We start from the raw sequence: 233425 nt of genomic DNA, 5'->3' as shown, positions 1-233425 counted from the left end.
CCTCTGTGATCTGGGCCCTCCTCCTCTCGCCAGCATTCCCACCGTTCACTTTACAGTGAAGCAACGCGGGGCCGCTTGCATCTCCTGGAGCACAGAGTTCCCCTAAGCTTCCAGCTTTGCACATGGCCAAAAAATGGATGAAAAATCCGACAAAGGGTAACATGTATTATGTTCTCAGGCTTTGAAAACTTCGAAAAGAATTAGTTTAGAGAAAGTTCATTTTCAACAGGTTAGACAGACAATTAAAATCAAGCTGGTTTCCTTCTTTGGTCCCTTCATTCAGCAAACTCTGTCAGCCTCTGGGGCCAGTGTTCTTAGCCTGGCATGCAGTGGTGAGGGCATTAGCTGCTTTCTCAAGTGCTGTTTTCCAAGGCTTCTCTGTGATAGGGATCAGTGGTTTCCTTCTCTTGTTTTGTGAACTGAGAGGGATGCCCTCCTAGCAACCGGAAGGGGAGACCTGTCACCACCCTCAACATATGGAATAAAGATCACCTCCCAGCAATAGTCTTAGGTAATTAAACTTTTCTTTGTGCCATGATTTATCCTCTGGGAAATATTTACCCCTTTAACCTTTAGACTTTACATATAAAATGTAGGTTCTTTGCAATTAGGATTAAGTTCTGTTTCAAGGGACAGAAAATCAAGCAGTGACTTACACAAGTTAGAAGATGAGCTCTCTCTCCCATGAACCTAGGCTGTCCATGACCACTGGGGCTTGAGTTTGTCTTATTTTGTGGCTTTAATCACCCTCCACAAATGGCTTCTGTCTCATGGTCCAAAATGGCTGTCCTGATCCAGTCATCTCATCATATTCCAGCTATCAAGAGAGGCAAAAGGGCAGGGAAGGAGTAACCCCTCTTTTAAGGACTCTTCCTGAAAGCTGTATATACCATACTGACCAGAACGTAACACAAGGCCATCTAAGCTTCAAGGGAGGATGAGAAATGTAATCTTCCCCCTGGGTGTCTTCAGCAGCGTGTGAACGTGCCTCTCAGACATCCGACCACAGGGAGTGCAATCGTGCGAGGCCCCAGCTGCTGTGCTCTGAAACCTCTCTCTGCATTTGCAGCGAGATCAAGCTTGCAAAAGGCTGCTCCCAGCCTGAGGGCATCAGTAATTCTAAGGCAGCTCTTTGCTAGGAGTCGTATGACTTCTGTGATGAGCAACATTGGCTAGAGGACTGTATGAATTATCTGTGGCTGCATAACAAATGACACCACATTTTAGTAGCTAAAAACAACACACATTTATTATCTCTCAGTTTCTGTGGGTCAGGAATTCAGTGCAGTTTGGCTGGATCCTCTGCCTCAGGATCTCCCTCAGAGCTGAAGTCAAAGTGTGAGCCAGAGCTGAGGTCTCATCTGAGGTCTGACTGGGGAAGGACCTGCTTCCAAGCACCCCTGGTGGTGGTTGTCAGGATGCGTCTCCTCACAGGTTGCTGCACTGGGAGCCTCAGCTCTTTCCTAGTTCATGGCTGGAGGCCACTTTCAGTCCCAACCTGGCAGCTTGCTTCATCAAAATCAGCACGAGAGAGAGAGAGTCCAGGAAGATGGGGGTCACAGTCTTTTGTAACAGCATCAGGGAATGGACATCCCATCACTTTGCCATCTTCTGTTCATTAGGAGCTAGTCACTAGGTCCAGTTCATTCTCAAAGTGAAGGGATTATACAAAGTCATGGGTACCTGGAGATAGGGGTCATTGGGGCTCATCTCTGAAATCCGCCTGTCACAAAGGTCCAAAACTTGCCAGACTTTCTTTAGAACTGCACTGTAGTGTAAGATGTTCCCATCCAGCTCCTTCCTTCCTCCCTCCTTCCCTCCTTTCCTTCCTCCCTCCCTTACTTCCTTCCCTCCTTTTCTCCTGCACTTGAGGTCAGACCTGCTCTGTGTCCTGGTGGCCCCTCCAGCCTTCCTCTAGCTGCCTCTCCATCTTTCCTAGCAGACATTGCCCCTAACAAACTCCTTGCACATTTAATCCCTTCTTAACACCTGCTCCTCAGAACACCAAGACTAACACAGTGGCCATGGGCCAGCTAAAATTATGCAGTTTCTGTTGTTGAGGAATAAGAGAAGAAAGGATCCTGAGAAATCTTGCCAATATCCCTAATATAATTCTGAAATCACCCACCTGTGGGTCTCAGCACATTCGATATTAAAGGTAAAATACAACTTTCCCCCCAAGAAATTTAAATAGCTGGAAAGACATATTTCTACCTTGGTCCATATATGTGTATTGTATGTGTTACAGTAATCCTTAACCTGACTTAGAATTTAAATTTCTAGAGAGTAAGAGTCTAAGAATAAAATCAGTATGAAAAAATGATGAGGACTGATTCCAAATCTTATTTTTTATTGCATAATTTTAAAGACAGACCTTAGGCCCCCAGATATTTTTAAGTTGCAATTTTCACCTAAGTCCTTAATTCTGTACTGATTTTCCAAAAGGGGTTAGTAGATTCATCTAAATTTGCTAAGAACTCAGCTTTAGAGAGTGGGCAGGTCTTAGAAACTCAGATAAGGGCTGAACACTTAATTTGGAAAAGCTAACACCGAGTCAAGAAGGTATAATGAATTGCTCTGACACATTCTTTGTTTGCCTCAAATGATAATAGTCCACTATGTTTTTGTTCATCGTTGCTGTGTCTGCTTTATCATTGTTGCTAATGTGAAATATGCAAAGAAATACTCTATCTAAAGAAAATTCCTCTCATTTCCCTTTTGCACCACTCAGAACTGATAAAAAGCTGGAGAAAGGGGTTAGTAATCTTTCTTAATACTGTTTCCCTAGGAAGTCCAGATTGTGTAGTTCACAAGCTCAGCCAGGAGGTGGCAGTCATAACCAATGAGAATATCCTGACCCTCTGCCTTGAGCAGTTTTGCATCGCCCAGCGGATGCTTCCTGGACCTAATCTGATTCTTAGGAACGCGATTTCCTTCTTACAAGAACAGCAGGCCCAAACAGAAACTAACCTCATCCTGCAGATAAAGAATGTTTGTGCCTTACATGTTGTCAGACTCTCTTAGCTATAGCCAGGCCTTCAGTATTTTCCCAGCAGCAAGACAAGAGGCAGCCGCACCTCCTGGGAAGCAGAGTGGGCACACGCCCCGCGCTGAAGCCCCACATCTTATCACGTGGGCCTTCGTGGTGGGCGGAAGGTGTGTGAAGGGGGAGGACTCAGCTGGGCTGCGAGACCGAGTGCAGCTCCGGGAAGGCTGAGCAGCTGGAGGATTCTGCAGGAAATAACAAGAAGCGGGGTAGCCGTTCTGTTGAGGTCACAGTGCTGTTCCCAAGCCCTGAGTCACTCAGGCCAAGTGCTTTCCCACCAGCAATGCCCACGTGTCTTCCTCATGCCAACACGGGTCTGGTGAGCTTTTCTGAGAGGCGGTTCACTGAGATGGAATTATTGCCACCTCTTAAGCTAGAGAACTAGGATGGCTGCTCAGAGAGAAAAGGGGTCTGGAGGGCTGGGGAAGCCACTTAAAGAGTCCAGACCTGACCCCAAGGGCACTGGGTGCCAGTCAAAGATTTTGAGCAGGGCAGTGAGAGGGTGGACGGAACAGAACGTAGAGGTGGCAAAGGAAAGACGACAGAGGACGTTGTCTTCCTGTCCCTGAATCTCAGCATCCAGCCGCTTTCATCGTACTTCTCATAACATGCTGTGAAGAGTGACAACGTTCCTTGGTCTCCTTCCTCTACTGCATCCTCGCCAGGGCAACAGCCCCCATTTCCATCGAGTCCCGGGTGGGACAAATGATGGCAGAGCAGCTCGTGGGCTGTGGCGTCAGAGGGAGCCAGCTTCAGGGTTTGGAGCAGTAGCATAAGCTCTCAAACCTCTATTTCCTTGTGTATTAAGTAGGGGTGAAAGTATAGCAGCTCAGGGGCTGCTGTGAGGGTGGAGTGAGATCAGACAGGTAAGTCCTTAGGACAGCGCTTGAGCTAGAGAAAACGCTCGATGAACTGGTTACCATAGACGGAAACTCTTCCTGGGAAGTGCGCGTGAAGCAAAGCAAATTCACCAGCAGATGCTGAGCGAGCCCTGGGGCTCATCACACCCACGATTCTATAAAGACCCTGCGCACGCGCGCGCGCACACACACATACACACACACACACAGGCATAAAGGGCTTCTCCGCCATCCTACACACACCCACCGGGTCTGCTTAGAGCCACCCACTTCTTTGCTTCTGCCAAGGTGCCCTGGAGGTGTTCCCTTTTCCATCTGCATGAAAATGCATCCAGAGGGCCCACCTAGGGTTCAGCCCTCTGGGATTCTGTACCCCTGGGACGGCCCTGACTCTGGCCCACCATCCAGGGCTTACCGGAGCCAGAGAAAGGTCACCTGCTGCTTTTGATAAGTAACTAGAAATGTCGGCTTCTACAGCATCAGACACCTTGAGACCACACCAAGGCTCTGCACGTGTTTGAACCGCAGGGAACGGCAGGGGTCCTGTGAGGTTAGAAAGATGGTGGGAAATCACAGGAGTCACGTGAGGAAAAGCCATGCCTAGAAGCACCACGTTCACCCCTGTCAGCCCCTGAGCAGCAGCCCGTGCCTGGGGAGCTGCTAACCCTGCTGCAGGGCCTGCCGGCTCTTCTCGCCCAGCATCCAGTGAGGACTTGCACTGTTTACCAGCTCAGCCTTCACCCAGATGGACTCCAAATGCCTTCCCATGCCAAATGGGCGGGCAGCGAATGGGTCAGCCTTCCATGTCCAAGCTTCCAAAGCTCTGAAAAGGGGTCCTCCAGGAGGCGGGGGCAGCTGCCAGGACCAGACTCTTCTAATGTAACTGAAGTTGTGTAGCAAAACCTGTGAGGTCCCAGCTTACAGCTTTCTATGCCCCAAATGTGGTTTTGAAAGTTGGTTTGGTATGTTTTCCCATCCAAACAAGGAGGCTTGGACAGTGCATTTGTAGAACTCCCTAAATGCAGTCAAACCCACTCCAGGCCTCATGCAGAGATTGGGAAGTCAGGGAAAGCCTGACAAGTTTTGGGGGACTGGACCAAGGTCAGAGTTGGAGGAGAATTGACAAGAAGCGACCCAGGGGAAGGTACACAGACACCCAGGGAGATGATGAAGGATTTTGGAAGCCACTTAGGAGTTTGGATTTACCTTGAGGGCAATGGGGCACCATCTAAAGGTTTTACACAGGGGAGACGCCGGACCACAAAGTGTGGAACCCTTCTCCCCTCAGGGGTTGGGACAGTGGGTGTGAACTCAGCAGGGAGGAGCATGCGCTTGGGAGGAAGGACCTGGGTTCTCCCCTGACGGTGGGCAGGGAAGGGGACCCTGAGGATCTCGGCTTTAGTATTGGGAGACAGAGTGGGGAGGAGGGGGTGTTTGTTCAAAAGGCCAACAAGCCACCAAATCTGAGATCAGAGGGCTAGTTTTAGGTGGGGTGCAGGTGTACATAAACTTGGGGGATGTCTGCACTCTGCTTTCTTGGAAATGCCATCTCCTCCCAGCCTGGAAGCTTCCATAAATCCAGACACAGCAACTGCGTGGCAGTGCCAGGACTGAAAGAGTGGAGCAAAACGGAAAGAAGTTTCTGTTGTTTGTGAGGCATTTGTTATCTCTAAATGTGGGACAAAACCAAACTCCACCACCCTTCAAGATGGAATAGACTGATTTCTCTTTGTGCACAGGGACGGCACGGAACTTGAGGCTTGTGGGAAGTCCTTTAAAGTTGAACTATTTTTATGATATCATAGTGATTTTCTAAAAGGAAAGAGTATAAATAAATACACAACCTGCAGCATCAATGATAAGGTTACATTTTTTCTTTAAATTAATTAATTAATTGGGTCTTCGTTGCTGTGCACGGGCTTTCTCTAGTTGAGGAGAGCGGGGGCTACTGTTCATTGTGGTGCGTGGGCTTTTCATTGCGGTGGCTTCTTTTATTGCAGAGCACAGGCTTCAGTAGTTGTGGCGCATGGGCTTAGTCTTCCTGGACCAAGGCCTGAATCCGTGTCCCCTGTATTGGCAGGCGGATTCTTAACCACTGCGCCACCAAGGAAGTTCCAAGGTTGCATTTTTTTCTATTTAAATATATTAATAAATAAATCCAAGGGCACTCGAGGACACACATCCCTAACCGCGGGTCAGTTAGTGCAGGAGCAGACTGGCCAGGCTTTTGAACTGAAGCATTTTTATCAAAGCCACACGGACGTTGCACAAATGACCATTCGTTCCCCAAATTGCACGTTTTGTAATACAAGCATTTTAATTTTGCTTGATATGTATTTCCTTTATTTGTAAATTTCACCTATTTATATATTTTTCATTTATTTGTTTGTTTGTTTTAGACAAAAGCCAGGGTTAACAAAATTTAACCAAAAATACACCCAGAAACATAGGCTTATAGTACTGGAAACTCCCCTCTCAAAAGCAAGAAAGTTTCTTAGCTAATTTATGAAACCTTGGTAGGCTTCCATGAGATTTCGAAAATAGTTTCATGGCAAGATGGCTCACATATTTATCCATGAGTAGATTAGAAACAGATTGATGATTACTGAAACAGAAAACATAAATACTACTGTATTTCATGTAATCTGAGGCTCCTTCGGTGTTATTTAATGAAGCACCAAGCAAGGGAAATTGTTGACATCCCACTGTATGTGTCACAATGCTTTCTTAGCACTTAGAATTTTTATTTTAAATGTGTTAAAAGAACTCTTTTAGACCTATTCGAACACAGAATGTATTATATCATGTATCACTCTTCTGCACACACAAAAAGGAAATAGAGGCTAAATAAATTGGTTAAGGTATGCCTAGAACTTTTCCCCATGCAGAATCTACTTCTTTGGAATCACATTTTATGCAGGACCTCTGGAATCCATGTTTTCCATCCACCACTGTCCTATGAGCCATCGAGAGCTTTCAGGAGAATTTTGGTAAGGCCGTATTTCTTCTAAAAGTGCTCCACAGTTGTCTTCAGGATTTTCCTCTGAACCTCTGACACCCGTTCTCTAAGCTTTGATGCCCATACAGTGCCAGCAACACTGTGACACACAGCTGCCTAGCTCACAGCTAGAATAAGAGATCTCAGAATGGCTAGAGCACGAGAAAGTGTTCCTCCTAAAATCAGTGAAATGGGTGCAATGGACTGAATGTCCCCCTAAAATTCATATGTAGAAATGCTAATCTCCAATGTGATGGTATTCAGAGGTGGAGCCTTTGGGGGGTAATTGGGTCATGAGGGTGGAGCCCTCAGGATGGGATTAGTGCCCTTGTAAAAGGGACCCCAGAAGCTGCCTCCTCTTTCTGCCCTGTAAGGACAAAATGAGAAGTTGTGACCTGGAAGAGGGCCCTCACCCAACCCTGCTGGCACCTTGACTGCCATGTTTCAGTCTCCAGAATTGTGAGCAACAAATGTCTGATGTTTATAAGTCACGCAGTCTGTGGCACATTGTTACAGCAACGGGAACTAAGACACATGATCACTTGAATTTAACATGCGCTTTTGCTGTCTCCCATCTCCACTTCCCCCCACTCAGATACAGGGGTGTGTGTGTGTGTGTGTGTGTGCGTGCGTGTACGCACATGCGCATGCATAGAGATAACTTTGGGAGGAGGAAAATCTGGCATCCGTGGTAAAAAGTAAGAAAGACCACATTTGAAAAAAGCATGACAAACCCATGGTTTGGGATGATCACAGCTGTCAACCATCCAGAATATCCGAGGCTAGTCCACAGCGTGACTCAGACATACGGGAAGCTAGACCTCGTGCATTAGGAAGCCAGGGGGATACTCACCAGACAAAACAGCACAGGCTTTGGGGGCAGCCCCTGCGGGGGGTGGATGGTGGTTTTCTCCTTTAACTTGCCCAGTGACGCTCCCATTACCATGCTCCTTGAGCTCCAGGTTAACCAGCTGCAAAAAGGACAATTATGGTGTGTGTCTCACAGGGGGTGATAAAGAATAAATAAAGCCACCTACAGAAATGCCATTAATAAAGGCCAAATACTTTTTGATTGCCCCCCCATTTATCCCGCCCTCAATATATAGCCCCAAGCTTTACCCCAAAGACTGAAAATAAATCAGAACTGAAAACAGAAAAACCAGAAAAAAACCAGAGAAACAAAATTAAAGCATGTTTTGGTCTGTATTTTACAGATTCCTGAGAGGAGACAATTTCTCCTGAAAACATATTTTTGTGCAACAACATATAAACATCACAGCTGAAGATTGAGGGCATTTTTCTGGCATTCTACTACAGAGGTTTTTTTTATACAATTTTTAAAGCTTACACTCAATTTACAGTTACTATAAAATATTGGCTCTATTCCCCATGCTGTACAATACATCTTTGAGGCCTGTCTTACACCCAATTGTTTGTACTTCCCATCCCCCCACCCCTATATTCCTCCCCCTCCCCCCCACTGCTAGCCTCTAGTTTGTTCTCTGTATCTGTGAGGCTGCTTCTTTTTTGTTCTATTCACTATCTTTTTAAGAATAGTATGTTTGTATGACTCAGATCTGTAGAGAGATGAGCTCTGCTCTGTCCTGGGTGTCCATAAATGGAGTCAGACTCTTCCCAGGCAGTGGTAAGTTCAGCCATAGGCAGACAGTCAGCGAAGACGCAGCAGATCCCAAGCCTGGCTGCTCAGAATGGCTCTCCCCTCCCTTTCCTACGTATACCTCCTGCAGCATCCTCCCGGGCCATACCAGGTGAAAGGCCCCAGTGCAGGACAAGCAAATATAAACCTCTGCCTTCCAGGAAGCCCACAAACCTCCTTCCCTGGGGTTGGTTCCAGTCAAAGGTTGAGCTTGGCTGCAGTGGGCAGGAAGCCCAAAACGTAACCCAAAACTCAGCAACGACTTTCTTTTATGGCTCTGGGAGATCAATGAATCACTCTGCCTTGGTTTCCCATCTCTATCATGAGAATAATAGCCTCATCTCCTCTGTAAGTGTGTTCGGAGGACTAAGAATTTGTGAAACGTGACTGCTTTGTACCCTCTAATGAGTGGAACACAGAGGGATTGCTAAATATGACTAAGGCACGATTATGGCTGAACTTCCGGCCTGACCATTCAGTAAACCATATTCCATATTGCCATATATATATATACTGAGAGAGAAAGAGAGAGAGAGAGAGAGAATAACCCTCTCTCTCATTCTCTCCTTCCTGTTCTTGGTGTGTGCAGTTTATTTCCCCCTCTGCTTCTAGAAACAGCACTCCTTTTCATTGGGCACCTGCACTCTCCCCACCATAACCACAGCATCCCATCTCGTCTCCTTCGTATTTGAGAGCCCCAGGCAAAGACCCAGGCCTCAGGTCTGGCTAGTTAGAAGACTCCATCTTCATTAGCCCTGGTTTCCCTGAAAGCAGAGTGCCTCATGCAGCAGTTTATTTGGGAAGAAGGTCCAGGGAGCAAGAGTGAGGGAAGGAGGAAAAGTCGCCACAAAGATGTGTTACTGGCCACCAAGGCAGCTGCCTGGAAAGAGATGTTGCTAGGTTCTTGGAGAAACCCATACAGGGCATCTCAGAACCAGCCACCTGAGGGATGAGGGCAGGAGCATTTCTCCAGTGGTCCCTGTCCTGGCCCTTATTTACAGGTTGATCCTGTGAGAGTGCTGGGAGAGGCCCTGCAGGCATCCCTCACCAGGGTTTAGGGGAACCACGGTGGGAGCTGGAAGCAACCCAAGCTGAGATGGGACACTTGAGACCCAAAGAATCCTGATCGACGGAGTGTGGACGCAGCGCCTGAACAGCCCTGCAGAGCAGGGAGCATCATGGCAGGGGGGATCACCCTGCTGGACAGGACCACCTTGCAACTCACAACAGTCAAGCAGGAGCCCCTTGAACTTGTAGTGTATTTGGAGACCAAGAGCTTAAGCCTCTGATGATTGTGGTGAATTTTCTACGAACATATTTAGACAACCAGGAAATCGCAACAAAATCTTATTTTAGTAGATACATAACTTATAACAGATATCATCTATCTATCTATATCTATATTTACCTATCTCTATCATCTATATTTACCTCTATCTCTATCTATATCTATTTTATCTCTATATCTATCATCTATATTTACCTCTATCTCTATCTCTATCTATTTTATCTCTATATCTATCTATCATCTATATTTACCTCTATCTCTATCTATTTTATCTCTATATCTATCATCGATATTTATCTCTATCTATATCTATTTTATCTCTATATCTATCTATCATCTATATTTATCTCTATCTCTATCTCTATTTTATCTCTATATCTATCTATCATCTATATTTACCTCTATCTATATCTATATCTATTTTATCTCTATATCTATCATCTGTATTTATCTCTATCTATATATATTTTATCTCTATATCTATCTATCATCTATATTTATCTCTATCTCTATCTCTATCTATTTTATCTCTATATCTATCTATCATCTATATTTACCTCTATCTATATCTATATCTATTTTATCTCTATATCTATCATCTATATTTATCTCTATCTATATCTATTTTATCTCTATATCTATCTATCATCTATATTTATCTCTATCTCTATCTCTATCTATTTTATCTCTATATCTATCATCTATATTTATCTCTATCTATATCTATTTTATCTCTATATCTATCTATCATCTATATTTATCTCTATCTCTATCTCTATCTATTTTATCTCTATATCTATCTGTCATCTATATTTACCTCTATCTCTATCTATATCTATTTTATCTCTATATCTATTATCTATATTTACCTCTGTCTCTCTCTATCTCCATCTCTCTATCTCTCTGTCATCTATATTTACCTCTATCTCTCTCTATTTTATCTCTCTATATCTCTCTGTCATCTATATTTACCTCTGTCTCTCTCTATCTCCCTCTCTCTATCTGTCATCTATATTTACCTCTATCTCTATCTCTATTTTATCTCTCTATCTCTCTGTCATCTATATTTACCTCTATCTCTATCTCTATTTTATCTCTCTATCTCTCTGTCATCTATATTTACCTCTATCTCTATCTATTTTATCTCTCTATCTCTCTGTCATCTATATTTACCTCTCTCTCTCTCTATTTTATCTCTCTATACCTCTCTGTCATCTATATTTACCTCTGTCTCTCTCTATCTCCCTCTCTCTATCTGTCATCTACCCTACAGAGGGAGCTGTCAGGATGGAGCTTAGTGATCTGACTTCACCCTCAGGGTCTCATCTGCTTCTACAGCCTCAACTGTCACCTCTAAGCATGCGATGTTCGCCTCCACATCTTTGGTGCAAACCCCTGTCCTGAAGGTCCCTCCTGCATTTGCGGTGGCATTCTGGATGCTCCTGCAGGCCCTTTCAGCTCTCCACGTCTAAAACAAATCTCCTCCACAACCACACAAAGCCTCCTCTTCCTCCCAACCTCCCTGCCACCTTCCAGACCTCCCCCGCCTGGCCTCCAGAGGAGCTGTCCCCCGCTTCCCTGGCTCCTGAGCCAATCAGCAGCAGAAGTGACCTCTGTCTGTCTGCTCTGTTGCCTTCCTGCTGCCTGCAACACAGTCCAGGCCTCGCTTCCTTTGCGGGAGAGGCTCCAACAGCCGCCCCTGCACCCTCCACCCCCGGGCTCCCCTGTCTTAGTCCTGCCGGCACACGGCACCCCCAGCCACTCGGCTTCCATTGCTCTCACTGTCCACTAAATGCAGATTTCCCGTCCTGCGACGTAGAGTCCTCTCTAATTCATGTAGCCAAACAGCAACCCCTGCCGGTTCCACCAAAGCACCGCTTTAAGAAATCCTTCCTAAATAGACATTTCTCCAAAGAAGATGTACAGACGGCCAACAAACACATGAAAGAATGCTCAACATCATTAATCATTAGAGAAATGCAAATCAAAACTACAATGAGATACCATCTCACACCAGTCAGAATGGCCATCATCAAAAAATCTACAAACAATAAATGCTGGAGAGGGTGTGGAGAAAAGGGAACACTCTTGCACTGCTGGTGGGAATGTGAATTGGTACAGCCACTATGGAGAACAGTACGGAGGTTCCTTAAAAAACTAAAAATAGAACTACCATATGACCCAGCAATCCCACTACTGGGCATATACCCTGAAAAAACCATAATTCAAAAAGAGACATGTACCAAAATGTTCATCGCAGCTCTATTTACAATAGCCCAGAGATGGAAACAACCTAAGTGTCCATCATCAGATGAATGGATAAAGAAGATGTGGCACATATATACAATGGAATATTACTCAGCCATAAAAAGAAACGAAATTGAGCTATTTGTAATGAGGTGGATGGACCTAGAGTCTGTCATACAGAGTGAAGTAAGTAAGAAAGAGAAAGACAAATACCATATGCTAACACATATATATGGAATTTAAGGGAAAAAATGTCATGAAGAACCTAGGGGTAACACAGGAATAAAAACACAGACTTCCTCGAGAATGGACTTGAGGATATGGGGAGGGGGAAGGGTAAGCTGTGACAAAGTGAGAGAGAGGCATGGACATATATACACTACCAAACGTAAGGTAGATAGCTAGTGGGAAGCAGCCGCATAGCACAGGGAGATCAACTCAGTGCTTTGTGACCGCCTGGAGGAGTGGGATAGGGAGGGTGGGAGGGAGGGAGATGCAAGAGGGAAGGGATATGGGAACGGATGTATATGTATAACTGATTCACTTTGTTATAAAGCAGAAACTAATAAAAAAAGAAAAAGAAATCCTTCCCAGGTTGCTTCATCAGTAACACTGATAGAAATGGCTGGCCCAGCAGGAATGGAGCTGTATTTCTTCCCTGGTATTTGCTTTCCTGTCTTCTCCTTCCTTCCTTTCCCCTCTCAACACACACAGAAAACAATTACACCTTTAAATACAAAAGGACACTTCTCTGAAATAGTCAGCAAAAATCAGGGATGTGCAGATGTCACACAAAGAGCAAGGGGGGGAAGAAGCATAGGGAAAACATAGAAATCCCAAATTTTAACCAGTCGTCATCATGACCTCTTACAGCCTTCACTAAGAGAGGCATTTGTGACCCAAATCCTTCCAGAAGGATGAATCAAGGCTAGAATCAGAGATTTCCTGGAGGCTGCCCAAAGGCAAGTAGGAGCCTCTTTCGAGGCCTGGAGACAGAAGTCTATATGCCTGAAAATCATGAGAATCCTTTTTCCTTGACACCAAGGAGTTAAATAGGAAAATGTACATGCAAACAGCTATGAGGGGAAGGAGGAAGGGAAGAGAATGTGGCCCATTTCCTCACTAGGGCAGAAAGAAAATATGTTTACATAGAACAATGAGAAGATGGTGTCATGATGAGATACTGCGTAGCGTGTCAGCTGGTGAGCTATTCATACACAGCCTGGCCTGGAGCTTGGCCGACCACGGAGACACTTCCTGACTCCTTGCAATGACCCCTGTAGGAAACTGCTGAAAACATTGTGTGTATGTGTGCATGTTTGTGTGTGTATGTGTGCATGTGTGTACGCGCCTGTGTGTGAGCATGTATGTGAGTGCTTGAGTGTACATGTTTGTGTGGTTTGCACATCTGCATGTGTAATTGTGAGTGTATGTGAGTGTATTATATGTGAGTCGTGTGTGTTTTTGCACGTGTGCATGTGTGGTTTGTTGCATGTGTGTGCATGTGTTTTTGCACATGTGCATGTGTGATTTGTCTGCATGTGTGTGTGAGTGCATAGTGTGCACATGAGTGTCTCAGTAGAAGCCAGCACAGGCTGCTTTGAGGAGCATCCACTCCCATTCCACCCAGAGCTGCCCAAGGCCAGTCTGATTGGTGGGGAGAGTGAAAGAGAAAAGAGCAGACAGACGAAACATTGTTCCTCTCCGTTCATCTTCACTGTACTCCTAAACGCAGGAGCCTTTGGGGTTGAAGACAATAACCCGGTATGTTATTAACCTGTATTCAGTGGACACGGACCTGTGACCCTCCCTGTGGGACCCTCAGAGAAGCACGCACCTTCCCCCTCCCCCTCCCCCAGCAGAGAAATAGACCCTTCCCGGCCCCCCCCACTTCTGCGTGCACCCAAGCTCCTCCCTCCTCTCTTCACCACGGTAGCCCCCGCCCTCCACTTCCTTAAATCAAAAATTGACAAATAACCCAAGGAAATGAGTAGCCTCCCAACGAGCTGAAGTTTTGCTCTGTGCTGTTTGGATAATACCATCCTAACAGAATACCTGGAAGTTACAGAACAGACTCATTAAACACAGCTACCAGTTCACAAGCCCTTGAAATGTCTTGGGAGTCTCAACGAAGACTGTTCCAGGGACAGAGTGCCGGGTGGTGCCTAGGTCCGGCTTAGGAATTAGATTTCGTTTCAGAGACCACTCGCTACACTGTACTGAGACTGTTTCAGCGGCTGAATCAGGCCGCCCTGGGGAAAAAAAAGAATTTTTTTGTGAATTTGTGCCACCTGCCTTGAGCATGGGAAAGGGAGTGGCACCGGCTTGCTAGCCTCAATGGGCTACGTTCTCAGGCTTTGTCTTATCTGATCCACACAGCTCCTTGTACAATAAGTACCACCCTCATTTCATAAACAAGGCATCAGAGGGTTTCACACTCAGGAGGGAGGGACCCTTGTGTCCGGGAGATGTGGTTTGGCATTAGGACTCCCCATAGGCCTGGCTGAAACCTTCTCAGACCTGCACCAGTGCCTTTCTCCTTCCACTGGGGCTACACCTGCATCTCAATCTAGGGTTCTCCCAGCCTCTGTCACAGGAAGCTGGGGCCCCTCGGGAGCTCCCCACCTCTTCTCTCTGCTCCTAGGTGATAAAGGCTGTCAAGTCCAACATAACGTGTTGGGGATGTGCTGTGCTGATGAAGAAGGAAAGAAACGACACACCAAAGCTGCTGCAGGAATTAGCCGTGTTTATTGTCAGGAGGTAGGTGAGCCCTCCTGGGACTGGATGTTTAGCAGACTCGATCAAGGAGGCCAGAATGTCAGACTGGAGAAATCAGGAATCATAGATTCAAGGGCAATTTCTCCAGAGTCAGGATTTAACATCCTTGCAGGGACCCCAGTGGGTGGACGAATTCTCTGCTGGAGAAACTGATGGGCAGTGCTGGGTGAAGCAGAAAAGCCCAAGCCTCCCTGGCAGGTGGCCAAGGAAGGGTGACGCAGCAGCAGGCATGCTGGGATGGGAATGAATATTCATTAGGTGAAGCAGAAGACCCACCAGAGGACGCTGCCCCGCAGGAAGCCCAGAAGACGCAGCTTCCCCCAGGAGGGGGACGTGCTGGTGAGGGGGACCCAGCATCTCAAGATGTTCAGGATGGCTCTGCTCTGCAGATCGTAGGAGGGCTGGCCACAGAGCTGGGCTCACGAAGAACCACGGCTAGGATGAGGGAGAGCCCCGAAGCTCTAGCAGGAGCCTGCATTTGACCACCAGAAGCTACAGGGCTGCTACCACACTCCTGACTGGCGAGGTCACAGAGGCAGCCAGAGAGGCATGACCACCAGGGAGTCACAGACACGGTTAACAGAGCATGGTGTTCCCAAGGGAAAAAATAAACAGGCAGCCAAGAAGGGTGCTACTCAGTATCTGCAAAAACAGAGGCAAGAAGAGAGGACCAGGAGATGGTGGGACTGCCCCCAATAAAATATTACGACTTCTTACTTAGTTTCTCGATTCAAGCCAGTTTTCAGACTTGGAACCCGTTGACCAGAGAGGGAGAACCCTGCAACACCACTGCAAGCTGTACTGTGAGGATAGCTGCATTAGTTTCCTAAAGTACCCCAAGTAGGTGGCTGACAAGAGAAATTTATTCTCTTACAGTTCTGGAGGCCAGAAGTCTGAAATCAAGGTGTCAGGAGGGTCATACTCCCTCTGAAACCTGGAGGTGATCCCCCCTTGCTGCTAGCTAGCTTCTAGTGGTTTTCCAGCAATCTCTGGCATCCCTTGGCTGACAGATGCATCACCCCAATCCTCCCTCTTCACATGGATTTCTCCTTATGTCTTCACACCGTCTCTCCTCTGTGCACGTCTGTCCCTGTGTTCAAATTGTCCCTTTTTATAATGACTCCAGTTACACTGGATTAGGGTCCACCCTAATGAACTGAACTCATCCTCATGTGGTTAAATCTGCAAAAATCCTATTTCTAAATAAGGTCCCATTCACAGGCATGGGGGTTAGGACTTTAACTTACCTTCTTTTGGGGGGAAAAAAACTCAACTCTAACAAGAGTATCACTGAAAAGTTCATTTCCTAGGTGAGTAATCACTGGGAAAAGGTGAAAACTCAGACAATGTAAGAACTATTGGGTCTGAATTGACATTGACCCCTGGAGACCCAAAGCATCATCATGACCCCCTTGTTAGAGTGGGGACCTACGGGGCCGGGCAATACATGGAGTACAAGTTACTGTCCAGCTCACAGTGGTCCTGTGGTTCCACTGACATGCCTATGGCCATTTCCTTACTAAGTGCACAATTGTATTGGCTATACTTGGTGGTTGAATTAGCTTCAACATTGGGACTCTGATCCTTGGGATAGTCCTATCATAGTGGAGAACAACAAATAGAAACCTCTGAAAATATCCCCTACCTGTCAGGGTAGCAAATCAAAAACAATATTGCATTCTGAGGGGGGTGGCCGAAATTTGTACCACCATTAAAGACCTCTGGGGTGCACAGTGGTTGTAACCATCCTATCTGCATTTAATTTACCAATCTGGTCCCTGCAGAAACTGAATAGATCTGAGGGAATGACTAAAACCTACAACAAATTAAACAAATAGCTTTGCTCACGGGTGCTGTGTTGGATTTAGTCCATGGCAAACAATCACTGACCTGGCAGATGCTTTCTTTTCAATTCTAATCAAGAAAGAGAATTAGAAACTGTTTGCGTTTATGTGGGATGGAAAACAATATTCAATTAGCTCTTTGCCTCATGGCTATATGAACTCTCCTGCCTTCCTCATAAAATGGTCTGAAGATATGTGGACCACCTGAACATCCTATAGAACATAATGACATCATGGAGATTGGACAGACGAAATAATAGGTTCACTGGAGACCTTAGTAAAATACATGCACCAGAGAGGATGGCAGATAAACCCTGTGAAGATTCAGGGGCTTACACTTCAATGAAGTCTTTAGGAGTCCAGTGGCTAGAGAATTCCTGAATGCCCCCTCCAAGGTAAAATACAAATTTCTGCATCTTGCCTCCCCTACCACAAAGAAAGCGGCACCATGCCTGTTGTGCCTCATTTGATTCTGAAGGCAGAACATTCTACACCTAGAAGTATTGCTCCAGCCCATACACTGGGTGGCATGGAAGGATATTAACTGTGAGTGGCACCTGCAGGAGGTCCAAACTGCAGTGCAAGCACACCCACCACTGGAGCCATACGATCTGGTGGCCCATGAGGTTGGAGGTGTCAGTGGTGGGATAAGATGACAAGTTAATCACCAAAGGGGATGCTGCCTATAAGCTTAAATTATGCTTCATGGCCCATCTCTGGGAACCCTGCCTCCCGGGTCATGAGCATTAAGCTAACATACCTTTGTTTAGCTCACAGGAAACATCCTGCCCAGGCCCACCTGTGAAGGACTGCTGGGAGGGAGAAATGAACACCTCCCCTCTAGAGGCTGATGGGAGCCAGGAAATGCTTGGCTTTGCTCCGTCCCCTTTTAATATAAAAGCCTGCGTTCTAACTCAGGCAAGATGGATCTTTGGGACATGAGTCCACCATCTTCTTGGTCTTCTGGCTTCTGAACAAAATCACCATTCCTGGCCCCAACAACTCGTCTCTCAATTTATTGGCCTGTCATGCAGCAAGCAGTATGGGCTTGGACTCGGTAACAATCATAGTTAAAACTAAAAATAGAACTACCATAGGACCCAGCAATCCCACTACTAGGCATATACCCTGAGAAAACCATAATTCAAAGGGACACATATACCCCAATGTTCATTGCAGCACAATTTACAGTAGCCAGGTCATGGAAGCAACCTAAATGTTCAACAACAGACGAATGGATAAAGAAGATGTGGTACATATATACAATGGAATATTACTCAGCCATAAAAAGAAACGAAATTGGGTCATTTGTAGAGATGTGGATGGACCTGGAGATTGTCATACAGAGTGAAGTAAGCCAGAAAGAGGAAAACAAATACCGTATGTTAATGCATATATGGGGAACCTAGAAAAATGGTACAGATGAAACCATTTGCAGGGCAGAAATAGAGACGTAGACATAGAGAACAGACACGTGGACACAGCGCGGGGGGAAGAGGATGGTGGGATGAATTGGGAGATTAGGATTGACATATATACACTACCATTCGTAAAATAGATAGCTAGTGGGAACCTCCTATAAAGCACAGGAAGCTCAGCTCCGTGCTCTGTGATGACCTAGATGGGTGGGATGGCAGTGGCAGGGTGGTGGGAGGGAGGTCCAGGAGGGAGGGGATATAGGTGTACATACAGTTGATTCACTTCATTGTACAGCAGAAACTAATAACACAACGTTGTAAAGCAACTATACTCCAATAAAACTTCTTTCTTAAAAGTACTGCCTAGAGGGGCTTCCCTGGTGGCACAGTGGATGAGAGTCTGCCTGCCAATGCAGGGGACACGGGTTCGTGCCCCGGTCCGGGAAGATCCCACATGCCGCGGAGTGGCTGGGCCTGTGAGCCATGGCCGCTGAGCCTGCGCATCCGGAGCCTGTGCTCTGCAACGGGAGGGGCCACAACAGTGAGAGGCCCGCGTACTGCAAAAAAAAAAAAAAAAAAGTACTGCCTAGAAATGGAGATCTTTCAGGAAGAGATAGAAAGGCACCGGGTTCTCCCAGGCTTTTCTTTAGTTCCTGATCAGAGTCAGCTGCCAGCCTCCAGTGACATGGGATTTCCAGCCCATGTGTCACCCTTGGTCCTGCAAGTCCCACGGGATTCTCATCATCAGGCAAAATGTGCAGAGTCCTGAGCTGCAGGGATGTGTGAGGAAACGGAGGACTGATGAGAGCCTATTTTTACTTTAAGAATTGCCTCTCATTCCATTCACATGAGACACTTAGAGCAGAAAAATCGTAGAGACATACAGGGCAGGGGTTGCCAGGGGCAGGGGGCGGGGGGGTGGGATTGTCTGATGGGGACAGAGGTTCAGCTGAGGAAGATGAAAAGAGTTCTGGAGATGATGGTGGTGATGGTGGCACAACCGTGAATGTATTTGATACCACTGAGCTGTACCCATAAAAATAGTTCCGATGGTAAATTTTATGTTATGTGTATTTGACCACAATGGAAAATTTTGAAAGAAAAAAAAAGGGATGAAGCATGTACTGATACATACTCTGCCGTGGATGAACCTTGAAAACATGATGCTAAAGGGGAAAAAAAAAAAAGTAGCAAAGGTCACATACTGTCTGATTCCATTTATAGGAAACTTCCAGAACAGATAAATCCACAGGGACAGAAAGCAGATTGGTGTTTGCCAGGGCTGGGGAGGGGGATGGGGGGAAACTGCTTCTGGGGTGATGAAAACATTTTGGAACTAGATAGGGGTGGTGTTTGCACGACATTGTGAATGCGCTAAATGCCACTGAATTGTTACTTTAAAATGGTTAAGTTTATGTTATATGAGTTTCACCTCAATAAATCATTTTTTAACTCCAACAAAAATCACCCATCTGGCTGGTGGGTGTGAGTGGGAGTGACAATGCTCAGTGCTGCGTGCCACCCTTCTGCAGGAGGCACTTGGCCCGGATGCTCCCTGGCTCCCGAGGGTCTTCTCCGGGGGTCTCCTCCGGGGACCACCACCAGTCTGTGCACAGAAGCCCCCTCTCAGGCCTCAGGAGCCTTCCATCCCCGGAAGCATGTGGCAGTGATTTTTCCCCTTTTCTGTGGGTTCTCTGTGGTTATCCATACGAGACAGGCCCTGTGTGTTTGCAGGGAGTCACCAGGGGCAGAGGCTCGGATCAGAGCAGCTGGGCAGGGAAACGAAACCCTGGGCGCTGCTGGGTCCACAGGGGGCAGGCGGCCTCCACTCTCTGAGCACGACCTCCCCTGCCCGGCTCAACCAGGGGCTTGCAAAGACCTGGCCAAGCACCATGCAGGCGCCCCGTGGGACCAGACAGGGACAGGGGAGAGGGCCGGGGTGGGGGAAGATGAGACCCTGCATGACAGAGGGAGGCTGGGTCTGCACTGGGGGCTGGAGGGAGAAGCCAAGTTACTGAAGGATGTAGGGAGCAGAAGAACAGCCCGACTCGACAAACAAAACAACACAGTGCTTTGGTGACGGAGACGCTGAAGGTGCAGGAGAGGGTGTGATGAAGGGCCACGTGCCAGAGCAGGTGGGCAGTGAGGGCACCCTGATGGGGGAGAGACGGTAAGGGGGGGCGTGTGGAGGTCGTTCGCGGGTGGAGGGTGGGAGCTTCCGGGGGCGCAGAGCACATGGCCTCGGTCTGCTAACTGGGAAAGGGGGCCGTGCAGAATCCGGCCGAGGAGACGGTGGGGCAGGACTGGGCCGGAGGCAGACAATTCCCCAGCGGCCAAGGGGTCCAGGACAGGGCGTCCTGTGTGAACAAAGGTGCTTCCCAAGATGCTTCCTGAGGAGAATCCCCAGGAGGGATGTCAAAATGCAGATGCCCAAACTGCTCCCCAGAACTGGGATGAGACCAAAACCCAGCATTGTTAGGATAGCTGGAGTACACGCTTCACACCAGGCAAGTTCGAAGAAAGAGTGTTAAAAAGTGCTGAGCACGGAGCGCCCGGGACAGGCTGGATAACGTGAAACTGCGGGGAAGCCTTTAGCGTCCTTTCACCTCGTATAAAACACCGCTGCCCAAAAGCCCGTGAGGAGGAAACTGACGATTGGGGTAAGCCCTGTGAGGGGCTTCTACCCAGGAGGGTGGGGTCCACCCAGGAGGGTGGGGTCTACCCAGGAGGGTGGGGTTTACCCAGGAGGGTGGGGTTTACACAGGAGGGTGGGGTCTACCCAGGACGGTGGGGTCTACTCAGGAGGGTGGGGTTTACCCTGGAGGGTGGGGTTTACCCAGGAGGGTGTGGTGGGAAGGCATGGGGGGTGACTGTGAGCACAGTTGCAACACTTGACCTTGGACCCACACTTAGCAGAGAATGAGAGTGAAGGCAGGAGAGAGCTGAAAGACGGTGAGAGAGGAAAAGTGGAGGGGAAAGGTCAAGATTGGAAGTGAGTGGGCTTCCCTGGTGGCGCAGTGGTTGGGAGTCTGCCTGCCGATGCAGGGGACACAGGTTCATGCCCCGGTCCGGGAGGAGCCCACATGCCGCGGAGCGGCTGGGCCCGTGAGCCATGGCCGCTGAGCCTGTGTGTCCCGAGCCTATGCTCCAAAGCAAGAGAGGCCACAGCAGTGAGAGGCCCGCGTACCGCAAAAAAAAAAAAAAAGATTGGAAGTGAGTGAGGGTGAGGAAAACGGGAGCGTCTGAGCAGGAGGTGGGGTTTCAGGGTCAGACGGGGGAGCGGGAGTCCAGGCAGCACTGCTTGGGGCCAAGAGCCGTGTTCCCAGGTCACCCATCAGTCCCAGGACATCTTCCTGAGGCAGCCACTTTACACAGATATTTGGGGAGGAAGTTATTTTTATATTGTAACAAACACTTTCCATTAACTCACATGAAATAGTAAGCTTTTTTTAAAAAGACTTCAAAGGCCTTTCTCCTGGCTGCTTCAGGCTCCACACCCGGGGTCTGTGCCCTTCTGTGGTTTGGTGCTGTGGAAGCACTGCTGAGGAATCTACACAATAAAGACAGACATCGGAGTCTGGATCTCTGGGTAGGGACGGGTGGCCAGGCTTAATAACTGGAATTTCATGAAATTGCCAATAATTGACCATTTCTATATGAATGGTTCCTTCATGCGATTCAACCCAAATCATAGAATCCCTTCTGAGTTCTCTGTCTCACCACTGCCTCCACCATGTGGCCTCAGGGGGCACTGCTCCTCCTCCAAAGGGCAAAGTCCACTTCCTGGGCCTCCCGAAGCATCACCAAGTCAGGGTTGGAACAAAGAAGACGACTTAAAAAGGAGGTAACCATAGAGATGCAGGAATCTGGACAGGGCAGCTCCTTGTCTCCTAACATGTGGTCCCCAGACCTGCGGCATCACCTGGAAGCTTTCAGAGTCTCTGGCCCCCAACCAGACCTACAGAATCAGAATCAGCATTTTAACAAGCTTCCCAGGTGACCTGAATGCACACTGATATCTGAGAAGCACGGGTCTAGCTGGCAGATTCTGCTTCCTGGGCATCTACCGCCTAACCTTAGCAACCTGGGCCCTGCCCATTTTGCACCCACCCTCAAAAGTGTTCTCTTAGACCCTCCTCTCCCCAGAATCTATAGAAAGCCTGGCCCTCCCAGGAATACAGCTTCACCTCTTCTCTTGGGAGTGTATTAGCTATCAATTGCTGTGTAACAAATGACCCCCAAACTTAGTTTAAAACAGCAAACATTTATTATCTCACAGTTTCTGTGGGCCAGGAATCTGGACATGGCTTAGCTGGGTAACTCTGACCCAGGGTCTCCCACAGGCTGCACAGAGCCAGCAGTCACCACTGGGCTCCACTGGGGGGCATTTCATTTTCAAGCTCACTTGTGCTGGGGCGTCAGTGGGTCCCCACTGGCGGTTGGCTGGAAACATTCATTCCCTGCCACCTGATTCTCTCCATAGGATGAATCACAACATATCAGCTTGCTTCCTTCAGAGCAAGGGCTTTGGACGGGAAGAGGGAGGGGGCAGAGAAAGACAGGGCAGGCAAGCAGAGGTCACAGACTTTTGTCACCAAATCTTGGAAGTGACATTCCATCACTTGTGTCCTATGCTATTGGTTAGAAGCAAGTCACAGCCCAGGCTTAAGGGGAAGGGGTTACATAGGGTGTGAGTACCAGGACGTGAGGGGTCACTGGGGACTGTCTTAGTGGCTGCTTACCTCAGGGGGTGATATCATATCTAAGGGGCACCCCACAGGGAAGCCATCTCAGAATACGAGAAAACAACCGCCACGGTCATAGGCAAGGATTGGCTTACTGTCGATAACAAGAGGTTTATTCCCTTTCATAGTAGCTTAAAGGGCAATTCTACATTAGCGTCACTGGGGGAGCATTAAAAATGCCAGTGAAGGTCAATTGCATCCTAATTTCCAGGCACTGATTTTTTTTTTTTTAATTTCCTAGGTTTGAGAATTACTGCAGCAGATAAACAATTTCAGATGCTGCAATGCCAGGGCTGGGACAAAAGAAAACCTGAGGCCAGCAGCTCGGAATTCAGATGGGTGACCTGCAGCGGGAAGGTGGACGGGGTGGGTGGCAGGTGAGCCAGGGGATCTAGACCTCAAGGAGAGTTGGGGTCATCTTGCAGGTGAGGAGATAAGACTGACAAAAATAAATGACTTTTTACAATTGCCTAGCTTAGCCAAATGACACATGCAAGAGTTAGGAAGAAAGGCAGGAAGGAATGGATATATATATATATATATATATATGTGTGTGTGTGTGTGTAACCGAATCCCTTTGCTGTACACCTGAAACTAACACAACATTGAAAATCAACTCTACTCTAATACAAAATAAAATAAAAATTAAATTTAAAAAAATGGACGAAAGGCAGGAAAGAATGGATGCATGTAGACGTATAACTGAATCCCTTTGTTGGACACCTAAAACTAACACAGCTTTGTAAATCAACTAGACTCTAGTATAAAATAAGATAAAAATTAAATTTTAAAAAAGGAAGGAAAGGAGTGAAGGAGAGAGGGAGAGAAGGGTGGGCGGAGGAGGGAGGGCAGAAAAAGAAACCTGTCCGTTTGCAAAGCTTGTCCTCGACTCCGGCTGGTGCCTTCAAGGAAATGGAGGGAGAAAAATGAAGAAGACGTAACCAATAAAAGGGCCTCGTAATCTTTTACTCCTCAGTCCACAGACACACGGAAATTCAGAACTGGAGAGGCTCTGACCATCTCACCACCCCCATTTTATGGGTGCGGAAACCGAGGCACAGAGAGGTCACGTGATGGGTCGTGGTGTTGCTGGGATTGGAACTCACAGCTTTGCACGGGGCCCAGAGCTCCAGCGGCAGGCTTCCCACACACCGCCCATCTCTCCCCATGGGGTGGGTTCCGTTCCTTCTCCTGCCCAGCGGCGTGAGGATGAGACTTATGGAAAAATCGGTGGGGGGAAATACCACGCACTCTCTTATCATGGTCCTGGGAGAGCATCGTCCACGTAAATATTTCGAGAAGGGTCAGCCCACAGTAGGTTGGTGGCACACAGCCAGTACTGCAGCTGCTAATTTACTGTTTGATGGAGCCAACGGGTCGATTATAGCCTGGGCGTCTAACAAGCTCCCCATTGAACTGCACCTGCTTCTTGGAGCCTGTGATGGACTCACGCAGGGCTTCATCCACAGCAGGAAGGTGGCTCCACCCTCTAGGCGAGCCCACCTTCCCCTCTCCACCCTGCACCTTCCCTGCCTGACTGCATCTTATCCGCTGTTCTCAATCCCAGGGACCTGGTCGCTCTGTCTTGTTGCTATGGCCACCAGCCTCACCCCAGGCACCCCAGGGCTGCGGTGCTCACGGGTTCTGGCTGACACCCAGGCAGATGCTGAGCAGTTGGGGAAGATATCGTTCTTCTCCAAAAGTTGTTCCAAGGCTGTTCCATGGGACCCTCTAGGCTGTTGGCTGAGTGTTTCAAAGCTGTCCATTTGGCGGCCGTCCACAACCGAGCGGGGATGGTTCATTTCTCTTCAGCACGAGCTTCCAGACGCCTCTAATCCCAACCTTAAAGAGCTAAAGAAGGCTGTTCCCAGAGCTCAGGACCCTGAATGGTTACTAAACCCTGAAAACTTCACTGGTTGCCACCAATTCTCCAAGCTCCTAAGAGAGTGGTGAGGAATATTGTCCCGAAAGGTCCAGCCTGACCCCTTCCCCAGCCCCTGAGTGTCCTGTGACCTCGGAGAGAAAGAAATCAGTGAGGGGTGGGGGGAGGCAAAGAAGCACACAGTTGAGACTAGAGACGTCCCCTCTTCAAAAACAAAGGCAAACCTCCCGCGTATGACACAGACTCAGGGCGCGGTCCTGGTGATTTGCTGGCCCAGTGCTTGTGTTCACTGCCATGACAAGCAGTGAGGGGCTCCGAGGGGCTCCCTGAAAACCCACGCTACCAAGTCACACCTGTCCCTTGGGGTGGACAGCACGCCTCTCCTCATCAGGACTCCATCCCGAATCCCGCGCTGGGCACAGGCAGGCAGGGCGCCCTGCAGGTCAGAAAGCAGCGCAGCAGTGGAGAATGTTGTTTTCACTATGCTGCTCCCACAACTCCACTCAGCTCACAAAGCCCGGAAGATGGGAACCCCCCACCCCAGGGATGTACCCCGTTGTTGCAGAGCCCAGCCCAGGGGTGGGGGCAGCAGGGATGCACTGCCAGGTGTTCACCCACGTGAGAAGGGGTCAGGGTGGGGCAGGCAGCGGCCACTTCTGCTGACCAAACCACAGCCGTTCCAGCCACCGAGGGGCCAGGGCCGCCAAGCCCCTCCCCAGGCCTCATCTTTGGCGCCGATCTGCCCAGAGATACTTTGCTGAGAATTGCCCTGTCCTTTGCTTAGTTTGCAAATAAATAAATAAATAAATGGAATATTCAAATTGAGCTGCCTCAGAGAGGCAACTTCTTCTTTAGGAGTAATGTCAAAAAGTATCTCTTTCCAGTGGGAGAGAATATGATCATAAGTTAATAACTAGTTAAAAATTAATGAGAAAGATGCCAAAGGAGGCTGTGGCTTGAATTTCTTCATACATTTTTGTGCTCACTTGGAATAGTTCATTCAGTTTACCATTTAAGTTTGAATGTCTTCATAAAGATGTATGGTTTAATTTTTAAATTGGGGGACAGCGTGTTTACATCTAGAGCTGGCAAAGCAAGCCTTGAGTTCAAGCCTTGATATTCAGACCCCACCGCCAGGCCCAGCACTACCACCGACTTTTAACCACATCCCCTAAAAGCGGGGAACAAAGACGGTGAGTATGAGCGCTGAAAAGGCCAGTGTTCAGAGGGCTGACAGCGTCACACGTCCCAGGAGAGTTAGCACAGACCACCCCGTGCCCTCCTTCCTGCTCTTCTCCCCATCACCCCTCCCCTCCCAGCACGCACATCAGTCCCACTTATTCAAAATGACCCCCAGTCTCTGCAAAGAACATTTAGATGATCAAGAGGCTGGACAGGGTCCAGCAGGAAGAAGCCTCAAAGTGGGCAAACAAACTGGGCTGAAATGTCTCCCAGAGCTGCTGGCAGGCTGTTGAGACACACCATTTACTGAAAGACAGTTGGAAACTTCTTGCACCACGGAAGGCTGGCGCCTCATGCACACTTCAACGTGCGCGGCACACGACAGTGATCGCCCCGTCACTCGTTCACAGGTCCCGCGGGTCCCCAGGGCAGCGGCTGCTCCCAGACCCGCTCAGAGCTGAGGCAGGATGAGCAATGTTTTCCAGCCAGGCTGGGCTGCATGTGGTGACTCACGGAAGCCTCTGGATAGGGAGGCATCTCAGGACTCCACTTCATGACGGCAGTGTCCCCGCGAGAACGGGCATGGAGGGAGGCCTGCCACTCTCCAGATGGGTAAGGGAAAATTCAAGTTATTTTATTCTATTCTATTCTATTCTATTTTACTTTATTTTATTCTATTTTATTCTATTCTATGCTATTTTATTCTATTTTATTCTATTCTATTCTATTTTATTTTACTTTATTTTATTCTATTTTATTCTATTCTATTTTACTTTATTTTATTCTATTTTATTTTTATTCTATTTTATTTTATTCTATTCTATTTTACTTTATTTTACTCTATTTTATTTTATCCTATTCTTTTTACTTTATTTTATTCTATTCTATTCTGTTCTATTCTATTCTATTCTATTCTATTCTATGTTACTGAGTTTCAAGTCATTGGAAGGCTCATGTGCTACTGGCAGCTGCTGACTTCCTGAGGCTTTAAACAAAATAAGAAGTGTCTTGAGATGTGGTATAGCCCAGCACAGCAGGCTGGGGGCCAGGAGATGGTCTGGACGTGGCCCTGCCCCTTACCAGCTGCGCTGCCCTGAGTCACCTAGCTTCTCAGGGCCTGCACCTCAGAGACAGGCTGCAGCTTCTCCTGCTGCTGTCCTGAGGCTCAGAGGAAAGGCAGGCTGGGCAGTGTCTGTCCCAGGGGGCTGCCACAGGAGAGGTGCTGGGGGCATCTGCTCGGAGCCAGGGCACGGATAGGTTTTCAGTGTCTGTCACCCAGTAGTCACTCGGTCCTTGTTGATTTTGTCCCCCTCCTTTCCCAGATGAGCAGCCACCATAGAGCTGGTTCCAGCAGCTCCACCTCTCAGCCAAGCCACACACACGGCTTCTTAGCGGCGCTGAGTCCTCTCCACGAGGCGACTCCTGAGGGGAGTCTGCAGACCAGTTTCCCAGCCCTGCTCTGTCACTAGCAGGTGGTGCACCTGTGCATGGAGAGATCACGGTTCCTCTACCCTCCTGCCGAGCCTCCACTTCCCCATATTTAGTTAGAAATTGAGCTTTCTCTCCCATGAACCTAGGCAGCCCATGACCAGTGGGGCTTGAGTTTGTCTTATTTTGTGGCTTCATCACCCTCCACAGATGGCTTCTGTCTCATGATCCAAAATGGCTGTCCAGATCCAGTCATCTCATCTTATTTCAGATGGACCAGATCCATTGTGATAAGCCATTTTGTAGCACTGAAACCTTTCTTCTTGAGAAATCTTCCCCAGTGCCCCCAGTTGAATAAAATGACTCAGGGGAGGGGAAGAAGGTCTGCTCAGCTCCCCACCCCACCTGCTCTTAGAGCTCCCCAGCCCACCTGCTCACAGAAGGCACCCCTTAAGGAACCCCCTGGGGTTCCCCGGAGCATAGTTAGAGAACTGCAAGACTACATTCCAAATTCAGCATCCTGCTATTCTAAGTATTCACAGAGCCACTTGGGCACATTTCTGAGCCTGACAAAATTAGCTCAAGGCTGATGTGAAACACATATCAGAAAGAATACAGACAAGATTCCCCTTGGACCCAGCTCTGCAGACCTACCACCTGGGCAGAACCCACTTGGCAGGAAGTTCCTTTTAACTGATCTCAGCTGGACACTCAGCAGCTTTGGGGGAGGAGGGAGAACAGGGGGAAGCAATAGGGGAAAAAAGTGTAATCTTATACTGAAGAGAATGTAGGCTGTAGAAATAGGACCTGTAATAAATAAGCATGAGAGGTAAGGGAGCAGAGGGGGGCGGGGAAGAGGACTGGGCAGGAGATCAAAACACCTCATCCCAGGTAGGCGTCAACTGCTGACCTTGAGCAGATCACACCTGTGTCTCAATTCCCTCCACGGGAGAGCTAGATCAGGTAGGGCTTAAACTCTGTGGGACTTTTCCAACCATAAACTTCTGTGATTCTAAGGATTGCAGGCACTTGAGAACGTTGATAACGAGATTGCCAAACTGTCCCTGTTATCGGTCTCCAGCAACCTGTGTTCATTACAACGGAGATGGCTTTGAGTCTGTAAGGCCAGTCTGTACAACTCCCAGAGGCAATTTCGGCATGTGTGGGCACTTCTCAAGTCCAGGAAGGATGTGGAAACATTTGCAGGCCGGTAGAATTGTCTAAGTATCTACAAGGATTTTCTATAGCTCTGCTGCTTAGCTAATGTTTTCTGAGGTCACTCTCTGGGGGTCTCAGATTTACTAATTTTTTACTATTATTTTTTTTTAACTCCTAACTTGAATGACCCTGAAGTTGGAAGCCTGAGGAATGAACACAGAGAGGCAGAGAGACTCCCTGAGTTGATTTAACCCTGGGTGTGACTGGACCAGGCTTCTTCAGGTCACAGGTGACTCTTACAAGGTCATCCATTGGCCTGAAGAGGGCAGTGCAGGTAAATGCAGCATCTTAAGGATGGCAGGTGTCTTGGCTGGGGATGGTGTGGGATGGCATTCCATCCAAAATCTGACAGCAGGGCCTGGTTGCCAGCTGGGTCGCTTCAGTCTTCTAAGTTCCAAAGTCTCATCTGGATGGACTAGGTGGCCCCTACTTTTATGTGTCCATCTTTGTCAGCAGCAGGGAGCAAAGACACACAGCCAGGGAGGAAAAAGGAAGTACAACAGGATGGTGCTCCCCCACTAAGGACAGAACGTCCCACTACATACGTTAGAATGCTTTTGACTGCAAGAAACAGAACACCCAGCTCCAACCAGCTTTAAAAACAAGGACGTGTTTATCTCAGGTGATAACAAGTCCAGTAAGTTCCCAGGGGATTAAAACCAGTGGTTCAATGATGTCATCAGGAACCCAAGTTCCTTCCAGCTCTTGGCTCTCCCATCCTCGGGGCACTGGTGTTGGCCCTAGGCATCTTGTCTCACGGTCTCCAGAAGCCTTAGAAGTCCTGGTTTCACATCCAGACCAGCAGGGCGACTTCACAGGTCGTCCATCTGTGAAGGTTCACAGGGCCCTGTGCTCACAAGGGTCCCACGCTTGGTTTAATGCTTTGCTGTTGCCATCTTGAAATTTCTAATAATTTTATCTTTGAACCTGTGTTTTTCATTGCTCCTTAGGAGCAATGAAACATGCACGTGAGCAGAGGAGGTGTATGCAACATGGTGCCCACCCTTCCCTGTTGCCCCATTCATACGATCCCGATGCCAGGAGCACAGAACCCCAGGGTACCCACACGCCAGGGAATCCAGTGAGATTCAAGCGTGATACACCGGTGCTGAGTAACTGGGGGCACCAACGGCCCCTAAAGGCCACGCTAAACACAGAAAGAAGACAACAGAGTTCTAAGAAAACACAGACGACGAAGAAACCCTATCCTATTCTTTCTAACTTGTGTTACTTCCCTGTATTAGCCAAGCACTTACTCTGAAAATGATGACATAGAAGGAAAAACAGAAGTGGTTGGCTAATACACCAGTGTGGACTATTCCGGAAGAAAACCAGTAGAACTCCAGCCTGTGGCTCCGAAAGCCTCAGTTTCTTGCTTTGTTCCTATCCCTTGACTTTTTCTCCTTTTCTTCTATCAACAGAGCAGCAGGGCAACCACCTAAGCCACGTGCAGTGGTCCATCTCGCTGTGGATGTCTGTCCAGAACTGAGTGTCATCTTCCTGGACCCTGGACCCTCCGGCCCCCTTTCCTAAGATGTCACAAGAAAGAGCCCCCTCAGTCTGATGTTCTCTCCCCTAAAGCAGCAATGCTCCAACTTCTTCAGTTCCCCTGGGACCATTTTGAGAAGAAAACAAGGAACATCTACCCCGGAGAGGGGAAGAAGACTTATTTTTCACCGTATACCATTTTCGTATTTAAATATCTTACCATGTGTATAGATGACCTATAAAAAGTGTCGACTAGGTGTATTTTTAGAATCACCTATTTGTTCAGAAAACAAAACAACTCAAGCCTCTTGCATGAATACGAAAGAAAAAAATTCAGCTTCTGGAGTTGAGACTAATAAGAACTACAGAAAGTGAGTGATAATTCGTCCCAGAAAAGAGTTAGCTCTTCTCAAAGAGTGGCATCAAAATGTCGGGGCCAGTCATCATTTCTTTCTTCAGAATAACTGGCATGTCACAGCTCCCCGGACCCCAGTGTGGAAGCAAGTCTCACAGAGGTCCCTCTGCCCCGAGTTGGGACAGTGCCCTGGCCAGCCTTTGGGGACCTCCCCCTGGCCAGCTTTCCTGCCTCCCCAGCCCCTCCTCTCTCAACAGCTGCTTCTCAAGCCCATGTAGGGACAGGAAGCCGGGCACGCGGGGAGCACAGCTGGGTGTGGAAGGGCAAAGCACCACGGGCTTCTTCTTCCTTCTTCCTGTTGTGCTTTAGCAACTCTCCACACTGACTCATGCATGGACTGGTTAGAGAACAGAAACTGTTAGAGCCAGAAAAGAGCTGAAGACACTTATTTCCACTCCGAGGAGAGCAGAACTCCCAAAGACACATGGCAGTGTTACAGAGCAAGGACCCAGGGCGCCGTGCTCCTGGCTAAGTTCTCTCCCAACAGCATGTATTTGCCCAAGACCAACTTTTGTCCAGAAACAAGAAGACGGTTCTGTTGTTTCTACTTCCACACTACAGCTCGTAACATTTAAAGACAGAACACTTCTATAAGCATCACCTTCCATCACTAAAGCAAACTGGGTGATTTCTTTTTATTTCTTGAATCAGATTGGAGAATATCATAGAAGCAGTGCTGTCTGCATCAGGGTCTCCCAGCCTGGGCAGTGCTGACACTTTGCACAGGATAACCCTTTGCTGTGGGGCTGTCCTGTCTTGGTGGGTGTGTAGCAGCATCCCTGGCCTCTGCCTGCTAGGTGCTGGTGGCACCTCTGCCCCTCAGGTTGTGACAACCAAAAGTATCTCCAGACATTGCCAGATGTCCCCCGAGGGGCAAAGTTGCCCCCAGTTAAGAGCCACTGATCAAGAGGAAACTAGATTATTTGGTTGTCCCTAGAAAACACTTACCAACAACGACAAAAATATTGCTCACAATTATCTTGGCTTTGTAGCCAAATTATACGGGACACTGGGAGAGTCCGAGGCATTCCTCCACATGCTTTGTGTTTCCACATAACCTGTGGAGCCACCAGAGTGGCCAGAGCCCGGGAGAGTGTGCGAGGAGCACCCCTGCCCCTTCTGCCTGGCATCCTGTTCCTGGAGTTGATGGGCAGGCAACTGTGGTCCTTCTTGGCGGAGCCCCCTGCCTAGCGGCTCTTAGCTTCCAGCTTTGGAGTCAGAACTGGGATCAGACTCATGGGAATTGGGACATGAATTTTTCTGTGTGTGTTTCTTTTTTCACCTTTTTAAAAAAACCAATATACAAACAATACATACATACTGATTATAAAAGCCAAACGATACAGAAGGAACATATACTAACTGTAAGAGGAAAGTCCCCCTCCATCTCACTCCTTTCCCCTTGGGTGACATCCAGTTATCACTTTGCTGCATTTTTTTCTGGATCCTTCACCATGCAGTTACATAGATGGGGAGGTGATTAAAATTTTATTATTCTTAATGTAATTCTAGGCTTATTTTTCTGTGACCTATTTTTAAAGTATTCCATGTCAGTACATGTGACTCTTTTTCGTTTCTAAATTTATATTAACTGTATAATTTGCATGCAATAAAATACTCCTATGTGACAAATGTATACCTGTGTAACTACCATCACAGTCAAGGTAAAAGCATTTCAATCACTCAAAAACACTCCTGTGAGGTCCCTTCCCAGACAATCGTCTTCATGCTCAGCCCCAGGCAACCACTGATCTGCTTTCTGTCACTGTAGATGAGATTTGTCTTTTCAAGAGTTTGATATAAACAAAATCATGTCATACGCTGTTTGTACTCTTTTTGTGCATGGCTACTTTCTCTCAATATAATGCACTATTCAATTCAGCCATGGTGAGTGCACATCTTAGTAGTTTGGGTTTTTTTTAATTGCAAAGTAGTGACTCATCGTACGGATACCCCAACTTGTTTATCCATTCACCTATGGATGGACAGTTGGGCTGTGTCCATTTTGGGGCTACTATGAATAATACTGCTGTGAAGACTAGTGGTTAAGTCTCTACGTGGGCATGTTTTCATTTCTTTTGAAGAGAATGAATTACTCAGAGAGCAAATGCTAGGTCTTATGGTAAGTGTATGTTTAACTTGGTAAAAAATTGCCGAACTGTTTTCAAAGACAGTGGTACCCATTCGTATTCCCACCAGCTGTGTATGAATAAGCGTTCCAGTTGCTCTGTATCCTGCAAGTTCCTTTCTGAGCTTCAGTTTCCTCATCGGTAATACAGAGATGGTTATGATACCCGCCTCACAGGGTTTGGGAAAGGACCAGATAATGTTATGCTTAGCCCAGTGCCTGGAGAAGAGTGAAGCTCAATATTTCTAGGGGTTAGGAAAGTCCCCATTACATGTATTTTCAGGCACTTGCTTAACCCTGCCTGCTGGCCCCTCAATTATTTTCATATTTTTCTCTATTCCTTTACTATCACACTTCCTGAAAAAGTAGTCTATGCTTTTTTGCCTTTTCTCACTAACCCATCAATCCTCCTGCTGCTCTGAAAGGCTGTCTCAACATCCCTCATTTCTTCCATGCAGATGGTTCCTAAGTGTGCATCTTGGTCCCAAAAAGCTCTCCTGAGTCCAGAGCCCGATTCAATTTGAAGGACACAGAGCCTGTTCTTGACCTGCAACGTCCTTCCTCATCTCTACTCAACAAAGCCTTTTCCAGCCTCCAGTACACCCCTCTAATGCCACCTTCTCATAAGCTTTCTCCAACCTCTTAATTCCTGGCCTTCCAGAGCACTTTCCATCTCTATTATTAGTATAGCAAGAATGAATGTATTAATGGTTAATGTGGGAGAATTCATAGCCATAGCACAGAATATAGAGAAAGAACTCTGCCTGTGAATCCCAAATCTGCATGTCCTCTCATGGGACGTGAGAAGTTACTCTGCTTTCCTCTTCAAAAAAATAGGGGGAAACATGCACAGCACCTAGGGTTATTGTGAGGATTAAATGAAATAATACATGTATAGTTCTTAGAACGGTGCCTTACCCATAGCAAGTGCTCAATTAATAATAGTTTCTAATGTGAAAAAATGAAAAACAAAGAGGTAAAGGCATTGACTGCACTCAGGATATTGCAGTCGGGAGAGAAGCCCAGCTCTGAAGACCAGGGTGTCTCGGCTATGGGTGTGTCTAGATTTTCAGAGGGAGGAGAGGACAAGTCACAGGTGGGTGATTTCACAGTTGGGATGTTTTTTATAATCAAGGGAGTCTGTCAGTTGAACAAGAGATGTCTCTCCCTGTGTCTAGCTAGTTTTGAGGGGCAAATAGTTCAGCTAATCACTTATGAAACAAAGATGGGAATTTGGAGGGTCTGTGTCTGACCTTGTCACAGGTGAACATGGGGTCTCATGGGGTCACAAGAATGAGTGGGTGTATCAGTCAGCAGAAGTTGCTGTAACAAAGAGCACAGACTAGGGAGCTTAAACCACAGAAATTTATGTTCTCACAGTTCTACAGCCTAGAAGTTCTGGCAGGGCTGGTTTCTCCCGAGGCCTCTCTCCTTGCCTTGTGGATGTCACTTCCTCCCTGTGTCCTCAAGTGGTCTCCCGTTTGTGTGTGTCTGTGTCCTGACATCTTCTCCTTACAGGGTCAAGCTTAGGCTCCAACCGCCATGACCTCATTTTAACTTAATCACCTCTTGGGTTTTTTTTGGTTTTGTTTTTTTGGTTTTTTTTTTTTTTTTGCGGTACGCGGGCCTCTCACCGCCGTGGCCTCCCCCCCTGCGGAGCACAGGCTCCAGACGCGCAGGCTCAGCGGCCATGGCCCACGGGCCCAGCCACTCTGTGGCATGTGGGATCCTCCCGGACCAGGGCACGAACCCGCGTCCCCTGCATCGGCAGGTGGACCCTCAACCACTGAGCCACCAGGGAAGCCCCTTAACTTAATCACCTCTTTAAAGGCCCATCTCCAAATACAGTCACGTGCTGAGGTGCTGGGCATTAGGACTTAACACGTGAATTTGTGGAGGACACATTCAACCCATAACAGTGGGTCTTATCTAAGTCTGGGGGGGGAGGGTGGTCTCCGCAGTAAGTCATTCCCCAGAACACACAAGGTGGGAGAGCTCAGTCACAGAGCCTGGGAGGATTACGCTTTGCCATTATCCGGGAGCTTGGAGCCCAGGTAAAGCTCAGCACTGACACCAAGGACCCCCCTCCCCCCCCCGCTTGCTCTGCCCCCCTGAAGCCTCCCCTGGCTGATGGGGGACGTGGCGGGAAAGAACCTGTGAAGAGGCTGAGAGGGGCCAACAGAGCCCCTGAAAAGAGCCCATTGAAGGGAGCGAAACAGAGAAGCAGAGAAAGTAAGTGAGGAAGGGGAGTATGGGGGAGGGGAGGCGGGGGGATGTGGTGTGAGGTGGCCAAGGGGAGACAGAAATGAGACCGCCAAGCAGCAGGACACAGGACAGTAAGAGAGGAGAGATTGCATCCATCTCAGGAGGCCAGGAGCCAGAGAGGCAGATGGGTCAGGGGGTGCCTTTTTCCATAAGTTTCCACTGTGTTGGTCCGTGTAATGCCCAATCCCTCACCTCTTCACAGCCCTCTGAATTGTTTAGCAAACATATTCATTACTCTCCAAGACCAATGGAGTCTAATCTGTGGTCCTTTGTGTCCATCTGGGCTGAGAAAGGCGTGGAAGCAGGGAGAGCAGGAAGGCTTATCTTATGGGGGCGGGAGGAGGTCTCTCACCTGCCAGCCACCTGGTTGCACATCTCGTTTCCCTCCCAGACTGGAAGCTCTTTGAACGCAAGGAGCCCGTCTGCTTCACGTGTCCCCTGCCCCAGAGCAGAGGCTTACATACGAGTGCTTCCTGGGTCCCTTTGAAAAGCCTATAAACCGGTCACTTATGAATCCACTCTAAAGCTTGCTGTGCACCCCATTATTTTTTCAACTTGTACCGCCTCTCGGGGACACCGAAGTCTTAGTTCTTCCATGCCCCGCGTGTCCTGAGCAGGCAGGAGCTGCGTGACCGTCGGGGCTCTTCTGGATTGTGATCAACGTGGTCAGAGTGTCGAAGCAGAAAGATGGCCAGGCCTTCTGCTTTCCCAGGGCTCGCAGATCAGGGGGAGGGGGAGGCACAGAGCCAGGCAAGGGGCCACCCTGAGGGCCCAGCAGAGTCAGGCGCGGGTCTGGGGCCCCAGCCTGATTAGCATGTGCCCTGCCCCAGGCAATGTTCTTTGATGCTCTGAATTGAGTTCTATTTTGGAAATCTGTTGGGAAATGAGCTAAGTGCCAAGAAGAGAGACCTGGGGGTGAGGGCAGCAGGGATGACAGAGGAAACGCCGGCCAGGTCTTCCCATCCCGGCCTCCTTGGGGAGCACACGGGTGAGGGGTGGCCCGCTGCTGCTCCAACCCAGCTGCTCTGCTCAGCAGTAGGGGCGGGTGGGGCAGGAGGACCGCAAAGCAGAGGCCTGGAAACGACTCGGTGATGTCTGAGGGTGTTTTCTTTCTGGGAGGCGTGCAAAGTGAATGGTAATGACTTGCCAGGGTTGGACCAGCACCCTTCCACGGGGGCTGCAGCATCTCGGAGTTATCACCCCGCACAGAGGAGCTTTTATAGCTCGGTTTGGCCTCCAACCCAGACTAGCCCGGGGGACGGATGGTTTTAGGACCCATTTGTGTACCATGAAAGCAAACTGCCAACCTTCCTAAGGAGATCCGAATTTCCAACTTTTTGCGCCACAGCAGAAAAAAAGCCTAGACAAACAAACGCCGTTAGAACGTAAGCTTGTCCTTGTGCCAATATCCCCGCTTCCTCCCCCCGAAAATGACTCTCTCAGGCACTCACCCTCCATCAGAACACCGTGCTGTCTCTTCTAGTAAAAATAAAGCCACCAGGGCTTCCCTGGTGGCGCAGTGGGTGAGAGTCCGCCTGCCGATGCAGGGGACGCGGGTTCGAGCCCTGGTCTGGGAAGATCCGACATGCCGCGTAGCAGCAAAGCCCGTGCGCCACAACCACTGAAGCCCGTGTGCCTAGAGTCTGTCCTCTGCAACAAGAGAAGCCACTGCAATGAGAAGTCTGGGCACAGCAAAGAAGAGTAGCCCCTGCTTGCTGCAGCTAGAGAAAGCCCACGCACAGCAACGAAGACCCAACTCAGCCGAAAATAAATACATAAATAAATTTATTAAAAAAAAAAAAGATGCAGCTAACGTGATGTGCTGGGTCAGCAAACATGACTGCAAAACCACGACCCGGGTGCAGAGGGAACGCTTTCTCCCATTACTTTCAGTGTTTGCATTACGGAATATGCACCGGTCCTGGCATCTGTCTGCAGTACAGGCAATGCTGCAGAATTGCATGCGAACGGGTCCAGCTGCAGGAGCCACTGGCCTGGGGAGGCGGTTTGCAAACAGCTGCACGGCCGCAGGGAAACCTCGGTCTACTCCTACCCGGCTGCCCCAGACTTGCCGAGGCAAAGAGCAGCTACCCCTCACAGGCAGGCCTTGTGCTCAGCTCAGGAGAGCCGAAGGCTGTCAAGATGAAGCCAAGCTCTCGGGAGTGATCTGGGAAAAGCCACTGTGCTGAAAATAGATGCCTAGATTCTAGGTTTCGTCTTCTTTAAGAAAGACATTGTGTATATTGTTTAAAGTAACTAACATAATGAGGAGATGAGGAAGAAGAAAGGAAAATCATTTGCAAAAGACACCCTTGAATTCCCTGAGGGGAGCAGCTCTTGGTGTCTAGAAGGGGCTTCATCTACACTTGGTCAGTGGACGAGCAATCCCCTTGTTGGGACAACGCCCCTCTCCATGGACGAGCTCACCACGTGAGCAGAGTGGGCAGCTGAGTGGAGCCAGGAGCTGGTGCCCTGGCAGTGCCCATGAAGCCGCTTCGTGGGACCAGGAGTTTGTCCCCACCACTGGCGGTCACTAAGGAGGTTGATCCATCTCCAAGTAATTTGCTCTTCCTCTTTTCCGAGACAAGCCTCCCGTTCTCAGCTTAAGGCATCATATTTTCCATGTCCCAGGGCTGGGACTGTTGTCCTGGAGCCTATGACCCGACACCCAGCACACCCAGTGGAGTTAGGGATTCTCAGTCTCCTGCTGATGCCTGAGAAAAATAGGGACCATGGAGGAGAAAGGACAGGGTGCAGCCATGGGTCAGACCTCTGGGAATTCCCAAGGATCCCTCAGCCTCCTGACAGCTCTGCATCTTTGGGGCCAGCCCCTCATTAAACAGACAGGGCTGGGGAAGGAGCCACGTGTGAGAGCCACACGGCTTCTCCAGTCTCATTTTTAAACAGCTCTGAGCGTCTCTCTAACTCTGCCCTTAAAGCGAGCTAACGACACAGTGGCCAGAGCTGGTCTGAGCCCCGCTTACACATCATCTACTGAGCTGACGGGCTGCTAAACGCACAAAGGTGGCAGAAACAAGCAACAGTCTTAAAGCACCAGCTGAGTGGACAAAAGGCTGCCTAGAGTTTGTCAACCAGCAAGTATATGGCAGGTAGAAAGCGTGCCTCCCTGCAGGGCCCCTGGTCAGCAGAACTACACAGAAAGGGCTCCTTCTCTGTGGAGGCTGGGTGGGCAGAAGAAGTGCTCAGAGGCCACTGATGCAGGAAGCAAGGTCTGACCATCTCCAGGAGTGTGGGACCCGGGAAAGGACATTTTTAAAAGGACCCCCGGGGCCTGGCCCGTGGCTGGAGGAGGGCGCCCAGGGAGCTTTCACAGCCTCACCCCCTCAAGTGGAATCAGGTCATCTAGACAAATGCAGAAACACAGTTGGTGCTGGACGCCAGCAAAGGAGGCCGAGGGTCCAGAAAGAATAGAAAAGAACCAGGTTACTCAACATTGAAACAAACAGGGAGGGAGGCTAGTTTCTATCTGAAGCTGTTCCATGCAGTTCATTCACTCTTTCACCCACTCATTCTCCTATCAACTTCTACAGACATTTCTAAAAGTTCCATATCTGCAAACTTCTGTGGGAGAAGGACCCCTGAGGAGACCGAGGGAGGGGAAGCACATTGGCCATTGGAATTTGAAGCTGTGGCTTCCAGCTTTTCACTGACTGATGAGAATAAACATTTAAATGGATGTTCAGAAAATGGTTCCTGGTCGTCTCTAATTGGAAGATGCTTTCCCGACACCCTGTGCTCTGCAACCCCCGTCCAGAGCTGGCCCAGCTTCAGCTACAGGCTCCTCGCTGACCTCAGCCTTTCCTTTGTCTCTCGGGCTGGTCTTCAAGTGTCTGAATTTTCCCTAAGTTTTCATGAAGCACAAAAGTTTCTTTTGTGATGTGGAACGCTGGAGGGGTTTGGTTTCTTACCCGTGGCCTGTGTGCTGTCATTTATACTCATCTACTGAGCTGTGCTGGATAAAGGGTTGGAAACACCCACTACCATCACCGCCTGAAAGGAGGCCACAGAGACTTAGGGAAATGCCCCGGGGCCAAACTCAAGAGACCTGTGTGTCAGCACCTGTCCTGCCACCAACTGGCTCATTCTCACTGCTGCGGGGAGAAAAAGGGGAGAAGGAATTGGTCTAGACTAGGGTTCCTCAACCTCGGCATTACTGACATCTTGGGACAGATGATTTTGTGTTGGGGGGCGGTGGAGGACGGGAGACTGTCCGGTGCATTGTGGGATATTTAGTGACATCCCTGGTCTCTACCCACTAGATGCCAGTAGCCTCCGCTCCAGTTGTGACAACCCCAAATATCTGCAAACATTGATAAAGGCCCCCTGATGAGAAGGAAGTCTTCCCCCAGGGAAACCACTGGTACAAACAAGCACCGTCTAATCCAGAAGCCAGATGGGGCCACTGAGCATGTGAAATGTGGCTAGTCCAAACTGAGATGTGCTGTGAGTATAAACTGTACCCTGGATTTCAAATATTTAAATGCAAAACAAAAAATGTAAAATATTTCATGAATATTTTTATATTATTATGTTATATTTTTTCTTGATTACAATGATAGTATTTTTAATACATTGGATTACATAAAACTAATTGTAAGAATTAATTTCACCTCTCTCTTTTTCTTTGTTAACTTTTAATAATATGGCTACTTAAAAAATTGAAATAACATATGTGGCTCAGCTGGTGGGGCATTAGATTTCCACTGGTCAGCACAGGTTCAGATGCTGGCCCCCAAGGTCCTCCCTACTCAGGTCCAGTTTCCCTGGGAGGGACTCGCTACCACACAGGCTAAGCAAGCATTTGTCCGCACTATCTGCCATTGTGATGGACCCGACAGCTGAGGCATGACAGACTGCACACAGAATCTATCAGAAAATCTCCGATGCCTGCTCCCAGGTATTTTAGAGTCTCTCTCTCCTCGGTGACACATTAAGCAAAATCTGCGGGGTCAGCATTTAGAGGCGACGCCCGGCTCCATCCCACAGAGGAAGCAGCCCCAGCTGTCAACATCCTGCTCCTGTCTGATGCATGCAGCAAACCCTGGACACCCCACGCAGGAGCCCAGGAAAGTCTACCTCCCCGAGGTAACTTTCCCCTCCCACCGACCTGTAAGAGAACCTGGGGCCGAAGCTTCCTCTGTAGCCAGGAGAGCCAGGGCCTAATAGGAGCTGGTGAGGTGCTGCATGATTTGCTAAGTGTCTCCCACCTCCATCAACTCCCTTAATTCCCAAAATAGTCATGGTATAGAGAACAGACTTGTGGTTGCCAAGGGGGAGGGAGGGGGAGGGAGGGCGGGGCTGGGAGTTTGGGATGAGCAGATGCAAACTAGTATCTATAGGGTGGATAAACAACAAGGTCCTACCGTAGAGCACAGGGAACTATATTCAATATCCTGGGATAAAGCATAATGGAAAAGAATGTAAAAAGGAATATATATATGTATGTATAACTGAATCACTTTAGTGTATACTTTTTCTAAAAATTAAAAAAAGAATAGTCATGTTAGCTGGACACTAGGATGTCTCCGTTGTATTTATGTGGCCAATAGGCACTTTGCTCTGTAAACTCAGGGCATAAAAAATGTTGATTTCTTCATTTCTTTTAAATCAAAGTAATTCAGTCTTTGGCCCTTTTTTTCCACTATCACTTCTCACCCCAGTTCCTTCGGTTGTTCAAAAGGTAAAGGTCCCAGAGTTGTAAGCAAAGAAGAACATTCAAGGTAGCCCCTCCGGTTTTCTGTCCCCCTGGTTATCCCTGATGGGCCATTGCTTTGGCCCACTTGGTACCTGGAAGGGGTCTGCATGCTGCTTACAGGAAGGACCAAGCAAGGTTTGGCCACTGTCCCGAGAACCGGGACGGTGACAGCACAGAACCCCAATCCTTAGGGCTCCCCACCGACTGCAATCCCCATCCGCAATCCCCAACCCACCGACTCTTTCCTGGCTGCAGGAAAGCTCTCTCTCTGCTCTGCAGCTTTCCCTCTGACTGAAAAAAACAAACCCAAACCAAAACAAAACAAAAAGCACCAGCTTCAATCACCCCACCACTTCCCCCATGCACACACCCCATTCTCCCAGCAGCAGCTAGCATTATTTCCTGAATGACTTCAAGCTTTTAAAATAAAATCCAGGACAGTGGGTTTCGATTCAGGCAAACTCTTCTCTCCGTCCTGCACCACAAAGCTCCAGCGAGATAAGTATCTCAAAAGCCTGAACTTCTGGGAGTGGAGACCCCAAAAAAAGACAACAGGCAATTTAAGGTCTCTATAAATTACGCTGTTTCCACAAGTGGACAAAGCAAGAGTCCGTGCGGGTGAAGATAATCGCTCAGTATCACGTTTCTGGTAAATGTCAGATGAAGAACTCAAACCCAGGACCCCTGAGTCCACCTAACTAGATCACGCCTCCACCACACCCCGTCCCCAGATTACCAGAGAGCCTGGAAGGATTGCTGATGGCCTAGGGAGGGGACCTCAGCTCTATTCCTGGAAGTGCCTTCCTCTTGGGAAACTCTTACTGTTATGCGGCTGCCAGCCTCCAAACAACCAAGTTAGGACATGCTTCCTTATTCCCTTAGCATCCCTGGAACCCGCTGGAACATTTAAACAGGACCTTGCTCGAAGCTGAGGTTCACACCTCTGATTTACGAGATACTTTTCACACTCAGCTCTCTACAGAAATGGTTAACAAAAGGAAAGTCTTCAATGAAATCCATAGGTGCTTCGGGGGTTCTATAAATACGTGATTCCAAAAGCAGTTTTTTTATTGGGTGGATGTGGATGGAAGGGTTCATGAAGAAATCTGGTTGAGAAGAGGCGTGGAAGCCTGAGCTATTGTATCACATGTAGCCAGTTATCACCAAGGTAACTGAGCAGCCAGTCAAAGCACTCCATCATAAAATTATAGAATCGACATTCACGTTGGACATTTGCCATCAGAGTAGGCCTGGCTCATGGACTGGGCAGGAGTCTTCACTTGGATGTCTGCCTCTCCAGGCTGTGAACTCTGAGAGCGTCAGAAGCAGAGAAGCAGCTAATGTCCCCACGGGGGACCTGAATCACAGAACCTACCATAACTCCTCTACCTGGGTCCAGCAGAGGCTTCTGTAGAGAGTGAAAGAGGAAATGGACCACTCCACTCAAAACTCTTACAAAATGCTACACAGTTAATCATAGAACTGTAAGGATCGACCTAAGAAAACGTAGCTTAAGAAGATATGGGACAGAGTGCAGGGAACTATAGTCAACATTCTGTGCTTAGACCACAATGGAAAAGAGTATTAAAGAAAGAACGTATGTCTGGGGATGTACGTATAACTGAATCACATCGCTGTACAGCAGAAATTAACACAGCGTTGTAAATCAACTATATTTCAATTAAAAAGATATGGGAAAAATGAAACACAGACAAATAAAAATCAAGTACATTATAACTTCTTACAAAACCTGGATGCCTGTTAAACATGTACCAACAAAGACTGAGTTACACAAAGCTGAACGAAAAAAGCCAGACAAAACAGTGTGTACTGAACAGTTCCTGCATAGAAAGTTAAAAACGGGCAAAACTAGCTGTGGAAAATAGTGTGGAGGTTCCTCAAAAACTCAACAAATAGAATTACCACATGACCTAGCAACTATACTTCTGGGTATTTATCCAAAAGAATTGAAAGCAGGGTCTCTAAGAGATATTTGCACACCCATGTTCATAGCTGCATCATTCACCATTGCCAAGAGATGGAAGCCACCCAAGGGTCCCTCAATGGATGACTGGATAAACAAAAGGGATATTAACAGGGTGGGACACTAGTCAGCCTGCAAAAGGGAGGAAATTGACACAGGCTGCAATGTGGATGAACCTCGAGGACATTCATCTCAGTGAAATAAACCAGTCACAAAAGGACAAACGCTGTTTGATACCACTTATATGAGGTCCTTAGAGCAGGCAAGTTCACAGACACAGAATGGTGAGGGCCAGAGGCTGGGGAGTTTTAGTGATTAACGGGGACAGTTTCAGTTTTGCAAGAAGAAAAGAGGTCTGTGGATTGAGGGTGGCGATGGTCGCCCAATATGAATTTACTTCCTGCCACTCAGCTGGACGCTTAGACATGGTTAAGACGGGGCTTCCCTGGTGGCGCAGTGGTTGGGAGTCCGCCTGCCGATGCGGGGGACACAGGTTCGTGCCCCGGTCCGGGAAGATCCCACATGCCGCGGAGCGGCTGGGCCCGGGAGCCATGGCCCCTGAGCCGGCGCGTCCGGAGCCTGTGCTCCGCAACGGGAGAGGCCACGACAGTGAGAGGCCCGCGTACCGCAAAAAAAAATTTTTTTTAAAGAAATGGTTAAGATGATAAATTTTATGCTTTGCATCTTTCACCACAGTTAAAAAGTAATTTTTTAATAAAGGGAAAAAAGAAACAGGCAGCACTGAACTGTGGTCCAGGATGAGCGCTGGTTCTGGAAAGGGGACCGACCTCCTGGCTGCTGGTCAAGTCCTGTTCCTTAGTCTAAGTGCTGGTTGTATGAGAGTTTTCAAGTTGTGAACCATTAGCAAATTACACGTTTAGGCTTTTGGCACTTTTCTGAATGCATTTTTTTTAATTTTTTAAATATCGTAAAATAACTGCCTTCATCCAATTCTTCCTCCCCACTCCCCATATTATACTTAAAGGTTAAAAGAAATTATATGAACAAAAATTAAAATCCAATTCTACAGGAAAGGCCACAAGGATGAAAGATAATCTAAAGTCTGTAATAACATACGACTGACTTCACTTTTGCCCATGTTTTGTACCCTAAGAACATCCGGGGCTCTCAAGTTTATGAAGCAACTCCTCTTTTTGTTTTCATTGCCACTTCTGTTAATGGGCAACAACAAACACCCCCAAAACGCCAGGTTTTTTAAAAATTGGTCCCAGGGGTCCCTTCCCCCAGGGGCTGCTCAGCACAAGGCGGGCTTAGTCAAGCAGGCAAAGTGGAAAAGGCCTGAGTGTGTGGAAAGCAGCCCAGGGGCGAGCTCGGTGGGGATTAGGGGAACACCAGGTGCACCCTGACCTGGACAGCCCGCAGCTTACTCATTAATCAGGCGCTTAACCGGCTGGTGCTCCAAGGCCCCTCTCAGCCTGGCAGACTGGTAGCTTTGGCTTCGTTCCCAGTTTGCACCCCACCCCAGGTCCCCTTATCTACTCCCAGGCAAAACCTCTCTCCGCAGGTATCCAGACCCTAAGCCCGGGGCTCTGTCAGATTCTCTCCACTGCTGGGTCGCCCCGCAGAGCTGAACCCTGCTCCATCCTCTGCTTTCCCCGGGGTCTGCTCCCCACACCTCCACGGGCTCAGGTTGTGATCAGAACTAGCTTCTCCAGAAGGACAGGTCTTAGTTCTCCCCTCTCTGTTTCTTCATCTTCCTCCCAAAGCTTTTATTTCTACTTTTGCCCCAGTTCCTTCCCTTACCTGACCACAAGCCGGATGAGGCACAGGGCTCGAAGAAGCCAGTTCTACATCTCATTTCCTTTGGGTACTTTTAATCCAGACTTTTAAAAAATAATCATATTGCTATCTTATAAATGCTAAGCATTGGACTTCTAAAATAATGCTCACAACATCTCCACCCCCCAAGGGGGACCCTGAGGCTGGGAGAAGTGCTTCTGAAGCCACCAAGAAGCAAAGCCGAGAAGATGCACGTCCCGCCTGGATGGTGTGGCCCGATTACCTCAGTTGCACTGGAGCCTCAGTTACACTCTAACAGTCGTGGTCCTGCTGTTGGGCATATCAGGCACTTCCCCAGTCCAGCTTCCCCTAACCACAGTGAGAACACTCACAGGGAAACATGGAATGCCGGGAATTTCAAGAACTCTTAAAGGTATTCTTTTTTTTTTCTCTCCATACGAGGGCCTCTCACTGTTGTGGCCTCTCCCGTTGCGGAGCACAGGCTCCGGACGCACAGGCTCAGCGGCCATGGCTCACGGGCCCAGCCGCTCCGCGGCATGTGGGATCTTCCCGGACCGGGGCACGAACCCGCGTCCCCTGCATCGGCAGGTGGAGTCTCAACCACTGCGCCACCAGGGAAGCCCCAGAGGTATTCTTTAAATAATCACACTCTTTTGTTTTAAACATCACGTATAAGGCCAGGGCCCTCTGTTTACCTTTGATTTTACCCAAATAAAACCAGGGAGCAGTGTGTGCAGCTCAGCAGCAGCCCAGCTTTGGGGAAACGCTTCTCTCTTCAGAGCTGGAACTGGCCTTGCATGAAATATTATGGAGGAAGAAAGGCTTCCTGCTGAACAGAACAGAACATCTCCCAAAGCCTCAGGGCCACCTTTACGCCGGAGGGGCGGGGAGAGGGGCTATAAAACAAACCGAACCTTGGAGTGGACAGTACACGTGTTATTTCAGAGCCGGCTCTGTTCCCTGGAAGAGCCAGTACTCAGAGCTCCGCCCTCTGCCTGCCGGGCCCTTAGAATCCGCGTTGGGAACCGCTGTTTCTGTCCGGCCTGGATGGGATGCACACAGCACCTTTAGAAAGATGCTGCACACCTCTGAGGATGCATCAGCACCATCAGGCGTCCAAAGCCAAGCGAGGCCCGAACTCCAAGTGAGGTCTGTCGAAAGAGAGGAACCTTTTTTTTAATTTTAAGTTTTTTCAGAATTTGCTCAAGATTTTCAGAAAGGAGAGAAAGAGCCCATTTTTAAGGGTTGAGTGGGAAAGATGTGTTTCTGAATGATGACTTTCTGCAGCTGGAGACCCAAATAAAATTAAAAATAAATTTTAAAATGCCTCTTTTCCATTGCTACAAAGGGCGACCATATCAGAAGTGATGAGTTGCTTAAACCCCACATGAAAACCAGGCTTATAATTCAAATTTCAGTGCAATCTGCCCCACTTTCTGGTCTCTGTGCCCGTTCCCCTGGGCTGAAGAGAGCCATGTTTGCTCCACCAAACAGTGGTTTCAATTCCCTGGGAATTAGCGCATCAACCTCTGTGACCACCACCCCCAATTTAAGAAAAGCTGAAGGCGGCCAGCTCCAGACTCCGTTTCACAGTGAGTCTTTTTTCCCCAAGGAGCTTCACTCTATAAAACACTCTAAACTCGTGAAAACTCACTTTCATATCATTTCCGGCCGAGCGGCAGAGCTCAAGCACGATGCTTTACTTTTGCCAGATTTGGGCTTATTTGGAGGAAAACGCGAGTCCTTTCCTCTTTTAGCTTCTTCCCATCACTTCTGGAGATAAGCTTTCCAGCTACCAGAACAAAATGTTCCCCAGTTTCTCCTCCCACATCCGTGAACTTTGCTCCTTAACTAGGTCCCAGATTCCCCTCCAAACAGAACTGGACTATGTCCAACCAATTTCTCCAGGTTCTTCAAACATTAACTCAAGAGATGTTGTTTCAAGAGGTTTGTGTGTCCTCCCCACCTCGCCTCTTAGCGTTTGCGCTGGTTTTCGAGGCTGAACAGGGAAGGCTGAGGGGTGCGTCACACCCATCCCTCGCCTTGCCCCGCGCCCCTCCGACCAGAAGGGTGGGAGAAGGAAGCCACTTTGGGCGAACAGAGGACAGGCCCTGAGCTTCCCTCTCGAGGCCCGGCAAGGAACTGCGAGTGAGCAGGTGGACATCACAGCCATGGGATAGGCTGGTCCAACTCCTGGGCTAGAAGAATCCAGTTATTTCATATCTGGCAGGGAAACGCTGGACCATTTTCCTCACAGCAAGACACACCAAAGCTGCCTGACTTTGGACATCACCCCCCCCACCCCCTCCCAAGAGCAGGGGCTGGTTCTTTGCGCTGAGCGAAGGGAAACAGCCAGCCTTCTTGGAAGGAATCTTGCTGTGGACCTCCAAGAAGGCCTAAGGCAGCTGCTGCCAGTGGAGCCGGGAAACCAGATGACGCCGCCGTTAGAGGGCAGCGTGTGCTAACCTATAGCTCAGCGCTGGCTCCTTTTCCAACTACAGGCAGGGCGTCTCAAAGAGCAAAAGCACTAGGGTTCCACTGTCAGCAGAAAAACAAGTTAGAGAGACACGAGGGAGGGCTGGGTTGGAAGACAGAGAAACATCCCTCCAAGCCAAAGCTGCGCCCGTGAGACACTGTTCTTGGAAGAGCCAGGCTGCATGTCCCAGCACATGCCAGGAATACAAACCGGGAAGACACAGGCCCCAGAGAGAAGCCGACACCTCCTGCCCCATGAGCCTGCATCTGATGATCTGGGCCAATCAGCCAGTTCGGTGCCCAGACCTCGAACAGAGAGGAGTGTGGGGAGACGCGAGGTACCATGTGTCCCTTCGCTCTTCAGCCTTCTGGAACGAGAGGACAAGGGAGTGCCCTGAGGCTGGCAGACGGGGGTGTCGGGGGGAAGGCCTGGGTTTGACGAGGAAGGACGAAATCCAACCCCACCAGCCGGGATCTGTCATCTCTGAGGGTCTATAAGGTGGCCCAGTTCTGAGGGCAGAGCCTGGCTCTGAGCAGTGGGTATCACCCTCCCAGCTCACAGCCCCGGGCCTTGCCAGAGAGGCATCCTTCCACGACGGGACAGACGCGAGCTGGCGCTGGGGCACTCCCTGCCAGAGCAGCTCTGCATCGCAAAGGGCTCCCGGCAGCAAGGATCGGCCTCCGTCCCTCTCCCCACAGCACCTCTCGTTCTGATTCCTGGGCTGCCCTGCGGAGGGGGGAGCTCGGCGCACTGACGAGCAGAATCTGGAGCGTGGCCGGGCCTCACCTCCGTCCAGGTCACCAGGGGAAGGGGTTAGGGCGTTTGTGCAACCCAGGTATTCATTTCTTCCCACAAGCCCTTGGGGGCAGCGCCATCCACGATGCCACGGGCCTGCGAGACTCGAATGACAGGCTCTGCCCTAACAGGCTTGGGAGTGTCAAACTGAAGGTGACAGGTGACCAAAGTCCCAGCACTGAGGTCTCAGCAGGCGCACAGGCCCAGGCTCTCGCTCCCTTCTCCACACCTACTTTCAGTTCCCCTCCTCCCCAAGATCCAGCCTGGCCTCGAACCAGCAGGCGAGTCCTTAGCTAGTCACCCCACTGACGGCGCTGTGGTTCAGCCTGTCGCTATGCCTGCGTTTCTTTATGGAGCGATTACTTTTTTTCGAGCACCATTCACATGTTTTGTTTTCAAATCCTGCCCACTGAAAGCCAGGCGCAGGTCCTGGGCAGGCAGCGCAGCAAGACGGACGGTGCCAGGACCCCCGAGCATCCCCAGCTCTGCCCACATGGCCATCGGGTCGGCCTCTGGGCCCTCCCCCTCCCTCCTTCTTCAATCCAATGGTCCAAGGGAAAGGGACTGCTGGGCCTCTAAACTGAGGACGTGCTAATTATAGAAGTAACACTCACCATCTAGAATAGGACGCGCTTGGAACTGAATGGGAACCTCACGCTGTCGGGAGGGTTTCCAACTTCCAACAGCGCCAGGCACGGTATTCAGACGAAGTTTTCCACTGACAGCAATTTAAAAGCTGGACAATGCATAAAAGAACTCCAGGTCTTTCTGTTTTAATTTTTAAATACAGAGAAGTAAAGAATATTGGCTCTTCATGCGGGGAATAAGGAAGGACTGGGATTCATTCCTCTCCGATCACCTAAGCATCAGAAACAAAGTTATATAGTAAGGATTCAGCCTTAAGGAAGGACATGCCACCATTTGTGGCCAGGCGGATGGGGCTGGAGGACACTGTGCTCTGTGAAGTACGCTGGACATAGAGGAATACTATATGATTTCACTTGTAGCTGGAATCTACAACAGTCAAATGCATAGAAGCAGAGAGTAGAACGGTGGCTGCCGGGGAAGAGGGGAGGGGAAAGAGACATGGAACGGTGCTGGTCAAAGGGTTTCAGTTATGCAAGATGAGTAAGTTCTAGAGAGAAATCTAGAGATTTGTTGTACAGCATGGTGACTGTACTGAGTGCTTGGAAGCTGCAAAGAGGACGGAGCTAAAAGGAAATCATCTCACCACAAACACACACATACACACACACACACACACTCACACACTCGGTGGTAACTACAGAAAGGTGAGGGATGTGTTGATTAGCTTGGTTGTGGGGATCTTTTCACACTGTCTACGTATATCAAAACATCAGATTGGGGCTTCCCTAGTGGCGCAGTGGTTGAGAGCCCGTCTGCCGATGCAGGGGACGCGGGTTCATGCCCCGGTCCGGGAAGATCCCACATGCCGCGGAGCGGCTGGGCCCGTGAGCCATGGCCGCTGAGCCTGCGCGTCCAGAGCCTGTGCTCCTTAGTGGGAGAGGCCACAACAGTGAGAGGCCTGCGTACCGCAAAAAAACAAACAAAAAAACAAAAACAAAAAACATCAGATTGTACACTTTAAATAGATATAATTTTCCTCTGTCAAAGATATTTCTAAAAACAAGAATTTGAAAAATGGGAAGCAGAAAACACAGTGTAACAAGAATGACAGGGGGACACAGGGAGGGCAGCAGAAGAGGTAGACGAACACCGTGAGGGGCCAGACTGCGCAGGCCTCCAGGCCGGGCCCACAGCCCCGCGGCGGGAACTGGGTACCAGGTTTTCATGCTGATGGTGACCTTGCCCAGACAGAAGGCTGTTTTCACTTCCTGAAAATCTGTAGGCATAGGAAATACACCCATCGGTCTTTGCTGAATACAACTGCCCAGAAAGGGCAAGACTGAGTGGAAATAGGCCTTGAAAGCAAACCATGATCTTAGTGCGTTATGTAACTCAGCAGAAGCCTAGCATCTCTTCTGGTCGGAGGCTCTCCAAACATTTGGGGAATGCGGCCTTTTGATAGATGTTTGCTGAGGTTACCCTGGACACTCAGCGCATGCTGTGACCCAGCCCTGACCACAGGGGAGGGGGAGGGGAGCAGAACTTAGCCAAGCACCACGTTCAGTGTCCAGAATCATGGCTCTCAGGCCCACCAGCCTGCTGCCTGGCTTGCTTGGGCCTTAAGCGTATTTCCGGAGTGCTGTTTCTTCCTTGGGAACACAGAAATGAATAACATGATTACAGTAACACATTTACTTCGTGGGGTTTTGAGCTGCTCTGTGGGAGTGAACTGTTCTTAAACGTATACCCCACAGTAGTTCAGGCCCATTGGAGCTGGGTGGGCTTGCTATGTTCTCTTAGCCTCACATACCTGTAAAACCAACCTGAACAAGATAGTATTGCTCAGAAGAGACTTCTTTAAAGTAATGTTTCCCAAGTAATTTTGTGTGCAGCTTCTAACGAGAAACACGTTTTACGTCTCTAGCCAGTACACACAACATAGACATACTCAACTGAAACAATATTTAATCTTACTCTGTGCAATACACACAATCTGGTATTTTCTACTCTGTTTCATTTGTTAAAATACTGGACATAGCTCACTCACAGGCTACAGCTCACAGTTTGAGAAACACTGGCTGCAGGCTTCCAAACAGGAAGAGAGACGAAACACACATTTTTCACCTCTCCCTTCAGGGATCCTGAACAAAATGAACAAAAGGAACAAAATGGCATAAACCCACAAGGACAAAGGACACAGGAGGGGACAACAGCACATAGGAGACTTGGACAAGTTTTTAGAAGAGAGATCACCAGGTCTCCATCACAGCAAATGACAGAAGATCCCACAGCCGCTGTAGCAGACAATCTGGTTGCCCACCAATAATGCTTGCCTTATTTTTCCTTGTAATAAGATTCAGATTCTATTTAAAGCCCTCACGTTCTACTGCAAAGTCATGGTGTCAGGAAAGACCAACCCACCTTCAGCTCCAGGGATTGCATCTTGATTAGTCGAAGACAACCATATTAATTTTATTTCTTTTGTCTAGTGATTCATTTAAGAAGGGCCATAACACCTAATTTTGGACATGTGGTCTCGATAGAAAGTCTGCCGATGATGGGATTAATTCTGGGAAATACTCTACAGTTTTAAAGAGTCAGAGAAAGAGGTAGAGCCAATTTCTGCCTCTGGAATATAAGCCGCTGCCATATTTTGTCCATGAAAGGGAGCTACGCAAAGCATTCTGGCAGAATAAGTAGATTTTTTAAAACCTGGGTTTCCGATGATGTAATTCAGCCACTAAGTCAATCAACCTCAGAGCCACCTTATCCCAGGACTTTTTCATTTTGTGCAAGAAAATAAACCCACATGTCCTGTGAGCCATTTTAGCTGGGCTTTCTTCACTTCCAGCATCCTAACGGAAACAACAAGGCACATCATCATGAAACTCCACCACACCAGGGACAAATTGACGGCCCTCGAACTTCCAAGGAGGGAAAAGCAAGGGAAGACACAGAGGAACAAGAACGAAAATGGTACAAGTACAGCATTGGATGCTAGAAGGACAATAAATGACTTCAAACTTCTAAGAGAAAACGACACTCTACCTCGAATTCAGTAATCGACCCAGCTATTGATCAAGACTGAAAGCAGGTAAGAACACGTTTAGACATACAAGGATTAAAAAATTATCTCCCATACACTTCTTCCTAAGAGCTAGTTGTTGATGGGTTTCAGGGAAAGAAGAATAAAAAGGAAGAAACGGAAGCCTAATCACCTCACAGCAGTCAGAATGGCCATCGTTTAGAAGTCTACAAATAATACATGCTGGAGAGGGTGTGGAGAAAAAGGAACCCTCCTATATGTTAGTGGGAATGTAAATTGGTGCAGTCACTATGGAGAACGGTATGGAGGTTCCTCAAAAAACTAAACACAGAGTTACCATATGATCCTGCAATCCCACTCCTGGGCATATATCCGGAGAAAACTCTAATTCAAAAAGATACACGCACCCCAATGTTCATAGCAGCACTATTTACAATAGCCAAGACATGGAAACAACCTAAGTGTCCATCGACAAATGAATGGGTAAGATAAAGAAGATGTGGTATATACATACAATGGAATATTACTCCGCCATAAAAAGGAATGCAATAATGCCATTTGCAGCAACATGGATGGACCTAGAGATGATCATATTAAGTGAAATAAGTCAGACAGAGAAAGACAAATATCGTATGATATCGCTTATATGTGGAATCTAAAAAAATGATACAAATGAACTTACTGACAAAACAAAAGGAGACTCACAGACATAGAAAACAAACTTACGGTAATCAAAGGGTATAGCGGGGGTGGGGGTGGAGAGATAAATTAGGAGTTTAGGATTCACCTATACACACTACCATGTATAAAACAGGTGAGCAATGAGGTGTGCTGTACAGCACAGGGAACTCTACTCCATATCTTATACTAATCTACAAGGGAAATGGATCTGAAAAAGACTAGATACATATATATATATACATATATATATATATACATATATACATATACTAGATACATATATATATATATATACAACGGAATCACTTTGCTGTACGCTTGAAACTAATACAGCATTGTAAGTGAACTAGACTTCAATAAAAAAATTAAAAATTTAAAAATAAATTTGAGGGCTTCCCTGGTGGTGCAGTGGTTGAGAGTCCGCCTGCCAATGGAGGGGACACGGGTTCGTGCCCCGGTCCGGGAAGATCCCACATGCCGCGGAGCGGCTGGGCCCGTGAGCCATGGCTGCTGAGCCTGCGCGTCCGGAGCCTGTGCTCCGCAACGGGAGAGGCCACAACAGTGAGAGGCCCGCGTACTGCAAAATAAATAAATAAATAAATAAATAAATTTGAAATAATTTTTTTATAAAAAGGAAAAGGAAGCCTAAGAAAGGCTAAGAGATCCCGGAACCAGTGTGCCCAGTCAGCAGGGTGGGGAAGGTGACCACTGTGCTGCAGGTCTCGAGAATAACCAGTCCAGCGGCCGTGGGAAGGTGGAGAGATCCCGGAAAACAGCCTTAGACTTGCCAGAGTAGATTATGTGGCAAGCCTAGCGACAAAGTGATGATGAGAACGCAATCAAAAGTATTGTATTCATTATCTATTGCTGCATAACATAACCAATCATCCCAAGACGCACAGACTTAAAACAATGAACACTTATTATCTCACAGTGTCTGAGGGTCAGGAATCTGGGAGCAGCCTGGCTGGGGGATCCTGGCTCAGAGCCTCTCCCAAGGCTGCAGTCAAGATGTCGGATAAGCCGCAGCAGCTGAGAGCTCCCCTGCGTCTATCGGCTCAGCTCCCAGCCTGGCTCACTCATGGAGCTGCTGGCTGGAGGCCTCAGCTTCTTTCCACAGGGGTCCGGCCATAGGGCTGATTCAGTGGCCTCACAACATGGCAACATTTTCCCCAGAGCAAGATCCCCATGAGAAAGATCAAAGAGGAAGCTGTGTTGCCTTTTATGACCTGGTCTCAGAAGCCACACAGCCTCCTTCTGCCATTTTCTACTTGTTAGAAACAATTCACTAAGTGCAGCCCACTTACAAGGCAAGTGAAATAGGGCTTTACATTTTGAAGGGAAGGGTATCAAAGAGACTGTGGACAAGTTTTTAAACTGCCACAATTACGTATATGAAAATAGCATATAAGTAATAAATTAGGCAAACACGTAATTTAAGGGAAAACAAAGGGCTGCAAAAATATAATCATAATATACTAAGATGTGCTATAGACAATATCAACACAGTTTTGGTATCATAAACAGAATGTTGATTTAATTTAAAACAGAGATATGAGGAGAATGGGGAGAGATGAATTCAAGAGCATAAGAGAGTTAACTTCTCATTAATCCTAATAGGAAGTCAATAGCTATCAATTATAATTGATAAATCAAAAATAGCACTATAATCAAGACAGTGTGGCATTGGCAAAAGAATAAACAACTAGATCAATGGAACAGAAATCAGACCCCAGAAATACACTCACAGAAATAAAGTCAACTAATTTTCTTTTTTCGCAGTACGCGGGCCTCTCGCTGTCATGGCCTCTCCCGTTGCGGAGCACAGGCTCTGGACGCGCAGGCTCGGCGGCCATAGCTCACAGACCCAGCCGCTCCGCAGCATGTGGGATCTTCCCAGACTGGGGCACGAACCCGTGTCCCCTGCATCGGCAGGCGGACTCTCAACCACTGCGCCACCAGGGAAGCCCAAAGTCAACTAATTTTTGACACAAGAGAAAGAAATGGTGCAGGAAAAACTGGACATCCACGTGCAAAGAAATTAATCAAGACCCAGCTCTTACATCCTTCACAAAAAATTAATTCAAAATAGATCATAGATCTAAACGTAAAATATAAAACTATAAAAGTCTTAGAAGGTAACACAGAAAAGAATCTAGATGGCCTTAGGTTTGGGAATGACTTTTTAGATACAACACCAAAGACACACCCATTAAAAGAAATCTTTAGTAAGCTGGACTTCATTAAAATTAAAAACTTCTGCTCTGCAAAAGACACTATCAAGAGAATGCGAAAACAAGGTTGGGAGAAAATATTTGCAAAAGACACATCTGATAAAGGACTCTTCTCAAAGATATATGAAAGAGTTTCAAAATTCAACAAGAGGAAAACAACCCAATTTTAAAATGGGCCAAAGATCTGAACAAGCATCTCACCAAAAAAGATTTACAAATGTCAATTGAGCTTATAAAAGATACTCGACATCCTGTGTCATCAGGGAAATGCAAATTAAAACAACAATGAGATAACACTACGCACCTATTAGAATGGCTAAAATACAAAACACAGACAACACCAAATGCTGGTGAGGATGTGGAGCAACAGGAACTCTCATTCACTGTTGGTGGGAGTGCAAAATGGTTATAGCCACTTTGGAAGACAGCTTGGCAATTTCTTACAAGACTAAATATACTCCTTCCATATTATCCAGCAATTGCACTCCTTAGTATTTACTCAAATGAGTTAAAAACTTATGTCTACACAAAACCCTGCACACAGATATTTACAGCAGCTTTATTCATAATTGCCAAAACTTAGATGCCACCAAGATGTCCCTCCATAGGCAAATGGGTAAATAAACTATGGTACATGCAGACAATAGTATATTATTCAGCACTAAAAAGAAATGAGCAATCAAGCCACAAAAAGACATGGAGGAACCTTAACTGCCTATTATTAAGTAAAAGAAGCCAATCTGAAAAGACTACTTATTATATGATTCCAACTATATAAGATACTGGAAAAGGCAAAACTAAGGAGACAGTAAAAAGATCAGCGGTTGACAGGGGCTGGGGGAGGGATGGATGAATAGAAAGAACACAGGATTTTTAGGAGAGTGCAAAGACTCTGTATGATACTGTAATGGCGGATACATTTGTCCATATGCATAGAATGTACGACACCAACAGTGAACCTTAATGTAAACTATGGACCTTGGGTAATTATTATGTGTCAATGCAGGCTCATTAGTTATAACAAATATACCACAGGGGAGGGGATGTCGATGGTAAGGAAAGTGTGTGGGGCTGGGGGGGGTGGGCTGGGATCTGGGAAATCTCTGTATTTTCTACTCAGTTATGCCATGAACATAAAACTGCCCTTAAAAATAAAGCCAGCTAAGAAAATTAGCCCTGTTGTGGTCTCTGGTCTCTGAGCAAGCTCTGCTGTGCCCACCCCCAACCCCCAACCAGCCTGCCACCCTCCCTTCCTGGCTCTTCCTCACGGTAGGGTCTTGATCCCATGTGCCCCCTGACCCCATACTCACAGCCTCCCCGCCATCAACATCCTGCACCAGATGGTGCATTTTTACCACTGATGAAACTACACTGACATGTCACCACTGCCCCAGGTCCACCGTTCCAGTGCGTGGATGGCCCCGAAGGCCTCCCTCTGGATAAAACACAGGGAGCGAAATGACCCTGGTTTTCAATGAAGAGGCTCGGGGCAGGTGGGAAAGGAGGAAGACAAGAATCACTCCCTTGGCCCCTGGCCCTGTATCTCGTCTGCCCTCCCGTCTTGAGCTCCTCTTCCAATCCCCACACACCCGCTTCCTTCCCACATCCTCACAGCACTGATGGAGGAAACACCAGACCATCGGTGCCAGAGTTACCTTGAATACACCATCAACCCCAGCCAGGCAAGCAGCAACGTGGAGACCACCTCCTGGTCCCCGCCCGCCCCCTCTCAGCCCCCACAACTGTCAAACCTCAGATTTTTTCCTCACGCTCCACCACATCCTTGTCTTCCCCTCCATGGGTGATCTTGCCGCCGGCCTGTTGAGCAGGGAAAGTTGGGCGTGGGTTCCCTGAACTTCCTGCCCAGCCTCATACCTGCCCCTGCCTCCTAGGCCCTCCAGCTTCCCCGCCCTGGCCTTTCACCTGCCTGCCGACCCCATCCGGTCTCCCCTCCCTGACTCTCATCCTCTCCCTGTCCCCTCGTCCCCTTTGTCTCAGCACCAAGATTCTCTCCAGTTAAAACCAAAACGATAACAAAGAACAAAAATGCCTCCCAGCAATAGTAGGAATCGCCCAAAACAGTTTCGCCAACGAGGTGGAGCTGACCTTCACAGGCCGCTGGAAGAGGTGAGCCTGCAGGTGTGGAGGTGAAGGCAGGGGTGGGCCAATCTCGCAAAGCAGGGTTGGGGGGACTGGATTTGGAAAGTCGGCGCTCTCTGGGTCCATTACTACCTGGGCCTTTTCCTGGCACTGCTAACCTTCCTCCAGACACATGGAGGACAGCAAGACTTTGACAGGACAAACCGGCAGGTCTCCATCGCACTGAGTGCCAAAACAAACAAACAAACAAACAAACAAACACCGCAATAGCAGACAGGCTGGGCTGTCAACCAATAGCACTTGTTTTCTTCTTTGTAACTGGAGATGAAAGTGCAGTGACTCCCTCCCCAAGCTCTGAACAAAGCCAGGCAAACGGATCCCCTCCCTCCCCCCACCCAGTGTGCTCTTATGCTTCTGCCTTGTCTCTCTTCTCCAAATTCCCTACAAGGAGCTTCACTTGCTGCCTCTGTTGCCTCACTTTCCAACCTCCTGTAGGCTGGTTTCTGGCCCCACCCCTTGCCTCTAAACAGCTCTGCTCAAGGCACCAGTTAGCGCTGAATTTCTAAATCTAATGGACACTTCAGCGATGTCTTAATAACCGCCTGCAGTGTGTTGACTCATCAGTGTCCCTTCTTGAAATTTGTTTCTTCCAGACTTCCACGACTCCCCACCACAGTTCTCACCACCCGCGTACCCACCCCCAGCAGCCTTGCCTCCCCGGGTGCCCTACGAGCTCCCTTCCTGCTGTCTGGTCCTTCCCAGAGCTCCGATCTCCATGCTGGTTGCCTCTGCATCTCCCTGTACACACCTCCCGTGAGCAATTTGGCCTTCATCTACCCCTCACGTTGTCATGACGCCTCAGTTTGCACTTTATCCCAGTTATCTGCAGCAAGGATCCCCAAAGGGGAGGAAATCCACAGCTCCAGTCCTGGGAGTAATCCAGGTACCAGCAAAAACCAAGCAACGCAGGAGAGTAAGAAGGGCTGCAGGAGAGAGAGGGAGAGAGAGAACCAGAGTGGTGCTAGTTCCAGCCTGCCCTGGATGGTGAATCAGCTCTCCCTGGGCCTTCCTCGCCTGGCCCATGGGCTCCACACTAGACCACAAGAAAGCCCCTCAGCAGTTCCTGCACATATGTCCCGGCTTCAGTCACACAAGTGCAGTTTCTAACTCTATGGTACAAGAGGCATCTGTTTCCAGCCTTACTTGGGGGCAGGGGAAGGCAGGAGGTTGTTAGAGTCGTTTTATTTTTATTTTTTAAATTTTATTTATTTTATTTATTTATTTTGGTTGCACCAGGTTTTAGTTGTGGCTGGTGGGTTCCTTAGTTGCAGCTCACCGGCTCCTTTAGTTGTGGCACGTGTGCTCCTTAGTTGCGGCTGGTGGGCTCCTTATTTGCGGGTCATGGGTTCCTTAGTTGTGGCATGCATATGAGATCTAGTTCCCTGACCAGGGATCGAACCTGCGTCCCCTGAATTGGGAGGTGGATTCTTAACCACTGCGCCACCAGGGAAGTCCCTATAGCCATTTTATATGAAGAATCCATTGAACTGAACATTGTTCCTATTTAATTAAAACAAATAAAAGCCATAGATAGCTGCCATGCAAAGTAGAAATTGCACAGGACCCAATAAGCATGAACGGCAGGGTCGACTGCCACCTGCATCCCTGTAAGTGGGCATCTCTGTCCAAGTCTAAGCAGCTGATGGCATCCTGACCATCAGCTGCTTAGACAGAGACCTAGAAGTGTTGTTTCAAGTAGCCTATCAGAACTTGGTCACTTAGAATGTGCTAGAAACTAATGTAACACTTTTAGCAACATGGATCAAATGAAAAATTAAATCATTCCTGTTTAGTGACTAATAATGAAATAATAAGGTTATACCTACTGTAAAAATGTCAACAAGCTTCGAAAACGTTAAGAGAGTAGAAAATTTGAGTTAGGTGATGCAAAAAGACAGAAATGGAGAACTCGGGGAGAATGCTGCTGGTCTGGGGTCAGGATGGCAAGGAGATTTCCTGCCTCGTGGGAACCGCCATCGAGAGCGGGCAGCTACCTGGGAGCCCCGCGGGAAAACCGCGGAGCCGCTTGCGGGCTCAGCTGGAAAGATGAAGGAGAAACGTCAGCCACAGGCAGGAGGAGGAACATGACCTGTGTATTTGCAGCCATGACCCAGGGCGCCCTGGCACTGGCCAGCGTCTATGCAGAGATCAGAAGGTGACCACACAGAAATCTCTTGCATTCCTATACACTAACAACGAAAGATCAGAAAGAGAAATTAAGAAGGTGACCACAATCGTAGTGGCAATAGTAGAGGGCAACTGGGGCCTGACCATATCTATCTTTTTAATTATCACCCATAATATGACTCCCAAATTTAGATCCCAGCCCTGACTTCTCTTCACATCTCCAGACCCACATCTCCAACTGTCTCTTTAAAACATCCACGTAGGTGTCTATAAGCATTTCTAACCCAATGGGTCCAAAACCGAAGTCTGAATCCCCTCAAGAGACTTGATCCTCCTCCAGGCTCCGTTGCAGTGGCATCATCATTGTCCACTCGGCTGCTCACACCAGAAGTTGGGAGGCCTCCTTGATTCTTCCCAGGGTCTGGCCACCAGACCTTGAGCCCATTTGCCGTCCTCCGCGTCCACGGCTTCCACCTGGTGCACGCCAGCGTCATCACTGGACGTCTGTAAGAGCCTCCTGGGCTGCCTCCTCGCTTCCTTCTTGCCCCACCCCCATAGTCCAGCCTCCACACAGCAGACAGAATCACTACTTTAAAGCCAAAGTCCGATGGCACCCCACGCACTGAGGATCCATTCCAGCTTCTGGAGGATGGCCCCCTCGGGCAGTGGCATCTGGTCCCTGCCCACCTCTCCTTTCTCCTGCAGGCACATCAACCTGCAGTGAAAACTCTGCTTCTGTGATTTCCATTCCCACCGAGTTCTCTTGCATCTGCTAGTACTTTCCAAAGAGAAAGCAAGTTTTCTTTCAGGCTAACATGCAAGATAGAGTTTGGCTTATTTCCCAAGAAGGCCAAACTCCAAGCCAATCTTGTAACATCTTTTCAAATTCTTGAAAAGCAACCGCTGGTCCCCAGTCAGGCTCCCCGCCCCCGTGCTCCCCACCCATGTCCCGTCTGCAGTGTCCGCAGCCTCTGGTCACTGCTGCAGCTGCGCGCTGCCCCTTCAGAAGCCAGCGCTCCAGCGAGGGCAGTGGATTTATGGTGCAAGGTTACACAGAGCGTAAATCTGGGCCTCAGGAATCAAGGGCTGTGACATTTTTACAGCCTCCTCCTCCAAGCCCCTGCATGGATATGAAGCAACTGGAGGGAAGAACATCTGGTTTCACTTTTTTTATTCACTACCACAGCTCCCATCTGACGAAACCCTCGATGCTGCCAGGGTTCTGGTGGCTGGCGGGATGAAGGAGCAGTGGGGCAGCTCTCGGCTAGAGATCTTGCTTTTCCTGTCTCATCGTGGGGCAAAGAAACCGCCAGGAATGAAGGGATCACCACTGCTGCCTTGAAACAAAGCATGTGGCTGAGTCAAGGCCGGGGTGGCAGCCTGCCAGCTTGCCAAAGATACGGAGGGGCATATCTGGGGGAGGGAGCGAGGGCCGTGGCCTCGCCGTTAACAGGGGGCGTGGCCGGGACTCCTGTGATGGATGCTGGGACTTGTAGTCTCCGCGGGCAAGATGGCCGTCGGTGAGAGGCTCTGGGACAGAACCTACCAAAGGAAGGCTTCCCGTGGTGGCTAAAGGCAGCACTGGAGGAAGGCACACAGAAGGTAAGATGCCATTCAGATGACGTATCTCGTGTTCAGTGTGGCTCGCTCAGAGCCCCACCTCACGACAGAGGCTTACTTCTCATCTGATGGAGAAAGCCCTGCTGGAGCCAGGTAGAAAAACGTGTCCCTCCTCACCCGTGCAATCAGTAGCCAGTCCTGGTAATAGGCCAGCAGGCATGATCAGAATAATCAGAACAAGTTCCCCTGAAGGATGCCCCCTGCAGTGAACGGACCCGACCCAGACCATTGGCTCTCCGTGTGCCTACTTAACTATGTACAGCTCGGTCAGACCCGGTGATGGGAGTCATAATCCTTCATCACTTGCTCCCCACACTGTGCACTGGCCAGAATATGCCAGGAAAGATAGAAACCAAAAACGTCCAAGCAGAGCACTGTACTGGGGCCCTGGGAGGACAGCCCAAGTGGCCAGATCTGCCCTCGGATCTCCAGTCCACTCTCTCCAGGATTCCAAAAGCACACACCCCAGACTGAAATACCACGGCGGTCCTCACAGCCTATTAAACAAGCTCCTCTCATGTGGAGGAAAGGGAACACTCATTCACTGTGGGTGGGAATGTAAATGGGTTCAGCCACTATGGAGAACAGTAGGGCAGCTTCTCAGAAAACTAAAAATAGAACTACCATATGACCCAGCAATTCCACACCTGGGTGTATATCAGAAAAAAAACAAAAACACCAATTTGAAAAGATACATATGCCCCAGTGTTCATAGCAGCATTACTTACAATGGCCAAGATATGGAAGCAATGTAAGTGTCCAGCAACAGATGAATGGATAAAGAAGAGGTGATATATAATGGAATATTACTCAGCCATAAAAAAGAATGAAATTCTGCCATTTGCGACAACATGGATGGACTTGGAGGGCATGATGCTAAGTGAAATAAGTCAGACAGAGAAGGATAAATACTGTATGTTATCACTTACATGTGGAATCTAAAAAATAAAACAAGCTAGTATAACAAAAAGGAAACAGACTCACAGATACGGAGAACAAACCAGTGGTTACCAGTGGGAAGAGGGAAGGGGAGAGGGGCAAGCAGGGGAGTAAGAGGTACAAACTATTATGCGTAAAATAAGCTACAAGGATATATTGTACAACACAAGGAACATAACCAATATTTTATAGTAACTATAAAAGGACTATAACCTTTAAAATTGTGAATCACTATGTTGTACACCTGTTCCTTATATAATATTGTACATCAACTATATCTCAATAAAAAGGGGCAAAAAAAGCTCCTCTCTACAAACATGTTTTTATAGCTCTATCTCACTACCCTTCCACTCACATCCTAAATTCTAGCCAAGAACGTTATTTGCTAATGTGAATTGTGACCTTTTATGCTGTACCATGAGCTGTGCGAGGCATTAATGCCCTTTAGCTCCCTCAATCCTACACCAATTCTAGAAGGTAGGTACCATTATGTCCATTGTTCAGATGATGAAATGGAGGCACAGAAGTTAAGGTCTCTACCACCTACTGTCATCAAAGCTGAAAACGAGCAGGTCCTTCTGCTGGAGGTACCCAAGTAGCCAAGCAGACAGTCACCAGGGGAAAGGGACCGTCACCTACCTCAGTAGGTCCTCACGTTGCCTGCAGCCGTGGTGAGTGGCCTCTGCTCCCACAGTTTAATCCCACGACCACTCACCACCACCCCATCTCCTCCCCGGTCACCTCCAGCAGTGACCCTCCTCCCCCCCCAGGCTGCACTCTGGTCTCCTGGGGGGAACTTTAAAAAATCCTGATGGCTGGATTCCAACCCAGAGATTGTATGTAATGTAATGAGTCTGAGAGGTGAGCCCAGCGTAAGGGAGGTTGAAATGCTCCCCCAGGGGATTCTAATATGTGACCGAAGTTGAACATCACTAACGTAGACTTGAACTTCATCAGAAAACAGAAGGCACCTGAGGGAAACCCCCAACCTACGGATGCCCATCACAGGCACCCAAGCCCACATCTTCCTTTCTGTTAGAAAGGAGGAAGCACCCAGCAAAGAGCAAAGGCAGGCGACTTCTCCAGGACTTCACTCCCTAACCAAACGCTCTTACTCTTCTCTCTCCCTCTCCCCACCCCTCCCTCTCCACTGCAGCCCTCCCTCAAGCATTAAAACATTTTTAACTTCCTTTACTGCCCTCTTCTATTATAGCCAACCTTCCTGAAAGAGCTGTCAACCCAGTTTCTATCCACTTTCTCTCCTTCCAAATACTCACTCCTGGACCCAATCCAATCTGACTTCCACTCAGTCCACTGACACTCAAGGTCACAGACGGCCTCCACGTCACCAAATCCAGCCATGTTCCCAGCCCTGTACGGCACAGGAACCCACTCTCTCCTCTTAGCTCCCTGAAGGCCACGGTTTCTGGATTTTCTGTCCCCTCTCTGGTTGCCCCATTCTTGGTCTTCTTTGCTAGATTGTCTTCCTCTACCCAAACCCCAAACAAAGGAGTTCCTCTGAGCTCTACCTGGGCCCTTTGCTCCCCTTATTTTATGCCCTTTGCTGGGTGATCTCATCTGCACCCATAGTTTTCATGCTCACAACCCCCAGATTAACACCACGTCTGTGGTGCACCCCTGCCGATTTGAAATATCATTTCGCGTCCCAAAGGCCTCTCACATCTGACACGTCCTGACTCTACTCTTCCTCCACCACATCACATCCTTTCTGGTTGTCTCAGCTCAGTCTAATTGCAGTTTCCAAATCACACTGACTCTATGAGCTTCATGTCTCCAAATCTGTGCCCTACTTATTCTATCTGCATTAGAGCCAGATTACAAACCCTTTCCTTTCTCACCTGGGTCACAAAATAACCTCTTATTTTAAGAACATCACAAAGGGATATTGAAATTATGTTCACAAGTTCTTTGATGTGCCTTCCTTCCAAAGGTGGGGGTCTAATTCCTTTGCCCTTGAAAGTAGCCTGGACTTAGCGACTTTCTAGTGGCTGCAGGGATGGTACAAGGTCATGTCACGGAAGGCATTAGCACTGTCCCCATCAGCTCAGACTGCCATAACCAATTACCATGGACCGGGTGGCTCAAACAGCAGACATTTAGCTCTCACAGTTCTGGAGGCTGGCAAGTCCAAGATCAAGGTGCCCACAGATTCGGTGTTTAGTGAGAGCTTGCTTCCTGGCTTGTAGAAGCTGCCTTCACCCTGTGTCCTCACATGACAGAGAGAGCAAGGGCTCTGGTTGCTTCCTCGTCTCAGAAAGGCACCAACCCTTTCAGGTTAGGGCCCCACCTCATGACCTCATTTACCCTTAATTACCTTCCAGAGTCCCCATCTCCAAATACAGCATACGAGCCTGGGAGGAGGGGACAAAAATATGCAGTTCGTAACAGACACTTTGGCCTCACTCTCCTGGATCACCCATTCTGGGGTGGCCTGGCAGCTACGTCACGTAGCCTGTGGCGAGGTTGACAGGGAGAGGAACAGACTGTCTGTCTGCCAACGACAAGCACCAACTTGGCAGCCGTGAAACTTAGCCACCTTGGCCTTCCGATACTGTAGCCTCAGCCAGCATCTTCACAGCAACCTCATGGGAGACCCCGAGCCAGAACCCCTCAGCTGAGCAGCTCCAGAAATCCTGACCCAAAGCAAAACGTGCTCTTATTCTAAGCCACTGTGTTTTGAAGTGATTCACGGTGCAGCAAAGATAACTAAACCCTCCTTCCCTATCCCCTGATTACAGCCAGAGCCCTATTTTCAAAATGTAAGTAGGTTATGTCATTCCCTTACTTAAAATTATTTTATGGCTTTCAAAACCTCCCATGAACAGTGAAACTGATGAAAACAGCGTTCCAAGCTCCTTCAAGACCCGGCCTCTTGGCCTCATCACTCGGGAGCTCCAGCAGGCCAGAGTGATTTCATATCTGATGCCCCTCCGCCAGAAATCCTCCGCCAAGTGGCAGACAACAGTCGTAAGAGTTGCACATACTTTTATCAACACGCTGATTAACACCTGCCAGTCCATTGCCCATTCGGGCCCAGGGAAGATTGTCTTTGACATCTACCTCCACAGCACGAGGCAGTACTGAGCCCACGGGAGACACCCACCAAGTAATTTTGATGGGATAGAATAAAATGAGCAGAAAAAAAATTGTCTTAACTACCTGATTTCAAGAGCAAAACCACCCACTGAATCAAAGAGCACAATCCCATCAGACCTTCCTGTGTCAACTCATCTGGATAAACCGATGTTTGCTGGAGTCTCTAGGTCGATTTCTGGAGGCTGGAAGCTTTGGTAACAAATTCTGACCGTTTTGCGTTTCCCTTCGGCCAGCAGGGAGAAGAGCCCCTGTGATGCTTCTTGCTCCCCCTGCCCCCCAAGCACGGCCCTGATAGCCTAGGTTTCCCTTCAGGTGGCCCTGACACCGGACTGCCATTTGAAACTGTCCGGGAACCTGGAACACGGAGATTTCAGGTCGAGCGTGGGTTTCAGGGGCATGTCTGTGAGAGGCAAGGACGGGCGGGTCTGAAGGAAGCATTTACTGGGACCACCGTGATTTGCTGGGATGTTACGAGGTGCACAGACCCGGAGATCATTTAGATGTGTAAGCAATTAGAGGGGGAGGAAAAGGGAGTGGTATTTGGTACTGTTCTTCTGAGTGATCCATTTTTCACATATGTTAGGAAATACCTGTTTTAGTCACTCTTATAGAAAAAATATTTGTGAGCCAGGATGACTGGATGTCTTCCAGGAGGTCATTTAGATTGGTGATTGCTTCACCAAGGTGGAGGGCCTGAGGGTTTTATACTTAGACAAAAATCTGAATTCCTCACCCTGGCTGACGTGGGTCCACAGAGCTGCCTGGAGCCCAGACCAACAGCTCTGGCCTCCTCCTCTTACTCAGCCCGGGGCCCCATCCCACCACCTGTGGCTATCACCTGGGCCTTCCTTCCGCTCCTCCAAGGTGCTGGGCATCCTTAGGTCTCCTCCTCCTCTGAAGGTTTGCACAGCCGGTTCCTCCCAGCTGTTCAGTCCTCTGTCAGCCTCACCTCCATAGAAGCTTACCCCCAGCACCGTCTTTCCCAGGGAGCCCTTCCCTCTGAGTAAGTCAGGCGGCAGCCAGGAATTTGAATTAGGTAAAGGAATGCTGACAATAACAGCTAAGAAAGCGCAAGGAACTCCCATTTCTTCATACCAAAACTTGTGTCCACTGGGCAGTGGCAGTGGAGGTGGGAGGGGTGAGGACTTCTTGCTTTCAGCTCTTTGTCTGCAATGAGTGCCCTCAGGGTTTGCTCCACCAAGGAAAGTGAAGGGGAAAAAATACAAAATGTCTGGTTTTGCTGTAATGTTAATGGTTTATTTTATCCTCAAGTATGGGCCTGGTTGCCTTTAATTAGAAAAAACCTGAAAGAAGCTAATGGCTTAAACACTAGCAGCTATCCTCTTCCACAGCTGCCTCACCTTGAGGCCAGGGGGTGGCTTTGTGCCCTGGTGAGAAAGGGAGGAGGGTGACCACGAGGGCCTCCTTCAGTCAAGGGCAAACCTCTGGGGAAGGTTGTGGGAGTGAGTTCTTAGCTGCCCACTCACGGCATCAGGGGACGGACGCACTTTCTGGAAAGAGACTTGCAGCCAGCCAGGTGCACCCAGGTCACCTCCTACAGCTCCTGGCTGAATGTGGATCTCCTATCGCCAAGAGCCTTCACCTTACTGTGGACTGTTTCATACTCTAATTGTACCCTCTCTGTCCGCCCCATTACAAATACCTGTTCTTGATAAAATTCACAACTAAATTAAGAAAGTGAAATCATCAGCCACGACACCTCCCAGGCTGCCCCATCCAGAGGTCACGTCAGTGGTGCGCTGGGTGACCGGCTCTACAAGGCCAGGGAATGAGGTTGCGTTTGCCTATTTCTCCGATGAAAAGACTCCTTCCATGGCCGAGCAGCTAGCAAAATGTCTGAATATCTAAAAATCTCTCCTAGGAATCCACATAACACACCACTTGCCAAACGCCTCCCCTTGTGCCCATCTTAGGCATGGGCTCCCACCACTGCCCCTAAGAAAATAAAGATCAGAACTGTTTTCTAGAAGAAATCTGAAATAGTACATCAATATCCAGGTTAGAGTGAACAGTCGTGAAAAAATCACCCATAGTCACCGTGAACAAACCAGTCCATGATATGAAAAGTGCTTTGCATGGTGAGTCCTGCTTCTCAGCAGGTTGCTGAGTGGGAGGGAAGTTTTTAGAGGGCAGGGACCTTGCCCCCTAATGCTCTGTGCCCTGCAGGTCGTAAGAAAGTGCTCAATTCACAGGGAAGCTCCATTATCCTAACAGATGGAGAGAAGCCCTTAGCAAGGGAATTAACCAGGCTAAGAGCCACACTTGTACAGGAGAGTTGGATCAAAGCCAGAGGCGAACCGGACCCAGATAAAGCACCAGGACTGAATCCCATGCATTTGGTAGACGCAAACAGCCTCATCTAGCCTGAGCCGGAAGGCAAAGGCCTGTGGAGACTTACCTGGCCCCAGCCCGGGCCTCAGCCACAAACTTGGACCTGCCCCAGGGGAACTGGAAATTTCAAGGCTAAGCCAGGTATGAGGCTGTGCGGAAAGAGAGGTCAGACGTGGATGCCCCACCTTGCCCCGCGCCAGCAATGCTAACCACCTCCCGTCCCAGCCAGAGGGGCAGAAAAAGACAAAACCATCTCATCTAAATGAAAAGGTCAGCAAACGGCTCAAGATCAGATGTCTCAGCCCTGCTAAGGAGTGGCTCTGTGCTCTAAACTCCTCCTTGTCATGGGAAAAAGGGAAAAATATGCAAAAATAGATGTTCTGCGCCTATATGTCACATAGACGAAAATGATGAATTTGTTGGATCATGGATTTATTGCATGAGCATTTCGTGAGCCCTTATTATGTGCAACTAACTGTGCAAAGTGCTGAGGATACAAAATTCAAGAGCAGAGTCTGAGTTCTCCTTCAGAACTCCTCTCCCCAGCTAGCAGGCCGGCCTGGTCCCTGCTCCACTGGGTACCCATGGGCATAAGGGTCCCCAGACTGCAGAGCACACAGCCAGGACACAGCAGATGATGGAGCCTGGAAGCAAAGGCAGGATTCAGCTGCACAGACAGCCCCATGCAGTGGAAGGGAAACCCAGGCAGGACACGAACACCACGGGGGATGCTAGGGGACAAAAGAACTGAAGCCACAGCTGCCAAGACACAGTCAGGTGGGTTTGGTGTCAAGTAAAAGACAGCACCTGGAAGATTCCAGAAGTAATAGGAGAGGAGCCCTTTTTATAGGATACCTGGGTCCTCTCGGTTGCTAGGAAGGGAGCTGTTAAGACCACTGTCACGGGTTCAGGATCGCTCGAGGGCCCACATGCAATATTCCAGCAAATCTAAAATACAGTCATTGGTATCATTAGTTGGTGTGCCACTAAGAAAGAAAGAAACCTTAGCCAATTGTGACTCACCACCAATTTTAAATGTAGTCCAATATCAGACGTGTGAAAATAAGAAACAATGTGTATCACAGAAGCAGTGAAATATGGTAACTGGACCCAGATACTTGGATGAAATAGACAAGGGGGAAATGGACACCAACAGTGAATTCCCAGGATAGACTGGATAAGGGCTCCCTGTTTGGGATGCACTCTCATAACGCTGGGAATCCTGGTAACCATGGAGACAGGAGGGCACAGCAAAAAGAAGGGAATGATGTGGTGGCACCAGCTTAGCAGTCTCTAAAGACAAGAATAAGCCCATCAGGCGTCCCAATCCGCGAGTCTGTACTGCTCCATTGTTCCAGGAGTGTCTTTTCTCTCAACTCATACCCATCCTCAGGGGAAAACTTCATTATGAGCTCCTGGATGTAGCTGAGCAAGGCATTAGCTGTATTAGCTGTTCGGAGAGCAGACAATCAACAAACGTTTGTTGAATAATGATTTAATTCACTTAATGAGGGATTAAATGACTGGATGGATTGGGCAATGAAATAGATGCATCTGCCTTTGAGTACAGGGTCTAAGGTTTGAAATGTGGTGCAGCAGAAGCTTCACTACAAGTGTTTAAGAGCGTAAAATTCTGGGGATGCAGATGGAAAATTCCCTTCAAGGAAGGAAGCAGAATGCTCAGGAACAATGCCTCAGCCCTCTTCAGCTGTGAATGATTGATTACAGATGGGAATCAAAGATTGGGTAATTTAGGAAATAAAAAGAAAAACACCCTGTGCATTTTTATTAAATATCCTTGTTTACCTGAAGATACGTGTATGTGTGTGTGTATATATATATATATACACACACAATATACTATATATCATATACTACATATATACCATGAACTATATATATACCATAAACTATATATAGATCATATACTGTAATATACATACATACATACAGTTGACCCTTGAACAACACAGGGTTAGGGACACCAACCCTCTGTGCCGATGAAAATCCTTGTATAACTTACGTGCAGCCCTCTGTATATGCCATCCCTCCAATTCCATGGTTCTGCCTCTGAGGAGTCAAATAACTTCAGATCATATAATATTGTAATATTTACTATTGAAAAAAATCTACATATAAGTGGACCGACGCCGTTCAAACCCATGTTGTTCAAGGGTCAGCTGTATACCATATATAACATATAATATATTTATATACACACTATGGACTCTATATACCATATGCTGTGTAAATACCATATACTATGTACTATATACAAACTTTATATGCTTATATAGTAATACATACATAACGGCAGTGCATGCACTGGCTATTTCCAGATGACAAGTATACTGATTTAAAGGGATTTTAAATCCTGCAAATCAGTATCCTGACATAACCACTTGGATTCTGGACGAACTTCCCAGAAATGTGATGAAAAACACTGAAATTCCCAGTGTCTGATAGGCCCCTCATGTCAGCTTACCCCTAAATGCCTACAGTGAGTCCATTTAGCAGCAAACCAGATTTCCCTTCATTTCATCTGATGGAGTGAGCTAGGGCGGGAGCCTCTCTCTGCCAGCGGGAGCCGGGCCGGGAGGGAGAGAAGGGCGAGCCCGGTGGGTGGGCAGGGAGAAGGGACCAAAGTGTGGGAGCCGGGGACCCCCACTCACCCTCACTGCTCTGTTTCCTCCCCTCCCTCAGTTTCCCAGTATTCCTCTCACTGCATCGATGTTTTCATTTAAGAGTAAACTGTCTTGCATAGGGTGTGCAGGTTTTTGTTGTTTTGGGTTTTTTTTCTATAAATTTATTTATTTTGTTATTTTATTTCATTTATTGTTTCTGGCTACATTGGGTCTTTGTTGCTGCGCGCGGGCTTTCTCTAGTTGTGGCGAGCGGGGGCTACTCTTCATTGCGGTGCGCGGGCTTCTCATTGCGGTGGCGTCTCTTGTTGCGGAGCACGGGCTCTAGGCGCGCGGGCTTCAGTAGTTGTGGCTCGCAGGCTCAGTAGCTGTGGCTTGCGGGCTCTAGAGCGCAGGCTCAGTAGTCGTGGCTTAGTTGCTCCACAGCCTGTGGGATCTTCCCGGACCAGGGATCGAACCTATGTCCCCAGCACTGACAGGCAGATTCTCAACCACTGCGAGTGTGCAGTTTTTATAACTGATCTTTAAAAGAATCAAAACTATCAGGTACCGTCTTAGAAAAAAAATAGTTGAAATCTACTTTTAAAGCACAGTCTCTTTTATCTCTCTCTTACCTCTCTCTGTGTGTCTGTCTCTCTCTTTCTGTAACACACACACACACACACACACACACACACCCCTTCTCCCCCAAGAATGTTCTTTGCTGACCCAGGTCCCCAGGAACAGCGCACTCCTCATGGAGCCTGACAAGACAGTCCTTCCGGCCCCCAGCGTCCCACAGCCCCTGACTGGGGGGCCAGGATGCAGGACGGCAGGCACCAGCGCGCACTCGGGGACACAGGGCTGTGGCAGCCACGGGCACACGTGCGCTACCAGGGCACGGACGCCAGCAGTGCTGGCTCCACGTGGAGCGCGCCCTGCCAAGCCTCCTCTCTCCTCTCAAGGTCAAAATAATAGATTATGAAAGAGTGGAAAAGCACTGCCCAGAAAATGGGCCACGGGGACTTTCCTCTGGGTGAGGAAGGAGAAAACTAGGCAGTGAGGTCCCGCTGAGTGGGACGGGGACTTGGAGTGTGCATCCCACCAAGTGAAAAAAACATGACGCGGAGACAACAGGAGAGATGGGACGAGCGGGAGAGTTATTTCTAAGGCGTTTCTATGTGGAAGAGATTCTATCACAAACATTCACGTGTTTCACAAGAAGCAAATACTTTTTTCTATCACATTTCATGGCGGCTATGGTTTTTTTATCCCTTGCAAATTAAGGTGGGACAAATGTTCTCATAAAATAAACATCTCCCTGTCTTTAAAAACCACTGATAAATAGTTCAGGCAAATGAATCCTTGTCTCTCCTCAAAAATGTGGGAGGGCTGGTATTCTGGAGCAGCAAATAGAATCAGCTCCTCAAGTGCCCTGACGGAACAGAGGACCCAACTGTTCAAAGTTCTTACACCGAAATGATGACCTTAGTCTTCCAGGATCTGAAACAGCCGTACTCAAAGGAAACACTTTGTGTACGAGGCAGTGGGAACCATACTTCAAGTCTTGACTTAAACAATAAATAACCACAAAACTACAAGTACTCTGTAGAAGGAACACTTCTTCTAAAATCCAAGCCACACTCACCAGCTTGAAAAATATTTGGGGGTCTTAACTTTTTCCAAGACTATAGCAAGTGGTTTAGAGTAATATCAGATCCATGGGAATTCTCGGAGGGGATCCTGAGCACTTGGATTTTATTTCCAACACAATTCCCAGACGGCTCAGTGAAAAGGTCACCCCATAACAGGAGCAACTCCAGGATGTAAAATGTGCAGGGGAGACAGACAGCCAGAAAGAGTCAGAGATTCCAGAAGCTTCCCTAGACGCCTATAGATTGGTAGCCTTCCATCCACCCCGAATGCTTCTCCTGACCTAACTGTCCTCCTGGCATCTCCTGGTGGTTCCAGCCTTGGAAACCAGTCCTACCAGTTCCTGAGTGTCCAGCCACCTTCTCTGACTGTCTGAACTATGGGCTGCTTTCCTCGGAGCTGGCCCGCGGGAAACCGGCCAGGGTGTGTGAAGCGGTCAGAGGTAGACCCCATGGCCCTGAGAAACCACTGACCGGTCCCGGCTGCACTGAGGCCCCTGCGGTCACACAGGCCCGTGTCTGCGAGAATCCAGCCCTTCCCGGAACGGCTCACAGCTCACCAGCCAGCTGAAGGCCTTAAATCTCAGCTGGAGCTTTTCAGCTCTGGTTTTTCCTCCCGGTTATTTATCTTCCCTCCGGCTTCAGGCAGGTCACACCCTGCGGTGCTGCAGTTCCCCCCTCGCTGTGAAACGGGGCGATTACTACTGACTTCCCGAGAAGGATGGATGACTCATCCTGGATGTTTCCAGCCGAGCGACAGCGGCGGGAAACCGAGGCCGCGTGGGCCCTCCCTCCCCCGCACACCTTGGGACCAGCGGAGCCGTGAGGATGGGGGGCCAGGATTTCCTGCTGCGCCAACCCCGGACGGTGTGCGGCTGCCCTGCCCCGAGGTGCGCCCCCGGCCCCACCAGCACGGCCGTCAGTGACTGCAGCCCTCCTGGCCCCGCCTGGAATCTGAACAAAGGAGGCGCCGAGGGAGCGTCCACGACATCCCCAAACAGCTTCCACCGGATGAAATAAAGCGTATCCAGTGCCTTCTGTTTAAATACACTTCACTGAATTATGAAATAATTAAAAGATGTAGAAAAGTACAGAAACAAGGTACCCACCAATTACTTTAACATTTTACCGTATTTGCTTCAGATCTGTTCCTTTAAAAAAAAAAAAAGGTGATCACTCAACTGACCACAGGGCAGCTCCCTGGAGGGGCTTAAGGGCCACCAGCGCTAGAGGAAATTAATGCAGCCTCAGCAGCAGGCGAGCCGGGCTGGCCCCGGAGGACACGGCTCCGTGAACGGGGCTGTGGGGTTTCCTACTCCCTGTGCTGAGCGGCTCGGGATCTCCTTCAGACTCAGCTGTCGTGGCAGGAGTCCCCGGCTCGCTCTCACGTCCCCGCTGACCGTGGCCGACTCGCCCCTTCGCGAATCCTGGAGCCAGCGGCCCCACCCGCGAGCCCGCTTCCCCCTCCCCTTCCCTCTCCTCTTGAGCCCCACCCATTCCTCCACGTCCCCTGTCCCTGGCTGTCCACAGGCACCCTTTGGCTCCAATTCCACATCCTAAGCGTTTCTATGAATATAGGCTTTGTGGACTGTTTATTCATGTGACATTAATCCCAAAGGGGAATCAAAGCAGCGTCGAGGCCGTTATCCTTGTTTGCCTTGGATGGTCTGCCTTAAACAATCACAGGCAGCCTGGGTGTTGAGAAGCGGGGCGGGGCAGAGGGGGGCTGTTTGTTTCCCTGGGATCCACGGGGATCCAAGGAAGGAGGAGGCCTGGCAGCGATGTCACTGATTCCAAATCTCAGCCGAGCACCTGGACGTCACCCAAAACCAGGTCCCCAGAGCGAGGGCCTTGCTCTGCACGGAACAGAGCCCCGTGTTTCTCAGGCCACTTTCCTGATGCACCAGGTCACTGATTAGCCCCAGCTTTGGTGTCGAAACACCCCAGGGTTGTCAGTGGAGCCCTTGCAGCCCAGCAAACCTATGCTTCTGAAAATAAAAATGACACCAGTCAGCACTCCTCCTTCTGCAGGGCTGAGAGCTGGAGCCCACGGCCTCTTGGGCAGGATGCCGCCTGCAATTCCCAGGAGGTCGGGCAGAAGCCGCGGTAGAGGAGGGGCAGACCCAGGGGCAGGCAGCCACGCCCCTTCCCCTCCTAGCAACTGCTCCTTCTCAGGCCTGAGAAGTGCCAGACCTGCCTCAGGCTTAGCGGCACCACTCAGAGGCCACAGGGCTGTGCCTGACGGTGACAGCTGTTCCCTTGACTTTCCGGAGGAGGAAATTGACTCTGAGATCATAAAACAGTGGCAGGACCTGAAACTGGACCGCCTCTCCCTCTGGCTCACACCCTGTTACTGACAAGCATGCGCACGCACACGCTCCGGGGCCGGACACAGGCCTGCGCATCCCCTGCTAAGGTCATCTGTGTTGCATACATGTTGCTCATCCAGCGTTTGTCTGGCTGGTGAGCAGGGTTGTGTTTGAGGAAAGGTGCTTTTTCATCAAATCCAGTGCTTTGCCATCCTGAGCTGACAACCACATGTAACAGGAGCCTCCGCAACCCCTAACTCCCCACGGGCAGCACTTCATGTTGTCTCCTCTGGGCGGCTGGCCAGATGGAGTCCCTGGCAGGTGAGAACCGTTTCTGGAAGCCCAGGAATTTGCAGAGTGGCGCGGACCCTCCACACCCGCAGCAGAGAGCCTGAAGGTCAGGGAGGAGGCCTAGCATTCCCAGTAAGCACTCTTCCAGAAACCTGCCAGCTTCCCACAGCGATGGGAGATTGCGGGGAGAACGGCTGCAGCCTCTGCTTCCCTGGGCCTGGAGGACTGGCCACCAGGTCCCTGCCCACCCAGCCCACGGAGCAGAGAGAAGGGGCTGGGGGACTGGAGGGGGACTCCTCTTATAAGACCTCAAGAGGGACAGTGACATTAGAGAGGCCCAGGAGAAGTACACTTAAAGAGGGAGGGAGGGAAGGAGGGAGGGAGGGAGGGAGGAAGGAAGGAAGGGAGGAAGGAAGGGAGGGAGGGATGGAGGGAGAGAGAGAGGAAGGAGGGAGGAAGGGAGGGAGAGAGGAAGGAGGGAGGAAGGGAGGGAGGGAGAGAGGGAGGGAGGGAGGGAGGAGGGAGAGAGGGAGGGAGGAAGGGAGGGAGGGAGGGAGGGAGGAGGGAGAGAGGGAGGGAGGGAGGGAGGAAGGGAGGGAGGGAAAGGGAGGGAGGAAGGGAGGGAGGGAGGAAGGAGGGAGGAGGGAGGGAGGGAGGGAGGAGGGAGAGAGGGAGGGAGGGAAAGGGAGGGAGGAAAGGAGGGAGGGAGGAAGGAGGGAGGAGGGAGGGAGGGAGGGAAAGTAGGAAACGGACTCATTGATAAGCTATCCAAGAAGGATTATGTTAAGGCTTTTATTTTTTAGCAGTGATGAGGATGCCACATTGCCTGAGACTTTTCCCTTCAAGCCCTGTCACTGCCAAATCAACTTTTTGTCTTCTGTATCACCAAGTCTTAAGGACTTCATTTTTTTGCTTAGACATCAGTAAACCTTCCTTAAGAACCTGACCTTAATTCCTAAACCATACCTGAGGGCAATTGCTCAGGGGCCAGCTCTGTTCAGGCTGGACACCTGACTGTCACCAAGGCCTGGTTAAGACCTCTGTTTCTCTTACCCTGTGGAGGGTAAAGACGCCCAGTGTGTGACAGTCATCAAGGTCCCAGCCTAGGGCTTAAGGGGCCCTGGGGGCCCAGGAGCAATTGCAAGGGGTCCTTGAAGCCACATTCCCACGAAATATTGTCTAAAGCAATATACCTAATATGGTAGCCACTAGCCACACGTGGCTATTGAGCCCTGAACACGTGGCCATGGCGATAGGCTGAAATAGTAAGATATACAACAGAGTTTGAAGGCTTAGTATGAAAAAAGAATGTAAACTGTCTCATTAATAGTTTTTTAGTATTGATTACATGTTGAACTGATAATATTCTGATTCTATTGGGTTAAATGTGATATGTTATTAAAATTATTCTTGCCTGTTCTTCTATTTATTGTGGTAAAACACACACAACATAAAATGTACCATCTTAACCATGTTTAAGTGTACACTTCAGTAATGTTAAGTACTTTCACATTGTTGTGAAACCATCACCAACATCCATCTCCAGCACTTTTTTTTTTTTGCAGTACGCGGGCCTCTCACTGCTGTGGCCTCTCCCGTTGTGGAGCACGGGCTCCGGACGCGCAGGCTCAGCGGCCATGGCTCACGGGCCCAGCCGCTCCTCGGCATGTGGGATCTTCCCGGACCGGGGCACGAACCCACGTCCCCTGCATCGGCAGGCAGACTCTCAACCACTGCGCCACCAGGGAAGTCCCTCCAGCACTTTTTTTATCAACCCAAACCGACACTCTGTGCCCGCTAGACAGTATCTCCCCGTCGTCCGTCCCCCAGCCCCTGGTAACCCCCATTCTACTTTCTGTCTCTGCGAATTTGACTATTCTGGGGACTTCAGATAAGTGAATTCATCCAAGACTTGTCCTTTGTGTCTGGCTTGTTTCACTCAGCACAGTGTCCATCAGATTCATCCAAGTTGTACCATTTGTCAGAATTTTCTTCGTTTTTAAGCCCAAATCATTTTCCCTTGTATGTAGATACCAGCTTTTGTTTGTCCATTCATCTGTTGTTGGACACCTGGATTGCTTCTACCTCTTGGTAATTGTGAATAACGCTGCTGTGAACATGGATGTGCAAATATCCTTCAAGACCCTGCTTTCAATTCCCAGAAGTGGAATTGCTGGGCCATATGGTAACTATTTTTAATTTTTCAAAAACCACCACACTCTTTTCCACAGCAGCTGCACCATTTTACATTCCCACCAGCAATGCATAAGGGTTCCAATTTCTCCACATCCTCACCGACACTTGTTATTTTCTTTTTTTTTAATAGTTGTCATCCTAAGAGTTGCGAGGTGGTATCTCATTGTGGTTTTGATTTGCATCTCCCTAGTGATTACTGATGTTGAGCATCTTTTCATGTGCTTTTTGGCCATTTCTACATCTTCTATGGAGAATCATCCATTTAGTTTTACTTTTTTAATGTGGCTACTATAAAATTTACAGTTACACATGTGGCTCACATTTTATTTCTACTGGATAGCTCTAGTTTAGGAGGAATAAAGGCACAACCACTATCACACAGGAATTTTTTGACAATGAAAGGAACCCTGATATTTAAAATGTGGGAAATCTAGTTCCAATGAATGATAGATTCTAAGTTTCCTTCCAGCAATGACATTTTATGCTCTTTCTCTCTCTGCTCAAAGAACTTAAACTAGAGCTTTCATTTCAAAGATGTCAGGAGTCATTCCCCCTATAATGAGGAGGCCCCTACATACAACCTGGAAGATTCAAAGATCCAGAGGCCCTCTCGCCTCTGTAGATTGGGCAGGCTCTGTGATGGGGTGGGGGGTGGGGAGTCTCGGTTCCAGAGCTTGCTGATGTCCCAAACTGAGGAGAGAAGTCATCTGTGTCTGAAAATTCGATTAGTAAAGTCCTGCACCATCTGAGGGAAGGATGCCTAAGGCTGGGGATCGAAAGTTGGTCTCCATGGAAACCTCAACGCTTCTGGTCATTTCTGATGACTGAGACTAATCCTGTCCTAAGGGAGAGACTGGATGCCATCGGAATCTAGCCCCTTGGTCTTAGGGGTGGAGACTGCAAGTGTGTAGCACTGAAATGAATGCATTGCTTGATTGTACAAGCCATCCTACTCACAGAGGCTGCTACCAACCCACCCCTGGGTGTCATAAATTGTATCTAGAAGAAGACAGCCCTCTCTTCTCACCACTGAACATTAATAAGAAAAGAATGGGTTCCAAAATACTGCTACTTTTCATAAATGTCCCTATTTTCCCTGAGGAAATAGCATTGCTAGTCCAGATTTCTTTCCCTTGATCTTAATAAAAATCTCACAAAGCCATGGCCCACCAACCAGGAAGGGGTTAAGCCCACAAATCCCATGGCCTGTGACTTAATTTAAAGGGAAAAAAAAAAAGAAGAAGAAATTTTGTGAAAAAGCAAGAACTGTGGTGAGGTCTCTTATTTGTTCTTTCTAACTAAGGGGAATAAGCTTCAAGCATGTCTGTCTTGGACCATAGTTGTTAATATAGTTTTAAAGGAAAATGAAAGCAGTATTTTGATGCCAGATAACAAAATGGAGACCTGGCAGGAATTAAGAATTAAGAATCAGATTAAAACAATAGAACCTGACCACTTACTGTGAAAAGATAACGTAAAGAATACTACTAAATAGAAGATATTTGAACATATGAGAGGAAAATGCTGTATAAATATAAGGCTTTATATTGTAGCTTATATAAAATGTAGCTAATATAAATTTTCTTTACTACCTAGAGTCGTGTGAACACTGGGAAGTTTGGTATCTTGGTAATAATGGTAACTCAGATCTTTTATATCCAAAGTTTTAAACCCTAATATCCCTGTGATATAGTCATCTAATCTCTCTTATGTCAGTTTCCTCAACTGAAGAATGGATTAGAGGTATAGTTTTCCCTATACGATTTTGGGGGTTGTTGTAGGATCTAATGAAATAATATACGTGTGAGGATAACATAGAATGATTAGTATAAAAGTAAATGCAGTTCATTATACTAGACTTCCTCTCAGGGGGGCTGAGAAATACTGATTTTCATAGAAAGAAATGAACACCTACACTGGCTGTGTAAAAGGCATAAAAACATGGGATTTCCCACCCAATCTACCAATGTGGATTATCTTTTTAGGAGGCCTGTAGGGACCTTGTGGTGTAATATGCATCATAGAGTTCGTATTTAATGTACAAAACCTTCAGAGTAAACTGGATGAGGGTGGGAGAGAGTTAACCAAGGAAAACTGAAATTAATACTGTAACCTCTGCTGTTATGTGCAGAAAGTTTCCTGCCAGTAGTAGCCAAGTTCCTGGAGGGAAAAAAAAGTGTGTGTGTATATATATGTGTGTATGTATATGTGTATGTTATGTATCTGTGTGTGTAATGTATGTATACGTGCACATATATGTGTGTATGTGTGTACGTGTGTGTATGTGTGTATGTGTATGTATTGTGTGTTGTATGTGCGTGTGTGTGTTTAGCTTCATAATCATAGTCCTCTTAGGTACCACATACCTTCACCATCCTTCCTTCCAAAAAGGAAAAAGCATCAACGCAGGCAGCGCAGAAACTTTCAGGCTTCTGTCTCAGGTTCCGCCTGAGTCATTACACCAAAGCGCAGCTGAGGGCATAAAACCCCTGCGCCCAGCACCCATGGCAGCTCAGCCCTGAGGCAGGTGTGGCAGCGACACAGGAGGTTTGTTTTTCAGGGTCAGATTGGCACATTTCTTGCCTAGAGCTCTGGGTGAATGTTTAGATTCCATCTTCCGGTCACACGGTGTTCAGCCCCTCAGGGTCCAAGGCAGGCCCCTGCACGCTGCCCGCCTACAGCCTGTCTCCTCTCCTGGCCCTCTGGGAAGGCAGGAGGTGAGAGCGGAGGGGAGGAGGGGAGGGGAGGAGGGAGCAAGGGCTGGAGCTTTTGCAGCGTTTCCAACTCTCCCCAAGAGCCACTTTTCAGGCACATCGAATCCCTCCCCATCCCTCTCCTGGGCTGCCCTGCCCCAGCGCTGGGAATCAGCCTTGTTTACACTGCTCATTAGGCTCTCTTAGCAGTTGCTATAGCAACCACCAGGGGTCAGTTTATAGAAGGAGAGGAAGTTCACTTTTGGGGAGTTAGCTTTCCAGCTCCTGTGCAGAGCACAGCTGAAAACAAAAGACCCAGACACCCAGGGAGGAAACACATTGAAAAATTTCCTATGAGCAGAAGCATCATTTAGAGCCTAAAACTTCACTCAGCGATGGATGCCATGTTTCTTCTTTGCTGAAAGAGCTGTTCTAGCACAGCTGATAGGAGCGTAGAGGTCTTATCGTTGCATCTTCCAGATTTTCCTCTCCCCCTCCGTTCACCCCTCTGCCTTGTCTTCAGGGCCTGAGTTAAGAGAACAAGGGCAGGTGCCAGGGTTCATTTAAAGTGATAACTTCATTAATATAATGTATTCACCGAGGATCAGAAAGATCTTCACAAGCTGTTATGATTCCATCTTCCTCATGGGGAGGGAGGCAGTGGCCACTGGAGCTGTGTGCCCATCTCGAGGTCCAAGCCGGACAAAATGGAGCCCCTCCGCCTCCAGGGACTGTGCTGGGAATCTCCCAGGGTGCCAGGATGCCGTCCAGTGAAGACTTGCCAGCTCTAACCTGACTAGCTAAGCTGATTTAGCAGATTAAAAAGTACAGAATGGGGCTTCCCTGGTGGCGCAGTGGTTGAGAGTCCACCTGCCGATGCAGGGGACACGGGTTCGTGCCCCGGTCCGAGAGGATCCCACATGCCGCGGAGCGGCTGGGCCCATGAGCCACGGCCGCTGAGCCATGGCCGCTGAGCCTGCGCGTCCAGAGCCTGTTCTCCACAATGGGAAGGGCCACAGCAGTGAGAGGCCCGCGTACCGCAAAAAAAAAAAAAAGTACAGGGTGCCCAATTAAATTTGATTTTCAGATAAACAATGAATGGATTTTTATAAGCCTATCCCACGCAATCTTTGGGACATCCACAGAGTAAGTCAAGCTTAACCCAACCTTATTCTAACCCACCTCTTCTCTATTGCCACCTCCAAAAAAAAGCACAACAGAGTTCCCTCTCTACAACAAGTCATGTGCCAGATCACAGTTTAGGATGACCTGACCCTTAGACTATCTTGCTGATCGTGAAAAAATGACAGGGGATGATTTACACATGTGCAAATAGTAAACTGGAGTCAAGTCAACTCACCAACAGGAAGGTGAGGCCCCTGATGGTCCCTCAGATCCAAACACCTGCAGAAGGGGCTGCATGGCTAAAGAGGAAAGAATGCGGCGCTGGTCTTTACGGGGTATCACTTGGACTTTTTCACGACGAGTAAAAGTCAGCTTTCTAAAGTATAATGAATTTTATTTCTGTGACAGGAAAAATATATTTAATGCACGTTTTTTCAGGAATAAATGACTTTGGTTTCCAAGTGTTATGTTGGGAAAGTGTGAGTGGGAAGATGCCCAGGGAGCCAGTACGCTGTCTCTGTCCGTTTGGTCCTCTGTGGTTTTGGTGCCTGGGTACCCGTGTCCACAGGGAGAAAATGACATTGACTTTATCAAAGTCACCCTCTGCCCAGCACACCTTCTGCTAAGGTTTTGCTAAGGGAAGGCTGGCCCGATGAAAGCTGTGCTGACTTCTGTAGAACTTGTGGAAAACCTAGACCACTAGTTGTAATTCTGTACCTGTGGAAGTTTTGCATCTGTTTTGACCCTAAATCCTACGAACCTAAAACTTAAGGCAAATAAGTCAAGAAGCATAAATGGACATGAAAACAAAGCAAATAGTCGCAATGATACCTTCCGTGAGGTCCCTGCCACGTCAGACAGCAAGGTTCCCACAGCGTAAATCCAAAATGAGTAATTAGAGGGAAACTGTCAAGATAAACATCACAGACAATAAAAATATCCTCACCTGGTACTGACTCTAAAAAATCTCAATACGATTTTCACCAAGACTAAAAAAGCTGATGTTTCAAGTGAGTTCCAATTCTGTCTCTTCTTTTGAAATGTGGCCCCGTGAGCGTCTGTGGACAGCCTATGACTGAGCTTCCCCACAGGCAAAATGCAGATCCTGGGTCAGTACTAAGTGGTCCTTGTCTAACTGAAGGGGTATTGTGAGACCATCTGTAAATCATTCTGAGCTCCTCAGACAAAAGGCAGGAAGTATGAAATGTGATTATTTGTGCTATTTACTTTTTTTTAAAACATTCACAAATATTTTAATAATTTTGAATATGTATTTCTTATACTGAAATATCTGGAAGTGAAAGAATTATGGGTCTGCATATATATTCCAGAAAATTACCTCAGTTCTTTTCTCATTTTGTATTTAGAAGAACCATCTTAGAATTACAATGTAAATGGGATATATAGGGTATGATTAAATTTAGTGATAGTAATAATGATATAAACTAAAGTTACATTTTTATTTTTGTTGTTTGTGCCGTTCACTTTTTAAACAAGCCACTTGATTTAGGAGTTGATGGATTTAGTTTTGTTTAAAGCATATTGAAAGGTCCTAACTTTTGAAAGCCTATTTTCATTTATATTTTTAAAAACCCAATAGTTTTTTACTTCTTTTTCTGAACGATTTGTTATTTAACCCAACACTTGAAGCTGAAGCTGTCAGACAGTGTCTGTTTAACACTGTTCAACAGCTGTTAAATGGGATAATCACCTGTTTATCCTCATGTCACTAATTCAAATGCTAATTGCACTCTAGACACTGGCTTATTCTCCCCATCAAGCCAGACCAGGTGCACAGCCCTCTGAAAGATGCTGCAGTGATCAAGGGCCTCCATCTATTCACTCGTAGAGGCACAGAGGAAACAGGGCAATACACACACACACACACACACACACACGAATGAACGTGTTGCTTATAACTGTGAAAAATCAGGAATTACTTAAATGTCAAATGACAGTGAAATAAGCCAAAGTAAACAACCACAGAATATAGTATTATACAATCGTTAAAGGGATGCTTAGGAATACGGTTAAATAACATGTTAAAAAAAATCTACCTATTGATGTTGAGTGAAAAGAGTCGTAGGCAAAACTACTGTAGGATGACAAATATGAGGGGAAAATTTGCACAGAAAAAGGCAAAGGATACATGATAGTCTTGGAACTATAATCAACCACTATCTACAGGACAACAAGCAAGGATAATTCTAGGGTCTGGGAATACATGAATTCCTGTTTTCACAGAGCCTACATTTCACAGACCTTACATTTGGAGCTTACATTTTGGAGAAGAAAGATAGACAAAATCCAGGTAAAGAAACCAATAAACAAGATATATGCATAGAGTGATGTCCTAAGAAAATGTACAGAGAGTTGTGGGGTAGAGGGACCAGAAGGTCTGCTCTCACGTGGGCCGTGAAGGTGGAGACCTCAGAGGAAACCCAAACAATGAGGAGCCCCAGTGTAAGTCCCAAGAGTGACCCTGCTTGGCAGGGTCACGGCCCAGGAATGCACAGCAGGTCAGAGCAAGGGAGAGGGTGGTAGACGGTGAGTTTGGAGAGTTGGCAGGAGCCCGGTCATGCTGAAAGGACAAGGGTTCCCACCAGCGGACCTGTTCCACCTGTTCCAACCAGGTGGAAGTTCCTGCAGGGGCCCAGGTGCGAGAGGCGGGCGTGGGCTGGAGTGGCGACCATGGAGATGGGAGGGATGGATGGACTCAGGAAATACACTGAAGGGGGAGCGGCATCAACTGAACTGAACCTGATTCAGGATGAGGGAGGGTGCAGACAGAGACACTGAGTAAAAAGAGAAGAATCTCACACGATTCCTAGATTTTTGGCCTCGACAACTGCGGGACCACTTACTGAGCTGAGAAAGTAGGGGGAACAGGCTTGTGCTGGAAAATCGAGAGTTGTGTTTCTGTCATTTTACAGTTGAATGCTTATTTGATATCCCCAAGAAGACATCAATGACACAGTCAAGTTGCTCAGGGGGCGTCCAAAATAGCCAAATAGCCATTTGGGAGTTGCTTGAACGTGATGGCGTAGAAAGCAACGGGCCTGGATGGGGTGATGTAGAGAGAGCACATGGAGAGGAAAGACAGCCCAGGACTGAGAGCTGGATGTGGGACTCAGGGGGAGGAGCAAGGAGAGAGGCGGACAGTGAGCGAGAAAGTAGTCTAGGCGGGCATCGTGTGCCGGAACCAAGGGAAGAATCTTGTTGGAAGGAAGAAGGGATTATCGACTACAGCTAATGCTGCTGAAAGTTTGAGAATTAGTAAAGAGATGTCACCTCTGCTTTGGCGACATGGTGGCCCTTACGAGCTCAGGTTCAGGGGAGGGGTGAGAACAGGAAGGACAGAAAGGGAGGTGGTGGTCACAGTGGGACCACTGACACACTTGACGTTCCCTGGGGAGGGGCGTAGAGCAAAGAGGCCGAGCTGGATCGGGGACAGGCTGTTTTAGGGAACGATTGTAGAGCTTGTTTGTGTGCTAATAAGAAAGTCCAAGTTCTAAGTTTGCCTGGAGAAGTAAAAGCAAAACTGTACGAAGGATTTGAACGTGCATGTTCATAGCAGCATTATTCACAATAGCCTGATGGTGGAAGTAACCCAAGTGTCCATTGATGGATGAGTGGATAAACATATGTGCTATACACATGCAGTGGAATATTATCCTGCCTTTAAAAGGAAGGGAATTCTAACATAAAAGGACAAACACTTTACAAGTCCACTTCTATGAGGTCCCTAGACTGGTCAGGTTCATAGAGACAGAAAGTAGAAGGGTGGCTGCCAGGGGCTGGGGGCTAGGGGACAGGGAGTTAAGGTTTAATGGGGACAGTTTCAGTTTGAGAAGATCAAAAAAGTTCTAGAGAGGATGGTAGTGATGGTTCTACAATAATATGAAAGTACTTAACGCCACTGCACTATGACTTAACAGATGGTTAAAATAGTAAATTTTAAGTGGTGTGTATTTTAATAGACACACAAAAACACTAGAAGGTAAAAGCATTAGGGAAGGATGTCCCATACATGTCTTTATGTAAGAGATTTTTTTTTAAGTTTACTTTTCACAAATGGGACTCAGAGAAGAAGAGACCATTTGGGGAAGGTACAGGACCTCCTGTTTTCTTCTCTGGGTATAGAATACCAACCAACGAAAGCCATGGTCAAGTCAGAATCCAAACAGGGGCAGTTCATTTTGTTCCTTAAACTCAATATCCCTCTTCCTCAAACTCCTCTCGGTTTCCAGGTCTGCATGGGGTCTCCAGATCTCCACCCCAGGGCTTTGGCAGGACTCAGGAGGCAGCTTCCTCCTCCAATGGAGGGCACTGCCCAATGCCCACATGCAATAAAAGGAGTTTTGTGTGAGACGTTTAGAGTAAAATCTGACTTACATGCACTAGAACTTTCATTAAGGAAAAGCTTTCATGTCTGTCTAGTGGGTCAATGGTTTATTTTCATTTAGTAAACGTGGGGAAAGGATTATAAACGTGCGGGTTTGCTCTGCTATCTTAACCCTGGATTTCCAGTCGTATTTCTAAAGCCCAGAAACAGTTACAAGGTGCATAGGGTGAGCATTACAAAGGCCGAACAAAGGCAGAAGAGCTGAGTCACTCACATGAGGTGATTACACACTCTCACAACAAAGAATGAAAAAGAAAAAGAGCCGGACACCAAAGCCTCATGACATAACGCATTGGACTGGTGGGCTTTCCCCTTGCTCTGTGTGCTCTCTCTTCACAGATGACTGGTCCCCTTGGCCTGTTTCACAAGATTCCTCAGGCTTTGCCCAGCTGCCTGAAGGTCAGCTTGCCTGGGGTGGGTGGGCAATCAGGTTGGCAGGGTTTTGTCTCCGATACCCTGGAGTTGCCAGTTTGTGTTTGTTACTTCATTCTTGGAACTGAACGATACTTCTGCAATCCTGAAAGACCTACAGTGGGTTCCTGGGTCAACTAGATTACCTGGACCCCGGGGTCCACACATACTTGGTCCTAAGCTCAAATCACAGTCCTGCTAGGATAGTCTTGGGCATCCAGGCCTGTAGACAAGGACAAGATGGTTCACGGACCCTAATTACAGGATGGAGCAGTCAGCACTGAACACTGAGACCAGAAAGTCCTTCCCTCAACAAACATTTACTTTGACTACAAAGACCCTCTGATATAAAGCAGCACATGGGTGGTCAATGGACCCCCTCAACCACTGTCACCATCATCACCAAACGTGCACGCCCACAATTGTCGATGACGCTCTCAATGCCTCTTGTCCTGTAGACAGAAAATCCCCTCAGGTAGGTTTCATAAAAACTCAAATGCCTCTGAAAGCACTTTCAGAATGAGGAGGAAGAGGTGACAGGGAAGCAGGAGAATGACGGGTGAAGGACTGTGGCTCCCACAAGTCGGGTGAAGAAAATGGTTTGGACTAAGCCAAAAACGGAAAGGATCTTGGGAGCACGTGAAGGTAAAAGCTAAGAGGTATGGAAGCTTCCCCAGCTGGGAAGATGAGAGAAGCAAGGAGGAGGAGGCTAGTCAGATGCCCCATGGCTGGTTCAGGAACACCGCTCTGAGACAAGAAAACAGAATGGAAACTGCCCTAAACACCAGACAGAAAAAGGACCATTTATTCAGGAAGCAGAAAGCAGCCAATAAGGGAAGTCCCTTCCCCCCTACCCCACTCTAGGTTCTAAGAGTAATTAACCCAATTCTTTTTTCAGAGCTGCCTTTCATTGACACAAGTTAAAAAAAAAAAAAATCTCCTCTCCCAGACTCACCAAGGATCCCAGCGTTTCACTTTTACTTCCCCTTTTAAAAAATTTAAACAACTATACAAGTTAGAAGGATGGCTCAGTGAACACTCATACAAGCCACCTGGACTCAAGGACTATCGATATTCTGCTACATCACAGGCTCCCCTGGAACAATTTGGATGGAGGGTTCAGGCACCGTGACCTTTCGTCCCTAAACGCTTCAACGAGCATCGCCCAGGAATACAGACGTTCTAAAAAGCCACAAGGTAAACATCACGGCTAAGAAAATTAACACTAATTCCCTACTCTTATCTAATACCCAGTCCACATTCAGATTTCCCCAAATGGCTTAGTGTTTTTTTCTGTTCTTCATCATCAAATTCTTGTTTTTGGTGTCATTTTGAACCAGGATCTGATGAGGTAAGCACACCACACTTGATTGTTCTGTCTCTTTAGACTCTTTCAAATCCTCTAGTCTAGAACAGCAACCACCCCCTTTTTTTATTCATGATATTGATCTTTTCAAGAGTCCTGGACAGTTTTGTAAAATTTTCCATATTCTGTCTGGTTTGGCTGATCGTTTTGTCCTACTGTTGTCTACCTTGTCCCTAGTCTCTGCCCTGTATTTCCTGTCAACTGAAGGCTAGGTCTAGAGACTGGATTAGATTCAGGTTAAACATTTCTGGCAAGAACACTCCACAGGTGATGCTGTGTGGTTCATGGTGCATCCTGTCAGGAGACTGCCTCGCTACAAGTGCTCCATCAAATCTGATCACTCGAGTAAAGCAGTGACCATCAGGTCTCTCCATCGGGAAGGTTCCTTGCCTCCGCACAGTAAGTTGGTAACCCTGGAGCGATATGTTGGCACGTGTCCTGTCCCCGACAACCTTCCATCCAATGCTTTAGCATCTATTGACCATCCTTACTGATAACAGTTATTTCACAAACAGCCCATCAATTATGAAATGTCTAAAGGGTGATTGGGAGGAAGAGAAAGGAGTGTTGAGGGAAGAAACAGAGAACAAGGTAAATAGGCACTAGAAAGCTGGAAGAGTAGCAGATAATTCCAAAAGCTTTGCCAAGACCCTCCCAATTTACATTCAACTGTTTCCAGAGTCATAAGCCCTTTAAGGAAATGCTGGCACAGAGAGCCCTGAGCAAGGTGCTGTCATGCGGTAAGAAGTGAACACATTTCAGTGCATCTAGGCATATGAAATTGTTTTGAACTTCATCCCCAACTTAGCCAAGAGAGAGCTATTAAATCAAGAGGAAGTATGCAGCTGTGCCCCAGATCAGGTGTTTGGGCCGTGGATTTCCATTTGACCAGGAAGAAGTAGTGCCAGCTCAGGGCATCCTGGACCTCTTCATCCAGGGCTGGTTTACAAGACACTCAAGAGCCATTTATCCCGAACTCTCAGTTCCAAATCTTTACTTCTTTCCAAACAGTACTTGCTTCACTGTCCACAAACGGGTTTCTTTGAAAGAAACAAGTGGTCCCTTTGCCGACCAGTTGAAAAAATGCATTGTCTTAGGTAGATGACTCTTTCAGACTTTCAGAAATTACGTTTTTCTCTATGAAGAGTTTTGGTGAATGCTTGCATCAAGAATATTCCACATCTACTCAGATATTTCAATCACTGAAGGTTATCTCCCAACACACATCTTTTTTAAGACATCCAGTATTGAAAACTTTGTTCTGATTCTGGGGCATTCTGACTCTGGTTATGACAAGCAAGAACCCCAACCCCCCAAAACAGGAATTAAAGTTTACTTCAGTAAACACAAGGTGCAAGCAGAGACCCTTTGGCAAAGAGTTTGACATCTAATAGGAGAGGTAAGTCATACAGACATTCGGTCATCGATGGTAGAGCTGAAGATGCAGTTGGAAATAGAAAAGGGCTGCCAGGGAGGTAGCACAGAGCACTTCTCTGACTTGAGGAATCAGAGAAGGTGTCTCCCAAGGGACTCCCCCAGGAACAGAAAATTATTCCCCGTGGTGGGAACCAACTCCTGGGAAATCAGCCAGTGCTGATTCACCAAGTAATTATGGAAGTCTAAATGTACACTTCTCTAGACAAGGTATGGTTTCCAGGCTCCCTGGAGAGGACTGTAATTATTTCAAGGGGAAAAGTTGTTTAAACCTTATAGTTTTAAAATACGTATTTTAAATTCACTTTAGCTTTATTTTAACATATGCATGATTTTTTAAGATGAGGGAGAGAAAGGAATTATATTATCAAGCAAACAGCGACAGGGTGCTCCAGCACGTAATGGGGTTGGGAATTTGGAATCCTTGTGATGGCAGATGCTAGGTAAATGATGAAGAGACAAATTCTTCAGATGCTTTTTTTCAAGAAGGAATATAGTGTCTCTTGTCAGTACTTTCGCCCCACCTGGCCATCTAGCCTCCTGGGTCCCTACCATCTCTTGGGTCATGTCTTGAATACTACCCATTACCAACAAATTAACTTCATACAGGCTTTACATTTCCCTCCCTCAGAATTAACTGCACATTTGCCAGAGACTAACTTTACGATGGCTCAGAAAACCCAACTAAACCAAGCATTGAAACTATTCAAAAGAGAGCTGGCAAGAAACTCATCATGTACGGACGATATTGCCAATCACACAATCTCATTATCTGCATCGGCAGTGGAGCACTGTAGGTGCTGGAAGCAAATTCTGACTCTAAAAATAAAATTCAGGGGAAAAACGTCAGCCCAATGATTCTGATACATTTTATAATTGTGCAATTTTTTCTAACAGGCACAACTCATAATACTATTTCTGATAATAAAATAAAATGGCATTATTCTCCCTTTAAACAAGTTTAGGTCTAGAGAAACTTCCCTTACGTGAGGGATGGAAAATTGTATTCCTGTCCCTTCAACCACCTTCACCTTTGTTCTTCCTTTTCATCATTAAACGAAAAACCAACCTGAGTCATCGCTTGTTATAGACGACCTGGAACTAATGAGCAATGGAACATGGATGTCCTATCCTGGCTGCTGAAGCAGAACTGCTTAAATAAATGTGCCCCTTCATCCTGGTGAAGTTCCTCGTCCACAACACCAAGCGCAATGGGACACATGGATCTCCTTCCAGCTCGCCTTGAAACACTCTTGCCAGAAAGAAGGTCATTTCCGTTCCTCTTTGCCTCTGAACGCAACAGGGGATGGCCATCTGAAGAGCAGTCACACTAGTACCTTGGACCACCAAACACAGGAGCATCTAATGGAGATCTGCTAATTAAAGTTATAGTAAAAACAGGAAGAGACCAGTGCGAAGACAGGCCAAGGCAGCGAGGCTGGCCGGCGGTCGGTGGCTGTCAGTTAGCTGCATCTTCTCCACTAGGAGAAGCATGGACGCATGAGGGTATGCAGGTCAGCCCAGCAAGATATTCTGACGCAAGAAAGAGGGCAAAAGTGCCCACCATGTAACCACTACAAGAGTTATAAATGTTAATAAATGCTGGAGAGGGTGTGGAGAAAAGGGAAGGCTCCTACACTGTTGGTGGGAATGTAAATTGATACAGCCACTATGGAGAACAGTATGGAGGTTCCTTAAAAAACTAAAAATAGAGCTACCAAACGACCCAGCAATCCCACTACTGGGCATACACCCTGAGAAAACCATAATTCAAATAGAGTCATGTACCCCAATGTTCACTGCAGCTCTATTTACAATAGCCAGGACATGGAAGCAACCTAAGTGTCTACTGACAGATGAATGGATAAAGAAAATGTGGCACATATATACAATGGAATATTACTCAGCCATAAAAAGGAACGAAATTGAGTTATTTGTAGTGAGGTGGATGGACCTAGAGTCTGTCATACAGAGTGAAGTAAGTCAGAAAGAGAAAAACAAATACCGTATGCTAACACATATATATGGAATCTAAAAAAAAAAAAAGGTTCTGAAGAACCTAGGTACAGGACAGGAGTAGGGATGCAGATGTAGAGAATGGACTTGAGGACACAGGGAGGGGGAAGGGTAAGCTGGGACAAAGTGAGAGAGAGGCATGGACATATATACACTACCAAATGTAAAATAGATAGCTAGTGGGAAGCAGCCGCATAGCACAGGGAGATCAGCTTGGTGCTTTCTGGACACCTAGAGGGGTGGGATAGGGAGGGTGGGAGAGAGACGCAAGAGGAAGGGGATATGGGGATATATGTATGCATATAGCTGATTCACTTTGTTATAAGCAGAAACTAACACACCATTGTGGGGCAACTGTACTCCAATAAAGATGTTAAAAAAAAGAATTAGAAATGTTAGAAAGCACAGTAGCATAAAAAGGAGGTTAGCATAAAAAGGAGAGATATTGCAAGCCATTTAGAGCAAGATTTAAAGAAATGCAAAATTTCACGTACCATCTAGTACCCTTCTAAACTTGAGCTATTGAACAATTACTGCTTCATCTAAATCTTTTTCTTTTCCCCCTCTTGTTTCTTCTTCTACTTTTTCTGCTTACTTTGAAGGTTAAAAAAAAAAGACTATGCTGCATTTTCCTTTGTTTATACCTTGGGCATAAAGGGGCCTGAGTACCAGTCTACAACTGATTGGTAAGAACTTCCAGGAGGGGGCAATATTGCAGAGTTGGTCACAGCCAAGACCCCAGGTTGGGTTGCCCAGGTTCAGTGCTGGTGCTGACCTAGGTGTGTGGTTTAACCTCACTCCATCTCAGTTTCTGTAAAATGGGGACAATTAAAACACCCGTCTCACGTGTTTTTGTGTGGATCAAATTAAACATTCCAGGTAAAGGGTTTGACGTTGTGCCTGAGACCAAATGATAACTGTTTGTTATCATTATTGCTATATGACCATCACCACACACCCAAGAGATCCCAGCTAACCTCTGAGCAGTTAGATCTTCCATGCTTCTCCTGGATAGCTCTGGAGAAAAGGAATCGCCTCTTTCAGGAAGCTTTGGCTGCAAAACAAATACTGAATAATAAATAATTAAATAACAGTTTTAAAAGAATATAGACATTTGCACAACGGGTAACCAAATGCAAAACCGCATTCTTCTAATTCATAAAAGATTCCCCTGCCACTTAGCTGTTTAGAGGCATTTACTTTCTAACCCTTTTAACCAAACAGAATTCAAAAATAGTGTTATTCTGTGGTTTCCCTAGAATCCAAATTTAATTCAGTTGAAGGAAAGGAAAGGAGGAAAGGCCTGAGGCACTTCATGGCTAGTTACAGAGCAGAGAGCATTCTTATGTTAAAAATAAGTCCACTGGGGCTTCCCTGGTGGCGCAGTGGTTGAGAGTCCGCCTGCCGATGCAGGGGACACAGGTTTGTGCCCCGGTCCGGGAGGATCCCACGTGCCGCGGAGCGGCTGGGCCCATGAGCCATGACCGCTGAGCCTGCGCGTCCGGAGCCTGTGCTCCGCAACGGGAGAGGCCGCAGCAGTGAGAGGCTCGCGTACCGCAAAAAAAAAAAAAAAAAGTCCACTGGTCCAATCTTTGTTTAAATTTGTCTGTTCCATGTACTGGAATTTGTTCGTTTGTTCAGGTTTTTTTGTTGAAGTGAAGTATTTTAGGTTACAGTTGCAGGCTTTATATGCTTTTTTGCCACAGATAAAGCAAGTGGGCTTCATCGGATATTTGATCGACATAAACTCACCAAATGACTAGTTGGCTTAGCCAAAAGGACAAGGTTAAAACGAATCCCAGGAAAATAAACTCTCTTATTCATTAGCAAAATCAACTACTTTCAACTGTTGGTAGAGAAGCAAGCTCACTGTGTACCCTCATTTCCTCACCCATCTTAAAGCCCTGTCTCGGGGGGCAGGGGTCCCAAAAGGTCCCCTGGGGTTGATAACGTTCCAGTGAAGGCTCACCTGAGCTCAGGTTTACATCCTCCCAGTGCTCCAAAGTAGTCAAAGCTTGACTTCTCCCCCTATACAAAACGAAACTGTGAAGGCTCTGGGGTGTGGACCAGTTTAAATCACAGCCACCAAAAGCCCTGAAGACATGCCAACCACAGAGCCTCCAATGGCCTTTTGAATTCTTATCCTTCTTCTGTAGAATCACCTATAGAATCAGTTTTACATATACTGTGCTTTCCAGGCATTAAATCTTGCCACTAATCCTTTACAGCACAATTCCTTCCTCCCACCGGGAGGTAATAAAAAGGTGCATCAGGTTCTCCTTCCTTTGGATCCCAAGAGCTAATAATTTGACATGTAAGTTATTCACAAAGGCTTAGTTTTACCCCAAACAGAAATGTGTGGGTCGGTTTCATTGTTGCTTTTGATCTGTTTAATTCCTGATACACCCTCACCTACCCATCAAATTCAGAAACAAAGTTCTTATGTATCCTGGCTTCCTTAAGCAAGACAAAATTAAGGAAATGCTCTAAGCAAAAGAGAATGCTGAGGTGGGGGGGATAAATTGGGAGATTGGGATTGACATACACACACTACTATATACAAAATAGATAACCAACAAGGACCTACTGTATAGCACAGGGAACTCTAGTCAATATTGTGTAAAGGAAAAAGAATCTAAAAAAGAGTGGATATATGTATATGTATAACTGATTCACTTTGTTGTAGAGCAGAAACTAACACAACGTTATAAATCAACTACACTCCAATAAAATCTTTTAAAAATAAAATAAATAAAATTGGGAGATGGTATATAGAAAAAAAAGAGAGAATGCTGAAAAGGTTATGGTAAAAGATAAACTGAGAAATCAATGTCTTAGGACTCAGTGGCTGAGAACTTACCTAACCAAATCCATCTTCTCTAAAATAGATATGACGGTGTCAGTCTGACTAGTAGAGCTACTCTCAGGAAAACAAATCAAAGGATCCAAGTCTACTTCCTAGACCAGTGGTTTTCAGATTTTACCAGTTTCCACGGTAAGAAATACATTTACACCTTGACCCGGTACCCAGACACATAAACTGAAACAAAGGTTTCATGAGTCAACACTTGCCCCACCTACAGGCAAGGCACAATGGTGTTTTCTAATCTACTTGAGTTCATGTTTTAAATGTTGGCTGTGACTAAGCAAATGACTGGAGTTCACAGTTTGAAAAACCATGACCTAGAAAAGCACCTTCTGTACTACGTAGGTCACACAAAGCATTCTTGAGGCAAAGGCCAGCTTTCTCAAACCAACTTCAGCCACTGGTTTCCAATGGCCAGTGTCAAAAAAAAAAAAAAAGTATTCTGGCACTTGTTAAAATGGTAAAGAAGACTTTATTCAAGACTACTGTAATAGGAGTAACACAATAGAGGAGGAAAATGGAGCTCAACTCCAAATACAACAAGGATGAGTGGGGATTTATAGCCAACGAGCAGAGTGAGGGAGTCAGTGGATGGAAAATCACTAAGAGGAGCATGAGGGGTGGGGAGATTCTTGCTAATCTGACCTAACAGGATTCTTGCTGAAGGCCAAGGACATATACATCAAGGCTGGGGGATGAGCAGTTTGATCAGACATCAAAGTGGCGGGGTTGGGTGGGGGGCACGGGGGTGGATTCTCACTAAAGGGATTTAGCAGAATTCTTGCTAAGACTGGGCTGGGCAGGCCAAGGACAGGACAGGGGCCAAGGTCAAGGCCTCATTAAGAAGAGGAGCCCAACTACAGTTTGGTCACCAGCTGTGGTCAACAGAAGGATGGAGATCATTTTGTTATTACAACTGCAGGAGAAACCCTCAAAGCAGATACTGACGTTACCTCCCAGAAGGCAGGACCACCTTATGGTTCAAGGTGTGGCTTGTGGGACTCCTAACTAAACCCCTGACCTCCAGAGACCCCACTAAAATGACAAGGAAGGAACTAAAAGAGATCAGGAGACTTCAGCAAAGGAAAGACTTTAATGGTTTTTTGGAAGACGAGATGCAGATAGAAAAATGGTAAAGATTTAGCAGTAAGCTGCACGCGAGGGGGTAAAAGCGTAAAAAGATTAAAAACTGGGGCCAGTCCTCCTCCAGAACCCACAGAGCTTTCAGCTTTTAAGGCATCAGACACCCAGAAAGACAGGTGTGAGTCTCGGGCCTGAAACAGGAGAGCCAACCAAAGTCTGAATGTGGGCTGGTCGGATCTCCATGTGCCCTTTCCTACCTCTTTCTGCCAGCAAGTCTCCCCAGTCCCACACACACTACTGCCCTCTCACCTCCACCCCGTCAGGGATGGGAGACTGTGTGCTGGAGAAAATTAACCTGGGATTCTCCAGACCTGGGGACACCAGACACGGTGTAAGGTAGGGAGAAATGAAAACGAGGGGTTGGGGTAAGTCACACAAGGAAGACTGAGCCAGGCCAGGCATCCCCACTCAGCCACCCCACCACTGCACGCACTTCTCCTGCAGGTAAAGATATGGACATTTATTTTCTGGATAAACCAAAAGAAAGAACCTTTAGATATTGAAATATGGGAGTCCCCAAGAAAAATGTCCAGCTCACCACTCACTGGACCTTGAATGCCCGCCAGTTAAAAAGCCCAACGTTAAAAACATAGAGGCTCCAGTCAGCTAAGGGTTCAAGGCATTTGAAGTCAGCCTCCAAGGTACAAGAAACTGAAACAGACACACCAAAAATAGGAACCCCGAAAAAACAGACAATACAGGAAACAAAAGAAAAAATTTTAAATGATTGAAAAAAAAATTTTTTTAACTGATCATCTCCTTAGAAAAAGAGAGGATGTTAAGTATGTAAAATCAAAACAAAGTGTTTTTAAGATGAAACAGCCAGAAAACAAGAAATATGCTCATTAAAATTGTATTAAACAGTTAGAAGATAAAGTCAAAGAAATCTCCCAGAAAACAGAAGGAGAGAAAGAGGAAAGAGATAAAAGACATAAGGAGAATCCACAAGTTTCAAATAAAACTGTAGGAATTCCTGAGGCAAAATGTAAATTGGAAGGAAAGAAATGTACATATGTATGTATATAGATACAAGACTCTACAAGACTTTAACTATAAAAGAAAAGTTCCTATAACTGAAAGCTAAGATTCTCCAAACTGAAAAAGACCACTGAATGCCCAGCACAATAAATTAAAAATGACCCAAAACAAAATCATATGTCATAAAATTTCAGAATACCAGGTTAAAAAGAAAATTCTGAAGGGGAACACATCACAAACCAAACAATGGGGATCAAATGGCTTCAGACTTCTCTCCAGCAACACGGGATGCTAGAAGAGCGTGGAGCAGTGCTTTCCCGTTTTTGAGGGAAAATAATTTGTGACCCAAGATTTTATACTTGTCCAACTACAAATAAAGTAAAAAGTAGGATAAATACATTTTTAGACATGTAAGAACACAAGAAAATTTACCTTCTATGTATTCTTTCTTATGAAGCTGCTAAAGGATATGCTCCAGCAAAACAAGGGAGTAAATCAAGAAATAGCCAGGAAACAGGAAATCCAACACAGAAGGGGCAAAGGGAAGTACCAGATGATGCTGAAAGAAAGTCCCAGCACAAAGCCAGAGGGCTCCAGGGAAGGTCTCTAGGAAAAAGTTGTCAGGGATAAAACCAGTTTTAGAATTTCAAAATAGAGATCTTATGTTTATAAGAACTACATTGCAAGAAGAATGTGTTAATCAGTCAGAGATTGGGGCCTGTTACACACCAATTCTTGAACACATAAAATCTCCTGACTTTCCTTTACAGACAAGTACATTTAAAAATTGCCTTGTGGGTTAGCTAGACCTTGAGACGATTGGGAAATGAAGATGGAACCCTTGGTCCTCAGCGAGAAAGGAGAAAGCAGATCTTATTGCTAAAAGTTAGCAAACTTAAAATATGCTGTTTGAAAAGGGTGAGGATAAGACACGTCTGAAAGAGATCATGGTATTTAGTAACACCCTTAGGATCTGTAAGTGGCCACCATATTTGCCAAGGAGAGTAAAATCTTCACAACCAGTGAAGAGATCCTGGGTAATTAAACCCCTGTTTTCCCGGCTTTGTTAGTTTGTTCGTTATGATTCTAATTTCAGAATGCATGGCACCAAGTTCTGTTCATTATGGAGACTGATTTATTATGGAGACTGATATCTTTTTCTTGCAGGGTGGAGATCCCACCCTCCGAGAAAAAGATACAGAGAACTGAAAATGTCTGAGCCTTTGGAAGACAACATTTAAAGGCATTTAACAGATCTGATGAAGACTGTGAAAAGAATTAAAGGCAGATATACAGAAAACAAAGGCATTTTTTTTTAAGTAGGCAGTTAAACACAGTAAAAAACAAAAATCTGTTCAGGAAAGAAAATGTAATCGTAATTCACTACTTAGCTATACAGTCAGCAATATTTAAATAGTTTAATAATGCAAGCATCGTGCTCACTCACAACAAAAGCAATATATTATATGGGGGCGGGGTAGGGGTAAATGGTATTAAAATACAACACAGGAACAAAAGTGTGAACAGGGTTTAGGAAAACAGACAGTGAAGTAGCAGAGCTAACAATAGCAGGGAGTCACTGCCACCTCCAGACGTGGTAGCTCAAGGTCAAGGGGAGGAGCAATTATCAGACCTCAGAGAGCAGCTGATAGGGCAGCTTGCCAAAAGAGGAGGAGGGGTCTCATTCAGGAGAATAAATACCCCATCCCCCCATCCCGTCTCCAATCCAGCCTCCTGCCGATGCCTCCACTGACCAGACCCAACACGAAGCCAGAGGATAAGGGAGGCTGTCCACCTCATCCACGAAGGTCGGCCTCCCCAGGAACCCCCAGGTTTAAGAAGAATACATCTGGAAGAGGCAGACAGACAGCGTCCAACAGAGAGAGCTAAAACATCATGACTGGAAGACATAAATAATGTCTAAAATTAGCACATCAAAAAATAGCACCACTAGTCTGTTTTTTAGAACTGAAGTAGCCAACATTTGAAAGCCATTGGCTCTGGAAATCAGGAAGAGATGGCAGAAGGTATACCAGACGATACTGTTTTCATGATCCAGTTTAGAAGCATTACTCTTCTTTTAATTAATTAATTAATTATTTTTTTTTTTTTTTTTTTTTTTTTTTTTTTTTGCAGTACGCGAACCTCTCACTGTTGTGGCCTCTCCTGTTACAGAGCACAGGCTCCGGACATGCAGGCTCAGCGGCCATGGCTCACGGGCCCAGCCGCTCCGCGGCATGTGGGATCTTCCCGGACCGGGGCACAAACCCGTGTCCCCTGCATCGGCAGGCGGACTCTCAACCACTGCGCCACCAGGGAAGCCCCCTCTTTTAATTAATTTTTATTGGACTATAGTTGTTTTACAACGTTGTGTTAGTTTCTGCTGTATAGCAAAGTGAATCAGCTATACGTGTACATATAGCCCCTCTTTTTTGAATTTTCTTCCCATTTAGGTCACCACAGAGCATAGAGTTCCCTGTGCTATACAGTAGGTTCTCGTGAGTTATCTATTTTATACATAGTAGTGTATATATGTCAATCCCAATCTCCCAATTCATCCCAATGCCCCTTCCCACCTTGGTATCCATACGTTTGTTCTCTAAGAAGCATTAGACTTTTAAAATACTTGTTTATATTACTTGATTAGAAATAAAAATGAATACAATGTTGAAAACATCAAAAAAAAAATAAGTAGGCATAAGGGAGAAGAAAAATGCACCAGCTTTGTCATTTGAATCTAGCTATGGGACCCTATTTAAGTCCTGTCACCTCCTTGGGTTTCAGTTGTCCCAGCTGTAAAACAAGATAATCGTCCTACTTCGGAGGGAGGTTTGAGAGAGTTGAACGAGATGACGAACATGAAGCACTGGGCACAGAATGAGCCCCTCAGCTCAGGAGAAAGGGACACACAGAGATGTAAAGAGAGGGAGAGAATCTTAAAGTGCCTAAAAGGCAATGACTATCTTTATAAAGGTCTGTATTTTATAGCTTCTCCTGAACCCTCAGCATCTAACGGAGTCTGGCTAATGGCAAAAGCTCCGTAAAAGTTGGTTGGATGAGAGTGGTGTGCTGTCTGCCTCTCTCCTCGTTTGATGGAACAGGACAAATTCAAGGGCCTGTGATTCACTCCCCAAGGTTTCATCTTGACCTCGACCTTGCAGTCAGACTCACTGCTCAGATCGTTCCAGTTCCCTCCCCGCAGCCCTCACCTCTCCAACCCTGCAGCCACTCCTACGCCATCATAATCCTGTCCTGCATGTGGAGCTTCCGGGACCCATCTTCCATCCCTGAAGCCTCACCCCAGCCTAAATACCAAGTTCTCTGCACTCACTGCTTTGAGCCTCTTTCGTGATGATCGTGAACCAAGCAGGACTAGACCTTCAGGAAGGAAGGTCCATTGGAAAGGCTCTCTTGACGATGCTCTATCAACAGCTTCACAGCAGGAAACGAGGCCCAGCAGTGCTTTTCTGATGGCGAAGGCAGGACTGAAGAGCCGGGTGACATGGAGAAGCATCGCTCGTGGCCCTGGCACAGATTCAGGTAGCCGTGACTTCGCCTGCTCCCACGTCCAGAAAGGCTCCAAGGGAAGGTTCTGATTTCGCCCTCAGGCTGCTCTCTGGCTACACACGCTCCTCCAGTGGATGCCGTGCTGCATTGGAGAAAACAAAGCCCTCTGAACTGGGTATCTGTTAACGCTCGTTCCCCATGTGGGACCCATTTTGCGATGCCCATCCATGCCAGCCTCCATGGTGGCTACCAGGCCCCTTGTGTACGGTGGTAGCTGCTCCTTGTCTGTGGGTGTCTCCCCTGTGCAGTCGGGGTCCAGGGCTTTACCTGTGACCAGGGCCCGCCTCCAAGAAAGATCTCTTTCCCTGATGAGAGAGGTGCAGGAGGAGGACGCCCTTTGCCAAGGCTCCCCTCGCCTGCTGCTTGGGACCCCGTGGTATGAGAGGCCCCACCAGCACCTCAAACTCAGCTCACGGAAACACGACTCACCACCCACCAGCAACTCCCCTGCGTGTACCTGTTCTCTGTTTCTGACACACCTCCTCTCCCTGGATCAAGACCTCGGAGTGATCCGTAACATCCCTCCCACTCTCACGTTCAGTCCCTTACCAAATTTCACTCACTGCTCCTTTTCTGTTTCTCTCTACCTGTCCCTTTCATTTACATCAATGATCTTTGTTTTTGTCTTGACTTCAATACTAGTCAAGGCTCTTAGGTTGCCAGAAAGGAATGACCAGTCAACCTGAGGAGGTTCTTCAAAGGCACGAGGGCGTGTCACTGACACAGAAACGGAAATGCAGTTGGGCCTCGTGGGAAATGAGGTTAGACCTGAAAAGGCTTTGGGGATACGGTTCCAGCTCACTTTTCCTCCTCTGGGGCCATCTGGCCTTCTCTCTTTGTCCTGTTCTCCTGCTTTTCTCTACCTCGATTGTTTATGTTTCAAAGTGATTATCCCAACCCCTAAATGTGCTCTGCAATCTAAAGACAGCCTCTCATTTTGTTCAAATTCGGGAGAGAGAGGCTTGATGGACCACTGGCCAGCTGGTAGATTGGACCAGCCTCGCCAGGAAGCCAGCTTTGATGCCAGCATCTGGATTAGTCCAGGTGGAGTCGTGGGTGTTCACGGTGATCCCTGGGTGTGCTCCTTCATTCCCAGGCCGCAGGGCTGTTAGGGAGGCACCTCACAATATTCTATGACAGCTGCTCCTAGAAGTCGGGGGGAGGCACATCCAAAACCGAGTTTTTACCTTTCTGTTATGAAACGAGGAAAATAACAGGTAGGTGTGTGTGTGGGGGGGGATCATATGTTGATAGGAGGTTCCTGATGTCGTTTTTGGGAAAGACTGTCATGTATACAGAGATAATGTCTTCTCTGTTTATGGAGGATGACATGTCTTTTCACTTATGAAACAATAGTGGCTTAGATGGTTGTTGTTGTTTGTGCCATTATTTAGCAAAATAAAATGTTGGGACACCTATGTCAGTCCCTTAAATTTGGGGGGAAACTTGGCTGGTTCATAAAATCCAAATGTCTTGGAAACATTATACCACGTCTTGCCTATTTCAATAGCTTCCTAAATGGTCTCCCCACTCTCAAGATCTCCTCCCCATCTATCTTGGACATTACTGTCAAGTTAATCTCTCTAGAATGTATGTTAACATATTATTTCCTTGTTGAAATCTTCAAGGGCTTTGCAATGAGTATGAAATACAATAGACAGCCTTTGACCTCTAAACACCAGCTTCAACTGCATTCCCAGCCCTTCCCCACTGCCCCTGCCCAACCTGCCACGTGTCCCACACGAGGCCCCTCAGCCTTAACCCGCCCCTTCCCATGCTGGGCCCACACTTTCCATCGCACCTCCGTGAAGCCCTCTGATGCTCTCAGCTAAAACGAATCTCTCCTGACTCTGAATTCTTTTATTAAAACATTTATACCTTCTCAGGACACTTATTACATTCTGTATCATCATGTGGTATTTTGTGCATTTCCTATATACCCCACTAATTACAAACCCTTGGGGGTGACCACCTTGCCTATGGAGCAAGCAGGTAAAGATGGAGTCACACAACACAGGATTCAAGCATGGCTCTGCTCTGTGTGATTTTTTTTTTTTCCCGATACGCGGGCCTCTCACTGTTGTGGCCTCTCCCATTGTAGAGCACAGGCTCCAGACACGCAGGCTCAGTGGCCATGGCTCACGGGCCCAGCCACTCCGTGGCATGTGGGATCCTTCCGGACCGGGGCACGAACCCGCGTCCCCTGCATCGGCAGGGGACTCTCAACCACTGTGCCACCAGAGAAGCCGTTCTGTGTGATTTTAGGGAACCTCCATTCCCTTGTCTCTAAACTGGAGAGCATAGTACCAGCTGCTCGGGCCGTGGTGAGGTGAGCGAGACCAGCCATGCAAAGTCCCTGGGCTGTGGTCATCGAATAACAAAAGTGGTCATTTCCCTCCTCGTTGGCACGGCGTAGACACTCACAAAACGCCTGTCCAACCCAGAACCTCATGAATGAGTCAAAAGTCACGCCTATTGAGGCCCAATATGGGATCTCGCTATAAAATTAACATTTGTATGTGACTCGTAATGTTACCAATCGGTAGAAATTGATAAGAGGCCAGCCGAGAAATTCAGGCAAGGCCTTATTGGGACTCGCGCTGCAGCAGAAGGGAACAAAAACAAGTAACAGGTGCCCTTGCTTGCTCCCGAGGGGCGCTGTCTCTTAAATGGGGTGAGGCTGGGGGCGGATCAGTGGGTGGGGCTGGGGGCGTGGCTTAGGCGGCCTGCCCACCCCCTTGGTGGTGCCGTGTGCGGGCTCATGCGTAGGACCCTGCTTTCTCCCCAGCACCTGAGAAGTGGCAGCTGGGTCTTGGCCTTTCTGTATCTTGTTGTTCATAACTTGGCCCAACTGTTCATGCATGCAGCTGTTTTTAGTCCTTCATAGTTTCTTTGTATATCCTGCTGCTGGAGGAGACGTGTGTCCAGATGCAAGCACTGCAGCAAACGGTCCCAGGTCCCAGCCTGTCTCAATAGCTTATCTCTGAGGAAGATTCCAGTAGAAGAGTTTGAAAACATTTGAGCAACACAGCACATTGGAAGGAGAACCCTGCTTCCCAAGGCGACCACCTCAAAGGACAACGCTCACGTGGAAACCTATGCCCTGAACTGTTTCGTTTTTAAGATGTGGTTCCTCTCTTTTGCGGCCACACCTCATAAATGTATCTATTTGGTTTTGACCATCTCTCTGTTCTCTGCTCAACCTTGGCCGACTGGCTCACCTCAGCGGCTCAAAATCAAGCAGAAAGTTTGGGAGACACAGAAACATCTGGAGGGACATCTACGGCTGAACTTCCTGTTAAGCAAAAATAGACATTCTTATGAGAGAAGCCACTTTTATTATTTGCAGCTGAGAACAGCCTAACAGACACAAACACAAGAAGCGACCTTACCCGGTTGTTTTATAACCGGAAATTGGGCTGAGACCACACAGTGTGTTTCAGGGTGTCCATGGGAAAGGTGAGATGGACGAGTTACAGGACGTCAGTGGTGCTCACTAGTGTGTGTGCAGCAGGCACTATTCTAAACTCTGGATGTGCTCAGTCTCTCATGGTCCTCACAGCATCTTATGGGACAGGAGGTCTTACTGAGCCTTTTACAGGAGAGGAAACTAAAGTGCTAAGAAGTGAGATCAATTCCCAAGGTCACACAGCTGGCAGGAGGAATGGCAGGATTTGCTCCCAGGAGGGCAGAGACTCTAGGACCCACCACCTGCTTTATCACTACTCCATCAGGCCTCCCTAGCGACAGAAGGTCCTCCCAGATGCCATCATTTGGGGGCCAATCTGGCCTGAAAGTGTCCACAGTCTTACCTTTTGGTCTCATTTCTACAGGGGAAAAAAATGAAGACTAAGCATGAAATGCGCAGGGTGCCTCTTCCGTGCCTCACGCGCATGTTTGCTCTACTTAATTTCACCCCTTCCTCTCCATCTCCCGGCTGCTCCTCCCTGCTCAGCCCAGCCCCGCCAGGCTCACTGCCTCCTCATCTCTGCCCCCTTTTTGCCCCCGGCTGCCCTGCTTTCCTAACCACGTGCAGACCCAGATCCTCATACTGCTCTTCTAGATGTTTCCTTTGAGTCCAGGTATTCCACCCTAGACAGCCTCCAGAGATGACACGGGAGGTTGGGAGGAAAAATCAAAGCAACTGAGAATAGTTAGAAAAACTAGATTGCGGGCTTCCCTGGTGGCGCAGTGGTTGAGAGTCCGCCTGCCGATGCAGGGGACACGGGTTCGTGCCCCGGTCTGGGAAGATCCCACATGCCGCGGAGCGGTTGGGCCCGTGAGCCATGGCCGTTGGGCCTGCGCGTCCGGAGCCTGTGCTCCGCAACGGGAGAGGCCACAACAGTGAGAGGCCCGCATACAGCAAAAAAAAAAAAAAAAAAAAAAAAAAAAAAAAAAAAAAAAAAAAAAAAAAAAAAAACTAGATTGCAAATTCCCTTATCCCTACTCAATAAACAGCCACTAAAATCATGGTGACGATACCTAATTTTTAAAAATGTGTTCAGGGCTTCCCTGGTGGCTCAGTGGTTAAGAATCCTTCTGCCAATGCAGGGGACACGGGTTCAAGCCCTGTTTCAGGAAGATCCCACATGCCACAGAGCAACTAAGCCCGGGCGCCACAACTACTGAGCCTGCGCTGTAAAGTCCGTGAGCCACAACTACTGAGCCCACGTGCCACAACTACTGAAGCCCGCGTGCCTGGAGCCCGTGCTCCACAACAAGAGAAGCCACCACCATGAGAAGCCTGCGCACCGCAACGAAGAGTAGCCCCTGCTCGCCACAACTAGAGAAAGCCCACGCGCAGCAACGAAGACCAAACGCAGCCAAAAATAAATAAATTAAAAAAAAATAAAAATAAAATAAAAATGTGTTCAGTTCTATGCATTTAAGGCTTACTAACACTCAAACACTATAGTTAAGATGGATTTAATGCATATTAATTTAGAAAAATAAAAGCTCGCAGACACAGTAGTAATAGATTTAGAGCCTCCGTTCTGAGCAGAGCATGTGTTCCTTTCCAGCTAAGAAAGTGCAGCAGCCGGAGCTCTGCTTGGTCCAGAGAGGCGGGGCAATCAGCAGCAACACTCCAGGCCCTGGGGCTTCCGCTCCTCAGCTTTTTTGAATGTCCTTCTTGCCTGTCTCTGGGGGTGAAGTACTGACCCTCCACACCAGGCACAAAGAATGCCTCCTCAGGTCCCCAGGACACAGGACTTTCTCATCATATCTCGGAACAGCCTGGGTCGTTATATAATCTTTCCTTTGCAACTTTGAAAGGAAGAGAATTCACTTTATTCCTCCTTGGAATCCTCACCCTCTCCCCACCCTGTCCTTCAAAACTCATAGCACTGAGGCTGGTCAAAGAGACCCTGGAAGCTGGATGAACAGATAAGAGCTGCAGGGGTGGCAGAGTTCACCATTGGTGAAAACGTTTGTCCACTCAAGGACGTGGCTTTGCTCACAGCCGTCCCATGGTCTCATCCTTACCCATCCCCTCTACATTCCAATCATAAAGGGACATGGAGATGGGAAGATCTCAGCAATAATACAACATCCTTCCTCAGACATTCCTTTGCTGCCATTCAAAAAACTGGCTTCTTGGCTTTTATGTGACAGGAAGGTTTTGCAAGAACCAACTGTGATTCTAAGAAAAGCTTTTGCTCAGCAAAGTGAAAGCCCTCCCATCGCTGCCTGCAGACTGCTGACAATGTCCCCTGTGCTGCCCCGAGAGACGAGGAGGAGCCCCAGCCCAGCACCAGGGCGCTGACCTGCTGTGCATCTTGCCCCACCCAGGAAAAAAATGGGTGGTGGCGTGAAGAGCGCCAGGGCTGGAGCCCCAGGGCTTGGAGAGGGAGAGAGCGGCCAGCAGCCAACCTCTGCAGCTGCTGTTTCCTCTGCCCAGGTGCCTCCCTAGTCCCTTTACCCACACATATGCAGCTCACCCTTAAGAGAAAACTCACATGCCGATGCCACCTCCTCCGGGAAGTCTTCCATGGATCCTTCCAGCAAGAATTAACCACCCTTTCCATTATTCTCCCCAGGACCCTTTGTTTGTAGCCCCAGTCTACTCTGTATTTTTGTTATATTCGTCGGCGTGTTAGGCCCTCCCGCTGGTCATCAAACCCTTCAGGTCAGTGCCTGTGTCTGAACCATTTTGTTGTTTCTTCCCCATCCACACACCTTCTCCCTCTCCAATCTCTCTCTCTGTCCCTCTCTCTGCCTCTCCATTTCTCTCTGTCTCTCCATCTCTCTGTCTCTGTCTCTCTCTCACAGATACACACAGCAGGGCTTGTCCCCAGAACTTTTTGAAGGACGCTTTGAGTAGCACAGAGGATCTGTCCTCCACTTCCACAAGGAAGTGTGACTAATTCCCTACAGTGCTTAAGGGGGAAGCGAGTTTCCAATTCAACCTGAAATATAAATATGAGTTTAAACCACACCAGCCCTGATCCCTTTTATGGCACAAGAAAATACTCTTCCCCTTTGGGACAACTGCATTTTCCAAGTCACCTTCAAAAACAAAACACTTGCATTAAAAAAAAATCAGAATAGTTGCACCTTTTTTTGGTAATTGACTTTACAACCATATTACTTGCTCACAGTAATGTTTCTGGGACTCAGCATCATCATGTTGAAAACCAGAGAAGCCTTGGAGAAACATCCTCCACCCTGACTAATTTACAAATGTGGAAACCAAGGCCGTGAAAGATGCGGTGACCTGACCTGGTCCACTCAGCCTGTTGGTGGCCAGGCGGGGACTTGGGCCCAGGCCCCTGGCTCTGCTGTCTTATTGGCTGGGAGTTGGCTGGACAATGGTTTCTGTTGGGTTTTCCATTTTAAAAGCAGAAGTGAACATTTCAAGTTTTCCGGTCCTGTCCAGCCTCAAGATTCAACTAGTAAAACAGGAAAAAGAGATTGGAACAGGGGAACATCACTTCCCCTCTGACGCCTGTGAGCTCCGAGACCCTGGACGTCGGCGGGGTGGGGCGGAGGGGGGCTTGCTGTGGCCTGTCCTCCACCCCCAGGCCTGCTGCCTTCAATCCTGTCCTCGGTTTAGACAGCTGGGCTGTGCTCAGTCACGACACGTGGGAGACCCCTGCTCTCCGGAGCAGAGAAAGGGAAAGAGGCCATTTGATGCCCCCGGTCTCACAAGATAAACTGCACAAAGGCACCAGTGTGTGGCTGCGGCCGGGGCGGCGCAGCAAGGATGTGGTAGGGCCTGGAGGGGCTGGAGCACGATGGGGGAGGCCAGGAAGGGTCAGAGAAGGAACTCAGAAAGCATCAGCGCACGGCTGCCGCCAGGAACCAGCCAACCACACAGGGCCGGATGTGAACGAATGAATGAACGAGCAGGGGGAGTTACAGCCCCACCTTCCACCCCCCTCGGCCTTGGGTGGCTCCTGCCTCAGTTTATCCACCTGAACACTGTAGGATGAGGCGTGTCACGCAGGCGGGTGGCGACGGGAGTGGGACCCGAGGCCGGCCATGGCTCAGGCTGCGGCCGCGCACGCACCACGCAGGCGTGACCAGCCAGGCCTGGACGGCCCAGACTCGACCACAGAGCCCCTCCCCGCGTCTCGCAGCCCTTCGGGCCCGTCCGCTCCTCGTCCAGCATATGCTGACTCAGCCGCAGCCTCGTGCCCCAGCCCCGACCCACCTGGCACGGCATGACCTCACTGTCTCGTCACCCCAGTCGCCCCTCTTGTAAGCCTTTCACCCGACCCTCCCTGCAGGGCACCGCCCAGCTCCCCGGCCCCCTCCACCCGCCCCGTGCCCAAGGCCACTGCTTCACGCACACCCCTCGCTGCCACCTCCTGGAATGAATCAGGGAGCCACCCCAGGAGGCCGTGCGCGGTCCTCAGGGTCACCAGCAAGCTGGCGACAGAGCCATCATCACTACCTGCAGGCTCAGGATACCCTTTCCGCTGGCCATGAACGCCTTCTCTGCTGGGGAAACGGTCGAGGGATCTTATTCTTTAGGAAAAAGTTTAAAGGGAAAAGATTTGAGGAAATGCCCAGGAAGAGGGCGGGTGGGGATCAGGGCGTGGCGGAGCTGTGACTAAGGCGTCCTGCCGAGATGGCGTGGGTTCAGAGCAGCCCTTTCCCTCCACTGCGGAACCTGGCAGCCTCAGGGCTGTGGGCTGCCTCCCGGGCACCAGCCGGAGATCCACCACCATCTGAAAAGGAGCGGCGGCTCCCAGAGGTGACGGGGGGCGCCGACGGTGAGGAGAGTTGCGCCAGGCCCCTCCTCGTGTCCAGCACGCCCGCCCACTGGGGCTTGTCGTCCACGTGGACAAACAGAAGGACACTGGTGGCCGCCGGCCCCGCTGAGCCCCTGGAAGGCCTGCGGTCCTGCCCGCCGGCCGCGCTCGCAGGCCGCAGCTCCAGGGAAGCATGTGCCCGGCGTTGCCAGGGTCCGTCCGCATTCGATGGCGGCACCTGCAAGCTGCCCGCAAGGAATCGGGCCGCGGGGACGGAAGGAAGCAGACGCCACTCAGGACGAGCCAGGGGCCTCCCTCCAACCCAGTCAGGTCTACGTCATCCCCCTTTTACGGACGTGGAAACCGAGGCTCAGAGAGGCTGTCGCCCGCAGAGGTTGCACAGTAACCGCGGGAGCCGGTCCGAACCCCTTCTCACCACACTGCCCGCCCCGCCCTCCTGGAGCTGAGCTGGCGGGCGGCCCCGTGATGATTCCACGATTTGGTATCTAAAGTCACTTCCTGCTCACAGGTCTCCAAGCCCTTCCCTGATTCCCACTGCCTCAGGCGGGGAACCCAGAAAGTGCAGAAGCCTTTCCTGGTGCCGGACACACCCCACGACGCAGGCCCGGGGCTGAGTGGATGCTTCTATTGTGAGAGCATCCTGCGGGGCCCCTCCTGGGGCTGAAGGAGGGTGCAGCGAGACCAGCAGAGGCTGCGCCGGCTGGGAAACTGGGCGGTTTCTGCTCAGGCAGGTCTGGGGAAGTTTCAGGTCAGGAACTGCCAGGTGGGCAGGGGGCTTCTCTCCACAGGCCGCTCGGTCATGACGCACGTGGGGGAGGCCAAAGCCGGCCCACCAGATGGAACCGTGTCTCTGAAGGTCCTGCTCCCCTAGGAGACCTAATGGCCCGAGACGGCTGGGGATTCTTAGTTCGGCCTTAATTTCCAGCAGACCGGATACTCTTTTGGTCTTTCTCCCCAGAAGCCTCTTAGACAGAGGAAGGGCCATTTCGGGGTGCGGGGGGGTGGCCACAGAGGATCCCCGGTTGACGCCAGGCTGATGGGGTAAATCCCCACCAGGCAACCCTGGGAGGAATCTGCCTTCTTAGTCTGCGAGTGTGTGAGGGCAGTGAGGCAGAAGGTAGGTGTGGGTGGGTATCTGCCTGGCTGGGTTTCAGGGCAGGGGTTGCTGGGCTGATGAGGTCAAGGTCAGTGTGAGGTCTGTGCAGCCCTGGCCGGAAAGAACCCCCCCCTCACACTCATCCTCCTCTCTTGCCATCAGAAAGTCTGTGGTTTCCATGGAAACCGAGCGCCCAGGCTAGGAGTTGGGGGAGCCTCTTGCCCCTCTTTCTGTATCTGCATTCACCCCCTTTCTCACTTCCCTGCTCCTCCCTTGTCCATCCTGCACATCTGCCTTCCCCCAGGTGCCCCCCATTCATGCACCCCAGTCTCCTCCCCTCCCCCATCCCTGCTTGTGCCCCTTTGCAATAAGGACACACAGTAGGGACACTGCTGTGCCAGCTCAGAGCCCCTCAACCTTGGCTGCTGTGGCACAAAGTGCCAGTCGGTCCCAGTGTTCTGTTCTACCCATCTGCCAGTTTTCAACTGAGCAGAAGACCACCCAGGATAACGATGACGCTTTGTATCTCAGTGTGGTGCTAGGGCTAAGTTCAGGCCAAAGGGAGGCCAGCAAGGAGGTCGTGTACAGACTTTCTTCTTCATTTTCCTTGGTAGGAGGTGTGTGGACGTGATGGCTGGGGCCCATGCAGCCATTCTGGCCTATGAAACACGTCCGTTTGTACACCTCCCAAGATTTGCTCAGCCATGGCTTCTCTGCTCTTTGCCACTAATGATGCTCTGAGAGGGTCACCTGACACCCACCGCACTCTTGCACGCCACAGAGGGTTTCAATTTTTTAAAGAGAGGTTCGTTGAGTTCCATCCCACCTTGTGGGCGAGGTCATAGTGCACGACATTTCCCCTGCTTGGCGGGGTCAGGCCCCCGGTAGCAGGTGTTCCTGGTTCGACACGCTGCTCCAGACCTCAAGTCAGAGGCCTCTCACCTCCCGCCCTACGGCTTCCCCGTTGCTGTTGATGAGCAGACACCAGGGGACCTGCTCTCCAGGTCCACTGACTCACCTGGCCGGGCCGCTGGGCTGCAGATGGAGACGTGCAAGTCGACAGCCCTGCCGGCCACTGCTCACTCACCAGCCGCCCCTTGTGCCCTGGTTCAGCTGTGGATGCTTCTGCTGCTGCCCGGGGCTCTGACTTTCCCGAGCAGGAGAGGCAGACAGTGCCCCCTGGAAGGTGGGGTCCTGATGCCCTGTGAAGCCCACGTGGACCAATGGGGGCTGGGCAGACAGATTCTTCTCCCCTCCTCCTCTGGTCCAAGCCCCAAGGGGCCTTTCTGGAGACCACCCCCCCCCTCACACACACACACACACACACACACAGACACACATGGGGAACAAAACCACTGGCTGCGTCTGTGACCACCAGCTCTTCGTGTCTCCCTCCCTCCACCTTGGCCTCGTCTCCCCCTCGCTTCCTGGGGTCACACTGCCACTGAAGTGCTGATGCGTTTGCTTTGGCCTCAAGCTCTGGTTTCCAGAGCACTTGGGCTGAAACAGGGAGACGCTCGGAGGATGGCAAAGAAGCAAGGTGGGGGGAGCCAGAACACCGAGAATCTGGAGAATCTGGGAGCGGTTGCACCCACCCTGGACCACGTGCCCCTCAGCTTTGTATCTGAGAAACCAATGTCTAGTCTGTTTAAGCCACAGCTATTTTGGATTTTCTGCAACCTGCAACCTTACCCTAAGACACACAACTGCCCTTGCCCTAAGACACACACCCTTACCCTAAGACACACAGGAGGACCACCTCCGGGCTGCAGTTCCCTGGGGACTTCTTTCTCTGGCACAACATTAAAATACTTCTAATCCCTTTCCTTCCCATTTCACTTTCACTGGCGATGCCTTATTTTCATGCACACGGCATTCCTACTTGGGAGGTCGAACAGGTGCGATTATTCCTTTCCCGTCTCCATCCCTTCCTACCCATTTCCTGCTTAAAGGATAAGGAAATGAGATCTCTTCGAACTTACATGATTTGCCTACAAGCAAGAGCTAATGATAGAAAATCACTGTCCTTCTGGCTTCTGGGCCATGAAGCCAGGCTGCATCATCACTGCATCCCCACCCTTCAGAGGTCACACGGTTTCGGAGTCACCGAATTTCCAGCTCTCCTTACACCATGGACCGCCTCTCCTGCCCCTTTAAAGTTAGAAGTGGCCTGGGGTCTGGCCGAGATCACAACAGTGCACACAGAGGTGATATGTGTCCTGACAGGAGCTCTAGAAAGCAGTGGTGATGCACCAGGCGTCTCTCTACATCTGGCCTGGGGACCAGCAGACCTGGGGATGGTGCTTGGTCTGGCTGCCCCACTCCTGGGGTGAGGCTGGTGTGGAGAAGGGCCCCGACCCACTCACTGCTCAGTGTGTAGTGAGAAAGAGAAGAAAACCTTTTGGGTTTTACGCCACTGAGACTTGGGGAGGGAGGGGTGTTGTTTACCGCAGGATAACCCAGCCCATCCTGACTAACACACACATTCAATGGGCAAGTCAAGTCCAGAGATTTGGGCTTATTTTGATTTGTTTTCAAAGGAGACAAATGGAAGGCAGTTTTATTAAATATCAAAGATCTTCTCAAAGACCCTGGGGAAGGGCGTGTCCGCTTGGCTGAAGCGTTCACAGCAAGGGTTCTGAAAAGGCTTCACGATTAAAACCAAGGATGCACTTCATTTCTGGGCTCCGCAGTCCCACGCCAAGTAGAGTTTCCAGGTTTCGGCCATCACATGGCCCTTTCCAGGGCCCCATGTGACAGTCAGTTAGACATTCGGATGGATCAAAGTGCATTTAAAAATATGTTTTTTAAGCTGCAAGGAATTCATGGTTTTATACTTAGGAAGAGACAAGTCACCCAATAAAGGCAATAACTACATCTCATGCTGTCCTCCAACTCCATAAGGAAATCCCACTCCACACACTGCCCCTTGAGTGGAGAGAGCTGGGAAAAGGGGAAATAAATCCATTCCTCCTTAAAATCCCTCAGCCTAAAAAAAAAAAAAAAAAAAAAAAAATCCCTCAGCCTGTCTGGAAGCAGCACAGCTCCTGGGAAAAGGATGGGCCGATCCCCTTTTTAGGGGCTCCGGATGCACATAAGGATGGGAAGAGGGGCTCTTCCTCCTTGTGGGACAGGGTAACCCCACACAAGCCTCCCTTTCTCTGTGAAACCATGCCAAGACCAGGGCTGCATTTCCTGTCCAAACGCTGGGCCCAGGAGAATTAAACACTTCAAGAAGGACACAGAATCATCACTCAAAATAGTAAGCTCTTTGCTTAAGAAAAGGGACTTGGGGCTCCACTGAGCCTGCAGTCGTTGCGAATCTCTGTGCACTGCAGCTCTATTTGGAGTGAACACTGGCCTGGTCCAGGGCCCGCAGGGTGGTCCCCTCACGCCCAGCCCTGTGTGGCCTCTGCCTGCCCATCTATCTTCTGACTCTTTGCAGCCCTTCCAACTACTCCAAGCCCACCTCCTCCAAGCAACTCCGAGCTACTCATCTCTCTGCTGGCCATAAAACAGTACTTTATTTCAAGCCAGTAACGGTATCCCTAACACTTAACTACATAATTAATAGTCCCATGTGTGTCATTTCATTATCCAACTTCATTATAAATTGTGCAGGGCAGGAATCAGGCCTCATTTACTTTTATTTTCATCCTGTACTCCCCACAAGGATTTATTTCTGGGGGCAAGATAGTCATTCAACAAACACGCTGCTTCATTTCACATGGTATTTGAGCCCAAGGCTGTTTCCTATTCTTAACTTTTTAGAATAGGTTTTGAGAGTCAAAGCACCAACAACTCACTCTTCAGAGATATTTTATCTGGGTACAGCTGGCTGCCAAGCACCAGTTTTCTAAAAATTGTAAACCCACTTCTTTTGGGAGAGTGAAATGACCCATGTGTGTCTGATTCTTTTATACTGAAAAAAGTGAGTGTCCAAGGAAAATTAAAAGACCTTTCCAAGACTGAAAGTATCAAAACTAAATTTAGAAAAACTCTGAGGGCTTCCCTGGTGGCTCAGTGGTTGAGAGTCTGCCTGCCAATGCAGGGGACACGGGTTCGAGCCCTGGTCTGGGAGGATCCCACATGCCACGGAGCAACTGGGCCCGTGAGCCACAACTACTGAGCCTGTGCATCTGGAGCTTGTGCTCCGCAACAAGAGAGGCCGCGACAGTGAGAGGCCCGCGCACCGCGATGAAGAGTGGCCCCCACTCGCTGCAACTAGAGAAAACCCACACACAGAAATGAAGACCCAACACAGCCAAAAATAAATAAAAATTTCAATGTGATATACACCAGTGCTAACTTAACCAAAGGCAGGCAGTGTCATTAAGTGTAATATAAAAAAAAAGAAAAACTCTGAAACTCCTGCACACAGATTCCAGTGCCTCTATCCTAAGCTACCATCACCTGTCATCCCAACTGAATTACTGTGAGAGGGTCCTAATTCACCTGCTGCCCCATAGGGTAATTCCCCTACTGAGGAGGGCTGGCCACTGGGATGTCTTCTCTCTAAAATACAAACCTAGTTGAACAAGACCCCTCCTTAAAATCTCTCGACGCTCTCCAAGTGCCTTACTGGGTCCCATAAACCCTGCTTACTTCCTCCAAACCTCCCCTCCCCTCCCCAGGGACCAAGACTTATTACAGAGCTTTGGCAAGTGTCCTGGGCTCTCGCCTGGAGTCCTGTATACAGTCAGCCCTCCTGCCCGCAGGGAATTGGTTCCAAGACCCCAGCAGATACCAAAATCTTCTGGATGCTCGAGTCGCTTTCATAAAACGGCACTGTACAGTTGGCCCTCTGGATCTGCAGTTGGTTGAAAACTTGGATACAGAGGGCTCACAGTATTTTCAAAAGGCCTTTGCCTGGGAGGCCTTCCTCAAGCCCTGTCTTCTTACCTCGGCCAGCTCCTACACTCTCTGCTGCAATTCAGAAATCAGCCGCCTCCCTTAAGCCTCCAAGATGGAGTCTGGAGGCCCCAGCCCTGCACAGGTTAGCACAATGGACGAGGACGGGCTGCTTCCTTGTCAACACCCCTCCTTGGACAGAAGGATTGGACACAGCAGAGGGACAGCTCTTACCCACTGCTGAGCTGGCGTGCAGGCTGAATCACCTGCACCCCGCACTACTTCATCCTTGTCTCTCTCTTCTTGTGGGAGGATGAGTATTGGAAGGTAGGGAGCAGCTGGGTCACAGGTAAAGTTAATTTTAAATAAGTTAAAAATGCATGTGGTGAGACCCCACAATACAAGAAGTCATAAGAAAAGGAAAACAATATCAACAGATATAGTCAATGGACTTGTGTCCACGCACATTTGAGTTACCCAGCAGGGCTTGGCCTAAAGAGTGTTTTAAAGAGAGATAGAAACAATTTAAAAATAGCACCAGCAATTCTGGGCACTAGAGGAAAATGGGACCCGAGAGCGCTGCCCCTCCAGCCAGGGTCCCTTCCAGGCTGGTCACTGCCTGAGTAAAAGGCAGCATCCTTGGGAACAACTTAAGGGGAGGTCTAAGATTTCTCCTTTACTCGCCAACTTCAGAACCTAGCACTGAATGACCTAACGCTCTTTCCGGGAAAATGCAGATTTTTTTCCAGCACACATGGCATTTGGAGCCTGAGACGCTGGGCTCTGAACGGAAGAGGAGAGAAGATTCTGGTAGAGCCACCACAGGGACTGCAGAAACCTTGAGGGCAGACTCAGGCCACACACAGGGGTCTCCTTCCCGAGGCAGCAATGCTGCAGAGAATGGATCACAGAGCAAGTGTGTTTGGGGCAGGAGCGGGGGGCTCCTGCTCTGTGGACCTCCATGGCCGCCAGAAGGCTGCTGAGAGCTTCCTTCTCCTGGGTTGCCCGTTAGTCCCAGACTCTCATACCCTTTTGAAAAACGACTGTGTCCAGATTTTATTTATTTATTTTCATTTTAACTATGTCCATCATTTACTGAATTACGTTCTACACCAGGCCAGGCCAGTGCTTCCTTGTATCAGGTACAGGGATCATGGGGACCCACACACATATAACTGGGGGAATATCAAGAATGTGATTTTTACCGAAAGGGTAGGAGAGGGTCCAGTGTGGCTCTGGTTGAAGCAGTTCTCTCTCCACATAGAAACTGCTGACCTACTAGCCCGTCGGCCTCACTAAATGGGAGGCCCGCATCTGTATGGTCCCCTGCATCTCCAGATTCTAGTACAGTGCCTGAGAGAGTAGGTGCTCGGTGAAAAACAATTTTTGCTTTGGTTGAATGGATGCCTAAATGTGAAAGAGTGAGCAAACCAATGAAAGAGCCAAGTTCAGGAGAGATAAAGTATTGAACCCCAAAGCATAAACCAGAGGAAGGACTCCAAAGGAACTACGGTGATGGAGGCCCTGTTCGTATCATGGGAGGTGACCAACTCTGCTGTGAGACTGGCCGGAAAGACCAACTTGGGAGGCAACAGAAACAAAAGTGCTGAATTGCATCGAATGTCTTAAGGACAAGAAAATACTGGAAACAAATGCTGTAGACCTTCTCTGCTGTGAGACTGGCCGGAAAGACCAACTTGGGAGGCAACAGAAACAAAAGTGCTGAATTGCATCGAATGTCTTAAGGACAAGAAAATACTGGAAACAAATGCTGTAGACCTTCTCTGCATGCCCGTGAAGTTCTCAGTTTCAAAACGAAGCACAGGAACGGGCCATTTCCTTTCCTGTCTTGGCTTCTATAACCACAGACGCTTTGGAAATCGCCAAGGTGTCGGACAAGAAACCCCTCTGGATTTCCCAACTATTCTTCAAAATCTGCGGAATCAGAGACCACCCTACGTGTTTCAAACCAAGGGGATTTAATACAGGGAGTAGATCACAGATCATTGGAAGGGCTGAGAAAAGGGGGGCAGGAAGATTATCCAGAGATGAAATAACGTGAGGAATCTGCCGCCACACTGGGAGGGCCTCCACCCCGCCCCCCAGGGCTGCCCCCAGGCTGCTGGCGCCAGCGTTACTCTGCGGGAGGCCAGGCCCTCCATTCTCCCAAGGCTCCCGCAGACCCTCTGCCGCCGCGGTGTGGAAGCCAGGCCACCTGAGCAGGACCACGAGGCCAGGCTTTGCTGCCATTGCTGCCACTGCCACTTCCAGAGGAAATAGGGCCATTCCTGTCTCCTGCCAACCCCTTGACAGTGCCTGCCACTGGCTGACACCGAAGTGACAAGGGACTCTGGGCAATGTAGTTTACAAACCTGCCTGTCCTGGCTCTGCAGAAGACAGCATGACAACGTGGGAACAGAGAGAGGCGGGCAGATACCGAGCACATCCAGAGTGTGGGGATGTCGTGTTCTAAGTCACAGGTGTGCACGCATGGGTGTGTGTGCAGGTATAAGTAAAGGTAGACACACACACACACACACACCCTTATGTCAGAGAGGCAAGGGATTATTATTAAATGAGAATGCCCCCCCCCATTCCATCTTGACACGTCTCAAAACAATTGCTTCAGTGCTGCCTCTGGGCTGGACCACAGAACCTTAACAGCTGGGAGGCTGTGGCCTCTGTCTAGTGATCACTGCTCATTAACATGAGTCCCGGGGACGGGCAGGGGGTCTGATCCTCCCTGGGCCTCCCAGAAGCTCGTGGCAGATCAAGCATGAGGGTTCGGTACGCTCACAGTACGTGGTGAACAGGCAATTTGTCACTCCCGGTTCCCAGAGGATTTTTAAGATTAAAAACAACCTGAATGACAGTATAGTTGAGGTAATAAGATTCCCAATACTCTCTTGATTCTGAGAATATTCAAGAGAAACTTTTCCTCCAGAGAGTTGAAATAAGAGACATTTTTAAATGACAAGAACTTTTAAGTAATACAAATAAGAACTATATTAAAGATTCCTCTCTGGAAATCTTTCTAGTAACAAAGAGGAGGCACTAGATGACCTGCTGAGAAGGTGCTTTGCTTTCTTGGTTTGGTTTGGACTGGGGTGTGAGGGAGGAGCGCGTTGATTTCCTTTTTTGTTTTTAATAATTCTGCGGGGCTTCCCTGGTGGCGCAGTGGTTGAGAGTCTGCCTGCCAATGCAGGGGACACGGGTTCGTGCCCCGGTCCGGGAAGATCCCACATGCCGCGGAGCGGCTGGGCCCGTGAGCCATGGCCGCTGAGCCTGCGCGTCCGGAGCCTGTGCTCCTCAACAGGAGAGGCCACAACAGTGAGAGGCCCACGTACCGCAAAAAAAAAATAATAATAATAATAGTAATAATAATAATAATTCCGCATATTTACAGAAACTATGCAAGAACAGTACAAAGAACTTCCATATATCCTTCACCCAGATTCCCAATTTTGCCCCATTTGCTTTCTCTCTCTCTCTCTCTCTCTCTTTCATCCCCATTACTTCTTTTCTGAACTATTTGAGAGCAAGCTGTAACCCTGATGCCCCATCACTCCTATATACTCCAGGTGTATTTTCCAGGGTGTAGTTCTCAAAAACAAAGGCCCTCCCCTACATAATCACAACACCACCGTCCACGTCAGGAAATCGGCTCTGATTCAACACTACCATCCAAACCAGAAACCCCATTCAGACCCCAGCGACAGTCCCATCAATGTCACCTTTTTCTTTCTGGTCCAAAACCCAATCCAGGATCACGCCTGGTATTTAGTCTCCTTCAATATGAAGGTTACAAAGGCGTTCTTTGTCTCCTGTGTCCTGGACAATCCTAAGAGCACAACCTTTCATTCTGTAGCTGACCCTCAGCTGGGCAGCCCAATCTTGTCTCAGGACCAGTCTCAGGCCACGCCCTCAGACTGGGCACCTCAAGGATGACTTCAGGCCCAGAGCACCACCACTGGGGCACACTGGGCCTACACGTCTCACCTGTAGGATTTTTACCCTTGGTCACCTGACCAGGTGACCAGCCAGATTCCTCCACCATAAAGTCAGACCACACTCTCCATTGCTAACATAGCTTTCGGGGAGATGCTCCCAGAAGATGCTTTGTGTTCTAATCACAAGACAGCAGTGCCTTTTCTTCATGCTTAACTGGCATCTTCTGCAGATTCCCTTTCGACCCTTCTGGCCTGGTTTGACTTGCTGTACACTTTGACGAAATGCTTTTTCTTCTGCTGAGAGAATGGAAATCCAGGATTACAGGCTCCTGGATTCCAGTCCTGTATTAATCTCTCTGAGCCTCAGTTCCCAAATCCACGGAATGGGGCCTAAATGGGCCCTAAATGAGTTCCAAGCTTTCTCCGGCTTTGGCATCGCACAATTTAGGTTCTAGTTTTGCCTGGAGGTCCCTGCGTCCACACTGTAATTGGCTTCTTGGCAACAGTCCTTCACTTTAGTAATGAGGTGGGTAGTTTGGGGCAAGAAATGTCTCCTGAGTCCCCCAGCACAGGGGCAGAGAAAGGAAGCACGATCCTTAGCCTTCTGTGACCTCTGACCTCTCGGTGGTCACAAACTGGAGCCTCCCCCAACCCCGTCTCACTGAGCCGACTCTTTGGGGAACGATCCCTATACTACTGGCCGTTCATGAGCATAGTTTTCCCTGCAAGAGAAGAGGTTTTTATTTAATTCCCCATCTGCTTGGTAAATAAACACAGAGACAGAAAGTAGATTGGCGGTTGCTTATGGCTGGTGGGGAGGGAGACGAGGAAACAGAAGGGCGGTAGCTCAAGAGAAATTGAAGAGGTTTCTTTGTGAAGTAATGAAAACAGCCTAAAACTGATCGTAGCAGTCGTCACCCAACTCTGTGAACACCCTAAAAACCATCGCTTTGTAAACTGTAAGTGGGTGAATTGTGTGATGTGTAAATTACCTCAATAAAGTTATTTCACACACACACACTGACAAGGAAGCACCATCTTAAAACTCCGAATCTCTCTGTAATGATGGACACACATCACCCACATGTGTCCCCGGTGAGGTCAGGTGGGAGAGGTGCTGGGAGCAGGGAGAGCCTGCAGGTGGGGGAAGAGCTGGTGCAGGAGCCACGTAGGGGAGGAGGGCCAGAGCCCAGCAGGGCAGACGGGGCTCTACCGATAGGTCCCGAGGTCTTAACTGGTAGATCGGCAACCAGGCAACTTCACCCCAGTTAAGGTGCGCAGGGATTTCTGGCAGGAGAGGACCTGGGGTCAGGCTGCCCGGCACGCAGTGCCCAGCTCAGGGACGTCACTGCCTAACACCCTCTCCCCTGCCAGCAAGAGAGGTGACACTTCTGTCATCTGTCCTCTCTGCCAGGTGATTTCATGGCTTCAGGAGCGGGAAGCCACAAAAAGTAAGTACATAGATGCCAGATATGTAGGTAGATAGGTGATAGATAGATAGATAGATAGATAGATAAATAGATAGACAGATAGATGACAGGCAGGCCTTGGTCGATTCCAAGGACAGTATAATGAGGTGGTCATTAGGAGTCCAGAAAAAAGCATGGCTATGGCACTGATCAGGGAAGAGCAAGTGTTGCACGCTGAGCTTGTGTGTTCCAGGACAGCCCTGTGGGGTAATGTGATACTAGAAAAGTTGAGAGATTTGCCTAAGCCGCCATGATGGATGAGAAGCAAGGTGGGGACCCAGACCCCAACCCTGGTCTCCTGGCTCCAAGCCCAGCGTTCTGTCTTCTGGACCACACGCCCTTGGCCTTGTGTGCCACAGCCCGTCGGGGAGAAGGAAACGTGGGAGGTGTGGGGAGGAAGGTCCAGGAGAAAAGTGGACTCTTCTACCATTAGGGAAGGAAAATGTTGGTTGGGCTGAGCGTCCCTTGGGTTTGCATAGCCTGTTTTGAAAGGATCAAGTGATTCAAACATTAGTAGCGTGCTAGCGCCCAGTCCAAAGGTGGGCGCACCCCACTACTCGAGGACACAGGTTTGCTGGGGCATAAAGAATTGAAAAACGGAAAAGTAGTGAACCATGCTTGCTGCACTAACCAAGTTCCAGAAGTCTGATCAATGAGATGATTCACTCACCCACACAAGAAGGGGAAGGGACACATCTCGGGAAATTTGGAATATTGAAAAATAGTATGTGAAGAAAAGAGCTCGACACATCTCCTGGGTTCCAGACAAGAAAAGACAAGGGTGATAGTCTGTTACTCGCTGGCTCCCTTCCCCCATCCTCCTTCCTTCTGACGGTCATTAATTGGTGTTTCAGGCGCTCAGCAAGCACTGGGCAACTCCACTTACCCCTGCGGGGCTCAGTGCAGGAGAAGACAGAGGAGGCCCCTGCCCTCACGGCATCATCACTCTTAACTCCTAGTCATATTTTTGTTGAGGGCTCACTACACAGTGATCACTGAAAAAAATAAAGTCCTTTCTTAAGACCTACAATTTTTCTCTCCAGGAGTGTTCCCGATTTCACAGGCATTTCTTCATAATACTTACAAATTCCCATTTTCCTCTGGTAAAACTGAGGTGCAACTAAATCAAACAGAAATTAAGTGATACAATTCCTGTCAGAGAGCAAGTCAATGGTAGAAATAATAACTATAGTCACAACAGCTGCAACCATAAACACAGTAAAAAGAACCCAAGTCCAATTCAGAAATTGAACACAAATCATTATTTAAGGAAGCAAATACTAAAGAATCTGTCTATCCCCATCCTACCTCAAGACTGTATCTTATGTCAAGTAAAACACTGCCCCATGAATGAGTCATAAAGTGGTATTGAATCTCCACAGGTAAATCATTCTAACTATAGAAAAGTCTATTTAACTACTATACTGGACCATGTTTGTTGGTGTTCCCAGGCGAGATCTTAGCTCAACTGTAAGACCAGTCATGAAAATGGGACTCCTCTTAACCTCCACATATTCTTGGATCAGGCTAAATCTTGGTTCTCAAAATGCTAACAGGTCAGGGGCAGTAATGTTCTCTGCTGTGCCTGGCACAGTGCCATGGAAGGCAAGCTGTCTAGGGAATAGAAGAAATTCAAAGAGATGCGGTTGGAAACTGCTCGCAAGGGGCTATTATTTTTCCAGGTTAGATGGGCCCAGAAAGAGCATTCTCTGTGCTTCCATAGCCCCAGGTGGCCACCTGCACTTGCATGTACCTTCAGAGCAGAGGGAAGAGACAACAAGAGCCTACAGCCCTGGACAACTCAAGAGACTGAGCTGGGTGGAAATGTTTCCCATTGCCTTATGGATCATTCCACTCTGCCACTGTCTACGTAATTCACTCCTACAGCCTCCATAGAATACGAAACTGATCTGAGCAAGCAGAGACCCAGAGGTCCCTGGGCCTTCCTTGGGCAATGCTAATGCTTTCTTTTGGAGGTCAGTCATGCATATTCTGTTATTAAGGACTCAGAAATGTGCTATAGTGAAGAAACCTGTTGGACTCTGTTTAATGCATCATTTTCAAGACTTGATTGTGAAAATCTTTTTCCTCTAAAATCTATTAACATCTCTTGGAGTCTATAAAACACTGTCTGGGAAAATCCTGATTGAGTCCAAACTCCACACTCTCCCTCTCATTTTGTACGAGGATCTCCATGAGACATACTTAGATCACAAAAGGCACATGGTAAGTGGTAACTGAGGAAATGAAAGGTTGACAAATTAACGGGTGAATGACTCAGTGGATTTACCATAAGGTCTTACACACCCGATGGAAGCCTGGGTGGCGATGGGCCTAGAGCTTGCGGTCCTGCCTGCCTCGCCTACGTGGAGAAAGCGCAGGAGGGTCAGTGCCGCGGTCACCTCTGTGTCCAGCCAGCCTGAAGGCCGCGCTGCTTGGACGCTGGGCAGGGCAGAGAAAGCACTGGAGTCCGGGGTGTAATGTGGGATCGTGTCGCCTTAGACCTTGTCAGGGACAGGACTAAGGGCTTGACAGGCTGGGCCATCTGGTTGGGTCCCCTCACCTATCAAAAAAGGCATCGGATGTTTGCGTAGCAGGAAAATAAAAAGGCTGTGTTTTAGGTCCACAATCCCTTATCCAGAATCCTGGAGGCAGCTGTGTTACAGAATTCCAAGATTTTCAGATTTTTAGAAAGATAATGCAGTACACCTAGCATAACTTATGTGACACCACTCGCAGGGCAGCCGGGGCACTGTCCCATATTCAATGTTAATATTTCTGCAATGAAATATGAAGGTTCATGGTAGGTGAGATAAATAAGCCCTAAGTCTTAAGTCAGTTCAGGTCAGATTTTACTGCCAAGTGGCATCAGATATATAAACCTCTGTTGGTTTTCCCAGCTTTCTGGATGTTAGGATTGTAGATAAGAGGGGGGGGGTGGTCTTCAGTGTGCCCCTCACAGAAGGATGCTTGCTACGAACAGAAAACGGTGGACAGTGACTCCATGCAATAAATCGAAGGACTTCTCTTTATGGAAAAACCCCATCTCCAGAGCACCACGGTGTCCTTACTTGTAAACAAAAATTTTCCAGTGTTTCTTTTAGGATCAACTTACTTTGGACTTTGCTTTAATGTTGTTTGCTTTGATTTGGAATCCACGAAAGGGGACTCTATCCGTTTTTACCCTTGAAGGACTCACAAGAACTTTGGATGATTTTAACTATAACGAGGAGGGGCCCGAGAAAGTGGGGCTTTCCAAGACAAAGGTTCGAAGAACAAAGGTTTAATGACTTGTCACTAAACTTCTAAAGTCAGCAAAGCATCTACCGTTTTGGGTGAATGTAATCGCATAGCTGTGTCCAGTGACAATGACACAGTGACTGTTTCTCTCCTTATACGAGCTTCTCTGAAGCAAATCCGGCTTTATGGCCTCGGGTTCTAACTCAGAAAGAATGGTTAAATGCAAACTATCTCCTGTCGCACTGTTCAAGGGGCCTCCAGGTTTCTTAGTCCAACAAAATCCCAACAACACAATTCTTATTTGCCTTAATAAATAAAATATGACATACTTGGCCACAACGTTAACCAAACAGTGACAGGCGTTCCAACTTCAAAACGGTTGGAAATATTCAATCTTTATACCGTTGGAATATCATACCAGAGGATTCTGCCTATAGACTGGCTGTAGTATATCCATTGGTGGTCAGGCAAAGTTGAAACACCAAGACTGTATCTTCTCTGCGTTAGGCCATAGCTCCACTGACAAATAGAGGTAGAGATTTCACAAAACCGAAGTGCAACAGAGGCTCTAAAATAATCTTTAGCTGATGCCTTTACTTCAGGTAACACTGCACCTAATTGATCAGACACATCATGTTCACTTCTGTTTTCAGAGCCCTCCAGACAGGAGAATTCAATGGTGCCTGTAACCCATCCCTGGGTTTAAAGTCCCTGTTCACCCATTTGTGCCAATTCAGCCCAAAATCCCAGGTACTGGGCCAATTACATTCTGCCCCTGGCATCCTAGCCTCACCTGGCCACTGAGCCTTAATAACCTCGAGAAGGGAATTTGCTAAACACATACGCAGCTGGGGATTTAGGACAATGAGTTCCTCTCCATTAATCTTTAATTCCTGCAAATGCCGAGGGTGCCAGCAGTGTTTGCGAGGGTTTCTCTCTAGATCTTCAGAAGTGAGAACCTGAGGCAGCCAGGCGGCTACAGGAAGTAATGCCCATGCTGAAGGCCACCTGCATCCAGCTCCCAGGTGGCGTTTGGTCCTAGCAGCTGGGAGGTGACAGCAAGGGCAATCCAAGAGCCACACGCAGCCCCTCGGGCGGCCAGAGCGGACTCGTGCCCAGGGGAGGGGCGTCTAACTGAAACACTCAGTGGCCAGGGGTCCCATGGCTCCCACCTGCTCCAGGAGGAGCGAGAGACACCCCTGCTCTCGGGGTGATGGGGACCCAATGAGAAGCTCGTAGGCAAAGGACGTAAAGAGTGTGTGCTGGGCGAGGGTGGGGACGAACCCCAAGGCGGAGTCTGCCTCTCGAGGCGCTGTACGGCAGGACGCCCACTTAAAGCCTGAGCGCAGGGCCTGGCACACAGTAAGTGCTTAATAAGTACAAGTGCGCTCCTGTTTCTTGGCCTGTCCCTCCAGGCACCATATTCTGGATCCCTATCAGTTGGGTTTCCCTAGTTCAAGCAGTTCTCCTGAGGAATACTTGGGTAGAAATCCTTAACTCAGAACTCTGTAGTGAAAGAATTAGTTAAAAAATGATGGGCAATTTTAAAAAAGATTAAATCCCCATTTATGTAACATTCTTGAAATGAAATTATAGAGCCAGAGGACAGATGAGCGGTCACCAGAGGTTAAGGATGGAGAGGATATAGTAGGTGGGAGATGTCCTTGGGGATGCAACAGTTGTGTACCTTCACTGTGGAGGTGGCTACAAGGATCTACAGCCAGTTTATTACGATAAAAGTTTATTATGCATTGAAGCACACACACACACATACACACACAGACACAGATGACTGCATGTGAAACCAGTGAAATCCGAATAAGCTCTATGGATTGTACCAATGTCAATTTCCTGGTTTTGATATTATATCTAGTTCTGCAAGATGTTATCATTGAGTAAAACCGGGTAATGCGTACACGGGACCTTCTGGTACATTGTTTTGCAACTTCCTGTAAACCTATAATTATTTCGTAACAAAAATTTCTTGAATGACTGAATCCACATGAGTGAATTATATATGCAATTTGCTCAACAGTTAAGGGAAGCATAAACAGATGCATAGACAAACTCCAAATAATACGCACTGCTTTGTTCTCATACTAACTTTTCACATACCCTTAACTAAAGGATCGGGAAAGCCCTTATCCAGGTCCACTGCTTTACAACACACTACATATTGTGATGGCTAGGAAGAGTGCCTTTCAGAGTTGTGCAGTACACAACCTGGGCAACCCTGCCTTTAGCTAAGAACTGCAAAGAGATGTATCGCAGTCACAGATTCTTTTCTTTCATCATCTTGGTTGCATGATCTATTTCTGATCTCAAACTGCTCCACCTTCCAAACCAGACTGGATTGGAATAATCACATTTTTGTACCAGCATTGATGTTCTGATTACAGAGAATTCTCAGTCTACACTTGCTCAAATGTCAGATCTAAAAATAGAGTTTGTATTCACATATTCGATAAATTTTCTGTTGAGGTAGAAAGATTGATTTGTCTCGTTGTTACTCCAGCCGTGGTGAACCGTAATTCACACAGATACTCCCACAATGCTGTAGTTTAAGGCACTTCCTGCTGCTCTACTTGTGGCTCTGCAAAATGCTTTCTATCTAGAAAATGCTTCTCTGTAGCTCCGGTATATCTTCCGGTATATCTAATTCCCTAACTCGCCGGCAGAAAGAGGGCTTCCAGTGCAAAAGCTACGTGAACCAAGACTCCCCACTATGCAGATGTGGATTCTGTATTTCTTTACAAGTTGGACCATCTGCCGTGGCTGGTGTTGGGCTTGTATTGTTCATTCATTTCAATGTATTGACATGCAGGCCAATCACAATTATGTGGTTCCCAGCAGGGCTGGTCCCCAGATGAGCCCCACACAGACTCAGTGATGGGAACAGATGGAGACAGGTGAGTAATGGCCAGGGGTGAGGAACTGGTGGCAAGGGTGGTGCTGGGAAGAGGGCCAAACTGGTGAGGCGGTGCCTGCGCCAGTGACTCACGCGCTCCCCTTTGTCAGGAGGGGCGGGGCAGAGGTAGAGCTTGCCCAGGACATGGAACCCACACCCAGCACAGCTTCTTTCCTGATCTGCTCCCCCCGCCCCTGATTTCCCATCAGACACAGGTGCAAGGGATGCACAGAGGCTGCTTCCTGAGCAGTGAGCTGGGGCAAAGCCAACAGGTGATCTCAGGGTTTGGTGCTCTCCCCGGGCTCCTGAAAGGAGACTAGCCATGAAGGAGGCGTGAACTAGCAGGGGCGAGGCGGGGTGGTCTGCAAGCTCCAGGATCCAGATGTTTTCCTGGAGCAACCTGGATCTACACTCACACACTATCTCACACTCACACACCCGGATTACCCATCACCAGCTGTCTCCACTGTCAGCCCTACTCCTTGATGGGGCCTGGGGCAGAAAAGGGTAGGGGGGGCTAAAATATTCACCTTTCCCAGCCTTTAGGGAAGAAAATAAAATAGGAAGGGCGAGAAGCTGGCTGAAAAAGAAGACTTTGCCTGGACTCCACCGACCCGGCCTTGTGGGCAGAGAAAAGGCAGCATAATTTTAAAAAAAGGAAGAAAGGAAGGAGGAAAAGAGGGAGGGAGGGAGGAAAAGAAAGGAAGGAAAAGTTCCTCTCCTCCTTAACCATCAGACAAATTTGAATCCCAGCTACATCACTTACTAGCTGTGTGACCTTGGGTAAGTTTCGTTACTCCTCTGTGCCTTTACTCTCCTCATTTGTAAAATGGAGATGATGATGATGATGATGATGATGATACTGACCTCCTAGGATTCGGGATGCAGGAATGGGTTAAATGTGGGAAAGCAAAGAGAAACGCCTGGCACATAGGAAGGCCTGGGACACTGAGACAGCTCTTACAGCCTCTGCTCGGAAACCTCTTCCACTCCCAGCCCCGCAGAGATTCTGTTTCTCTGCTTCTTGCTGCGTCCAGCCCCGCTGTCAAAGCATCATCCTGGCATCTCCTTCCCGCTGGAGAGCCCCGCCTCACGACTGGACGTTGGAGGATGATGGGCTTGGATGAAATCCTCACTTCCCACATCCTTGCTTGGCCCGTGCTGACCTTCCTCTGCCTGACTTCCTGACCTGCGCCCCAGGTGTGCCCCGCAGCTCAGTCCCAGCCCCCAGGACACGGGTGAAGGGTGGAAATGCCGCTCGGCAGGAACTCAGCACTTGGGTGCTCCCTCCGCTGCACTGGAGTCCCCAGGTTTGATGTCCCTTCCCCTTCTTCTGCCCCCCACGTCGTGTCAGGGGGACAATGACAGTGGTCACTAAATGGGCATTCGTTGGCTCCCCAGTTCTGGGCTAAGAATGCCTCTCCCTGTCATCCTTAAATAACCCCGGGACGTGGGATCTGCTCTCTAGCCCCGGGGCCCCTCTCTGTCTTTCCCAAGTTGCTGGGAAGATCAAAAGCAATGGATGTGCCTATATGGGGAAAGAATCTAAAAAAAAAAAAAAAAAAAAGTGGATATCTGTAGATGTATAACTGATTCACTTTGCTGTACACCTGAAACCAACACAACTTTGTAAATCAACTATACTCCAATAAAAATTTAAAAAATAAAAGCAATAGATGTGTCACAGAAGGGAGAGACGGACGAGCATTGAATGGGGTGCCCAACCCCCCAGGTTTGCCAGAGACTTAGGGCCTTCCCAGGACACTTTCATTGCTAAGCCTGGAAGAGTCCCTGGCAAACTGGGACAGCTGGCCACTCCAACAGTCCAGTCATCCATATCGTCCAGGACCCCAGAAGACACCTGTTTCCGCTGTAGCAGTGGCTCTGAAACTAAAGGGACCGTTTTTGAAAGGTACTTAACTTCTCTGAGCCTCAGTTTCCTCATCTGTAAAATGGGGAAACACCTCCTCACGAGACCGTCGTCAAGAAGAAAAGGTATCAAACACATTAAGCCCCTTGAACAGTGCCTGTTGCACTGTGAGCCTCTCACAGGTGTCAGCATCAAGCCCTGGAGAGGCTCCAGGCTCCCCACATCAGCCTGGGATGCAGCCCTGTCCACCACCAGCACCGACCCCGGCCGCTCGCTGACTGCCCCAACTCCAGCTGCCTCGCCTGTCCACTCGCTTCCATGGGGAGGTAAATAAGTGACATAACCTTGCCTTCCAGGGCCAGGCCCTCAGGAGACGCAGGTCCCCTCCCCTCTCCACATGCACCTTTCCCCAGGCTTAGGGAAGAAGGAAAAGAGGAAGGAGAGGGCTGGCTCAAAAAGAAGACTTTGCCTGGACTCAGCCGACCGGGCCTCGTGGATAAAGGCTGCATCACTTTTTTTTTTTTTAAAGGAAGAGATCAGAACCTAAGACTCAGGCTGGCTGGAAAACCCCAGTCCCTCCCGTCTTTCACCACCAGACAAGGAAGTCTTGGCTGAACAATGGTGGAAGGGACTTTGTTGGGTCAGGCAAAGAACAGAGGTGACAGAAGCGCCCGGCCTCAGCACAGTGTCTGAAACGCGGGGGCCCAGGCCACCTGACCCCTGACCCCACTAGCGCTGTCTGCAGGGCCGGGGCGAGGTGAGGCAGGCTCTGCCCTTGGTTTGCAGAGGGCCAGCAGCCCGGCGCCTCCGTAGAGCGCCCCGTCCCACTTAGCACGACCTCTGAGCCTGGCTGGGTCCGGGGCAAACTCCACGCCACGCCCGGACGCCGGCGTCCCCAGCCCTGAGCCGAGGGTGTATTTCTCTCTCCCCCTTCCAGGCCTTGGCTGTCTGGTTCCACAAAGGGGGAACCGCTCTGGCTGTGGTCTCCAAGGCCTTTATGTGAAGGTCAGTGGTTCAGATGTTGCTATTTTTTAACATGTATTAAATGCCAATGGCATCTGAGCCCATGGGGAAAGCAGAGGTGGACAGAGTGGGCGGGCACGACTCTGTGCAGATAAACAAATGCGTGGCATTCCAGAGCTCTGAGGGAAGGCGCCCCTCCAAGCCCTCGGCCGGGAGTGGCCTTGTCCACATTGTCACCTTCAGGGACGTTCTCAGAAATTTCCACTCCAGCGCGCAGCGACAGGGCAAGCCAGAGCCTGAGGACTTCTTGGCTGTCTCTGCGGTTCAGCCACCAACCCCAGCGCTGCTGGCCACGCCCCAGATGACTTGCCTGGCTGCCCAAGCTCTCCTGGCTCCTTCGGTGCATGTGCTCAATAATAAAAGAACATGCAGATCAAAACTACAATGAGGTATCATCTCACACCGGTCAGAATGGCCATCATCAAAAAATCTACAAACAATAAATGCTGGAGAGGGTGTGGAGAAAAGGGAACCCTCTCACACTGTTGGTGGGAATGTAAATTGATACAGCCACTATGGAGAACAGTATGGAGGTTCCTTAAAAAACTAAAAATAGAACTACCATACGACCCAGCAATCCCACTACTGGGCATATACCCTGAGAAAACCATAATTCAAAAAGAGACATGTACCAAAATGTTCACTGCAGCTCTATTTACAACAGCCAAGACACGGAAGCAACCTAAGTGTCCATCATCAGATGAATGGATAAAGAAGATGTGGCACATATATACGATGGAATATTACTCAGCCATAAAAAGAAACGAAATTGAGTTATTTGTAGTGAGGTGGATGGACCTAGAGTCTGTCATACAGAGTGAAGTAAGTCAGAAAGAGAAAAAGAAATACCGTATGCTAACACATATATATGGAATCTAAGAAAAAAAAAAGGTCATGAAGAACCTAGGGGCAAGACGGGAATAAAGACATAGACCTACTAGAGAGTGGACTTGAGGACATGGGGAGGGGGAAGGGTAAGCTGGGACGAAGTGAGAGAGCGGCTTGGACATATATACATTACCAACGTAAAATAGATAGCTAGTGGGAAGCAGCCGCATAGCACAGGGAGATCAGCTCGGTGCTTTGTGACCACCTAGAGGGGTGGGATAGGGAGGGTGGGAGGGAGGGAGACGCAAGAGGGAGGGAATATGGGGATAGACGTATATGTATAACTGATTCACTTTGTTATGAAGCAGAAACTAACACACCATTGTAAAGCAATTATACTCCAGTAAAGATGTTAAAAAAAAAAAAAAAAAAAGAACAGCTGGAGGCAGGGAACGGCCAAGGGTGTTCTTCCCAGGCGCCCTAGGCTGGCGCTCCACCTGTCCCTCCCCCAGGGTGATGGGGGTGGAGGATTTAGTTTGAGCCAGAAGGAAACGCCATCACTTTTCCAAGGGGTCCGGGGCTACAGCGGGCGGGGCCGGCAGCAGAGCTAGGGGTGCGGGGACCAGGCTCAGGGATAGAGTCCATGAATCTTCCAGCTCACCTCTCCACCTGCCCCAGGGTGTGCTCACCTCCTTGGGTGCAAGGGAAACACACGGGGCCAGGGCAGGTGTCGGAGCTGACAGCCCCTGAGCTTCCCAGTGTGTGGACTATAGCTCTGAGTTCAAGCCCTGCTCTATCCCAACTTGGGACAATTCATTTCCCCTCTGGACTTCAGTTTCTTCATCTGGAAAATACAGGGCTGGGGTGGGATAGTTTGCAAAGGTCCTTTGAGCTCCCCGATTCAGCAGTGTGAGCAGAGTCTAGCCACGCGTGCCCCCTGAAGGAGCAGTGGGCCCCCTTTCTGGCGGGGGACCGATGCGGAGGATGAGGATGTGATGAGAGGCTGTCTGCAGGATCCTCCCGTGAGAAATGCTCATCCACATCTCCCATCTCATTACTCACTCGCAGGGCCTTGCCAGATCTTCTGGGTTTAGCACCAGTGGCCTCCACCCACCAACACACATCCTCGTTCACTTTCCAGTGACTCACAGCCCTGGGGACAGGGTGCCCCGGAGCACAGCTGCAAGTCAGTGCCCATTGCCCCTTCCCCAGGAGCCACGGCTGGGAACTGCCTGTCGGGTTGTCAGCTGTTCCTGAGCCCAAGATGCTCCTTGAGTTACAAAACGGAGAGGACATGGAAATTGAAACAGGAGGAGCAGCGAGCAGGGCCAGAGGGCTCCCGAGGCAGCTATGGAAAGACAACCCAGCCAGACTGACCACATTATTTATTGGTTCTCTCGGGGAGACATATATGGTTAGGAAAAGAACATCTTCACATCACAAGACACAGCAGCCCTGCTTTTTCGTGGCTCACCAAGGCACCACCAAACTTGCTCAAGGCGGTTGCCAGGCTTGCATGTCAGCAACACGGTTCTTTTTCCCAAGCGCTTCACAGGACATGGGGTGCAGAGACACGGGGTTCCATGTGGCCTCAGGGAGGGAGGTGCCCCAGGGAAGAGGAGGGTCTTCCCCAGGGCCACCCAGCCCGGCCACTCAGCGAGCAGGTGGCATTCCCAGAGCCTCTGCCCAGGGAAGAGATTAGAGCACTCAGGGCCCAAGGATATTTTCAGAAACAAAGGGGATTAGTGCCCCTTCCCCAGCCTCACCACCAGAAGCCCAAAGCATTCCCACCACTTCGCAAAGTATCAGCCCGGACCTCGGGGAGGAGAACGGCTTGGGGGCAAGGCTGCATGGGGGAGGAGGAGGATGGCTGGCCAATCGGAAGTGATGCCACGTGGCCACAGCTAAAACAACCCTCTGCTGTGGAGTCCTGGGACGTACATGCCGTGTCAGTGGCCAGGCTGGGGAGTGGGTTTCACCAGGTTGGATGGAGTGGCTGCTTTCCCGGAAACCAGGCTTCTGGTTGCTAGGGCTGATAAGGCAGGCGGGGAAATGCTGCCCCTGGTGTTCACGGGAAAACATTTTGACACTGAAGAAGAGCTGGGACATGTTAACTGTTGAGAAAAAACAGAGCCATCCCGGTTTAGTGGCTGCAGCTACCAAGCCCTGCGGAGACTCAGATTACCCACTCGGGGTGCCGCGGGCCAAGGAATCCTAAGGCGCATGCTCCAGAGACTGCAGGATGGAAATCCCCAAAAGGACACATCACCTAACGTGGCACCAGGGCACCCTGCCTTGCCCCAGGGTCCCCAAGGATCCGGTCTCCACTCTGCATGGCTGTGGCCCTTGCACCACATGGCAGCCAGCTGCCCTGGGACATGACTCCAAGCCCCATCAGCCGGGCACTGGGTATGTGCTGATGTAGCAGCACCCAAGGCTGCTGCTAGTGAGGGGAGGGTAGCCCAGGGCAGTGAGGGGCGATCTGCAGCCGGGCTCAGGAAGACCCTAACTGGGACACGGTCTGCACTGGCCAATGTGGCCAGCAGGGCAACGGCCTTGGAACCTCACTGTTTGCAACTCTCTGCTGGGGGTTGGGGTCATGGGGCATCCTGCAAAAGGAAATGGTTTTGGTGACTCAGGAAATAAAGTCCTTTGGCCGAGAGCCAGGGTCAGCCTGACTTATACTGACTTCTGCCCTATAACAAGCAGCATTGTAAGGAGGTGCCTTTACCTTTCTTCTAATCCACTTGAGTACAACTCCCCTGGGACGTGCGGAGCTCGGGCCCTCGATTGGGAGACCCGAACGCCCACCATCTTCTGCCTGTTCCAGGACAGCTCTGCACGCTCCCACACAACTAATGATTTTAGTTTTGCTCTGATACCACCTGTAGGTATGAGCAAGCTCTCAGCAGAGGGTGAGAGCGACCCCTGAGCTCGGGGCTCATCCTAAAGGGCTCATTCTGGATGGCGAGATCCAGAAGCCACTGTGGGTGGCGTCGCCCCCGCCCCATGCCACCCCCCGACCAACGGTCCTGCCCCGTAAGCTGTCCTGGGAACCCTGGTGTGCAGTTCATTTCCCCTCTGCAGCATCTACTTCTGCTCCAACCATGGAAGTGAAAGCCGGTGGGCCCCCACTACTTCTCTGTGATTCTCGAATCACCACCGATGCTCCCCAGAGAACTGATCACACTGCAGAGCAGCGTGGGAATAACGGACAGGGGAGAGAGGAAAGGAGGGTCTGAAGAGACGGGACAGGAAAGTGGGGACGTAGCGGTGAGGCAGAGGGGTGGCCACTGGACAGGAGCCCGTCGGGACGCATGTAGGGAACGAGGGAAAAGACAAAGCCGGGTACATCTCAACTTTAAAAAAAGATTTAGAAGAAAGTGGGAGAAGACTGAAAAGTTGAAGGGGAAAGATTTTGGTCAGTTGGAAACAAGGTAATACAGTCCTCAACCTAGGATGGTTCATTAACGATTTTTCGACTTGGTGCAAAAGCAAAATGAATTCAATAGAAACTGTACTCTGATTTTTGAATTTTGATCTTTTCTTCAATCCTGAATGGTCACAATTCCTTCTTTGCTGCCTAGGGCCATTTTTTTAATCCTATCTACTTCTTAGGCAAAAGGTTTTATTGAAATTTGGCTGGTAAGCATCGATTTTTCCTAATGTGGATTGGCTGTTATTAGAAATCAATCAGAAGTTATTGCACTTTAGGGACTTCCCTGGCAGTCCAGTGCTTAAGACTCCGTGCTTCCACCGCAGGGGTCGCGGGTTCGATGCCTGTTCGGGGAACTAAGATCCCCCAAGCCACATGCCGCTCACAGCGTGGCCAAAAAAAAAAAAGTTATTGCACTTTATATATATATATATATATATATATATATTTTTTTTTTTTTTTTTTTTTGCAGTACGCGGGCCTCTCACTGTTGTGGCCTCTCCCATTGAGGAGCACAGGCTCCAGACGCACAGGCTCAGCGGCCATGGCTCACGGGCCCAGCCGCTCCACGGCATGTGGGATCTTCCCGGACCGGGGCACGAACCCGTGTCCCCTGCATCGGCAGGCGGACTCTCAACCACTGTGCCACCAGGGAAGCCTTGCACTTTATACTTTTAACAAATGGCTTCAAAACCCATTGAGATTTCTCATTTGAGAAAAAAAAGAGGCAAAATAAAAATTCTTTTTCCATACTTTTAAAGAATGCAGGGATGAGGTTTTATATTTAACACATGTCATTTCCAGCTGAAAGAAAAAAGGAAGGAGGGAGAGAGAGAAAGGGAAAAGAGAAGAAAATGGCAAGTACTGGAAATAGTCTCAACGATCTGTTTTTAACATGCTTTCTCCACAACATTTGAAAATCAATTATTCTTTCACTCATTGTTAAAGTGTCCCTTTTACTTTGAAAGTAGATATTAGAATGTTCTTAATTTCTCAAGATTATTTTCTACACAGCTTATGACTGAGAGCCACTTAACCAGACACAAAAAGTCAGAAATTCTGGAACCTGTGTCTTTAGGATCGACAGCCAGCTCTTTGCCTTGAGCAAACCTCTTTGGAATAAATACCTTGCATCCACTTCTCATTTCATTAAAAGTGTCATAAAGACGCTGCTTTTTAGAAGCCAGTCTTATAAGCATTTAGCCGTGTGGATGTTTGGCAGCAAACGTGAGTGCAAATGCCACCGCCAGCCTCTCGAGTTGTGGCACTCGGCACTCCCCACAGGTGCCTGGGGTCCCCTGTGCAGCCGTGACAGCTCACAGACCCAGTGAGGCTACCAGTGTTAATCCATGTGTTTCATATCAATCGATCCTAATGTATTCCATCATTTGGGTTTAAAATACATATAAATAGAAGTTCTAAAGTTGTTCGCCCATGACACCCTCAGAGGACCGTGCCCACCCTTTGGAAACCACATGCACAGGGGAGCAGCATGGGGAAGTAGGGGCAGTGGGCTCCAGAGAGCCTCCTGCCCATCCCCCCCAGGGCCCCTCTCTCTGTCTCCCTCCCCCCTCCCTCTCCCTCTCCCATGGGAGGATACAGCACGAAAGTGGCTGCCTACACACCAGGTAAGAGGGTTATGACCAGACCATGGATCAGCTGGTACCTTGATCTTGGACTTCCAGCCTCCAGAACTGTGAGAAATGACTGTCTGTTGCTGAAGCCCCCCATCTATGGTATGTGTGTTACAGATGTCCAAATAAGACCGCCCACTTGCCAAGGTCGGCTAGAAAGGCCAGGGTTCGACAATATTCACGCCCTACCACCCTGTAGCACATGGTAATCCCAGGGGTCACCTGCTTCAGAAAAACGGGAAAGAACCTTGTCTTCAATGCTGAATGTCACAATTCCGTCTTTGCTGCCCAGGGCCACTGCCAGGCGCGGATGCTCCGTCTCTGGGCAGGCTGCAAAGATGCCCCTCACAGCTTTCTCCACCTTTGCCAGTGTTCCCAGCGCCACAGGGCCTGGTGGCCAAACTCACTGTCACGTCCACCCCAGGTCCTCACGAGTGTGGTGAAGGAACGGAACACGCTGGCCCAGGACCCATGAGTCCTGGCCGTTCTCTGCCCGGTGTATCTGCGGCCCCTGGCATACAGCCCGCACCTCTCCAGGGGACCCACACTCCTGCCCCTGCACCATCTCGGGACGTGAGAGGGGATCTGCCTCCAGGTACCAAAAAAGCAGAGAACACAGCCCCGCAAGAGAGGGCTGCTGGGTTTTCCCTGCAGAAAAGAAGAAACCAACCTTCCTTTGCCACCATGTCCCCTGAGGAGGGAGAGAAAGCAATATAAAATGAAATACCGCTATTCCACAGCTGAGACAGCAACAGCCCTATAAACACAATCTGTGTTTCAGAAGAATTACTTGGGATGTAAAGGGTGCATTTGTTGATGTTCTGGCTTCGAGAAAAAGAAAGCAACTCATCCTAGCTTCAACACAAAGTGGGCATTTTTCTTAAGAAAATGGGTATCTTGTCAAATATATGGAGCCAGCCTTCTGAAAAGATTGGGACCAGAACCTGGGAGGCTGCCAAAGCCACAGCGGGAATTCTGTGTCCCACACCTGCGCTTTGCATTGCACACCTGCTTCATCTGCTCTCCGCAGACTGACTGAGCTGCCTCTGCTCCCCAGAATACACGGCAGAAGGTGTCAAGAGCTCCCAAGTGCGTGCTTCAGTCTCCACCTGGGGAAAGATCAGTCTCTCAATCTCTCTCCCTCTCTCTCCTCTCTCTTCTCCACTCCCCTCCCCCAACCCATCCATCCCAACCAGGGGAAGGGATTCTGAGGGACCCAGCTGGTCTCTCTCCCCAGTCCATCAGGTGGCCAGGAGGACAGGACAGGCTTATATGGCACAGACATGGCACCAAGAGCCCAAACTTAGAGCTTAAAAGGGGGGTGAGGGGGGTGGGGGGCAGCTAAGGATGGCATCTTGCTGGGACCCCCCAGAAGCTGTGCTGAGATAAGGGATTACAGTGCAGGGAGGTTACCTGGGAGGCGGAAGCAGCGCCCGACAGCCAAGTGTCTGAGGTCCAAAGGGCAAGGCTGGGCCCTGACACCCTCTGCTACAGCCGTGGTTGTGCAGGAGGGGACGTCACGGGGACCAACCTAACCCCCCTTGGCAACCACGGCTTTGCTGCTTTGTAACATGTTTGTCTTTGTCATCAGAAGAAAGAAAACGGGGCCTCTGAGGAGCCACCAAAGGACGCCCCAGGGCTGTACCACATGGGGACACGGGGAATAAGAGGTGCCATCAGAACAGGAGAGGCACTGAAGGCCTTCACACGACGGCGTGAAGTTATTAAACAAAAGGCAAAACCTCCAAACTCCACTGAACCACAGTTATTCAATGGGACAAAACCTTCACACACACCTCAGTGCTCTGTGAGGCTCACGCACGTGTGTATACCCATGGGGGGGGTGGGGTGTGTGTGTGTGTGTGTGTGTGTGTGTGTGTGTGTGTTATGTTTAATGCAGCTTTTTTCTTTTCTGACTGCCTTACGTCGTAGAGGATTTCACATGGGGTTCCAAAGTTCTGGTTCTCCATGGAAATATATCAATGATTCCACAAAAACAAGTATCTTCTGACAATCAGTGATGATTTAACCCACGTGGTCATCTTTCATTGCAGGGCTTTTGTCCATTTTACATTTTTGCGCTCAGTGTAAAATTTCCACTGAAGCAGGTGACAGAGTGGATTTGTTATAGCTGCCAATTTTAAGGGGAACAGGGGGAGGAGAAATCAAGTAGCCCCAGGAAGGGTTATGTCTCAACGCTCTCTTCATTTTCCTGGAGGAGGCATTTCGGGACTGTATTACTTTTCTCAAGTGGTGAGAAAACCAGCAGTATTGGCTTTTTTTTTTTTTTTTTTTTTGGGCACACCGCACAGCATGCGGGATCTTAGCTCCCCGACCAGGGATGGAACCCACACCCCCTGCAGTGGAAGCGCGGGGTCTCAACCCTTGCACCGCCAGGGAAGTCCCAGTATTGGTATGAAGATAATGATAGCAGGAAAACAACTTGACCTTTCTTTTTCATTTAGTTGCATCAAATATTAACAATATAGTAATGGTTAAATGATTAAATACTCTACACGTGTGTAGTGAGTAAGTACTTTGGGTGTGATCTAAGGAATTTACCTGGCACAGAGAATCCAAGGTAACACAGATAAAACATGCTGATGGAGTCTTGACCTGAACACAAAGAAGGCCCGGACCCAGAGGCTGTGGCCTTAACTACTGCACTTCACTGCTTGCAACTGCCATACCTCCTGAGGCTTTCCTACAGCTTCACCTTTGGTAGATATCAGACGTAGAACGTTTACTATTTCAAAATCGGAAACTTTAAAAGCGTGGTCTTCTCGAATCATAGAATTTCAGAGTCGACAGAAATACCAAACTGAGCTCACTTAATAAAACTGCCCCTGGTGAGAAAACCGTTGTCTGGATGTGTGCGCGACAGCGCCTCCGGAGATCAGCTTTTTGTGAACGTAAGCAGGATCAGGCAGAGTGAAGCTCACCCACCAAACAGGGGTTGGTAGACACTGGACTGACGGGAAGCGTCAGCTCCTCGGAGAGCTCTCACTGTCTTGAAAAAAATCCACCCTCCAACTGTAGTACAAGCACAGTGGGTAGGTTCGAGGCTCTCCTAATTAGCTGCACAAACCTTCCCTAACTTCCCCTAAAAGGCAAATGTCTAGACTGTGGGATCGTCTCAGCATCACCTCCTTTCCCCTCCCCCTGCGACCCCATCGGTCTTAGTCCGTCAATCAAGATGTGCTGCCCTGGCTGAGGGAGGCCACGTGGGCTGGACCAGGCCCGAGGACCTCTGTCCTATGAACACTGAGCACAGAAGCAGGAGCTTGGGGATGGACCGAAGCTGGAAATGAGGGCTCAGCGATATAGCTGCTCTCTTCCTGCCTGGAGCTCAGCCCTGGAGTTGCCACGGGGAGTTGGGAGGTCTGAGAAACGGACATGAAATCGGTGAGAAGCCCTTGGTCAGGTTCTAAAGAAGGAGAGAGAGATGGGTGGACAGCACCACAGGCAGAAGGTGGCTGGGCGCACGGATGGGCAAGTGAGTGGTCTTATTTACACTGCCTTCCATCCCTCCCCGCCCCTACGTGTACCACTGCTCACATGGGGAGAAAAAACCTAGCTAACCCAGGCCTGGCTGCAGACAACAGGGCTCCAGACACTACATCAAAAATGACAGCAGAGGCAGACAGGTCCTCCGATCACCCAGTGTCCCCCTTTCTGCCCCTCCCGTCACTTCTCAAGCATTAGGCGGTTGCAACCGAAGGCGGCAAGCTGGTTCTAAGAAAGCAGACCACCAGGCGGGAGTATAAGAGGGATAAACTTGTGTTAATCGCTGAGGCTCCCGCTCTCTCCCTGAGACCCTAACCCTGACTCCACCACCCTGCCCTCTGAGTCACGCACCCAGTTCCTCTGGTCCAGGAGTGGATGGATGTTCTAGGGCCTGAGCTAAAGACCCTCCCCCTGAAGTTCATGTTACCAGCCGAGGCAAGAGTACCAACTCGAAGGGAATGGTAACAGGGGCACGACTGCGATAGAAGGAAATACTGGTGCCAGATGAATGCACAATAGTGAACCAGGGGAAAAAAGAACTTAAAAATAAGCGTCATGTTTTCCCTCAAACAGATAAAGGAGAATTTGGTCATGTAAGTAAGTACAGTTGACCCTTGAACAAAGCAGGTTTGAACTGCGAGGATCCACTCATACGTGGATGTTTTTTCAACAGTGAATACTACAGAGCTACACGATCTATGGATCTGGAACCGTGGGTACAGAGGAGGACCCACTATCAAGTTCCAGGTGGATTTTCAAATGGTGGGAGCATGGCCACCCCTAACCCCCACGTTGTTCAAGGGTCAACTGTAGGCATAAATGGAAACCATGTAGAGATACTGGATGTTAAAAATAAGGAAGTGGGGCTTCCCTGGTGGCGCAGTGGTTGAGAGTCCGCCTGCCAATGCAGGGGATACGGGTTCGTGCCCCAGTCCGGGAGGATCCCACATGCCGCGGAGCGGCTGGGCCCGTGAGCCATGGCCACTGGGCCTGCGCGTCTGGAGCCTGTGCTCCGCAACGGGAGAGGCCACAACAGTGAGAGGCCCGCGTACCGCAAAAAAAAAAAAAAAAAAGTGTGGCTATCCTTATATCCATCAATTCTGGGAGCTCCCCATATCTTTCCAATAATACCTATTCTTCTCCATTAAGGCGGCAGAATCAGCTTCTGTTTCCCGCCACCAAAGACCCCAATACGTCCTCAGTGAGCGGGTCCCTGGGGGAGGGTGGAGAACCCGCTTGGTGAACAGACTTCTGGGCTGAGAGATTCAGCGGCCGCTCACTTCTGCGTCCCGTGTCTAAGCTGCTCTGCCGCCAGGGCCACGGCCTACGAGCGAGAGGCAAGAACATACAGGTCGCGCTTCAGGGGACGTTCACATCCTCCACACCTAGCAGGGTGCCTGCACACGGTAAGGCTGATAAATGCCTTGCGAACTGATGACTTCATGGATAAAAAACAAATAAGCGAGTTTACAGGGGCTGCTGTTGTCCACTGGCTGTTTTACAGAGTCTCATTTCCAGCCCGCAGCTGTTGTTGTGTTAGGAACCTTGGCATAACTGCAGGCTTTTGGTGAATATCTCTGCTGGACCAGATCACTGTGGATTAGCTACCTTCAGGGTCAGCTTCGTGGGCGACTGTCCTGTGCCGTCACCCAGGTCCCACACGCTCAGAGGTCTCTGCACGTATTAACGCTCTGCCTTCAGCATCTGGAAATTCCTTTCTAACTTTTCACCGAAGGGGCCCACATTTTCATTGTGCGCTGGATGCTGGCCAGCGCCAGCCTCAATCATGCAGCACACACCTGCGAATGGGAAACGCAAAGAAACTGGAATCTCACCACTGCACGACAGAGCGGCCCGACATGCATAATGGTAACTTCCAGGGGCCAAGGCATTTCTCTTCCAAGGACAGCGCCCGTCAGATCACGGCCTTTCCTTTTCACTTCTCCTGCACTTCCACCGAGCCCTCGGCTAGGAGCACATAACCAGCCACGCAGAGAGCAAACCTGACGGAAATTTTGGGCACAGACCGCACGCACGAAGATAACGTGAGCGCAGTGTCCCTACGCAGCGTAGCTGGAACTGTCACTAGGTTTCCTTAGATATTTTCCATTCCGTTTTCTGGAAGAGAGCTGGTGTAATGTTTTGGAAGGAACATGGGTTTGGGAGTTAGGGGAAGCTCAATTGGAATCTTCCTTTTTCATTTAGTTATATAAATCTGGGCATGCTACTTGATTTCTTGGAACGTTAACATTTCATCTTTGAAGTAGGAACAATGATCAAAGTGTTGGGAGAAGTAGTTTGAGATTTTTTTTTAAGAAAGGAAAGGAGGGAGGGAGGGAGGGAGGGAAGGAGGGAAAGAGGGAGGGAGGGAGGGAGGGAAGGAAGGAAAGGAAGCAGCGCCTTCCCCCTGAGCACCCAGCATAGTGTCTGAAGTGTTGTTAGAAATGGGAACTCGCTTCCTCTGTCTCCTTTTACTCTCATTTCAAAAGGCAGCTCTCTGGGGCCCTCTGGATTTAACATCATTTTTTCTCTAGTCCCCAGACACCTTGAGTCCATTCTTGGACAACCCCTAAAACTATACAGGACAGAGGATATTCTCACTTGATCAGAATCCGCCTTTCCTGGCCCATATTCTAATCCCACACAAATATTCAAGAGAAGTTTTCTGGCTTCTTTAATGACTCTGCCTGCGTCCTGAACTCATTTTTCTCAATGTTCCCAATTATTCTTACGCATCTCATACCCTCCCCCAATAATCCTGTCCTACCACCCACGGCTCCCCAAGCCACACCCCCCTTACCTGGGTGGCAAGAACACAGTCTCATTTCCTGACTCCCTGACGCCTGGGGACAAACACCAGCATGGAAAAGCACAGGGACGTTTTGATAAGCACAGCTCTAGTCTGATAGCAGCTCCCCATTCACCTGCATTCAGGGGAGGTAGAAAATACGGCACTCTATAGAGTAACCACGTCTCGGTTTTGAATTCCTACGTGCCGTTGACCTGGATCCTATCACCTTGTCATACATCCTTTGCTCTAAAGAGAAAAGTCACAACATTCACCCACCCCCCAGGGGCCTCAGAGAACAACCAGTAAGTTGTTAGGACTGAATGGTGCTCTTTTTATTATGTATTCGCTCTTCCAGGAAAAACCAGTTATTCTATCATGAGCTACCCCCTTACAGGCAATTGAAAAAGGAGGGAGTACAGGGAAGGCGAGATAAGGAGAAATTTCTAGACTAGAAAGAAATAAATGATTAAGTTTGTACCCAGTTTAAAATTTCAGGTACCCTTGAGCAAAACGAAATTCAACCCATTCCCAAAGATATGCGAATCCTTTGAAATAACGGTGGTCTACAAGGAAGGAGCCAACAATGGTTTTTCAGTTAATAAAATGTCAAAGCCTGCTTTCGCTGAAGTATGAAACTGACTCTGGAGTATTATTTCAGTTTCCAGATGTTGGTAATGAGGGTCCCCGGGAACCTGCTGTCTGAGGGAGGACACCCTTCAATCTGGAAATAGACTGTTATTACCAGCAAGGTGCTCAGTGTATCTATTAAAACTTGTCCTACGTATCACTCAGCTTTTCTCCCCAGCTGAATACCAGCAGCTGCGTCTGCTGACTAAGCGCACCTTCAATCAGAAAGTCAGACTGGGCCTTGGAGAAATCAGACACCAAGGCCGCTTTTCCTCTTTTTCTCTTTAACACACTAATCTCTATTTTCTGTCCCCACTGGTTTGATTGTTGAGCCTCCACGAGTGTGGGGGGGATCCTGAATCCACTTGCCTGGGCAGACAGGTGGTGTCTTAATGCGACAGACAGCAGTGACATGCTGAGGTTGGGTAGATATGGAACGCGGGCTCAGGAGAAGCAAGTGAGTTATTAATTCATAACTTTGCTTTGCACTTTAGAAGTTACAAAGCACACAAATCACTTCATGTCATTGATTCTTTATTCTGTGGTTTTTAAACCTGTCGGACCTCGATATATCATGACCCAGCACATATATCACACACGCACACACACACATGCACACACATACACACATGCATGCATACACACACAAGGACACATACACGTATGCACACACAAGCACACATGCACACACGCATGTGTGCAGATGCATGCATACATACACAATGTGTGCACACACGTACACACGCACACACACATACATGCATGTACCCGTGCATGCATACACACATAACACATGCACACACGTGCACACACGTACCCATGCATGCATATACATGTGCCATATGTGCATACATGCACACACACGCATGCATACACACACGTACCCATGCATGCATACACACACATGCACACAGACATGCATGCATACACACACACGCACACTCAAATGTTACTCTACACAATGCACTATTTTCCGTTTTATCCATTTGACTTTTTTTTTTTTTTTTTTTTTTTTGCTGTACGTGGGCCTCTCACTGTTGTGGCCTCTCCCGTTGCAGAGCACAGGCTCCGGACGCGCAGGCTCAACGGCCATGGCTCACGGGCCCAACCGCTCCGCGGCATGTGGGATCTTCCCAGACCGGGGCACGAACCCGTGTCCCCTGCATCGGCAGGCGGACTCTCAACCACTGCGCCACCAGGGAAGCCCCATTTGACTTTTTTAATGCTGAGCACAGCCTTCTAAATTGAGTTCACAACCCACTAATGGTTGCCACCCACAGCTTCCAATGGCCCTTTTAGTCAGAGCTGAATATGGCCTGTCGGCACCTGTACTCCTCTCCACACCTTCTTCTAGGTTCTTTTCTGAATTCTCAGGGCTAGAAGCCTAGAAACTGTGCTTCCTTAAGTGCCTGGCTGACAGAGTTCCAGTCTAATTTCCGGCAATGTCACGTCCATGAGCAATACTTGGACAGCGCAAGAGTGACGGAAGGCATCCTTCCTTAGCAGTAGCAGTGCTCACTCCGGGGCTCCGGTACATGTGCACCTCTACTGGGCCCGAGGACTCTGCATGCCGGTCAGCACCAGCCCATCCCTGGGTGGAAGTGGCAACTTCCTGACCCTCACAGCTGCGCCAGCAAACTGGAGAGCTAGTGCAAGGCCTCCCAACTTCTGTTTTCCTAATCTTTCCTATGGTCTTTAAAGCACCTAATTCAAATTGCTTCAAATACTGGTTTCTGCTTCCTGACTAAAGTTCAGCTGATACAGACAGATACCGGAAATCCCCATTTTATGTTTGCAGAAACCAAGACTTAAGAAGCTCAAATGACTGGTACAGATCACATCGTCATAAGTGGCGAATCCACAAGCTTTCTTTTTTTTAAATTTTATTTATTTATCTATTATTTTTGGCTGTATTGGGTCTTCGTTTCTGTGAGAGGGCTTTCTCTAGTTGCGGCGAGTGGGGGCCACTCTTCATCGCGGTGCGCGGGCCTCTCACTGTTGCAGCCTCTCTTGTTGCGGAGCACAGGCTCCAGATGCACAGGCTCCAGACGCACAGGCTCAGTACTTGTGGCACCCGGGCTTAGTTGCTCTGCGGCATGTGGTATCTTCCCAGACCAGGGCTCGAACCTGTGTCCCCTGCATTGGCAGGCAGATTCTCAACCACTGCACCACCAGGGAAGCCCCACAACAAGCTTTCTGATGACAAACTCAGTTCTCTTTTTCACCATCTCAGAGTTGTGTTATGTGTCATATAAAGTTGTAGGGGTTTTTGTTTATGCAAAGTTATACTAACTTTAATATCTAAAACTCTTAAATTTTCTCCATTTTTTCCTCCTCTTTATCAAATTTCATTCTTTTGTGCCTACATCAACCTACCCTGACCTTTCCTTTCTGTGAATTGCTACACTTAGAATCATTGGAATCTGTTAAAGGGTATAATTATTCTCCTACTGTTTATATGTACATCTTTTTCTCCAAACTAGGTTGTAAGGGCCTTGAAGACTGGAATCCTATGTTATCAATAGCTTCCCTGTGGTCTCCCTATTATGGTTCTTAGATTTCTTTTCTATTACGAGCAAGTAAGAGATATTTAACAAATACAGTGGCACAATTAATACACGTTGCACAACTGCCAGTTTGCCAAAGTTCACAGGTTATAAAAAAGATAACTATCAATCTGCTCATGCCTCCTATATTGTCTAAGTAAGAAGAAGACATTCTCTGCAAGGGACTTTGGGAAAAGAAGAATTGGATTCAAGGGATACAATTCAAGGGCCCTCTTCCCAAAATGAAAACAGGACATGGTCAACCGGGAAAAGAAAGGGACGTGCATGTAACTCTGGTAACAAAGAGGGAAAATTATCTTCATTGGATGTCAACTACTTTCAGTAAACTCCTATCTCTTCCCTTCATTTGACTTCCTCAACTGTTTATCATGTTTACACTTTTCTATTTTATAAGGCAACCTCAAGTCCTTTGTGAAACGAAGCAGGTTGAACCATTTAAGTACTTCCACTTACACCCACCCTGCACTCGTGTCTGGGGCTGGAAAGCGTTTCCTGTCACCTGGGGTTGAGTTCCAACCAGCCACGTCTAAAGCTGATGCCTTTTTTTTTTTTTTTTTTTTTTTTTTTTCTTTTTGCGGTATGCGGGCCTCTCACTGTTGTGGCCTCTCCCGTTGCGGAGCACAGGCTCCGGACGCACAGGCCCAGAGGCCATGGCTCACGGGCCCAGCCGCTCCGCGGCATATGGGATCCTCCCAGACCGGGGCACGAACCCGTATCCCCTGCATCGGCAGGCGGACTCTCAACCACTGCGCCACCAGGGAGGCCCAAGCTGATGCCTTTTAAACCACCAGTTCTCCAAGTGTGGTCGCCAGGCCGGCAGCATCAGCACCAGCTGGGAACTTGTGAGAAATGCACATTCTCAGGCCCTGCCCCAGATCGGAATTGGAAAGCTGGGAGTGGGGAATGTTTGACCTGAACCAGAAGCCCTCCCCACACCCAGCCTTCGTGGCCACTTTACCCACTATCCTAAAGGCTGCACCGAGCAAGGGGAACCTCAGAACGGGACAGAGTTGGGTTTAACTCCACACTCCAACATTTTGGGCGACCTTGTGCAAGACTGGTGTCTGGGCCTGGATCTCCCAATCTGTAAACCAGAAACCATTAGGCTGCTCAGCTGGGCTGTTACAAAAATTAACAGTTCCCGATCGACGGTGGTACCCGTTACTTTTGTGTTCTGACACCACTGCCTCCTTGTAGCCATACAAAGGCAGGCACTGGTTTTCAGTAACACAGCTTGTACTTTCTCTCCCTGAGAACTGCGATCCATTTCAGCTGATAAAGGAATCAGAAACCAAAGTTGTGATAAACCTGAAAAAGCACAAAGAGCACAGGGAAGAAAGAGAGGTGGAAAAGAAGGGATGAGAGGAACGCAAAACGTGGGAAAGCAAAAGGGGACAAGGGATAAGGAAAGGAAATTTGGGGCAAATAAAGAAGGGAAAACGTGAATAGGAAGTAGATGGAGAAAAAAATTTAAGAAGTAGGAAAAGAGAAAGAAGAAAAGGATGAGAAGCAGGAAGGAGGCAGAAGAAGGGCAGGAGATTAAAGCCTTCGGGTTCCGCAGGGCACTTGGCTCCTTGTCCCTCCCTGCAGGGGACCGTCTAGTTGCCCTGTCTCCCCCAAGCTGCCTCTCCGGCTGGAAAGTGGTCTTGTGCCTGGAAAAAGCCTTAAGCATCTTACGTGCATATGTCCTTCCTAATCCCAACAGCGCGGGGGTGGGGGAGCACAGGCTCTGCCAGCTGCCCTGTGCAGGGCGCTCGCGGCCTCCTGGCCTTCTACTGGGCCGCCCGTGAGCCAGGGGGCGAGGGGCACTGCCTTCCACGCAGACCCCGGCCAGGAGCAGGGAAACGGCTTCTTCGTCTCCCGATTTAAGGGCGGGGAATCAAAGTGTGTCTGGATTCTTTTGCTATTTCCACTCCTCACACTGCTTCCTCCCTGAGGTCTTCCTCCCTAAACCAGCTTGGTCTGGATGGGCAAACATCTAACTTTTTAAATGGCAAGAGGAGAGAGAGGGAGAGAGAAAAGGGGAGGGGAGAGGAAGAGGGAGAAACTGTCCTTGCTTCCTCTCTGACTTAAAACAACTCCATGTGGAAACAAAGCATTTCCACAGATGAGCATCACGGACACACAGTTTCATTTTCCCTCTTCCTTCCTTCTTTCCTTCCTTCCTTCCTTTCTTCTTTCCATCCTTCCTTCTTCCTTTCTTCCTCTCTCTCTTTCTTTCTTTCTTTCACTCTTTTTGAAAGTAGGAATTCTTGGGCTTCCCTGGTAGCGCAGTGGTTGAGAGTCCGCCTGACGATGCAGGGGATACGGGTTCGTGCCCCGGTCCGGAAGGATCCCACGTGCCGCAGAGCGGCTGGGCCCGTGAGCCATGGCCGCTGACCCTGCGCGTCCGGAGCCTGTGCTCCGCAACGGGAGAGGCCACAGCAGTGAGAGGCCCGCGTACCGCAAAAAAAAAAAAAAAAAGAAAGAAAGTAGGAGTTCATTCAATCCAACAGTCTTATGAGGAAAAACAACTCAGCTGCCAGGAGAATGACCATCCTGTGTGGGAAACACACAAGGAATCGGGAGAAACCACAACCTTGCCTAATTCACAGTGTAACGTAAACCATGTCCACACTTGGGAAAAGACAGGTGAGAGAGAACGAAACGCCTTAGCAACCAACCCATTCACTCCGGTTGCCCACTGGGGTCTGCCCACCGACCCGCCCCCTCCAACTAGAGGATTCTCCAGCACACTCCCGGCCACCGCCACCTGCCAGACCCCTCCACAAATGATTGGTCTGACTTACCTACCACCGACACGACTTGCAGAGAAAATTTGTTAGAGAATCAGGAAGAGGGAGAAAAACTCCCCATGAACATCCCGCATACGGGATATACAAGTATACGGTATATACTAGGCGGATTAACAGGACAAGCCTGAAACAGAAGATGAGAAGGCAAAATAAGGATGCCTGACTCCGTTTGGGGCATTTGGGGTGCTGGCTTTGTTCGCTCACGTTCCATTTGGGCAGTGAAAGGGTCTCCAGCGGCATCCTGAGGTTTAAAAATGGCCCAAGCATCACGGGATGGGATGGGGGGGGAGTGTTAAAACTAAGGAAGAGGGCTGCACAAGGAGGTGCCTTGGACCCCCGGGAGAGGACGCTTCTTTGTAATTCAGCTCGGTTAAGCAGGGCCCCTCTCGGAATTTCACGTTGGTGCCTCCTTCAGGGCCAGTGCAATGGTTTGGGGTAGCACCTTGAATGAGACTGGAAATCAGGGCTGCTTTTGCTTTGCCCCCGAAGCAGAATTCAACCACTAGAGCCATGTGCCGGGGAAACAGCCCTTCCACGCTTCCTGTTTAAATCTCTCCAAGGGAAGATATTTACAAATACACCGGACTGGTATGAATCACTCAAAATGGAGCATTTTCAGTTCCTTTTGAGAGACAAACAAGTACAATCCTCTGACACTGCGAAGGGGTGGAACATCTGCCCCTCAGCCACCAGTGGGTTCCACCCTCCCTTTATCTGGCCATATATGCAAGGAATAATTCTCTTGGAAGAGGGAGAATTCCAGCACGTCTGCACACCAGGCCAGCTTGCCCACACAGCCTTCCCTCCACCTCACCCTCAGGATGGCCAGGCCAGCATCCCATGCCCCTTACCTCCAACCAAGAGAAGCAGTGAATATTTTTTTTTGTTTTAAGAAACAAAAAGCCACTTTGCTACTCCCTTTCCTTAGAGCAGAAAATCCAGAGTTATTAGATAACCCAAAGCTGCACAATGTAAATTACAGACAGTTTCCCCTGGAAGATAGAAAATAAAATTACCCAAAGCCAATGGAATTCTTTTGTTCAAAGACCGGCTCTAAAATAACGAACTTGGGATTGGACTTTACGCGTCCCCTGGTAACTGGCTACGCTCAGATACAGGGCAGCCAGTGCCCGGCTAGTAAATAACCGCCTCTAGAAGCCACGGGTGAGCCTTTGCTTGCCAGGAAACTCGCAGTTTCTTGGAAGCAAAGAAGCTTTGTTAGGGAAGGTTGGGGGTCTAAGGAGAGGTTCCCAGGGCTATTCTGAGGTTGCTGGTGCCCTGGGATCCCCATCTTGTTCCACGGTCTCCCAAAGCCACAGAAGGACCGGAGGCCTGAGGGCTCAGAAAGAGGCCCAGGCATCCACTTCCAAATGGTGACATCGTTCTCATAGCTGTATCTCCCTTGGACAAAACTACGGTTTAAAAGTCATGATTGTACTTTCTTTTTTGGCCACACCATGCAACATGAGGGATCTTTAGTTCCCCCGATCAGGGACTGAACCGGGGCCCCCTGCAGTGGAAGCACGTAGTCCTAACCACTGGACCACTTGGGAAGTATCTCATGATTGTACTTTCACAGATACAGATAGATATATATATATATATAATAGATAGATAGATAGATAGATAGATATACTATGACTTTGATTTTTAGAACAGTTTTAGGTTTACAAAAAATCGAGGAAGACAGTACAGTGACTTCCCATATACCCAGCACCCAGTTCTCCTATTATTAACATCTCACATGAGTATGGTACGTTTGTTATGATTAATGAACTAATAGTGATACACGATTATAAATGAACTTTATTCAGATTTCCTAAGTTTTCCCCATAGTTTCTCATAGCTGTGTTTTTCTTCCTGGACTTCAGATCACATTTAGTGATTAGTCTGCTTAGGTACCTCTCGGCTGTGATGGTTCACTCCCCTTGTTTTTGATGACCTGGACCGTTCCGAGGAGCACTGGTCAGGTACCTTGCAGAATGTCCCTCTCTTGGGTTTTCTGAGATTTTTCTCGTGGTTAGACTGGGAATACGGATTTGGGGGAGGGGACCAGGGGCCAGGGCCACTGTCGTCACATCGTATCAAGAGCACACGCTCTCAACATGACTCATCACTATTGGCGCTGACCTGAGTCACCTGGCTGAGGTCGTCTTTGTCAGGTTGCTCCACTGTAAGGTGACTCTTACCCCCCTTTGCCCATACCCTCTTCTGGAAGGAGGCTGGTCTGGGGCATGACCTGGAAGGGAGCCTGAGAACGCCGGCTGCCCTAGGATTCTGCCACCCCTCTGTCCCCAGCCAGCCACCAGCCTCTGCTCCTGCCTCAGGGGAGCGGGGCTCCCTCCAAACCACCCTCCCACTCTGTGCACGAACACCATGGTCCCTGTCAGCGCCTTGTATAGCACCCTATTAGACAGGGCATGCCGGCCCTGCCACGTGCCAGGCACATGTGTATTGAGGACTGACAGGTCCGAGGTTGGTGGGACTCCAGCCTGACACCGGAGAGGAAGGCTCCCCAGGTCCTCCTAGCCTTTGGAAGGAGGTTGGTCCCTAAGTGGGCAGTTCTATTCCAGCTCCTCGAGGGTGAGATGTGTCTCTCCTCCCCCATTTATTTATTTATTCCATCATTATTTACATCACTCTGGACTGACGGACACTCATTTTACACTCTGGGTTACAAAATGTACCTTATTTTGTTGCTCAAATTGTCCCCGCTTTAGCCACTGGTGGCTCTGTTATTTGTCCCCTGCGCCCTGTGACGAAGTCCACCAGTGAGCACTCCCTTACTTTCTGGCACCACAAGATGTCCCAGGCTCATCTGATATGTTTCCTGCCCTGGTCCTATTTCTCCAAGGACCTCTGGCTCCTTTTACTGGAGGATGGTGGTTAGAACTCAAGATCTGGCATGAGGTGTGCTCATTGGTACCAAGGTGTCTTTTTCTTTTTCCTTTTTTTTTTAAAGGCCCTGTTGACTGACTGAGCGAAGAAATACTTGTGGGTACATCAACCCATATATATACAAATATGTAGAAGTACTGAATGTGGGGAATTCCCTGGTGGTTCAGTGGTTAGGACTCCGGGCTCTCACTGCCGAGGGCCTGGGGTCGATCCCTGCTTGGGGAACTAAAATCCCACAAGCCACGCAGTGCAGCCAAAATGAAAAAGAAATACTGAATGTGAATATGTGCTCCACCTGGCCCTCCCCCCTGCAACCATTGATCTTTTTACTGTCTCTGTAGTTTTGCCTTTTACAGAATGTCACGCTACTGGAACTGGACAGTATGTCGTCTTCTCAGACTGACTGCTTTCACTTAACAGTATGTCCATCCATTCCCTCCGTGTCTTTTCATGTCTGGTTTGTTGTTCAGTCAATTCCAGGGGAGAAAAGTGAGCTGTGTGAATCTGTCACGCCGCCTAATTTTCTTCCCAACCGGAGGCTGACTCGCTCACTTTCTACAGAGCTCGGTTCATGTCTCAACCAGGTCAGACGTCCGTGACCACACCACGTAACACGGCAGTCCCTCGTCTTCACTCTTTCCTGGCTTCATTTTTTTTTTTTTTTTTTTTTTTTTTTTTTGCGGTATGCGGGCCTCTCACTGTTGTGGCCTCTCCCGTTGCGGAGCACAGGCTCCAGATGCGCAGGCCCAGCGGCCATGGCTCACGGGCCCAGCCGCTCCGCGGCATATGGGATCCTCCCAGACCGGGGCACGAACCCGTATCCCCTGCATCGGCAGGCGGACTCTCAACCACTGCGCCACCAGGGAGGCCCTCCTGGCTTCATTTTATTTTATTTTATCTAAAATGCCTTTACTCTTATATATTTATCTTGTTTAGTGTGTGTGTCTATGAGGGCAGGGATTTTTGTTGTTTCATTATTTAGCACCAGAAATAGTAACTACACACAGGAGCCCTCAGTAACTATCTGACGGATGGATAAACCAAATGGACATCCCCTCCCAAAAATGTGTACCTGACTCCGTGCCGTATATGCCCCTTGGCTTTACAGCAAATCGACAAATTGGGATGGCAAGATGGAGCCAGGAGGTGTAAGGAAGTGGTACCTGCTCTCAGCTCTCCCTCCAACCACAAGCTCACCTGGCATTTCTCCATTAGAGATTAATTTAGCTGGTGTCTTTTTTCCCCATTAGAGTTTTGGTTTTCAATTTAAAATGTTTAAGGGGATACTTTTTAAATGTATTTTTTTCTTTTTGCTTCTTTTTTATTGAAGTATAGTTGATGTACAATGCTGTGTTAGTTTCAGGGGTACGGTGATTGCTATATGTCTATATATATAAAGAATATACAGATTCTTTTCCAGATTCTTTTCCATTAAGGTTATTACAAGTAACATGTTTTTAAATTCCTGGATGCTTATTGTAATGAGTCGGGTAATCTAGAGATATGTACGGACGAGTATTAATCATCTCCACGCCCCTGTACCTGGGCCACTGGAGCCCCTGCCCTCAGCACTCTGCTCTAGAAGGCTGAGCCTTACCACTGTACCAAGGAGTCTCTGGGGCCAACAATACGTGCCCACCTGGAGTCTACGACTCTCCTTCAAGACCGCACTCCAAGTACCGAGGATGCTAGAATTCCCTACGCAAGTGGCCCCAAGCCCTCTTCCAGGGCCAGCACGGGCCTCCTCTGGGGCTTGTCCTCCCCAGGAAAGCGCCCTCCTAGACCCCAGGAGCATTTGCGGGGAGTGAGCAGGCCTCCTCAGGTGCACCAGGAGCTGGGCTGAAGAGCAGGGAGTGGACAAGACCAAGCATCCATTTGTCCCCTCTCAGGCCACCACCTCTCAATGGTAGGGGCAGGCCTGCCTACCGGGGTGTGATCCCATCTCCCCTGTTAACAATTGTTAACCGTTTGGTTTGTAACCCTCACACCTTCCTCCATGGGTTCACAAACACACAGAAATATAAACACATATGGAAGAGGTTTTCTTCCTCTTTCTCAATAACTTTTTAATAAACGTGGTGTTCCAATATATAATATAATATATATCATGGTCATTCCCCCCTCCACTTATAGATCTAACTCATTTTTTTAATTAGTTTCATGAGATGCCACAGAACAAATGTGTATTCCTTTATGACGGGATAGTCAGTGTTTCCTTTTCCTTCACCCCACCTCAAACGAAGCTGAAATAATCTTGATACCTGCAGTCTTACACCCTGGTGCTTTCACTTTGAAAGCTATAGCTTGGATTCCCAGAAATAGGATTAGTGTTTCAATCAAAGGCTGTAAACATCATTTATTTTATAGCTCTTTCCAAACAACTTTGGTAAATATTTACAGCAATTCATACTCACACTGGCTATGGATAAGATGCCCATTTCGCCAATACTCCCAGCTCTGGATGTTATCGATTGTTTCAAATTTTGCAAATTGGGTGGATAAAAACTGACATCTGGTTAACTTCACTTCTGTTTCCCTGACTGCGGTGAGACTCAGCTTCTTTTCAGACACTCTGGCCACTTGTATTTCCTCTTCTGTAAGTCGCATATTTATATCCTTTGCCCATTTTTATATTGGGATGTTTGCTTTCTCATATCAAATTTCAAACATTTATCAAATAGTAAACTTCTGTGGTTACAGGAATTATCAGTGTTTTCTCCTGTCATCTATCAACTTTGATTAACGTACATTTTCCCGTGCAGATATTTCCTTTCTTTTTTCATCTTCTTTTTTCTTTTTAAATGTTATCTGGGTTTCCTATCTTATTTAAAAAGCAATCTCTACCTGTCCTCCTAAATTTTATTCTACTGTTTTTATTGTCATGTCCTTCTGTGCTCAGTTCTAATAGAGCTAATGCAGGAAACAAGGAGCTCTGAGAAAGGATGGAGTCCCTGAATTCGGGACCTGAGGTCTTTTCTTCTGCTTCTGCTCAACATTACCACTTAAAATTTCTTGTCTTCCAACAACTTCCTCTTAAAATGTTAGCAACCCTGCAGAAGTAACACCTCAAGGCCTTTTCAGCAAGTCAGGCTAGAGTTCATCAGAGCTTCCCAAGGACAGACATCTTGGGAAAGATAAAATGCCAGAAACAGAGAGAAGGAGGAAGAAAGGGGAGGCATGATTGTTTCATTCACTCGAACTTTGACTGAAACAGCAGAAACATTGCGTGCTTCCTACACGTGACACAGTAGCAGAGCCTAGAAAGACTCAAGCCTCAAGGGACACAGCATGAGCCCCGTCCCCAAGCGTTTCTCATGGTGAAGAGGAAAGTGAAGCCCACACAGAAGCACTACAGGGCAAGGCAGAATATCCACGGTCTGGACACAGGGCAGAGAAGGAAGGAGATCACTTCTCCTGGGGGATCAGAGAAAACTTCAAAGAGGGGGCGAATTTACGTCGACTTTTTAATCATGGTTACAATTTTATCAGGTAGAAGATGAGGACTTTTGGAAGAAAATGACATAAGCAAGGACAGGAAAGTGGGAAAGGAAAAGAGCACTTTTAGGTAAGGGACTGATCCAGTCTGACAAATAAAAAGCAAATGCAGAGGAACAGCAAGAGATGAAGCGGAGAGGCCACACGAGTCCCCACCTCAGGAGGATGAGAGGTCTGGGCTGGACCCTGTGGGCAAGTGAGGCACAGGTGCAGACACAGACAAACTGGCCTACTTCACCCACCTGCTGGAGCTGGCCCTGCCAAGAACAAGGGCGCCTAAAGGATGCCCAATGCCACTTGATCTTCCGAATCCCCTGGGATCATCTTGAAAGATGACCAAATTTATCATATTTATCATACGCACTGGGTCTCGCGCCAAACCTCTAGAGTCTCAATCCCCCAGTGAGTTTGATGATATGAGAGTTAGGAAACTTCTACTTCTGGCAAAATCTGCTCCCAAAGGAAGTATAACCATATTTGTAGGGTTCCCTGGAAATGGTTTATGTTCCACCATTTCCTCTCGTCTGTCTTGTCTGCGAACCGGCAGCTCCTGAGTAGCAGAGATCTGCATCTTTGGCCGTCCAGCTTCCCTGTTCTCCTGGTAAGCATCCCCAGATCCCCTACAGATCCCCAGCGCCCCATTCTCAGCAGCCACCCCTCTTCCCCAGAGCAGCGGGCAGCCACCCTGCAGAGGAGGAGCCCACCGTGTAGGCAGCTGACTCGGGAAAGAAGTGACAGGAGGGCCCAGGTTATATCATCTGAGGCTTGAATAACGTCCCACCTGAAGCTGCACCTCATGTACTCTAGACTGCTTGGTTACACCAGCCAGCATGTTCTCTGTCTTGCTTAAGCCTGTTTGGGTCAGGTTTCTTGCCACTTGCAACGGAAAGAATTATCGCAGATAGGAGGTACAAAGTCCTCCTAGTACAAGGAAAGCAGGCACCCTTCCTTAGTCATCTTGTAAGGAAGATGCCCTCCTGAGACAGACGCAGACCACGGGCAACTTGAGTTCATCTGGAAAATTCTTTCAGGAGCTTCTAGAAACAGCAAAGAAAACGGTTTCTTTGTTAGGCCAAAGAACCACTCTCCTGATGAGGTAATAATTCCATCTCCCTGCTTGCTTGGGTGCAGTGGTGACTTGAGAGTGCGTTAAAACGACACACTGTAAAAATCTTCCTTATATTATCTCAGCATAAAGAGCTTTGCAAAAGCAGGAAGAACTGTTGGGCTGGGAACTGGAAAGTCAGTTCCTCCACGGCCCCTCCGAAGGGAATGTCCCATGGGTCTGTCAGTGTGTCTGACTGTTTACATGAACATCTGTCAGGCAAAGAATCTGCTAACAGGATAGAAGTCTGTTTACTTTTCCCTTTGAGACCTTGAGAAGCAACAAGCCTAGAAGAAACCTGTAAAATTTCCATGTTACATGTCCATGTTATTTATTTATGTATGTATGTATGTATGTATGTATGTATGTATGTATATCCCTTTGCTATACACCTGAAACTAACACAACACTGTAAATCAACTCTACATCAATTTTAAAAAATGAAAAAAATAATAAATGCTACCAAAAAAAACTAAAAGAGGACTGAAGAAAGAGCAAAATGAGGGAGAGACGGGATTCAGATGTGAGAGCCTGCAGAATCACTTTCTTTGTTCAAGCTTCAGAGAGACCCCCTTCCTCTCTCTGCAGACCACCGTCAAGGAGAGCTCACGTGATACGTAGGTACAGATAAACATTCTACTCGGTGAAAAATTCTTACATCAAAACGACTTTCATATTTGTGTTTTAATTTTAGGATTAAGAAGGTTGATGCATTATTATCCTAAAAAATTCACCTGTCCCGACTTGGTGCTTTCTGACCAATAATGTAACACAAACCCATGATGTATTACTGTCTGGACTCTACAGAATATTTTGAAATCCCTTAAAGTAGTATCTGTACTGTAAGAAAATTACCAGTGAATGTTTATTATTCCCAGGCTAATGTTCAATAGTGAATTCCCCTTAAAGCCATTTGTAATAATTGCATTACTATTTCTTGACATCCTGCAGGATCTCTGTGAAGGCCAGCAAGTATCACCAGGGTTCAGTCAATGACACCCTAACAAACCTTCGGGACTGAGAATCCCAAAGCCTGCTGAGCATTTCAAAAGCCTCCACCTCCTCCAAGGGTCCAGGGGAGAAAAGAATGGACACCAGGGCCAGAATCTAATAAGAGAGTCTACAAACTCCAAATCCAGTCCTCTGTCCATCAATTCACTCATTCAACAAACACCCCATTCTTCCTGGGTGCCAGCCACAGTCTAGGCACTGGAGACAGAACAGCGAACGGGTCGATTAAGTTTCTGCCTCCAAGGAACTTCCAAATCCTAGAGAAACAAGTGAATGGAGAGATGGATAGAAACAACTGAAAAATGGGTATGTAGTATAATAGTAATAGTGTATCATTTTAGGCAATGATAAATGCTACTAAGACAGATAAACAACAAGGACCTACTATCAAGCACAGGAAACTATACTCAGTATTTTGTGGGAATTCCCTGGCGGTCCAGTGGTTAGGACTCCGCGTGGCTACTGCAAGGGGCACAGGTTCGATCCCTGGTTGGGGAACTAAGATTCCACATGTCACACAGCGTTGCCCCCCCCCCAAAAATTCTAATAACCTATATGGGAAAAGAATCTGAAAATATTTATTTATTTATTTATTTATTTATTTACTTATTAAATGAAAAAAAAAATAAATGCTACTAAAAAAACTAAAGCAGAGTGGGAGACGAGGTTGACGGGGTCAAGTGGGGTTACATGCATGGAGTGACCAGATGATGAGAAGGAAGCAGCAAGCCGTGAGGGCCTGGGGAGAACATCCCAGGAGGAGGAAGGGGAAAAGCCTGGGGCAGGAGCCCGTTTGGAGGCTGATGCCACAGTGGGGCAGCGGCTGAGAGCAGAGAGCTGGCCAAGGGTCTCTGAGTGAGAACACAGATCCTTACAGGCCTGGAAAGGAGTGTGGCTTCCGTTCTAAACGTGACCAGAAGCCTCTAGAGGGTTCTGAGCAGGAAAGTAAAGTGATCTGTGTTTTTACACGCTCTCTGGGGGACCTGTGAGGAATGGACCCTATGGAGTGAGAGCAGAGGCAAGGAAACCAGTGCGGAGCCTCTGGGTGATGTCACCGGACTGGGGGTGCTGGCAGTGGTCCTTGTTCTCTGCTGTACCCCCAGCCCCCAGAGAGGGCCAGTCGCAGTGGGCAGTTGGTAAATAGTGGCCTAAATAGTGGCCTAAAATCCTGGCCTGAGGGGAGCTTACAACCTCCCAGCTGAGGCAGATATGTAAATACTTGAGCTAGGGTACCGGATGGGGGTCGCTAAGGGCGGACATTTGCTGGAGAATCGGGGGCGGGAGTGTGGCCCAGGTGTAGCCCCCAAGGGCAGCGGGCAGGGCAGCTGGACCGGGCAGAGCACGGGAGAGGGGTGGGTGTGAGAGGGTGTGAGTCGCTGCCCCCGTAGGCGGGGGCACCCAGTGGCACCCTGGTTGGCGAATTTGCATCCTGAGAGCTGATTCCGCCCCCTCGCCCACTGATTAAGGGATTGGGCGCCCTCCCCTGCGGTCGGCTACACTCTCTCCCTCAGGGCCCTCTCTCCAGCAGCCCTCTCCCAGAGACCCCCTCAGCTCTCTCCCACACCTGCAGTGGGCACCTTCCCAGGAAGGTGGCAGGGCAGGGAGGGGGCAGCTGAGTGTCGGGGTGCGGATCACACTCGACGGTCCAAGGCGGGGCTCGGGGCTGCCATTTGTCACAGGTTCCCAGGGATGCAGGAGGCTTCCCAGGTCCCCCTCTGAGGCACTCTGCTCTGTGGGAAGCCAGGATGAGGTTGGCAGGGGAAAGATAATAAATATAGCCACGACTTACTGAGTGCCAGGCTCTGGGCTGAGGGCATTATGTGAATAATCTCTTTTAATCCTCACCCAGCGCTGTGGGCTGGCACCGTTATTCTGCCTGTTTAACAGATGAGGCTTAGAAAGAGTGGGTAACTCGCCCAAGGTCTCAGAGCTTACGAGTGAGCTTTGCACTCGACTGTCTGACTCCAGTGCCCAAACTATTAAAAGAAATCGCAAGGGAATAAATGTTCATAGGCTGACTATAACCTGTTATGAGCTGACAACTAGAGAAAAGGTCAAGAAATACAAAATACACCCAGGTTTCCCAATGTTTCACCACAGAAGGAAGAGTATATACGCAGCTGTAACCGGTTCCAACGGAATAATCTCGGGAATGCCACAAATTCTGAACCAAGCAAGATTAAAAATAGCTGTGACGAAAGAAAAAAGAAAGTTGACAGACACTTCCCTCTCGACTTTGCATTTATTTACATGTTTATATTAAGATTAAAAATCCCCCAGATTAAAAAATTTCTCTTTTATTTCTAGTATATTCGCACCCCAGGCTCTCAGTGGTGTTCTCAAAATATACACTAACTAATTTGTCTAAACCCTTTGTCTTTTTTATTTATGGAGTATAATAGACAAGCAGCTAAGATGAGTTCACTCAGATTACACAACTGCGCACGCCAAACAGGAGATGCTGAAATGAGACTGGGGAGTGTGGAATGATCTGGTAGGATCAGCCTTTCATTGTTGGGCAGGAAAAAACGGTGGACAGAATTCTCCTCGCTGGGTAGTATGCACATTGAAAATGAAATTATTTTATGGAATGAAATGAAAATGAAAATACTTTTATAACCAGTGCCACTCAAGGAAAAGCAACAATCTGGCTTAAATCCTTCATGAAAGGAAGTCAGCACTGGAGGAGGTATTAACCCAAACTCTTTCTTTTCCAGGGAGAGAGTCCCTTGAATGTGGCTTTACAGGGGTGAAGCTCAGCCTGCATTCTCATCCCTGGTGCTGACATCCTCATTTCTACAGATTTCAAATCATAGACCCCAAAGATCATCTAATGCGGTTAAATAATCTGGTGTCTGGATTCACGCCTCCGAAATGAGAACGGGGAGAGAACTCGTTTTTACCCCTCGGTTGCCCTACCTCTCAGCTTAGCAATCCTCCAGACACCCATAAACATAATCCCGCGCGCTTCTGCTAACCACACCTCGCACAAGTGCTCTGTGGTGCTAACCCAGCCCTGTCCAACAGAAATATAACACAGGTCGGGTGTGTGGTTTGAAAGTCTCTAGGGACCACATTCAAAGAAAAGAAAAAGAAACAGATGAAATTCATTTTAGGAATATATTCAGCCCAATGTAAACAAAATACTACCATTTGAACGTATACTCAATACCTCAAATTATTAATGAGACATTTTGCATTCTTTTCCCATGCTGAATCTCCAGGCCCCGGTATGTTTGTTACAATGGCAGCACATCTGACCTTGGACTTGGCACACGTCAGGTACTTGGGAACCACATGTGGCCAGTGGCTGCCATATTGGACACAGCAGGTCTAATCAGAGCTGGAAGGATCTTTGAGTTGTCCTGTTATTTGACTGCTCTTTCGGCATTTTCTTCCTTGAAGGCAGACCACTGGCTTTATATCTCTCTGGATACCCTACCTCATAGGCACTCAATACAATGAATGAATGAATTTCTAATTTACCCTTTCATGCCCCTTAAATCATCCCTTCTAAAAATATCACGTAAAGATTAAAGCCTGCCAAGGGTAACATGTAATTTTTTTGAAATCTGAAAATAAGTGCCTTTTTTTTTTACATCCTAAAGAAGGCATACGGGTTTAATTTGGCAGAAATTCCCAGATAACCTTGGTGCCGAAGGAGGTCCCTGAAAGGCAACACTGTAAATTCCTACTTTGACTTTGAAAAGTGAATGTTCCCCTGAGCAGCACACCCCACAAAGCCAAGTTGCTCAGTTATGCTCAGACGGAAGCCATACGGCACCAGGCGCTAAACCAACCCCATTCCTTCCAGTGGGACAGGATGGGGCGAGAAGCAGTGGGGAGGGACTCCTTCCCAGCCCCCGCCCGACACTCACACCCACAGCTGGGGTCCGTGGGCTCCTTTAGGGCGCCTGCCTGAACTAAGAGGAGGGGCCTCTGTCTCCATCAACATCCCCTGCAGCTGGGGCTTCCGCTTGTCCTGCAAGGAACCTCTGAGGCCACAAGTCTGAGCAGGGCTCCTGAGGATGGACCGGCTCCCCTCCTTGCCAGCTTTGCCTCAGCTCGCACCTCCCAACGTCCAGGAATATTTCCCCAGCTCAAGGGCCTGCCCTTTAAATCATCAGCTGAAGTATGGTTTCTCTGGGCAGTGCTGTGCAGACGAGGGCTTCAGGATTCCCCTTCCCTCCATCCCTCCCTCCCTCCCTCCCTCCCTCCCTCCTTCCTCCCTCCCTCTTTCCTTCCTCCATCCCTCCCTCCCTTCCTCCCTCCCTCCTTCCTCCCTCCCTCTTTCCTTCCTCCATCCCTCCCTCCCTCCCTCCCTCCCTCCCCTCCCTCCCTCCTTCCTTCCTTCCTCCCTCCCTCTCTCCCTCCCTCCTTCCTTCCTTCCTTCCTTCCCTCCTCCCTCCCTCCCTCCCTTTCATGTAATGACATCCAGATCCCGTCCTAACGGATGAGCTGGGTGTTGCCCCACTGAACACTTTCCTCCCTTGGTTCTGACTCACACTCACTACCTTGTACTTTGAACTCAGCCTGGGTTATCTGCCGCCTCAGTCACTAAAAACAATCCAAATCCATCCAATCTGGACAGCACTACGGCCTCTCTAAAACCAGCTCTTAGGAGTACAGGCTTTCACGGTCCCGCCCACCCTCCAAACACAACACAGGATGAACGCGGAAGCCCAGTCCACTCACTCCCTCTTCATTCTAAGGCCCTCACGGAGCTTCCACTGCAGAAAAGGTTATGGAGACGATCACAAGCGCTGAAAGAGGCAGCAAGATAGATGCCAAGTTGGGAGAGATTTTCACTGACCTCTGCTGTCCAACTCTGAAAGCAGGGAGGACGGTAAAGTTTGAGGTCGTTCACTCGATCATTCCGCAGTGATGTGCCAGACAACAAACTGTGGGGTTGACGAAAAGCAGAAAGAAGACAACAGACGCAGGAGGTTTAGATGTGAGATTATCAACTGCGCAGATTTTCTTAAATGGAGCAAGAAGTGACCAGAAGTGCCAGTATGACTATTACAAAAGACCGTCATGACGAGTGTTGGCAAGGATGCGGAGAAACGGCCACCCTTGTGCATTGCTGGTGGGAAAGTAAAGTGGTGCAGATGCTTCAGAAATTAGCCTGGCCGTCCCTCAAACCACATAGGGTTCAACAATGCCACTACTAGGTACACCCGAGATAAACGAAAACGCACGTCCACACAAAAACGTGCATGCCCATATTCATAGAAGCTCTATTCATAATGGCCACAAAATGGAAACAATCCATGTTCATCCACTGATGAATGGATAAATAAAATGTGCTGTATTCATATGACAGACTAGTTGGCAAAACAGAAAAAAGAAAAAGGAATGAAGTAGTAATACTTAGTACAACATGTCTGAACCTTGAAAACATTGTGAAATGAAAGAAACCGGTCACATATTGTACGATTCCATTTGTAGGAAATGGCCAGAACACGCAAATCTACAGAAACAGAAAGTAAATAGTGGCTGCTGGGGGCGGCGCTGGCGGGAATGGGAGTGACTGCTGATAGGGATGGGGTTTCTTTCTAGGGGGCTGAAAGTGTTCTAAAGTGAACTGTGGTGATGGCTGCACAGCTGGGTGAATACACTAAAAACCACTGAACTGTACACTTTAAATGACCAAATGTGTGGTATGCGAATTATATCTAAATTAACCTGCCTGGCCCTGCCCCCAGCATCCTTAGCAAATGGCAGAGCCGTCATCCAGGGACACACAGGGATTCCCGCGGAGGGGGGAGCCAAAGCAACGTAACTGGGACGTAAATGTCAGAGTGTGACCTGTGGGGACAACGAACTTGGGCCACCAGGCAGCTGCCACTGGGGACATGTGTGAAATGTGAAGCGTTCAGCCCAGGGTCTGACACTCAGGAAGGACTCGATAAATATGAACTCTTGTTAAGTGTCTTCTTAGCATCCTGTTCTACGTCATCCTTAATCGCACTCCTTGCAACTTTCTAGCTCGCTCTGACCATAACACATGCACGCAGAGGCCCACACTACGGAAATCATGAATAGCCTTTTAGCTCTATTTATGGTACGAAAAAAATTGTATTTTGTTAAAGGAGTTTTGAGACCACCAGGAAACGCCTCATGTGGTGAGTGGGGGGATGGGCAGGGTGTCTTCTCTTTCCCCAGAAGAAATGACAATAACCCTAAGCCAGGGTTCCATGTTTGGGGCTGGGCAATTCTTTGCTGGAAGGGCCGTCCTGTGCCTCAAAGGATGTCTGGCAACGTCCCTGGTCTCTACCCATTAGATGCGAGTAGCATCCTGTCCCTGGCTGTGACGATCAAAAATGTCCCCAGACATTGCCAAATGTCCCCTGAGGGGTCAGATCGACCTCTGTTTCTGTCTGTGTCCCTGTCTCTCTCACACACACACGCCTGTCAGTAACCACAGCCCTACAGGAAGGGATACGTGATAGTGAACCTTGAACGTTCACATCAGAAGGAGGTAGAAGGCACTCAGGCAGGTCTCAGGCTTCACAGAGGCCCCCGCTCTGCCCTGCTATCACACGTCTCCACACCCTGCTCCTAGACCCTCCTCGGGACCAACCCCCCCAAACAAGCCTACAGTCTGTAGCTTTGATACTCAGATCTTTGCTCATCCATCCCAAGTGTTACACGCCTGAGACCTTTACAAGGTTGGGATTTGTTTTGCTCGGGGAGCCGAGGAGAGATCACACAAGAAAGGAGCCTGGTAGGCGGGTGTGTTTGGGCAGAAGCGAGAAGGGGAAGACGAGTGAGCTGCCATGTATCTGAGTAGCTATTTCATCTGTCAGTCTCATGTTCGCAGTTTCTTATTCAGTATTTCCTTGAATTTCCACAATAATCTTGCACGATAGGTAGTTTTCCCTTTCTTACACATGGAGAAGTTGAGATTCAGGGAGGTATTTTAGGAGGTTGCCTGAAAATACGGCCACCAAAAATTCCTCTCACTCCTGATGTGCACGCTACAGCTACATAAACACAGCTACTGTGGACAGCTGTGACCGGTCTTATTCCCAGCTCTTTGTGATGCTATTTAGTTTTTTGGCCACAGTTCTCAAGGTGCAATGGTATCTGAGAAAATTTCAAGTGACTACAGATGGGCATCTTTAAAATTATTTGAGAGTCTGTATTTATTTTAAGGTGAAAAAAAAAGAGTACATCAAGTCTGTCATTTCATAGGTATTTTTACTTAGGAGTAGGGTAAGATAGATAATGCCGGTTTAAGTTTAAAAGTTATTAAATTCCAGAAAACTATGAAGTCAATGATAGTGTAGGTGACACGAGCCTAAGGTGAGCCTCAGTGCCTGAGGTTTGGGAAACACTGAGATCCCTGTGACCATCCACACTTTCCAGAGGGAGAAACTGAGGCTCACAGGAAGCGATAGAACTTGCTCAAGTTCACACGTGATTATGTCAGCAGGTTTGATAACCTTGTTCTTGAACCATGACTAATATCCCTAACTTGCCATTTGAGAATAACTGTGATACGGTTTCTAGTACTTTTGGTAAAATCATTTTCTTTACGCCTGTAATTTTTAATTACCATCCTTTTTTATATAGATATAAACATTATGTTATAATTTATATAAATACAATTAAAGGCCCAATTTCCTAACTAATACTTTTGCAGGAGCTTTGTGTGGTGTCTCTAGGGAACCCAGTGTCTTCTCTACAGACAATACCTAACAAATAGCTATTAGTTCACAAAGGCCTCTTGACGTCTTTCAGGGCTGGTTTCACAGCAAGCAATGGCGACAGTTAGGAAGAATTTCTTCAAAATTAGAACAAATTCTGGGAAATAGAGGACAAACTAGGGGAACTAGTTTGTCATACAGCTGATGTAATACAACATGGGTCTAAGGGGGGGGTATAAATTATAGTAGAATAACTAAGGTGTTCTCTACTTTATTTGGAAGTAGAGACTTATGAACATAATATGCAAATTTGTGCCACATATATGCAAATTTATGCCCCAATACTGCAAATCTGTCTTCTGAGCCAAGACCTCTGGAAACAAATATATATATATATGTCTATGCATATTTTCGGTTTTAACCAGGCTGCATTTCTGTCATACGTCCAGGTTTTCCCATACGTGGCCTCGCCAGCTCGTCCTTCATAGAGAGCCAAAGGCAGTGCAAGCACCTGTGATGGGGTCTGAGTGACCAGAAGACCACACACGGTTGGAGGTCTAGAAACTCTGGACAGTCCCTGGCAGTGAGGCCTGTAAACTCAGAGATGGATAACAAAGCAAGGTCACAGAACCAGCCCTGTCCGTGGAGCTTCTTTGGAAGTAGATAGAAGCCTTCTGTCTGTCCAGGCTTGTTTGTGTACTATTCTGTTTGGAGCAGAGACAGGGACGAGATAAGGGTTCAAGGTCCCTTGGCCTCTAAGAGTGGCTGAAGCCTCCAGATCAATCTGTTTTCCAGGGGTGGGTTAATGAACCCAGGACTGATGTACACCCTCCTGGGTATGGGGGGTGGAGCAGGGCGACTCAGGAGGGTGGAGCGGAGGTGGGGGGAACATTTCTGTTTCCAGTTCTTTGTGTCTACTGTATCATTACAGAAAAGAAATGCAAACTTAAAACAGCCTAAAGTAATTATGAGTGGGGAATATGTAAGAGGATAGGACGCTGCTTGTCCTCTGGGTAGTGCCCTGCTGTATTTCTACATCTGACGTGCTATAAATAAAGCCCAAACCAAACCATAAAACTTGAAGGAAAAATGGGGAGGAGAAAGCTGTTGTTCATCTCTAGAACCCACCCTGGTGCACATGCAAAACAGATGAGCTAAGAGACACCCAACTCAAAATCATCTCTTCATAATGGAAATCTAAGAACGGTTTCCAGATGGAATCTGAGATACACAGCTTATCATTATTTCAAGGAGCAGGCCTGCTTCTGACCACATCCAAATGAACCACTGATCCGCAAGTCTATGCATGGGCAAGTTTGGCTTTTTCAGCTTGCCTGGGACGTTCCTGGACCTGCCACTGTGGTTCCTGGGCTCTTCCCGAGGTAGTCATTGAGATTAACGCTGACCGACTTGGAACCAGGCAATGTTTCAGGTGCATGACAATTCCTAACCCTTTTCTGCCTCATTTTATTCTCCCCAGGCTTGCCAGGTGGAATAGGAAATTATATGAAAACGTCATGATGGCATCTTTCCAGTGTTAGTTTCCCTCTTCCTCTGTGACCCTGAAAGTACAGAAAACCCTAAGTAGTGTAATTTAAACTGGTAAGTAGGGCTGGACATTTCGAAGAGGCTGAGCATGGAGAGAATGTAAAGATTTGGCTGCAAGGAACAGAAAGTCCAAAACGACAGTGGCTCAAACAAATAGGCGTTTATAGCTCCCTCCTATTAAACCACAAAGGAGGGAGATGGTCTACAGCTCAGACAGCGTGCGGGGGCTCGGGCTCTTTCCATCTTGCCCCTCCAACGTTCCCAGCAAGGGGTCTCCATAGCTTGTCCAGGGTAACTGCTCGGATTCTAGACACCACAACCACATTCCAGACAACGAACGTGATAGATGGTTCTTAATACTGGGCCCCAGTGAATCGGGCCTCCTGTGTCTGCACACGTTTGCAATATCAAGGTCACTGCCTCTTCTTCTATCAAGACATGGGTTCTATTTCTCCACCCTTGAGTCCAGGTTGACCAATACAATTTGGTAGAAGTGACGTGTGCATTCCAGAGCCCAGCCCTTAAAGGGTCTTGAAGCTTCCTCTGTCTCCCTCTGGAAATCTTGATACCCATATTGTGATAAAGTCCATCCAGCCTCTGGGAGAGCGAGACACCTCGCAGAGAAGAACCAAGGAACCTCAGTGGCCAGATACGACCACGAGGCCATCTCAGATCCCACGGCCCAGCTGGGAAGTCAGCGGAGACCAGCATGAGGAACCTCCCAGATTGCCAACCCGTAGAATCATAAAAAATAATAAACTGTAGTGGTTTTAGTCGCTAATTATCCGAGTGGATTGGTCTATAGTGATGGATAACGGAAAGAACAGTAAGCAGAAGAAGCAGAGATAAAAAGCATGTGCAGTGTCATCTCTGATGGAACTTTCCATAAGCTTCCAGGCAACACTGCTGTTTATGTCTTTTTGGCCACAACCAGCTGCAAGGGAGGTCGGGGAGTGTGGTCTTTATGTGGAGAGCCTGGGGCCCAGCTATCAGCAGGTGGATCAGTGACTAAGGAAGAACTGATATCAGGGTGAACTCTGAGACGGAGGCAAGATTAGGAAACCAAATGCAGCGCACTTCCCATGACTACCACAGGTTTTTAAAAGTTAGAAAGGTAACTTTCACATTCTTTTTCCTTTTAAACTTAAATTCTCCCCAGCTCGAAATAAGAGAAGGGAAATAAGAACACCTTGCAAAAACATGCTACACCTCCGGGACGGAAAAGGCGTCCAGACTCTCCAGCCCGAGGAAGGGAGGGTGGAGGAGACCAAATTTTTCAATCTGTGGAGATTAAGGTCGCTGACGACGGGACCAGCTATTCCTGATCCATGAAGGAAAGCAAACAGGCACTCATGTTACACGTAGGGAAACATCTCTTGTACTCTAGGCCGTTAGACCCGAGAAAGGGACATTATTGGAATCTTTCTCTTGCTTTTTAAAACTCAGACAAATTCTCAGCTGTCTTTGAGACTTTGAATTTCATTTCACCAGATGCACGAGAAAGGAGCTGAAGAATTCTAGAGGTCTCTTTGAGTCCTTCCCTTCTGAGAAATAAAAAAGTCCGTCTGCTGTGTGTTTGTGCAGGTTTACCATCTGCCCAACTTACCTGGGCCCTCTGGGTGAACAGTAATAAAGCATACACATCTGCCCTCAGAATGCTTATGCTCTACTTAGAAAAGCAATTTCTGTGGACTCTCAGAACAAAACCCCAAAGAAGGTCCTCAGAGTTGCCGGGAGATGTCCCCAGTTCTCCTGTACATGATGGGGGAGGTTCTCTCTTTATAAGAAACGTCTGCACAGGCCGTTTACTACGACAACTGGAAGATCCCCTAACTTACTAGGTACCCCCTAACTTTGGGGAATGTGAAAACTTTCCAGGGGGTACCTCTTGGATAGTCTTAAGAGAATCATGCCCTAGATTTTCATTCTCCACATGTGCACTTTCCTAAAGTGGTTGCAGTGAGAAGGTGCTGAAGTTTGCAAAAGCCTTTCTCCCACTTTATAAAAGAAAGGCTTACCCCTCGCTCTCATACATCTTCCCGTGGCTGATTATCCTGTGATGGGAAAACTCCAGGGCAGCCAACCAAAGGAGAGCCTCCTTTGATGCATAATAACGGCCCTGTTGACTCATAGGGCTTTTGGGTTTTCCCTGGTTTGTACCTTTGTTTATTTGCTTGTTAAGGGAAAAGCCCGTCATTCAAACCAGGTACTTGACCTGGGTTGGGATGTCTGAATTCAGTTAGATGGTCGGGGGTGGGGAACTGGAATAAAAACAACTTTTCATCAACAAAGTCACCTCTTCCACTTTCTCACCTCTGTCAAAGAAAGGGAGAAGGAGGAAGTGGGTGGAGGGAGAAAGAGAAAAACCACCATTCTTAGGTTAGTCCTATAGGCGCAAATCAAGGAGAACATCTGTAAGAAATTTTAATGCTAAAAAATACTGTCCTTCCTCACATTTTTAAATATAAGAAATTCTTTGCCGCTATTCCTAAAATTCATCCCTAGGAGGTGTCATTAGCTGAGAAGAAAAGCACATTCAAATAGCTAAACCATGTAGTTATTGGAGTTTTATAATTTTAGTCATATGCTGGTCATTTTAACTGTAACAGGAATGTTTTAAACAATTTCTAAAATTTTCAAGACAACTTAGCTAAAGCCCTGGGATGGAAGTTCCATGTGATTTCTTTCAGATTTGGTGTGTTGTTTAATAACATAGTTCAAAACCTATTTTTATCAATTTTATCATTAAAATCTTATTCCAGGAGAGGAAATACTTTCTAACTCATTCTAATACATCAGCATTACCCTAATACCAAAATCAGAAAAGGCGTTACAAGCAAACTACAGACCAATATCTCATATAAATATAGATATAAAAATCCTCAACAAAATATTAGCAAATTTTGAGGATATGGGGAGGGGGAAGGGTAAGCTGTGACAAAGTGAAAGAGCGGCATGGACATATATACACTACCAAACGTAAGGTAGATAGCTAGTGGGAAGCAGCCGCATAGCACAGGGAGATCAGCTCGGTGCTTTGTGACTGCCTGGAGGGGTGGGATAGGGAGGGTGGGAGGGAGACGCAAAAGGGAGGGGACATGGGAACATATGTATATGTATAACTGATTAAATTTGTTATAAAGCAAAAAATTAAAAAAAATTAAAAAAAATATTAGCAAATTGAATCTAACAATGCATAAAAAGAATTATACACCCAACCAAATGGGATTCATCTCAAGGATGCAAGGTTGGTTCAACGTTCAAAAATCACTTAATGCAATCATCAACAGACTAAAAAAGAAAAAAATCACACAATCGTATCAATAGATACAGAAAATCATTTGACAAAATCCAATAGCCATTCATAATAAGAAAAACTCAGTAAACTGGGAGTAGAAGGGAACATCCTCAACTTGATAAAGAATATCTACAGAAAGCCTACAGCTAACATCATAATTAATGGTGAGAAACTAGAAGCTTTCCCACTAGGATCAGGAACAAGGCAAGGATGTCCCTCTCACAACTCCTTTTCAACATTGTACTGAAAGTTCTAGCTAATGCAATAAGACAAGAAAAGGAAATAAAAGATAGCCAGATTGGGAAAGAAGACATAAAACTGTGTTTGTTCCCAGATAACATGGTCATCTATGTAGAAAATCTGACAGAACTGACAAAAAAAAAAAAAAAGAAAAAAGAAAAAACCTCCTGGAACTAATAAGTGATTATAACAAGGTTGTAGGGTAAAAAGTTAATATATAGGGCTTCCCTGGTGGCACAGTGGTTGAGAGTCCACCTGCTGATGCAGGGGACGCAGGTTCATGCCCCGGTCCGGGAGGATCCCACATGCCGTGGAGCGGCTGGGCCCATGAGCCATGGCCGCTGAGCCTGCGTGTCCAGAGCCTGTGCTCCACACGGGAGAGGCCACAACAGTGAGAGGCCCGCATACCACGAAAAAAAAAAAAAGGTTAATATATAAAAGCCAATTCCTTTTCTATATATTGGCAATAAACAAGTGGAATTTGAAATTAAAAACACAGCACCATTTATATTAGTATCCCAACATGAAAAACTTAGTATAAATCTAACAAAATATTGCCCTTGTGATGTGACTGTGTGAGTCTGTCTCTTTCCCCATCCCTGAGCCTGGACTGGCCTTATAACTTGCTTTGGCCAGTGGAGTGTGGCAGAAGTGAGAATGAGTCAGTTCTGAAGTTGGACACAAGAAGCTTTGTTTGGTCACACCCACACTCTTGGAACCCTGCCCAACTGCCCCATGAAGAAGCCCAGGCTAGCCCACTGGAGACTGAGAAAGCACATGCAGCAGACACCAGACATCCCAGCTGACCAGGTGCTGGCTGCTGGTTTGTACACCAGCCCAGACAAATCAGCCAGACCTTCTAGACCTAAAGAACCACTCAGTCGACCCACAGACTCCTGAGCTAAAAGAATGCTTATTGGGGGGCTGTGCTAGCTTGTAATGAAGTATTCTTGAGGCAAGAGAAAGCTGATACATCTTATTTTGACAAATTCCCTACTATCTGTTTTGGTGCTAATTCAATCCACAAAGAAAATAAAACACTTTTTTTTTTTTTTTTTTTTTTTTTTACCATTTAGCAACTTGTCACGGGAAATAAAATACAGGTGCAATTTACACACATGGATTTGACTGAGATAATTATGAGACCAATAAAAGACTTTCAAGCATAAAAATGTATTACATTAGGATAAAAATGTGTGCAGCAGAATAGAAATGGGACTGCAAGGAGAAAAAAGGAAGATGAAAAATGTCTGAATGTTAACAAGAAGTGTTAACATAGCGTAAAATGTGACAATTATCAAATCATTATAGCATTTAAATTCCATTTGGCCTATATTTTAAAGTCTTGTAATATTTTTACTTTAAAGAGTCAACCTTTTACAATATGCCAAAAATTACATCCTTGGCAACTATTTAAACATGATAAAAAAATTTTAGATGTTGAGTTGTAAATGTTGTGGACGGTTTTTGCAAAATTCCTTCACGAGGTGTACAAGTTAAAATTCTTGAAAACCACTATTCCAGAAAACCACTCAAGTAGTTTCTATTTAACAGGTGAAATGTGCTGTATCTATTGTGTATTTCACGTAGTTCCCTGTGCATATGTGTAAGAATAAGCTTATATACATTCTTATGTGTGCATGCATATAGATTTACATTCACGTGCAACTTTATTCAAAGCGATGGTTTCCTGCTTAAATGTATAATTTCTCCGTGACCAGTCAGCCATAGCTTTTTGTTTTCTTGAAGAGAGATGGAATGACTCCTGGTCCAGGAAAAGGAAGGGCGTAGGCCCCCTGCTGAGAAGCAGAACAAGATATGGAAAGAGAAGTGGGTTTTCCTTCAGAAGATGCTGGGACCCATGTGAGAGAGCGCGAGATCTCAGACAGTCAGTCCATGATATCAGGCAACCAGTGTTAATTTGTGTATGGTGGTGAACAAGACTGATAAAATCCCCTACTTTTTTTTTTTTTTTTTTTGCGGTACGCGGGTCTCTCACTGCCGTGGCCTCTCCCGTCGCGGAGCACAGGCTCCGGACGCGCAGGCTCAGCGGCCATGGCTCACGGGCCCAGCTGCTCTGCAGCATGTGGGATCTTCCCGGACCGGGGCACGAACCCGTGTCCCCTGCATCGGCAGGCGGACTCCCAACCACTGCGCCACCAGGGAAGCCCAAAGTCCCCTACTTTTAAGGAACTTAGATTCCAGTAGGTGTCCAGAAATCACAGAGACATGCCAACAGTTCTGGAAGCCCGGCCGGAGGGACACCAGATGGAAGTTAGGGGGACTTTGTTGTCTTGTTTTTGCAGCTTCATGCCTCCAGGCCCCTGCACATGCTGTTCTCTCTGCCCAGAATGTTCTTCCCTTTTCTTATTACATTTCATGTTAGTTACTGGCAGAGATAACATATTTACATGGTTCAAAAGTCAAAATAATGAAGAATGATTAGGAAGAGTGGCTCCCACCCTGGCCTGGTCCTCTGCCTTCCTACTGGTGGGGGGGGGGCGGGGGGTGTCATGTCTATTAGTTCCTTGTTTATGTTGCCAGTCTTTCTGCAAATATAAGGAAATATGGACATATATGCCCCCAACTTTCCTTACACAAAACGTAACCCACTATATGCGCTCACTGCTCTTTGGTTGCTTTTTTTTTTTTGCTTAACAGTGTATTCTGGAGGCCTTGTTCTATCAGAGTACTGACGGCAACCCTTTCTTTCTCCAGCTGTATACTATGTTACTGCGGGGACATCAGTAGATTACCCAGCTCTCTATAGATGGACATGTGGGTTCCAGACGTCCGCTATTACAAACAACGCTGCCGTGAATAGCCGTGTTCGCACATCATCCCATACATGTGCAGACGCCTCTGGGGGATAAATTCCCAGAAGTGCTGCCCCACCTTTTCTTCCTGGCAAATTCTTACTCACCTTCTGACACCCACAGCCCAGGGAGACAGACATAAGAAGAGGCATGTCCAGAGAGCTGCAGGAAGCATATCTGCCTTCTCCACAAAGCTGGGAGCATCTTAGGGCATGTATCCCTTATTTGCCTTTAAATTCCCATGAATAAATAAATGAACGGATGATGTTCAGACTTCGGTTTCTTAAGAAACTCGGGGAGACAACGCCTACCAGAGAAGTGTACTCCTTCTCTAGGTACAAATTCCTGCTCATCACTATGAAATCTATATCTATATACAGTCTAAACATTAATAACCAGAGCAGTGAAGGGACTCAGAACACATAGCAAATTCCAACGACCCACTCTTCTAGAAACAATTAATTCCTCAATCCAAACCTTAAGGAAGATTGTTTTAAGAAAAAATCTTGAATATGCATGCATAAATTTCATTTTGACTGTTCTTATATTGTTTCTTTTTGTCTTTCTGAAGCATTACTGGAAGTTATCAAATGAGCAAGTAAATAAGGGAAAGCACACCTAGCACAGCTCTGTAGTTGCCTCAGTGTATGGAGATGCAAAGTATGAGCAAAGTATGAGATGCAAAGTATGACAACAACGGGCAGCATGCGTCCAACGTTTACTGTGTGTCAATCTCCTGTGCTTCCAGATGTGTTCTCTCAGTTAAACCCCTTCAAAAACAAAAACTGCACAGTCGTACTATTATTATTCCCAGTTTATAAATTTAGAAACTGAGGCACAGAGAGGTTAAGAAACTTGTCCAAGGGCACATAGTTAGCAACTAGTGGAGCTGGAATTTGAAGCCAAGCAATCCAACTGGAGAGTCCATGTCATTCATTTCAGTGCTGTTCCTTCGTGTGTCCTTTACATAAAGAAAGATTAAAGGTGGACTTCCCTGGTGGTCCAGTGGGTAAGACCCTGCGCTCCCAATGCAGGGGGCTCAGGTTCAATCCCTGGTCAGGGAACTAGATCCCACATGCATGCCGAAACTAAGAGTTCTCATGCTGCAACTAAGAAGCCCACATGCCACAACTAAGAGTCCACATGCTGCAACTAAGAAGCCCACATGCCGCAACTAAAGATCCCACATGCCACAACGACGATCCCACGTGCCCCAACTAAGACCCAATGCAGCCAAAAATAAATAAATAAATAAATAAATAAATAAATAAGAATAAAGGTCACAATATGGGGTTGCAATAATGGTCACAGCCATCAGGAATGCAGGCTCCTTATCAATACAGAGCTTCTACCTCATGCCCCAAAATGGCTACTGAGCTCCAGCCACCACATCCACATCCCAGCCTACATAAAGGAGGAAGGGGAAATAAGAGTATACCCCTCCTCTCTTGACTACTGCTTCCCAGAATTTGAATGTGATACTTCTGCTTTTACTCCATTGGTCACAATCCACAACTGCACCCCTGGCCATATCTAGTTCCAAGGAAGGTTGGGGAAAGTAGCCCTTGTTCTGGAAAGGCATGCTAAAAATGTTGGGGTTCACTGTTGAGGGAGAAGTGGAAATGGATATCAAGGAGGAACTGGCAGATTCTACCTCACACAGTAATAGAGAAGCATAAATGCATGGAATCCCAGTGTGAAAGGGGTTTTTTAATTACCAAGTAAAAGTGCTTATCTGATGCTTAAGCTTTCCTGCCCATTGGTTGTCCCCACTCCCACCCCCACTCACCTCATAAAAAGAGGTCTGGGCCAACCCATATGATGTCTGGACAGCATTTTCATCTGTTTAGCTGACATCCAGTGGTCCTTGTTTCAACACCTTAAGGTCATTCAGAATAACTCTCAAACCCGAGCCCTCTTGCTTTAATAATTCCGATCTTTGAAGAGAGCCACCAAGTCCCCACAGCCAGACTCCTCTCCTCCCAGCACCCACTGTGCTCTACACCACCTCCCAGCGTGTTACCCACGGTGGGACCTCAAGTCCTAGGAGTGGCCTTACACAGTCAGAGGAGGACAGCCACTCTGAGAAAACAGGCATCTGTTAATATACTTCTAGAACAGCTTCTCCGCTTGCTTTAGGATTTTTGCCAACTGCTTCACACTTTTAATTCAGACAGTGCACCACATCCTGAAGCTAGATATCCCCGATTCCGTTTGTTACAGTTGAGTTTTTGGCTTTGCCGTAGAACCTTCCATATCTGCCAATTTTTACCTTCTCCTATGGGTCGGGCCTCTTGGCTTGAACCTACAAAGATAGTTTTAAATCCTGAGTCTGTCGATCAACAAATCATCCATCCCTCCCACCTGCAACTGCAGCTGGCAATAACTCTGGGGCTCCATCAGTGACACTGAGCAGAGCGCTGCACAGGGCAGGGCCCAGGCCAAGGCTGTGTGACACGCCCTGAAATCCTTCCTCTGGGTGACACGGGTCCATGAAGCAGCCCTTTCTGTGGCAACAAGGAAAACTGGTTTGGATGTGTGTTGCTGCCATAGCGACGCCCAAGCAGGCAGCTAAGAGCCCCGGGGACTTGGCCGCTGGCAGCACCTGCTACCAGAACTTTCCTTCAGCAGTGAGGAGACTTCCAGAGCCCTCTGGAGCCAGGAGCTGGTGGTTGGGAGACAGCATTCACTCATGCATGCATTCGTTCCTCATTCATTTGTAAAACATATACTGAGGTCTTCTACAAGCCAGAGGCTATCCGAGAGGTCAACGAGATCCTATGAGCTGTCTGTCTAGTGGGAAGTAACACCACAGCCAGGACGACTCTATGAAACTGCGTCAGGTCATGCCACCCTCCAGTCAGCACTCCGAGGGGCTCCCACGGCCCTTCCCCTGGCCCCCAGAGCCCTGCCCAGCCCACATTTCCCCCACACCCATTCTCTCCCCTCCAGCCACCCTGGCTTCCTTTTCTAACACCCCAGATGGGTGTGCTCCTGCCCTCCCACCTTTGCATTTCTCTTTCCTTTGTCTAGAATGTTCTTCCCCAGGTTTCTACGTGGCTCCCTCCCTCCCTCCCCCTTCTTCAAACCTTTACTCAAAAATCACCTTCTCAGTGAGGCCTTCTCTGGCCGCCGTGCCTCAGTGTTAGCACTCCCCGCGTATCTCGTCCCTCCTTCCCGATTTATTTATTCTCCTTATCCTCTCCTCCAACATTCACTATCCTAATTTTTAATCTCATTTCATTTCTATTTCCCCCACTAGCAATTAAGCCTCTGAGAGCAGCAGGGAGCTATGGATTTTTCCTTTGGTATTCAGAGCTCTTAGATCAGTGACTGTTAGGATGAATGAATATGCAATTTCAATATAACATGATATATCCTGTAAAGCAGGGGTCCCCGGCCCCCGGGCCGCGGCCTGTTAGGAGCTGGGCCGCACAGCAGGAGGTGGGTGGCGGATGAGCTAGCGAAGCTTCATCTGCGCTCCCCATTGCTCACATTACCACCTGAACCATTCCCCACCCCCACCCCCCACCGCCATGGAAACACTGTCTTCCACGAAGCCGGTCCCTGGTGCCGAAAACGTTGGGGACGGCCGCTGTAAAGGAAGAATTCGGGGTGCCATAGAAGCACATAGGAAAGCCTCCTAACCCAGCCTCGGGAGGTCAAGAGGCTTTTCTGAAAGCTGTAGGATGAGTCAGAGCAGGCCAGTAAGGAGCGGAGAGGAAGGCCGTTCCAGGAAGAAGAAACAGCACAGGAACAACTCCAGTGGACGGAGACCCGGCGCCTTGGGAACAGGGCGCTAGGCAGCTCTGCGCAGTGGATGTGGCACCATGGGACCACGGGAGGAGGAGGGCTGCAGGCACGCGGAGAAGCCACAAACCCAGAGAAGGGGCTGAGAAGCCACCCAGCCAGCACCAGGAGCCAGTGAAGCGAATGGCGAAGCAGCATCATCCAATTCCGACTTTAGAACGGCCGGAGTGCGTGGCCCCTCGGCCTCTTGGCTAAATCAAGGGCAGAAAGGCCAGAGCGTGGAGCACGGACGGGAGGGGAGCCAGACAGGAGACAGGACAGCAGTGGGAACGATGGCTCCCTCATCCCTGAAAGAGGATCGCGGTGACTAGGGCAGGGGTAGCCGACGTGCTCCGTGAGAGACCAGACGGTAAACACTGGGAGCAGATTCAAGTCAGCCAGCGTAGTAAGAAGGCAGCCGGAGAGCAGGCAGATGAAGGGGCGTGGATGCTTTCCAGTAAAACTCTGTTTACAAAATAGTCGGCCGCCAGATCTGGCCTGTGGGCCATAGTTTACGACTCCAGAACTGGGGGTCCTGGAGAGAGATGGCAGAGCCAGCAGAGCGGGTGGTGGGTGGGCTTTGGCGGCGGACAGGCCGGCCCCACTGTGGGCGCTCAGGCCCCACGGAGCTGAGACCATCGGGGCCCCTGGCCCCGAGTCGAGGGTGACCCAGGAGAATCTCTGCAACTACCTGATTCCAGTTGGAAATATCCCAAGAGAGAGCGAGAAGCCGTGCAGGGCAGGGCAGCCAAAACCGGACGGAGGGAGACAGGGCGTCCCCAAGAGCGTCTGGGGCCTGGACGTGGGGATCCCTCCCACCTGCCTTAGAGCGACTGCAAGGCGCCCTGACCGTTCCTCCTCAGAACGTCTCCCGTCGCGGCCCCGCGGGGCCCCCCCTCCACCCTCCTCTGCCGGGTTCCCCTCCACGACGCCGGTGTCTTCCCTTCCGTGGGATCCTCCCCAAGCGGATAAAGCTCAGCGAGCCCCACTGAGAACCAGAGAATGCCAGGGTGCGCGTGTGTGATGGGCGGCCAGGGTGCGCGCGTGTGACGGGCGGCCAGGGTGCGCGTGTGTGTGACGGGCGGCCAGGGTGCGCGTGTGTGATGGGCGGCCAGGGTGCGCGTGTGTGTGACGGGCGGCCAGGGTGCGCGTGTGAGATGGGCGGCCAGGGTGCGCGCGTGTGACGGGCGGCCAGGGTGCGCGTGTGTGTGACGGGCGGCCAGGGTGCGCGCGTGTGACGGGCGGCCAGGGTGCGCGTGTGTGTGACGGGCGGCCAGGGTGCGCGTGTGTGATGGGCGGCCAGGGTGCGCGTGTGTGTGACGGGCGGCCAGGGTGCGCGCGTGAGATGGGCGGCCTCCAAAACACAGGCCCCGGGGGGTGAGAGAACGTGACAAGGAGCAGGGCGCGGATCTGGGGTCCTCACGGAGTCGGACAGGTGCCGAACCCCCCAAGAGCTGCGCGCAAGACAACTGCGGGAAGAAGAAGAAGAAGAAGACGCAGCAAACGCAGATGCCGAGGGACTGGGCCCGTCGGGCTCCTCTCCGACGCCTCCCGCAGGCGGGCAGCAGGGCCGGGCGCGCCTCCCCAGCACATGCCCCACAAGCGGCTCCTGTTCCCCGCAGGTTTTAAAGGTCACACGCTGACGTGACCGTCACTAAGACCGCGATGCAAACGCTCACAGGAGGCTTTGTGCCAGAGGCGCGGCCCGCCCACGGGCTCCACACACAGAGGGCGGCCCTTCATGTCACCCAGAGCCTGGCCAAGGACCGGCCCCGGCGGGTGGGGTGCTGGCAGCCGGGCGGGTCCTCGAGCGGGTACCACGACGGCCTCGCCCCAGGCTCGTGACCTGTGACCTTCCACTGCCCACCCTCAGGGAGTCTGCGAGTGGTTCAAAGGCAAGTGTGCACCGCAGTTTGCAGTCTAGCAGCTGAAGGAGTGAAACCGGCCTCTGCTTGTCCTGGGCCCACCTGCTGCTGTACAGAGTCCACGAGGACCCCAGATTCTCAACGAAGAGGCCGGGCCGCGCCCCGCCCTCGGGGCCCATTGTAAACCCATCCCACCCACCAGCCCCGTTCCCCCGGGGCCTCCCCGGCCTCCCCCTCCTCTCTCACCCACCCAGCGAACCCAGGGCTGCGTGGTGTGCACACGAGCCCCAGGCCTGCCGGCCAGAGGCCTCCTACACCATCCAGCCTGGGGGGCTCCCGGGAAGGCTGGGAGCAGATCCGGGCAGATAGGGCTTCTTCCCAACACCTTAGGAAAGGCTGGCACTTACACAACACTGCCCACCCGACACACACACACGCAGACGAGACCCCTCTACTTCTAACTCGTGGCGCCAGCACTGGCTGCTCTGGGGTGATGGATGAAGGCTCTAAAAGCACACCCACCAAGAGCTCGACTGCAGCCCGTCTGCAGGGACCCTGGGCACCCTGTAGGCAGTGGTCCTGCAGGAGGCAGTGCCCTAGTCTGGGTTTTGTTTGTTCTGCTTGCTCAAACTTTCATGCTTCCCATTGTTTGTCAGCTCACAGGAGCTCAGGTAACAAGCAGAGAACTGTGCCCGGATGGAGACCCTGGACGGCTGCCACCCCCCTTTCCCTCCCCCACCCCCATGATGCACTTCCCGTTCACGCAGGGGAAGCTTCCGGAACGGGCAGTGTTCACGCTGTTGACCGCAGCTGAGGGCCTCTGAGAAGCTGCAGCAGCGTCAGGCGGGTGTCAGGACCCGCTCTGGCACCATGCGGGGCCGCGTTGGCTTCAGGACCACCAGGCCCAGCTAGGACTCCAGGCTAACCTCGGAGCAAATGCCAGCCCCTCCTCACGAGACCACACAAGACTGGGCCCCTGCAGGGTGGGGACGGGTGCCCCCCTGCTGCGTGACCCCAACGGGGTGGGAGAGAAGAGTAGGCCTCAGAGGGTGGGAGACAGAACCCGGCAGCTGTCTGAAGACAGAGGGATGAGACGGGGTGCCTGGGCTCCCCCAGAGCAGAAGCTTCACAGCCACTCTGACATCCAGATACAGTCTGAGCCAAACACACCACGATGCCTCCCAGGCTTAAGAGCCTGGTGGGGTCCTAAGCAAAGCCCTCCCACAAGACCAGCCCCCCTCCATGTGAATCAGCTGTGTGACCACATGCACCTCAGCAACCTCTCTGGGCCTCCATTTCCATAGCATTGGAGCAGGATGGTGAACACCCCATCCTTGACGTTTGCTGTAGGCACGGAGGCCAGTGCCTGCCCCACGGGAGAGCCGGGTCAGCATCAGTCATGATACAACGAGGACTCTCCTGGTCCTAAACCAGCAAAGGCCTCACGGACCCAAATTCAACACCTTCCTTCCTGTCTCCTTTGAAAAGAACACAGCTTCACCTAAAACGTGGGAGAGAGAAACTCAGGACTTTTTTTTCTTTCCAGTTAGATGCCCAGTTAGGGTCTCAAACCTAGAATGTAGTTTGCCCGTAATTTCTCTGAGCCGATGCATCTCTTAAGGCAGAAAAACAGGGAAGAGGGGTGATCCGCGTTCCCTTTCTAGCCCGTCACTGCAAAGTGGTCGCCCACCCTTCTCACACACTCACACCTACCTCACTCACTCTCACATCCCCACACACTCACACACACCTCTGGTTGAAGGGTGATGCAGCTGCTGAACTTTTGGGATGCAGTACGTAACATCTGCTTTTTAATTAAGTGCAACGAGTCAATTATTAATCGACACCAAAACCTGAAGTGTAGGTGTGGCTGAGATCACTAATGCCACAAGAGAACAGGCCACGGATGCCCGGGGCAGCTACAAGCCCTGAAATATGTCTAACCTGCCCGTTAATGCTGACTGAGCAGTCAAACACACAGCCACATCGTGTGAGACCCAAAAGACCACAGGGGTGCCCTCAGTCTCCAAACACCAACATGAAACCCAACCAGAGGGAACAGCTGAGAAAGGAAGGAAATCCTGACACAGGCCACACCCTGGAGGAAACTTGAGGACATTATGCTGAGTGACATAAGTGACATAAGGATAAATATAGCGAGATTCCACTGATATGAGGGCCCTAGAGTAGTCAAATCCGTAGAGAAGGAAAGTAGGGGGGTGGGTGCTTGGAGCTGCGGGGGGAATGGGGAGTTTGTGTTTCATGGGGACAGAGGTTCACTTTGGGACAACGAAAAAGTTCTGGAGATGGATAGTGGTTGCACAACAACATGAATGTACTGAAGGCCAGTGACCCGTACACTTAAAAATGGTTAAAATGGTAAATTTTATGTTATGTGTATTTTACCAAAATTTTTAAAAATAAATTAGAGAGAACAAATAATCCCATGAAATTAAGAGGTAAGCAGTGCAGCCTAGACCATGAGACCCTCTGAGGTCGTGGAATTCAGGGAAGACTTCATGGAAGAGGCATCCACCCCCCCCATCCATCCCCCCACCCACCCCGAGCACCCCCTCTGAATAAGCCGTGAGGGGCTGGCTGAAGGGAGCAAAGGGTAGGGGCTGTCTTACACTCCAACGACATCTATGGGAACTGAAGGCCAGGTCTCAATTGCTGAGAAGGCCCAGTCACCAAGGCATAGTGTGGCGTGGTTGACATGACCACATAATATAAATTCCAAAGACCCAGTTATCTTGAGAGTAAAGGGGCGCTGCTGATAATTACCCCAGACAAATGGCACGGGGTCACCTGGGGCACAGCAGGAAGAGCCCAGGCTCAGGAATCAAGCAGAACTGGGTCAAGTCCTAGCTCAGGCACTCACTTGGGCAAATTACTTTCAGTCTCTGAGCCTCAGTTTCCCTACCTGTAAAATTTCTATCTCATGAGATTACTGGGACTATCAAAAATAAGATGAGAGGACTTTCCTGGAGGTCCAGTGGTTAGGACTCTGTGCTTCCGCTCAGGGGTCATGGGTTCAATCCCTGGTCAGGGAACTAAGGTCCTCCATGCCACGTGGTGCAGCCAAACAAAAACTTTAAAAAATAAAATGAGAAAAGCTCCAGTCCAGGATCTTGTGTCTCTAAATATTAAAGTCTGTAATTTCTTATCTGCAATTCTGAGATCCAAAAAGCTCTGAAAACTGAAAGCTTTCTAAACTCATTTGGTGGCAAAATTTAACAGTGACCAATGCCCGGCAATTTAGAAGCTTTATGTCAGTTGGTATAATTTATTCCTGTTTCTCTGCAGAAGCAGTAATGTCTTTGATGACAGAGGGCTGCTCCAGTCCCCGCTGGGCGTGGATGATCCTTCCTGAGTGCAAACCTTCTATATGAGGTTGGAAGGATGAGGACTCTAATTATAGTTTCAGTGTCTTATACAGATTTAAATCTCTTGTCACCTATAGATACAGTTATGGGAAGTTATATTAAGCGGAAAATGGCATGTTTTTGTTGTTGTTTTTTTGTTTTGTTCTGGTTTGGTTTTTTGGCCGCTCAGCATGCAGGATCTTATTTCCCCGACCAGGGATCGAACCTGCACCCCCTGCAGTGGAAGCTCGGAGTCTTAACCACTGGACCGCCAGGGAAGTCCCCCAAAATGGCATATTTAGTTTTAAAAAAAGCAACATGTAAAATAATGTGTATTCTCTGCTCTTCTTTATTTTAAAAAGACGTCTGCACACATGAGCTTATCTAAGCACAGACCATCTTGAGAAGCATCCTTGAGGGTGGAAACAGGGGCTGCCTCTGGAAACAGGGAACTGGGGTCTGGGCAGAGGAAGATAGAAACTGCACTGCGCTCCCTCTTACGTATATTAAAATGTTTATTCCACATACCGAATACATTTTAAAACATTAAATTAAGACATGAAAAGGCACTTTACATCCATTAGGATGACTTTTATTTTTAAAAAACAGAAAACAACTGCTGGCAAGGATGTGGAGAAAAGGGAACCCTCGTGCTCTATTGGTGGGAATGTAAGATGATGTGGCTATGGGAAACTATACAGCAGTTCCTCAAAAAATTAAAAATAGAACATAGGATCCAGCAATTCCGCTTCTGGGCACCTACCCAAAGGAATTGAAAGCAGGGTCTCAAACAAATATTTGTACCCCCATGTTCACAGCAGTGTTATTCAAAAGGTGGGAACAACCCAAGTGTCCATCAGTAGATGAATGGGTAAACAAAACGTGGCATATACATATGATGGAGTGCTATTCAGTCTTAAAAAAGAAGGAAATGCTGACACATGAATGAATCTTGAAGACATTATGCTCAGTGAAATAAGCCAGTCATCAAGGACAAACACTGCATGGTTCCACTTCTATGAGGGCCCTAGAATAATCAAATTCAGAGAGACAGAAAGTAGAATGGTCGTTACCAGGGGCTGAGGGAGGGGGAGGGGGAGTATGTAATGGGGACAGAGGTTCAGTTTGGGAAGATGAAAAAGTTCTGGAGATGAACTGTGGTGATGGTTGCACCACAGTGTGAATGTACTTAATGCCAGTGAACTGTACACTTTAAATGGTTAAGATGGGACTTCCCTGGTGGCGCAGTGGTTAAGAATCCTCCTGCCAATGCAGGGGACACGGGTTCGAGCCCTGGTCCGGGAAGATCCCACATGCCGTGGAGCAACTAAGCCCGTGCGCCACAGCTGCTGAGCCTGCGCTCTAGAGCCCGTGAGCCACAACTACTGAGCCTGTGCACCACAACTACTGCAACAAGAGAAGCCACCGCAATGAGAAGCCCGTGCACTGCAACGAAGAGTAACCCCCACTCGCCACAACTAGAGAAAGCCCGCGCGCAGCAGCGAAGACCCAACGCAGCCAAAAATAAATAAATAAAAAATAAATAAATTTTTAAAAAATGGTTAAGGTGGTAAATTTTATATTATGTGTCTTTTACTACAATTAAAAATAAAGTTAAAAGAAAATTTTCTGGCATCACATTTCCCTTTGGACGCTGGGCTGCTGGAGCTGAACCTTCCCGTGAGCTGTGTAGGAGACAGGCAGCGCTGGTTCAGGGCCGTCTGAATAATGCATGAGTCAAAGGGCTGTGGTCAGGGAGGGTCCCCCCACCCCGCAGGGCTCCGCTTGCCCAGCTGACCGCGGAGTGCCCTTTGGGAGGGCTGGGTTGGGCGGCGGTGGAGCAGGTGCTGGGCTCGAGCCTGACATGGACCAGGCTGGGGCCATCATGATGTAAATGCAGGCTGCCCAGAGCCGGGGCCTGCTGTGACACACCCCAAGGAGTCACGGCAAGACGCTCGGCCTAAGCCATGCGTGTCCCCCGGCAGCATCCAGTCCTGACAGAGAACGGATGAGGGGCCCCGGTTTCCCTTCGAAGCAAGTCAGTTCCTCTGCCCAGGGCTCCTCCCCAAAGTCTAAGAAGGCAAATAGAAAGAGGAAATAAGAATATCCACCTCTTTCCTTAATACTTGACACCCATGTTTCTCTTTTCATCTTTTTTTTTTTCTTTTTTATGTTAAAGGAAGGGCCTTTCTGGCAGATTAGAGTATTTGGATCATTTCTATGCACCAACTGGCAATTTCAGCTTCATTTCTGGGTTTCTTCTTACCACACGTGGCCCCGTGTGAGGCTCGAACCCCAGGTGCCCTGCACGGGGATGCTCGCCCACAGGTGTCCCCGTGGCATCCCTGGGTCACAGGCGCCTCAGAAGCTCTGTCCATTTACCCGTTAGGAAAACAGCACCCTGCCAGGGAGTTTCATGGAGAAAATGTTACATGGGGAAGAGGTTACAGAGATGCTGGAAGAGCTGAAAAGCCAAACCCAGACGGGAGTCCCAGCTGGACGTCCCCACATGCCCAGGCTTGGAAAGAGAACACTGTCAGCACCCAAACTCTGGGCAGCTTGGAGAAGCCGAGACCAGGGAGGGGACCGTCCCACAGGAGGACCGCTGTCAGGGCCCCAGCTGGCTCAGAGCCAGGCGGAGGGGACACCTGGCTTTGCCCTCCCTCCAGCCCTCCCATATCTCCTCGTTGGCTGCTCTTGGCTGAACCCAGCTGGACGCCAGGCAGCGGCAAGGGAGCCTGGGAGATGTGGTTTGCAGAAGACAGAACACAGCTGTCCAGGGCAAGGCAGAGGAATCGGGCAAATGGCTGGTGAGTCCAGCCACGGCTGTTGCAGTTGTCCCAACCTCCAGGGGGATATTTCCGCTTTGTTTTTTTCAGTTGTTGCTCTGTTCTAACATTTCTCTTTTAGATGCCCCATATGCAAAGGAACTGAATCAAATTTGGACAGAATGGATACTTTTTAATTAGATGGATACATTTCAATGCCAGGCCAGCCCACCACTTCTGAACCCCCAAAGTGCGTATGTGTCCCCTGGCTCTTCCCTTGCCCGACCAAGCATCCCCCAGACGAGCCCCTCTGCCCCGTGCCCTCTGTCAACAAGGCGCAGGCTGTGCCAGGCAAGTGGGAGGCGTGGACCAGACACAAACGTTGCTGGACTCAAGCCGGGCGCTCGGGGTAGAGGCAGCGTTAACAGGCTTCCAGGGCACCTGGAGAAGCAGGGGCGTTGCTTCCTGCACCAGGGCTGGGCCTCCCGGTACAGAGAGCAGAGGTCACTGTGGTCCAACGGGCTGAGCAGAGATTAGGAGCTCAATTGCTCTTTGTTTAGATTCAGCGGACGCACCCAACCTTGTGTGACCTTGAGCCAAACATCGTTCTTAAGATACAAGCCGCTTTCCGAGACAAGGGAGACATGACCAAGAATGTCAGCAAGAGGCCCCGAAAGGTAAGTGCACCAGGGTGGCAACGCTCAGCATCCACACCCTGCCCTTCCTCGGAGGCGTGTTCTTATATTCGATCTCATCTGTCCCTGAGACCATCCTTGTGAAGGAAGGGGAGGGGTTTTTAGCCCATCTTACGGAGAGGGCACTGAAATATACCAGGCACCGAAAATACGCGAGCACCAGCACAGTGGGTGAGGCTGGTATCGGATTCAAGGCCACGTGACCTGTTTCTACTGAATCAAGGAGGACCAGTTAGCTCCTCAGCCCAGGGCCATGGTACAGTTAAGGAACAACTTTGCATTCGGCCTAGGAAGGGGAGAAGTCACACAGTGGGGAGAGGACGAGGGAGAAAAGGAAAATGGAAGGAGACAGAAAGCGGAGATGAAGAAAGGGCCACCATGGGCAAGTTGGGTGGGAACATGCAGATGACAGAATCATCCTGCTCCCTCTCTTCACGGCCCGGGACAGAACCGGTTTGCAAGACCGGGATGCCTCCCACCATCCCTCCACGGCACTGGAAGCTCCCGCCGGTTACTTATTCCAGAGAATAAAGAGCCACTCCCCTCCGTTTCTAATCTGGGGCAGTCCTACCATCTGTGGAGATTCTCCCTCCCCCCGGGGGCCCAGTTTCCCACACTGGGAGTCTAGTTCCCTTGCTGTAAGGTGCTGGCCACTGTGTAAGGTGGGAGAACAAATACTCAGGTGGCTGTGCTGCGGCTGCAACACGTTTAAATGCACCTGAACAGTGAAACACTTTCACCTGGGTGGACAGGGGGACCACAAGGTCAAGGTGCCGAGGGTCCTCTCCTTCCCACTCACAGCAGCGTCATCTAGGCCGTTGTCAAAGACAAGCCCTTGCAGAGGTTGGGCGGGTGTCGTTCACTGGGCCCAACCAGGGTGGGAAGGATGCAACCAAGGACTCGCTGTCTCAGAGCCTCTTACCCTGAGCCCTGGTGGTCACACTGCCGGCCACACTAGAACCCAGGACTCTGGCTGAGTCTTCTGCTAAAAAGAGAACGATCATCTTCTCTAGTTTAGACACCCAAACTCATACCACCAGATCCAGAAACACACCCAAGTTCCACTTTTGCTAATTTTCAACGCAAGGGATTTTCCAGAAAATAGCACTTTATAACAGAAAAGCTTCCTGGACAGCAGGCGGGGCTGTTCCGGCGAACCCAGGCCATTGCTCTGACTGCACCCTGTAAGCCAGGAAGACTCACTGCTCAGCCTGCCCAGCTCCCTGTTCGCCGTCAGGGAAACCTACTCAAGGTGCTCGAGGCAACAATTGCTGTGCTGGGTTCAGGGCATGTAGGAAAGTGACATTTATTCCTGGGTTAACGTTTTCTCTCTCTGCCCCCAGGGTCAGTAAACAAACAAGGTGTCCTTGGAACACAGGCCTCCCTTTAGGCATCTCCCGGTTTCTGAGCACAGCTCAGCAAAGACGCCACAGCCCCCCATCCGGCTGTGTGCAGACAGGCATCCTCTGAGTCCTGCTGCAGCATCTCGGGGTTGCCGAGTTATGGATGGGAACAGGTGCTCCAAATTCAGCGTAACCCACTCAGCCTTAATTCACTTTCCCTGGAAACCTCTTGATTTCGGAGTGAAAACTCCTGGCTCCTCTCGGGCTAGCCTGGATTTGCCGAGGTGCGTTGCTAAATTTAATCGCCAGTTTCCATGCCATGTGATGGCGTGTGACAGGCCAACTCACCCTGTTAAGTTAGCCAACGGGTTCTAAATAAATGCTTTCTGACGGAAAGGATGATAAAGATCCCTGTTATTCAGCAGCGTGCTTGGAGAGTGGGCCGGTCCAAGTCCCACAACGGAGCAGGAACAGCCGCGGTGTTAATCGCACGAGCTCCCTCAGCGCTGCCCAGCGGCTACCCAGAAAGGCTAACAGGGCCTGTGGAAAGAGCCCCCTCCCAGATCAGGGGGCCTCGCCAGCCCAGTCTGTCCCAGGTCTCTGTGACCTTGGGACACAAACAGCTCTGTGGGCCAACCTCGGCTTCTCCATCTGAAAAGAGGAACTGGTAACAAAAAATCAGGAGTAGCAGCAAATGCTTCGAACTTTCGGGAAGCATGCTGTAGATCTACAGATACAGGGTTTGCTGGTGGAATCATCCACAGAGCCCCGTCAACAAGCCCTTCAAAGGAAGCAGCGTTGCTCTTGCTCACAGCCTTTAATATACCAATAGGAATCAAGTGCTGATGATGTTTGTATTCTCCCTGATTAGTTCAAGAAGCCCTCCCCATCTTCCGTCTAACGTTGCTCAGTGTGCTCTGAGAAACGGCAGCATCGCTGCACCTGGGAGCTTGTGAGAAATGCAGTCTCAGACCCCACTCCGTTCCTGGGGAATCAGAATGTGATTCTGATTAACAAGCACCCCAGGGGATGCATGTGTATTTTTTAAGTAAATTTATTTACTTCCATTTATTTATTTTTGGCTGTGTTGGGTCTTCATTGCTGCACATGGGCTTTCTCTAGTTGCAGTGAGCGGGGGCTACTCTTCACTGCGGTGCGCGGGCTTCTCATTGCGGTGGCTTCTCTTGTTGCAGAGCATGGGCTCTAGGTGCGCGGGCTTCAGGAGTTGTGGCTCGCAGGCTCTAGAGGGCAGGCTCAGCAGTTGTGGTGCACGGGCTTAGTTGCTCCGCGGCATGTGGGATCTTCCCGGACCAGGGCTCGAACCCGTGTCCCCTGCATTGGCAGGCGTATTCCTAACCACTGCGCCACCAGGGAAGCCCCTGCATATGTATTTTAAATGTCAAGAAGCACTGGTCTAAAACAGTGGTTGTCAAACTTTAGTGCACATCAGAATTCTCTGGAAAGCTCATTTAAACATTGCCCTCCACCCCTCACCTCCAGAGTTTCTGATTCAGCAGGTCTGGGACAGGGTTCAATAAGTTTCATTTCTCCCAGGTTCCCTGGTGATGACAATGCTGCCAGTCCGAGGACCACACTTGGAGAACCACTGGTAAGTATTCCTTGTGGCAGCTGTTCTGAGGAACCTTACTTCCCAAGTCACTGAGGGTCCATGATATCTCTTCTTTATGTACTCTGGCCCCTGAAATCCCTGGAATCACTGCATTCTTCTCTTCATATGTCTTAATTCCTAACTCTTTAATCATTTTTGATATCTTGAGTTCAGCCATGTTCCTTTTAGGAAGCTCTGCACTAGGAATGGAAAATCAGAGAGTTGGTGTTGCACAAAAATGAGAGGATTTCATGAAAAGCCCACTTTTTACCTCCATATGGTTGTTCTAAAATTCCACTTGTTTTATTTTTCAACTAGAGTCATGCTGCTGGCCCACAGGGAGTTTGTCATGAGCACCACAAGATGACCATGTTGACTTACTACAGTACAACTCTTATTAAATTTTTTAAATCACATGAGCAATATAGTAACACATGTAATTAAAACAATCAAGACTGAAGAATAATAAATTAAAAGCAAAAGTCAATTTTTATGTCCCCACCATCCCCATTTCTTATTCCATTCTCCTCCCAGAGCTAATGAATGTTGGCAACTATGCTGTGTATTCTTCTGTGCCTTTATATATGCATATATACATGAAGAGAGAGAGAGCTGTCTATATGTACATAATAATGCCATAAATATAGTTCTGCAACTTTCTTTTAACAATATTTCTTAGAGATTTTTTCAAATCAATAAATAGACTCTAGCTCATTCTCTTTTTTTTTTTTTTTTTTTTGCGTTACGCGGGCCTCTTCACGGTTGTGGCCTCTCCCCTTGCGGAGCACAGGCTCCGGACGCACATGCCCAGCGGCCACGGCTCACGGGCCCAGCCGCTCCGCGGCATGTGGGACCCTCCCAGATCGGGGCACGAACCCGTGTCCCCTGCATCGGCAGGCGGACCCTCAACCACTGCGCCACCAGGGAAGCCCTAGCTCATTCTTTTTATTTTATTTTTTTAACATCTTTATTGGAGTATAATTGCTTTACAATGTTGTATTAGTTTCTGCTGTATAACAGTGAATCAGCTATATGTATACATATGTCCCCATATCCCCTCCCTCTTGCATCTCCCCCCCATCCTCCCTATCCCACCCCTCTAGGTGATCACAAAGCACCCAGCTGATCTACCTGTGCTATGCAGCTGCTTCCCACTAGCTATCTATTTTACATTTGATAGTGTGTATCTCCAAAATGTACAAGCATCTCATGCAGATCAATATCAAAAAAACAAACAACCCAATCCAAAAATGGGGAAAAGACCTAAACAGACATTTCTCCAAAGAAGATATACAGATTGCCAACAAATACATGAAAGGATGCTCAACATCACTAATCATTAGAGAAATGCAAATCAAAACTACAATGAGGTATCACCTCACACCAGCCAGAATGGCATCAAAAAATCTGCAAACAATAAATGTTGGAGAGGGTATGGAGAAAAGGGAACCCTCTTGCACTATTGGTGGGAATGTAAATTGATACAGCCACTATAGAGAACAGTATGGAGGTTCCTAAAAAATCTCAAAATAGAACTACCATATGACCCAGCAATCCCACTACTGGGCATATATCCTGAGAAAACTGTAATTCAAAAAGAGTCATGTACCACAATGTTCGTTGCAGCACTATTTACAATAGCCAGGACATGGAAGCAACCTAAGTGTCCATCGACAGATGAATGGATAAAGACAGGACAGGAATAAAGACGCGGATACAGAGAACGGACTTGAGGACATGGGGAGGGGGCAGGGTAAGCTGGGACGAAGTGAGAGAGTGGCATGGACATATATACACTACCAAATGAAGAATAGCTCATTCTTTTTAAATCTGCATGGCTATATTCCACAAAAGAAATATATCATAGTTTATTTACCATTCTGTTGATGGTTTTGCTATTACCAGTAATACTGGGTTGGCATTGTCATGAGGTTCAACTGAGCAGTGGCCTCCAAAAAGGTGATATCAATTTACATTACATTTACATTACATTACAAAGTGAGCCACTTTGAAAGTGCTTATTTCTAACCTTCTCACCAATGTTGGTTATTATCAGTATTTTACATTTTTACCAATATATCGGGGATATCTCATTATCTATATTTGCACTTACCTGGTTACCATTTGAAGTTAAACATCTTTACTTAAGTTTATTGACCACTTTATTTCCTTTTCTGCAAATTATTCAGATTTTCTCTCCTTTTTTCTATTGGGTTTGAGGTTTGTTTGTTTTGGGGTGGAGTGGGGGGAGAGTAGGAGCAGTAGTCTGTATATTGATCTTTGTTCTACTAAAAATGTTGCAATGGTCACAGCAAAGGAAACCATAAACAAAATGAAAAGACAACCTACAGAATAGGAGAAAATATTTGCAAACAATGCAACCAGCAAAGGATTAGTTTCAAAAATATACAAACAGCTCATACAACCCAACATCAAAAAATCAAACAACCCAATCAAAAAATGGGCAGAAGATCTAAACAGACATTTCTCCAAAGAAGACATACAGATGGCGAACAGGCAGATGAAAAAAAGTTCAACATCGCTAATTATTATAGACATGCAAATCAAAATTACAATGAGGTATCACCTCACTCCAATCAGAATGACCCTCATCAAAAGCCTACAAATTATAAATGCTGGAGAGGGTGTGGAGAAAAGGGGACCTTCCTACACAGTTGGTGGGAATGTAAACTGGTGCAGCCACTATGGAGAACAGTGTGGAGGTTCCTTAAGAAACTAAAAATAGTGTTACCATATGATCCTACAATCCCACTCCTGGGCAGATATCCAGAGAAATCTATAATTCAAAACGTTACATGCACATCAATATTCACTGCAGTACTATTTACAATAGCCAAGACATGGAAGCAACCTAAATGTCCACCGACAGGTGAATGGATAAAGATGTGGTATACACACACACACACACACACACACACACACACACACACAATGGAATATTACTCAGCCATAAAAAAGAATGTAATAATGCCATTTGCAGCAACATTAATGGACTTAGAGATTATCATACTAAGTCAAGGCAGAGAGCAACAAATATTATATGATAACTTATATGTGGAATCTAAAACAAAAAAGGTACAAGTGAACTTATTTACACAACAGAAAGAGACTCACAGACATAGCAAACAAATTTATGGTTACCAAAGGGGAAACAGAGGGGAGGGATAATTTAGGAGTTTAGGATTAACAAATACACACTACTATATATAAAATAGATAAACAAGGACCTACTGTATAGCACAGGGAACTATACTTGATATTTTGTAATAACCCATAAGGGAAGAGAATCTGAAAAAGAATAGCTATATATTCTTTTCACCTGTACACCTGAAACTAACACGTCATTGTAAATCAACTATACTTCAGTTAAAAGAAAAAAAGTTTCAATGGTTCATCCAAGTCTCTCCCTTGACTTTTCATAACTTTATCTTTTGTCATATAGAAGTTCTAGTTGCTTTATACTCTATAATACCTTTTCCACTGAATCCATGCATTGCTAGAAATCAGATTCCTCTAATCTGCATTCTTCTGAGGGGAACAGTCCAAATTTCTGGACATGAATGAAAGGAAGGTGGGAAAGGAAGCTGTAAACAAAACTTAGCAGGAAAATAAAGGGATCCTGCACCTCCCAGCTTCCTGTCTTCCCCGTGTATCTTTCGGCCTGAAGTCTTGGTTTGATGAGAGGTTTAGGAAAATAAGCACACCGGTTTAGGTAGTTTGGAGATTCGTGGCAAGAGATGAAGTCAAAGGAAGCTGCTATCGAGAGGAGATTCTACAAGGTCTGTCCTGTTTCTGCACTGTGTTCCTGGCAGAGGCGGTGACTGTCTTTGCTCCAGCTTATCTTTTCAAGGCTGTTTGCACAGCACATAGCCCTGGAGACAGAGGCAGTATCTCCCTCTGGAGCACAAGGCTGGTTTGTTTGCTGTCCAGCATAATAAAGCTCCCCCCAGGCAAATGCTGCAGGTTTGCATACAGCCCGTTATAAAAGCTTGGGGTTTCCTAGGCTCGCCTCCTCTCCTGTGACATGCCCCACTGAGTGTGGAGGTGTCATCTGGCCCTGTCTGGCCACCCAGTGGGAACTGGGGCTTAGGGGACCAGCACAAGAAAATGATAATACTCTGGCTACTGTTATTGCTACGAGTATTAAACTGTCCTTTGTCTCTAATCCAGGAATCTCACATCTCTTGCTGGTGTCCCTAAAGCTGTCGTAGGCTAACCAATTAACTTTGCAAGGAGGTAAAATCTCCAAACCTTCACAGCTCTTGACAGTTACCACGTAATGAATGATTAAAACACCTCACAAACTCAATTCTTATTCCAGTCAGCCTGATCTGCCTACAATGCAGGAGTCACCCAATCCAGTTTTTTTCTCAAATTAAACAGTCCTTAAATGGTTAAAGAGAGAAATGTGTTGTAAAAAAAAGTTTACAGGGCTTCCCTGGTGGCGCAGTGGTTGAGAGTCCGCCTGCCGATGCAGGGGACACGGGTTCGTGCCCCGGTCCGGGAGGATCCCACATGCCGCGGAGCGGCTGGGCCCGTGAGCCATGGCCGCTGAGCCTGCGCGTCCGGAGCCTGTGCTCCGCAACGGGAGGGGCCACAGCAGTGAGAGGCCCGCGTACCGCAAAAAAAAAAAAAGTTTACATTTTGTATATAATTGCTGCAAGTCTAATATTCAAAGGGTTTTCATGTCGATAAAGTAGATTTATTCTGTGAAGCTCTAGAGAAATGAATTGAGGGGCAGAAATATATCAATCAGCTTAATAAAAAAGGAAAAACAAATTCCAACGACAAGAGCTATCCAAAAATGAGTAAGTTTTGAGGAAATAAGTTCACTGCTGGCTTAGATGACCATTTATGGGACCTCTATGTGGGAAGGAGATTGGACCGGATGATTACAAAGATTCCTTCAAATCTAAGGTGAAGAGTGTTGTTTCAGCGGACCATCTAATCAGATTTTCATACCAAGTGACGGAGAACATGAGCCAGTAGATTCAGCTGGGATCCAGCTGCACTTGGTGTGACCGTCATGGGCTTAGTCTTGCAGAAGCTCAGTAGAGTCTGGCTCACCAAGAAGTGAGTTGGTGCTGGAGAACTGATTCCTGCTAACCAAGTTCGCCAAGCGCCTGCTTTACCAACCAGGGAGCCAATGCCTTAATCTTAAAGTGAAAGACAAACTCTTCCAACGATTCTAGTCCAGGATACAGAGTACCCTACCTCTCCCCAGGAGCTAGGTTCTAATGAAACAGAATTAACAGCCAGCGGTTTGGTCCACCAAACCCAGCGAAAGAGAGCGAATGGCCCTGGACCTTGCTTCATCTGAGGGGATGCGTTAGATCATTACATCAGACTGAGGAAATATCTCCTCCCCAACGAAGAATACACCTTGTAGTGACCAGAATGTTCTTGCTCACTAAACGCAACGTCTTTTCCTTTGACAGAGCTGGAAATACTCAACAGTTCTTAACTCCATCTCCCTTTCTAGACCCCAAGATGCTCATCACCCTATCGCCTACGCTGTTTAACAAGTTTGTGCATTGTGACAAGTTTACAGAGTACTTGTTGTTAATCCCCTTTTAAACTGGCTGCTTTCTAAAGATACCTAAGGAAGTATCTTAATGTCATCAGTAGTAAAAGTGTGTGATGCACCTGTAGGTTTAGTTTTCCAGTCCTGTCTCTGCCATCTACTAGCTAGGTGTCTTGTACAGGATCACTTAACTTCTAGAAGCCTCAGTTGCCTCATTTGTAAAAGACAACAATACGGTTATGGTTTAAAATCAACAAATACGTAAATACTTTATGAGAGCTAAATACCTAAAAAATTGTAAGCTCATCATCGTAACAGCCATAGGTGATAACAGCATACAAGTCACGTTACAGCTGGTGGCTTTCCTGCATCCAGCTCATCCTATCCGTGGTGTGAGGGTCTTACCAGCTTCAGTTTCAGTGGGTACGAGGGTCTTATTAGCCTTTAGCTTTCAATCTCAATCAGCACTTTTTTATCTTGCCCTACAATCTGGTTCCCGTCTTACTTTTGAGACTGATAGCTGCCTCCGTAATGGTCCGTGTTGAGAGATTTCTTTTTCCTGCACAGTAGAAGGTGAGTGTATGAAAACCTGTGCTCAGATGGTTGTTCTCAACAGAAGTGCTGCAGTGGGAAGGGCCTCGTGCAGTGAGCAGTTTCAGTGAGTTCATCCAGGACCTTTCACTGCGAACAGGATGTCTTGCCCAAGATGGACAATGAGTACGGTGAGGAGACAACGGGACCCGTCAGCCGGAGCACAGCCCTGTGGGCAGCAGAGGCGGCGGCCAGGAAGCAAAGGCACCGTTTAGCACCACAGACGAGAGGCTGGCAAGGTCAGCCTTGCAGACCCCAGACGAGGACACGCCCAGCTGCTCCAGGAAAGCCGCTCACCTCACTGCCCGGCCTTCGGCACTTTCTCCTTTGATCCCAGTGTCCTGGCTGGAACCGGGACACTCAGAAGCAGGTCAGAGGAGAGAAAGGACCCAATTCTTCTAAAACGAGAAGACTGTAGCCCAAAGGAAGATAAAGGGCATGACTTTTAACTTTCCCAAGTTAGCTCATTTATTTTCAGTGCTGAAAATTAGCACCAGCCTTACACAGAAATCCACTGACTGAGGCTGAAACCCGAGGTGTCAAAAGCTCTGCATTGACAAAGGTTTGCCTCAGCTGCTGCCGCTGAGCAACATGCAAAAACATGTCGTTTAATTTTAGCTTTATAATAAATAAGTTCTTTCCCAAACCCACTCAGGAGCACAGGCTGTCACCAGGCCTCCAGGTGTGCTCTGAAATCAGACCCTACCAGGAGATCCCATCCTGCTAAAACATGCAACTAAGCCATCCATCATCTGGTATGTTCCTGTGAACTGTCTTAACAAGTGCGAGTGTTCCAACAAAACCTTCTCCTCAGGTTCTGCTGTGCTACAGAAAGTCAGCGTGTGTGCCTGTGTGCGTATGCGTGGGGGGCACGTGTGCATGTGTGTATTCTACAGTAAACTCTTTCTTTAAAGGTGTCAGGAAAAGAGTGATACAGAAAGCACAGAGATGAGGTAGCAGAGACTGTAATTCAACGAGCTTGGGAGCAATGGGACCGTTTTAGCTCCTTCATTCAACCACCCCATTTCACTGTGCTCCTCCCGTGTACCAGGCGCCGTGCTGGGTCCCAGGGGAGACACAGAGGTGGGGTAGGCACGATGCCACTCTCAAGAAATTCTCAGTCTACTTCGCACACAAACGGTGGTGATGCCGAGCAGCAGAGCCGTAACACAGGGCAGGTAAAGCACTTTGGCGTCTCTCTGGATGACCGTTATTGACACGTGCCATCTTCCAGGGGTCCCAGAACCCCCTGAGAAGGGGCTTGTTGAATGAGTCTTTCTTTCCAGGGCAAAGGCTGTTAAGTCTCTGGTAGCAAAGGAATATGAAGCACGTAGAGAAAAAAAAGGATGCATTTATGAAATGCAAGGAGAGGGGAAATACTACATCTACATAAGAAATACACAAAGATTTCTGATTTTTAGCTGTGAGATTTATAATGCAAACGTAAACACTGTCCTTGTGCATAACATACGGCACGCATGGGCCCCGATGTTTCTTTTCTCCACCGACGTACATTCTGCCGTCCTAAGTGGGGACTCTCTTGGAAATACCATTTCACCTAAGTCCCTCCTTGGAAACCTCCATCACAACCTCATCATGATGCTTGGAGGTGAACTGGGCAACCGAAGTGTCCACAAACCAGGTACTGGACTCTCGGTTAAGAAAACGAACCTGAATCAGATTCATCCCTGTGGTTCCGGAGTCCCTCTGCGCAGAGCGTGGCTGGTGGTCAGGGTGAGATGAGGCCCCCTCCGGGCTCACACTGAGATACCTGCCCTCTTGGCCCCGGACTCCCATGCAGCTGGATGTTCAGAGCTCCCCCAGCCTCTTCTCTGATGGTTGAGTTTCTTGTCCGAGTCCCCCGCTAATCTGTGAAGTCTTTGGACAGGGGCAATGGCTTTTATCTTTGTATTCCCAAAGCTTGGCACCTTCTAACTAGGAAGAGAAGCAGCTCACCTTACAGATATTTCTTCTTATTTATTCTAGCGTTTTATTTTACATGCTTGCACGCATACACACATCAAGATTGGCTCACTGCACAATGTTTTCTTAATGCATTCCTTTATTTTTTATTTCTATTTGAGTTAATATTATTTTTTACGCATGAATGTGTTTAAACCTCCCCATTCACCTTAATATTTGCGAAGACAATTTTAAATGCAAATCTAAGGGCATTCAACTTCTATCAGAATTGCTGAAATTATACAATTCGTATTTTGTAGCTCATAGACGCATACGTATTCTTATCTAAATAGTGGAAACTCTAAATAAAACTAAGCAACCTGTGTTTTACCTCTTGACTTGTGCACATTTGACCGACGCTTTCTATCTTCAGCTTCCTGATAGGTAAGGAAGAACCCAAGGAAAAGGACCTGTGGGTTACCCTATCTTCTCCTTCTCTTCTACGTCATCATTTTCGGCATAAGTGGTTGGCTAATTCAGGGAAATAACACGAGTGAGAAAGGATATGACGGGGCCCCTTGGCAATTGGTGTCTATTACAACACCACTGCCTTTCTGCATTTGAAGGCTGTTCTGATTCTACTGGGAAGCATGGTCCCCTCCCCACTTCCCTTAGCCTCTCCTTCCCTGGTTCGCTCAGTCGTGAATGTAACACACCTGCCTGTGCTCACTTGGAGTCTCCCTGGGCTCCTGTGGGATTCTGTGCTCACGAGCACTGTGAGTGCTACATGTGGATGGAGCAGCAGGGAAGGGTGGACACCATCCAACTCCTCTGCTCATGTGCATGCTCCACTGTCCTTTTGACTTCGCTCCCAAAACCCAACTTCAAAGATAAATATTAAGAATTTCAGGATGGCAACAGCCCAGCATTAAACCAAGCTGTAATGCTTTACTAACCTTCTGAACACAGAGCCCTGGGCAACTTCAAGGCTGCATGCCCGTGAAGCCGGCCTTGGTCACAATACTGAATGGTCACAACCAACTGCACTTCATTTCGAGCAACAACTGGATTGAAAACAGCTGAAGGAGAAAGCCTCAACACTTCAAGACCACAGCAGTAAAGAACACCACTATTCTAAGTCAGATGCACTGAGAATATTACAGTGTGACTCTAAAAGCCTTCAGACAGGACTCTGAGATGCTGTGAAATTCAACAGACATTCATTGTGCCCAGCACTATCCAGAAACCCTCCAGGATGGGGTGCAGGGGGTGTGGGGAGCGCTCCTTAAATGAACAGACACTGTCCCTGACCTCAAGAACACTAGTCCAGCTGGGGAGACAGAGAGCTGCAGAACCACATTGCCAGACACAGGTGGCCACTGCTGTGATGGCAAAACTGAGCACTGTGGAAGCACAAGTGAGAGAGTAATTGAATCTAACGGGGAGACAGAGGTTTATGAGCTATAGGTGACATTCGAACTGGTCCTTAGAGGTGAGTAAAATATTGATAAAGGCTGGGGGAATGACACTGACTTAGCTCGGATTTCTCCAAGAAGTAGAGCCCAAGACAAGGGCCTGTGTGTAGGGAGTTTATTTTGGAAAGTAATCCCAGGAAACAAAAATGAAGAGATTGGGAAGAGGAAAAGCCAACCCAAAGGTGTATTACTGAGCTGATAAGTGCTCTGGACAGATGGGGCTCAGCCCCAGCTGAGCCCACTGAGGAGCCACGTAGAATGCACCTCCACCCCAAGACCGTGGGAAAGTGATCGCTCCCCACCTCCACTGGTCCAGGGCTGCCCCAGGACTCTTCATGAACTCCTCAGCATCTCCAGGTTTGCACATGCCCAAGGAGAGCCGGGCAGCCTCCCCAAGTTATCCCACACTGAGGTGGAAGAGAAGCCCAGAGGCAGGGAAGATACACGTGGTGCAGCTGACAAGGGGTGCAGTCAGGCTACACCTGTGCCCTGCTGGTTGCCACAGCAACACCTGGAACAAAAAGGTGCGGTGCGAGAACAGTATCACGGATGTTCTCCACATCATCCAGCCCCGTGCTGCTCAGACCTGAGCCTGCGTCAGACTCCCTGGAGGGCTTGTTAATGCAGATCGATGGGCTCCACCCCAGAGTTTCTGGTTCAGTAGATGGAGAGGAGGGGCTGGGAGCTAACATTTCTAGCATGCCCTCTGTATGGGCATTAAGGCTTTTAATGACAGCTGTCCGTTCTGTACACGGACACAAGACTGATCAAGCAGGAGAAAGAGCAGTTGCTAAAACAAAAAAATAAATATATATGTGTGTGTGTGTGTGTATATATATATATACACACACACCCATATCTCCAGGAAGAGCAGAAACTGATTTCATCATAAGAATAAAATTGGCAGATGCATTCTCTGTCAATCTACAGAGAATTGCTCATCTATTGATAATCTAATGAGAATTTCAATAGCCAAATGTGAAGAAGAGGTTGGTGTTAGTCTGTGTGTGCCTTATCCCCACCTCAATCCAGATCTATTCTCTGCCCTTGGCTGTGCCCGGGAAGCTAATCTCTCTTGACTGGATCACCCAGATTGAGTCAGGCTGGGACCTGGGACCCTTTGCTGCAATGCTGCAGTGCTTGCACGTGGACACACCTCTCCTCCAGCTACAAAATACAAAGAAACTATATGGGACTAAAAAAAAACTGGGGGTTGGGAGCAAAAGCAGGTTACTGCGCACGCCGCCCAGCACGTAACACCGCCAAGGGGTGGGCAAAATAATTAAGCCACCCCTCCGGCTCCAGCCCTGGCCACACCCCTACCCTGGCCACACCCCTACCCTCACCCCATATAAGGAGCGAGCTCCTCCCCCTTGAGGAGCGAGCGAGGGAACATGTTACTTGTTGTCGCTCCCCCCTGCACCTGGCACAGGAGCACCAACAAAGCCTTGCCTGAATTTCTTGTGTGGCCTCTAGTCAGTTTCTGTTGATTGGGGAAGGCCAAGAACCCTGGTGGGTATCATGACTGGCCCATCAAAGGCACCATTAAGAAACCAAAAAGATGAGAGAAGAGAGGATGTTTAGCTCCGTGCTTCTCCAGGGCTGCTGTGTTCCCATGTGGCCACCCTCCTCTTGTACATTTCTCACCAGGCTCATTGCCCCTCGGGCCTCAGGGTGGTCAGGGTTCCTCACTGTTCCTGGTCCTGGAGCCTCACCATCCCCGGCTGCTCCCTTAACTCTGCCCAAAGTGCTTCATTAATGTTCTTTTCAGCTCAGCCATCTTCTTTCTACCAGCATCCTGACTAACAACGGTGTCTTAGGGAAAAAATAAAAATGAGAGCCAGGTAAAGCTTCATAAATAGACCAGTATTACTGAGCCTTTTGCCACGGAGAATAACCCTAATAACACTCAGGGGATGCTGACATTTTAAGACTTAAATACAGGATACAATGAAACACAAAATGAAAAAAAATTAGATGAGCAACACATAAAGATAAACCGAGGCCGTGAAACGATCGCAACGATTAAAGATACACCAAAAAAGCAAGAACTTGATAGAGACAGATTTTTCTTTCAAACCCTAAGGAATGTGCTAAAGGCAAGGGAGAGGCTCAAAAGTGCTCCGTAAAACTTGTCCCCATCTACATGCGCGCTGTGAACATGGACCCCTGGCAGGAGAAAAGAAAGTGTGATTTAGTCTGTGCACATGAAAGCCTTCCAAAGCATCTTGGGAAATATGAGATAAGATCAGACCAGAAATTAAATAATCTGAGAACACACTGATACTGCAACATGTTGCAATCCATCTCAAGTTCACGTCTTGCTTGATTTACGCACCCATAATAAAATCAATCAAACGTTGGTGCTTCTTCAGTGTATTCTAACTCTGTCCCTTGGCATCCCCAGACCCAGGCTCTGACTAGAGCTCTTGGTTCAGCATCTCAGAGGCCGCGGGGTATTTCTGCTTCTGTCTTCAGCGACCCTGTGCGTGTTGGGGGCGCCCAGAGGAGTCGCCATGCTCCCCGGCGAGGATGGCCAATTACTTCAGATCTCAAAGGGACATTCTAAGTGAGGTGCTTAAGTGAGACAGGGGGTGTTGCACAGCGAGGGGGGATTTGGTTTGAGCCTTACAGCTCTTCTAAATGGCCCTCTGTTCTTTTTTTACTCTGTTTACACTGTGCCCTGTTGTTTTCCAGATTTCCAAGGTTAAATCTGGCACCCCCTATTAAGGCTCTTTGAGTCCTTCAGAATTTCTAGAGCTTCTCTGCTAATCCGATGTGTGTAGCGCTTTTCTTCTGGCTGGGCATGAATATAGGGCGAAGCATGGCTTTTGTTCACTACTGCAGCATTTTTCCCCATGTGACCATCTAAGATGAGGTCTGTGCCTTTAAACTTCTTATCAGTGAGTCGTTCTGTTTATTGGTTACAGTATTTTATCTCAGGTGAGAGGCTGTCATTATCATCACAAACGTAGTTAATATTTATTGAACACTTACTATGTGCTGAATGACTATACTTAAGCACTTAATCTTACGGTAATCTTGTGAGGTATCTGCATTTTTACAGATGAAGAAATTGAGCTCAAGGGAGATAAGGAGACTTAACTCCAAGATCATGGGGCTAGCAGGTGGCAGATCTGGGCTGTGAATCCAGCTAGCCCATTCTTTAGTCTAACCCAGTTGTTCTTGGCCCAGAGTGACGTTACCCTCTGCCCCCAAGGGACATGTGGCGATATCTGGAGGCACTTTTGGTTGTCACAACCAAGGGAGTGCTACTGGCATCTAGTAAGCAGCGCCCAAGGATGCTTCTACACACCCTGCAATGCACAGGAGAGCTCCCGACAAAAACTTATCCAGCCCCAAATGTTAGATGTGCCGACCTTGAGAGACCTTGCTCTAACCTCTGCACCATATTATATTCTAATCCTTTTCTGTTTTTACGTCTCTGTATTTGGCAGGATGTGTTTGTTGGAATAGATCCTAATAGGGTCTCTTTCAGATGTATTCTTGATAAATTAGGGTAAGAAAGCTCTGCTTTTCCCCGCCCATTTTCCTTCGTCTGTTTTCTCTCCCAAGTTGGGACGAAGGTCCAATAAACTTCTTAGCAGAGCGTTCATTCTGCAGGAACAGTGTGTTGAAGTCGGATGTTCTGAGACAGGCTATCTGGTTCCGGGGTTGACTTGGTATGATGCGCCCAGGCAGCTTTGCAGGTAATTTTTATTTTTTAATTGTCATAGGAAGTTGCAAGGAGATAATTCTCTTACCATCTCCCTGCCTTTTCCTATACTTTGAAATATCATACCAATTCTACAGTAGCTTGAAAAAGTGCAGGGCAGAGCTAAAAAGTTATGCTTTCAACTTTTATTTAAAAAAAAAAAAAGTCTCTGATGCCCAGAGGATCATTTATCTGGGACAATGCAATGTTTCGCTCATATGCATTTGCCTTTGGGTACGAGCCGGTGAAAAGCGGCACCCAGGTCTCAAGATGTGGCTTTTCCTTCTCCCCAGAGCCACGGTCTTGTTTCTTCGAGGTTAATATATCCTGGAAAAGGAGAAAGGCTTCCTTCTCGTGCTGTTTATGAACTGAAGGGATGCTGGTTGATTAAGTAATTGTTTGAAAAGACACCCCCCAAAAAATGAGACCCAGAAACAAGTTTGGAAACTTCTAGGAGGGAAGAGCAGAGGAAGGTTTGGAGAATAAAGGTCACAACGGGGCTGTTGATGTGACGCAGGAGAAAGCCTGGTAGGACAGAGAACTGTGGGAACAGCTCATGGCTTCCAATGTGGCCTTAGGCTGGACGTGAAAATCTGATAGTAACCATTTTTAAGCACTTGATGGGCAGAAACATCTTGAAACATGGCTGTGTCCCGGCTGCTAAGTACAAATACCCTGACTGGGAGAAGCCCTTGGAGACAGACACTGACGAGCAGTCCCGACATTCTAGGGACAACAGCCCCTGAGCGAGCATTTCACCGGCACAAGCTTCAGCCCCAAAGCCCCGAAGCCCTTCCTGTTGAACTCAACTTTCCAGCGACAGAATGAGGGAGGGGACGGCGTGTGAAGGGCAAACACTCTGAGCCTAAAGACGCAGCGTGGTCCAGACCCTGACGGTCTCCAGCTTTACTGTGCAAACCAGTCAGTCACCTGGGGACCCTGTCGAAAGGCTCATCTCGGTGGGTCTGGGGTGGAGCCTGAGACTCTGCATTTCTGACAGGCTCCCAGGCCAGGCCAGCCCTGCTGCTCCTCAGATTCACCTTGAGAACCAAACAGGTAATGGGAAGTGAAAAGGTCCCCGGAGCGCTGTGAAGCCAGACCAGTCTTCTGAGACCCGCAGTCTGAGCCCATCTCACTCCCTCTCCTCGCTGTCAGAGGGAAGTTCAAACACCCAGCCTGGCAGTTCAAGGCTGCGGGCAGCCTGGCGCCGGCCAGCCAGCACAGCTCTGGCTACACTCAGCTTCCCCCGGAACAGAGCCGTGTGCCGCCCACACCTCCACCTGCCACGTCCTAACCTAACCCTAACCCTAACCCTAACCCTAACCCTAACCCTAACCCTAACCCGGCCTGCTGAATTCCTCCCTCTCTGAAGCCTTCCCCACGGGCAGTCGCGTCCCCTGGCCGCCTTTTAATACCCCTAATGTAGTACGTGGGGCCTCGTATTGTGTTAGTCTACTGAAGTTTGTAAGTCCCCCACTAAGCTGTGAGTTCTCGGAGCAGAAACTGTATCTTCTTTATTTAGGTAATGCTGCTTTTTCACATAGTTACCTGGCACCTGGTGTATGTTTTTGTTTTGTTTTGTTGGTTTAATTTTTATTCGTATCGTTGCTTTACAATGTTGTGTTCGTTTCTGCTGTACAGCAAAGTGAATCAGCTCTACACGTATACATAGATCCCCTCTTTTTTGGATTTCCTTCCCATTTAGGTCACCACCGAGCACTGAGTGGAGTTCCCTGTGCTAAACAGTAGGTTCTCATTAGTTATCTGTTTTATACATAGTAGTGTATATATGTCAATCCTAATCTCCCAATTCATCCCATTCCCCTTTTCCCCCTTAGTATTCTCTACATCTATCTCTATTTCTGCTTTGCAAATAAGTTCATCTGTATCGTTTTCCTAGACGCCACATATAAGCTATATTATACGATATTTGTTTTTCTCTTCCTGACTTACTTCACTTTGTATGACAGTCTCTAGGTCCATCCATGTCTCTGCAAAGAGCACAAAGAGCACAAAAGCTGTTAAAAAATATTAGTTAAACAAGTGAAGGAATTAAGTGTCACACCCGTGCCCATCATTCTCCTCTTTTCTTCCCCTTCCTCAAAGGTCTCAAGGGCCTTAAATGTTTGAGGTTATACAGTTTAGGTGGTTTTAGAATAATCAGAATAAGATCTAACTTTTATAGAGTACTCACTATACGTTAGACATTGTTCTAAGCACTTCCGTCTCGTTTAATCTTCCTAACAATCTCCATGACCCTTTGAAGTTATCACTGTCCTTACTGTTCCCATTTTAAACATGAGGAAACTGCAGCACAGAGAAGTTAAGGAACTTGACCAAAGTCACACAGCTAGGAAGTGCTTGCACCAGGATTTAAACCCAGGCAGTGTGGCGTTAAAAACAAGCAGGAGTCTTTGGAGGACCCCAACACAAGACAGACAAACCACAACTCTGCCTGCTCTCCCTGCCGCTCTTCGGCCGTATCCAGCTTACAAAACACACTCCCTCAGCCATGTTTTGTCTCTATCGTGGACTTACACTGGAGCTGGGATACATCCGGTGTCTCTGTGTGGGGCTCACAGCCCTCCAGAGGGGTCACGGGCAAAGCCAAGTACAAAGCAAAGTACAAAGCCTGTCAAACGGTCAACAGAGGGAGGGAGGGGGAGGGGGCGTCCCTGAGTGGAGGGGGCGTCCACCCTGGGGGTGCAGTCAACAGTTACAGCACATCTAGCCGTGAACTGGCTTGTGGATTTCACAAGGTGGATCTCTTGGCCACAGCTGGGTCTTGGTCTAGGTGTAGCACCGTGTTCACCATGACCAAGGGGTCAGTAAGAGCCAGCCCTTCAGTGGATGCCACCCGCGCCCTCACCAGGGCCCTCTGGGAACTCTGAGCAGATGGGAGAGCTGAGAGCCGGAGGGGCCGACTTCCCAACGTGCTAGTCCACGGTCCACCCTTCCAGCGACGCTCAAAGCTGCAAGGTGGACGAGGCTTCGCACTGGGGTGGCGGAAGTTTTGTGGGCTTTGTGCTGCGATTCCGCGTCTCACTCTGCGCATTCCTTCCTCCTCCCCCTTCACCGGCCCTGATCTCTGATGAACATCTTGTTTCCAAAGGCCAGCTCAGCATCTGGAGAACCCAGCCTGCCACACACTGGCCTCGGAATAGGACGTGTCCTTCCATTTTCTCCTCTCTAGTGATCCCTACCCCTTAGGACCCTTCGACCTCAAACAACTACTGTTGGTGCCTAGACAAGACCCTGCATTTCTACATGTCCCTGCTGCGCCTCATTGCCCTCCTCTCTGCATAACACGGTCTTTCCCCCCTCCCCCCACGTCATCCACCTGGCCACCTTCTAACCATCCTTTCCGGCTGGGCTCAAACGGCGTGCCTCCCTCGGGCTCTCCTACGCAGCCACTCTCCCAGGCAAAAATGTTTTGTCCCCTCCATCTTTCACCCCACGTGCCTTCTGCATACACTATTATGATGCTAATTACACACTTACAGTCTCACTGAGCTGTGAGACACTTGAGAGTAGATTCTGTTTTGTGTTCATTTTTTTAGCTCTAGCACTTGGGACACAGTAGGAGCACAATAAATGTTTACTCAGTTGAATACACTTGAATTTGTGATGCTCGTCTGATGGAATTTCTTACATGAATGACTGGTTCATTTAAAGCCCTCCTGACCCCCACTCCCATGACAAGGGGTCCACAACGGCACAGATGTGACCCACACGCAGACAGTGAGCTCAGCCTCTAGAGAGAGCTCCAGTCTCCACACACACACACACACACACTCTCACAAAGTACAAGAGGGTGTCCCCACACCCCAAGGCCAAGCTTGTGTCACGGATCAGAGGATCAGCCTGTGTGTGCCTGTGGCATCCCCTGTTCCTCGCCCACTCGTGATGGTGACCAGGGGCCACCCTCTCTCCCGTCTCAGATCACTTTCTTTTCCACGTCGTGGCTTGGCCAGGGGCTACTGCCACGTACCTATCTTCCTCTGGAACTTTCTGGAGGGGTACACTGGCTGGGCCGCGGAGAATGTACATATGCCTTGATCCCTGACCTAATATCATCATGAGCCCTCCAAGTTCATGGCCACCCCTGTCAAGTCATGAGGAAACAGGGTCAGAAAGCATCAGGACAGACTTGGGAAACCCTAGGAGAGATGACTTCTAAAGACAGGTGGCGCTGCTTCTGGAATGTGGATGTAGGGGTGGGTACAGGGGAGGCGGAAGGGCAGGGAAAGGTCAAAAGAAAGTTATAATAACTGGCTCATTCCCTGAAAAGGAGATTTAGAGGACCTTTGCAATTAAATGTATCCACCTGGAGATTCATAAGGTACATGCCCGCAACCAGGATGGTGGTGATTCATTCAACAGATACTTCTTAAGTGCCTTACACTCGACAATACAAGTGCCTTATCATGCCAGGCACTGTTCTAGGCACAGCTGACAAACCAGGAGCTGGGGGCCCCATCTTGGTCCAGTGTAGCATTCAATTAAACACTAGCTCAACAGCCAAAAATATATTTCCTTCTTTACTGTTGATTCTCATAGAAACACCGAAGAGGCAGTGTCCACTCATCACACACAGCACAACTAAACCCCCTTCCCGCCTCCCCGCTCAACACTCTACACAGAGCAACCGCCCCAGGCTTCCCTCCCCACTCCAAGCTCCCAGCTCCCTCACAGCAGCTCTTGCCTCCTTTAATGCAGAAGAAAAAGGCTGAGATGAGAGTTTAAGGAAAGAAAGAAATCATTACCCAAAGTTGTGCCCAAATCAGGAAGGGAGCCACTAGAATAAAGCCAGGGTCCAAAAACAGGGAGCCCCATCAGTTACCGTGTTTTAGGGAGGGCTTCCCTGGTGGCGCAGTGGTTGAGAGTCCGCCTGGAGATGCAGGGGACACGGGTTCGTGCCCCGCTCCAGGAAGATCCCACATGCCGCGGAGCGGCTGGGCCCGTGAGCCATGGCCGCTGAGCCTGCGCGTCCGGAGCCTGTGCTCCGCAACGGGAGAGGCCACAACAGTGAGAGGCCTGCGTACCGCAAAAAAAAAAAAAAAGGGGAAAAGATCAATCTCCAGGAAGTCACCGGCTTCACCCTGCATCACAGCAGTGAGCTGCCTCCCAGGCATAAGCCAGACAGTGCTTATCAAGGAAGATGGTGGGAAGCGGCAGCGGTGTCTATTGTGAGAATGTAAAAGATGCTTTGTCATGGTTTACTGACCATTCCTGACACATCAAATGACCAGCGTGTACTTCATCATTTTGTTGGACGGATATTCGTGTAAAAAATCACTCATCATATGTATGACTGATTCACTTTGTTACAAAGCAGAAACTAATAAAAAAAAATTTTTTAAATCACTCATCAAGTGCCAAAGAAGTGCCTCTGCCTAAGGCATTCTGCAAAGACTTAAAGTTGATAATAAATTCAACCAGACATTTTTATCCCTCACAAACCCATGAGCTGGACCGTCTACACCTGCCAACTGGCAGGAAATGGAAGGACCCAAGTCTGGCAGGAAATGGAAGGACCTTTGCTTGAACCCTCACCACCGAGAAGTGTTTGCTTTGTATCCACCTCACCACCCGTGATAATAAGCAAGAATAATGTTTACTGAGAGACAACTACACACAAGGCACCATGCGTTAGCTCTTTTCCATGGATTTTCTCGGCCAGTATTCACAGATCCATAAAGTAAGGTCTACAGTCATCCCCCTTTGGAGATGAGGAAGTCGAGGGTCAGCGGGATTCAGGGGCTTGCCCAAGGTCCCACTGTTAATACCAGGAGCTGCCACAACACCAGCCCCAGAGTTGGTGCCCTCACGTCCTGGGAGCTCATGGTCCAGATCATTCTGCACCTCAGGAAAGAGAGAGGGGCATCCCCGCTTTCTGTGTGAAGCTCATTCACAGCTAAATAAGGCCGTGTCCACACAGCGGACTCTGCTGGTTCAGCCAAACTGCTGATCGCTTTCACAGGGAAAGAATCTCACTAGTAATATACCAAAGGCACAAACTGACGGAGTTGATCTGGAAGCTTCCCAGACAGTGACCATTAGAAATAGGATTCAAAATCCAAGATCTGCTATTTCTAGGTTATTCTTTGGCACACTGCCGCTCAGAACCTCTCATGAAAAGTTCAATCCTTGTGTATTTTACCAAATCCGAAATTGATTCAACCCCATTTCAAATGTTCATTTTTCACTTTTCTCCCCAACTTTCTGAATAAGTTAAATTTTAAACAAGTAGAGTTTAGCTTTCTTGTTGAACACTTAAGTAAAAGATGAACTATCTAACGGATGAGAGGTTATCCTAATATTATTGTGACAAAACCCATAAATCATGGCTATTATAATTTTTCTAAAATTGTATTTTGTTTCCAATATGTAACTCTTTCTATCTTTCAATTATTTGGGGCAGTTTTGCCAAGACAGCTTCATATGGAAAATTCAGACAACTAGGTCTCATCCATGACAGGTCAACATTCACTTTGGAAATAAAAAACCTTTTTATTTTTTAAAAATAATCTTACAAAGGTCTTTTTAAAATATATATATATTTATTTATTTGGCTGCGCTGGGCCTTAGTTGCAGCATGTGGGATCTAGTTCCCTGATCAGGGATTGAACCTGGGCCCCTGCATTCGGAGGGTGGAGTCTTAAGCACTGGACTGCCAGGGAAGGCCCCAAACACCTTTTTAAAACACTGAAATCAGGTTGGGTGGGTACTTCTTCTCTTATTTATTTTAAAATAGTTTAAATAATTGAGGCATTAAGAACTCATCCAGAATCACACCAACCTAGCGAGTAAGTTCTTATTTTCCCTTCCAGATGCACACAGAACCTCACACACGTGCAAACCTATCCTGTACGCTTTCAACCCTGCTCATTAGAAGTAGAATTACCTTTGTACAAACTATCAACCAGGGTCTGTCCCTCCTCCATCCACCCACCCTCAGAGCTGGGTTTTTACTCGATATCCTTTCTCAGCATTAATTGAATTATGAATATTTACGTACGCCTTTTACTTCCTCAAAATGCCTTTCCATCCAGTATCTCTTTTCATCCTTATGGTAACTCCGCGAGGCATTACTGTTTCCCTAAATGCAGGAAGTAGACTACATGTTGCGCTGTGGCAAACAGCTATGAATACAGCAAGCTGTGTCTGTAAAGGGCCAGACAGGAGGCGTTTAAGGTCTTGTGGGCAGGCGGTCTCTGTTGCAGCTTCTCAGCTCTGCCCCTGCAGTGCAAAGGCAGCCTGCATGTGAATGAGTGTGTGCATGTTCCCACGAGACTGTATTTACAGACTCTGATTGGAAGGCCTGTCATTTTCATAGCTCACAAAACATTCTTCTTCTTTTGACTCAACCACTAAAAATGTAAAAACCACTCTTAGCTTGTGGACATACAGGTGGTGGGCCAGAATGACCCACCTGTGGGCCACAGCTGGCCAATCTTGTCCAGAGCAGAGGCGCTTGGAATTAGGAAGGACCTTTAGAGAGCTATGAGCTCACTGCCCCTCCACTCATGGGTGAAGGATCGGATGCGTCTCCAGGCGGTAGCCCACGTGATCTGCCAAGATGAGACCCCAGATATTCTAGCTCTAGTTCAGTGCACTGTCCACCAAAAGGCACCGCTTCAAATAAAAGCAGATGAGGCCAATTGAAGAGATAACTGTAAAGACTGCTCAGCAGCACTCCCAAAGCCGAGAGTGCCCAGTGCCAGCCGCGTGGCCTGCCGCTACCCCTGCAGACAGCGCCTGGCACGCTTTCAGGGGGCTTGAGGAACATAACTGGTCGAGCAGAAATCATCCCAAGAAATAGCACAGTGACTTTTGCTCTGCCGCTGCCTTACCCTGCTGCAGTTTAACTCCTCTCCTGAGTTGTGAAATCTGTAAAGTAAGGAAATCGACATTTGCCATTTTAACTTTTACGACAGTTTCACTTTTTATACACACTTAACCAGTCCCCAGATGGAATGCCACCACCAGGCAAGGCAGACTTTTCTCCAGGTAATCTCTAACCGAGGGCTCGGTTGCATAACAGCCAGGACAAAGCAGTTTAGCCCTCTCCCTTCTTCTGTTTGCTTGAAATCCATGTTTCGTCACCTCTATTCATTTGTTTTCTACTGTTTCAATAAGAACAAAACCTCACTAGCTGGGGTGGCAGGACAACTGCCCCAGAAGCAGCAGGTTGAGAGTGGAGTCAGCCATTCCAAAAGCTAGAGCAGAGACCATCGTGCGGGGTGTGTGTGTGTGTGTGTGTGCGCACGTGTGTGTGCATGTGCGTGCGTTTGTGTGTGTGTGTTTGCATGTACAGAAACTAGAGACAGGTTTAAACCCTTCAGGGAATGGGAGCAGCGTGGGCCGGGAATAATGGAACAGAAAGCCACCCTGGCCCACGCGGGAAGAGCAAAGGGCATCCTGCTTACTTGCTCGCCTCTGAAGCACTCCCTCCATCAGTATCCTCCTGCCTCCTCCTGTCCCTCTGGCTTGGCTGCTCTGAATCATCCAGTCTGGACAAAGGGCCCTGGGGGCCAAGCCCCACCGGCCCCAGCCCCCCACTCTGTGGCTCCCTGCACTTTGCCCACCTCCACTGCCCTATCGCCGCAAGCAATGGTCAAGTGTGAGCAAGTGCATGACGGTCTGCCATCCCCACTGCCCCCCACCGCTGGTCTGGGAGCCCCTGACACCAGGGCTGTGGTCACTTCATCCATCACTGAATGCCAGCACCCAGCAGAAGGCCTGACACACAGCAGCAGAAACTCTGTTCAGTGTTGCTAAGTGAGTGAATAGCCCTGGTTCCAAAAAAGAAAAAAAATCCACAAAAGTATGAACCAATGCTTTTATTTATTTTTTATTTTATTTTATTTTTTTGGCTGCGTCGGGTCTTTATTGCTGTGCATGGGCTCTCTCTAGTTGTGGCAAGTGGGCGCTACGTACTTCGTTGCAGTGCGCGGGCTTCTCATCGCAGTGGCTTCTCTTGTTGCAGAGCACGGGCTCGAGGCATGCGGGCTTCAGTAGTTGTGGCTCACAGGCTCTAGAGCGCAGGCTCAGTAGTTGTGGCGCACGGGCTTAGTTGCTCTGCGGCATGTGGGATCTTCCTGGACCAGGGCTCGAACCCATGTCCCCTGCCTTGGCAGGCGGATTCTTAACCACTGTGCCACCAGGGAAGTCCTGAACCAATGCTTTTAAATGAAGACTTAATGTCGGTCACATAAACACCTATTGCCCTGATGGGAAAGCTGGACTGAACCCAGACTCCACTTTGATCTCCAGTAGGACAGAAACAGCAGGAGCTGTGGACCCAAAAGAGCCCTTGATCTTCTAGTGGGAGGGGGTGTGGGAGGTGCTGGGGGTTATTTACATAGCGATGTGCTCAGCTGGTGAGAGCCCTTGGCTTTCCCAGGGTCCTAAGACTTCTCGAAGAAAGGTCAGCAGGGAATGCTGTGATGTGCATCCAGTTCTTCAGCATCACCTTTGGTGAGACTTTCAGAGTGTCCAAAGAGGCAAAGAAGTAGTACAATTAGAAAGTGAGAGTTGCCCCACAGTATACCCTCTCTGTTCTGCAGCTTCGTCATCCAAAAAGTGGGCAACGTTACCATCTTTCTCCTACCTTACCCCAACTTGAAACGTTACCGGGCAATTTTTGCACGTTGCTTTATGCAGCTTCTTTTTAGTACATATTACACTTTCAACATTTATTTAGCATCTACTATGTGGCAGGCACTGAGCTGAGTTCAGTGGACAAAGCAGAGGAAGAACAGAATGACCTTCTGAGAAGCTCGTGGTCAACTGGAGGAAATGGAGGAGGTTAAATGAATTAATTATGCCCATAATTCAGTGGAAAAGGTCAGCAAAGATGTAAATCACTGTCATGTATTATAAGTGGTACAGCTGGTTGGAACAAATGGGTATTAGGCACAAAAGCTTCGCTTTAGGTGGAGGTCAGAGAAGCTGCCACATTATGTTTTTAATTGGAACTTGAAGAATGAATAGAAATCCATGGTAGCAGTGTGGGGAAGAGGGGCAAGGAGGTGGAGGTGGGAACTTATGGACCAAGTGTACAGGTTAGGTAAGGACCAGGCCCAAAACACTATGAGTTAGAGAACAGCAAGTATGCATGCAGTTAGAGCGAAGCCAGCAGAAAACGGAAGGGGATGTCATGCTAAAAATAAAACTGGTGATATGCCCCATGAGCAATGGTGAACCGTGGAAGCCAAGGATCCAAGGAAGGGAACCCACACTTGCATTTAAGAAAGACGACTAGTGACTGAAAGAAGGAGCATGAAAGGACAGGACCGAGGGAAACCCAAGCTGACAGTCCAATGCCAGTGCTCTGACTCCCATTCAAGTGCGCTTCCTGTCCACACGACCAGCGAGACCATGCCCCAGAGGAGGTCACTGCAGGGTGGTGGGACCTCCCAAGGATGGAGAAGCCAGTTTTCATGATGTAGGAACAGAGCGGAGGCGAGACTGTGAACACAGCAAGGTGGTAAGTGATGCATGTCCCAGACAGTGCCTTCTCATGGGAGGAAATAGGTCTTATTGACCCTCATGTCACCAGGGTCTTGCAGAGGAGGCAGTTGAGCTCGTGGGAAGGATCATGCTGGAAGCTTTCAGAAGATGAGCCAACACAGGCTTGAGGAAGAACGTGTGCGGTGGGTGTGGGTGGAGGTATCGCCCGTGGCACTGGTCCTCTCCGTGGGGTAGCCAAGACCTCCTCCCACAAAGCAACGCTTTGAAATTTTCAAAGCACTGTCTCACTCACACAGCTGGCTTCTGGAACAGATGCTGATGTGGATGTCCTGCTGAAATGACTAATAGCCCGAGAGTGTGCTGGAAAGAGGAGCCATGCTAGGATAAGGCAAAGTGACATCACAGCAGCTCAAGAAAGAAAGGGCCATTCAGGGCTGACAGGTGTGTGACATTTGCAACTCAGAGGTTTATTAACAACCACTTAGCCCCAAAGCATTCCCACTTGCCCATCAAATAAAAACTAAAAACAAATGAATTCCACAAGCCTCATCAGAGCCACACACAGATACACACAGATACACACAGATCGTGGTTATTAAGATAATCAGGATTATATTTTACATTTAGTCCTATTTCTAAATTGAGAAAGATTTCCATATTACTGTTACACACACTATAGGCTCTACTGTTTTTCAAAACTGCTGTACAGGTTGTGAGTGTTAAAATAATAAATGCAATAATGCAAATGCCAGGTCAGCAGACATTCATCCAGAAGCCAAGCACCAGTAAAGCACTTTGGTCAAAAGATTATAATGTAACTGAAGCCCTGTAATATATTATACTGAATATAAATTATTAATGTAATTTAATTTTAAGTGTTAGCTAAATGCTTACTAGAGTGTTTTAAAAGCAAAACAATCTAATGGCATAAACCTGAGACGTGCAAAAGCAAGTTGGTAAAATATTGTAGTAGGGAATAATTTGATCTTAGCTCTGGGCACACTAATACTTAATTGAAAATTGGTCTTCTGGGGTTTTTTCAGTTGTTTTATTCTACATCAAAAAAAAAAACACCCCACAATTCTGCTACGTGGTCAGGAACATTTTCTAGATTATTCATTTCTACTTCTCTTAATACCTGTTTCTACAACCAATATTTTCCCTTCCATAAATACACTGCTGCTTCATTGCAAATACCCTCCTGTAATGGGGAATTTAGTATCATGAATTGGACTTAGTCCAAGATTTAGCCATACAATTATAATCAGAATCTTACTGGGTCAACTCATATGAATACTTTTACAATTTTTGATACACACTGACAAGTGACTTTTTCTAAAAGTTATACCCACTCGCCCTCCCACCTGAAATATAAAAGAATATCTCACTGCATTCATGCCAGCATGCAATATTATCATTTCTGAATCTTTGCTAATTTCAAAGTAACATACATGCTAATCTCAAAGTGGCGCATGATTAGAGTGTTCATGCGCATTTTTTCGATTCTGGGTGATGCTGAACATTTTCTAGGCATTCTGCCCCTCTTCTGTGATTTTTCTGTAGATGTCTTTCGTCCAATTTCTTTGGGAAGGTGGGAGGGTATAGCAGTCACTAAGTTTTCTTAACAATACATTTGAACTCCACTAGTGATTCAATCATTCTGGGAGTATTCACTGAACACCGATATGTGCTAGAAACTGGGAAAAATAGCAGGAAGAGTCCTCCCTCCTGTGGAGCTGACATTCTAGTGGTACCGGAGATATCTATTATGTTAAGCTATCAAAATTTTGCTATCTGTTTTTTAGTAGCATTGCTTACACCATGCAATGTGTCCCAAGCACAGAGCTTAGCTGCACTACAGGGCTCAGCATTGGTCCACGTGGGGCACATCCCCACAATACATACACACTTACTTTCATTTTTTTAACCAGCTACCAGTCAAGACCACCCCCCCCCCCGCCAATGCTGCATGAATCAGGTACTGACCTGCAACTACGCTCTGGAAGATTTTACACAAAGCTCCCACTCTGCTGAAGCAAACCACCAAGCAAGATCAGCCCTCAAAAAGCTAAGCCTCAGAATTAGAGCACGAGAGTCTATGCTTTAGTGATTTGGCAGAAACAAACAAAAAGAAAATCAGAAACTGGTTTTATTCCAAGGCAGCTGGGGGTGCAGAGCTTGACCATAAGAGGCCTTACAAGTCCAGTCACACCTGAGCACCCCAAAGAATTCCAGGCCTTCTTCTGCAGACTGGCCAGGACGTGGGCTCCCTGATAAGGGTTCACTCTGACACAAGAACTAGAAGTCCTCTTGTTCCACAATCCCTGAGTGTGCCTTGGACAAAACAAGGGGTGTGTGTGCGGCGTGTGGGTGTGGTGTGTGGAGGTATGTGATGTGTGTGTGGGATGTTTGTGTATGTGGTCCGGGATGTGTGTGGTGTGTGTGTGGTGTGTGTGTGGTGTGTGATGTCTGTGTGTGCATGTATGATGTGTGGTTTGTGTGTGTGTGCATGTATGATGCGTGTGGTATCTGTGTGTGTGCATGTATGATATGTGGTGTGTGTGTGTGGTGCGTGTGTGATGTCTGTGTGTGTGCGTGTGTGTGGTGTGTGTGTGCTGTCTCTAACTCTACTTCCTCCATCAGTGACCAGCTCCTGCTAGCCCCAAGTTCACTCTTCCTGCCTCTAATGGGACCGTGTCCTACCTCCACCCAAGGCTCCTGGGACACCGCTCACCTGTGTCCTGTGTAGGGGCGGGGGCTGCTTCATCTCCTGCCCCTGCTGCCTGCTCCCAGCCTGAACAATCGGCCTACCCCTGCCCACTTCACTGGCGCCCGTGTCCCCGCTGCCTCCTGCCACCTGAGCCTGTGCACCGCGGGCCGCGTCTCTGTGATGCAGACCTCTCCTCTCCCACCTCCTTCCCCGCCTCCTTGCTCTCCCTGGAGAACACCCTCCTCCTCCTGCCTTTTCTCACTCCCTTGATTCACTGCAATTGTGGGTGTGGCTGGCCTTCTCTTTAAATCCCAGCGCTGCTTCGAGGCCAATAAGTGACCCTCTCCCCCATATGTCATCTGTGTTTGCTCAGGCGGCCATCACAAAGGACCCGAGACTGGGGGACTTAAACAACAGAAATGTATCCCCTCACAGTTCTGGAGGCTGGAAGTCCAAGAACAAGGTGTCAGCAGAGCTGGTTTCTCCTGAGGTCTCTCTCCTTGGCTGGTAGATGCTACCTTCTCCCTGTACCTTCACATGGTCGTCCTTCTGTGTGTATCTGTGTCCTGATCTCTTCTTGTAAGGACGCAGGTCCTATTTGATTAGGGCCCACCTTGTTTAACTTAATTACCTCTTTAAAGACCCCACCTTCAAATACAGATACATTCTGAGGTACTGGGGAGTGGGGCTTCAACATACGAATTTCAGCCCGTAACACCATCCATGAATATAACACTTATCAAGTTGTCTCTACATCACACCATATGGCCACAACCCAGACCTCACCCAAGTCTAACCCAGTACCCACTCGTCACCTCCAGCCCCAGGCTCACTGAGGGCCATCTCCCTCCAGACTCCAGATCTACATTCTCACCAGGACTTTCAACCACTCACCTCGTTTATACCTTTGGCAGCCCTTCAAACCCCCTCCTGCCTGCACTGCCTCCCGCCCTCTCTAGAATCTACAGCCAATTATATGTTCTGCCCTATTCAGAGCTCGTGTTCCCCGTCCCAGCATCAGTGTTCAGCCAGTAAGGACGGATCCAGGCACACTATTGTTTACGGCCAGCATCCATACCAACCCGTTTGGATTTGTCAGTGCCGGTGACAAGCTTTCATTCTGCAAATGCCTGTCATTTCCTCCACCTACTATTTCTTCCCCCAATTCTACCTCTTTCTCAGAAAACCTTCCCCCACCCACTCAGCCAGAGAGGAGAAGCCACCCTCTGACCTCCGGCCACAGGTGACTGGACCAATGGCAGATACTGCCTTAAGAACTCCTCATAGAGTCGGACCTGTTGCAGAGTGCTGGCTACCTGAGCAGTAGGACTGAACTGGGTCAGAGCCCTCCTAGGCACCACGGCAAGCCCAGTCCACATCAGGCCCATATGATGGGAGACAGGCCTTGCAAAGACTCAGTCGACAAGGAAAGGAATGAAGCAGACGTGCCCCAGAGATGAGAGGGTGGAGGCCAGAGCCGCGGACGACCCCCCAGCTCCCATGACGTCCGCCTCCACTTCCACCGCCGGCTTCTGTGACAGCGCCCTGACACCGTCAAACAAATCCCTCTTTACTCAAGCTGAGGAGCTTTTTGTTTCTTGCCACCAAACCATCCTTGACTAAGACACCTTTCAACACAGCTGGCGGATCGTCCCCACTGCCCGCTTTTTCATTCTTTTTCTTCTCCCGGAATCTGTTTGCCTGTTTCTATTGAAACAGTCACACCACACACACAGAGCCTCATTTTTCACTTGAACAAATGCTGCCTGGCCTGGTCCCAAGAGAACAAGCGGCAACCGCATGACTTCATCGCACAACAGGTGAGCCGGGCCGTGCCAGCATTGACACCAACTTGCCTCTGACCTGACGGAGTTATTTGCCTGCTAGAGTTTCCCGACCACAATCCCGACTGCTTGGGTTACTTTGCGGGATATCCAGACGTCTGCGGCATCTGCAGCCCCACAGCAGTGGGAAGCGTTCAGCGGCAAGGGCAGAGCTGCATGTAGAGACAGGGGTTGGGGGTAAAATGTGTTCAAGGAAACATTCTTCATCTCAAACCACTTAGCACTTCAGCAATGAGCTTAATGGTTGCCGTGGCAACTGATAAGCCCAGGAGCCTAGGGAAGACGGCAGCCTTCTCGAAACTCCTCAGAACAAGGGGACCCTCTAAAATGCCAAGGTCTGCCACAGGCCAAAGATCTCCCTTCAGCTTTGGCCAAAAATAAACTTTCTCTTGCACATTTTATGATTTTTGGTAAAACCTTCTCTCCTGAGGAAAATCCACTTTTTCCTCTTGGTGTTTTTCTGATTCTACACTATTCTGCTATTCCTAAAGATAGGAAGTTCCTACAACATTTCTGGCATTTTTCTGTCAAATGTTGCAGTTTGGGGGGTATGGATGTATTTCATTTATTTCTGTTCCTTCGGTCTTTCTCTCCTTCTTGGCCCTCACTCTCTTCCAGGTAACACACTAGGCATCACATGGTTTGCAGATCTGAATGCATCCTTCTGGGAGCACCTCCAAATGAAAGCGACGCACTCTGGCAAGCATTCAGCTCTAACAAATGGCAGGTCCTTTTCCCCTGTGGACAACACACAGCTCTGAGAACCACGGGTCATGAGACGAGGTGAACCCACGGCATGTCCTTCCCCGTAGCCTGTTCTTCAAGAGACCCCCTTTGAAAGAAAGATTGGTCGTCCACATGAGAAAGGGTACAAACGTGTTCTTTCTGTTCATTAGCTTCTTTTGCTTTGTTTTCCGGTTGATTCACAGAAGTGGCAGTGACTGTACGTATAGACGTAAACTTCTACAGCACTTGTTCCATTAATGTGAATAAGAAATAAAGCGATAATTATGGGAACATGCTAGAATTACACCTGTCGTGCTTGATTTCAACTTGATCACAACAGGCACCGGCACCAAGGAAGGAAGAGAAAGAGCTGAGTGGGGGGGGGGGTCACAGGCACACCTGGCTTACGGGGCCCACTGCCGGGGCGCCATCTTGCTCCTGTCCTTGCCATTCATTGGTGGCCACGGACTGGGCTGTGATTCATATTCCTGATATATAAATACATGGATTTTATGTTCCATCTTGTATGCTGTAGAGGCTTTCCTCCATGATATTTAGAATTGATTTTGTCAGTTTTGATTACATAGTTCATAGTTTTAAGTTTTCAATAACAAAATATATGTGTGAAATACCTTTATTATTGAAAATCCTAGAGGGAAGAGATATGGGAACATATGTATATGTATAACTGATTCACTTTGTTATAAAGCAGAAACTAACACACCATTGTAAAGCAATTACACTCCAATAAAAATGTAAAAAAAATAAAAAGAAAAAATAGAAAAAGAAAGAAAAAAAAAGAAAATCCTGCAAGAAAATAATTTAATTATGGTGAGTGTGAAAGTTTCTGGCTTTTGTTTTAACCATCAAAGCAATTATTTTTTTAGTTTTTGATAACCTGAGGTTTCTTAGAAATGCAACTATGTTCGTATTAGAAAATAGAGCGTACCATGAAATCTTAGTCAACCAGAATGCCATTTTCTGGTAGAGCAAGCATTAGATGTACCATAAGCACAGAGGACTGGGCTATGGGTCAGGATACCTGACAGTCAATCAGGGCACCACTGCCTGATGGAAATATTCCTTGCAGAGACTCTGGTCCTGTTGTTCTAACTCTCTGTACCTCAAGTCACCACCTGCCTTCTCTTTGGCGCAGCACCAGGATCAGCCCACTAGGAGGAAGGGCGTTGAGCAAATGACTGGTTCGGATGTTCAAACCATGTTACTTCAGTGAGAAATCATTAATAATTTCACCAACAGAGAAAGATGTTCCCCATATATTGTTAACTAAAATATCAGTTTGGGGAATTCTCTGGCAGTCGGCGCTCTCACTGCTGAGGCCCAGGTTTTGATCCCTGGTCGGGGAACTAAGATCCTGCAAACCACACGGCACAGCCAAAAAAAAAAAAAAAAAAAAAGTGTTTTAAATTATCAGTTTGGAAAACGTAAAAACATAGTTTTGTAAAGTGTACACCCCAGGATTGGGTTAGGGAATAGGGTTGGGTGACAAAGGTAGACATAAGGAGAAAGTACAAGGAGACGGTTGCAATGATCCAGAGATGAAAGTGGCTTGGTCCAGCACACTGAAGAGAGCGGTAAGTACACAAATTAGTTGAATTTTGATTTGCTGGATTACAGGTCATGGAGATTTTAATATAGATTACATTAAAAACCTTATTTGGGCTCAAGTACAGCTCTCATTCACATGCATGGAACTGGATTTTAACCATTGTTAAATAGGAGGGACTGGCCAATTTGCTGTATCAGTCAGGATAGGCTGGGTTATATACGTAACAAACAACCCTGTCACCTCTTTTGATTAAATAGCAAGCTTATTTCCCTCTCACTCTACTGCCCAACACAGATGGGCTCAGCATAGTCTCTTGAATCCAGGCCAATGGAGGCTCCATCCAACACATGCTTCCACAATCACTACCATGGCAAGGAGGAAACTTGGTGAATTTTATCACTTCTGCTCACATGTCATTGGCAAAGCAATACTTGTTTCATTAATCAGTTTGGTTAGCAGGAGTCATTCCCCTAGATAACATTTAACTGATACAATCCATTTTCAGAACCTAAGAATTTGATGACTCCATTAAGAGAATGCCCACAGAAAGGTTCAGACAGTAGATCTGCTCCTTAATTTATTCCACATATGTAGATGATAGATAGATAGGTGGATGTATATGTATGTATACATACACATAGGTGTACCTGTAAAAAACACAGACGACTGAGTTAAATTTTCATGGATCCTGGATGGACACTGAAGGAGCGTTTTCTGAGTAAATACTTCACAGAGCCAGAATTGAGCAAAAAGAAGCTTAGCTTTGAAACCAGACTGTCTTGCCTGTTACTTTCTCTAGAGACTTGTCAAGATGAGTTCTCACCCTCTCAGCTACAGGGTCCTCATATGTGAAGTGGATACAAAAGCTACCATGTGGCTCTTGCAAAATAAAGTACCTAAGAACATAATAGGTGGTCAGCAAGTGGTAGCTGCTTCATCTTGTTTGCTAAAGAAAAGTTTGTGATTATTTGCCTTCTATAAAAGGGCATAGATAAACATCCCTACTGAGACTTCCCTGGCAGCCCAGTGGTTAAGACTTCACCTTCCAAAGCAGGGGGTGAAGGTTCGATCCCTGTTCAGTGAGCTAAGAACCCACATGCTTGGGGCCAAAAAACCAAAATGTAAAACAGAAGCAGTATTGTAACAAATTCAATAAAGACTTTAAAAATGGTCCACATCAAAAAAATCTTTTAAAAAAAGCCCTACTAATTGACATTTCTGACTAAATAGTGATTAATAAACATTTTGTTTAAAATGTATGTTTGCATTCAAGACACCTCTGATTTTCTTATACTAGGACAACTCTGGCTATGTTCTCCCAGAAAAACTGATTCTGTTGAAATGTTGGAGATAGCAGTTCTACTTTCATCAACAAAGCCTTGGAATCGTGAACGAATTTTGACTTCAAGAACTATTTATTTATACACTGAAATGTTTCACTTTGTAAACTAGTGTTGAATCTTAAGATCAGTCAGCAATGTGCTGATATTCTACTTTAAACTGTCTAAGGTGTTAAAAGATTTTGCAGCGCATTATACCTGCAACTACTATTTTTATTCCATTTCGGTTAGTACTTTTGTACGTGTTAACACCCATTCGTTCTTTTGTGCAAGCTGAGCCTTCCATCCCTTATCACCCCTCCCCCACAATTTGGTGAGCAATGTGTTTCAATTGCTCATTGCAATTTCAACCAGTCCTCTGACTTGTGGCTGGTAAGTACTGATATATGATATCCACCTGTAGTAAAATGGATCCCTTGATTCTCCCTGGATGATACACACGGAGCAGGTCCAAATGAAAATACTTTCTGCTCTAAGTCTCTTATAGTGTTAGAGGTGCCTGCTTCAGTTCCTGGAAGTGCAAATCTAAATCTAGAATGAGCATCTATCTATCTCAGTCAAGACCCATGGGTATCCACCTGGAGCCATGGATAACAGGCCACTACAATCCTCCTGCAGCTACAGGCCACCGTAAGCAGTCCATGGCTGATTTTAGTCTCTGATGTTTTTGTTGACAAACAGAACAAGCTTGTCACATTTTTAGTTTATGAGAGAGATAGCAGAAAACATCTCTTTTCTGCCCTCAAGTAGCAGAATTATGACTATGTTTTTATTTCTATCCAAAAATTCTTATTACATTAAATAGGAAATGTAACACAGTCATTGAAACAAATTGGAAATTTCTATGGCCATAACATTTGTGAGTTCAAATTTCATCAGAGCACATAGAAATAGTGAACGTACACTGGCAACATCTAAATTACACCTAATAAAGTGGCCAGAGAGAGAAAGGGAACATAAGATGACTTACTTATCCTACCTAATTCACTGTTTTATTTCAATCCCTAACTATTCCCAGTCAGCCAAATGCAGCCATTCTGTTCACCCTGAATTTCTGATACTGGTAGCCAGTGTCATCTGGTTGTTAGTAAAGTTTTCTTTGGCTGGTCAGAAATTTAGCAGGTGTGAAACAAAGTCCTGTTCCCTTTGCATTCTTGTCGGTCATCTGGGTGGAGCTAAGAACAATTCGAAAGATAAAAAGCACTTGCACTCACTTAGCTGAGCAGTGTCCTGTGTCTATACCCCAGATTAAATCTGTGGGCTTGTCAGGGATGGAAGAAGGGTGCTTGGGTCAGCTGCTCTCTTAAAGAATGAAAGAAATGCCCTGGCTCACTGTGGTGTGGGAGGATCCCCTCTAGCAAGGGTGAGGCTCATGACCTCTTGGACAGGCCCTCGGCTTCTCTGTTCCCAAGCTGCATCCACGTGAACCTGGGCTCATCACTGTTCTCTTTCTCTAAAACTAAATGTTGGAATCTCTGTGCTGGCACACACATCGAAGTGTCCCACTAATTACCCCCTTACTACACAGACATCATATAATGAAAAAGAGTGAACTATTTGGGGGACCAGTGGCACTCTGTAGGATTCTATCATGAAAAGAGATCTGAGCCTTTAACTCATCATCTCTAAACCGGGGTAACACCCACCCTGCCCACCACATACAGGTGGTGTAAGGATCCAGTCTAATGAGAACAGAGCAAATATGAACAGGTTTGGGAAACTGTCAGACCTTGCCCAAATGTTAGCCAGGATTACTTAGGCCTGAGACATGCAGTGAGCTTCAGATGACTTTTTAGCCAAATTTACTACAAACATAGGAAAGATCTACTTGGGGGTGTGATAATGCTTTTTTTTTTTAAGATTTTTTTTGATGTGGACCATTTTTAAAGTTTTTATTCAATCTGTTACAATATTGCTTCTGGGTTTTTTTTATGTTTTGGTTTCTTGGCCACAAGGGATGTGGGATCCTAACTCCCCAACCAAGAATCGAACCCACACTCCCCTGCATTAGAAGGCGAACTCTTTAACTTCCGGACCGCCAGGGAAGTCCCTGTGATAATGCCTTGATAAAGCAAAGTAGCAGGATTACAGGATGGGGGCCTCAGGTTTCCTCCACTCGGATCAGCCCGTCCGAAGCTGTGAAAGCCCACAGGGCAGTGCAGCGGGGGCCCTGCCCACTCTTCCCCTCCTCCCCACCGCACTCCGCCCCCTCCCAACACGCGTAGGGATACCATCAGGACCACAGCCTCTCCCCATCCTCTGCTTGGTCTGTAACCTCTCTCAACACTGAGACCTAAGTGGGGAGCCCAGGTCTCATCACACAGGCCTCTGACAGGTGGTCCACGATTGAGGGGGATAGCCAGTAGAGAGAAGAAAGGGGTTCATAAGCTCCCCCAAAATCACCAAGGCTGAGCTGGGGAAGATTCCCTGTATCCCCTTCCATCCACAGTCCCCAGATGGCCCTATGGGGACATCCCTGTCCCTAGAACAGTCTGGATTCCTCATGAACCGTCCACCCACGAGTCCAGCGTGTCTGATACATGGGCAGGTGCAGGGAGCACACGGCACGGACAGCGTCCTCTCTCGTCCGTCCTGTGTTTAACCTCCAGCATGCAGAAGAAGCCAAAGCCATGGCCCCTGCGCCATGAGGAAGATCCACTCCTTTCAGCCCCACTGCTCCTCAGCCAAGAGGGGGACTGACTCTCGTTAATATAGATGTTCTCTCCTCCACAGCATTTTGTTTGCTTGGGTCATGTAAGATAGGATTCAGACCTCTTTGCCCCACTGTAAAGTGCAAATGACTCACCACTAGTCAAGAACTGGTATTAATTAACATTGATCCCGGATGAAGTTATAGACCCAAATTTCTGAAACATCGGCCCTAAGAAGGAATGAAGCTTTACCCAGAGAAGATGACATATAAAATGGGTCCCTGCCCAGAAGAGCTTACACACTAATATGTATACAGGCAGGAGCAAACCATGTTTTCCCCATACGGCATGTTGCTGAGATCTCGCTCTTAATGGCATAAATCTTTGTAAACCCTCCAGATTGAAAGATGAATTGAGGGAAGCGAGCGTGTAGAGCAGGAGGCACTTCCGGCTGCCTGTGGATAACGTGACAAGCCCGGAGCCTCAGACGGGAGTGACCGTGTGGAGGGTCCCCCTAGGAGAGGCAGGTGTTGCTGCTGCTGAAGAAGGTCTGTCCCCTCTGAGAGCCACCAGGCGGCACGGCCCGCGGTTCCCCACCTGGCGTCTCCCCTTCCCAAGAAGAGCATGCTGGTGCCAAGCAGCACTGTGGCAAGGCCGGGCCTGAGTCAGCACTGTGTTCCCAGCACCTAATGCCAACCCAGGCACACACAGTCCGTGGGCAATAAATACGCATTGCATGAACAGATTAATTAAGTAATGCACGTGCAGAAAACAGCCCTCCCCAAGGAGCTTCCGTTCCAGGACAAACATGAGATGCATCCCCAGTCACTTTTATAAATGAGTGTCTTAATTGTGTCACACTCCCAAAATGTGATCACTGAGTTACAGTTTGTTCAAGCTGAAAAGAACCTTAGATATTGACTAGTGTGACCATTTCCTCTTCCCCATGAGAAATCTGATAGATTCCACCAAGTGGGGAATATCTCAATTACTTGCCAAAATAAAACCTCAGTAACCAGAAGGCAAGTAATTTCCCCAGGGTATCATAAGGACAACAAAAATCTGGCTAGACCTGTTGATGGTCTTCATTAAGAGGTTTTCTCCAGGTTTTTACATTGTAAATTCTACAAGGTCAGGGAGTATATTCATTGGTGAGAAAGAGATCAGCTTAGTTTGGTTTTTTTTGTTTGTTGGTTTTTTGTTGGTTCTTTTATTTTTTAGGTTATAAAGATATATACCTAGCACCAAGCAATTCTTTTAAGTTCTTTTAAACTTAACATTTACTGAATAGCTGTTACCTGTAAGGTGCTCCAATAGGTGCCCTAGAGGGATTCAAAGGTGAATTCAGTATCCCTGCCCCCAGAGGCTCTTGATTTCATGAGAGGTCAGACAAATACGTGCACATGATCCTGATACAGGCCAATGCAGGGTAGACCCGGCACCCACTATGGTGGAGGAACAAGGTTCAGAGAGAAAAGGAACTGGAGGGACTGGGCCCAGCGGGTGGAGAGGAAGGAGGTGACCAGGCCTTGAGCGGTGGATGGAGATTCCACAGGCAGATGGAAGACAGCAAGCGTATTTCCCGTGAAGGAATCAGCATGGGCTAAGGCAAGGGATGGGAGGAAATACTTTTTATTTTGCACCAAGGGTGTGCTGGGCACCTTAAAAGTAGAATCCCTTGGAACTCACAGCAACCCAATGACTTAGGTGCTTCCGTTTTCCAGAGAAGGAAACCGAACCTTGGGAAGATTAATAATGTGGCGAGTGAGAGTCAAGATTAACACATGTGGGGCAAAGCCTGGCTATAAACCCCCGAGGGGCGACGCCAGTGTCATGCTTTAGCCACCGCAGCAGGCTGCCTCTCTGGGGGAGGGCACATTTCAGGGACAGTGTGGCTGGTTCACGGGACCGGGGAGGAAAGTGGAACCAGACTGGAGAATGAGGAAGATGAGAGAGGAGCCCGGGGGAGAGGAGGAAGACGGAGTAAGGCTCTGTTTCTGCTTGTTTTTTAAGGTGGGGGAAGTCAGAGTGAGGCTCAGGGCTCAGGGGAAGCGGGGTGGAAGGTGAGGAGCAGCAACAATAGAGCAAAGATCACAGGGCGGGGCAACGGCAGAGCGATGGGCAGAGGTAGAGGCTCAACCTTGGGAAGAAAAGGAACACTTCTTGCCCAAAACAGGATGAAAGGAGAGGAGGACGAGGAAAAGAAGGAAGGAAGGAAGGAAGGGAGGGAGGAAAGGTGGAAGAGAGGGAGGGAGCAAAGGAGGGAGGAAGGAAGGAAGGGAGGGAGGGAGGGAGGGAGGAAGGGAGGAAGGGAGGGAGGAGGGAGGGAGGAAGGAGGGAGGCAGGGAGGAGAGAGGAAGGAGGGAGGCAGGGAGGGAGGAAGGAAGGGAGAGAGGGAGGAAGGAAGGGAGGGAGGAAGGAGGGAGGAAGGAGGGAGGGAGGGAGGAGGGAGGGAGGGAGGAGGGAGGAAGGCGGGAGGGAGGGAGGAGGGAGGGAGGGAGGAGGGAGGGAGGAAGGCGGGAGGAAGGAGGGAGGGAGGAGGGAGGAAGGAGGGAGGGAGGAGGGAGGAAGGAGGGAGGGAGGAAGGAGGGAGGGAGGGAGGGAGGAAGGAGGGAGGAAGGAGGGAGGGAGGAGGGAGGGAGGAAGGCAGGAGGAAGGAGGGAGGGAGGAGGGAGGGAGGGAGGAGGGAGGAAGGAGGGAGGGAGGGAGGAGGGAGGGAGGGAGGAGGGAGGGAGGGAGGGAGGAAGGAGGGAGGAAGGAGGGAGGGAGGGAGGCTGGAAGGGTCTCAGCAGTGCCGAGGGCTGGGTTTCTCAACCAGTCCAGTGAAGAGGTCTGTTCAGGGACAAGAGGCGAGCAGGGTCAGCTAGGGCTCGAGCTGAGTGGAAAAGATGTGGAGCAGCTGTCGTGGGAATCTGATAGGGAGCTAAAAATGGAGTTAAAGGAAGATGGCCATGGGCGTGGGGAGAGCGCGATGGCAGGACCGGGCAGTGCGTCCGATTACTTTGGGAGCCCCGAGTCTCTTCAACAGAACTCAGCAGAGTGGGATCAGGAGAAGATGAGAGGTCATCCGGGAAGACACAGAGGAAGGTCAAGAGGGAAAGGGAATCGGACACTTGAGAACTTTGCCAAAACGGCTTACCAAGGAACCCAAACACAACAGGGAGGGAGGGAACAGATGCAACCAGGATGGGTCCAAGAGGCCCTAAGATAGGGAGGGCTCCAGGGGCCACAGTGAAGGCAAAGAAGAGGTTTAGTGGGAATGCGTGAACAGGACAATGGAAGGACATGTGGTCGGGGCTGTAGAGGGCAATTCAGAGATGAAGATCTCAAAGGTGGCGCCCCCTGAGGGGCGATAAGGTCCAGGGTGTGGCAGAGGAGAGAGATGCGGGAGGTGAAGGAGAAGCCGACAGAGGCCCAGAACGAGGACAGGAGGAGGGCGGGGCTGGGGCAGGAGGAGCCACTTGCTGACATCACCCACCAAACGCACAGCAAGGAGAGAGGCCGAGCACAGGCTGGACTGAGACGAGAAAGCAAAACAGGAGCTGGCTTATTAGCAGGGACATTCAGCTTCATTTCTCGTGAAACAGCACCACAACCAGCGCTGTTCCCCACCCACCCCACCCCTAGAAAGAAAAAGCAAGTAGAACAGGCTTCGTAGAGTTCTCCCCGAGAAGCTGAGATCCAGGAAAGTGCGCGGTGAGAAGGGAAGGAAGCTGAGGAAGGGTATAAAGCATCGTGGGTGGCAAACTGCCGAGGCTGAGAGCCTCAGGTTTAGAAAGTGTCTACTTCTTTGACCTTCCGCCTTAAACAAAGCCAACCACCCATCTATCCTGTGTCCAGAGTGCAAGAAAAAGGGCCTCGGGGCATCCCAGCCCTATTCACAGCAGAAGCTCCAGACCCACCCCCACGGCTGGCTTCTTCATCAACCGCTCCAGGCCTTCAGGGCCACGTCCCGCCCAGCCCAAGTTCATCCTTTTGACCTGGAAACAGGTTTGACTCCACCTGGTTTGACCTTGGTCCTCTCTTGAACACAACTTTAGACTCACTATGGCAAGCACCTCCAGCCCTGCCATCCTTGCCTGCTTCAAGAGAACATCTAATAAAGGCTAACGTTTGGTGGTGCTTAGTCCCTGCATGGCGTGGGCTGGAGAAGCCCGTGGAAGTCATTCCATTCCGCTGTGATCCCTCTTATAACATTTCCACCCAAAAACGCCCCACTGCTGCGTGAACACCCCAGAGCCTGGAAACCTGCTCTGCACGACACAGTCCGCCTCGCCGCTGAACGGCTCTATTGGAAACTCTCCTTTCCCAAATCTTTCTTTCCTTCACAGCCATTAAAACAAGCCACATTCCCTTCCCATCGGATGGGAATCTGGTGACAGCCATCACCTCTCAACGGAGCCTCTTCCTTCCAGGAGAAATAGCACCAATTCTTCACACTTCTTCTCACAGGACACCAGCTCAGCTCCCTTCACCATCCTGCCTGTTCCACCTGCCTGTGTGCTCCCCACATAACCGGTGGCAATGCTGCCAGACGTCTGACGGTGGGCCGGCCAGTTCCCGAGCCCCTGCTGCACATTAACTCGCTGAAGCCTCACTTCAGTGCTGTGTGCTATTGTTGGCACCGTTGTTATTCCCTTTGAACACCTGAGAACACGGAGGCAGGGAGCAGTACACAACGTGCCCGGTGCTATGGCCAACAGCAGAGCCAGGAGTCAAGCCCAGGCAACTGGATGTGCTCATACCCCCGTGCCAGTGGCTCTCAAACTTGGCAGCCGTTGGAATCACCCCGGGAAGTTCTAAAAACTACCGAGCCCAGGATCAACCCCAGAGGCTGATTTTACTGGGCTGTGGTGATCGGGGCATCCCAGCGTTTCCAAGGTGTCTGGTGATGGCAGCATGCAGGCGAGGCTGACGCCGACTCTGCCGTGAGACGACGGCATCCCCGGCAGTCTGGCCGGTGCCGGCTGGGCTGGATTAGAGGGGAGCGATGGAAATTTCCTAGCTTCCCTGGTGGAGGATAACTCAGGGACAGTCCCAGACGTGGGTGACGAGAGCCAGCCTTGCAGGAAGGCTAAGTAAACAGTCACTCAGCTGGTGTGAGTTTAGAGGCACCAGGGCGGGGGGCCCTCATTCTCAATAAAAAAAAAAAAAAGATAAGAGCAAGAAGACACAAAGCCTCTCTGGACCGGACACTTGGCCTCAAGGGCTTCCTCTGGGAAGGACTCATACGGATGACAAAGCCCACCTTGGGCCCAGAGCCACCGTCTCCTCAAAGGAGCAGCTTCCTCTCCAGTTAGCAGCTTCCTGACCTCCCCTCAAAGCCAGAGATGGATGGAGCACTTACCCTCCTCTTCACTGACTTGTGAATTCACTCAAGAAAGCACTGGGGCTGCTGGCTCCACAGGCCAAGAAAAGCCTGGACACTTTCTCCAGCCCCGCCTCAGAAGGGCCCTCAGGACACTTCCCATCCATCAGACGTCCGCAGTGGGCTCTCCCACTGTGCCCCTCTTTCCCTCCCCTGCTATTGTCTGTGGCCCCTAAACTCAGGTTATTTCTTTTTCGGGGGGGGGGGCACACCACGCTGCTTGCAGGATCTCAGTTCCCCGACCAGGGATCGAACCCGCACCCTTGGCAGCGAAAGCACAGAGTCCTAACCACTGGACTGCCAGGAAATTCCCAGGTTATTTCTTTTTAAAGCATGAGCGTGTTTCATCAGTTAAAGATTGGCCACTGGATGTTCCCTGGTTGTTACTGGACACTTCCACATTCCTCAGTTCCTTGAACCTGCTCCTCCCGGACTGCACCACGGTGCCAGGGCAGAGGACAGCCGACCCCGTGCTGCCCGCCAGGGAATGGTGGCCCATTTCCTCCATCTTGCCTCCCCCTCCTCCCTGCACGCCCCAGCCGGCAGGGCGACCCGAGGGGGAATAAGAGAGAGACTCCCCTCACTCCCAAGCCCATTCATATTTAATGCAAACATCTGAATGCAAATTAACTCCACTTTTGTTTTACTCCCTTTCCTCCCAGTCCCTCTCTAATGTAAACCGCCTTTCATCCAAGACAGGTGCTTCCCTCAGCTAGAAACATGGAGAGAGGCACAAGGATGGCACTGCATGCAATTGGAGCCGATCCTACAGCTCCAAACTCCGTGTTTTTAGGATATTTCCAAATGGGAGTGTGTCTCGGGGGAATTTATTCTCTGTGGAGGTCACCGTGGCTCGTGGGAGTCTCAACCTGGGAGAGGAATTTTGCAAACAGGTATAGAATATTATTAGTAGCCTGGAAGCCCCTAAAAATAATCTGTTCCCAAACCTGTAAATCCTCTTTTTCTACAGCTGAGAAAAAGTGGATGGCTTGGCAGACAGCTCTGTTCCCATCCCTCCACAGTCTATGACCCTGTGGCTGTTTCCTGGTCCGTTGTCGCCAAGACTGAGATTCTTTGGGTTTAAAGAAATGGAGGAGTGGGGAAAAAGGAGAGCAAGAAAGGCAAATATTGGTATAAATATATCTATTTGTTTGGGATGGCAAAAGAATAGGTAGTTGCTTGAGGGGTAAGAAAACTGGACAACTGTGGCATATTTATTAATGAGCTATTTACATTTCTGGTAAGAATGTAGGGCTAGTGTAGAGTTCAATCACTATAAGGGGTATAGCCAATAGAGATACTGGCTAGGGCCATACTTTTGCAGAAAAGAGAGTAATGACAAAGAAGCAGTCCCAGGCAAGTGTCTGTTTACTGTTGATTGCATTTCATTTTTTGCCTCTCTGTAAGTGTGTGTGTACATGCGCACACACACAAATTCAAGAGCTGTGAGCATTCTCTTGTGTGAATGGTGTGTTTGTGTATAAACAATGTCAGGAACTGGGGCCAGAGGACAAATCTGTTGACATAGTTCTTCCTAAATCCTCACAAAACATCTGCGAGGACAAAGACACCATAATTCTTTAAGAAGTGCTTTTGAAACAAAAACACTAATTCAAAAAGATACATGCAACCCTTATGTTTGCTGCAGCATTTACAATAGCCAAGATACGGAAACAACCTAAGTGCCCATCAACAGCTGAATGGATAAAGAAGATGTGGCATGTATCTACAGTGGAATTCTACCCAGCCATTAAAAAGATGAAATCTTGCCGTTTGCAGCAGCATGGATGGACCTTCAGAGTATTATGCTAAGTGAAACAAGTCAGATGGAGAAAGACAAACACTATGATTTCACTGTATGTGGAATCTAAAAACCTAATAAACAAAAAAACCCCAAACAAGTGAAGAACCAAACAAAAACAAACAAATAGATACAGAAAACAGAGTAGTGGTTACAGGAGGAGGGAGGGCAAAATGGGTAAAGGGGATCAACTGTATGGTGATGGACAGAAACTAAATTTTTGGTGGTGAGCATGCTGTAGTGTATACAGAAGTAGAAATATAAAGTTGTACACATGAAACTTATATAATGTTGTAAATCAACATTACCTCAATTTTTAAAAATGCTTTCTAGATTTACGAGGGATAAATATCTTCCAGAACAAAGAGATAAAAAACACCCAAACCAGCTAACTGGTATACCCAAGGTCACACAACAAGTCAGGGGTGCAGCCATGGAGAGAAACCCTTCACTGCCGACCCCTCACCCCAGCGTGTATACTCGGTGTGTTCACCCATTCAGAGGAAGTGTGATGACCCACTGAGGTGAGTCTGGGATCACAGTGGGGGACGTTACTCTCCAGCTGTCCATCAGGACATTTCAACAGCAGCATCAGGCAAGGAGAAGAAAACGGTGCAAAGACGGATAAGGGAAAACGGAGCAAAATAGGGCAAAATAGGAATTACACGGGTTGTTCTCATTGTTGGATCCAGAAGTTAATTTTTAAACTCCCAGCTGGAAAGTAGAATCAGTAACAAAGGCTACTTATGCAAATAGAAACTTAATTTGCATTCTTGACACTTTTTAATGGGAAGTGAGGGAGAGAGAATAAAACCCAAAACACCTTGATCTATAACCACAATAGAAATGTTTTCTTTGCAGACGTGCAAAATAAGGGCGTTTCAGTGGAAATGAAATGATGCCTGAAAGAAAGTTAAGTAATGGCATCAACGAGCACGGATGATACTTCCCTCCACCGGAGGTTCATTCTACAGCAAGACTTGGCTAAAGTGGTACCCGAATCAGGCTTTGGGAGTCATGGAAGCAAACAGCAAATACTAACCTTTTATAAGGTCCTTTTTTCGCTATGGTTTAGTGGAATCAACTAGGTCACTATGTTATTTGGAATCTAAATGAGCAAAGGCTTGTATCACCTCCATAAGGTCACTGTGAAGAATTCATGAAGTTGTAAGGACTCATGGAGAATTTTAAGTCTCTCACACAAAGATAATGTGAGAAATACAGGATGATAATCATAAAAATAACTGTGGCTAGGAAGAGAAAGGGTGGCAACTGTACGCAGTGTGAAAAATCCTCAACCTGATCATATTTAGGTCAGGAACACTAAATATCATTTTGGGGATATTTACTCTAAAAAGTAAAATTCAGCCAGTTCTTTTCGGCTGATGGAGAGGCCCAGAGCATATTGGGATTCTCAGCTGGAATGCACACACTCTATCAGAGGCCTATCTGAATCCGGAGATGGGGTGACAAAGGATGTGTAATTTGTATATTTATCAACAGAAAATACACGTTTTAGAAGGTTAAAAAGCAAACAAGCAAACAATCCCGCCGACTTAAAGCCTTGCTACTTAGTCAGTGGTCAGGGGCAGCGGCAGCGTTTCCTGGGACCTTGCCTGAAATGGGAAACCTCAGGTCCCACCCAGACCGAAAGAATCCGCATCTGCAGTTTTCAAGATCCTCAGGAGATTCACATGCACATGAAAGTCTAGGAAAGTCTGAAGTCCCTTTGCTATGTGTCAGCCAACAAACTCACCGCACACCCACCACGGGGTATTGGAAAAGGAGCTTCAGTGCCAACAAGAATATTGGGGGCTGGATGAACAGTTGACAAAAGCCAAGTGGCTTTTCCATCTAGCCTCCTAAAATAAGCTGTCAGCCCCATTTCTTATTTTGTGCATGGTCCTAACTCTTCCTGCTACTTTGCACTAACTTTGGGATAAATTCTATCACAAGTTGGCTATTTTCTCTTAAATTACGAGACAGGACATTTGGCCAGTGTTTCTTAACCATTATGAACATATGTGCCTCTAAGCTCTTCCTACATAGGACACATCTACACTTTTTGAGAAATTTATACTCGGCAGGCTTTGCTTTCGCCATTTGTTATCTGTGCCCCACTGGCGTGTGTTAACAGAGCCATTGACAACCCTTTCAGAGCTGGGTAACCACACATCGCAGCTGGATGTGCTCCTTCCCTATCTGGGGCTTTTCTAATCCTCACTACTATAAACAGGTGTTGTGGATATTTCTGTGCACAGGACTAATTTCCCCCTTTTGGGTTATTTCCTGGGGTTATACTCCCCCAAAATGATAAGGCACGGTTCCTGACTTTGAGGGTCTTTATGAGTTGTGGCGTGCAAGGGTGGCAACATCGAGGGTCCGCAAGGTGGGCAGGTGCCGGGTAGAGGTACCCCAACGTGCTGGATCGGACTCCAGGTACCCCGTCCCCTCCTCTCCGCCCTGCTCTCAGATCAGCTGCTGGTCCTCATGAACTGTATCCAAGGTTCCCTTGCCTCCTGGCTTCCTAGCGGGCTGCCCAGTGCAGGGCTCCAGGAGGAGGTGGGGGAATGGGAGGGGAGGAGGGGGACTCCCTCCCTGGCAGGCCACAGGCTGTCAGTTGATGTGCTCCCCAACCAAAGCTCCCGTCAGGAGTCCTCTCTGGGCTCCGGGAACCCCTTCTTTGTCTTGGCCCTGCAGGCTTGGAGCTGGCCATGGTTTCCCTGACGCTAGCCCACATGCTCCATCTTCTCGTGTTGGTTTTCCGTAACCCTGCCTACACCTCTGTAAACAGTCTGCCATTAAGTTCTCCTCAGTGACCTATTTAGAACTACACCTCTGTTTGCTGCCGGGAGCCTGAGTGATGTGCCAGAGGCTGGGGGACAAGAGCCAGGGGACCCTAACCAATGGGGGACGGGGCACGGCAGTCTTGCCAGAAGGTGTCTGCTAGGCTGCAACCCATTAGGCAAAGGATATGTTAGCCAGGCACAGGGGGCAGGGGAAGGAGGAAACATCAGGTACAAAACAGAAAGTGAGGAGACTAGAGCATTCAAGAACCTCCTAGAGGGCTTCCCTGGTGGCGCAGTGGTTGAGGGTCCGCCTGCTGATGCAGGGGGCAGAGGTTTGTGCCCCGGTCCGGGAAGATCCCACATGCCGCGGAGCAGCTGGGCCTGTGAGCCATGGCCGCTGGCTCCGCAACGGGAGAGGCCACAACAGTGAGAGGCCCGCGTACCGAGAAAAAAAAAAAAAAAAAAAAAAAGAACCTCTTATAGATATTCAGGATGGCCGAGGCGTGGGAAGACCAATGGCTGGAGAGAAAGGACAGCTGTGGTCTCAAATGCTGTTGTAAATCAGGGCATGTTGCTGTAAATCAGGGCATGTCTACAAGAGGAATTTCATGTAGCTTTTTTGTTTGTTTGTTTGTTTGTTGTTGTTTTTTAATAATGTTTTAAAATTTATTTATTTTTGGCTGCATTGGGTCTTCACTGCTGCACGCGGGCTTTCTCTAGTTGCGGCGAGCGGGGGATACTCTTCGCTCCAGTGCGTGGGCTTCTCACTGCGGTGGCTTCTCTTGTTGCAGAGCACAGGCTCTAGGCTTCAGTAGTTGTGGCTCACGGGCTCTAGAGCACAGGCTCAGTAGTTGTGGCGCATGGGCTTAGTTGCTCCACGGCATGTGGGATCTTCCTGGACCAGGGATCAAACCTGTGACCCCTGCATTGGCAGGCAGATTCTTAACCACTGTGCCACCAGGGAAGTCCCTCATGTAGTTTTTAAAAACCATGATCACAAAGACATTTTAATAACTTAATAGATTCACTCAACAAATAAGCTCCTTGTGTATATGCCAGGTACTGAGGATAACGCGTGAACACAAGTTCCCTGATCACGTACCTCAGTGGTGCTAGAAAATGCTTGTGATGAAGAAGCAAAGTAATTGCTTACCTATAGAGATGCTATATGATCGCAAATCATAGAGAAAAAACTGGAAGAAAATACAGTACCAGGTCAGTTGAACTTATCGTTAAGGGATGAGAATTATTAGCTATTCTTCTTTTTTCTTTATACTTTTCTATATTTTTCAAGCTAGATTTTTTGGTCAATGTTTGGTTTTTATTTTTAAAAAAGGATTATTTAAATATTTTGGCTTAAGATAATCCTTCCTTTGTAAAGGATGAAAGCATCCAATAATAATTGGGGAAGACGGTTGTGTATCTTGTTCAATTTCACCCAGCATTTTATTCACAGAATGCTATCAAAATCTGTCTTCAAGACAACCAAAAAGAAGACAAAAAAGCAAGCTCTTGGGCCTTTAACAAGGAGCCCTAAGCCACAGGGATCGCACTGGACCACCCACACCTTCTACCTCATTCACCTGCGCTGGCCCATGACCTCAGCAGCAGGTCACACCCAGACACACGTTATCTCTCCACAGGTTCCTTGAGTTTTCTACCCAACACTCAGGGAGGGATCTTACTGACTTCCACTCTCAAGCCCAGCCTTGCCTCCCAGGCTCACGTTGACATTTTGATTGATGACAGCTGGTAATCAGCACTCCTCACCCTGCCCTTGCTTCCTGGACTCTACTTGAGGGCTCCCCCAGCTCCTTCAGGGGTGACACACTCACCTCCACCCCTTATTGTCTTGCTGTGTCCTGCCCCACGTCTCTAAGCTGACACCCTCCAGGGCCTCCAGAGGATACACCAGGTTACCCAGGTTTGATACCCATTGCCAACAGTAACATTTTTATTATCAGCAGATAGCAACAATTTTTAAAGTTTTTAGGGGAGAAGTTTATTTGGAAAAGAGAAAATAATATTAATATTGAAGAAAAACTGTCACTTGATAAAATCCAGGAGCCAATTCTCATTTTTTTAAATATGGTAGAAACCTATATATCAAAAACGAACAACAAACATTATACTAAACAATGAAATACTAAAGCTAAACCATTAAAATCTGGACTATGATACAGGTGCCTCCCTCACCAAAATGATTCAATCTACTTTTACAAGTTCTCACTAATATAATAAGACGTGAAAATTAACTAAGAAGTATAAATAGTAGAAGAAGATATAGATATATATATGACTGTACACCAAGAGATTCTATTTTAAAAACTATTATAAATATTTAGAGAATTTGATGAGGTAGCCACATGTAATAAATGTACAAAAGTTCTTATTTATGCTAGCAACAACTAGTTTTAAGAGGAAATGGAGGGAATTCCCTGGTGGTCCAGTGGTTAGGACTCGGTGCTTTCACTGCAGGAGCCTGGTTTCTATCCCTGGTCGGGGAACTAAGATCCCACAAGCCACACGGTGCGGAAGAAAATTAATTAAGTAAGTAAGTAAGTAAGTAAAAGGAAATGGAGTTGAAGGATACAAGGTTAATATACAAAAGTCAATAGTTTTCCTTTGGTTTTTTATTGGCCACACTGCAGGGCTTGCAGAATATTAGTTCCCTGACCAGGGATCAAACCCACGCCCACTGCAGCGGAAGCGTGGAGTTAACCACTGGACTGCCAGGGAATTCCCAGTAGTTTTCCTATATACCAGCAATGAACAAGTGGGATTTGACATTAAAAATGTAATGCCATTTACATTAGCACCCCCCAAAAATGATATACTTAGGTAAATCAAACGAAATAGGTACAAGATCTATATATAGGGAAAACTACAAAACCCTGATGAAAAATATCAAAATAGGACTAAATAAATGGAAAGATATTCCAACTTCACGGATAAGAAGAATCAATATTGCTAAGATGTCAGTTCTTCCCAACTTGATCTATAGATTCAGTGCAACCCCAGTCAAAATCCCAGCAAGTTATTTTGTGGATATCAACAAACTGATTCTGAAGTTTATATAGAGAGGCAAAAAACCCAGAATAGCCAACACAATAATGAAGAAGAAGAACAAAGTTGGAGGGCTGACACTACCTGACTTCAAGACTTACTGCAAAGCTATAGTAATCAAGACAGGGTGGCACTGACCAAAGAACTGACAAATGGAACAAAGGGACAGTATAGAGAGCCCAGAAATAGACCCACGTAAATATAGTCAAGTGATCTTTGACAAAGGAGCAAAGGCAATACAATGGAGCAAAGATAGTCTTTTCAACAAATGGTGCTGCAACAACTAGACATCCACATGCAAAAAAAAGAATGTAGACACAGACATTATACCCCTCACAAAAATTAACTCAAAATGGATCCCAGACTTAAATGTAAAATACAAAACTATGAAATTCCTAGAAGATAACATAGGAGAAAACCTAGATGGCCTTGGGTGTGGCAATGATTTTTTTTGGTACAATGTCAAAGGCACATCCATGAAAGAAGGTATTGATAAGCTGAACTTCGTTAAAATTAAAGTCTTTTGCTCTGCAAAAACAATGTCAGGAGAACGAGAAGAAAAGCCATAGACTGGGAGAAAAAAAGTGCAAGACACATCTGATGAAGGACTGTTTCTAAAAATAAACAAAGAATTCTTACAACTCAACAATAAGAAAACAAACAACCTGATTTTAAAAGGGGTCACCCCACCAAGGGAAATATACAGATAAGCATATGAAATAAGCACATGAAAAAGTGCTCCACATAATGCCATCAGGGAAATACAAATTAAAACAACATTGAGATACCACTATACACCTACTAGAAGAGTCAAAATCCAGAACAATGACACCACCAAATGCTAATGAGGACGTGGAGCAACAGGAACACTCCTTCAGGCTGGTGGGAATGCAAAACGGTACAGTGACTTTGGAGGACAGTCTGGCAGTTTCTTACAAACTTAAACATACTCTTACCATACGACCCAGCAATCACACTCCTTGGTGTTACCCAAAGGAGATGAAAAATTACGTGCACACAAAAGGCTATACAAGGATGTTTCTATCACCTTTATTCATAACTGCCAAAACTTGGAAGCAACCAAGATGTCCTTTGGTGTGTGAAGGGATAAACTGTGATAATTCAGACAATGGAATATTATTCAGCACTAAAAAGAAATGAGCTATCAAGCCATGATAAGATATTGAGGCAACTTAAATGCATATTGCTAAGTGAAAGAAAATCTGAAAAGGTTACGTACTGCATGCTTCTAATTATACGACATTCTGGAAAAGGAAGAACTATGGAGACAATAAAAAGAGTAGTAGTTGCCGAATAAGTGGAGCACAGATTTTTAGGGCAGTAAAAATACTCTCTGTGATACCGTAATGACTGACACTTGTCATTATGTCACCAGCAAAGCCCAGTAACAATTCCCAGGAAATAAAAATAGACTCTGGGTAATAAAATAAAGTCTAACCTTTTCTTTTCCTTTGTGCTTAGTGTAGCTTCACTTGCTCACAGGGGGCCGTGTGCAGAGCTCTCACACCTGGCTCTTCCGACGACCAGAGTTCCTGACGCACAATGGCGGCACCAGCACCTCAGCTCGGGCTGCAGCACAGGACACCGCGCTTCAAGCCGGCAGCCGCGGGCTGCGTGCACAGACGCTGCACACAACACGCAATCCAAGATGGCGGCCGCACTGAGCTCTGGAGCCTGAGTAGCGTTGCGTCTGCGCCTGCGCCTGCGCCTGCGTCTACCCGGCAAAAACCCCCGGCCCCGCCCCTTGACGGCTCCACGTAAAGCAGCCCCGCCCATGGCTTGGAGGGAGAGCGTGTACTCTAGAGCCGGAGCTCACGCCTCCCCATCCTCTGGTAAGAGAATAACGCTTTCCTTTGCTCTGAACCAAACTCGCTCTTGTCCTGTTGGCGATTACCAGGCAGGAGGACTCTTGTTGGGGCCCAATTGGAAAGGGTAACAGTTGTAAATTTGTCTAAACCCATAGAA

At 48.2% G+C, this 233425-nt stretch overlaps 2 long non-coding RNA genes across 2 annotated transcripts; one reads left to right on the top strand and one right to left on the bottom strand.

Moving 5' to 3' along the window:
* Positions 1 to 7717: 7717 nt before the first annotated feature.
* LOC308623899 lies at positions 7718 to 157808 on the bottom strand. Its single transcript, XR_014016900.1, has 4 exons — positions 157690 to 157808; positions 97321 to 97638; positions 89980 to 90056; positions 7718 to 7875 (listed from the first exon to the last, which is right to left on the bottom strand). It is a non-coding gene; the product is annotated as an uncharacterized lncRNA (long non-coding RNA).
* Positions 26173 to 32313, top strand: LOC308623754. The gene is made up of 2 exons (XR_014016881.1): positions 26173 to 26557; positions 30013 to 32313. It is a non-coding gene; the product is annotated as an uncharacterized lncRNA (long non-coding RNA).
* Positions 157809 to 233425: the final 75617 nt, after the last annotated feature.

This window comes from Mesoplodon bidens, assembly GCF_964165515.1.
Source record: "Mesoplodon bidens genome assembly, chromosome: 10".
NCBI lineage: Eukaryota > Metazoa > Chordata > Mammalia > Artiodactyla > Ziphiidae > Mesoplodon > Mesoplodon bidens.
The sequence above is the reverse complement of the archived record's forward strand: the minus strand, read 5'-3'. Positions and strand labels throughout refer to the sequence as shown.